The sequence below is a fragment of the Leptodactylus fuscus genome, chromosome 8 (assembly GCF_031893055.1).
Source record: "Leptodactylus fuscus isolate aLepFus1 chromosome 8, aLepFus1.hap2, whole genome shotgun sequence".
NCBI lineage: Eukaryota > Metazoa > Chordata > Amphibia > Anura > Leptodactylidae > Leptodactylus > Leptodactylus fuscus.
In genome coordinates, this window is record NC_134272.1 from 10,562,558 (window position 1) to 10,773,381 (window position 210,824).

General features: G+C 45.1%; 7 protein-coding genes across 10 annotated transcripts; 4 read left to right on the forward strand and 3 right to left on the reverse strand.

The window, feature by feature from the left end:
• Positions 1–5,131: 5,131 nt before the first annotated feature.
• Positions 5,132–14,861, reverse strand: DNAJA3 (DnaJ heat shock protein family (Hsp40) member A3). 2 transcript variants are annotated; one of them, XM_075284092.1, is made up of 12 exons: positions 14,701–14,861; positions 13,451–13,575; positions 12,602–12,685; positions 11,813–12,013; positions 11,547–11,699; positions 10,732–10,879; positions 9,475–9,539; positions 8,914–9,042; positions 8,721–8,836; positions 8,538–8,635; positions 7,090–7,204; positions 5,132–6,085 (listed from the first exon to the last, which is right to left on the reverse strand). In XM_075284092.1, exons 1-11 carry the CDS (start codon positions 14,846–14,848, stop codon positions 7,092–7,094), a joined length of 1,380 nt encoding a protein of 459 aa, XP_075140193.1. In that variant the 5' UTR covers positions 14,849–14,861; the 3' UTR covers positions 5,132–6,085; positions 7,090–7,091. The 2 variants fall into 2 exon arrangements, with proteins under 2 accessions (XP_075140193.1, XP_075140194.1); XM_075284093.1 differs by lacking the exon at positions 7,090–7,204.
• Positions 14,862–21,145: 6,284 nt separating this feature from the next.
• Positions 21,146–104,297, forward strand: CORO7 (coronin 7). Its single transcript, XM_075284081.1, has 28 exons — positions 21,146–21,328; positions 25,676–25,772; positions 27,125–27,199; positions 28,897–28,967; positions 31,325–31,502; positions 33,990–34,066; positions 35,883–35,933; positions 46,664–46,750; positions 47,894–47,976; positions 86,519–86,573; positions 87,489–87,546; positions 87,631–87,776; positions 89,079–89,177; positions 89,661–89,771; positions 90,638–90,734; positions 91,851–92,026; positions 93,999–94,104; positions 94,485–94,571; positions 95,804–95,946; positions 96,687–96,791; positions 96,884–96,969; positions 97,077–97,218; positions 99,065–99,154; positions 99,246–99,362; positions 99,440–99,575; positions 99,718–99,809; positions 100,876–100,962; positions 103,754–104,297. Exons 1-28 carry the CDS (start codon positions 21,269–21,271, stop codon positions 103,757–103,759), a joined length of 2,718 nt encoding a protein of 905 aa, XP_075140182.1. The 5' UTR covers positions 21,146–21,268; the 3' UTR covers positions 103,760–104,297.
• On the reverse strand, positions 59,044–74,848 carry VASN (vasorin). Its single transcript, XM_075284088.1, has 2 exons — positions 74,596–74,848; positions 59,044–61,596 (listed from the first exon to the last, which is right to left on the reverse strand). The coding sequence occupies exon 2, from the start codon at positions 61,584–61,586 to the stop codon at positions 59,619–59,621; it is 1,968 nt and encodes a 655-aa protein (XP_075140189.1). The 5' UTR covers positions 61,587–61,596; positions 74,596–74,848; the 3' UTR covers positions 59,044–59,618.
• Positions 104,298–106,823: 2,526 nt separating the features above from the next.
• On the forward strand, positions 106,824–109,419 carry PAM16 (presequence translocase associated motor 16). The gene is made up of 5 exons (XM_075284108.1): positions 106,824–106,944; positions 107,484–107,568; positions 107,680–107,819; positions 108,013–108,078; positions 109,147–109,419. The coding sequence occupies exons 1-5, from the start codon at positions 106,942–106,944 to the stop codon at positions 109,231–109,233; spliced, it is 381 nt and encodes a 126-aa protein (XP_075140209.1). The 5' UTR covers positions 106,824–106,941; the 3' UTR covers positions 109,234–109,419.
• Positions 109,420–111,633: 2,214 nt separating this feature from the next.
• Positions 111,634–139,907, reverse strand: GLIS2 (GLIS family zinc finger 2). The gene is made up of 7 exons (XM_075284091.1): positions 139,288–139,907; positions 123,439–123,651; positions 123,165–123,313; positions 122,627–122,800; positions 121,374–121,507; positions 116,015–116,133; positions 111,634–114,825 (listed from the first exon to the last, which is right to left on the reverse strand). The coding sequence occupies exons 2-7, from the start codon at positions 123,614–123,616 to the stop codon at positions 114,092–114,094; spliced, it is 1,488 nt and encodes a 495-aa protein (XP_075140192.1). The 5' UTR covers positions 123,617–123,651; positions 139,288–139,907; the 3' UTR covers positions 111,634–114,091.
• Positions 139,908–153,375: 13,468 nt separating this feature from the next.
• On the forward strand, positions 153,376–165,696 carry TFAP4 (transcription factor AP-4). Of its 2 annotated transcripts, XM_075285971.1 has the most exons (7): positions 153,376–153,500; positions 160,931–161,096; positions 161,744–161,842; positions 162,066–162,236; positions 162,479–162,607; positions 162,826–162,987; positions 164,410–165,696. In XM_075285971.1, exons 1-7 carry the CDS (start codon positions 153,412–153,414, stop codon positions 164,581–164,583), a joined length of 990 nt encoding a protein of 329 aa, XP_075142072.1. In that variant the 5' UTR covers positions 153,376–153,411; the 3' UTR covers positions 164,584–165,696. The 2 variants fall into 2 exon arrangements, with proteins under 2 accessions (XP_075142072.1, XP_075142073.1); XM_075285972.1 differs by lacking the exon at positions 162,479–162,607.
• A 6,199-nt stretch (positions 165,697–171,895) lies between these two features.
• SRL (sarcalumenin) lies at positions 171,896–203,071 on the forward strand. 2 transcript variants are annotated; one of them, XM_075285063.1, is made up of 8 exons: positions 171,896–171,956; positions 187,809–189,437; positions 190,502–190,600; positions 192,490–192,585; positions 197,875–197,910; positions 198,813–198,929; positions 199,018–199,251; positions 199,576–203,071. In XM_075285063.1, the coding sequence occupies exons 1-8, from the start codon at positions 171,896–171,898 to the stop codon at positions 200,379–200,381; spliced, it is 3,078 nt and encodes a 1,025-aa protein (XP_075141164.1). In that variant the 3' UTR covers positions 200,382–203,071. The 2 variants fall into 2 exon arrangements, with proteins under 2 accessions (XP_075141164.1, XP_075141165.1); XM_075285064.1 differs by lacking the exon at positions 197,875–197,910.
• The last annotated feature ends 7,753 nt before the right edge of the window (positions 203,072–210,824 follow it).

The window sequence follows — 210,824 nt, forward strand, 5'->3', positions numbered from 1 at the left end:
CATCTTCACTCATGCCTCATACATTACAGTGCATGAAGAGAACTCGAAAACAGAGCATGACCCATTTTTTTGGCCGGCAAAATATCGGTCCCGTGACTAGCCCCCAATAGTCATTTACGATGCTTGCGTCAATGTAGGCTTAGACTGTGTTCACATTGGAAGCCCTGTTAGTCACGGATTCCATTAAAAAATTGATGAAACAATTGTTCCTGTTTTGTTTGTTGACCCCATTAGGTTTTTTTTTGGACCAGATATTGACGCGGAATCTGCCTCAAAATCCGGCTCCAAAAAAACGCCTCCCATTGACTTCATTGGAAACCACTTCTTTTTTACGCTAGTGGATTTATGCCGCTTGGCAAAATAAGAAGTGAGCTGCCCTTTCTTGCTGCAGATTCCGCGGTGGAATCCGCCGCAGCGTCCGTGGTGCGACACTCCCTCCTGACTAGGCCCATTCATTTGGGCCTAATCCGTAGCAGAATGCCGCAACTGCACTGCACCGGCACCCAGTCATGGCTAGCTGTATTTTTGGACTGGATTCTAAGGCGGCCTCTGAGTCAAAATCTGGTCCGAACTTGCCCTTATACTCCGGCGGGTCTGTCCTTGGCTTCCTTTTCCCATAAATTGGGCAGAATGGACAGCGCAATAAGAACGCTAGACCGAAAGAATTTTTTCACACTGTGGTATTAATTGTGTCCCCCCCCCCCCCCCCATGGATAATAGGTGTTAGGTACCGGCATCTTTCAGTACTTATTATTTTTTCGGATAGGTCATCAATATGTAATGGGGGCCTAATTCCTGGGAACCCCCACAGAACGGGTGATCGATTACCAATCACGTTCCATAAGGTGTGTGCTCGCTATTGCAATTCAGTCCCATTCAGGGCTGCATCGGCCACGCTCCACCATTATATTCCACTTTATCTGTGTCCTAAGAACATATAGCTGATATTGGCCGAGACAGTGCACAACATCTAATATGGGGGGCACTGTCCTGCTTCAGGTTGGCTGAGGGACCCCCACTGTCCTATGGTGATAGCAGCCTTGGTCCCGTTGACTTAATCATGTGACCAATGAACGTGATGTCAACAAACAGCTGATCACTGGGGTCTCCGGTGTCGGACCCCCACTGATCTGATATTGATGACTTATCCTAAGAATAGGACATCAATATTCTAGTCCTAAAAAAAGCTGTGTTTTTCATCTCAATGTTATCTACGGAAATGCTTGCGATTTTATAGATTTAATAGGGGAAGAAAAACCCACAAAAAACACAATGCATTTTTTTACACTGTTTTTAGCTGCTTTCAACAACGTGAGGCCATAACCTTAGGGTCAGGGCACACATTTAGCTTTTTCGGATGCAGTTTCTGACACTAAAACCAGGTGTGCATCATGACGGAATCTTGTATCAGTACACTTGAGGTTTTTGCTGTAAAAAACGCATTAAAACCCCCCGATGGTGTTTTTTTTTTCCCCTCCTTATAGCAGTTTTGCTGCATTTCCCGTCACTCATGTATATTGTGCTATAAGGCTCTGTTCACACTTGTGTTACGGATTTTATGCACAGCCTGCCCATGACCACTGCTATGAAGTATTTGTAGCAAACATTTCCGGCTGTAGATCAGTAACTTGTACAAGCCACTGCCCTTTGTATCGTCGCCCTTACCTTTGCACCCACCAGCTGGCGGCCAATACTTATTTATTCCTCATGTATTCGGATGTGGTCTGGACAAGGCGCAGAGCCTTCACCTATTTCTTCCATCCAATACCTTTCATCTATTGTATTTCAAAGCACAGACATCGATGTAAAGATACCCATGTGCATAAAAGTAATCTAAAATGGCCAAGTTTGATCTCTTCGCCCCGATCATTGCTTGAAAATTGTACACGCTGGCTCATGGGTAGAAATAAAGCTGCTTGTGCCACCTAGTGGACGAAACTGCCCTACTATATTTCAATAGAGATATTATTGTCTCCTCCCCAAAAAAAAGGACCCAACTGTACATAGGAGTTTCCAGATTCTCCTCAAGAAGGTTTTAACTAGAGATGAGCGAACACTGTTCGAAACAGCCGTTTCAAAAAAGCACGCTCCCGTAGAAATGAATGGACGTAGCCGGCACGCGGGGGGTTAAGCAGCTGGCTACCGGCAAAGTCTGTGTGTCGGCCCCTTCCATTCATTTCTATGGGAGCATGCTTTTTCGAAACAGCTGTTTCGAACAGTGTTTGCTAACCCTTTTTCCACTACAGCAATTTGTTTTTTTTTACCCCCATCAGGATTGCTTGTATTGCAGCCTATGGCAGAATCACAGTGTAACTACGGAGGCCTTCCACAGGCAAGTCTCAATAACTATATACCTATGACCAGCCCGGGAGCCTGTTTCTTGTTATGGGATATGGATGGCTCCAGCAATCTACATATCCTAGGCCACGTGTTGCAAAAAAGCTGTGCATTTTTTTTTTTTTACTTCCCAAAAATTGTATTAAACGTTTCAAGGCACGAGATAATAGATCGATATCGAATAATAAAGAGACAAAGTATAAACGGATATTATCGCTGACTATCAAATAAAAAAAATGGAGAAGTATCGCAGATATACAACAATAAAAAACACACACAGACCCAAACGGTGGAGAATAAAGAAGCGGAAAGGTGAGACAATACAAAGGAGAGGAGCAGAACGAGGCCGCCGGGTGAGGAAGGGGAAGACCAAAGCTAACTACATATGGTTCACATCAAGGATTGCTGCACTTAGAAGAGAGATTCAAGCAAGACCCTCCCTAGTGAGGACCCCGATCACATAGCCTGCAAATATTAATACAAGAGGACCAAATGGCATTGACTTAATGTTTCCTTATCCAAGAGAAGGTCAGGGATCCCTCAACCCAAGCTAACCTCCCATGGTCACTTTTGTAAAATAGGGTCAAACAGTGAAAGAGGATATACAGCCCCACCTCATAATGGTGTAGCCTTGAACAAGACCACCAAATATGGAGGAACATGCCTTCTCCTCCACAGCCTCTGAAACAGAGATGGGAGATCCCTGGGTAATGGGGGGGAGAGCATTAAGACTCTGTATGCTGCTCCTGGTAGGGAGATATTGATGAACAATTTAGAACGCACCTCTGTCACATCCTGACACTTGGATTCCTATTATTTTCAATGGGAGGCTGAGAATGCAGTAGGACAAGGATAAAATCAGCCTCCTGCTCCATCTTGCAGCAGATTCTGTGGTCAATAAAGCCCAATCATCTGAGTCTAGTCCGCAGCGGAAAGCTGCAATGGAATGTGGCGGATAATGAAGAGCAATTTCTCTTTACTTTTCTGCCATGTGAACCTGGCCTAAGGCTCTATTCAGATCATGGTTCTGCCATCTGTTCAGCAGGTCTGGTTTGCTTAGTAAAAACGGATGCAGATATGCACCTATTACATAAAACAAAAAAAAAAAACATTTAGTTGAACAGGGCCATGCATACTGGTGTGCAGAGATTTGTTCTGACAACTATTCATTAGGTTCGCCTCCTCCCCCCTGGTTTGTTTCAGACCTCACTTGTTCAGCACAAACCAACAGTGCTAATACTATACTGTGGGGTCTCTTCAGTCCCCAGCGTATGCTAAATAAAGGGGAACGGGCATGAAAGTAACAAACACCTATGGTCACCTCTCCTGGGCGTCCACCAGTGCTGGCGTTGTCTTCTTGGATATTCCAGCCCCTGGATGATGTCACATACCCCTCCAGGTCACCATTGAGAACAACCTTAAGAAAGGCTATTCGTCTCCTACCTTTCGTCCTCTGCTCCGCGCCGCCGTTCGCCTACAATCCCGGTTCTTTTCGGCATGCAAATGAGTTCTCTTGCAGCATTGGGGGCGGTCCTCCGCGCTCAGACAACATTGGGGGCGGCCCCAATGCTGCGAGAGAACTCATTTGCAAACCAACAAGAACTGGGATTGTAGGCGAACGGGGGCGCAGAGAAGATGATGAAAGGTAGGAGACGAATAGCCTTTCTTAAGGCTATTCCGATGTGGTACTCAGAGAAAAAATGACTTTTAATGATAGGATCCCTTTAACGTCTGCTGCAAAGCCTGGCGGATAGTGAACAATAGTAATCCAGTCGTGCGTCACAGAATAGATCTACATTTTGCCTGCAGAATGTGAATCCAGAAAAATGTGAAAATGTGATGTTATATATAAAAATACCACAATGGACACTGAATGGCAGAGGCTTTATATGCTATTATGAACACAACAGCAGCAAACACCTGCAGATTTTACATGTTCATCGTGTTAAGGCCACCCTAAACTGTTCTCATACTAGAAACCATTGTCCATCTGCGAAAAGTGACCAGGTGCACAGTCTATGGCTTGTACGGGGACCGGTTCCCTCAAAGATCGGCGTAGCTCCAGTCTGGCAACAGCGCACACTTATATAAAACCTACATCAGCAGATCGTCATAAGTCCAACACTTTATTCGTTTTCTGTCGTATCGTCTCCATTCACATCCAAAGTGAAAACAAAAATTCCTTCTCGGAAAAATGTATGCATGGTACAGTCATGTGACCTCAAAGCTCCCAAAATACAATGGCCTCTGAGTAATAGGAACCGCAGCCTGGCTAAACGTAGGTGTAACTAATGGTCACGTCAATGGGAGCCGCAGAGATGGCCAAGTGCTTTACCCCGGACACTCCAATTAAGGTGAATAGGAGATCAGCTCAGCACCTGCGGTCAGGCTGAATGTCCAGTGGAGGGAAAAGACCCCCCTGTTCTCAGGATAGGGGGTCTCAGCATTCAGATTATCATGGCATAACTAGTGACTGGCCAGACGCCCCCATACCTGCACCTCTTCTCATTCACCTGATGCTTTGAACAGGGCCCTGACATGAGAATAACCTTTAGACTGGAGACTTTTTGTTGCTTCTTTCAGCAGATTTTGTTGCATTTGAGCCAAATCCAGGAGTGAAATCAGCAGAAAGGAGCACAAGTCCTTCCTTTATATTGTCCACGTCTTGTTAACCCACTCCTGGCTTTACTCAAACGCACAACCACCCCCTCCCAGCAATATACAGACCACAAAAAAATCTTCAGCCTTTAGGATGAGGCTCAATATTGCAAAAACAAGTTTTTTTTGGTTCAGATTTTTTTGTGTTTTTTTTTTTTTTAATTAAAGCCAAGAATGGTTACAAAAGGAATGGGAAATATCTAGGAGGTTCTTAGACTTCTCCCTTCTGCTCAATCCACTCCTGACTTTGGCTCAAAAAACCGCAGCAAAATCTGCAACAAAAAAAAAAAAAAAAAAAAGGGTGTCTGCAATGGGGGGCCTCAGCCTAAAGGGGTTGTGCAGCCAAATGAAATTGGGAATAGGCCATCAATATTAGAACTTTGGGGTCCAACTCTAAAGCGGATGAACTCTACTAACTTAGTATTATGGAGCAGTGCAACTTTTTGCGCATGTTTGTGCCATTTCGGCTACTAGACCTGTAGCTTTAATACGTTGCCCTTACTCAAGTATAGAACACACCATAGCCATTACTATGCACAGCTGTACTTTATAAAATATTACACATTAAGGTGCTAGGGCATATCCGAGGACGCATTAAAGCACAGGAAAGGACTGGACAGAAGTTTTTTGCTTTCCATGTACTATACATGTTATATACGTCTACCATATCATTCACAGTCAGTCACAACATACGTCTCGACCAAGTCACCATGGAGCGCAGCACCTGCAGAATATCGCAGATACGATCCAAAGGCCAGAGACCAGTTTAGCATATATTCTATGTATAATCACATATATTATACACTAATAGAGAGGACACAACAGTTGTATAAGCCGGTGTTTCTCTTCAGCTTGAGCAAAGGGACACGCAAGAAAGTGAACAACAGGGCGGCGCCAAATCTAATAGAAAGACGTTTAGCATTGGATGAGTCAGTCCTGGAAAGTCCTTCATCTACAGGATCCATTTCTGCAATACGGGGCTGTGTAGATAAATCCGCCCAGTGAGTCTTGTTTGTTAAACCGTGATCACGATGTAATGGCATCACCGGTGACTTGTCCAAACTATGTTAGTTTCCTGTTGATCTCTTTCCTACAGAACACAAATATTAAATAAATGTTACAAAGTATCCAATAGCGGTACCAAAATATCAATTATTCCAATTCATAGCAAGTTACAAAGGTCTTAAAGGTTGCAAAACTGTAGAGTGGATACACATTACAGTACTGTGCAAAAGTTTTAGGTGGGGGGGATGCTTCAAAGTCAGAATGCTTTCAGAAATAAAAGGGTTAAAAGTTTGCTTTTCTTAAAATGAAGTGAATGAACAAAAGAGAAATGCAAATCTCATCCATATTCGGTGTGACCTTTGGAGGAACAGTCCTGGAAGTGATGATCTGACCCCACAGATACAGCCCTGATCTCATTATCATCCAGTCTGTCTGGGATGACACGAAGAGACAGACGGATTGGAGCAAGCAACATCCACAAAAGATCTGGGCTTAGTTCTCCAAGATGGCGGCGGGAACAACCTGCCTGCCCATCTGCCAACACTCCTACAAGTACTGAGAACTTATAGAAGGCACCGAATACTGATGGGATTTACATCTCTTCTTCCTTTACGGACATCCCCCCTCCCCCAACTATTAACCCTTATATTTCTGAAAGCATTGTTATTTTGCATCATTTTTCCACACCGGCCTAGAACATTTGCACAGTATTTGCTTTAGTGTCCCTGGTACAACTGATATGTTCTATATTTCTCCATTTGACAGAAATCTGCAGCTGGCAGCCATGAGTATCTGGGACATGAGCTTAGGCGAGATATTTATAATAAGGAAGATCCCATAAGGACACTAACGCTCCTTATACTGTAATTTACCCGTCCCCAGGATGCAAAGTAGAACTCCATACATCCAATCTATCTGCAAAAAAATCAGGACAGCTGTCGGAGTGACATTAACTGATTAGGTCCCAGCTGTATGGAGTAAAGACTCCCAAACCCTGCACACTTACACCCTATAAGAGGTAAGGTGGGAATCGCTGCAATACAACAAGAGTTGTTCTAGATCAGAGAAACAGAAACCGCTCATTCCTACCGTCAAGAACTAAACATTTTCTTTAGTTTGCTTAGGAATCCCTCCTTGTTTTCCCCTGCCTGCTCATCGGCCTCAGGCCTCTCGTCATCAGCTGCAGGTCTCTGCCGTACACTGCCTAGTGGGCACAAACAGTAAACAGGTGTCAGCCCCGACCGGACTTCAGGAAATAAGAGAACTGCAAAACAATGCATTGGGAAGGGGTCTTGCAGGATTTGGATACTGAGATCCTATACTTAGGCTAGGTCATCAATAACAGATTGGAAGGGGGGGGGGGGGGGGCCGAAACTGAGCACCTCCAACGATCAATGCAATGCCTACTGTGCGGTGGCCATGCCAAGTGACCCGATACAGCCACTACACAGTATATGGAGCGATGTGATTCCAGATTTGTGCATTGTACTAGTTCCAGGAAGCTGAGTGTTGGACCCCCACCGATCAGATACCGACAACCTATCCTTATGATAGCTCATCCACATCTCAGGCTGAGATCAGATCTGTGCTGGAGTCTCCAATTTATAAACCATTGAAAAATCGGTAATGCTCTGCATGGAGGACTCTTCTCTCCATTGCTTTCAGTTTTGAATCTACGGACCCCAACATAGTAAATGGGGTCTACTGGTCTCCGCTTGTAACCACAGTTTTAGTGGTCCAGATCCCTGTTGTTCGGGTCTCCCGCTGTACCCAAACGACAAAGACAATGCCACCATTGTGAACCGAGCATAAGTCCTGGAAAACCTCTTTAAACTCTGTGTCAGCGCAATAAAGAAAATAAGTGAGAATAAAAAGTACAGTAGCAATCCCACGTATAGAACTATTGTCCCTGAGGGCGGGTTCACACCTGCGCCTGGTCTCCACCTTCTACCCAAGAAACCGGACAGGAGATGGAAACCCGGTGGTCAGTTTTCACTTGAATGGGTTTGCAAAGTGACCACCCGTGAGCGTCTTCTGCCTCTGCAGCCAAACCGTTTTTTTCTAACCGGACACAAAGTCGGACTTGCAACAAAATATTTCACAGGTCAATGCCAAGGATATAAAATCGCTTTACAACTGTGCAGGTCCAACCTCAGGTATGAAGAGGCTGCTGCACCAATTCAGAACTGTGGCCCCCTCACCAGATTTGTCTGCACATTGGTCCAGAGTTTTGCAGATACCTGCACCTGGCCCTATTTACAGAGCATGATGCAGTTCCCATCACAATGGGAGGTCAGGGTGACACTGAGCTGGGAAGACTATGAAGGGGACACTAGCACTGTGACCCCTTCATTATGAGGCTCAGTGCTGGTCCCAAATGTCAGACCCCCACCAATCATGACATCACCATATAATATAGAAATGCCCTTTAATAAGGAAAAACTGGAGACCTCTGCCCTCATCCAGCAGCTTTACGTTGTATCTATACATAGTATGCACTCCACATGAGACATGCTCGGATTACAGCTGTCCGATACCTGTAGTTGTGTTGGTGATGCCATTGACTGTGCCTTCCACATCAGTTTCTTCTTCTGCAAAGCTCAGCATTAATGTCCGCTGCCTGTCAGTCAGTTGCCTAAAGCAAGACAGAAGTAAACGACATGATGTGACCTCTGAAGTGTAATGGGGGACGAAAACAAATCACTGTGCAATCCACTCACCGAGGAACTTTAAGCTTGATATGTATGTAGTGGTCTCCGAAGCCATAACTGTTTATTCTTGCTATGCCTTTGCCGCTGATTCTGATTCTCTGATCTGCCTGGGTGCCGGGTGGTATCTGAGACATAGGAAGATGAAAGTGTTAGGCTGATAGACAAAATCATGTAAAAAGAGAAGAAAAGGAAGACTACTCACTGCAACATTGATGGGTTCATACAGTCCTTGTGCCCGGGAAGTGCCACCCAAGACAGCTTGAGCAAAAGAAATGTACAGATCAGAGTGGATATCAGCCCCATCACGTCTGAATTGTGGACTCTTCTGCACCTGTATCACATATGATTACACATTAGCATCGACATACAACGCTTGTGGGCTGTTATAGAGGTTACGAATGTTTCCCTTTGTACTAACACAAGGCAATGAACTAAATCTTAAATTTAACACCATGAATAAATGGAGCTAAAAGTCTCAGATTAAATGAATTTTTCCAGCAGATCATTCACAGAGAGAGTCTTTATGTAACCCTTTATATCCTATTGTAATGTAATATACTTTTTATATATTGAAACCATTTATTACTCCAGACCTATCTGATGCAAGACTTCGCAAGCAGTATCCGCTAACTAGGTGCCATACTCTGCCCTCTGCTGTCCAGAATTCAGAACGGCATGTAATATTTCACAACACTGTCAACTTATTAACCCAGACAAGATGAGGATATTAACAGAGAGCGATGGGACGGATCACTGTACTAACCCTAAAAGTAATAAAGATTTCCTTCCTGCCCACAGGCATTCGCACAGTCTGCCCGTCTTCCACACCTAAAAACATAAGAATATAAATTCAGGCATACACAATAATAATATATATAATAAAAAAATACATCCCATTAAGTCATATGAATGTTAAAAAGGAGGTGAACAGCTGATGACTTGTTTTAAGCCTGAATGGTGAGCTTGGCTATGGGCGGCGAAATCCTACATTTAGGGCGGATTTTGCCTCAAAATCCGCCTCCATACAATGGTGGTCTATGGAGACCACAAGCATTTTTTTCCGCTAGTGGAAAAAAGAAGCGAGCTGCCCTTTCTTCAGGCAGAAGCAACCTCCGGAGTCGGCCCATTCATTTGAGGGGAAGCCGTGACCGCGACAGTCGTGGCAGGCGGGTTTTGACCCGAGAGTGACAAGGCTCCCCGCGTCACTCTAGGTACCAAAATCCGCCCCCCGTGTGAACGAGTCCTTAACCTCCAGGGTCTTGCAAAATTTTATCTTGTAACTGTCTTCAACGTCATCGGACCACTACACAGCGTACAGAGAAGTCTGTTTCTGGCTCTGTACGAATCTGATGCTGGAGATCTGCTAGTATAAGGTCAGCAGTAGAGATGAGCGAGTACTGTTTGAATCAGCCGATCCGAACAGCACGCTCCATAGAAATGAATGGATGCACCTGGTACTTCCACTTTGACGGTGGCCGGCCGCTTAACCCCCCGCGTGCCGGCTACGTCCATTCATTTCTACACGAGCGTGCTGTTCGGATTGGCTGATCCGAACAGTACTCGCTCATCTCTAGTCAGTAGTAGTTTCCACCACCACTGATCTGATACAGATGACTTATCCTAAGGGCAGGTGATTAATGTGTAAATACTAAAAATGAAAACCCCATCATTACAAGCCACCATCTGCATAAAAGACTGGAAAACTAGCTAGGTGACTTTGGGAAACAATTAAAGGCAGTCTTATCAGCTCCCCAGGCACTGTAAACCACTGGTATTGTTATGTACATGATATGGATACAAATCCAACCATTCCTTTGTCTATGCCCCATGAGAAAATCTGCAAATCTCTTAAAACCGGCTTTTACAGACAGGCTGGGGGCTCATCAGCATTTGAAAGGTATGGTTGCAATTGTATTCTATCAAGTACATTACCATACCAATGATTTACAGTGGCTGGGGGAGCTTATAGACTCCATTTAATACGATACCATGGCCTTTCTTCCACCCCCTCAGCACTTACCAGCAGGGACTGGCACAGTCACAGACTTCTTCTGCTTTGTCTGTCCACTACCTCGGCAAGAAAGACACGGAGTTGTCATAGTTGTGCCCCTTCCACCGCAACGCCGACATGTTGATCGCATGACAAAAGGACCAGTGTTTATGGTCTCCTACAAGAGCAGAAATGCAAATACGTGATACAACATCAACTGTAGAGTGGTGGGCGTATAACCTCTAGGACCATGAAGGGGACACCGGGCTGGGGTCCCTTTAATGTTTTTCATTTTTTTTTTATGTAGATTGTGAGCCCCATATAGGGATCACAATGTACTTTTTTATTTTCCTATCAGTATGTCTTTGTAGAATGGGAAGAAATCCACGCAAACACGGGGAGAACATACAAACTCCTTGCAGATGTTGTTCCTGGCGGGGTTCGAACCCAGGACTCCAGCGCTGCAAGGCCACAGTGCTAACCACTGAGCCACCATGTTGCCCACTTTAATGTTTTTCTTTGCACAATGGCACTCGAGCACCGGTCAGTCCGTCTCTTTCACCTCAATAACGCTGTGCTGCAGTTTCTCTGAACAGCCAGGAGATCCGGGCGCTGCTGTGCAGAAAAACACTGATGGGGCCACAGCACCAAATCCTTTCAGTCACAGAATTGGGGAGGAGATCCAGAGGTGGCCCCTCATGAATCATAGCACAACATATTTAAATGATAAAAGGGAAACACCCCTTTAAGTGACATATATAAAACATGAAAATAAATACATACTGCACCCACATCAATAAACAGAAAAAATATTCACATCAATGGCTGCCCCTGTACTGACTTACCATGCCAGTGCCATTACAGTAGTTACAGTGCTGCAGTTTTGTGCCAGGTTCATTGCCCTTCCCATTGCACCTCTCACACGTGTCTGTGATGTTAACAGACATCTCTTTGTTCACCCCCTTGGCAGCCTGAGTAAATGTGAGGTCCATGATGTACTGCAAGGAGCAAGGGAAGAATTAGGCTCATGTGTGCAAAGTCTCCAGTCTTCGATATAGAGATTTCCAGCTCCTTTATCACAAGGCACTATGAGCAGATATTAAGGGCTCACCTCCTGCGGCTGATCAAAGATATTATTAAAGTCACCAAATGGCGACCCAGAGAACTCCCCAAAGATCTTGCGGAATAATTCTTCTGGATCAACAGTGGGACCACCACGCCAGTATTGCTGCCCACCGCCGCCGGCTCCTGCTGCAAAGTCAGCTGTGCCATATGCATCATACTGCTTCCGCTTTACTTCATCGCTGAGGACCTAACAGAACAGAAACAATTAGAAAATACACTGAAATTACATATATAAGAAAGTCATCACTCCTTTGACACTGCTCCATTCACAGACCCAATATGTGCAGCATCAAAGACGTCTATGTAAGTTGCAAAGGATATATGGACGTGCACAAATATTCCAACACAACAAGTGGAGGGGACCCCTAAAAACCTCATGCACGAAATTATGAAAATAGAGAGATTTCTTTAACAGTTATCCGCAGATATTCTATCCTTAACCTAGACCATCAATGTCAGATCAGTGGGCATCTGACCCCCAGGACTCTCCACCAAACCCAATTTGCAAAACCAAGGTGCAACAACACCTCTGGGAACATCATTGAATAAGGTGGCCATACCCCCTAGAGAGCAGTACGTGTATCTCAATGGATAGTGATTTATTTTATGCAAGGACAAAGGATAGGACATGGTGAAATCCAACATGCCTGATCCTTTTTCTCCCAACATTCACTTTTTCGTGGAGGGTTGAAAAACCCCCACACAGATTACACGGCTGGCCGGTCATACTAGGCACGAGTGGGGGAAAAAATCTACAGGACATAAGGTCACTTACTTCATAGGCTTCAGCCAGCTGAGAGAACTTCTCCTTGGCTTGAGGATCATCTTTGTTGGTGTCTGGATGGTACTTCTTGGCCAGCTAAAAAAAGACAGTTCAGGTCAGGTCTCGCCATGGAGCATACCCCTGGGAATGGTTGGACGTATCTGTGACTAATACCAGTGGTCAGACCCCCAGTATTTATACACAGGGGTCTCCATTCATTATTAAGACTGATGGTGAGTACAGTGAATCTGTAGAGTGGTGGTCCCTCATTCACAACTACTACTGTATTCACGCTCGGCACTCCAGGGCCCCCAGTCTGATGATCACGGATAAGCCCAGTGGTTGGAGCTACCCAGCTATTTAGACACTGCTGAGGCAATGATTCAATAAAATAATTCCACCCCCCCATTTCATAGAGCTCTGCATTGTGCAATCCCTCTGTTACTCTTCCTGGAAACGTATAAAGACAATGGCAGCTAGGCATCACCATTTTCCCTGTAGAAAGTGAAATTCCTACACAAATGGCGGTGCCCTACTGACAACAGGAATGCTAGCATTTATACATTTCCAGGAGGTACAAACAGAGGAAAATCACAACACGTAGTTGTAAGAAGAGATGCTCCAGCAGTGCCAATAATACATTTGTAAGTAGGTGTACAATGGACAGTACATCTCTATAGGTAACACAAGGTCATGGGTCTATTTGCCAATTTCACAAGAAGAAAAAACAAGAACTGATCAATATATAAAGGTATCCGATATCAAAAGAGCTGTGGACACAGTGCGGGGACTATGGTGCAACCCGGTCACGAGGAGATAAACCCGTCTGGTATCATCCTGGCGTCAGGGCCCGTCACCCACCTGGTAATAGGCCTTCTTGATTTCTTTCTGGCTCGCATTCCTCGGGACCCCCAAGACCTGGTAAAAGTCTGCTTTGCTGGAAACTGATGAGCTGGTATGGAACTGGGAGGTTTGTCCTAAGAAGGCTACAAAGACAAGAGATGAGCAAGATTATAGGAATGAAGGCAAATATGTACACATACACACATAGATATCCAATGCTTATTGGTAAATCCTACTGAGGTCAGGCTGCCCTACACCGGCCAACTGCGGCCTACTTAAAGGGGCACTCCTGTTTCAGAAAACAAAGGTTTACAGTCTACTTGTATGAATCCCTTACTTTTCAGATGATCACAGAGGTGCACGGCTCGTGACATTACAGCTACTAGACCTTTACAGTAGTGAGCTGCATCACATGACCATCGCTGTACCCCATATCTAGGAAATGTCTGGATGCAATTGGACAGAACTAAGAAGGATGATGTAGCATGATGTAGGGTGCACATGACCATATCTCCATTTGCTGCTATTGGACTGATACTCTCAGAAGCAAACAAAGGGGTGGTCACACATATGTAGACCCCCCACCATCAATGGCTGAACCCCCAGTAATCACACTATTCACCTCTATAGATAGAAAATACATGGTGTTCATAGCATTTCACTGAGTACATAGGATACACAGCACCCCAAACACTCTCTGACAACCTTACGCTCTATAGGGGTATGTTCACATGGCACTGATACGATATGGATTGTTTACAGCAGAAAGTCCGTGGATGCAAAAAAAATGATGGTGTGAAAAATGTATCGGGCAACTGCTGCAGATCGCACCATAGGCATTGCAAAGGGTAAAGCCCCACAACATGAGAAGCTGTAGATGTCCCTCCCCCACCTTGCAGGTAACTGTAATGTACAAGATACTGGATTGTGTGCAGAAAATCTGCAGCGTATCTGTTATGTGTGAACATACCCTAACTAGGCTGACCCATAGTGCAGATTTTAGAGGTGACCTTATATAGCACCCTGATGTAATGATCATTGGGAACCATAATAATAAACCATCTCCAGTGATCACAAGGTCTATGGACAACGTCACCCAAGGCCATGGAGCCACCAAACATGCGCTGGCATGCTGGGATATGTAGTCCTACAGGAGCACCACCGTTACCAGACCCCTAATATCCAGCCTGCCCCTTCAGAGGAGATAACCTTGAGTGTCCAGCACACATGGGACCCGAGGCCGGTCACTCGCTCCCTCCAGCACTCACCTCCTGCAGGTGTCCGGGTTACTGCTGATCGTAAAGCCAATAACAGGGCTGCTTCACCCCGAGGCCATCGCTGAACCCCAGGAATCAGCGGTCCCCGAGCCCCAGATACTGCGACTGAGAACCAACGCGAGGAGCAGCGAGCAGCCATCTTGCCGGGGAACTTTCTCCACCGCGCATGCGTCACTGGAGCCGCTCTGGAGGAATGTCATTGGGACACCGGAAGTGCGCTCTGTGGCTCCGCCCATAAGCGGTGGCTTCACCCAAGTGCGAAGCCAGCGGCCGCCATCTTGGTACGGCTCTGCTTGTGAGGGAACTTTCTGCCGGTTTCTAGAAAGTTGCGTCATTTGTCCCCGAGCTACAGAAGGCCTCAGACTATACGGAGTTATAGGCCAATTTATAACAGGCTTTGGCCTACAGAGCTTCATTATTCTACTGATAGGCTCGTTGCAGGGCAGGCTGGGACTTGTAGTTCAGTGAAAAAATTGTCATATCTAATTTTTTTAGATTGACCATTTAGATGCTGGGAGATATTATTATTTCACCTCACATTGCATTTTTTTTATTGCCGTAGTGAATGGTCAAGCGCTTACGTGGCGGCCATTTACCAAGATGGTGTCGCATTTACAACAGTTTGCCTCACTTGTGGTCGGAAACGCTGAAAAATTGCGGCGTTTTTCATTAACTGCAAAGTGGATGCAAATCCTATGCCCACTTTGCGGTAAAAACCACACTGCGATTTCAAAACTGGCATGGTATTGGAAATTGCAGCATGTCAATTATATCTACGGAAACGCTGACGGCTTACCTGTAGATATAATGGTAAACTCCGCAAACTTTCTGTTTGAAGTGCTGCGGGAACACCCATGATGCGTTATCGCCGTGGTTTTTCCCGCTGCGCATCATTTTATGGGGCCTTAGCCTCAGGCACATGCAGTTTTATACACCACTAGAAAGCTGACAGTGCGCTGAATTCAACGTTTTACCGTTAGGTACCCCAGGGCAAGAGATATCAGTGCAATTACCGACATCTCTTCACCATTGGAAGGGCGTTCCCGACAGTCTAGCTGGGACATGAAAGGTCCTCTTTAATCTCTGCCTGCTGCATGGAGACTTTGCAGTTGAGGCATATCATGATACTAATCAGCTCAATCCATTCTGTATATCGCCATATTGGATATACTTATTATGTGAGCGAGCTCAGAGAATCAAGACATCAAACACGGTGTGCTAAGTGGATTCCGATATTTCAGCATGGCTTTTCCAAGCCATGTTTATTGGCTGCTAAGAAATGCTAATCAATGGGGGTGGCAGGCGTCACACCACTGAACTGATATTAGTGGCCTATCTTTAGGATTAGTAGTCATCAATATTTTTAGCCTTGAAAACCCCTTTAATTCATCTGTTCATATGAACATATCCCATATACTGCTTGTTGTGCATGACATATTGGTAGTGTAATTCAAATTATGCTGCCCCAGAAATGCCATGGAGAGAAGATCCCACAGTTATCCTGAGTTATAGGGGGTTATTATATATTGATGCCCTAACCTGAGGATAGGTCAATGTGTGATCGGTGGGGACCGGCCACCTGGAACCCCCACCGATCAGCAGTTTGAAGCCGCTGACTGAGGCCTCTTTGATGTGCTGTTGATGTCATGTTCATTGGTCACATCGTACAGTAATATCTCAGTGCCATTCAAGTGAATAGAGCTGGGGTGCAATACCAAGCACGGCCACTATACAATGTACCACGCTGTGTGAAGTAGATGCAGTGCTCACCAAAACGCTACGGCCTCCTCGAACTGGCTGGAGGTCCCCCTGGGTGTCGGACCCACCAATAACATATCGATGACCTACTTCAGCCATTGGCTGAGCAGTCATCTCCTGTGTGTGTGGAGGGACCGAGGAAGTAAAGAAATGGGTCAGTACGTTTGATTTTTCACAGCATTGTGAGTTATTAGAAAATGTAAAGGCTGTACCATTCCTGTAAGATCCGTCACCCTATAAGACTCTGCAGCCATGTATTACAACACAGCGAAGGAAGTCGTCCCTCAGTTTCATGTCCTTATTTCATGATCTGTGTGTGAATGAAGCCTTTATGTAACAAATCCCAAAAAGAGAGCAAAATGTCACCCCGTTTGCCCTATTTGAATGACGCTCTTAGACACAAGAATAACGCCACCTAGTGGGTATAATGGTGATTGGCATTGGCCCCAAGAAAGTTCCCACAAATCTCAGGGATTATCACTATTTACTTTAGTAAGAAAGCCGACACAACACCTTAATCTGCAAAGTAAATCGTGGAGACCTGTAATCTTATGTAATGCTTCTTGTTTTCTTAAAACAGATCAATTATTAAGAGAAGAGAACATAAGCCAAAAAACACAACTGCTGAGACCATACAGCTGAGCTAAATGATGGGGCCATCCAGCCTTGTACTAGGACTGTAAATCCTTCTGCAAAGAACAGGAAAAAACGTAAGTACCAGATTCTATACTGTACAGCAATTATTTGTGGGACTTCTTACTTAAAGGGGCTGTCCGGCTCCAAATTGACCATATCTAGGTCATCAGTATGTGATCTGCTGAGTTCTGACACCCAGACCCCACACAGATCAGCTGTCCTAGAAGTCTCCAGGGGCTGAAAGCTGCTAGTGGACAAGTGCATGGAAGCCAACCCTATTAAAGTAATAGGAGTGGTACAGTGTCCCCATCCACTGCATAGTGGTGGTTCTGGGGTATTGCAGCGCCCAATCCTATTACTTGAACGCACTGCCCCCGTCCACTAGCAGTTTCCAGCACCTGTAGGCTGCTAGAATAGATGATCCATGCAGGGTCCAGGTTTCGGACCCCGACCGATCACATACTGATGCCCTATTCTGTGGATAAAAAGTAAGCACATGCTTTTTTTTTATGTCTGCATAAGATGCATGCATATATTTTCTATTACCAGGGGGAGTCCAAGTCCTGTAGCTATAATATAGGGAAGCTAAAATGGAACCACATTACAGCAATGTGAGCTGTTACTCTTCAATTTGTAGGACACTGAGAACCAGCACCCATCTTTCCCTGTGAAATGAAGAATAGAACTGGTGGGGGAGGGGGGTCATCACTGCAGTCAATAGGTCCTTCTGAATTCCTAGGATCTGCCAATATGCTAGGAGTGTAGATATAGGCAGTGCAGAGAATGCAATTGCTACCAGGCCCTGGAGCCTCAGGGGCTACAAAAGCATCCACATGACATAAGAGGACGCCAGTATTATATATTGCTCATGATAAGTGGGAGCCCCATTATATATTTTGCACAGGGGCTCAGGTGCTTCAAATTATGCTTCTATCCTGAGTTGTATTTGTGGGCAAACACCTTTAGGGTGCATTCACACTGAGTAAACGCTAGCTTATTCTGAACGTAAAACACGTTCAGAATAAGCGGCGTCTAAAGCAGCTCCATTCATTTCTATGGGAGCGGGGATATGAGCGCTCCCCATAGAAATGAATGGGCTGCTTCTTTCACTCCGTGCAGTCCCATTGAAGTGAATGGGGAGTGCCGGCGTGTACGCTCCAGCATGAGCAGAGCTTGCCGTATACGCCGGCACTCCCCATTCACTTCAATGGGACTGCACGGAGTGAAAGAAGCAGCCCATTCATTTCTATGGGGAGCGCTCGTATCCCCGCCTCCCATAGAAATGAATGGAGCTGCTTTAGACGCCGCTTATTCTGAACGTGTTTTACGTTCAGAATAAGCTAGCGTTTACTCAGTGTGAATTCACCCTTAGGCTGGTGCCCCACATTGCGAAAAAGCTGTAACAAAACTGGTAATTTACGGTACCTGGAAAGTGGATGGGAATCTGCCTAATCTCCCCCACACATTGCAGAAAAAAATCTGCAGCAGAAATTCTGCCATTTCAAAAACCGTCATGTTTTTGTAAACTGCAGCATGTCAATTATTCCCATGGAAGCACTGGTGTTTTCTATATACTGTAGGTATAATAGAGGCAAAAAGACCGCTGAGGAAAGCTGCAAACTTTCTTTGAAAAACACTGCGGGAAAAAATTTGAGGCGTTTCTGCAGCTGTCTTTTCAGCAGCAATTTTTGGCTGAAGCTTTCCACCAGGGGGCAAGGAGATTTCTATATATTTTGCTTTACTTTTGCAGCCACCGCTATGTTTGGATCAAAAATGCAACAATATTTTGCAACAAAAAAAAGCAGTTTTTCCACAACATGGGGCCTCCGGGTTAAAGCTAAAGCCCCATGTTGTAGAAACGCAGCTTTTTTTGTTGCAGATTTTGTTGCGGTTTTTTGAGCCTTAGCCAAGAATGGCTACAACAGGAATAGGAACTATGTAGGAAGTTTTTATACTTCTCTCTTCTGTTTAAACTACTCCTGGCTTTGGTTCAAAAAACGCTTCAAAACCTGCAACAACAAAAAAGCTGCGTTTCTGTATCGTGGGGCCTCAGCCTAAGGGCCCCTTCACGCGGAGTATACACTGGCTGATTCTGACCGTGTAAACGTTCTGAATCAGCAGTGTTTAAAACAGATCCCATTACTTTCTATGGGAGCCGGCCTACGTGCGCTCCCCATAGAAATGAATGTTCTGCTTTTTTGCATTCATTTCTATGGGGAGCGCACGTATGCCGGCTCCCATAGAAAGCAATGAGATCTGTTTTAAATGCCGCTGATTCGGAACGTTTACACGTTCACAATCAGCCAGCGTATACTCCGTGTGAAGGGGCCCTAAGGCTAAAACGCCATGGGACGACCTGCAGCTATAAAGCGCTGCGGGAAAAAACGCAGCAGGAACGCATCGCGGTTGTTCCCACAGCGCTTTAAACAGAAAGTTTGTGGAGTTTTCCTCCACAGACTTTCTGTTACAATTATATCTACAGGAAAGGTGCCGACGTTTTCATAGATATAATTGACATGCTGCGATTTCCAAAACCACACTGGTTTTGGTAATCGCAGTGTGTCCGCGCTGTGGTTATTACCGCAAAGTGGGCATGAAGAATCTCATCCACTTTGCAATTACTGTAAAACACTGCGATTTTTCCCGTGGTGTGTACGCCGTAGGCAAATCGCGGTGTTTCCAGCCTGCCTGGTCCCAGCCTAAGGCCAGGGCCCCACGGGACATAAACGCCGTTGTACAGTGCAGGCAAAGTGGATGGGATTCATGCGAATCCCATCTCCACTTTGCGAAAGAAATTGCAGCGCGGACACGCTGCGATTTGCAAAGCCGTTGCGGCTTTGCAAATTGCAGCATGTCAATTATATCTACGGAAACGGCGGCGGCTTTCCCGTAGATATAATGTTAGGAGAAAGTCCGCAGAGGAAAACTCTGTGAACTTTCTCTTAAAAGCGCTGCGGAAAGAACCGCAGTGCGACCACGCAGCGGTTCTTCCCGCAGCACTTTATTACTGCGTTTCCAGCCCGTGGGGCCTTAGCCTAATGGAGTTTTCTGGGACATTCTGTACATATTTATGGCCTATGCTTATGATAGGTTATCAATATCTCCTCAGTCGCAGTTTGACACCCAGTACTCTATCAATTGGCTGGCTGAAGAGGCCATACTGTTCAGGTAAGCGCTGCGGCCTATTAACCAACTTCCAAGCCTTGTATAGTGGCTGCGTTTGGTATTGCAGATGAGTTGAAACCGGGACATACATCCCGCCGACGGGACTGTGAAACAGCACCCTGAATCCGGGACTGTTGGGACGTATGTGTATGTGGTCAAGAACTGGTGTAGATTTCCATCATAACTCATGCTAGAAAACTGGCGTGTTATTGTTGTAATATATTCCCAGCCCAGCCCGCTCTCTACATTTGCAGAAAGTGTCGAGCCAGGCGCAAAAGGGGGAATGTGCCGCATCTTTGCCGCAAGAAAGGGTCTTGCGCCACGTTATTACCCATCTATAACTGAAAATTGGCATAAGATAGGATAATAAATTTCCCCTGTTGTCAGTAACATCTATTCTCTTGCGGCAGACTCGTTCGAAGACTCCGTCAAACGTCTCCATCCGCAGATAAGCTTCCAACTTCTCAAGGAACACACAATTTATAATACAAGATGTGGAAGGCGGCCGTCTGTCCCTCACATCATTTATTGGGTGCGCCCTGTATCGCCTGCAGCTGAAGACGTTGTCTCTCAAATTTAGACATAAGCATATTTTCAACTAGAACAAGTCACCATGTGATCACTTCAAGGTAATATAACCACATCACAACCGCTTACTGCGTTTCAATAAACTTTATTTAGATAGAGTGTATATTGTTCCACATTTATCCTAATCATAGACTGACAGCCTGGTGTGAACAGGGTCAGTAACATAAGCAGACAAACATAGCAGATAACAGAGGAGCTGGAGATCAGGAGCAGGCAGGAGCAAAGGATTGCAGATCTCATCGCTGGCCGCTGTCTCAGGGGCTGGGAGGGACTCAAGGGAAAGGAGAGTCAGAAAGGAAGAGACAGAGAGCTAATCTGATTGAAAAGCAGCGAGACAGCTCATCTCAGGGACTGAGAGACAGTCAAGCTCAGGTCAGGCTGTGACAGTCATTGGCTTCATCTCTGCACCATCATGAACCGCTTCAAGGCTTCCAAATACAAGAACTGCATCCCTAAGATCCCCAAGAAGGAGGTAAGACCATGTCAGGCAACCTGTGGCTCTCCAGCTGTGGTGAAACTACAACTCCCAGCATGCACTGGTGCTCTCAGGGCTTCCTACAGATTGCAGAGAACTGCTGCCCGGACTGATGTAGTTATCTGCACCCTAAAGGGTTAATGCATGTAATATAATATATTGTATTTTTATATTGCAAGGTATGTGTTGGGCACACACAGGGTTAACTTGCATCATGTGCTGTGGGAGTGTATACGGGGGTGAGGTCATTCATTATATAGGGAGTGCGGTTACATGTACTATACCTGCAAGATCTGCACATGAGCTCACGGGTCATAATTGTGGGGTGTTGCTGGTGCACCGCTGTACTATGCATGGCTGTGTAAGGCCAGGGCTACATGGCAATATGTCTCGTGCAACTTGTCTAAGACTTCTGCTCGTGCAACTTTTTTAGAGCTGTGATTTGGCTGTAAGTCATATATATGTTGCATGCAAGTCTATGGCAAAAAATATGAATGTGACTTGAGACCAAAATCCAAGAGCTTTGAATTTTCTGCAACTGTTGGGTCGCAGTTATAGGTTGCAAGTCGGAATGCAGCACCATAGAGATACATTGAGATTTGTATTGTGTGACTTTATGTCGCCATATAGTCCTAGCCATAATCTCATGTGTTGTCACAAGTCTTAGGGCTAGTTGACACGGGGGCAAGGAGGCGGATTTTGACAGCGGATTTCGCCTCAAAATCTGCCTTCATACAATGGTAGTCTATGGAGACCACTAGCGGAAAAAGAAGTGAGTTTCCCTTTCTAGCGGCAGCAACCTCCGGAGTCGGCCTATTCATTTGAGCCGACTCCGGAGGGGAAATCCACGACCGCGACGGTCGTGGCAGGCAGGTTTTGACCCGAGAGTGACGCGACTCCCCGTGTCACTCTTGGTGCCAAAATCCGCCCCCCATGTGAACGAGCCCTTATTTCGACTCAGCACCCAGGAATGGCTTTAGTAGAAGTGAGAAGTATTGGCGCTTTTATATTTACATTCATTTTGTCACTCTTTGCTTTGGTTCCAAAACTGCAGCAAAATCTGCAATGTGTGTGAACAAGCAAGTCACCCCAGCCCTGCAGATAGATAGGTTACTGTCACCAGAACCAGCATATCACCCCAGTCCTGCAGATAGATAGGTTACTGTCACCAGACCCAGCATATCACCCCAGCCCTGCAGATAGATAGGTTACTGTCACCAGAACCAGCATATCACCCCAGCCCTGCAGATAGATAGGTTACTGTCACCAGAACCAGCATATCACCCCAGCCCTGCAGATAGATAGGTTACTGTCACCAGAACCAGCATATCACCTCAGCCCTGCAGATAGATAGGTTACTGTCACCAGAACCAGCATATCACCCCAGCCCTGCAGATAGATAGGTTACTGTCACCAGAACCAGCATATCACCCTAGTCCTGCAGATAGATAGGTTACTGTCACCAGACCCAGCATATCACCTCAGCCCTGCAGATAGATAGGTTACTGTCACCAGAACCAGCATATCACCCCAGCCCTGCAGATAGATAGGTTAGTGTCACCAGAACCAGCATATCACCCCAGCCCTGCAGATAGATAGGTTACTGTCACCAGACCCAGCATATCACCTCAGCCCTGCAGATAGATAGGTTACTGTCACCAGAACCAGCATATCACCCCAGCCCTGCAGATAGATAGGTTACTGTCACCAGAACCAGCATATCACCCCAGCCCTGCAGATAGATAGGTTACTGTCACCAGACCCAGCATATCACCCCAGCCCTGCAGATAGATAGGTTACTGTCACCAGACCCAGCATATCACCCCAGCCCTGCAGATAGATAGGTTACTGTCACCAGAACCAGCATATCACCCCAGCCCTGCAGATAGATAGGTTACTGTCACCAGAACCAGCATATCACCCCAGCCCTGCAGATAGATAGGTTACTGTCACCTGGATCACACAGTATTTTCCCCCTCAGAGTTGCTTTCTCTGTTGCCGAGATGTTGCCATTTATGTCAATATACCAATGAGCTCTTTGGAGCAGTGAGGGCGTTGCTATTGCTCCATAGAGGTAAGTAATATTCCCTCGTGTCTGCAAAGAGCTAATTTGCATATTGACAAGAACGGCAATTACTAAATAGTGGATATGCTGGTTCTGGTGACAGATTCCCTGTACATTGTGTCACATTGTGTCTGTCATCAGTATATACTGTATATGCCGCCTTAGAGGGGTCCACTGGGAAATCCCTACAGATGGGCTTCATTGTGTGATCAGTGAGGCTCCAACCCCAGATATCCAGAATCAATGTTTTCCCAGAATGAAGCCTCCATATATGCGGCGGTGCAGTTTACTGCAGCTTGTCCATGTTAACGCTGTGTCGTGTGTTCTATTGCATAATTCTACTAACCCTTCACTTCCTTTGTGTTATCCCTTGCAGCTGCTATTGCTACTGTTACATAAAAATCTGTATAATTGTGGAAAGGAAAAATAAGGACAATGGAGCTCTAAAAATATGTCGATGCGAGTCACAAACGCAGCACTGCATGTGTAACACAGGAGCTTGGCACAGTGTCCTCCTGCACTCAGCGTATACATGCGAATACCTTCTGTCATCGCTAACACTTGCACGGCTTAGTATTAGTGCCCAGACTGGGAGAAATGCAGTCGTGAAATTTCCGTTGTCTCGTTTGTACGGGCATGTCATAAGAATCTCATTTCCTCCTGCATTTCCTGTACTGCAGATCACCTACTGCTGCTACTTACCAGACTGACAATGGCTGACACATACTGTATAGGGTATGATGTGCTCTCCTATAAGATATATACTGCAATACAGGACCCATAAATGTGCCTCCAATCAGCATGAACCCCCCCCCTGCATTCCTGCACGTAGTATAATATCCCATAGTGGCCCCTCCACATACTATTATGCCCCATAGTGGCCTCTGCACACAGTATTATGCCCCATAGTGACCCCTGCACATACTATTATGCCCCATAGTGTCCCCTGCACACAGTATTATGTCCCATAGTGGCCCCTGCACATACTATTATGCCCCATAGAGGCCTCTACACACAATCTTATGTCCCCATACTGGTCCCAGTACACAGTATTATGTCCCATAGTGGCCCCTGCACACAGTATTATGCCCCATAGTGACCCCAGTACACAGTATTATGCCCCATAGTGACCCCAGTACACAGTATTCTGCCCCATAGTGGCTCTTGCACATACTATTATGGCCCATAGTGGCACCTGCACACAGTATTATCCCCCACTGTGGACACCCATAAACAATTATACTCTGAGGTCTTTTCAGACCCCAGAGTATAATAATCGGACCCCCATACCAACATAAAAACCACTGTTACTCACCTATCCCTGGCTCCGCTGGGGGGGGGGGGGGGGGGGGGGCGGCGCGTCACTTACCAATCCAGGCCCCTGCCAGGATTGGTAAGCAAATAGGGCCTGTTACTGTCTGGAAAAAATTTTTTGTAGCAGCTATCGTCGGGCCCTGTGGCAGCTGCTACCCCGGTAGTTACGCCCCTGCCTCCAATGATGCCATGTTCTATGGATTGCCATATTATGGAAGTATGCTTCTAACAAAACACAACTCCCTAGGGTGCTGTATGGAGGCACAATATGGCGGCACACAGCGTACGGACAGCTTTATAGTACGTGATGTGCTGCCATACATACTGCATGTACATAGACATTGTAACACCAGAAGCAAAGGGTTAATGTCTACTTTCTACATATAGGCATGGCCTGGATATACAATAAGGTCCATCGCCTTTGTGTTCTTTGCAGTCTGTCAGTCAACAGAAAACCTAAATTATTTCATCCATGGAAAGTTGTCTGAGGTTCGGAGCATGCTGACATACGTGTAGTTGGTCTGCTTTAATACACCGCTGCAGCGTGCAGAATGCCTTGACCTAGAAATCTGAATAAAAGTTGAATATAAGATTTATGTGTGACGACTCACCTTACTATAGGTCTGAGGGAGCCCTGGGCACATTATTGTGTGGAGACATGGCTTCCTATTCTTCAAAGAAGAGAAGCCAAGCTGAGTAATACTGCCATACACTGGCAAAAAAAGTGCTGTATAATGTCCATGTAATACCGTCATACAGCGAAGGGTGCCCTTGTAGATCGGCCAGAACAAAATGACCCTCTGTGGATGCCATGGACAGGAAGGGTTTTCTGGGTTTCTGTCTTACAACTTTGTGAAGACCTCCCTTTGGTTGACGTTGCCTTCCTTTTCTTTGTGCTTTTTGTCCCTATATGTTTGTGTATTTTTGTACATTTTCTGTTCTTATGTGCTACCTTTCTCTTGTAGGCTTGGATTTCTGGCATTGGAGGTGTGGCGACGTCTTCCAGTGGGAACAACATCCAATGTGGATACAGTCGTATTGTATATAACACAGACAGCCCAGGTAGGCGAGTTGCTATTATCTGATGCAGTGCTTTAGGCTTCATGCTCACGTCCAAGTGTGCGATCCAAGGCGGCGTCCGGTGGTCTGTTCCAATGAAAATAGAGCAGGCAAAATCAGCTCCAACTCGGATGCACACTCAGTCATGTGCATGAGGTCTAATGCTAACCAGAGAATACCCGAAACAGATCCTAGGGAAAGAATCTCCTTGGAGTGGATCTGCTCGTTCACACGGGGGGGGGGGGGGGGGGTTTCCTGAAGAGAGGGCAGCTCGCTTCTTTTTTCCACTAGCGGCGACATGAAGAACAAAAAAGAACGCTAGTGGTCTCCATAGACCACCATTGTATGGAGGCGGATTTTGAAGTGGTTTTCTGGTGAGGATATTGGAGAGGAAAAAAATCCATTTCAGGACTTAGGAAATGGTTTTGCAAAAACCTCCAGCTGTTTTTCTTTGTCAAAATCCGCACCAAAAAACTCAGTGTGAACCCAGCCAAAGAGCGGCCATACCCAAGATAGCTGATAATTCATTCCACAGCTATCTCGTCTGATCCCACCATACGCTTCTAAGGGTCCATTCACACAGAGCAAAATGGTGAGGAATTTGGTGTGGAATTTCAGCGCTGAAAAAAACGCCTCCCATTGACTTCAATGGATTTTGCTAGCTTTTTTTTCTGCTAGCACAAAAAGGAACCCATTGAAGTCAAAGGAAGGCTTTCTTTTTCAGCACTGAAATTCCACTCCAAATTCCTCACCGTTTTCCTCCGTGAGAACTCAGCCTAAGGGTTATGGGCTGCTTTAGATGTCTAGATATGTGTCCTGGTACTGAATATCTGGAGCGTTGGCCTGTCATGTGAATTCATCTCTCCCTGCCATAGGACCTGCTGCTTCTCGATGTCTCTGCTGCCAGACCTCACTGATGTAATTGTTATGTGTCATGTCTCACATAATGCCCAGATTTTAGAAGTGGCGCCAACTCTATAAGTGGTTATGCCAAAAAAACAAGTTATCCTTGTAGATTAGCGGAGATCTAATTGCTCAGCCCCCTCACTGATCAGGAGAACAGGAGCGTTTCGTCCCCTGATCTGAATGGTTTGAGGGTCAGGCAGTATGTGCACAGCTCCATTCATTTCACTGGCATCATTGCACTCCCATTATAGCGGTGCACAGGCAACTGCTCCATTCACTTTTGTCACCCATTCTCCTGATCAGTGAGGGTCTGAGTGGTCGGACCCCCATGACCTGTAAGTTATTCCCTTTCCTATGGATTGAGGGTAACTTGCTTTCGCGGGAATTCAACAGTGTGATACAGATCTTTCAACCGAATTAATTTAACCCTTTATGTGATTTATTTGCAGGGACCCTGGCGATTACCTTTCTGCAAGTGGAGCAAGGAGAGAGGAGGTCATTTATCCGCCTACCTTTTCACTCGGGTGTGTGGTAGGATTTGATTAACTCATACTTTGGGCAATCTGTGCCCCAAATTCTTAGCATGCTCCTCTGCTTGACATCATACAGATAATTTGTAGAATTCTGGCTGCCACTAGTCTTCACTTTGGGAGCATATTGCATACAGATATGCAGTACTTGGCTTACAATATATGTTAACCCTTAAAGGGATTATGATGTTATTCCCTACCAAAGGACAGGTAATAAGTGTCTGATCGCTGAGGGGCCCCGACGACCAGAGACTGAACATCTCCCTAAGGCCTCCTTGTGAATGGAGCAACAGTGATTGTGTTACCAGTGCTCCATTCACTTCTATGTGGCTGTGGGTGTAGTTGAAAATCACAGTTCCAGAAGCCCGCTAGCAATGAATGGAGCACCACACACATGCACACTGGTTTTCCATTCACAGGAAGGCTTTAGGCGGACTTCCTGTCCCCGGTTCTCCTTATTGCAATTGTTAAGTTCCAAGCAATCACATACCTATCCACAGGACAGGGACTAAGTGTCTTTAACAGCACAACCCCTTTAAGTACCAGCCTGTATTGGGCCTGACCTTTTTTTTTACTGTATGTACTGTATGCAGTAGTACAAGCTACAGTGCTATTCGATAGAAACCCTGGCATGTACTACCATTTGGTATACTAAGCCTATAGATTTGTTTGACGTATGCACCAGGAGCTGGTTGAGCTAAACTAGTTGCAACCATGAATTCCAGCAATTTACAAAGTATGTGTCATAATGGACCATATTCCTCTGCAGTACAATGCTATGTAGGTGCTTTGTTTGCATGAACTCAGTTGGGTGCTGAGCTGCAGTACCAGCACTGGCCACTATGCAGAGTATGGAGCTAACTGCTTCTAGTCTTGTGCTGTGTATAGTACAAATGCTGAAGCGGCTGATCAGTGTTGGGGCTGGCTGTTGGCCCCCCTACTGATCAGATAATTATGACCTATGCTAAGGATAGCCCATAAAATGTTCACTCCTGGACATCCCCTTTAAGAAATATTTACATCGTTTTATGCAAACAACCCCTGTTCTTATGCCTTATCACCTCTGTATGAGTGGCTCCGGTTCTGGTGGACTTGAGCTGCACTTGTACTGTACTGGTGGCCATCCATGCCTGGCTGGCCACCGCTAGCTGGGGGCGCAGGGATCCGGACTCGGGGCGATCACCTGAACGCCATAAGGGTGGATTTTACTATCCTCTTTAATGAATACATCCTCATTCACACACCATGCTGAATGCCGAAATCCTCCCCCAGCATATTCGGAGCGCCTTATGCAATTTGATGAGTCATCGCTTTTCACTTTGTTTCCATAGATACAATGGGGGATTTTAAAGGTAGATTGTTTTTAGACAAAATTTTGGTTTAAAAATGGAAGAAATCTACCCATAAGGTATGAAGTGTCTACCGTCATTGTGTTGTGATCATGTCAACCTGCAAGTTGCAATTTGTTTCACTTCCATAAGCGATGAACCCAGTGATACCCTGTGATCTATGCAATGTGTTTCCTGGCCATACTCCCTGTATAGCCATAGGCTTAGCTATAAGATATCTGGCGACCATGTTTGTACATCTCCTTTGTAGACATGGGCTTTCAGTTGTAGGTGCAGAGTAATTTAATCCAAGTGTTCCCTATTATATCACCGTCTCACTTTTTTTTCCTATTTCTTCTGCAGATGTTGTGACAGATTTTGCATTTTCACCTTTTGATGACAGTCTTCTGGCCACCGGATCTTCTGACCAGACTGTGAGTGATAACATTGTGGTTAGGCTACCAATCTCGTGCACCGGTGTGTCCATCACATGACCATGGACTGTATATCACATGACTGGCCTGATAATATATTGCACTGACCTATACAGTAACAATCTGTTATACATACATCCTTGCAGGATTAGAGATGGACCGCCCCGATGTAAATAGTCTATGGGTTGTCTGAATTTGGTTGTCCCAAATAAAACTTTTATACTGATGACCTTTGCACAGTATACAGTGTTGGCCAAACGTATTGGCCCCCCTGCAATTCTGTCAGATAATCCTCGGTGTCCCCAGATAATGATTACAAGCACAAACTCTTTGGTAATATCTTCATTTATTTTACTTGCAATGAAAAAACACAAAAGAGAATGAAAAAAAAAAGTCAAATCATTGATCATTTTACACAAAACTCCAAAACTGGTGCGGACAGAAGTATTGGCGCCCTCAGCCTAATACTTGGTAGCACAACCTTTAGACACAATAACTGCACACAACCGCTTCCGCTAACCAGCAATGAGTTTCTTACAAGGCTCTGCTGGAATCTTAGACCATTCTTCTTTGGCAAACTGCTCGCGGTCCCCCCTGAGATGTGAAGGGGGCCTTCTCCAAACTGCCACCAAGAGATCTCTCCCCCTCCCCCACAGGTGTTCTATGGGATTCAGGGCTGGACTCATTGCTGCCACTTTACAAGTCTCCAGGGCTTTCTCTCACCACCATGTTCTAGTGCTGACCTGAAGTGTGTTTTGGGTCCTTGTCCTGCTGGAAGAGCCCTGACCTCTGAGGGAGACCCGGCTTTCTCACACTGGGCCCTACATGATGCTGCACAATGTGTTGGTCGTCTTCAGACTTCATAATGCCATGCACACGGTCAAGCAGTCCAGTGCCAGAGGCAGCAAAGCAACCCCAAACCATCAGGGACCTCCGCCATGTCTGACTGTAGGGGGCGTCTTCTTCTCTTTTTTCCTGTAATCTCTATGTTGAGGCCTTTTCCTACTTTTGTCTCCTCTGACCAGAGAACATTCTTCCGGAACGGTTTTGGCTTTCTCAAGTAAATTTTGGCAAACTCCAGCCTGGCTTCTGTCTCTGGGTAAGAAGTGGGGTCTTTCTGGGTCTCCTACCATACAGTCCCTTCTCATTCAGATGCTGACGCTGGATAGTACGGGATGACACTGTTCTACCCTCGGACTGCAGGGCAGCTTGGACTTGTTTGGATGTTAGTCGAGGTTCTTTATCCACCATCTGCACAATCTTGCGGTGAAATCTCTGGTCAATGTTTCTTTTGCGTCCACATCTAAGGAGGTTAGCCACAGTGCCATGGGCTTTACACTTCTTGATGATACTGCACACGGTAGACACAGGAACATTCAGGTCTTTGGAGATGGACTTGTAGCCTTGAGATTGCTCAGGCTTTCTCACAATTTTGCTTCTCAAGTCCTCAGACAGTTCTTTGGTCTTCTTTCTTTTCTCCATGCTCAATGTGGTCACACAAGGACACAGGACAGAGATTGAGTCAACTTTAATCCATTTCATCTGGCTGTAAGTGTGATTTAGTTATTGCCACCACCTGTTAGGTGCCTCAGGTAAGAAACAGGTGCTGTTAATTACACAAATTAGAGAAGCATTTACCTGATTTTTCAAACCGTGCCAATACTTTTGTCCACCCCCTTTTTATGTTTGGTGTGGAATTATATCCAATTTGGCTTTTTGACAATTCTTTTTTGGTTTTCCATTGAAGACAAATTAAATGAAGATAATACCAAAGAATTTGTGATTGCAATCATTATCTGGAAGAAACTGAGTATTATCTGACAGAATTGCAGGGGTGCCAATACTTTTGTCCAACACTGTAAGTAATCAGTATGTGAGTAGGTAGGTCAGTAGGTTATCTTTTCTAGCAGCCTCCAGGTACTGTAAGCTGGTAGTGGACGGGCAGCATGTGCAGCACTGCTCATATACATGTATATTGCGGTCACTGTATACTGGTAGCCCCAGTGGACTGCAGTGGCGCTCCTATTACTTGTATAGGAGCGGTACTGCATGCATGGCCGTCACTCAGAAGTTACTAGATTAGCTTTTCCGTGCGGGTTCAGTTGTCCGATACTGACATATCACATACTGATGACTGATGGTGATCTGTATGAAAATTTGATATAAGACCAGAAAACTCCTTTAAATACCGTTATATAATATAATTTGTAAGGATTATGTAAAATGCCAATATGGAAAACCCCTTTGGCCTTATTTACAATACATGGTGCTGGGTTGGGAATATTTTGTGTACTGCTTTTTGCTCCATTTTTAGAATTCCTCTTATAGTAAGTATGATGTTCATGTTTGTTTTGTAGGTGAAATTGTGGCGTCTATCAGAGACAAACAACCTGAGTGACCTTACAGTGACGCTCGCAGCAAAAGGTGGCAGCGTGAAAGCTTTGCAATTCCATCCCGCAGCCGACGGCCTGCTGGTCTCTGCTGCTGGCAAATGCGCACAAGTTTGGGATCTGTGTAGGGGCACCGCCCTTGCAGGTAAGAGCAAACACATGTCCATAAATGGTTAGAATTGTCCAAAGGGTTCAAGTTACTGTTTAACCCCTTAAAGACCAGGGCAAATTTGGGCCTTTACAACAGGGAGTGTTCGTAAGATCTCACTTCAAAGGCTTATTCACACGACTGAGCCAAGATTTGACTGTGCGAGTCCAGGATCTGTGAGGTGCCAGTTTTATTCACAGACCAGTCATCTCAATAGGTGAAATGGGTCTGTGAAAATGGCCACGACAGTCCGTGAAAAAATAGTGCATACATTCTGTCATGTGAATAAGCCATTAGAGCAGGGTAAGTGCCAAGTGAACTGCTTACCTCCTCCCCTGTGTCAGACTAAGTATCACCACCACCTACTTCAAAGGTTAAACCGCAAGCTGACCAAAAAAAACAAACCGTATATCAAAGGGTATTTATAGCAAACTAGCATCTGCCCGCAACTTCGTCTGCAGGTTGGTGTTGGCGCTGAGCCGTTTATGTTTAGCCAATTGCTGTTATGGATGATCCGCCTGCTCCCGCGTCTCGGCTCTGCTACATCGCTGCATATGCGCAGCATGCTAAGTTGTATGTACATCTCTGCATATGATGAGCGTACTCAGCTGTGCTACAGCGCTGCCTAAGCTCTGCTACATCTGGCCATTTGGATTATAGGGGTGTTCTTATGTCAGTGTCTGAGCAGCTTCTGTGGTGGAAATGGCTGAAGGGATGTTGCCGAAATTTGCCACAGTTCGATCAGCTTGCTCCCGTGTCTCGGCTCTGCTACATCGCTGTACTGTATATACATAGGATACCCAGCTGTATGTACATGTTTGTATATGGAGAGCCTACTGTGCTGTGCTACAGCACTGAGTAAGCTCTGCTACATCGGGCAATTGTGATTACAGGGGTTTGGTTATGTGACTGTCTGAGCAGCTTCTGTGTTACAAAGGGCTGAATGGATGTTGCTGAAATGTGCAACAGTTCTCCCCCCTCCCCTATCAGAAGCAGAACAACACATTCCCCGTCGTACTCACTGAAACTCTACACCCGATATAGTCCTCTTGCCCTCACACAGCCTGCATGTTCTGTAGTCTCCGGATCTTCCAAGAGACTCCATTTTCTTCAGCTTTCACAATGTCCAGCTTCATCCTATATAGCTCCGCCCACAAAATAGTGTGTAGCTCCACCCACTGCCTAGCATGATCCTATCCTAGAATGGCTCAAGTACCTGTGATGATGTCATCACAGGTCCTTTAGTGTTGTGTGACCCTACATTCCTTCACTGCAGTCGTGTAGTGATGTCATTTACCGGGATAAAAAGTAGCCTATGTTTTAATCGGGGTTCCTGTCTATGTATGTGTCAAATTTCATGCAAACCCGTTATGTGTGATTGAGAAACAAACATCCAAACCCACAAACTTTCACAATTATTATATTAGTAGGATATCATACATGTCTGATATGAGGGGGTTCCACAACTGAGTCCTCCAAGGACAGCATAGCAAATATGCATGCTGGGATTTGTAGTTTTACAACAGCTGGAGAGCTGAAGGTTGCTTACCCCCGACATAGTGGCTATGCTGTTTTTCCTGTAGTCACTTGAATGGTGCAATACCCAACACAGACCATGCACAGGAGTGGCGCTCTTTCTGGCAAAGAAAGTGAAACCATTCTTGCTTGCAATTTATAGGAATTTGTATTTATAGGACCTCAGCTAGAAGTATTGGCACCTTGGGTTTGGGATTTTATATAGAAGCTAATGTTTTTTTTTTTTGGGGGGGGGGTTTGCTACAATTTACTCGGTTTCTTTATACGCTCACATTTCCTCCCACATTCCTGAGACCTACTGGTCGGCTTACTGGTTTCCTATAAACCAGGCCCAACTATGTACGACTGTTTATCTTACTGTGGCTGGGAAGCGAAGTCGTAAGCTCCTCTTTCCAGGAAAAGGTGGGAAAGAACTACTCTTTATATAAAACTGTGTAATGTCTTAAAGGGATATTCCCGTCTTATAAAGTCATGGTAGGCTATGCTATCATTTTACGATTATAGGGTCAGACTTTTGGGACCCGCACTATTATATACAGGTTTCAGCGTTGTTCTCCGTCTAGTGGCGAAACTGAGGTATTGCAACTTGGGTCCCATTTAAATGAATCGGAGCTCATCTGCAGTACCTGTTCTGACCACTGCTCAGAGAACAGCGCTGTCTGCTTCCTGCTCCATTTGTTGAACATCATCTGCTGAGAATGGCTGACTGGTTGGGATATTGGTGGTTAGAACCCCCAAAAAATCTGGTAATGATGATGGTCATCCATATTGTTAGCCAGGAAAATCCCTTTAAGATTTGTAGCAACTTTGACACCTCTACTCGGGGGACATAGCCATACTCAAACCAGAAACACGTATTAAAATAGACGCTGATTTGGATGTGTAAGCGTTGTACTTTGGTTTACAAGCAAATCTCCAGAATCTAACTACTGGTTCTTCTCTCTGTAGCCTTGGATGACCATGGTGACCAGGTGCAGAGTATATGCTGGAGTCAGGATGGGGCTCTTATTGGGACGACTTCTAAGGTGAGCGCTCGGGTACTAGCCCAATTTCTTGTCTTTATGGGTAAAGTTTTCTTTGCAAAATCTCGATGAACATCTCCATTTGCTTTTTGCCTTCTTATCCATTACTATGACTTTTACCTGCAAATTCCTTCTCTGTTTTTCATTATCAGAACAATTGCTGATAATTTACATCATTTACAGAACTGTTTTGGTCCAGTGGTCTCACTTGTGTATGTTTCTCATAGGAATTGTTGGATATAAAGGGGTTTTCCCATGAACATAACCTTGTACTAATATATGAAGACAATGAAAAGGGAAACACATTTCTGCACATATAAAAAACTAAAAATGTGTCAGTTTTATAGATTTTTTTTTTCTACCCATCTTAGTGGTGTCCTCCTGATAACCAGCCATGATGTCCTTATTGTGGTCAGGTTATCTTCTCTTTTTTTTTTTTTTTGTAGATTGTGAGCCCCACATAGAGCTCACAATGTACATTTTTTCCCTATCAGTATGTCTTTTTGGAATATTTGATGGAAATCCATGCAAACACGGGGAGAACATACAAACTCCTTGCAGATGGTTTTTTACCCTTGGCGGGATTTGAACACCAGGACCCAGCGCTGCAAGGCTGCAGTGCTAACCACTGAGCCACCGTGTGGCCCCCCAGGTTATCTTCTCATACATGTATTGTCCTCCTGATAACCAGCCATGATGTCCTTATTGTGTCCGGGTTATCTTCTCATACATGTAGTGTCCTCCTGATAACCATGCTGCCCGTCCACTGCCAGCTTCCAGTACCTGGAGGCTGCTAGAACAGATAACCTTTGCAGGGTCCGGTGTCGGACCCTGACAGATCACATACTGATGACCTACAGTGTTGGCCAAAAGTATTGGCACCCCTGCAATTCTGTCAGATAATACTCATTTTACTGTAGCTCTGCTCCTGTTGTTGTGAGTGTGAGATGAGCTGTAATAAGACAGCCTGGTCACTGTGTAATGTATACAGTTATGTACGCTACTACTTACCCTGCCCAGTGGCTCAGGTTCCCTTTATACTTTATGACTGTGTGGTTTTCCCTGTTTTTCTATGTCACCATGCATTATTAATAAAGTAGGTGTTTTTCTGTGCCTGGTGCACATGGTATCCTTGTTTGCCTTCAAACCCAGGACTCCAGCTCTGTAAGCCGACTGAGCCGTCGGTACAATTACATAGAATATACTGCGTTGCTTTTCCAAGGCCTAGAACTGCAATAGAATAAGATGTTACACTGCAACATGTGAACATGGCAAGGCTCCATTCCATTCTAGTTGCAAGTGGTACTTTCAGTCTGTGTCCTGTAGGTGGCGCTCTTGGTATACTGAACTTGCATCCTGGACACACATTCAGGATTTTTTTAATGCAGTTTTTGTAGCCCAAACCAGGTGTGGGTCATAAAGGGTAACCATTTATAAAGACCAGATGGGTCGTCTCTTCTTTCTTTTAATCCACTCCTGCTTTTTGCTTCGGAAACGGCTTGAAAAATCCCCTAAATGTGTCCTTTTACTAATACATGACTATAAGTGCTCCCAATGAAGTCTTCGGCCATTGTATCAGTATACAGCTACTACATACTATGTTGTTGATCCCTGGTGCAGAATCTGGGGCCCCGACATACCTTGTGCCATTTACAATAGTGTTTTATGTACGTTTGGGGCTCCCGCAGGGTCCAAGGCCTTGACGTGTCTTCTGCCGCTTCACCCCTGGTTACATATCTCCTATATTTATGCAATACACATGAAGATATTTTATTACTAAGGTTCCACATCTGACACTTTGCTGTTTACTTTCTTGCAGGACAAAAGATTGAGGATTTTTGATGTCCGGAAAAGCACAGGAGCCAGTCAGGTAATGGTGGGACAAAACAAGAGCCTGTACGGGGGAGGGGAGGCAGGGGGTTATTGCCCTTGGATATATACAGTAGGGATTAGAGCATGGCATGTCCCTGCACTAAGTGCTCCAGGAATCTGTCAGCATGTGGTTACACGTTGGTACATCCCATCAACAAATGACACACATAGATAAGATTCACCCAGCGTGTCACAACAGGAGATAAGGACCATTCATGTAAGGGCTTTCTGGAAATCACTGCCATTATAGTCTGGTCCTTTGATATCTGATCCTCTTGTGTACATCACTATTGTGAATGTTATTGTTACTGTAGATCTATAGGTGTACGCCATTGTCTCTGCACTCCCATGCCTGCAGCCTTACCTTGTCTCAGTATTACACGTCACGTTATTAAAATTAGGAATGGATCTCAACTCTACTGCGACCGACATCAGCAGGAAGAGAGTTTAGAATGTGGAAAGCTTATCATAATTTAGGTTTCCATTCTATAGTACAGGGATAATACACACAGTGATGTCACAGTATAGGGATAATACACACAGTGATGTCACAGTACAGGATAATATACACAGTGATGTCACAGTACAGGATAATACACACAGTGATGTCACAGTACAGGATAATACACACAGTGATGTCACAGTACAGGATAATACACACAGTGATGTCACAGTACAGGATAATACACACAGTGATGTCACAGTACAGGATAATACACACAGTGATGTCACAGTACAGGATAATACACACAGTGATGTCACAGTACAGGATAATACACACAGTGATGTCACAGTACAGAGATAATACACACAGTGATGTCACAGTACAGAGATAATACACACAGTGATGTCACAGTACAGAGATAATACACACAGTGATGTCACAGTACAGGGATAATACACACAGTGATGTCACAGTACAGGATAATACACACAGTGATGTCACAGTACAGGATAATACACACAGTGATGTCACAGTACAGAGATAATACACACAGTGATGTCACAGTACAGGATAATACACACAGTGATGTCACAGTACAGAGATAATACACACAGTGATGTCACAGTACAGAGATAATACACACAGTGATGTCACAGTACAGGATAATACACACAGTGATGTCACAGTACAGAGATAATACACACAGTGATGTCACAGTACAGGGATAATACACACAGTGATGTCACAGTACAGGGATAATACACACAGTGATGTCACAGTACAGGGATAATACACACAGTGATGTCACAGTACAGCGATAATACACACAGTGATGTCACAGTACAGGATAATACACACAGTGATGTCACAGTACAGGATAATACACACAGTGATGTCACAGTACAGGATAATACACACAGTGATGTCACAGTACAGGATAATACACACAGTGATGTCACAGTACAGGATAATACACACGGTGATGTCACAGTACAGGGATAATACACACGGTGATGTCACAGTACAGGATAATACACACAGTGATGTCACAGTACAGGGATAATACACACAGTGATGTCACAGTACAGAGATAATACACACAGTGATGTCACAATAATATTCGTTGTGTTCTCTCTCTTAGTTCCCAGTGTTGATCTGAGTCTCTATAGTAACAACTAAATAAATCCTTCTATATACCATGAGGACGAGTATAATTAAGGCCACGAGTTCTGTTTTGTGTTAATGACTTTGTAGGAATTCCTTGTTATTTTTCTTTTTGTTAATGATCCATTACGGGATGGAAAAAGTGCCAAAGTTTCAAGGACAGATCCCAGGGCATCCAAGTGCAGAAACCTTGTAATATAATAATTAATCGCAGGTCTCATTAAGCACAAGCGCAAAAACATCATCAACTTCTAACGTGATAATGAAAAGCAGAAAACCTACATCGGCCGTCCTGCTATTGTGTAGCATTGTGCGATCTGCTGGGGTCTGTAAAATCACATTCCCCGCTGTGTTTAAGATGGCTGCACAGACAATGGTCCGACACCCAATCTCTTCAGACACATGCACCCTTGGCCTAGTGACAGAGAGGAGAAAGCTACTTCTAAAAATTGGGAGATTATACGTCTGAGATCTCATCGATGAGTTAGAAATTGGGGTGACCTGGGTTTACCCCATTCTGGTGGTTTGTGGTTCACCTTTTAAAGCAGTACAGAGAGCGCCGCAGCTTATGACAAGCGTATACCGTTCATTTCCGAAAAAGATATTGCAGGTCATGTTGGGTTACAACCTCCAGGGGGCGCTCTGTATATATGGACTACACACTTGGTTCTTTTCTTCTTCCTTACCTACAAGCCTAAGCGCCTTTCAGGGACTACAATAATTTACGCTGTCATTTACTATACAGGCCGGTCATAAAAGTCAGATCTATGAGGACTTTGGGTAGAATTTCCCTTTAAAGTCATACAGTAATATTTATATAGTCTGTGGCACTCCTGTGGAATCGCATTGCACGCCTATCAATCTCCTCATTGCAATTCTTATAAGGAGAATCTAATTCATCTGAGCATCTTGGGGGGGGGGGGGGAAAGGGGTGCTAGATGGCACCCATGGGGAGAACGAACTGACTCGGGTGTTATAAGGGTCACCCATATGCTGCAATGGACCCTGTACCGAAGACCTGGGCACCTCACGGTCAATGTGTTCCTGTGTATGTTGGCATAGTTCTAAGCGCCACATGCCATAAGATAAAATGGGCAGCTTCATCCCAGAGTGTGTGGGTGAATTGGCCGCAGAAACTGCTTCCAGATGTTGCAGGGCGTCCTAGCATCCTTCATCACTCGGGGCGGACGAGAGGGAGGAGGAGAGAAATTCTTTCCTTCAGCATCATAAAATTCCTCCTAACCTCCTCTCTGTCCAAATACACTCAATTTCCTCTTTCTTGATGGAATGGTCTGCAGGTCTGGATCATTTGCACAGGCGTAGTGCTGGAGGAGGAGGGGGAGTGAATCTGCAGACCTTGCAGTTTATTACCTCACTATAGGGCGAAATGGAGGAGCTGCTGTTTATTTTTTTTGAATCCATGAAGCTTTTTTGCACATGGAATAAATTCTCGTCCTGCCTGTTAGCAGGAAATGAGGGGTTAATGCCGAGCGTTTTGTGTTGTAACCATTAGTGCAGGAATGTTCTGCAGATCTGGCTTTGAAGAAAGGCTTTAATTTCTGTATATTCTTCTGTTGGCGCAAAAATGCTTCAGCACATGTTCTCTATTAAGTATTGAAGCCAGGCTTCTCATGAGAAAACCAGCACTCCCCCCTACTCACAGAAGCCTGCGTGCCCTCCTTATAGAAAGGCAACGGAACAAAGACCTGCACTGTGCACCTAATATACAAAATGCTGCCTTTATTTCCTAATACACAGACATCAGGACACAGACCTCTCCTCCTAATACACAGACATCAGGACACAGACCTCTCCTCCTAATACACAGCCATCAGGACACAGACCTCTCCTCCTAATACACAGACATCAGGACACCGACCTCTCCTCCTCCTAATACACAGACATCAGGACACAGACCTCTCCTCTAATACACAGCCATCAGGACACAGACCTCTCCTCTAATACACAGCCATCAGGACACACACCTCTCCTCCTAATACACAGCCATCAGACACACACCTCTAATCCTAATACACAGCCATCAGGACACAGACCTCTCCTCCTAATACACAGCCATCAGGACACAGACCTCTCCTCCTAATACACAGACATCAGGACACAGACCTCTCCTCCTAATACACAGCCATCAGGACACAGACCTCTCCTCCTAATACACAGCCATCAGGACACAGACCTCTCCTCTAATACACAGCCATCAGGACACAGACCTCTCCTCTAATACACAGCCATCAGGACACAGACCTCTCCTCTAATACACAGACATCAGGACACAGACCTCTCCTCCTAATACACAGACATCAGGACACAGACCTCTCCTCCTAATACACAGACATCAGGACACCGACCTCTCCTCCTAATACACAGACATCAGGACACAGACCTCTCCTCCTCCTAATACACAGACATCAGGACACAGACCTCTCCTCCTCCTAATACACAGCCATCAGGACACAGCCCTCTCCTCCTAATACACAGCCATCAGGACACAGACCTCTCCTCTAATACACAGCCATCAGGACACAGACCTCTCCTCTAATACACAGCCATCAGGAGACAGACCTCTCCTCCTAATACACAGACATCAGGACACAGACCTCTCCTCTAATACACAGCCATCAGGAGACAGACCTCTCCTCCTAATACACAGACATCAGGACACAGACCTCTCCTCCTAATACACAGACATCAGGACACAGACCTCTCCTCCTAATACACGGCCATCAGGACACAGACCTCTCCTCCTAATACACGGCCATCAGGACACAGACCTCTCCTCTAATACACAGCCATCAGGACACAGACCTCTCCTCCTCCTAATACACAGCCATCAGGACACAGACCTCTCCTCCTAATACACAGACATCAGGACACAGACCTCTCCTCCTAATACACAGCCATCAGGAGACATCCCTCTCCTCTAATACACAGACATCAGGACACAGACCTCTCTTCCTAATACACAGCCATCAGGACACAGACCTCTCCTCCTAATACACAGACATCAGGACACAGACCTCTCCTCCTCCTAATACACAGACATCAGGACACAGACCTCTCCTCCTCCTAATACACAGCCATCAGGACACAGACCTCTCCTCCTAATACAGGGGTTTTATTGTACATATGTCTTTAATGTTCGGTACGGAGTCACTTCCCTGACATCCAGCTAGGTGGGGGTATTAGAGAGCTGATACTGTAGTAACCACTGTCTGTATATTGTGAGTTACTTGTTTATAGTGATTCTAGTGTCTGGTCCCTGCGGTTTATTGCTCGGAGTGATTCATCATTTTGTAGCATTCCTGGAAGATGAAGATTGTTTCACAATTGTGAACATGAGAAATCAAAACATTCAATGTCCGTCCCACACAAGTCAGTACAATCCAGACCCAAGTACTGGATCCTGGAAGCAGATGAGGCTTCTTATATACCGTCAGTACATAGCATATAGATGCAGGCACTACAACTCCCAGGAGAGTGCGGATGTCACCTGTGTGCCGCCCAGGCTTCCATGACCCCTCTCATTCCATGACTAGGAGCCACGAAAGCACGACTGTTGGCCTGTACATGGGACCGTGTCATTCACAGTCATGTGTACGGCCCATAGAAGTGAATGGGTCAGTGTGCTATCCAGGAAAATCCCAGATAGCGCACTGACCAGTCATACCGTCGTCTGCAAGGGGGCTTAGTATTACAGGGAACTCCTAAAGGGGCAATGCAATGAAAATATTCCTGTGCACAAATTTTGTCGAAACTGTACTATAGCAATATGGCATAAGCACTTCCTTCTTGTAACCTATCCAACTTTTTGTCATTTTATTGTGGAACCGGCCTTTAAAAGGGGAACGAACAGGGTCTTTTTTATGTTATTTGGGGTGCACCAATGAGTCCCAATTTACGAAAATGGACTAAAATGAAAATCCTGTCTCTGTTGCCCATAGCAAACGATGACGGCGATCACAAGCTGCAGTGTGATTGGTTGATAAGGGCGACAAAGACTAACTTTCTGTGCAAAGGGTTAAAGTTTGACCATGTTCCCCTCCGCAGTTGGTGTGAAGTCGCTCACCGTATCCTATACGTTGAAGGATTGCCCGCCACTTGTTATTACTTGTATTGGGGGAGGTATTTGTGGTAGGGGGGCTCCGTGCCAGTCACAGCTGTGCCCCCAGTTAGCCATTCCCAAGAGTTGGATGTTTGCCTGGCCTTGTCTCTATGGGGTGTCGGCCATGTCGGTTCTGTGTCCCATGACTACACAACAACAAGTGGAGAATGTTTGAGTAATGGACATGGCGTATGTACTGAGCATGGGCTGATCAAACACTCACCTAATGACTCTCTATGTATTAAAGGATTTTAGGGGGGGTCCCTGGGAGACGAGCTTATATTCGGAGACCAGATGTTACACATGGATGCCCCTATATCAATATACATATACCAAGCATTGTCCCCATTGTAGCTGAGACTCGTCGCTGTGACAATGTGAATCTGGCGGCCTTTCTATATCACTGTATGTCCGTCTATCTAGTAGTAAGTGTATCTCATGTGTCCCCCCCCCCTCCGCCTGCAGGAAGTGTGTGGGATTAGAGGATTCGGGGCCGTGGGAAGTTAGGCCGGAGCCGAGGTGATGGCTATTAATAGTAACAGTGACATCGTATTGCGGCACTTATACACAAGGGTCTCGCTATAGTCACTGTATGTTTGTACTAATATGTTAGAGACATTAGCATGGATAGATATTTACTGTATTTGATGTAGGTTGGCGCGCAGACATGTCCGCCCAGTTCTCGGAAGCGGAGCATCATTAAAGACGGTCATCATCGCAGTTGATGTGGCCAATGAGGTTTGGCAGATCCCAATGATTTTTACGAGGTTCATCTAAAGACTAATGTTTAGGAGTATAGATAAGATAAGATAATCCTTTAATAGTCCCACAGAGGGGAAATTTCAGTATGTTAGAGCAGCCTAGTAATACAGATACAGGATAATACACAGTAATATATTACAGACGTAGGCACACATATGCTGAGAAAAAGATGATGTACTAGGAGTCCATAGCAGCTAAGGAAGAGAAGAAAGAAAGAAGGAAGACTTCAGGGTCACTTAGTTCTCTGTGTGGAGTGTCTTCGCTTGGTCTGATGTAGATTATACAGCCTGGTCGCGGGTTGGAAGGAAGGACCTCCGATAGCTCCTTCTCACACTTGGGGTGAAGCAGACGGTCACTTACAGTGCTGCCAAGTCCCATCAGGGTCCCATACATGGGGTGGCATTTATTCTCCCGCATGGAGGTCACCACGGACAGTATCCTTTTGTCACCCACCACCTGTACTGGGTGCAGGGGGCTCCCCAGGACAGAGCTGGTACTTCTGATCACCCTGTATAGATGTAGATGTATACTTCCCAACATTCAGAAGACAGAAAAGGGGGGGGGGGGGCAATATCTGATAAAAAATACTCCTCTAACCCTACCCAATCCCACCCAGTGTCTTCCTTTGTGTAACACACAGTCCTGAATACTCATAAAGTGCCCCCATTATAAAGTTTTCTTTGTGCCCCCACACAGTATAATGTTCATTTAGTGCCCCTATACAGTATAATATTCCCTTGATGCCCCCATACAGTATAATATTCCGTTAGTAACCCCACACAGTATAATGTTCCCTTAGTGTTCCCACACAGTATAATGTTCCCTTAGTGCCCCCACACAGTATAATGTTCCCCTAGTGCCCCCACACAGTATAATGTTCCCTTAGTGTTCCCACACAGTATAATGTTCCCTTAGTTCCCCCACACAGTATAATGTTCCCTTAGTTCCCCCACACAGTATAATGTTCCCTTAGTGCCCCCACACAGTATAATGTTCCCCTAGTGTCCCCACACAGTATAATGTTCCCTTAGTTCCCCCACACAGTATAATGTTCCCTTAGTGCCCCCACACCGTATAATGTTCCCTTGTGCCCCTATACGGTATAATGCTTATCTCTTGTAATACCCACAATCGCAGTAATGATGGTTTGGGCGCATACATCATTGATACGTGCACTGATATGTAAATACCGATCATCATGCTATGTCATTGATTCACGATTGATACCCACTGGAAATCCACCATTGTAAATTGTCCTTAAAGGCCATTTCTTACCGGATTTCCTTCGGTGTGTTCTGGCCAGTGAATCTGGCTGATACACGACCCAAGGCCCCAGACACATGGCCGTAATTTTGGTCTGTGTTGTATCCATAATAATGTATACTGATCCAATCATTTCTATAGGCCCAGACACACGGTTCCTTTTTGTGCGTTTCCATGTGGATCCACGGCCGGTGATACGGAGCAGGTCCTATTCCTGTCCATTTTTGTGGCTTAGTCATCTGTTCTATTGATAGGGTTCATTGCCGTCCTTTTGCTGTCCATTTAGTTTCCTCCAGACCCAAATATAACTATGGCCATGTTATAACGCCACATGTCTGATCCCTGTTTTTGTTGGGGTTCACGGGTTACATTCACAATTAGACACCTACAAATGTGGGTACTTGCAGGGGCGTAACTACCATGGTAGCGGCTGCCACAGGGCCCGGAACATTAGGGGGCCCGAGGACAGCCACTACCCCTAATGTTTTTTTTTCTTAACAGGCCGTTACCGGCTAGTTACTCCAGCCAGTAATGGCATAGCTCCCTGCATGTCCCTCATTTATACTGCTGTCCCGCGCAGCTCCTTGTAGTGTTTTACATATTAAAAAACTTTCCCCCGCTCTTATAACAGACAAAATGTTGTAACTGTGATAAGAGCGGAGGAAAGCTTGTGCTGAAGGACCTGTATGTGACGTCAGCCGTCACATGACTAGGTGGGCGTGTCTTTATAGCCCGTTCAGTCCTGGAAGAGATGGAGAGATGTGCTGCTAGGTACTGAAGGGGAGGGGGGATGTGAGATGCAGGATGGAGAGTGTGTGAGTGTGTATGTATGTGTGGTGTGGAGCAATTCAGGAGCAACAGTAACCTAGGGGCAGAGATGGAGGGGGAACGTTATACTGAGGGGTAGAGATGGAGGGGAGGACATGAAAATGGGGGTAGATGGAGGGAGGGCATAAAATGTCATGTGACATCTGTGCGTTGTTAAAGATGGCCAACACCACCAAAGACTGCAGCAGAGCCGGAGATAGGTAAGTAACTTTTTTTTATGTTTGTATCTCCCCTGGGTCTCCGAAAAGACCCCAGAGTATATTAATTGTTCATGGGTGTTCATTATGGGGCATAATCCTGTGTGCAGGGGCCACTATCGGGCATAATCCTGTGTGCAGGGGCCTCTATGGGGGATAATACTGTGTTCAGGGACCACTATGGGGGATAATACTGTGTGCAGGGGCCTCTATGGGGGATAATACTGTGTGCAGGGGCCACTATGGGGCATAATACTGTGTGCAGGGGCCTCTATGGGGGATAATACTGTGTGCAGGGACCACTATGGGGCATAATCCCGTGTGCAGGGGCCTCTATGGGGGATAATACTGTGTGCAGGGGCCTCTATTGGGGATAATACTGTGTGCAGGGGCCACTATTGGACATAATATTGTGTGCAGGGGCCACTATGGGACATAATACTGTGTGCAGGGGCCACTATGGGGCATAATACTGTGTGCAGGGGCCACTATGGGGCATAATACTGTGTGCAGGGGCCACTATGGGGCATAATACTGTGTGCAGGGGCCACTATGGGGGATAATACTGTGTGCAGGGGCCACTATGGGACATAATACTGTGTGCAGGGGCCACTATGGGACATAATACTGTGTGCAGGGGCCACTATGGGACATAATACTGTGTGCAGGGGCCACTATGGGACATAATACTGTGTGCAGGGGCCACTATGGGGCATAATACTTTGGCTTTGGGCTGTGATGGCTAGACGATTGGGTCAGAGATCTCCAAAATGGCAGGTTTTGTGGGGTGTTGCTGGTACGTAGTGGTTAGTAGCTAGCAAAAGCAGTCCAGGGAAGGAAAACTAGTGAAGCGGTGACGGGGTCAGGGCACCCGAGGCTCATTGATGTGTAGCCATCCGGTCAGAATGGCTACTATAGGACAAGTGGTTGAAAAACTGTAGATGTGTCAGATCACAATGGCTATGACCTCTTGCTGTGTATTTGCGGTTTTAATGTTATGGCTGGTCTTCTCAATCCATGAGTGTAATGTAGTAACTATATTGTGTATGTTCTAACCATAATGTAAAATTTCATTCATTTCATTCACACACGTCATATTTGTTACTCTACGGACGCACGCTATTCACACTCGACATCTAAATATTTACGATCGCGTTTCACATCCTGTACGCGGTTTATACAACCGAACGCCGCTCAGCGCGTGTTCAGCTAAGCCTGAATACAGACATATGACAGGGTTGACAGATGTGCCTGCTCACTACTACGTTGCGGTCATGCCAACTGAGCCCGATGGCACACTTAACGCCGGAGACAGCAGGCACACAGCAAGGCTAATGCGTTTCAGTCACAGCAGGAGCGACGTCGCCCGGACTGGATGGGTTTGCAGATCATATTACAGAAGTGGCAGCGCTACAGCTGGCTCGGTGTGGGGTCACATTGAGTGACGGAACGATTTGCTGCCGCCTAAGGCATACTGACAGGTCCTGCACTGGCACCGCTCACGTCAGCAGCGGCTGCTTTAAAGGGACATCCAACTCCGTGTGTGGACAAGACAAAAATCAAGGGAACTTTTTTTTTTATTTTTTCTTTAAAAACATGGCCACTTTCTACCCTAAATAATGCCACACCTGTCCGCAGGTTGTATGTGGTATTGCAGCTCATCCCCATTCACTTCTGTTTTTTGGGGGGGTTAAAAAAAGGCAACCCTATTTCTCTAATCTTGTACATCTCCTTAGAGGGATCATACTTGAATTTTAGAAATATCTGCAGGAATATTGAGTACCCTTGGGATCTGCTGTGTGAACCGTTAACGTCACTGACTATGGTGGAACTGGACGGTCCTCTAATGTGCACCCCCGACTGCAGATCTCAGGGGGATTCAAGACACCTGCACACTCGGCTGAGCAATGGTATACAGTGCTATATCCTATTTTTCTTCTTCTTCACAGGACGCACAAGGTCACGACAACCATAAAGATTCTCGTGTGGTCTGGACCAATTCCAACAACCACCTGCTAACATCAGGATTCAACCAGGTAGCGTACGCCCCGAGGAACCACAAATCCACTCTACTACTGTCTGTCTCTTTCTTCCTACCTCAATCTTGGTGAGAGTACGGACTTTTTCTCGTTTTCTGACTTTTGAAGACTGAAACTTTATTGATACTCGTCATGGGTTATAGAAATAATCTTTTGCTTCATATCTTTTCATTTACTGTGACCCATTGTTGGAGTCGGTTCCTGAGGACCGATGTGTAACCTTATAGCGCTCCTCTTTTTCGTTAGTTTTGCTTGTTTTATTTGTTTCCTCCGGAGCAGCGCTCCAAGTATTTAGCATTTATATGTTACAACTCGGAGCTCTTGGGCCAAGAACTATTAGAAAAAGGTTAAGTTGTACAATGGAGTCTGTGGGGGTTGTCGTGGATAGCGAGGGACACAAAAAAGCCTTGGACGCCCGCCAGTTGGCCAGCCCTGCTATGGATAGACTTTATATTGTAGTTCAGGGAATACCAGTTCTGCTGCATAACAGTTAATGCTTGTTGGTTTGTATCAACTAAACTACATATTAGACATTAAAGAACACTTTTTTTTTTTACAGTTTATATATAGATGTAGTCTAACTTTGTAAGTACATTACATAAATTATTTGGTACGAATCCTAATATTGCATTATGCTCCAGAGCTGCACTCACTATTCTGCTGGTGCAGTCACTGTGTACATACATTACATTACTTATCCTGTATTATACTCCAGAGCTGCGCTCACTATTCTGCTGGTGCAGTCACTGTGTACATACATTACATTACTTATCCTGTATTATACTCCAGAGCTGCGCTCACTATTCTGCTGGTACAGTCACTGTGTACATACATTACATTACTTATCCTGTATTATACTCCAGAGCTGCGCTCACTATTCTGCTGGTGCAGTCACTGTCTATATCCAGTTACTGTGTTACTTCCAGGCTGGTGTAAAGACTACACAGGGTATGCTGGGAGATTTCAGCTCTGGATAACTAATATCTACTTGCTCTTCAGACACACAACACTCCAGACTATCAGATTGACTAGACATTTGTCATTTCCGTGTATACGTTATTATAATGTGTTTCTTCAAAATTGATCTGTTTTATTTTTCTTTGTCCCCCAATAATGTTCTTCTCGCGTATATCACCTCAGGTCAGGGAGCGAGAGCTGCTGCTTTGGGATCTTCGTAACTTCAGCCGTCCCGTAACCTCCTTCTCTCTGGATGCCTCCTCAGGGTAGGAATAAGACATGCACGTTTCTTCTTGTTTTGTTATTTTTCCCTCTGATTGGTTCTTAATTAGGTAATACAATGGCTCCATTGTTGCCGATTCCTCAATAATTAGCTTTGTCTTCCTGATGAAGCTTCACCTTGGAGCCTCTGTGAAGAATATAGTAGAGGATTGTTCTTGTCTGCCGTCTCTAAGGGTGTACGAACCAGAGAGATTGTATGGCTGCTATATGGTCCTTGGGGAGCTGGGCCAAGACCTGGTTGGTTCTACTCATTTTATGATTGGTTGGTGAGAACCTGAGCATGATCTTCTACAGAGGAATTACATGGCTAAGGAGGAGATGGCCTAAGGGTCATAATAAAGGGGTGAAGAGGAAAATCAGCACAAAACCCTACTGTCATCCAAGGCTTACTGGGGCCCCTCTCTTTGATCTATGGCACTACAATACCCTTATAATAGCCAGCATTGACCGTCTACAGACTGCTGCAGATAACAAGCCTCAGTCTACCAACAGGTTTTCAGATGCCTGGACATATAAAGTTACAGTCAGATACGGCATCATATCCTTTTGGGTAATGCGGGATCATGAACAGAAGAGGGTTCGTTTTAGGGATTCTAACTGCGGAATGGTTTACATTAGGAATTGTGATAGACCTGTCTGATCAGATGGGTCTTTAGTTTACGCTTGAAGCTGTAAAGTTGGGAGTTAATCTGATTGTCCGGGGTAGAGCATTCCAGAGAAGTGGTGCAACTCGGGAGAAGTCTTGTATACGAAAGTGGGAGGTTCTTATAATAGAGGATGTAAGTGTTAGGTCATTGAGTGAACGTCAGACTCTCTCACCACAGTGCCAGAGGATCATCTGGTGCCCAGGCTCCAACACAATAATGGTCACACCTAATTTTACGGGGGTTGTTGGCAGGTAGGTCCTCAGAATCATCATATCTGGTAGGCCCAAGGAGCCTTAGCCCAACACTGACTAGTAGTTTAGGATCTCAGATATGCCATGGGGATGCCCGTATGTGCCTGGGGTGTTCATAAAAAGTCTTAATACTTACATACTAATGTTCTCCAGTCTGGCGTAGGCGCAGTAACGCCAAGGTCTATAACCCTGCCTTAACGGAAGAAATGCGCATGCACCAAGCATTGAGAACATCAGCCTTGTATTTGGATATTAGGACGTACAGGAATATTGTTCTATTACTAAACCACTGGGCCACATATCAGTAGTTTAGTGTCCCAAACTCATCTGATGGGTTCCCTTTAAGTTTTGTAGGATGTATCGCCGCCTCCGCCATGGTGTCATTTTCCGTGAAAGTTAAATTTTCTCTCAATTACTATGGCACATGGAACAAAGGGGAAGGAGGAGGAGGAGCTGGTTTGTGTCTTCTCCAATCAGATACTCAGAGAAACAATGTTTATTGCATGGTAGTTGTGTATTTCATTAAGAAAGAATGGGAACATCCTGGAATAATGGTTAACCTCATTTGGGGCTCTTATCCAAGAATCCGGCTTCCTTCTAAAGAGACAGAATGATGGAGGGCTTGAAAGCACGTTCTTCAAGTTGGCCCTTCAGGCGCACAAACTACTTGAATCTGGCTACAAGTATTTAAGACTTTCTTCTTGTGCAACACGCTACACACGCCACTCGCAACTCGAGCTTCATTCACAGGGGTGTATAGATGTACAGTGATAGATCTGGATGTGGAGTAGAAGAAAGACACTGGACCTGTTTCTCCAACCCTCTGAGCTATAAGGTCCTCTGAAGGTCAGAGACGAGTAAACCTCCTTCTCAAAAGCTTAGGCCTCTGCATTGTCCGAGTCTTAGCCGTGTTCTTCACTTTTCATTACCTGACTGTGTATTTTCATGGTCCTGTGTATGAGGCCGGGAACAAAACTCAGGAGCGGTCCTATTCATGTCTGCCTTTTGGCCTGCACTCACCGACATCGCGCCTGACTGGACAACTGTTTTATGGCCACTCAGCACTTTAAATGGGTCTTCAGCTTGTTTTATTTCATAGCCAATTCTTAAAGGGGGTTTCCAGGCGTTATAATTGATGACCTATCCTTAGGATAAGTGTTCAATTAAAGATCGGGATCAACAACCAGGCCCTCCAACTGATCAGAGGCTGCAGCATTCGTGTGAGTGCTGCGGCCTCTTCGCTACTTACCAAACACAACACCGTACATTGTATAGTGGCTGTGGTTGCTATCACTGCTCAGACCATTCACTTGAGCTGCTATCAGGCCATGTCACCGATGAACATGACATCACACTGCCACTTCAAACAGCTGATCTGCAGGGATCTCGGGTGTTGGACTCTCATGGATGCTCAACTGAAGATGTATACTAGGGATAAACCATCAATTTTAGGTTGGTGGAGGTCTTTCTATTGGCCCCTTCGCAGATCAGCTCCTGACATACTTCACATACCACTGCGCTGCTAACTGGTTAGTGTAGTTTTGTCCCATAGACTCAAGGGCACGCTGCGGGGGGTCCTGACAGTCACACTCCCGCGGGTCTAAATCTAATGACCTATTTTAGACCGTAGCTAATCTTTGGAACAGCTTTTAATTTTCTGGCAGTATGTATCGGTAATAATTTTTGTAATGTATTTTATTAACAGATTTTGGCTCCTTTCTGAAAAATCCTGCATGTTACTCCTCTCCTTGCTTCTGTATTGAGACCCGTCCCTGCTTCTCCCTGAGGGTTGGAGAGAGTCACTTGAAAGCGTTATAGCTTGGGCGTCATAAAACTTGATACTAGAGGAGATTCTGATCTTTCATATGATGCTGAATCGGGAGAGTATTTATATGCAGCTGCTCCCAATCCCGATTGTATTTTCAACCAAATTGTGTAGATAGAACTGCAACTTGGTGTTGTATGAAAGGTAAGAATCTCCTCTTTCATACGACACCAGGATCACAATATGCTAATATGGCAGGCAGTGGCGGTTGTCAGACAGCTACTTCGTGTTTCAGATGTTTTCAACAGGAGCGAGACCAGCCTGTAAAGAGTCCTGGCCCTTTAAGAGTCAGGTGCACACTCAACTTTTCACTTTTGACACTAGGTGCACTTTTTAACCCGTCAGTATGGTCTGATCAGGTCAGAACAAACAGTAAGACGAAAAAATGTGTAAAAAATGATTGAAAATCAAAAAGTTGTTTTGCCGGGGGCAGCAATGTCAATGAGTGATTGGATTAGAGGAGACTGATTTTATTATTTTTCACTTTTTTTACCCCCCCATGTCTGGTTGCTTAGGGCAAATGTTATAAGTGAGAAACAGGTGAAAAAATGTAAACTATGTGACACAGGTTGTGCAAGAATATTGATGACTGGTGAGTTTCTTCAGCATGATCTTACATCGTTTCGAGGAGGTAGGTTTCTCTGGATGCTGTGAGGCGTATCATATACCAGCTAAAGAAATCAATAAAAATGAGCCCCAAATATGGCGACCAAAGAGCGACTGTCCAATGATAGAACGTCTGGATATCTGGTATCACATTCGGCCCCCCTTCCACCAATTCGGAACAAATCCTATAGTTACGTCTGGATATTTCTACTACAACCCTCAGATCAGACCGGTTCTTGACTTTAAGGCAGCCGGCTGCAGCACTAGCCCTTCTCCACTGATCTTTCCGCAAATGGGGGCCAGGCTTGATAAACTGCGCTCTCTGGATCAACCATTTGCTGACTGGAAATGGAAATGGTCAGGAGGAACGTAACACATCTGTTTTCTGATTACTCTGTTGTATCTGGCAGCGGATTACTTCCTTCTCCCTCTCGAGAACACATGCACACTCAGCAGAGATGTTTGCATATGGGAAAGTTGGAAAGAATAGCTATTGGCCGGGCACGTGTTTGGCTGACAGCTATTAAAGGTGTATGGGCACTTCATGGCCCCCTTTTGGCAGTCTGTAGCGTATACAAATGTGCATGCGAATACTGCTGTACAGGTGCATGCTCGGCATTAAATGGTAACTGCATATGGCTGGGTCACATCACATATGGGCATCATAAATGTCCTTCTGCGTAAGATCTGTCCTCTGCATAGCACGTGACCTAGAGAACAGGGATGTAGCTATAGGGGTGCAATCGCTACTGGGCCTGGAACCCTGAGGGGCTCCAAAGGTCCCTCTGGCACATCAACTATACTACTTTTCTAAATGGCACAAGGTAGGAAGGGGCCCCATTATAGATTTTGCATTGGAGCCTAGCAGCTTCAAGTTATACCTCTGCAGTGTTGTATGTGCTTCTCCATACTCGCCGCTCTCAGGACTTACAGGGGGCCCAGATAGGGAGCAGTGAGTATGCTTCTCAGTACTGACCGCTCTCAGGACCTACAGGGGGCCCAGAGAGGGAGCAGTGAGTATGCTTCTCAATATTCACCACTCTCAGGACCTACAGGGGGCCCAGAGAGGGAGCAGTGAGTATGCTTCTCAGTACTGACCGCTCTCAGGACCTACAGGGGGCCCAGAGAGGGAGCAGTGAGTATGCTTCTCAATATTCACCACTCTCAGGACCTACAGGGGGCCCAGAGAGGGAGCAGTGAGTATGCTTCACAGTACTCACCGCTCTCAGGACCTACAGGGGTCCCAAAGAGGGAGCAGTGAGTATGATTCTCAGTACTCACTACTCTTAGGACCTACAGGGGGCCCGGAGAGTGAGCAGTGAGTATGCTTCTCCGTACTAGCCGCTCTCCAGGACCTACAGGGGGCCCAGAGAGGTAGCAGTGAGTATGATTCTCAATACTCACCGCTCTCAGGACCTATAGGGGGCCCAGAGAGTGAGCAGTGAGTATGCTTCTCAGTACTCACCGATCTCAGTACTCACTGCTGTTCCTCTACTCTTGGTATTGGCACACACTATTTCAGAACCACACCAGCGCAGAGAAGGAGCATGGAGTCCTAAGAGTAGGGAGTACAGAGAAGCATACTCGCTGCTCACTTTCAGGGCCCTCCTGGAAGATAAATGAGCGCTTCTACCAATATAGATGGAATTGCTCACTGTTACAGGCGGTCTCTGGTAACTATTGAGTTGACGCCTTCTGATGATGATTATTTAGGAGAGCTGTGGCCAGCCGGGATCAGGAAGGGGCAGATTTTACCATTAAATCGCCCCCTGTGTACACTCCTGTTTTTGTAGTATAAAAGATGCAAAGTTTTTGACACATTTAGCCCCACAATCTGACAGTCACCAGATCTAAGTCTTTAAGTAGAATAAGACTTAAAAAAAAAACCAAAAAAAACCCCCAAGTCTAACTAACGTTGGGTTGTGCGACTTGAATTGCACGATCCTGCTGTTGTGTCTTGGTAGTCACCACTTGTGTCACGCTCCAGTGTACATGTATGGAGGAATCTATTTCATGGTCACTGTTCTGCAACACCGACATCCTTGTTTCCAAAAAAGTAGGAACAAAGAAGAGACAAAAATAAAAACACACCTACATATGGAGGAGATGTGACCCTGACCTTCAAAACTGCAACAATATTGCGAGAAAGAACAAACTGCTTTCCTTCAAGGAACCAACAAATCTTGAAATGTGACCCAGAGCAGTACAGGAGTGTAGCAGAAATATTGCAGCTGTAGCTGACGGCCATGCCTGGACCTCTGCACATGACTATTACATATGTTGGGTTTTAATACCAGAGGTAAGGTGTACACCGCAAGGCCTGCACTAGGGACACATCCATAGAACACACTCCTTTGCACTTTGCATGTAACCAAATGGACAGAGAGACACATTACAGTGGCACTCCTCTCTTCATCAAATTTTGCTTCAAACTCCGTGTCAAAATTTGCCACAAAACCTGTGGGTGTTCACACGTAAGATTTTGATGCTGAATTTGTCAAGCAAAAACAATTCTAATTCAGGAATTTTGAAGCTGATTTTTTTTTTTTCTGCTTGTCAAAAACTGACGAGAATTTTGACGCTGAATTTGAAGTAGAATTTGGAGGGAAAAAAAATTCAAATTTTTTTCTGCATTGACAGAAAAGCTGTATTTTCAGCCTCCCATTCATTTCGATGGGAGTTCTTTGGTGGAATCTGCCTGAAGAACGAGCAGGACGCTAAAGGTTAGTTCACACGCGGATTTTGACGCGGAATCCGCCTCAAAATGGCTTCCATTGACTTCAATGGGAGTCGCTCGCTTCCTTTTTCTGCTAGCTAGTAGCAGGAAAAAAAGAAGTGAGCTGCCCTATCTTGCCGTGAATTCCGCTGCTGAATTGGCCGTGGCATTCGTGGTGCGAGGCTCCGGCCCATTCATTTGGGCCTAATCCAACGTGGAACTCCGTGTTTTTACTGTAGCTGAAAAATCACCTACAGCCTCCCAATGAAATGAATGGAAGGCAGATTTCAGGGGGATTCCGCCTCAAATTCAGTGCCATATTCCTACGTGTGAACACTCCCTCAGGCTACACTAGAACATTGTGAAAAAACGGATGTTACGTTGTTTTTTTTCTCCACATCTGTGAGTCCACTTGCGTCTATTGTTGGAATCGCGAAAATAGATAGAAATAGGACACGTCCTATTTTTTTTTTTTTGTTAAAAGGGATCGTCGAAAAAAATAGGGGGGGAGATTTATGAAGACTGGCGTTTATACCTCTTCATAAATCAGGCACGCCCTCTGCCGGGGCCATGCGCCCACACTGAAATCTACAACTCATAGCTGGTGTAGATTTTGGGCATCATCTCTGCCAATTTTCTGGCACAAGTGATAATAAATCTGGCCGGTCCAGTGGCCCCATCCACACCATGTCCCCTGTCAGTAAGGAGGGCAGCATACAAGAGGAAAAAAAAAAATCACAATTTTTTTTGGGTGCAATAATGACTTTTTCTTGCCTACTATCTCAGAAAGCTGATGTACAAGGCGGGACGTATTTATTATGCTATTTATCTGGCGTACATGGCATGCAAAAGTTTTTTTTACAAAATTTGCGCAATATTTTGTGCAAACAATTTGCAACCTGAACCCCTTAGACCACACCCCTGGTGTAAATGGCCCGGTGGAGGGTGCGTCTAAGACAGGGGTCCTCAAACTGCGGCCCGCCAAGCACTTCTGTCTGGCCCTGCCGACAACGCCGGCAGGCGTGCATTTATAATGAAGCTCCTGGGGAGCTCGGGCCAGGCCATGGAGCGCACTTTACTTTATCTATTGGAGGGCACCGCTCCCGATGTCTGTGCGACCTGCTCTGCCTCCGGCCCACTGTTTAAAAAGTTTGAGGACCCCTGGTCTAAGATATGAAGAGGCGTGCACCACCTTATACATGAGGCTCGCCTTCCTCCAAGGGATATGAAGACTGGTGTTGGGATATGCCAGTCTTCATAACTCTCCCCAAAAGTATTCTTAAAATGGCCGGGCGACCGCGGTTTTCGTTGTCCGTTGTAGAGCATCTTCTATTGTAGTAGAAGTCACTTGTGGATCGAGCTTTAGGCTGTTCCTTTAAGTTTTAGGATGGGTCTCCATGTGGTGTGTGAGGTAATGGCTATTATACGCCCGCACTGGGCTGAAAATGAAATTTCTGTGTTTATAGAATAGATTTTCGTGTGGGCCTGGCCCCCTCTTTCCTCTCAGCACCACCACTCCCGTCCTCCCCTGGTCTCCAGGACTAGAGTTTATTTAGTAGGAGCTTAGCCTGCGGCCCATCTCTATAGAAACCATCAAATAAACAGGTCAGTGCCAGGCCTGAGGCACCCTGACTCCTAATCCAGCCGGGGCAGACGCCGCCACCTCACCAGCCATGACAGGATTCTGTGCGTGGTGCGGCGTGCGCGGCTCTAAGTATACGGTCTATAGACCGCAGAGTGGTGATTAAAGGGGAAGTCTGAGGTAAATGCCCAGTCCTGGCCGCAGCGCTACCCCCCCTTCTCTTCACCTCACCCTCCATCTCCGTCCCACCGGGACCAAGCTGACCCCATAATTATCCCAGAAATAAGTTTTCTTACCTCACCCGCCGCCCTCCCCTCCCTCTAATCATAGTTCTGGCAGATTTTAATGTCAGTTCAAGAAATGGCTCCCAGATGCTGAGGTTGGTCTAGTTAATGAAAGCGATAAATGAACTTAAGACGTGAGGCCATATGAAGATTTTAACCCTGTATACACCACTTCGCACATCACTACATGCACGGAGTCATCCCTACTCCGTATTATCCTTCAGGAGTCTGGAAAAGCTGGGTGGCAACCCAACTGAACACAACTTCGCTATAGCTTCGCCAGGGATTCCCGCCAGGTTTTTGAGAGTAAATATTATTGTTTAGTATTACGTAGCGGCGGATTTTTTTATTTTATTTTTTTTGTTAATATTATTTATTTGCTTTGGAAAGCCGCGGTTTAGATGCGCGTGAGAGGAACCCGACGATCGCCCGGCGGTTTTTGGAGAAGTTGAACGGAGGTTATTTTGCAGGTATGGAAGTGAAAGTTTAATGACCTCATAAATTTGCAGGTCTCGCGCTGACAAGGGGTTAAATAAAGGCGCACCGCAAGCCTCTGGCAGCGTCCCAGGCCGCAGAGAGTTAATAGCAAAGACATAAGAGAGCTTTGTGCGGGATACAATATCCCAGCATGCTTTTCTGCAGAGTCTGGTTTTTAATTTGAGGCTAGAAGTTGGCGCAGATTTAAGGGATTGGACGAGAGACGCGTCCAGAGTGAAAATATTTACACAGCAGCAAATTCCAGCAGGAATCCAGGGGCCGGTGTCTGAGAGCCAAACAAAGACTTCTTTCTGAGGTTTCACTCCTCCGTATTGTGATCCTCACTCACTCCTGTGTATTGTGTACTGCACTCTGTGCTTGTCTGTATACAGGGCTACACTTCCACCCGGCCTCATCGAGTGCTCTCACCCCTATCATCTGCACCAGTTGTGCCGTACTCGGGTCATTCCTCACGTGGCCATATTGAATGAGGGAATCGATAAACCTGATCTGCAACCCACACCATGGCCGAATACATTGCTCTCAACCCAAGCCAACCACAGCGGAACCAAATGGACTATCGCATTGGCACGTGAATTGCGAGACCTTGAACCATATGAGTTGTATTTTGCAAATACCCAAAATTTACACCATTGTCCATTCCTCTATATGGGGTTTGCCAAAATCCATGTGTTTGTCCCCAAAATAACCCTACTTGGGTCAATTGAACCAATTTTAGGTTTCGGAACTTTTTGCAACACATTTTCACTTTTGACACATTAGATAGCAGTTGGCCAATTTGATTGTTGGAAATCTCTCCATACACATGCATGCTTAGCCCCAGGCTCTTCTGAGGGGGGATCTGATCCTGCTCCCCAAAATCAATGGAGGACAGAAGGCACCCTGATGTCACATGAGAGTTAAGCTAGGTTCATATCCCCACTGGGCTGTTGTTTGGGTATGTCGGGGAACCTGAACTACTAAAGCAGCAGTTACATGCAGACCCCATTGCCTATAATTGGGGTCCACAGGGTGTTCACCATTGTCACAAGATTTTTAGTAGTTTCTACGCTGGAGACCTTGGTGCAGATGTGACCTTCGCTTTAGTCGTGTGCATGAGGCCCAACTTTATGTAAACGGAGGGCATCAGTTTCCTTCTCTTTTTATCAGTTTTTTTCTATCTATAAAACTGATGAGTTAAACCGGTGATCAGAACGTGATGTGAACGACACCTTAACATTTTTTTCAGCTTATTTTATTGTCTGAAACCTAAGGATCTGTTTACCCCTGTATGTTGCATCGTTGACAGGTCTAGCTTTTCCAGGTCTGTGCATAGTCAATGACAATAGGATTGGGTAATGGAGCTGGTTGTCTTCAGTTTTTGGGTATCTGTGTCTGTGGGATGACCAGACGAGGGCGACGCTGTGGTTAAAGGGCAGGTTCCTTGTAGGGGTAGCTTGTGCATTTGTAGTAGGGACTCCCCAATCTGCTGCATAGGACCATGTATTGTCATTCCTAACCTCTTCCCGAATTGCCTATACTCCTATACAACAATGACTGTGTAACCCACTAATCCTCTCCCTGACCGTCTCTCCGTCGCTCTCCTCCTCTCCCCTCTCACAGCCATGCTTTGCCCCTGCTTCTCTCCCTCACCCCACTGATATTTGGATAATATCTCTATTCCTTCACAGAGAGACCTTTCTTTCCTTGTAATATAAAACATCGCCTCAGGATGCACACACCTGCCCCCCTCCCTCCGCTCACTCCATGTACACTCGCCACAGATTAGCCGCAGACCTCCTGCCCAGTTTTCATAATGACTTCCAGACCCCTCCATCCCCCCACCTAGACTAGTCTCCTGATTCCAGTATTCCTTCCAGTGCCACATAGCTGCAGGTAGAGGGTCTGCCACATTGTGCACCACCAGATCCTGAGCCATATGCAAAAGGGGGACGTTTCCATCTTTAATAAAAGGTGCAATGCACTGCAGATGTAGATGCACGGTGTTGCGTGCACGTCGCCAGCAGCGGGATCTTACTGTTCATTCAGGAGAGCCTGGGCTAACTCTTTGGAGTTAAGCTATTAACATGATCTGGTAAATGTTACACTCTGCAGAAATGAACACATGGCGGTGATAATATACAGGTCTCCGACAGGAAGCGGCCTGACACAGGGATATGCTACATAATCTACCCTGCCTTATAATGGATGAGCGCATTTATCAATAGAGGCCAGATCCTACCTTGTTAAAACAAATCTATCCCTGCTGGCGTCAGCTACACTGTTCCTAATTCTCCTGTGGGCCCACGTATCGGCCCCCTCCATTTACCATACGGACTGCCTTCCAGTGGAGCGCTCTGATTCTAATGGCTTCAGCAGATGAGCAGATACTTCACTTTTTCCTCTTACTTTACTTGCTGGAAAAATTGAAAAGTGAGACCTTGGCAAAAGATTAGACATAGAGAGCGCTCAGAAATGGCCACGTACCCCTAAGCGGAAAAAAAAGTCAGTACAATATATGCGGATTCTGCAAAAATACTGTCTGAGACCTGAGTAAAATGCAGACATGACCGTAATCTAATGCAGGTTAGGATCTAAACCATTCTGGGGGGGGGGGGGGGGGGGGAGAGAAAACCAGACGCTTACATAAAAAGAATCCATATTTATTACATAGCGGTCAATTATTAACAATCGGCACCACTTTGTCCAGCAATAGGTGCCTTGTACTTCGCCATCAACCACTCCTTGACATTAATGTCCCATTTATCTGAAAAAGGTATTGACCACCCTCACAGGAATAGGGTGCATGCATTATTTCGGAACAGATTCTCATCAGAAATGGTGTTCTGTCCAGTCCGGTAAGTGCCGCTTGACGTCAGAAGCCCCTCTGAACCCATGTATGCCGGTGCAAGTTCATCTGAGCTTTCAGTGCACAGGATCTTCTTGGAGTCCAGCTAAGAACATGTGTCCCTGACCTCAAATACTGGATGATCCATAACTTTAGCACCAAGCTGTGTCCATTTTGCTCACATGCAGTTCCAGTATAGTAACCCTACTTGTCACTTCCACTGGGATCAGTTTATCCCTTCTGTTTTGTCTTCTGCTCCAATATCTAGACAGCCCTGCTGTCTTCTGGGCAGGTCTCCCGGTACGCTCAGACATTGTCTGGATACCGTGGAACTTCCCTCTGATTGTACCTGGGAATGTGCACGAGTCCATTTTGGAGTCCGTCCTCAACTTAAAAGTAAGAGTGAGGAAGCCGTCCCGTTGGTGTATCATTGTTATTCCCTACTCTAGAGGAGTCCATGAGAGGTTCTTCTGACTCCCAACCTCTTTCGGTACCTGCTGGACTCTCAGATAATTTTTTCAACTCACTTTTCTCATCTAGGCCTGTTTTGACACCTTCCAGCTCTAGAGGACCTCCATTTTCACATGCATGAGCTTTTTCCCTACGTCTTCGTGTGTAGCAGATTGCACTTATAATGACCACTAAAAGAAGGATACCGGCAACAACGGCAGGGACCAGCACCAAAGTTAGACTTCCCTCTTTGGAATGTGTAAAGTGGGCGCTAGGTGTTGGAGAATCTCCCAAAGTCTGGACTTCTGAGCATAGATTGGTGTCTCCAGTAACATCATCCATCGACCCAAGGCAAATTCTATACGTGCTGTTAGAATTCAGACCCTTGACGGTATAGTCTAGGAGTGTAGAAGGTAGTGGGTATATATCCGGTCGGTTGTCTGATCCAGACAGGTTTTGCACCGTGAGCCTTAGTCCTGATAGATGTTTCTTACCTTGGCTATAACTTTCAAGATCCACTTTGAGTGTACTGCTAGTCCTTTCTAAGACGTTGAGCTGTATTTCGGGTGGCTCGGTAAACTCTACTGATGTTATTGATAGCATCTCACAGAAAGTGCCATCAAATCCTGGTGGACATTCACATTCCACTTCTCCATGGGAATCTAAACGGCATAACCCACCATTCAAGCAAGTTTGGGGTGGGCATTCCTGATCAAACTGGATGGGTACAGTAGGTTCCTCATTTGGGTTATCGGGCGTAATTGTTGTGGTGATGATAGTGGTTGGTGCATATGTTAGTCTTGGACTGGTTGGTGTAGTTGGTGCAGCTGTAGTGGTAAGTGGTAAGGTTGTAGGCACAAAGACGGTCGTTGGTATAGGACATCCAAAGTCAGAAGTTTGCAAATTGCGTAAAATCTTTCCAGAATTTTTGAGAGGGAAGTGGCAACGGGTTTCTTCTGAGCGATGCAGAGCAGCTCCACTGACTCGTAGCCATTCGGTCAGCCAGCTTAGTAGGCACACACAGTTAAAAGGGTTTTGTGCTAGGCTAACACCACGAAGGCGTGGCGTGGATTGGAAAAGACCCTTTGGCAAAGTATGAAGACTCATTCTGCTTAGATCTAAGTCTTGTAATCCACTGAGGCCTGAAAAGTCATCAGGTTGAAGTTGGGAAATTGCCACATTGCCGGCTAGATTGAGTTTGGTCAATCCTTTTAGACCTGGAGGCACCTTAGTCAGCTGGTTATCAGACAGGTCCAGCTCGTGAAGGTTCTTCAGCTCATTTAACAGATCTGTGGGAACCTCTTTCAATCCAAGACCTGCCAACCGTAAAGTCTCGATGTTTCTGGCATGGAAGACTTCAGGATGGATGGCAGGGATAGCATTATAACTGAGATCCAGGAGCAGGAGACGAGGTAGGGAGAAGGCTGGAGGGACAACTAATTGATTTTTGGTCAACTTGAGTTCAAGTAGATTCTCAAGACCCCTGAAGGCTTCTGGATGAATGCTGCGAATATGGTTCTCGCTGAGGTACAGCCTTTCTAGACGTCTCAGACCTTGAAAAGTTTCTGCAGAGATCTCGGTGATTTGGTTTGCCGATAGGTCCAGGTTGCTGAGGTTGGTCAGCCTTTTGAAGACTCCTCCAGGTAGATTAGTCAACCTGTTATGGGAGAGATCTAAGAGCTGCAGGTCCAAGAGGCCTGAGAAACTGCTCTCCTCTACTGAACTGATACCATTCTGAAAGAGGTATAAGTGCTCCGTGGTCGGAGGTATGCTGCGAGGAAAGCTGGGGTTCTTGCGACTCGAACAGAAGACTGTCGTCGGTTGGTGGCATTGACAGCCGTCTGGGCAGCCTTCAGTAAGGGCGATGTATGCCGTGCTGAGGACAGTCCATACCAACAGGAGATGCATGGTGCAGGTTCTGTAACGAAAACAAAAAGTATTAATAAAACAAATGTAAAAAAAAATTACTATTTTTTTTTTTTGTCTTTATTTGTCCTGTACCCTACAATGGGACCCGTGTAGGATCAGACTTCTACAAATCTTTCGAGAGGCTCCCTGTTCTTTTAGAAGGGCTCCTTTATGATAAACAGATCACAAAGTGTTCAGCAATAATCTCTATTGAGACTTTTTCAATTTCCCTGCAGCTCCCCCACAGGGATAATAAAGTACTGCACCGTGTCCATTCAGATCAATGAATTCTCTGTATAATTCAGGACACGACAGGTCCTCCAGAGATGATCTTTGCATCTTCTATTCTGGACAAGCTATGTAAATCCTGATAAAGAACAGAAGAAATAGGTTTTCTACCCCGGACAATTCCTCTTTAAGGGTTAACGTTCTTTCCTCCAAGCTGGTGCCAAGTGTCATTTTCATTCGCCGCATATTTTCGGGGATGTAATCTTATAAGGTTCCTACAATGATTGGCAGATTCCAATTTCTTACTTGAACCGTTACCACCAGCGAGCATGAAATTATCCAAAGGGATCTCGGTGAGGCTTGTGCGGACAGGACGCCGCTGCCTCCTAGTCAATCTGTTAATAATATATCCTGGTATTTGCACCCCTATCATTTAGGTTACATGAACTTTCAACTCCTGCACAAGAAAGGCTTGTGCCTGTCAGGCCATGCCCCATGTGTATAAACAGAGCCCCTAGCGGTATGCAGACCCCCCTTCCTTATCTGTCACTTGTAAGACATCATGTAGATAAAAGGACTGTGTCCTAGGCCGCACAACCTCGCACAGGACCCTTTCTAGATACAGGCTCAAGTCAATGATCATCTCTGTCCGAGGTGTCATGTACATCCAGCTCACACCCCAGTCCTCAGTCACCACTTATCACCCTTATCTTGGCTCCTGTTTACACTGTGTGATTTATTTTTACTCCTGTAAAGACTACAGTGTGGCCCTGCTAAGTGCTCGTAAGTGGCCGTAGACATGAAAACAATTCTATCAATCTGGTTGTGATCGTCGGCAGAATTTTTGCAAGACTTGTGTTGTGTTGTGTAGGCAAAATCTACTCTGCTGTTCACAAATATATATGTAGCAGTGCTGAATCTGTATCCCCATGATGATGGGAATGGTGTTCTGGTACTAAATATACAGCTGTCAGACGAGAGCGGTCTACAACCCCGTGATGGCGGCCATATGGACCTTATTGTCTGCGTCATTCCACATTTCTAATAAAGTGGGTTTATTCTTAGTCTTAAAATGAGTGTTCTCAGCTCTGCTGCATCTGACAAACTACGTCCAACAGATAGGACTCGGGATGGGTATTTTGGGAACCAACAAAAGGGGTATTAAACTTATGATATGGGCACTATAGGGTAGCATTATGGGAGCTGTATAAGGGTCCATTCACACGGAGTAACGTGCCGCGTGATCTGGCACGTATACGGCGTGTGAGACTTTGAGTGGCCGCAAACTAACGCGGCATATACGAGCCAGGCTCCCATTGAAATCAATGGGAGCTTTTACGGCGCTCAAAGTCTCACACGCCGTATACGTGCCAGATCACGCGGCATGTTACTCCGTGTGAATGGACCCTAAGGGGGCATGCACCGTGCCGTGTATGGAGATACATTCACAAAGTATACCACCAATGGGTGTCACTGTTGCCCATAGGCTTCCACTTCAACCCCCCAAAATATATATATATATATATATTGGGTTCACACTGCGACTTTTGCAAATCAGAAAAATCCGACAAGTATTTTGTCCACGGAAACCACGGCAGAAAATCTGTGGTGCTTTCTGCCATCGTTCCCATCTGGCTTTCATGTGCTGATCAGCCTTTTCAGATGGCGTTAACGGTGATCAGCGTCATGTCACGCATCGTGGTAGCAATGGAAATTTTGATGCTGAAACCGTGGCGAGATAGGGCAGGACCCTAAAAAACATAAGCGTTGGTCACTGTGGATTGAAGTATTTTTTTGTAGCAGGTTTTGTAGCACAAAACACATGAAAATCTGCTAAAAAGAACTCAAAAAAAAAAATACAGTGTGAATCCAACTGTATTGTCCTGGTAGTATATGACATTATTATGTGAGCTAAAGAACTGTCTATGGAAAGCGGGGGAAGAATTACATTGGTAGTCCTGCCGCAATATACAATCTTATAACATCTACTTTCCACAAAACTAAGGTCTGCTCCATCTGTACATTTATAAAACCTCTGCTGCACGGCCTCAGCTGCGCCCTCACGCCCCCCAATCACATAAAGTACTCATCCGAAAATTCATGAGATCTGTGATCCTGTAAATCCCTTTGCGGAACACTATATGGACATTGTATTTTATATCCGCACATGGTGGCAGAGTTCCCCTCCGCCGCATGAATACATCTCAGATGGGGAGAGATAGTGTCTGGATATCTGCGCCTGCACTGACAGAGTTAAGAAGGGGTCAGTAGGAGGCAGGTAATATTCTGAGGAATGTGCAGCTGTGAGAAGGGGGAGACAGAGGTGAGAGAAGGGAATAGACCAGAATATAAAGAAGAATAGGAGAGGAGATGTTACAGATGGTGGGGGAGAGGAGGGGCATGTCGGTAATTGCTGTCCAAGGGGGTGGGGGGCAACGCTTGTGTGTCTGCTGAGACCTGGGGTGGGGGGGTGTCATCTTGTCAGGACTAAATGTTACACACAAAATACCCTGATAACTTTTTTTTTTTTCACGGTGTTTAAAGATGGGGCATTTGAGTTCTTTGTTCAAGATCAAGTTAAAAGGAGACCTGCTGTAAGTCTTGTATCCGTCACAATACATCACATCAGCTTCCTGAGGCCGCCAAGTGCTGGTAATGGCCCCGGTCACAGGAGTGGCGTCAAATACTGACATTACAATAGAATTCAGGTTCCTTTAGGGATCCCCTATACATATGCTCAGTGCATGGGCAGAGGGGAGTCAGTCGCTGCAAACATCTCAGGGGCTTATACAGATGTCGGATCAATCTGAACGTCTGCAATTGGTTACAGAAGACAACGAAAAGTCATCGTCGTCTTCTGGAGTCGGACCAGAAATTCGGGGTAACTCTGCTACTTTATATATTCACCGAAAGTAAAAGGATTGGGTATTGAAGTTGGCATGAGTCGGGCAGCCTCGGCTCCGTGCACGTTGCGTTTCATATAAACGCTATCATTTGCACCCATCAGTGTATGGTTTTGGTACAGGGGCACTTTCAGAGTAACCAAAAAGTCCTCGTACTACACTGGGAAACCTAGCAGGATCTTGTTCATTTTATTTACCTAGCCTAATCTTATTTACATGGCTCTCCGCCATCACTTATAAAAAAAACAAGACTAATCCCCTTTTAACAATAGTGGGCAGTGACCTCTAAGTTGTTCCCTTTGACAAAATTTTGAAAGCTTGTTTGGACAAGTGCTTTGTGCCCCCCTAAACCTACAGGATCCACCCAGCAAATATGTTTATTATAATGGGGTTAAACAAAAGGATTGATCGTGTTGGCTCCTTATTTTCTCTGACTTCTGCTGGGGATGGGGAAAGTCGGATGCACCTTTACAAATTTTCGGTGGATGCCACCAATATATTGCACATCATATATTATTATATCTCGCAATGGAATGGATGGAACTAGCATAGTCTATAGTCCTTATGGGTGCCAAAGGAAGAAAATCATCATGGTGAGCCAAGACCATGAATGTTGGTGCTGCGACTAACACACATCTAATCTATGGGCTACTTAAGGTAGTAGGACAAAAAGCAGAGCCCTGTATCAATCACCGGCATCATCGGGGTTTCTTAAAGGGACTATCCATATTCAATAAGGACTAATAGTAGACATTATAAGCCAGCCTTCACACTACGCAATACTGTGCACAGAAACTATGACTGAGTAATATGAAACGTAATAAAAACATCTTTAATTAGAAATTATATTAGGAGAATACGAGCGGCGGGGCGGCTGTGCAGGGTGTCATGAACACTCCAGCACTTAGTCATCCTTCTTAGTGGTTTTACAGCATTACCTCTCGGTTTTATACCCGGGGAGGATTTAGGACAACAGACACAGTAAACGCCCTAAACGTGAAATTTGTGCTGACAATTGAGTGTTCGGACTAATGTTTTGTATGTGAGTGATATATGATAACTTTAGCGGGATGTACCATGCTATAATAAGGACTGTGGATAATCCAGTAGGTTCCATATTGGTTAGTCAAGAGTCGGCACTCTATGGCCAAAGCTCCTATGCTTCCATGTTATAAAGGGAACCTGTCATCAGGATAAAGGACCTGCTTTTCTCCCACAAAACAGCCCCCTTCTGCCCAAAGTATGTGTCTGGTATTGCAGCTGGGTTCCATTTACTTGAATGGAAATGAGATGCAGTACCAGCCTCGGCCCATAGGCAGCCATGGTGGTGTTTTTGGAAACCCATTACATAGTAAGGCTTGGTTACATCCGTAAGAGTCTGCATGGACAGAACACAAGCACTGTGCAGTTGTAGCACACGGGCCCCATGGACTATAATGTGGTCCGTGTGGTTGCCGCGTACTGCCTGCAAGAACGATTCGTGCGGGCAGTACGCGACAAGTACACGGACCCCATTATAGTCTATGGGGCCTGTGCGCTTGAACTGCAGAGTGCTTGCAGTTGCGCTTGTGTTCCGTTCATAGGGGTCCTCATGCGGACTCTTACGGACGGAACACATCCAACATTTTCAGTTAAAAAGAATGGACATCCAATGGATCCCATCGTGGTCAATGGGGTCTGTCCAGCTCTGTTCGTGTCTGCTGTTTTACCATTAAGCTTGTCCGTTGTTCTGGTTCTCCGACAGACCAGAACAATGGACACCCCCAATGCTAGTGTGAACCTAACATAACATAGTGGATAAGATTAGATAAAGATGAAAATCCATCATCTTTGCCAACATTGCACTTCCTAAATTGCCTCCAATGCCCCTTTTGGTGGGGGTAGAGCAAACCCCTCCCATTGGACACTTCCAGTTTTAAAGGCTATGCAATCCCTTGACTCTTCTCAAGGCAATGGCCAATTTTGGGCATGGCTGGTCCTTCGTTAAGATGCCCCCAGTGAGGTATGGCAGGAAGGTGGTACCTAGGTAAGTAGGATTATGGGCAGTAGCTGGATATCCCCAGCCAACCTAAACCTTATTAGTTATGGGTATTAGTGACCATTACCTATAGGCTTCCTATAGGGTACAGTGATAATATGAACGGCTTTACCATGTATGTGGTATGTATGCCGTCCGCCCGGGGGCTCGCCTTCCATCACATAGCCCCTTAGTAATTATGGAGTGAAGCCTTAGACATGCCAGCTTAGACATTTCTCCTGCCCTTGGGTGCTAATGGAAATCTGCATTAGGACGGGAGACAGGTCAGGACATGAGGGGCCTTCTGGTCTGGAGTCAGGACGTCCATCTAATTCACAAAGTCACACCTGTTCCCTGCACTGAGTGTCTGCGCTGTCCCTTTAAGACCGCCGCTCTATACCTTCCATGCACATCTGTACTGAGAGGCCATCGCTGCCGTATATAAGGGAATGTGGCGTTGGCTCGCTCAGTTTTATGAGGCAAATAACCGAAGTGAATGTTCTGGGTTTTTTTTATAACCATTAAATATTTTAGGAATCTTAGCCATAGAATCAACATGGGGGCTGGAAACCACTGGGCGGTTAGGGGTTAATATGCTAAAAGTATAGGGGTCAGTGATCCCGGGAACACTTGTGAGTGGTAGGAAAAACAAACGTTAGGCCAGTGACATTGTGGACGGCCATTAAGCTTCCTTTTCTCATTGGCAGGTTCTTAGCTGTGAAGTCTGCAGAGCATCATGCCTGCAGATGAGTGCGCCAAGCAGCGGGGCCCTGCTCTCTATATAGCACATCGCTGCTCTGTATGACATAGCGCAGTGACCCCGCATGTGTATCGCGGCCAAGTATTACACATTGTTAACGTTTAACGCGGTGCTTTCCAGAACGAGAGATGGTGGAAACTAACGCCTCATATCTCTGCGATCTCCTCCTGCACAAAAACCCCTGAAGTCACTGCCATACTCCTGGTCACCCAGCTTTCCCAGAAACAGATCTAGCTCGATAGCAGTGATATCACTGAGACACAAGGAGTTGCTTTGCACCATTCTATCATAAGGCAGAGCTATACGTTTCGATTCCATAACCCCAACAGAGGTGTGCACAGAGGCCTATACTGGATGCTTACACCCTGCAGACCACAGTTCACATAGACCTGTCTTCTTCTGCATGAACTTGTATGTCTGCAGAGCATTGCGTGTTCAGAATTCCTCCCCAATAACCATGGATGTATTTACGGTACCTATTATATCCCCGGGCTGAATATGTGTAATTACAATGTGTGATTTCCAAAGCCTTTGCCATACAATAGGTATTGTGAGCGGTGGGATGCGTTCCAGCCTCCCACTCCGTAGCTACCTCTGCATTGCGTTGCCCCATTGTCAGCCGATGTACAGACAGGTCGGGCTCCATTATTACCTGTATGTTTTGGCTGTAAAGTCACAGCAGCTTAAGATATTATATCTTTAAGAAGCCGTGTTCTTTAGGATGCGACTGGGGCGTCCAGACAGCCTGAAATGTGTTACGGCAGCCATGCTTCTCTAGTGCGGCCTTGTTGTGTAACCCCTGACGTGCCAAATAGGATTGATAAATGTCAGTCACGAGGTTAAAGTCTATGTCATGTGGACGTAAGGCGCGTCTATGTATGCCTTAGACCAAAACATCTCAAGTACCCCCTATTTAAGGAACGGTGCTTTCCCTAACTTTGAGCTAAGGATATATAGGGTTGTCATGCAAAACTTCCCTAGCAAGGGGTCGGTCTCAGGCTGGATTCACACAGATGCTGGTCAGAATAGCCATGAAACATTCACTGATCCCTTATACATCGCGGTGTAAGGAGGGATCCGAGAAAAGGGGTAAAACTAGAGCACATGGACCGCCAAAATATCTGTCATAGCCGCGTGAATACTGGTACAGCCTCATGTTGCGCCCTCGCCGCAGGTTAGCCGGACCACAGATACGCCGCACGTTACAGGATACGACTCTAATATCTGCTCTGTAAGGGCAGGTTCACATCTGCGCCCGTGTCCACTTTAGGCAATCCTGACGGTTTCCATCCTCTGCCCCAAGAAACTGGACAGGGGACGGAAACCTGGCAGCCAGTTTTCAAACCCATTCACTTGAATGGGTTTGCAAAGTGACCGCCCGTGAGCGTTTTGTGTCTGTCCGTGGCGAAACCATTTTTTTTTAACCAAACACAAAGTTGGAAATGTAGGACTGTGTCCGGTTAAAAAAAGAACGGTTTCACCGTGGACAGACACAAACCGCTCACGGGCGGTCACTTTGCAAACCCATTCAAGTGAATGGGTTTGAAAACTGGCTTCCAGGTTTCCGTCCCCTGTCTAGTTCCTCGGAGCAGAAGATGGAAACTGCCAGGATTGCCTAAAACGGAGACCAGGTGCAGGTGTGATCCTGCCCTCACTGTGACGAGCCGTGTACATGTTTTTTGTTTTTTTTTTGTCCTTGTAGGAGAACATACAAACTCCTTGCAGATGTTGTTCCTGGCGGGTTTCGAACCCAGGACTCCAGCGCTGCAAGATTCTAGTGCTAATCACTGAGCCAGCGTGTTTAAGTCTGTTCACGTTTCTGGCACGCTTTCCGCTTCTGCTAGGTTCACACTTGCGTTCATTTTTCTGCTTGGGACCTGAAAAACGGAACCCGTATCCGCTCAGAAAGCGGAAACCCACGTGCCCCATAGACTATAATGGCGTCCGCCCAGTTTCTGCATATTTTAAGCAGAAAGGAGGGGACACACTGGACACCTTGCTAACAGTGTGAGCAGGAACCTATATGGGAGAAGCTTGCTCTGGCTCTGGCTCGGGTTAGTCCCGCAGCGGTATACGTGAATTCTAGCTGCTCCTTATGTCTATGGAGACAATAGAGGTAAACTCCTTTTCCAAACACCACAGGGAGTTGCTGCAGGGTCTGAATAACCACTTACAAATGTGTAGCCATGTTTGCTTCATCTTGTGTTTGAAGACGAGAGATATTTGGCAGAAACTGTCACATGCATTAAGCCGCTCATGAAAGTACAGCCGGAACCGTGCCAGGATAAACTGCAGGGTGTGAGGAAGCACTTAATGAAAAATGTAGTCGTCGAAAAGTTTCCAGGCTGAGGTATAAATATTCATCTCCAAGTCTCTGTAATGAAACGGGATGATATAATCTGGGCTCGGCTACGTGTAGCGCTGCGGAGCTATCGAAGTGCCAGCATGTCAACTCGGTTGGGCATGGAGGTACTTGTATGGGGCAACCGCAGATTGGGAGCAGCTGGGGAGATACATTTTGTATCCTGGCCTGCTGGTGCTTGTTGTTCTACAGCTGTAGACCATAGGGTATTCTGCCAGGGGGGTGTAGGTAGGCCAAAGAGGAGGGGGTATGATATTTAAAGAGAATTTGCCTCTAAAATAGACCCCCTTTGGTATGACCGTTCTGTTCTTTTTCTTGGAAAGTTGGGTGAAAGCTAACGTCGAGCGAATAGTATTCATCGAATACCTCGCCGGCCTAGGAATGCGTATAATCGGCCCGGACACCAAGGGGTTAAACGCATTGAATCTTCAAAGTGTTTAACCCCTTGGTGCTCGGCCGATTACACACATTCCTAGGCCGGCGAGGTATTCAACGAATACTATTCGCTTAACACTAGTGATAACCATCATGTCCGCCACATGTTGTCGCCCAACTTTTTCACAGTCCCATATGACTTGTGTGCTTCCTTATAGATTGATATAAGTGATGGGGTTGAGTAGATTTACCACTCAGGAGTCTGAGAAAGTTGTGTGATAACTTGTCAAGCTTTCATAGCTATTGGTTGACCCACAGTTGATAGAACTAGAAAATGACTAACGACATTCACACAAGAGGGAAAATCATTTAGTAAAATGAACTGAACGATATTTTTGGATGGCCTGGGGAACTACAACTCCCAGACTTCTGGTCAGGGCATGATGGGCATTGTAGTTCTACAAGATGTGTAGTATTCCAGTAAGGCGGAAGTTACGGAAGGCATTGGTGCAGCTTGTGGGGTACAGTTTACCGCCTATGTATTTCTATATATACAATCCTATTTAGGGGGGGCTCCGACCCTCACTATTCTGGGCAACACTTCATAGCCCTCCTGCCACACCCAGGCCTTAATTACATCCACTCCCCGCGGTTCAGCCGCAGAGACTGGGATGAAGCTCAGCCCTGGCAGCTCTATGATTACACCCACCCCACATAAAAATAAACTCTGGGGTCCCGGGGGAGAGAAGAGTTCCAGGGTCTGACCCCTTACTCAGCTATTGGATTGCGTGATGCTGGAGATTACGTTGACTTCCCGGCCTTGACCCTACTACTCGCTGAATGTGTGACCCCCGATAGTGGCCCTCAGCCTGTTTATGTGAACCCCATTGTGCAGGCTTCTGTATACAGTATATCAGGCTGCGCCCGTCCAGCTCTGCCTCATATATATGATGACACAAGTGATGCCCAGTCAGCGTCTGTGCATTACGTGTGTAACCGCCTGACCCGTCACCATCACCTGCCATAGCCTCTGACTAATCCTGGGTGTCGCTTGGATTTAGTTCCTCTTCAAGTACTACAACTACCAGACAACCTCCGTATACTCCTCCATGACCTAACTAGAGCCCGCATCTACTTCATGGTCCCGGCCTGCAGTCCATTATCCTCTTACAACGTATCCTATTATGGAGAATGTGACATTAAATTTTCTTAATTGGAAACTTTTTCCTCTGTCAAAATTGTTCCCATTTGTTGTAGGGGCAGTTTATGACAGTCGTCCCTATAATGAGCTACAAAACCCGTCGAAAGCACTTTAGGAGCCAAAAAAATGGTCCTGGAGCCAATTTGCTGACAATAAGTTTCCATAGACGTCAATAGAAAGTAATCCAAAAAGTTACAAATCTCTCGCTTTGGCCCATTGGATTTGTCCAGCTGTGCTTAAAGGGGTTCTCCATCGCTAGTGTATGGGGTGTATATACAATGCAATGTCTACTGGATACCAATTGGGATTGGATTCTGTTTTTGAGACCCTTTTACAGAGGGGGAAGGTGCAAACTAAACGTTGGCCAGAGCTCCAGAAGATAAGTAGTCGCCCATTGCTACCAATCAGATTACAGCTCTCATTTCTGAGCAGATTTTTGGAACAGGAACGAAGCAATTTGATTGGTTGTAATGGGCAATTACATCAATTTGGATACATTTACAGTTTGTCTTATCGTCAGCGATCCATATGGCCTGTGGTTAAAAAAGAAGTTGGAATAGGATATGGGCAGAGGCCTAACTTAAAGCTTCGGGGCCCCCAGGAAAATCTGTAACCGGCCCCCAAACATAATGTATTGTTTATATCTCCTTAAATTGGCCTCCTAAGGGGCCCCTAAGACTCCTGGGCCTGGGAGCAGCGACTCTTAAATTACACCCCGTGATCTATATACTAGTCATGATATGGGATCTGTATACTCCGGCATGAAAATGTTTTTGTATACTTAAAGGGGAGTTCCACCTACATGTATATTTTGTCAGCAGTCTTTGCAGGTGGTCATGGTCCTAGTCAGAGGCCGGTAATGGTGGGCCCCGGCTGACCCTGACCAGTCCAGTAAAGAGGGGGTCGGCGGAGGTTATCTGAGGTGTCATGGGAATATTGTAAATAAGATATACCCTGAAGGGATACGGCTGCCTGAGGGATAAGGTGTGTGGGATATATGTGACAGAAGACGGGTGATATCGGTTGTCCATGATGCCCGGACATGGCGCCCGTCCATAGAGCTCTGTATACCTGTATACACATACTGGACATAAGAACTGCCCTAATTCTGAGTGCAACACCTTCAACACATTGGCCATTTTCTTTTCAATAAACTTTACGTACAAACCTCATAGTACCCCTTTAATTAACACCTAACACAAAAAGAAGACATCACGGCTAACGTTTGGGTGAACTCTGCTACATCTGTAGACGTGTGACCGACTATAGCGGTGACATTGGGTTCAGTCTCCCTTTAAGAGGACGTAGCCATCACAGTATTGCAAATGTCTTAATTCTCCATTCTTTTGTATCGTAAGCCAAATGTGTTCCTCTTAAAGCCACGACGACCTCTGCACACCTGGACGGCCTTGCGTGACCCCGGCATTGATTGGGTTAATTCTGCCCGTAGTGATCCCAGGCACAGATGTGCAGTGCGCACTAATAGAAAGCAGCAGTAGTGAGCCGCGCCAGGCCTGTGTGCGCTATGTGTGAGCTTTGTACAGCGTCCAGGCTGACTCCTCTGCACAGCCGGCTTGCGCTGTTTGTGGGAAGGAGACAGAAGGACCCTCTGTGTGGTGTGTGTAGGTATGTGCTGCTGTGTACAGTCCCACCGCACCGCCATTGTGGAGACTTGTGAGGTGTACTTGTATGTATAGATGTAGCAGAGCTGACTTTGTCACTTGTATTGTCTGCACTTGGCACAAGTCGCAGCAATGGGGTTGCCTGCAGTCCTATGTAAAACCAATATCGGTTATACAGGGACCATACAGACATTGGGCACATCCCCTGCTGGCAACCTTCAGCACTCCAGCTGTTGTATGCATACTTGCCAGTGAATGGAGCATGCTGGGAGTTGTAGTTTCACAAGGGTTGCTGATTCCAGGTATAATCTATTATCAGTAAAGGTGGGTGGTCCGTGAATCGAGCCCCCCAACTGATCCATACAATGACGGCGTCACTATGCGCATGCAGAACAATCGAAGGAGAGCACATCCATTTACTAAGGATAAAGTCGCTATCTCCTGAGAATTGTTGTCATCTCTTTCCTCCTCAGCTGTGTATTGTGTAGTGTGTTGTCTGGTTGTATCTGATTGGACAACTGTGTATTATACAGTGTGTCGTCTGATTGTATAATACATAGCTGTCTAATCAGATACAATCAGCCAATACATTGTATAATACACAGCTATCTAATTAGATACAATGTATCGTCTGATCACACAGCTGTGTATTGTACAATGTGTCCTCTGATTGTATCTGATTGAACAACTGTGTATTATACAATGTGTTGTCTGATTGGATAGCTGGATATATGCACAGATTTCTGGCAGAGGATGAAACTGGTGAAGATGGACATTTACATGCACAGATCATTTGTTTTGATAGATCCTATTCTCATCTTCCTCATCTATTGAAGTTGTCCTTTAGATGCTGTTCATACCTTACTATCATTCCGATTGCAGATTTTTACGCACATCCGATCAGATCAATTGGCCGCCAATTTAGATGAACTTTGGTCTGATTGGACAGAAATTGGGTCAGATATCTGTACATGGGATATCTGTGGACGTCATAGATCATTGTCAAAGATCAGATGAAGTCGCCACATCTGTATTTTGCGTCATCACAGCACCCCTCTATTTACTCTACACTAGATATATATATATATATATATATATATATATATAGATAGATATATTATATACACTCTATCCCAGATATAGATAGATAGATAGATAGATAGATAGATAGATAGATAGATAGATAGATATGAAGGGATAAAGAGCATTGACAGTTTAGCGTGCGTTACATCTATATCTTGCGTTTACTTATCACACCCCCTCCCTCCTTTTTCTCCATAACCTGTGTATATATGTACATAGCCGTATACAAACTGTATATACATGTAGTAAAATAGTCAGTACAGGGTTAAAGGGATAAAATGAACATGAACGTCGCGTCTGCATCTTGCATTTATTCATCACCCCTTCCCCCTCCGTTTACTCCGCACAGGGTGTATATATGTACAGACAGTGTATATAGGGCTCTATACTCACTGTATATACATATAGTACAATACTAGTCAGTATATAGTTAAAGGCAAATGAGCGTTGAGCTTTACCGTGCGTCCCAGGACGGCGAGCGACTCCAGGCAACCAAATGACATCCAGATGAGTAAAGTTCTGTAAGTTTTTCCTCCTTGCTGCCGTTGGCTCTCGGCTCCTATCACCTCGGTACAACTCTTCTTTGTCTTCTTAGACTTCTTTTTTTTTTTTTTTTCCTCCTTCAGACTTTTTCTTCTTTTTCTTCGTCTCTATCTTTCCTTTTTTTTTCTCTCTCCTGCCCCTTTTGTTTTTTTTTTCTTTCCTCCAGCCTCTTTACTCTTTCTGGCTGTGTTAGTGATAGTTTAGCTATTCCTATGCTATTTGCCTGGGGCAGGGAAGGCGTTCCCAGGACAGAGGCAGGACTAAGGCTTCCCTCCGCTGCCTCCTGAGCCAACTATTGGCTTGAATGACCCCCCCCTTCTCCATCCAAATCCGAGACCGTCCCACCTCCACCTTTACACTGGCCGCCTAGAGATGCTGCAGAACCTCATCTTGCATCACTAACCTTTCCATAACTCTGCAGTTTGCACAGTGCGACCTCCACGCGCCAGGCTGCAGGGGAGACCTAGACATTGCTTCATTGTCAATACCTGGATAGTTTTATCTTATCTAGAACTATCACACAGGAGATGAACTTTAACTAGCGACCTGCAAACTCTAATCTGAGCGCCCTTCCCAGTTATTTTCCTACTCTCCAGACCCAAAATGTAATAAATTAGACATAAATATCCTGATCATGTAGCTAAAAATGAGCGGGATCGTAAGACAACCAATAAAAATCTGCTAAATTCGTAAAAAATTACATTAAAAAACCCAACCTGTTCTAAAATTTGTCACAGCTGAGGGTTTTCTACTGTTGAATCCAGTCTGTGATCCACCAAGACATAGAGAACTCTGCTGATAATTTGTTACAATGTATCAGTCTGAAGTGCTTAGATTCACATCTGCCTCGTTGTGTCCGTGTTTCTGGTCCGTTGTAAATGGACAACAGTGGGAGGGATCCCATTGGCTATAATGAGGTCCGTGATTTTTTCCGACATCGAAGGTGGACTCTTGAGTAGCCATTGACTACTGAAAGTGGATGGTTCTTGGCCATGCGTGGTAGCCATGAGACTGCCCTATAGACGCTGTTAAGAGGGCCAAAAATATTTAGGGCTTATCCTAAGGATAGGACAACAAGATCAGATTTCTGTTGGTCGATACTCAGCAGAGAATTGGAGCAGGAAGCAGACAGCGCCGTTCTCTGTGTAGTGGCTATAACAGGGTATTGCAGAGTCTGCAGTTCTCCTTCCCTTTTATAAGAGCTAAACTGCAGTGACTCCGTTTGGCCACTAGACACAGAACAGTGCTGTCTGCTTCCTGCTCCATTCTCTGGTCAGTAGGGGTGCTGAATGTCAGACCCTCACAGATCTCATATTGATGATATATTAAAATATTTCTATCCTGGAAAACCCCTTTAGATCCCTGTCTGCCGATCCATGTCATACATAGTGCACAGAACACTCGAGACCTGGAGGAGACAAGTGCGGCAGAACACGTCTGACAAGGAATAGATGGATATAATGAGTCACTTTGTCTTGAGATTTCCATCTGCTTAGAATAGAGAATAAATATCCCGCAGTCCGTCTACTAAAGTGAATTTGCAGATTTCCTCTCTGAGCTTCCGTCAAATCATTTTCCAGTAGGTTTGGCAGAAATCCACAGAATTTCATGGAATTTTGTTAATATATCACCTGAAGTATTGACGCGGCCTTAAATCGCTGGCAGACTTGGATGAACCTATAAAAGTACCTGTTTTTCTACTTTAGTCTGAACGCCTGACCATACTTCACTGGGTTTTCATTTCTCGGCAGATTTTTGGGATTTTTTTTGTGAACTTTATCATATTTTATGGTCTCTCCTCCCGCTTTCTCAAACTCAACATGGAGAAAACAGAGTTCATCATCTTTGCCCCACCCAATATGGCCCCTCCAAGCGACCCATCTATCAAAGTCAATGGAACCCCACTTACCCCTATCTCACAGGCCCGATGCCTTGGGGTAACCCTGGACTGCGACCTATCCTTCAAGTCACACGTTCAAACCCTCAACACTTCCTGCCGCCTCCAACTCAAGAACATCCACCGAATTCGCCCCTTCCTCACCCAGGAAACTACCAAGATGCTCGTCCAGGCCCTCATAATCTCCCGCTTAGATTACTGCAACACCCTTCTGCATGGACTCCCAGCAAACACCCTCGCCCCCCTCCAGTCCACCTTCAACTGCGCCGCTTGCTTAATTCACCTCACCCCCCGATCCTCATCGGCTGCTCCCCTCTGCCAGTCCCTCCACTGGCTACCTATAGCCCAGCGAATTGAGTTCAAGCTACTAACGCTAACATACAAAGCCATCCACAACCTGTCCCCTCCATATATCTCTGACCTCACCTGTCCCCTCCATATATCTCTGACCTCACCTGTCCCCTCCATATATCTCTGACCTCACCTGTCCCCTCCATATATCTCTGACCTCACCTGTCCCCTCCATATATCTCTGACCTCATCTCCCACTACCTGCCCACACGTAACCTCAGATCCTCCAACGACCTCCTACTCCGCTCTGCTCTCATCCGCTCCTCACACAACTGTCTCCAAGATTTCTCCCGTGCATCCCCCATACTCTGGAACTCCTTACCACGACACATAAGACTGACCCCCACAATCACAGGCTTCAAGAAGGCCCTGAAGACTCCCCTATTCAGGAAGGCCTACACCCCCCAATAACACTATCACCGCACCGCCATCTGTACAGTCTCCCCCTCTCCTTCTGTCTCTCCCCCCCTTCCCCCATAGACTGTAAGCCCTCGCGGGCAGGGCCCTCTACCCCACTGTGCCAGTCAGCCATTGTTAGTATTATATCTACCTGTATATTCTGTGTATTGTATGTAACCCCCAAATGTAAAGCACCATGGAATTAATCTAATAATGTAAAGCACCATGGAATGAATATAATAATGTAAAGCACCATGGAATTAATATAAAAATGTACAGCACCATGGGACTAATATAATAATGTACAGCACCATGGAATTAATATAATAATGTACAGAGCACCATGGGACTAATATAATAATGTACAGCACCATGGAATTAATATAATAATGTACAGAGCAGCATGGGATTAATATTTTAATGTACAGCACCATGGAATTAATATAATAATGTACAGCACTATGGGATTAATATAATAATGTACAGCACCATGGAATTAATATTTTAATGTACAGCACCATGGGATTAATATAATAATGTACAGCACCATGGAAGTAATATAATAATGTACAGAGCAGCATGGGATTAATATTTTAATGTACAGCACCATGGGAGTAATATAATAATGTACAGCACTATGGGATTAATAAAATAATGTACAGAACCATGGGATTAATATAATAATGTAAAGCACTATGGGATTAATATAATAATGTAAAGCACCATGGAATTAATATAATAATGTAAAGCACTATGGGATTAATATAATAATGTAAAGCACTATGGAATTAATGGCGCTATATAAATAAACAATAATAATAATAGTACGGGCATTAAAGGGGGCCATATTAAGAAGGTCTGACATCTGCCCGGGGTAGATCTTGGCACTGCAGAGAAGTTTTTGGGACGTTTTGTTACACTGCAATGCCAGACACATCCTAGACCGAGGCGCTTTTCCGCACCCTGACTGCGCCGTGTGAATAGACTCCTATACACTCAGCAGTGATCCGATTAGTATGTGCAGTAATGACTGATGTGACATGACAGTGACGAGGCTTCTAGGACTGGTTGGTTGAGGATTCGGGCCGGGGCGGAGGCCGACAAGCTTTACTGCAGCAGTTCCTCAGTTACGTCTCACAGATTTATGATGTATAAGCCAATAAAAGTGGGTGAGCCCGAGGGTGAGGCCCTTCTACTGTCTGTAACCTCTAAATCTGCGGATTATCTGAATGCTGAGCCGTGACCTCAATGAGTGGACGGCGTGTGTTTGGAGCAGCACCGCATTAGGTGACTGCCAATATCTGTGGGTGTTAGGGCTGTCAACATGGCTGTCATGTACATACACTTTAGAAGTTAATGATTTTATTCGGTGGCAGCTACCTGACACTAAATCTGCTCATATAAATGACATAGGAGATGAATGACCCGACGAACATCAGGATTTATAATCCTATCACTCCTCATAGGTGAGGTCACTGTCCCTGGAATGTCTTTCTATTGGCTTTTGATAAACTTTACAATCAGTATATAGACAACTGTATCCATTGACATATATGAAGTGTGACTTATGTTGGTAAAGTTTGTTGATGCCCACCCTTGCCTTGATAGATAGCGCCAACGTATTCCACAGAGCTGTACGGAAATGATCTTCACCCACTTAAAGGGGCAGGGCTTGGTGGTACAACAGGTAACCTTATTCCTGAGCTGCAGCACCACATTAGTGATCAATGACCGAGCTGGAACATCAGGAAGGGGAGGTAGAGGAGGAATGGTGCTGCATTGATCCTCCTCTGCTTCCTCTTCTTGATGTCCCAGCCAGGAGATGAACAGGAATGCTAAGGTGGCGCTGCACTAGGGGCACAGAAACAGTTCCACTTGCCTCCGCCCTTACTGGCATGGCAGGTAACCTGTCTCTGTGCCCCCAGTGCAGCGCTACGTTAGCATTCCTGTTCATCACCTGTTTGGGACATCAAGGAAAGGGAGTAGAGGAGGATCAGTAAAGCACCTTCCTGGTTGCCGCTGTCGCTGCCCTCCTGCTGCAGATATGAACTTCCCATTGGAGCAGTAGCGTGACATTGGCAAAGGGGACACTGCAACGGGGCAATTTTGAATCGTGTAACCCTTCCTTGTGTATATCCCTGGCCACATTGGTCCCTATAGGAGCTAATTTCCAAATTAACCCAGAGGAAACCAATGCAAATGAAAAAACAACATACAGACTCCATGCAGATGTTGCCCCTTGTTGGACCCCAGTGCTGCTTGGTGACAATATTGCCCTATGGTGCTGATACTAAGGCACTCCTGAACCTGGGGGATATAGGTCAGATCCTAAATGTCTTCATCCTAATTATAGAGCGCCTTGTTCTACTTCAGCAGAAATTAAATGAATTTCGTCAGGTGCATGCCGATTCTTGCTAAGTATCTAAGTGACATTTCTGGACCGGCAAGACCTGTTCTGTGCGCCGGGGACAGCAGGTGGAACACGTGTATGTCAATGTGCTGACACATACAACAGGTGTGTGTAGGTGGGGGGGGACTATGGCTCATCACAAAGGAAGCAGAAAATTATCTGACATGTACAGATAAAAGATCTTAACACTTCTGTCACGTATGAAGAACAAATACAAAGCTGACAGATTTCTATAGACCAAAGAACGCAGAGCAGAATCTTACGCTGGGATGGTCACGAAAATAAGTTAATAAGTAAAAAGTTACTTGTGTCCTATATACAAAGGCTTATTCCCTGTATACCGGCCTCCTCCCACTTATAGGGGTGGGTTAGTGGTGGGGTAACATTACAAGATGGCGGCTTCTGAAAAATTAAGGCAGTTCGAACTCATCTACCATTATATGTGGCTGTACATGTTATAGATCCGTCGGTCAACCACTCCCTCCTGATCCCCCATACACATGCATACTCGACTCCATGTGTCCTCACTAGGGACAGGGAAGTAAATTATGTGAGTTTGATAAGATACAATAAAGGGAAGTGGGGACGGGGTAGGAAACCACAACCAAATGCCCTGTAGAACTTTTTTATTTGCTTGTCCAATATGGAGCCCCCCCATATTGAGTTTTGTTGCGGGGCCCTCATGGTGTTCCCCTCTGAATCCAGTTATAGTTCCACATTACTGGGAGTCAGACATAACACTGGTGTCATGTGAAGTCCTCTGTACAGAGAAGGTAGACTAAACTGACATTTATCATTGTATATACAGACTTATAGGTCAGACGTCAAGGTGTTCATTATTAGAGGCCGAATCTGGATCATTGAGACTTGGGCCACGTTCACACTGCCATTCAGCGCCTCCTGTTGGCCTTTCTGTCCAATGACGAGCAGCCGGGCTAATCATCAGGGAAGTTTCCAGAAAAGCTGGGTGTCAGCCATTATGATAGGAGATTTACCCAGCTTTCCTAAACTTCTAAGCAGCATTTCTATCTAGGGTTGCAGTTCTGCTGTGTTAATCAGTATACCTGTTGCTGTTCACAACTCAGGGAAAGTTGGGTGGTTCCTGTAAGGCTTTCCAGTACCAGGTTCCAGTAGGAATCCAAGTTGCTGTTCATATAGTCATGTTGCAAAAACCCCCAAACTTGCAGTGATTCTAAAGCACATGCGCCATAACCCCATTGAATAGGGTTAAATCTGCATGTGGATCCGCAGCATGTCAAACTGCAAATCCGGAGCAGAAATTCAAGGGATAGTCCTGGATTTCTGCTGTGAATCCCAGGGTGGATCATTCCAACTATGTCATAAGCGTGCCCTAAGGGTGGCCATATTGATTGGCGATCTTGTAGATCTGCGTGTCCTATACAGGAGAACACAGTGGTCAGCAACCTAAATTCTAGCAGGTTTTGGTGCCCTCCTGTACCCCTATCACGGGAGCTGTCGACTTTGTCAATGATCTATATTTCCTTATGATTTTATCTATTTTAGTGGCAAATGCTCATGACCTCATAGATTGTAAGCTCTTGTGATCAGGGCCCGCGCCCCTATTATGTGAATGGGTTTATCCCTCTGTAATGTCTCACTTTGTCAGTACATGAACCCTACGATGTGTAAAGTGCTGCGGAATATGTCGCCACTATATAAATAACACTTTTTATTACTATTAACCTGTATAATCTGGTTCTACTTCCCTTCACGTTTTCCTATCACGTACAATAAATCACAACAACCTGCTCCCGCCATGTTATTATCGTACCGTAGGCTTGTGAATGATAGGGAGGTCACAAGTTTATGTCTGGGATTTTTTGGGAAAAGGGGAACCTGAGACATCTGGGAGCCCTAAGTGTGCAGCCATAAAGTTATATGTTAGGATGGATGTTTGCTGATAGTCAGGCCTGGAATTTATAGAGAGACAAGTGAGCCGCTGTGTGTGACCTATATGGAGGGGAGACCGTCCTCTTACATAGAGGACACTTGGATGAAGACCGCTGCAGCCACAGATTGGGGTAGCTACCCTTAGCAAGCAGTTCTTCTGTCATATTCTACCATACGGTGAAAAAACATAGCCAACATTGGATCGGTTGCTACAGACAACTTTATAGGTCAGCCTTTATGTGTGAAGACGTCTCAGTATATTTTCCCAGCGTGTAGGATGAGACGCCATCACTCCAGACATGTCACCCAAGTGACGGCTCGTTTGTCTGTGTAAATTCCAGGCTGGACTATCCGTAAACATCCGTAGAAATCTTCAGGGTTGTCCCTATGGCCGTCATAGAGATATTACGTATAGGGCTATGTTCACACTACCGTTAGAGCATCCATTGACTGTTCTGTCACATTTGATAGCTGCTGATCCCTGACACACTCCATTAAACATCAACAAGATCTGGCCTGGGGTTATGGCTACTGTTTTTTTTAGGGATTAGTATGTTTTGTTTTGTTTTCTTATTTTGTCCCATTTCTACACCCCTCAATGATAACACGTTATGTTCGCACTAGCATTCAGGTTTCCATCTTTCGGGTCTGCATTGAGACCCTGTCTGCTTAAAAAGCGGTGTTAGACTGTAATGGGGTCCGTCGGGCGGAGAGAAGAGTCCTCCTTGCAGGATTTTAGGTGGATTCTATGATGGAGACTCAAACGCAAGTGTGAATCCAGAAAGTTTTATGAAAGGTGCAAAATTGGTAAAACATAGGCAGTGGCGTCATAGCTTTCATTCATAACAGAGGCCGTGACACCATACCGAATCTGCCAGCAACAGATCCAAACTTTCCAGACGTGCCCGTTGACTTGTATTGGGATTTTGCTATAGTTCCCATCATGTTGACGGCAAGAATAGTTCTGCATGCTCTGCAATTTTTGCCTTTAATAGTGATAAAGTAGCTTGGAAGACCATAGGGGCATAAAGGGTTAAAGGGGACCTTTCATGTGCTCGGAGTGGTAGAAAGCTGACCGTGCGCTAAATTCAGTCAGATTTAACCGTATGCGCCTGGGTCCCGGAGATATTGGTTTCAGTAAATTTTGGTACTGATATCCCTGCACGCTATCAAGGGCGGGCCTAACAGCCTAAGGGCTAGTTCACACGGGGCCAAAGGGGCGAATTTTGAGAGCGAAATCCACGTCATAATCCGCTCCTTTACAATGGTGGTCTATGGAGACCTGCCCTTTCTTCAGGCGGATTCCGTGGCTCACTGAGCCGTGGCTTCCGCCTGGCAGCCGCAACATCTGGCGTCGGCCCATTTATTTTAGCTGACTCCGGTGTGGGGGAAGCCGCGACCGCGACATCGTGGCAGGCGGGTTTTGACCATATTTTGACTTGGCTCCACGAGTCAAAATATGGTCAAAATCCGCCCGCCCCCCGTGTGAACGAGCTCTAACAGATTGGATTGTGAGGAACGTCCCTCTGACAGTAGAAGACTATGGAAGAGTCCTGTCAGTGGGGTCGTGACTAACAGCCCAATGACGACATACCCGGCAAAGCTGACTGAGTTCAACCTTATAGCGGCATATATTACCGCACATCTATGAGCCTGTGAAAGGTCCCATTTAAACACAGTGTTGAAAATACTCGTGGAAGCCATGATGGAGGTGGCGAACAGCAGCATAAATGCAGCCCAAGGCTGCAGTCACATCTACGTTGGAGTCAGGCCTGACAGACCTCATTATAGTTGATGGCGTCCGTCGATCGCTGTTTTAATAGTCCTCCTATTCGGTGTTCAGGTCCCCCGATGGACAGGTGACCGCTAGTAAATGTGACTTTATGCACGTATATATATATAATACATACCTATATATGTGTACAGGATATTATATAGCATAGTATAAAGAAAACAACCCTCAGTCATTTCTGTGGGAAAACCTGCGCATAAAACAGAGACAAAACAAGGAGAGGCGGCCATCTTGTTTTCTTTGGTCCCGTGTCTCGTTTTATTTCTGTCGGTCTCCTCTTCTCACAGTTAGTTTTCATCCCTCTCACGTGGTTTCGTCTGCGATCTTCGCTGGGACATCCATGTTCTTGTTCCTTTTCCTCCTCTCTCTCACGCCCCCCTCTATACATGAGATATTTCCAGAGATAAATCTCTCCTTAAATGTTTGACAGGAGAGAAAGCGAGATGTGTGAGAGAATTCCTTCGAGGACCAAAAGGGGTCACTTAAAAAATGGCCGACTGCCTCAGCGTAGCTTCTCATTCACAGACCCATCTTGTCGCGGTCATTCACTTCGACGCAAATGTAAACATAAAAAGCGCTATACAGCCGCTAGGCCTCAAAAATACTGCTAACCGCGACCAGTCACAGTGCCATACGTTTTCTGTGCGAGCGGCTTTATTTGTTGAATTTACGTGGTATTTGTTTATCGCCCACTTAATCCGCGCGACTCCACACGTATAACAGATCCGGATAAATGGACGCACATCAGCGCTAGGGAATTTCGTTCAGAATTTTTTTTTCTTTTGGAATAAATTGCTCCTTTTTATTGCACGTTCCTCTCTCTGAGAGAAACTGGTTTAAAGTGTTAAGGGATTTCCTGATGGGGAAGATTTTTAATCATTTCAGTTGCCGGCGCATTTACGTAACGTGGGTGAGTGGTAGGACTGACTTCCCACGGGCCTGGTTTTTTCTAAGGGAAGATTTCCCAGCCCTGGGGGGCGCAGAAGAAAGGAGAAGGAGGGAGGTGATTAGAGCAGAGGTAGAGGATGGGGATCTGGGAGAGAGGGTAAGTGTGAGAGAGGTCTGTGTGGGGTGATGTTCGGATGGAGAAGAGGCCCAGCAGGAAACGGCTAACCTCTTCACTGCTGCAGGGAGGAAAACCGAGGATCCCCTCCGAGGGACCGTGCCGTCTGTGAGACCCCAGCAGAGTCCTCCGTCCCTGCATCCCCTCTGGACTCATTGACCTCGCTCCTAGGATATGATTCCTACTCTGCATGACCTGAAATAACATGATATATTTGCACTTGCTGCCTTGGACCTAGTCATAAAGCTGCAATTGAATGCGTATTTCTGTAAAATAATGGTCAGGGTCTGTATTGGGGTATTTCCACAGTGTGTTTGTAGGAATACTCCATTAAAGGAAACTTCACTGCCTCCACCTACTCCAACTCTTTCTATTGTTTAATAAGCTCTTCTCTGTTCGCCACTGATTCCAGCGTAGTTGGAATTTCTTCTCTAGTCCCCACCGTTCCCGAGCAATCCATGTACTTAGTATTCTAATTGGGCTTTATACTGTCAGGTGGGCGGTCATAGACGATCTGCTCCTGACTAGGACCGCCCACCTGGCAGTAGAAAGACTAATTTGCATGTTTGGTGATGCATAGCTCAGGAATGGTGGGGGCTAGAGACAAAAGCCCAACTGCTTTAGAATCAGTGGAGTGGCACCTATTGGGAAATGCGAACCACAAACACAGCTTTTCCACGCAACGTGTGGTGTCAGCCTTGTGAGGTTTTTCAGGACATAAATATGGGTGACCTGTCCTTACGCTGGGGGTGTGGCAGCTGTTGGAAGTTGTATTTGCTCTTGGTTAAGCGTCACTTCCACTTTACAAACCATGGGTTGTCCATATCCATGGCCTGTTTCCAGTTCAGTCCCATTCAATGAATGGGGCTGAGCTGCAATACCAAGCACAGCCACTACACAATGTATGGCACTGTGCTTAGTAAGCAATGAAGAGGCCATTGCCTCTTCAAACAGCTGCTTGCTGGGGGTGCCAGGAGTCCGGACCCCCAAATATCTGATCATAATGACTTGGCCTAAGGATTAGTAATCTTTATCCAGGAATCCCTTCACTTCTCATCCAATTTGTTAGTACTGTAGCATGCTTTTTTTTATTCTGCTTAGGTCCAGTTCGCATCTGCATTCAGTATTCCATTTGGGGAGTCCGGTTGGGGATTCCCTGAACGGAAACCTATACGCATTACAAAGCGGTTAGCTAAGAAACCTCACGGACCCCATAGACTATAATGGGGTCCATGTGTTTTCCGCACGAAACAAAAAAGTGCTTATGTATATACAGTACATGTACAATACAGTTTAGCAGTCGCCTATAACAACCACATTCCATTTCCGAATTTCCCCTGCGGAGATTACAAACTGACATCTAATTGGTCGCTGAGTGCGGTGACGCCTCTTTTGGCCGCCCCTGCGCTCTCCTCCTCCTATATTAGACCCCACTCATCGCTGGGCCTGCCAAGTCTAAGAGATAATAATGCGCTCCTCGAGGAGGCCGCCCTGTGACCGCCGCTACTTCTCTCATAATTCCTAGGAATACTGATAACATTTCTGAGGCCTGCTTTCTATCCATTAAATGAGATCTGGGCGATGTTCACCCCTGACTGCGGAGGTTTTGTTGTATCCGTGGAACGTTCGCAGGATGCTGCGTGTAGGGAGTGTGTAACTCCCTCATCCAAAATGATGTGTCCACGAGCCAACATGACACCCAGAACCATTCAAGCCATACATAACTATTATTACTGGCGCGGAGTCGTATAGTCCTAGTCAGATGTGTCGCCTCTGCCCCCTGGTGTAGGATTCGTGTAAGTGCGAGGCCTGGTCATAGTTAATAACATCTGGTGATGAAATGCGGGACTTTTCCATCCTCTCCACAAGGTATATCATGTTTCGTCTTCCTATAATTGCACTATGGGGTAGAGGAGGGGGCGGCAGAACGTGGGGTAAAGGAGGGGGCGTCACACGCAGGACTAAGGTCCGGTGGGGGTTCACAACTATTAACCAACTCCCCTTTATTCCTACAGACTCCTCATCCCTCTCTACGATGTCGACACCGGCCTCCTTATTCTGGCCGCACAGGTAAAATGGCCGCCTCACCCAAAATGGCAAATAAATGTGGACTGATAAGACGCCTGAATCTGTTTTGTGTTCTCTTATGACACCAATATATTAGCTTCCAGATACAATAAGGGTACATGGATTTGACTTCTGCCATGATACACATTCCCTGACCGAAATTATGTGGCAGATTTATTGCTCAGGAGACTGGAAAAGCCATGAAACGCCCAATTTTTAAGATGTGAATACCCCTTTAAAGGGCACAAAAAAAATTGACATTTGCTCCGTTTATTTCCTCCTTCCTGTAGAGCCTTTTTTATTCCAAATTCCAGTTAAAATTGAGAAATATATGAAGAAATGTTCTCTGCGTGCCTCAGGAGCTTGGCCAAGTCTTCACTCTCACTGGCTGATAACAAATGGCTGCAGCAGGATCCTCTCCCCCTGTCTGCCCTACACAAAATATTATTATGCCCCTCCCCTTGAGCTAAGCCACACCCCCTGAGTCAATCCAGCGGTGCAGATTTCTTGTATATGATTTAGAAATTGATAGAGAGGACTGATTTATTATATGTCTTCGTTTAGCATCCATTTCAAGGATTTTATGCCCCTTTAAGGGGTTGTCCATTATCAGTAATCCAATTTTGTTGCATAGATTACCCATTTAAGTTGATCACATGACCCTAAGTGATCAGCTGTAATCTGTAGGAGAACCAGCCAGCAGGTGTTCAATTCCACTGCAGCACCCCCACAGGAGAAAAGAAGTATTACACACTTTACATTGAAATCATTCAACGGTCTATGGACATATCTGGTCCTCCAGAGCAATTTTTTATAGCGGTCCTAATAATGAGGGGTCCTGACAACGTATAATAAACTTTTTGCACATATTGTTTAACCCTTTCATATATTGCAAGTATTTGTGAATTGTATTTGCAGGGTGAATGCACGGTGTACTGTATGGAGGTCGGAACAGAACCCCACTCTCTCACACAGCGTAAGAAATGTCTCCTTTCTATTTTATAACGTCAGTGCTGTGTGTACAGTTCCCTAATATAAGTCACCTCTCTGCCTCTGGTAGTGTCACAGTGCGTCACAGAGCAGCAATCCCGCGGCCTGGCTTTGGCCCCCAAGCTGTGCCTTGATGTCATGGGCTCCGAGGTCCTACGTCTCCTCCAGCTGACGGACAAATTCATCATTCCTATCAGTTATATAGTCCCACGCAAGGTACGGGGTTATCTGCTGCAGGCGCTGCTATAGATTCTCTGGCGCTTTCCACGGCCTGGCCTGTATGTGCACATGGGAGGTAACAGTATCAGACATCTGGTTTCTGGCTGACGTGGGTTACGTCACCTAATCCTTAGGCTGATATCACTGTGTGGTCCAGAATTAGCCCTCGGAAACCCGCGCACTAGATTTGTGGTAGAAATCTCACACATAGGTCATGGTTCCATTGATTTCCATTGGAGTGTGACTGCACAAGTTTCCACTAATGTGAGCGTCTTGCGGCAGGAATCGCATGGCACGAGTCACGGGGTAGTTATATAATTGTAGTGATTCACATGGAATTACAGTCATGGCCTTCCTGTGCAGATGGTCAGCATCTCCTCACTTGTTGGCAGAAAATTTCCTTTTTTGGGGTGGACGGAATGTTCTGCAAGATCTATAAAGTGTCATTTTGCTAAGCTAGCCGCCCCCTTCAGCTCCCCCTATAAATAAGCATGCTCCGACCAGCCAGGTGTGCAGGTCTGTAGCATTGGGAGAAGGGGATAAGTTGTCAGACAACTCTAGCGCCGCTTATCTCACAAGGAATGAAAACCCTACAAGACCCATCCTTGTTTTTCTAGGCAGAAGACATTGATTTATTACCAATATGTATGGGCCAGCTTAAAGGGGTTGTCTGGGCTTTGTTAATTGATGACCTGTCCTTGGATTAGGACATCAATTAAAGATCAGCAGGGGTACAACACCTGGGACTCCCACAGATCAGCTGCGCTCCCTGAGTCCATGTGATGTCACAATCATTGACACATGGTGCAGCAGCGGCTCAGTCCCATTAAAATGAAAGGGCTACGCTGCAATATCATGCACAACCACTATACATTGTGTGGTGCTGTGCTTGTTTTTCTCGGAAGAGTCCACAGTCCATGGGCGCAAAATGTGCTGACCTCGCCCCTTTTTTGGGATGTGACAAGCACATACAGTTTTCAAGTCCGTGCCCCAACGTAGATTTCTGCATGGCCGATGAGTTATTTGATAGAGACAGAAGCCACCAGAGATGTCTGCCCTGCCTGAGCCCAGTGTGCATGTGTATAGGTGTCAGGAGGAATAGCTGTCTGCCAAACTAAAGGTGTATATTCACTGTTAGTATTGGAGGTGTCTGGCCTCCAGTTATGCCCCCTGCTCCATTGGAACGCATTGCACACACACCTTCACCATGTCAATGGGGAGATAAACATCGTCGAACATATTTTAGTTTTTTTCTCCATTTTAATGGACACACAACCTGTGATTTCTGTCTCTCACCAGCAAGCAGCACAGGAGTTTCCGAGTGACCTGTTTCCAGATACTGCGGGGTGCACGGCGGCGCTGTCATCTCAGAGCTGGTGGACAGGGGAGAACAAGCAGGTAGGTGACCCCTCTATGTGTCCCCAATATTAGTACTGACAGTTACTGGTTAGTGGCCCTGAAGGGCCGAGATCTAAGATGGAAACAATCTCTCACTCTCTTATACATTTGTAATCCATTGTGGTAAGTTACGCCAGTCTTCAGAGCCAGCGGAGGATGTGCCACATATAGAACAAGGCGCAGAGTCTGCCTGGGGAACATGTGTGTACCAGATCTCTGCCATAAATCATAGTAAATTTACGTACCTTTGTTACACCCCCTTTTCGGAAAAGTGGAGAAAGTGGCACAGATTTAAAGAATACTAATCACATTTTGCACAAAAAATACGACTTTTTATACCTTGTGCACCAGAAAACTGTTGTCCAAGGTAGAATATTACTGCTCGGTTTACTGTAGAGATTACCTAGGTCAGGTATAATTGTCGTAGTCCATATCCTCCACTGTCTGTATCTATAACTATAATTGTGTAATGACTGCTCTCAGGTAGGAAAGGTCTCACTAAATCCAGCAAGAAAAGCCCCTCCTACTTGTCTATCAAGCAAAGAGAAAGTGACCAATCACCCAGAACAGAACATTGCATCACCTGAGCCAAGTGTGAGTATTACATCTATCTATCTATCTATCTATCTATCTATCTATCTATCTATCTATCTATCTATCTATCTATCTATCTCCTATCTATCTATCTATCTATCTATCTATCTATCTATCTATCTCCTATCTCTATCTATCTCCGATCTAGCTATCTATCTATCTATCTCCTATCTATCTATCTATCTATCTATCTATCTATCTATCTATCTATCTCCGATCTATCTATCTATCTATCTATCTATCTATCTATCTATCTCCGATCTATCTATCTATCTATCTATCTATCTATCTATCTCCGATCTATCTATCTATCTATCTATCTATCTATCTATCTATCTCCTATCTATCTATCTATCTATCTATCTATCTATCTATCTCCTATCTATCTATCTATCTCCGATCTATCTATCTATCTCCTATCTATCTATCTATCTATCTATCTCCTATCTATCTATCTATCTCCGATCTATCTATCTATCTATCTATCTATCTATCTATCTATCTATCTCCGATCTATCTATCTATCTATCTATCTCCGATCTATCTATCTATCTATCTATCTATCTATCTATCTATCTATCTATCTCCTATCTATCTATCTATCTATCTATCTATCTATCTATCTATCTCCTATCTATCTATCTATCTCCGATCTATCTATCTATCTATCTCCTATCTATCTATCTATCTATCTATCTATCTATCTATCTATCTATCTATCTATCTATCGTTCTTAACTATCTCTCATTCCTATATCTTATCACTTTCTTAGCCATGAATTTATCTCTATTATCTATTGTTCTATAGTCTTCAGACCTGTTTTTGCAGTACACAATCATCTTGTGGTTGCTTCTTCTATATCCTAGGATGCCAGTGTCTTGTCTTCGCCCTCCAGCTCCGTCACCTCCCCCTCCAGTGGGATTGTGTCCAGCACCAGCCAGCGCTCCTTGCAGAGCATTCTGGGTAAGTCTTGCTCACTCAGCTGTGGAGGATGAAGGCCGGTTTTCCTCCTGAGAGGCAGTAAAGTGTGACGGCTGGTGCTGTGCTGCTATCTCAGGAGCTGCTAACACGACTTGTCCAAGTGTCAGGATGATCAAACAATAGAGAATTAGCCCACTTACCCAATCCTCTGTAACTATTTTTGGATAACTCCCCAATCCAGGCCTCTAAGGGAAAGCCAACCTGCCAGAGTTTGCAGCGGGTTGGGTAGAGATTGAACACATTTAGCAATAAAGAGAGCTTATCAACACAGCCTTAAAGAGACCGCGCCTGCCATTAAAGGGATTGTATGAGATTACAAAAAGAGTGTCTGCTTTGTGTCCATAGACAGCACCCCTCTTATCTATGGGAGGTGAATGGTATTGCTGCTGAGGGCTTTTAACATGTATATGTTACTCAGTGGAGGGTTCCCCTTTTGTTTCAGCGGAGTGGACCTACCGGGTCATATATGGATTTGGCATTGGAAGATCAGATGAAATCGGGGAGAAATGATGTGCCCTTCGCTGTTAACCATTAAAAGGCTTTTCCAGGCTAAAATTTGTCATCAATATCATATTGGTGAGAGTCCTACACTGGGAACCCCCACAGATCAGCAGCTCTCTGCAGTTCATACACAGACAATGGAGCAGGAATCAGACAGCGCTGTTCTGTGTTTAGTGGCCAGAGCGGGTATTGCAGTTCAGCTCCATTTCACTTGAATAGGATCTAAGCTGCAGTGACTCAGTTCAGCCACCACACAGAAAACAGCACTGTCTGCTTCCTGCTCCATTTTCTGTATATCAGCTGCTGAGAATAGCTGATCGGTGAGGGTGCTGGGTATCGGATCTTGCCAATCTGATGTTGATGACCTATTCTGAGGATAGGATATAAATAAATTTAGCTCCTTTTAAGGCAGTATGGTCACAGTGAATCCCCAGGGCAGGATGCCTGGCATAGAGGACCCAGGCTGATGGGTGGCAGGAAAGGGAAGGATGCCATGCCCTGATAATGGCTACTACACATCCCTACTGCTGCTTATTGAGTGTAATGTCTGGGCTAAATCTATGTCAGCTTCACTGACTCATTGTCTGATCTCTACAGGTCCCAGCTCTCGATTCCGTCATACTCAGGGTGTTGTGCTCCACCGTGACAATCACATTACTAACCTGAGAGGTGTGAGCCAGAGCACGCCAGGAGAGAGCCATGGGTTCTGCGTGAATCACCAGCGAATGGCGGTCCCTCTGGCCGTTGCTGGGGGTCAAGTGGCTGTGCTGGAGGTAAGTGGATAGAATTAATGAGGCAAGGCTTCATCATACATACCCTATTTTTTTAAATCTTTTCCTGAACTGGCACCCATTTCATTTACATAATACTAAAATTATATACTGAGTCATCCCATGCATATACGCATAAGATATATGAGAAAATTCGGGTTGCCTGTAGTCACCACTAGGGGGAGCTCAGTGCATACAGATTTGTAATTTGTAATCTACAAGCTATAATGCAATATGTCTATGAATTTATACAAATTTTCTGATTTTAATTCTTTCCTATAATTCTGTCAGTGCAGGGAATGTTGAGTTCTATATAAAAATAAGTAAGAAATTCTATTGTCTATAAACAAATTATCAGTACATAATGGGGCATTCACTGTAGGCACCCACACGTCTTCAGGGGTGATAGCCCAATCCTTATACAATAAAGAAGGAATGTTCAGAGATCTCACAACCCGTCTGGTGAGGGTCAGGGGGGTAGATCGCTCCATGTAAGGACATCTTTAGGAATAGGTATTTCTAATCTCATTAGCACTGGTGAGTATTTTTGGGAATCAGTCCATCTGCATTCCTCACAACCTCACACCCATAACTAATGGCAGCCCTATTTATATGTCTAATATTTGCTATGCAAAACCTGAGGGAACATGATAGACGTTTCTTCATGCCGTATTCATACATGATTTATTGGGTCCATGTACCGTGTAACAGATCCAAGATAGGGGGCAGCACACGTGTGTTTGAATATCCCAGTTGACTCATAGGAGTCTGTGCGATGTCTATAATGGACCTTGGAACAGGACAACACTCCCCATTATTGATTGTTTGCTTGTCATGGCCAATAGAACATTGAGCCCTGAAAAATGGTTTCATTTCCAGGAAACCCCTCCTTTTATTTCTCCTTTTAAAGTGAATCTCCGCCTTCATATGGTTCAATGTTCTGTCCTGACCGATTACTTAATATATCTTTATAGTATTGGGAACTCTGCAGAGTTGAATGATAAAATGCAGGTTTTCTGCACCTACCACCAGGGGGAGCTCCAGAGCTTATTGCATACAGGTAGTCCTCGGGTTACGACGGTCTCGTTGATTGGCCAGTGTACAGCATTCGGCCAATCAACACTGGTTCTGTGAGGAGGCGGAGTCTAAGATCGGACCACAGCAGTCTCCATTGTTGTCCGATATTAGACTCCTCCTCCTGGCCAGCGTTGATTGGCTGAATGCTGTACACTGGCCAATCAACGCTGGCCAATGCATTCCTATGAGAAAAAGTAAAACGCAAGCTGCCAGCTCTCCCTGTACAGTACGTGATTTAGTGTGCAGCGGCTCGGAACCGAGGAAGACTGTACTGTATTGTACTGTATATGGTACAGTCTTCCTCGGTTCCGAGCCGCTGCACACTAAATCACATTGATCCGTTCCTACGCAGCGTCGTATGTTATGTTTCCGACTTACGTCGAAATTCGGTTTACGACGCCGCGTAAGAACGGATCAACGTCGTAAGTCGAGGACTACCTGCATTGTGCTAGTATGCAGTTCAATGTAGTAAGCTCCTGAGCTCCCCCTAGTGGTGGCTGCAGCAGGACAAACTTTATCATTTACTGCTTAATGTCTATGTTGGGGATTTGCAGAAGATAGCTCTGACTGCTATAAATGAATTATTCGCCCCATATTTTGGGCCTATTTTGAGCAATAAAACAAAATGTTCAGGGTGGTCATTTCCTGTAGAGAAGCTTGGCATAGCAGCAGGTAAAGCATTGCTTAGTAGTTCTTATATATTGGACCTGTTGACTGCTTTTCCTGCCACGGGGGCATTGACGTCCCGCACTGTCACTGTCGTCTGAGAACCCTGAAACTTAGTGGCGGAATGTAGAGAGTAATGACAGAGTATATACAGAGGGGAGCGTAACCTGCAATCATAGCATTGTGTCCGCCATCTATGTATAACGCTGCCTGTATTCTATGTCTCTTACAGCTGTCTCAGCCCGGGCGTCTCCCAGACACTCTGCCCACTGTCCAGAACTCGGTTCCTGTCACAGATCTCACTTGGGACCCGTTCAACCCTCATAGGCTGGTCACTGGTAGGACAATACTATATCTGTACGGTTGTGCTGTTCTCAAGGACCTGTTGACCTTTGATGGACAATATTCTTGATTTAGATGTGATTTCTAAAATCAGGAGAAGTTAAGAGATGTAAAAAGTCACCTTGTTAAATTTGGGGGCATAAAGATGTAATAGGGGCGATTAAAGGGTCAAGGAAATTTGAAATATTAGTAGGGTCCTGCTGGGCAGTTCATAGATGGCGGCCTATCAGGTTCCCTGCTACTAATAGCCTCATTATGGCTGCAGCAGATGTTGCTAGAAGTTCTCACCATTGAAGGGAAGTCTCAGTCCATGTAATGTATAGGAATTGTGATCGTCATAAGGTTTCCTTTACACGTATGTTTCATTGTATTGCAGGTGGGGAGGATGGACGGATACGGGTGTGGGAGATTCCACAGCATGGGCTCAAAGAGACCCTGACTGAACCCCAGAGTGCACTTGCTGGTAAGTGGTGACACGTACTAGTCATTACTTAAAGGGTTATTCCCACTAACAAAATGTATCCATAGGATCCAGTAGTAGGAGCCCCGGCTGCCATCACAAGAATGGGGGTTTTGTATACCACCATTTCAATGAACACATGGTCACACGTACCTGCTGGCGCTCCGTTCATCTCTATTGGACTAGTGTAGCACTCATAGAGATGAATGGAGAAGCAGGAGGGGTATCTGAGTGATGAGATGCATGCTCGGCCATTGCTGTATGAATTTACTTGCAAATATTCCTGTTGCTAAAATCCCATAGAATTGACTGGAGCTATGCTCCTTCACCCCATTCATTGGGGGCACTCAGAGCCCTTGTTCTCATGATTACTGGGGGACCCAATGGTGAGTCCTCCAGTGATCAGACACTTCTACCCCATGGTAAGTTTCCTACACGTCATAGCTATTTATTCCTACCAGCACCCTCCAGACACATGCACTATCCACATGACTGAGTGTGCATGTCTTCCCCAGAGGCGGCTTTTCGAATAAAAGGATCAGTAAAAGTCCAATATGCCGATCCTTATTTCTTCTGACACTCCCCATGTGTATTTGATAGTCAGCACTTTGTGCCAAAGTCCTCCTCTTCAGCTGACCTTCATCTAATGATCTGCCCACAAACATTCAGATAATGGGATCGCTCTCTCCTTATATCCTATACATTCCTATGTATAGATCTTTTGGGGTTTCATGTTAACCCTTCCCAATTCCCCATCAGTCCTATTGTTTCGATGGGACTCATGTGAAGCGACTTCTGGCCAAGCAGTGATGTAGGTTGTCAGAGCTGGTATATGGGATCACACCCCGGGACTGAAATAGGAATTCATTGTTAGCTGAAAGAATCACAGAGCCGGAGGAATGTCCCTGGACCAGCACGGCAGCCGGATCACCGAGAAACTGACGGACCTGAAAGAGGGGCTTACACACCTCCCAATGTCAATACATGCCAAATACTTTCACTATATGGACAAAACTACTGTTTATTCTCAGCATATTTCCATGTTAACCCTTTATTACTTCCAAGGTGGAAAGGTGTGACCACTGGCGCCCTCTAGTGAGTTCTAGCATGCCAAACACAACAGCACAATGAAATATACGTCAATCTAACACAGAGGGGAGATGTACGATAACGTCAGACTCTTGATGTGGTTTCCTTTATACAGTAAATTGATCTATCGCCTCTTTATTCCATAGTTCATAATGAGAGGATCTATACTGTGCGGTTTCACCCCTGTGCTTCTGATATCCTTGTTTCCTCCTCGTATGATCTTACCCTGAGGGTCTGGAACCTGAAGACGGGGAACAATGTCCTGACGCTTCAAGGTCATGAAGATCAGGTATCATCCATTATGTACTAATATATACATGCAGAGCCTTGTGATCCTGTAATGTGGTTTAGGTGTTATAGGAACGATCGATAAGTGATATAAAAATGGTATAAATCTCCCTAGATGTGTGTACAGGTGGCATGCACAACATAGATCTGATCCCACAGCACAACTACTATAGCACAGCTTGCTACAAATAGGTAATCACAGCACAGAAAAGAGTGCCCATGCTGACCCCCTGTCCATCACTGAAAGCACCTACAATAGACACGTTAGAAAGATGGTCATTGATGGAGTCCAACAAATCTAATAGAGTCAGGTTCAACCCAAAATAACTTGCAAAACAAAAACCGAAAATAGGGCTTACACTGCTTCTCTCATGCAGCAATATAGAAACTAAGTTAATGACCTAGATTTACTATTTATTAGTATTATATCACATGGCTCATCCTATATTAACCCCAGGCCATTGACTTGGTTTCTATTCTGTGCAGGGACTCCTTCAGATACTAAGGAGTCCCTGCACTGTGACAGGTTATTTCACCAATTTAAGTAGATGAATAAGTGAAATAAACCAGGACACCTACAGTAGTCACACAGGCAATGACAGCTTTGTTTTTCCAAATAACAAGGTGGCCTTGAGATCGGTCATCAGTATGCAAGTACTGGAAAACCCCTTTAATTCAGTAGATAGGTGGGAAGCTTCACAAGAACAATGCTCTTACCTGTTGCCCTTTTGTCTTCTACAGATCTTCTCTCTAGCATGGAGTCCAGATGGCAAGTACTTGGCGACTTGTAGCAAAGATCAACGTATTCGTATATATGAGCCGCGTGTCTCCGACAAGGCTAAGCAGGTCAGATACAGAGTGGTGATGGCGGCTCAGCTCGCCCATTGCTGATGTGATCCATAATAATGGGGTGACTATTCCGGTAACTCTTCTCACAGGAGGGCCCTGGACCCGAAGGTCCTCGTGGAGCTCGTATTCTCTGGGTATGTGATGGCAAATATCTGCTTGTGTCTGGATTTGACAGGTGAGGGCAGCCTGGTATCTACTGCCATATTGTTCTGTATGATCTAACATGGGTATGGATTATAGTGACCAGCAGGTACAGTGATGGATTTTATGTTATCTTGACAGTCGGAGTGAACGCCAGCTGACTCTGCACAGTTCTCAGGACTTGTCACTAGGTCCTGTTGCTACTGTCAGCATTGATGTGTCACCATCTACACTTATCCCCTACTATGACCCAGACACCGGGCTCCTGCTACTAACTGGAAAGGTAGGTTGCCAGCTACATGATAATTGCCATAATAATTGCTGATTGTCATAATGCCATGTAGACGGCAATGAGCAGTACTAAGGCACGATCACAGGTGGTCAGCTCCTCTTAGATTCACTGTATATGGAGAGGTGGGCCCGCTGTTACTACTAGGGGGAGAAGAGTGGGCACTGCTGTTACTACTAGGGGGAGAAGAGTGGGCACTGCTGTTACTACTAGGGGGAGAAGAGTGGGCACTGCTGTTACTACTAGGGGGAGAAGAGAGGGCACTGCTGTTACTACTAGGGGGAGAAGAGAGGGCACTGCTGTTACTACTAGGGGTAGAAGAGTGGGCACTGCTGTTACTACTAGGGGGAGAAGAGAGGGCACTGCTGTTACTACTAGGGGTAGAAGAGTGGGCACTGCTGTTACTACTAGGGGTAGAAGAGAGGGCACTGCTGTGGTTACTGGGGAGAGAAGAGAGGGCACTGCTGTTACTACTAGGGGGAGAAGAGTGGGCACTGCTGTTACTACTAGGGGGAGAAGAGAGGGCACTGCTGTGGTTAATAGGGGGAGAAGAGAGGGCACTGCTGTTACTACTAGGGGTAGAAGAGAGGGCACTGCTGTTACTACTAGGGGTAGAAGAGTGGGCACTGCTGTTACTACTAGGGGTAGAAGAGAGGGCACTGCTGTTACTACTAGGGGGAGAAGAGAGGGCACTGCTGTGATTACTGGGGGGAGAAGAGAGGGCACTGCTGTTACTACTAGGGGGAGAAGAGAGGGCACTGCTGTGATTACTAGGGGAGAAGAGAGGATACTTCTGTTACTACTAGGGGGAGAAGAGTGGGCACTGCTGTGATTACTAGGGGGAGAAGAGAGGATACTTCTGTTACTACTAGGGGGAGAAGAGTGGGCACTGCTGTGATTACTAGGGGGAGAAGAGAGGATACTTCTGTTACTACTAGGGGGAGAAGAGTGGGCACTGCTGTTACTACTAGGGGGAGAAGAGAGGGCACTGCTGTTACTACTAGGGGGATAAGAGAGGGCACTGCTGTGATTACTTTGAAAGTAAGGATGTCCTGTATTTTGATGGCTATAGATATAGATTTATTGAAGGACCGCACCCAGATCAGCTGTTTCGGAGACGTCTGTTAGCCTGCAGCTGCCACACTGGATGGGGAGAGGAAGCAGATCCGTTATAGGAGTGGTGCAGCAGTACCCCAAACCACCGCTATACAGTGGATGAATCTGGAGCTCTGTTCTTTTTACTTGAATCGGAATCACCTGTACACACCTGGAGGCTTCAGATCTGATAGGACATCAGTATTAAACATGCATTAGGAGCTGGAATACCCCCTTATGAGGTGTGCGCCTCCCAGTTGGGTGCATCTTACTGCAGGGTAGTCCAGATTACATGGGTTCCCATCATACAGTTACTCCCTATCCGCTGTGTAAGACCAGTGTGTGAAATGCCGGAGAGAACGTTACTTCTCCTTTACTAGGAGAGCTGATGGGACGGGACCTGTTTATGCAAAAAACTTGACACTACTTACAATGAAGTGGGTGTGAATGGGTTAATGCTGCTGTTATCTACTTGTGCTATTGGGATAGACTCTGTATATAGTAAGTGATGAGATAAAGGTCATGGCAGGGCTTGTTAGCTCACTTCACATGAGACGGGCGGATAAGTGACAAGTGGCGGTGTGATAAGTGGTCTCCACAAGTAGTAGTGATACAGTGCAGTGCGTGTATATATATATATATATATATATATATATATATATATATATATATATATATATATATATGTATGTATAATTTATGTTATACTCTATTCTTACCCTGATGGTGTTGCTTTTCTTTTTAGGGTGACACCAGAGTATTTCTCTATGAGGTGACCCCAGAGGCCCCCTACTTCCTGGAATGCAACAGTTTCATCTGCAGCGATCCCCATAAGGTGAGACCCCACAATCTGGTGCTATAGCTGGCGCCCTGCACCATGTATTTGTGTATAACAGCGATCCATTCACTCTTCACTCTAACTCCAGGGCTTCCAGTATCTGCGGAAAGTGGATTGCACGGTGCCCGATGTGGAGATTGTGCGCGCCATACGTCTTTGCCATAATTCGGTTGAGCCTGTGGCTTTCCGGGTGCCACGTGTTAAGGTGGGTACTGCCTGCGATGTAGTAGGTTGGTTATAACAATGTGAATGGTCACCTGGAGTATTGTCTTCTCTATGTAGAAAGAGTTCTTCCAAGATGATTTGTTCCCACCATCCCGAGTCACCTGGGAGCCAGCACTGACAGCAGAGGAATGGCTGAGCGGTAAAGACAAGCAGCAGCGCAGCATCAACCTCTGTCCTCAGGGCATGACTCCGGGTAAGTGCTGGCAGTACCACAAGTGTAGCTGTTGGCAGTGGTGGGGTTAGAGAGCCCAACAAGAGACCTGCACTCATCCCCCTACCTGTGAACTTATGCTGTATCTATGCAATAACATCGAAGTCTTCTTCTCTGCCTGCAGTGAGCCAGGCACCTAAGGAGGCCCCAAGCAAGAAGTATGTCCCATCTTCTGTGTATCTTCAGGAGAAGACGGATGAACAGAAGAAGGAGGAGGTGAGACCTGCACAACTTATTATTTTACATTTTACAAGTCTTTGAGTAAATTCACACTGGTAATTGTAATACAGAAGGCAGGGCTGCCATCAGAGCGGTACAGGCAGAACTCCAGTTAGGGCCCTCAATAAGTGTTAAAAAAAGCAAAAAAAAAACGGGAGCCGTTCTCCTGCTGTGACCCCGTTCACACTTACACATGTTATTCAAAAGCAGTCACCCAGTAGACTGTATGGGGGAATCACTCACAGGGCATTATACTGGGTGCGGTGCCACGGAGAGGGAACTATACTGTGAGGGGGCATTATATTATGTTTGGGCCACTCTGGGGACGTCATACTATGTGAGGGACCACTGAGAAGTCATTATACTGCAAAAAGGAGCAATGAGAGGGTATTCTATTGCACAGAGGACCAATGAGTGGGTATTATACTGTATGGGGGAACAATAAGAGGCTTCTAGGGACCACTGGAGCATTATACTGTGTGTGGGGCCACTGAGGGAGCATTAAACAGTGTGGGGCCACTGGAAGGCATTATCATGTGTGAAGTGCCTCTATGGAGTGTATTATACTGTGTGCGGGTACAATGGGAGTGGGCCAAAGGGGTCAGAGAATTGCCTTCCTCCTCCTCTAAGATAAAATAAGAGTGGGGGACCAGTCAAGTTGTTGGTATGGGGTCCTAAAATTCCTCATGGTGACCCATTATCCACAGTGACAGTAGCAAAAACCTCATGACTGCTATGGGGCCAAGCACTGAATCAAAGGTCAGAAAAGGGTTTTCCTGCAGTCTCCACTAGGAGGAGCTCACTTCACAGAAATGTGTACAGCGCCTTGTAGTTCTATAGTGGCTGTATACATGCATATGTAGTGAACACCCCCTAGTGGTGACTCTGGGTAGGCAGAGTTTTATAATTTCCTACTTTTAATGTCATGTTATGCACATATGTGTATAGCCAGCAAAATGGCAGCTGTCATTGTATAGCTAGTTGCTGTGTAAGCTACTGCCATGTAATACCGCTGTATGATATAGTGCAGACAGGCTTATATCCATGTCCTTCTGTACTACAGCTTCTGAGTGCAATGGTGGCAAAACTGGGGAATCGGGACGACCCTCTACCGCAGGATGCATTTGAAGGTGTGGACGAGGATGAGTGGGTGAGTAAATAACATTATGATAACTGAACCCCTGATAAAGGCTGGTACTGTGTGTGTGTGCGTATATATATATATATATATATACATATATATACACACAGTCCTATGAAAAAGTTTGGGCACCCCTATTAATCTTAATCATTTTTAGTTCTAAATATTTTGGTGTTTATAACAGCCATTTCAGTTTGATATATCTAATAACTGATGGACACAGTAATATTTCAGGATTGAAATGAGGTTTATTGTACTAACAGAAAATGTGCAATATGCATTAAACCAAAATTTGACCGGTGCAAAAGTATGGGCACCTCAACAGAAAAGTGAGATTAATATTTAGTAGATCCTCCTTTTGCAAAGATAACAGCCTCTAGTCGCTTCCTGTAGCTTTTAATCAGTTCCTGGATCCTGGATAAAGGTATTTTGGACAAACAATTCAAGTTCAGTTAAGTTAGATGGTCGCCGAGCATGGACAGCCCGCTTCAAATCATCCCACAGATGTTCAATGATATTCAGGTCTGGGGACTGGGATGGCCATTCCAGAACATTGTAATTGTTCCTCTGCATGAATGCCTGAGGATTTGGAGCGGTGTTTTGGATCATTGTCTTGCTGAAATATCCATCCCCGGCGTAACTTCAACTTCGTCACTGATTCTTGAACATTATTCTCAAGAATCTGCTGATACTGAGTGGAATCCATGCGACCCTCAACTTTAACAAGATTCCCGATGCCGGCATTGGCCACACAGCCCCAAAGCATGATGGAACCTCCACCAAATTTTACAGTGGGTAGCATGTGTTTTTCTTGGAATGCTGTTTCTTTTTGGACGCCATGCATAACGCCTTTTTTTTATAACCAAACAACTCAATTTTTGTTTCCAAAATGAAGCTGCCTTGTCCAAATGTGCTTTTTCATACCTCAGGCAACTCTATTTGTGGCGTACGTGCAGAAACGGCTTCTTTCTCATCACTCTCCCATACAGCTTCTATTTGTGCAAAGTGCGCTGTATAGTTGACCGATGCACAGTGACACCATCTGCAGCAAGATGATGCTGCAGCTCTTTGGAGGTGGTCTGTGGATTGTCCTTGACTGTTCTCACCATTCTTCTTCTCTGCCTTTCTGATATTTTTCTTGGCCTGCCACTTCTGGGCTTAACAAGAACTGTCCCTGTGGTCTTCCATTTCCTTACTATGTTCCTCACAGTGGAAACTGACAGGTTAAATCTCTGAGACAACTTTTTGTATCCTTCCCCTGAACAACTATGTTGAACAATCTTTGTTTTCAGATCATTTGAGAGCGGGCTGTCCATGTTCGGCGACCATCAAACTTAACTGAACTTGAATTGTTTTGTAGAAAGAAATGGTCCAAAATACCTTCATCCAGGATCCAGGAACTGATTAAAAGCTACAGGAAGCGACTAGAGGCTGTTATCTTTGCAAAAGGAGGATGTACTAAATATTAATGTCACTTTTCTGTTGAGGTGCCCATATTTTTGCACCGGTCAAATTTTGGTTTAATGCATATTGCGCATTTTCTGTTAGTACAATAAACCTCATTTCAATCCTGAAATATTACTGTGTCCATCAGTTATTAGATATATCAAACTGAAATGGCTGCTGCAAACACCAAAATATTTAGAACTAAAAATGATTAAGATTAATAGGGGTGCCCAAACTTTTTCATAGGACTGTATATATACAGTCTGTACTCCTAACAGATAAGGTTGTGTTCACATCTGTCTTGGAGGCTCCATTACAGAATCCGTCAGCAATGCCAGACACAACCATGACAGTAACCTGACCGATCTGTTCTAGTCACTGTGGTCCATCCGGTGCCATTAGTGTGTCTTATGTGACCTCTCTAGTCACTGATAATGACAATAATGGAGAACTTCTTTTTAGTTTGCTGGAATTCATTCCTAATCGGGGGTTAAACCTGAGACAAGACTCCTATGGAAGCCCGGGCTGTGGGTTGGTTTGTCCACAGAGACACTTAAATTGTAGGTTCTCCTTTCCTTAACCTAAGGTGACCCTACACTTGGATATAGAGCGTTCCATCCGATACATGCTCGGTTTCCTCGTACTCTGCCAGCATTGTGTCTATACAATACTCAGATAGTCGCCTGTAGCGGTCATAAATGGCGGTCTGTATCCTGCTGACTGATCTGTAGAATAACTGTAGGATATTTCCAGGGCTACATAGCAACTTTGTCTGCGACTCCTTCACTAATATAAGCGGAGTTGCATTGCAATCCCGGGGGATCACTGCTGGATTGTTTTGCTGTTGCAGCATCCTGAGGATCCCAATGTCACTCCATTCACTTACATTAGTAAGAGACTCTCAGGGTAACACAGCCATCTTTGGTTGCATGATGGGAGTCACAGCCAGTCACCATGTAGTCCTATCCTCAGGGCCAAGGCTTATTCTTCTCCTTCCTGCTGGATCCACTGCTGGCCTTAGCTCAAGAAGCTGCATTGAATACTGTATATGTATACTGTATATATGGACTGATAAACTACTGGCCTGCAACCTGACAGCATGCAGGGGCTGTTCTATGTGTCTGCTGTGTCATGGGGACATTACAGGCCACCATAACCATCTGCCTGTATATTGCGGGGTCTCTTTAGAGTATTGGATTTCCCTGCACACTCACAGATGGGATTATTCTGGAATATAGGAATAAGTCTACATGTTAGCATGTTCTCATTCATACATGTAGCAGCGCCGGCGTGCACTGACCTCTGCACAGACACTCTTTGTTCTCCTCACAAGTCTGCATTTTGTCTCTTTCAGGATTAGCAGTGACCTCCGGTAACCCCAGCTGCCTGCTCACCCCTCACCTCTCTCCCATGTAACTGGAAATGTCTTGGAAGGGAGCTCTGCTTCTGATACATTCCAATCCCAGGGAAAAATAAACTCAGGCCAATTGTTTACACACTCCCAGCATTCCTGGCCAGCCAGAAAACTGGATCATTGTACACCCCAGGAGGGGCCGAAGCATGTGCGCTGGGCACACGGGCATCCCCGCACTTCTGGTGCCATTTTTTAGAGTTCTTGCCTATTATGTGTATGATCTGGAGTATATTGTGATGTTATAAGCACAGCGGTCACATCTTTCTCTTTACTAATCTGTTTACAATGTTATCCTGACTGCATGAGTTTATTCTAGTGACCGCCTTGCTAGCCGGTGTAGTTTGGGGGACAGATGCCCGGGGAACACTCAAATGTTTACCTGCCATGTAGAAGCCATATATTTTACTAACACAGGGACCACTTGTGGCACTGCCAAATGTGCCCTGCAGAGCAGGGTCTGCCTTATACCTCTAATAAAACTGTCAAAACATCACAGTGTGTGTCTGGTGCGCCCCCTATCTGCTCGGCATGGATGAAAGGGAGTGAAAGATCAATGGTGGCAGAAGCCAGGACTCTGCAGATGAAAGCTCTGCACTAACTACACAGATACAAGGCAGCGGGGTCAGGGGTCGCCCTCAGGGAGACCCCGGAGCTCATGAAGAAACAGCAGATTATTGGAGTCATGGAATCATAGAGCAGGTAAATGTGGCAGATATTACCCGTACTCTATATACAGTAACAAGAGGGTGCGGTGAAGGTGTCACACCTTACTAATAAGGGGGGGGGGGGGTTATAAAGGGATTGTCCATTTCTTACTCTTATTGATAACCTGTCCTCAGGATAGATCAGTGGGGATGTGACACGCAGGACCCCTGCGGATCAGCTGTTTGCATGATAAGTCATGAATATTAGATTGGTGGGGGACCGACACCCAGCAACCCTACTGATCAGCTGTTATCAGCAGCCGCACCTCTAGATTTGCACAGTGTACAGAGCAAGGCAGTAGTGGCCACTCCACTGCAGCGGAGCTTTTATGTAGCTGACCTACACCTGAACTGCAATAACCCAGTACAGCCACTACACCGTGCATGGCGCTGTCTGCATCAGTCTCTCTACACTATGCAGTTCTAGCGACTATGACTGCTGGTATCAGTTGATCAATGGGAAAGGGGTGGCAGGCGTCAGAGCCCCATGCATCTGATAAAAATGACCTATCATAAAGAGCAACAAAATGTACAATACATCGTGGACCTCACTTCAAATCTGTATAGACGGCTTCCATTGTAGCCTGTGGTAGTCATGAGATCCTGCCAGTGATGGCTGCCAAAAACTGCATGGAAAATATTCGGCATTTCAAGAGATTTCTGGATATTAGGAAGAGTTAGTGTAAGAATCTGGATAATACATCAGGATACAGGGAAGTGCAAATGAAATGTTAGTGAAATTATGACAAATATCAAATCTATCCCCGATCCTCAAAAAGTCACCTGAAAATAAAGAAACGCTGTCCCTGGACTCATAGTGGTGAAGACGCGAGAAGAGATGCCTTCTGAAAACTGGCCATACACATGAGAGACGCGCTGTGCCAAGGCAAAGGGGGATTAGCCAAGAGGAATGGCGCACAGCAACCTATGGTGTATGGCCACCTTTAAAGGGGTTGTCTACAATAATTAAAGGGCTGTCAGGTCCAAAACACCTCCCAAACCAATGATGGCGCCATGAAGAAGCTTTATATAGGAGCCGCCACACTGATCTTTTTATGGAAATGAAAATCAGCCTGTGAGTGCACTGGGGGCGGGGCCTGATTTGCCTACAAACAGCTGTAAGTGCTTGGACTCTATTGGAATCAATACTGCGACCACTCCGTGTATGGTGTGAGAACAACGTGGTCAGGGATTGGCTGCAGCGTTACGCTTACATTATTACTGCAGAGTATCGCTTCTCCATATTTGATCACATTTCCTGGCTTTCACCCCTTCTTCTACATTATCTCAGAGAACCATTTTAGGAATACGTTCGCTTGTTGTGGGGTTTCTTTGTGCGAGTTAATTCACTGGACTCCTCTGTTTAGTTGAATAGCTGCAATACCACACACAGCCACAGGGGGTGTCATTGTACTGCCGTAAAGGGGTGAAAGCAAGAGGTGATGGCCTAAACGTGGGGGGGGGGGTGTACAGGGGTAAGGCATGATCACCTATCCACACTCTTGTCCAGGCCGGCTTCTGCCTCCACCCATAGGTGGCGCTGTGCATATACGGTCAGGTACAGCGCACCCTGGGGGCGGCAGTGGAGGCGACCTGGACAAGAGCGTGGACAGGTGAGTAAATTATCAGCCGCTATCTACTGTATTATTATACAATAGGGGAGGGGGAGGCAGCGTATACTCAGTATGGGCCAAATATACGGGGTCATTTATACTGGGGGTCATATATTGGGGGGGGGGGGGGTCCTAAGCCATGGGGGTGACCAAAAAAAGGGATCATGTACCTAGTGGGGGCTGAAAAAGTCCGGGGTCCCCCCTGGTTGGGGCTCTGACAGACCTCACTGGATACACAATGATAGTCCCAATAATACAAGGGAAAAGTGGAGCATCAGCCAATCAGGACACTGCTTTAAAGTATAAGAGCAGGGATCTGATTGGTTGCTGTGGATAACCGTTCATTCACCAGTGTTAACCACATCATCCAATCAGATCAGGGCTTTCATTTTATACAGTGTTCGAAAATGCGAGCAGGAATCTGATAGGTTGCTATGGGCAACTGCTTCATTTCCTCTATGCTAGACACCAGCCTAAACAGCACAGCCAATCAGATCACTGCTCTCATGTTTAGTCTAAACTAGAATAATAAAAGCTGAGCCCTGATTGGTTAGCATAAGTAGCGCCGTGTATGTATCGGTCTCATCCACAGCGCCCCCTATACACGGCCTCCTTAGCCCCGCCCACGATGTGTTTACATGAGAACTCCCACAATTCATTTCTCCTGCTGAAGTACAATTTTTTTTTCAAAATGGCGCCGTCACGTGGTCTCTCATCGCGGTCATCTGATCATGACGTCATCAAGGTCCTTGCGCCGCGCAGAGAGAGATTGCTTCAGCCGCGCGTGTAACCTTGACTGCAGCGGAGCGCCATGGTAAGAGATGCGGAGGAGCGCTAGCGCGTAGTGTGTCCATGTGTGATGTCCTTGTGTCGTCCTGTCACTGCCCCGCACACTCCGCACCACAAGTCTCAGCAGGTCCTGGCAGCGGCACTTGTAGGTGATAGGTAAAATTCAGCCCCGTGTCCCTTGGTCTTACTATGACAACAGCGCCCCTATGGACTAGGGCGACAATCACAATCTGTGCTAATGGAGCTTCTATTGGTCCTGGCTCCCATAGTGATGCTTTGGTAACCCATGGATGAGACTTGGGCACTACTACTGTATAGGTAGGGGTGCAGAGGTAACAGTCACTAATGGGCCCATCCCTCAGCCTGCACCCACATTATCCTAGTGCCCTGTGCTGAGCTGCAATACCACATACAGCCTGTAGACCGGAGTGGCGCTGTTCTTGAGACCCTTTATGTAGCCGATTACAAGAACCGTGTATCTAAAGAGACAACATGGCGCCCCCTGACTCTGGTACGTTCCTAGGTGTCCTGGACTAACCCTCATGTACTTTGTCTCCTCCGCAGGCGAAATACTTAGCGCAGATCCTGGTAATGGGGGCGCAGGTTGTGGGCCGGGCGTTTACAAGGGCTCTGCGCCAAGAGTTTGCAGGTAAGTGCTCAGAACACCGATGAGGTCACGGGTCTGTATCGGGGGCTGTTCACACAGGTGTGTAATAGTATACAGGCTCCTCACACGTCTCCCGCTAATATCATCCCCCAGCGAGCAAAGCAGCCGCCGAGGCCAGAGGGGGGCGAGCTGGGACCGAGTCAGCAGCCGCCAGCAGCTTGTCAGGAATAAGCCTGCAGGAGGCGCAACAGATCCTCAACATCTCCAAACTGGACCCTGAAGAGATTCAGATGGTGAGTGCTGTGCAGGGGGCGGCCACCTCCGACTACCCGGGAGCCTCATCTAGGTCACTTATGTAATTGCCTGATACTATACTCCCTATGGTGGTGACAGGGCAGAACCGGCCACTACAGATCCTCAAGCGTCCAGTACGCTGTCACATCGGGGGTGACAATGGGGGGCTAATGGTTTTCTTTCTCTTCCTAGAAATACGATCATCTATTCAAAGTGAACGACAAGTCGGCGGGCGGCTCCTTCTATCTGCAGTCAAAGGTGAGCGCTCGCTTTTTTTTCCAGATCCTTTTTTTTCATACTGGATACATGTCATGTCTGTGATCTGAGGGGTCTGACACCCGGACCCCGGGCACATTCGCTATTCCTGCCTATGGTCACTAGAAGCTGTTTCAGTGGATGTGAAAGGCATGTAGTCTGCCCCTATTCAAGCTGCAGTTCCTCAGAACCACCACTATACAGTGGATGGCGCCGCAGCTCCTAGTACTAGGCAGAGTTGCTTAAACTTACTGTCCACTGCAGCAGCTTTTACGCCTGGAACTAGTGATCTGTGCAGGGTCTTAGTGTCGCACCCCGCAGATCAGATTCTGAGAACTTATCTTGTGGCTAGGTCAGGAGTATGGAAAGTTCCTTTAGCTTTCTCTCCAGGTGTAGCTGTAGTTATGGCGCCCTCCTCTCCATAGCACACCTACACTATATATGTGGCGCGGCCATCGCTCACTCTGTATTAGTACCGCCTCACTACACAAGTCTTGTAGCGCCCCCACAGTGTATGTGGCGGGGACTCCTGTCTGTGTTGTGGCCCAGGCTCACTGATAGCCGCAGAGGTCTGGGCAGCACACGGGTGTCACCCATGCTATGCAGTGACGGTCGGGCCACACACATCTGCTTGTATTGAGCTTTATAGGTTTCTCTTCTCCATTACGGTGAATTCGAGCAGATGGATTTCCATAAACTCCATTCAGAGGTCGCAGACATTTGTGTCCTCTTGTGAAGTTACCTGTCGGCGGCCATGACTCGGCTCTGTACAGGAGCTGTGGTATCTGGAGACAAGTGCGGGATCAGATTCTGTTACTAACAGAATGAACAGCGTTGTGATGTGGCTGTGTGAACGCGCCCCAACACACACAGTCTGCATGGCTGACCTTCATCAGGACACGTCAAGGCTCGCACTGATGAGCTGCCACCTTGGAGGGGCCGCAGAGGCCTTGAATGGCCCCCTTCTCGGTGCGAGTCTCTGAGCAACCAATAGAGCGCAGTCACAGCGATTAGCTCCACCTACTTGTACAATGATCATGTGACCACCAGCGACTACTTTTATTTTTCCAGGTTGTTCGAGCCAAGGAGAGACTTGACCAGGAGTTACAGATCCAAAACAACCCGAAAAACTCAGGAGAGGAGGCCAAGACCACGTGATGAAGACCCTCCCCGATGACTCCGGCCCACAGCCTTGTACGGCTCCAGGGGTTTCTGTTCTCACAGAGATGGCGGCGTAGACCCCGGGCACGTAAGGGTATCCCCACTTCTGACAACACCAAAAGGGGAACGCCTTAATGTTGTAATTTATTACTGTGACAATAAAGCTTTATATTTTTGTAAGGAGCCTTGTACAGGGTCTCGACTATCACTCGCACACAGTGGAGGCGGCCATATTGTCTGCTGGAGATCCCAAGTGCCTGAATGCTTCCTGAACGTAGAGGTCGCGTTCTCCTGAAGACAGGTTCGGCACGTGTGGCTGCTTCCAGTGTATGCCGCCGGTTACAGTCTGATATTTCTACTGCTGCTCATATGTCATGTTAGGTTACGGTGCGGACGCCATGTTTTGGTCGCCCAGTTGTGGGTGTTAATGATCCATTGAGACACTTGTTACTCCCAATAAAGGAATCATTTATCCGCAGTTGTGTTGTCAGGTCTGTCAGTGGCTGAATGTAAACTTCTGTATTAACATGCGAGTCTATGGGTGACGGGTGCCAGTGTACACTTATATAGTGGGCGCTGCCCGAGGTATACACTGGGTACACACCTGGACCCAGCACTGAGCAGCTGATCCTACTGCAGTGATATATACAGTATACAGTGCTGCAGTAGCGGACTCCACCCCTGTCCCTGTTACTTGAATAGGAGCGGAGCTGTCTCTGTTCTTTGCTGTGGCTTCCAGTGCTCTGAGCAGGCTGATCAGTGCAGGGGCTGGGTGTCTGACTCCCCCTGTCCTCAATATAATAATATTCCCTTATCAGAGGTCATGTGATCTCAGACATTGCACCGTTGTCTCATCTAGATCTCACAGATTGCTGCTCCCCCCTCCTGAATGTCTGGCATATTACTAGTCACATGGGCCTCACATCTCGGAACATTGCTGAGCATGTGGCGGCATACTGGCAAAGGTGATGTGTGACGTACCAACATACAGAGGGGGAGGGGGGCAGCTCCATGTGACAGCACAGGCATCTAAAAATGTAATTAACCCTCTGATGTCACATGACCAGGTAATAACTGAGTAATACGAGCTTCTACATAGTAAGCGCTTATTCACGCACCATTACCCATACAGCTCAGCTATGAAGCTCGGGCCGTGTGTACCGATTTTACCGGCCTGAGTTCTCTCTGATTCTAGGAGTCCTGCCCATATTATAGTCACGGGACTCTACAACTATAATGCTAGGAGTCTCCCCGCGTGCTGTTCAGGCTGGTACATAGGGATGAAGCTTCACGGCTGAGCTGTACGGGTAACGGTGGTTGTTAGAGATGAGCGAGTACTGTTCAGATCAGCCGATCCGAACAGCACGCTCCATAGAAATGAATGGATGCACCTGGTACTTCCGCTTTGATGGCGGCCGGCCGCTTAACCCCCCGCGTGCCGGCTACGTCCATTCATTTCTATGCGAGCGTGCTGTTCGGATCGGCTGATCCGAACAGTACTCGCTCATCTCTAGTGGTTGTGCCTCTGGACAAACCCTTTAAATGATAAAATGGTGACTTCCTGCAGTCACCACTAGAGGGCGCCTGCTGCATACTGCTTGACATTGGTGGCATGCAGTAAACTCCACCTAGTGGTCACTGCAGGAATGGTGAGAACAATAATACAACGCCCTCTGTGCTATATATAAGGTCTAAGAAACAAACATGGAGACTTTTTTTTGTTTTTATTGTTTCTTTTAATGGTTGAATAAATGCCCCCAGCTCGGGGAGGCATCTCGTTGGCAGCGTTGCCCCGTATGGAGCTCACTGGACAATCTCCGCACTCAAGGGGGCGGTCTCGTCATGTCGCAGTCACTCAGGATCTCCCACACACACCGATGCAAGAGCTGTCTTCACTTGGACAATGAGGAGTTAAAGACGCACAGGGGTAAGGGAGGTTCCACGTGATACAGAAGGCACTTCATGTGGCTGCCTGCAGATCATCGCTCCGGCGGCTCAGGGCCACACAGAGCGTCACTCCCTTTCAGCTTGGCATTGGGTTTATCTGCTGCACTCACGTGTCTCCTACACAGTGATTGGTGGACAGTAATGGCGGCTACAGTGACCGGGCCTAGACTAGAACACAAGTGTTGAACCCTGCGGCTTTATTCTCAGCGGCTCCCACCGTAGATTTACAGGGAACCCAAATCCCACTGGCCAAAGGCGCCATTATGGCAATGTGTGAATGTCGCCTTCAACACCCTCATCTTGTTCTAGATTCGCGGCTGATTCTTTATAGCGGTTCATCCATCGTTTCATAGAACTAGATGATAAAATTGTGTCTGACTGCGGCCACCACTAGGGGGAGATACTGCGGACACTGAAATAGAAAGCAACAGTCTCCCCCTAGTGGTGGCCGCAGTCAGACACAATTTGGACAATCTGCAGGTTGTGCATTTGAATAAAGAGTTAAAGGGGTTTAGTATTAATGGGGTCGCCTTAGACTGGGGCATCTTTGGGGCCCCCTACTTCAGGCGCCCCCAAGAACCACCTGCTTGGGCGAGCGCTGTGGCTGCTTCTTTTTTCATCCATTTGGTTGTGGCCCCGCGCGGTACTATAGCTCTGGGTTGTACCACGCACGACCGCAACAAAATGGACGTCACCACGTCAGGTATGAAGAGGCCGCGGCTCCTGTCCAAGGTGGCAGTGCTGGATGTCCAAGTCCTGGAAGTCCCATTTAACCCTTTATCTCAAGGCAGAGGTCGGGAGCGCTACAAATACACACTATGAACAAATGAGGTGGACGTACCATTAATACTGAAATAGAGAATTTTCTGGAATGCATCAACTCGCAACGGCTGACATGTCCAGAACAGCCAATAGAACGATGGCCCTTATTCTCTAAGCGATACTTGGATAATAAAAGCCCTCGCCTGATTGGCTGTTACAAAGGCCTACAGAGGAAACCATTTTGTAGACTGGCCAGACATCACTGGTGTGTTAGACCACAAGATGGCCGCCTCCTTTGTGGCCGTCTCTTGTGCAGTAAGAGGCCAGGCATCAAAACCAACCCATATACGTGACTGTAAGACCAGGGACGCGGCCGCTCATATCCAGGACGTGCAAAGTAAAACTGAAGTTTACCATATTGTCATATAATATTACTGTATATCGAGGCCGCTGAAATCCAAAACCCATCTGACACACCGCCGGCTGGCCGAGGACCCCTTTAACCAGGAAGTGGATGTCCAGATTAAATAGGGGGGCATAAGATTAGAAAAAAGGGTCTTTATAATAGAAACAGCGCCACTCTGGTCCATAGGCTGTGTCTGGTATTGCAGCATTCACTTGTAAATGGAGCTGAGCTGCCATATTGTACACATGTGCAAGAGTGCCACTGTTTCTCGAAAAAAACAGACCCCTGGCATTGGCTATATAGATCATCAACATCAAGGGGGGGGGGGGGGGGTCCAAGCCTCTGTATGGGGCGGGCAGCGAACAGCGCCTTACAATGTGTAGTGGCCATGGCTGGTTACTGCAGCTCAGTTCCAATTCAAGAGAGCTGCAGTAACCCAGCGTGACCACTACACATTGTATGGCGCTGTTGCTTTATTCCATACACTGTGCTAGTTCTGGCCTAGATGTCTGACGATACCGGCTGATCTGCGGAGGTGCCGGGGGTCAGGCCGACAGCAATGTTATATATGGTATTTAGAAAGAGAGCTGCCTGTTTAGTGCATGGACACGTTGGGTCCTCCAGAGCAAGAGAAGCTCTTTGCAGCCACACTCTAAGGATATTCACTGCGCGATGCCCCTTTTATTAACTCCGAACTCCCTGGCAAGTATTAGAAAATGGGTTTTGCAGATCAGACAAGCCCTTTAACTCAACTCCTACCTGAACCCCCAACATCATGAACAAGAGATACCAGCAGAGCATCGAACTCACACACCACTCGCAGTCTATAACATCGCTGGGTCAGCTCCTTCCATGGCGGAGCCCACGGAGACCCTCCTCGCACACCGTTACATCAGGGGTATATAGGGATTTGATCGGTTTTTTAAAGCAAATTTTCTGCGCGCTCTGAGGAGAAAGCAAAGAGAAGCCGCACTCATTGTGCCTGAATGCGTTGTCACAGGATATCTATAGGGGGGTGGGCTGGGTGTGATAACAGAAATGGCGGCCATGGAGTTCGGGTCAGTCGATAGGATTATGGAAAGTGCAGAGAGCAAGTTAGTGCATAGGTACGTGTCAAAAAGAAAGGAGCGGAATGTGATATAAGAGAGGACCGGGACGATACAAGTCCAGGGGCAGGTCTGGGGTGAGGATGGTGCAGAGCGTGTGAAAGGCCTTCATCATAGAGAGGATGAGTACGCAGAGAATCGGAGGTGGACGGGGTATCGCGAGGTTCCCGCACGGTCCACGCTCCTCTCCCTCTTGTCGTTGCAGAGTCAGCTCGCTCCGAGCGTCTCCATTATTATTGCTTTTCTCGGAAGGCGAAAAACCTTCTCTCGTGAATTCTGAGAAACAAAAGACTGCAACGTAACTTCACCTGGCCTCCGAATACGACAAAGTGCTTGGTTCTAGTCCTTGGAAAGTCTCTTTACAGTTCAGTCACATTATTGTTTGGCATTCGGCCTGGCCCCCCCATGTTGGTCCCACGTACAAGAGGGGAAAGCAATTCCGCAGGTGATGCAAAATGATACAGATGCGGGCGCCCGTCGGTAGAGATCTGCTCACAGGGCGGCAAATACACATTCTCTGTATTGGTGCTTGTGCAAGAGGTCCGCGGGGGTCACAGGGCCAGGAATGTCACTGGGTCGCCCCTGGGGAGTGTGTAGGTTCAGTGGGCACAGGTGGAAAGTTACAGGGGTCTTCTCAGTTGACCACTGCTGGTTTCAGTAAGACGGACCCTGGAGGGATGACCACCCATCCTGGCAGTAGAGAATCCGAGCCCACGCCAGGTGACAGATCTAAGACCCCGCTGGGGAGCAGAGACAGTGCATCTGCTGAACTAGGCCTCACTTTTGACCCTTCAGTCCTGTCATCGCACTCTGACCTCTGACCCTTAGGCCGTTTTTCATTTTCGGATTTTCCTGCTGAAACCAGAGAGACTAAAGGCAAGCCAAGGCCCGCTGCAGAGTAAGCTTGAGACAACAGGGAGCCCTTGGCCAGGTTAAGGGGGGACCCTGCAAGTGTCAACATGGGATTTGGTAACCCCGCCAGAGCAGAGGCCACACCGCTGCAAGCCAATGAGCTGAGGTCTAAAGGTCCTGGTGCTAATGGGATTGGCAAGGTCTGACTGCCAAAGATGGCGGCTGGGTTGGGAATAATGAGTTGGGCCCCACTTGCATAGCTGCCGTCCCCCGCTGCTGGTAATTTGGGTGGCTGGTGTATCTTCAGTAACTGGCGCTGCTGATGTGAGATGAAGTGGCCGTGGGCCTTGATGTGCTTGCGTAGAGAGCTGGGGTCTGTGTAACGCTTCTGACACCCCGGCATCTTGCAGTAGTAGGGCTTGTCCACGTAGTGGGTGCGCGTATGCTTGAAGCGGTCACTGGAGTTGGAGTAGCGCTTGTTGCAGCCCTCGTAGGGGCACATGTAAGGCTTTTCACCTGGCAAAAAAAAAATTGAACAAAAGGTGACGACGGGAAAATCCAAGAATGGTGGCAAGTAAACACCTCTGTGATTTATTTTCAGTGGAGTCTCCGCCCCTTGGAAGTGCAGCCATCTTGGTTGTCACCTCTAAGGCCACATGTTGATGGAAAGCTGTTTTTTTTTTTTTCCCGTGTTTTTTTGGAGCTAAAGCCAAGAGTGGATTGGGTAGAAGGGAAGAGTCTCAGCATTTCCTTTATGCCCTCTCCCTGTGTTTTCTTCCGTCCTGGGTTTCAATCTTCTAGGCCTTGGGCAGAGCCGACTGCGCATGTCTGGGCCACAAGAAAATGGCCTCTTACTCAGTAAGCTGGTGTATCGGCCATTTTCTTGTGGCCCGGGCATGCGCAGTCGGCTCTGCCCAAGGCCTAGAAGATTGAAACCCAGAACGAAAGAAGACGCAGGGAGAGGCCGTTCCAGAAGAAGATGGAGGCATCGCTGGAGAGTTCTCTCGCAGCATTAGAACCGCCCCCAGTGCTGCAAGAGAACTCATTTGCATACTGAAGCAAACCCAAATTTCTACCGAACGGCGGCGCGGAGAAGACATCTAAAGGTAGGAGAAGAATAGTCTTTCTTAAGGCTATTCCTATGTGTTAGTCACAAAAAAAGGGAATCCAATGATAGGATCCCTTTAGAGGTGACAGCTCAGGCCGCTGCTCTTTCTGTTCGCAACAAAACAGAGTTACTAAACTTTGGCCGCCTTTTTTAGGTTCTAATTTATGTTTTTGGGGTTAGAAGATAGCAACTGCACTGACCTTGAGGGGGTGCAGTCACACCGGGGTCCCGGAGCCTTAGGGACCAGCTTAGGGGTCTCATCCCAATATGAGGAGACCAGTACTATAAAGAATACATTATAGTTATGGGGGCTGGGTACAGATTCTCAGGATCGGGGGTGGTCCCAGAGGTTGGATTGCCCCACCCCACCAATCATAACCTAGCAATAGGATACGATGGGAATACTGTCTTTAAGGAGGATTCTCACAAAAGTAACTTACTCACTGGTCAGAGGAGAGAGTTGTCCCAGTGGGGGGTTAATGGAGGGGTTGGTATGATAGACAACCCCCCCCCCCTCCCCCTTCATTCTCGCATCCTAAAGGGACCGTCAGTAATGTTACCTGACCAGGCGCAGACGCGTATTACGTATGACCGTACCTGTGTGTGAGCGGTTGTGTATCTTCAGGTTTTCCAGGCGTGAGAAGCTCTTGTGACAGGTCGGGCAGCAGTGCGGCCTTTCGTTAGTATGAGTGCGAATGTGAATCAGCATCTTATACCTGCGGGTACAGCAGACATCACACGTTTCCTTAGAGACTGGATACTTGTCTATATCAAGTACTGTCTGGCCTGGCTAGATCTTCAAGGACATAATAACCAACCCCGCGCAGCAGAGATCTGCAACATGAGGCGGCTCTGTAACCCCCGGCGCGCCCTGACACCCATCTTTTTGTCACACCACACACCTCACATGTCTGGGAGCCACAGATCGCAGACTATTACATTTGTTCGGGGTGGTGGGTAGTAATCTTTTCTCAGGGCCCCATATACATAACTAGCACTAATCACTTCACGGACTGCTGGATTTTCCTAATTTCAAGACGTCTGCTTGCTGCTAGTGAATGGAAACATTCTGGTACATTAAGAGGCTGCAAACTTCATTCACTCAAGAACCTTTTTTGCACCATGAACCAGTTCCAAGATAACGTTCCCATGGCCTGGGGGCGGGGGGCGCTCATGGGAAAATTGTCTTGCTTGGAACTACCATCTGTATCAGGCAAAGGGAGGTGCGGCTGAGGTTGTGATCCCATCTCTCCGGTCTGTGTCCTTGTAGATGGGGGTCTCAGGTCTAGACAATGCTTGGGAGTCCCTAGGCTATTGCTTTTTGCCTTTAATGATACACTGTAGCAAAATCTCTGCACTGCTTATGTGTATATACTGTATACATTACAGCAAACATATATCAATGTTACAGTCCCTGACAGAAAGCAGAGGATTTGATAATGGTCAGGAGTCTTATACTAAGCATTCGCCTGTTGATACTGCTGTTTATGGGTTGCCCATGGTATTGCAGCTTGACTGTATTGAAGTAAATGGTACTAAGGTGCAATACCATGCACAACCTGCAGACAGGAAGGGTGGCGCTCTTTATGAATAAAAAAAAAATAAAAAGCTGCCATATCTGTCTAAACCAAGACAAGACCCCTGGAAGGGCTACCATGGGAAAACCTTGTATCCTTCAAAGTGCATCACTCCAGAAGGTGAAGGTGACATTCAGTCCTGTATCTATCTATCTATCTATCTATCTATCTATCTATCTATCTATCTATCTATCTATCTATCTATCTATCTAATCTATCTCCTATCTATCTATCTATCTATCTATCTAATCTATCTCCTATCTATCTATCTATCTATCTATCTATCTCCTATCTATCTATCTATCTATCTATCTATCTATCTATCTATCTATCTATCTATCTAATCTATCTCCTATCTATCTATCTATCTATCTATCTAATCTATCTCCTATCTATCTATCTATCTATCTATCTATCTATCTCCTATCTATCTATCTATCTATCTATCTATCTATCTATCTATCTATCTATCTCCTATCTCTATCTATCTATCTATCTATCTATCTATCTATCTATCTATCTATCTATCTAATCTATCTCCTATCTATCTATCTATCTATCTATCTATCTATCTATCTATCTATCTATCTATCTATCTATTATCTATCTATCTATCTCCTATCTCTATCTATCTATCTATCTATCTATCTATCTCCTATCTATCTATCTATCTATCTATCTATCTATCTATCTCCTATCTATCTATCTATCTATCTATCTATCTATCTATCTATCTATCTATCTCCTATCTATCTATCTATCTATCTATCTATCTCCTATCTCTATCTATCTATCTATCTATCTATCTATCTATCTATCTATCTATCTATCTATCTATCTCCTATATCTATCTCCTATATCTATCTATCTATCTATCTATCTATCTATCTATCTATCTATCTCTATCTATCTATCTATCTATCTATCTATCTCCTATCTATCTATCTATCTATCTATCTATCTATCTATCTATCTATCTATCTATCTCCTATCTATCTATCTATCTATCTCCTATCTATCTATCTATCTATCTATCTATCTATCTCATATCTATCTATCTATCTCCTATCTCTATCTATCTATCTATCTATCTATCTATCTATCTATCTATCTCCTATCTCTATCTATCTATCTCCTATCTCTATCTATCTATCTATCTATCTATCTATCTCCTATCTATCTATCTATCTATCTATCTATCTATCTATCTATCTATCTATCTATCTATCTATCTATCTATCTCTCTCTCTATCTATCTATCTATCTCTATCTATCTATCTCCTATCTATCTATCTATCTCCTATCTATCTATCTATCTATCTATCTATCTATCTATCTATCTATCTCCTATCTATCTATCTATCTATCTATCTATCTATCTATCTATCTCTCTATCTATCTATCTATCTATCTCTATCTATCTATCTCCTATCTCTATCTATCTATCTATCTCCTATCTATCTATCTATCTATCTATCTATCTATCTATCTCCTATCTATCTATCTATCTATCTATCTATCTATCTATCTATCTCCTATCTATCTATCTATCTATCTATCTATCTATCTATCTATCTATCTCCTATCTATCTATCTATCTCCTATCTATCTATCTATCTATCTATCTATCTATCTATCTCCTATCTATCTATCTATCTATCTATCTATCTATCTATCTATCTCCTATCTATCTATCTATCTATCTATCTATCTCCTATCTATCTATCTATCTATCTATCTATCTATCTATCTCCTATCTATCTATCTATCTCCTATCTATCTATCTATCTATCTATCTCTCTATCTATCTATCTCCTATCTATCTATCTATCTATCTATCTATCTATCTATCTATCTATCTATCTCTCTCTCTCTCTCTCTCTCTATCTATCTATCTATCTATCTATCTATCTCCTATCTATCTATCTATCTATCTATCTCCTATCTATCTATCTATCTATCTATCTATCTATCTATCTCCTATCTATCTATCTATCTATCTATCTATCTCTCTATCTCCTATCTATCTATCTATCTATCTATCTATCTATCTCTCTATCTATCTCCTATCTATCTATCTATCTATCTATCTATCTATCTATCTATCTATCTATCTATCGTGGCTTTCCAGTATTATTAAAAGAGGACTATTTATTCCCCATGTAACAGCGCCTCTCATATCCACAGTGGAAGGCAAGAACCAGAGGTTCAAGATGAAGTGGAAAAACTGCGCTCCCTGGTTGTTGATAGGTAGTGACACAAAGACCAATTGTCCACGTATGGATTTATTAAGAAACAAAAGCACGACGCGTTTCGGACCTTCAAGGGTCCTTCTTCAAGTGCAAGAACAAAGCTAAAAGAGAATACATACATATACACAAGTAAAACCTCATGGAGAGGGATGCATCTTGCCTAGTTAGCTAAAAAAGTATGAAATACTGAACATATAATATAGTTCAAATAAAAAAAAACATATAGCATTGAAATAAATAAACAATAGCAGAAAGAATTACAGTTAAAAAATAGTGAGTCAAGCTCAAAGCAATACTTCCAATTAAAAAATAGGAGAGACTCAATCCTTCATCATAAGTATTGTGACCCCCTTTGGTGAACATACCTTAGCAGAAGCTCATTTAATATACAGCCTTAAGCTTCAGGCATAGTCATAAAAACATATTGGTATAGATGTAAAATACACTTCCAAGATAACATATTGAGGGGTCGAGACCTCTAGAGATGGAACTGTATCACTATTAGGGGGATGTTATGGCGATATCGGGGTACTCTATGTCAAAAATACATTTTTGGTTTGCCTCTTTAAATTGCCTGTCCCTTTAAAATTAAAGACCATCAAAAACAGACCTCAAAAACAGATATAAAAGAGCCAATGGCTCTTTACTGCTGGGAGAAAAAGTTCTCTCATCTACATATTCGTAGAGCATTACCATAAATAAACATAAATGATGTCTTACCTTGACACGTCAGGCTAGATGCATAGCTGCCTGGATCGTGTCACTGTCTTATAAAGCCGGGTATTTCCCGCGCGCGCCCTTTTGCTTATGGAGCCGCATGGAGCTCCAGTGGCGTCCCGGAGGTTGTGGTGCGCATGTGTCAAACTAAAAAGGTGCGCATGCGCACTAGCTGTGAGATCGGACTATGCAGTTCTGGTGTGTATCCACCCCGAGTAACGGGGAAGCACCGCTTCAATATCGGAGACATGGAGCGTGTCTGTCTCCCATGTGACGCTCTCATGTGCTTCATTGAAAAGGAAACTAATGTATTACAACAGACAAACATCAACCATATGTAAAGGTTCAATATCAATATCTGAAAAGAAACTGTTGCAAGTTGATCACTTGATAAATCAAAACAATGAATTAAAGAGTACATTGTGATGATTGAATGAAAGAATGGAGTGGCTGTGTTAGTGTGAGAGGTTAAAACAGGTCATGGCTTGTGCATATCCAATGAACCCTTATAGGAAGAGAAATCTAAATAAATAGTAGACAGAAGAGGACTGTATAACTAATGTTGAAAGTGTAGTAGATAAACTGGGGGTAAAAAAATGACATATGGAGAATAGAGGGGGAGGAGGGGAAAAGGGGGGGGGAGAAACGGAAAAACAGGGTACTGTGGAAAAAGTGTGTAGAACCTAATTTTTGGTCACATCCTCGGATGCTATATTTAGACCAGCTGGTTGGAGGGTGTTGAGTCTAAACATCCAAAACATTTCTTTCCTATTGAGAGTGTGTAATCTATCTTTTACTGATGGAGGTACTGTATCTATTGGTGTGACTCGAAAATTAGAAAAATCTTTCTGGTGATATTGAGTGGCATGACGTGAAACACTATGATTGGTGAAGCCGTTAGTGACATTGCATCTGTGCCATGAGGTTTTACTTGTGTATATGTATGTATTCTCTTTTAGCTTTGTTCTTGCACTTGAAGAAGGACCCTTGAAGGTCCGAAACGCGTTGTGCTTTTGTTTCTTAATAAATCCATACGTGGACAATTGGTCTTTGTGTCACTACCTATCAACAACCAGGGAGCGCAGTTTTTCCACTTCATCTTGAACCTCTGGTTCTTGCCTTCCACTGTCTTCTCTCCGGGATTCCGGTACATCGTGGATTCTGCTGCCACTCTCACCTGGATTGTTTACTAACTTAAATCCACATTGGGGTTGTGATATCCCACAACCCTTCAGGTGAGAGGCCAACTGGTCTAAATTAATATTAATGAATATTGTCTACCACCATTTTAACAGATCTACTACGCTTAGAGCGCTCGGTGTCTTTTTCCTCTCTTCTCATATCCACAGGCTGTGTTTGGTACTGCATTATTTACACGTCAGAGGATAGGCCGCTGTGTTTGCTCCTTACCTGGCATTGAATCCCCTTCCCCGCCGGGCACATCCCTCCCAGTGGCAGCAGTATCCGGCATCCTTTTCTGGCTTCACATGGAAATCATTAACGTGATCCACCAACTCTTGCAATAACTCGAAAAGGCGGTTGCACTGAAAAGTCATAGGTCAAAGGTGAAACTGAGCAAACTCAGAAATGATCTATGGCGAGCAGGAAGCAATGAGGGGGGATGTGGGTCAGCGGCTGTGGGATTTGCATCAAAGGCGTAATCTAAAGCCCCTGGGCCTCAAAGCAAAACCTGTACCGACCCTGCTCTCCACATATTGGGAAGAGACAACATGGCTTCTGAGCCTGGGTGCAATTGCGCCCTCTGCAACCCCTGGTTTTCACAACATGTTGAAGGAATTGCCTTTTTTAGAGAAGGCCCTTTCTTTTAATAGATGCTCCCTATGAGTAAGGGGGGAGTCCCTTGTTATGGGTGGCAGTAAGCTGATACTCGGTGCTCATTTCCTCTGGAGTTCCCCTGGTTATCTCAAAGTTCCCTGATTTATATTATGAAGTGACTTCCCATAGCCAGTACTGTAATGAAGTCTTATTAAAACAGTGACCCCTACTGGCTGGATTCTGTTACTACAATATATTACTAAATTGATTCTGAATCGAATTTTCTTTCAATTCAGAGACTTTTCTCAGGGACCTGCAGAGACTTCTATTGTGTGTGACTTTACTCTAATATGGGAGTCCATCACAACAACCTGTACATAGAGCCCCAATGCAGAATATGTAACAACCCCCCCCCTTACCATGTGCTATCTATGATACCGGCGTCCTTCTTATGTTGTAGAGAGGCCCCTGAAGCACCAAGGCCCGGTAGCCATCGCTACCCGTGACCCCTATAGTTATACCCCTGCCTGTAGGCACAGAGATAATACAGACACTATAGTACGGCATCTGATAACACAGATAGTCTGGCGCGCGTTTCCACCCCAGGACTGCAATGTAATGTGGAATTTCACACCAGACCAGAACTCGGAACAGAGAGAACCTATTACAAAATTCCTGTAATTAAAGGGGTTGTCCAGGCGTCCTCCCCTCTGATCCAGAACTGAGCAGATAGAGACGTTATTGTACGCCGGATGATACGGTTGCAAAGGCGACCGTGCGAGCGGAGTGAACGCAGTGCGCGGTTCATATTCTACAAGATTGGGTAGGAAAGTGCCTGGATAACCCCTTTAAGATGGCAGCGCTGCGCAGTGCGCACAGTGACTTACCTTTGCCCACTGACACACCAGCTGTTTTTGCTCAGTGTACTCCAGGGACAGACGCTTCTCCTTAGGTGGGGTGAGGAACATGGATGGGGGCAGCTGCAGACCAGAGCTGAGAGGCAGGAAGAACTGGAACGGACTGGGGGCTGCATCGCCCCTGCAGCGCAACGATGGAGTGTCCTAGGGAACAGAAGAGATATCAGTATTAGTGAAGCAACAAAACGTAGAGGAGAAGGAGATGGATGGAGCCGGGGGTCATTCCCAGAAGACAGATGAAATGTCAGCCATAATGTACGATCCCAACATCTACCCACGGGGAGCGAAATCGACATCTCCTGCGGGTAGACAGAGGCACAACTCGTGTGCTATAAAGTGGAACAGCTCTGAGCCAGACATGTCCTTCCTTATTATAGACAAGACTGGCAGAACCTAAGGGTTACATAACAAATACATCCGCCTGTACATGTAGATGGAAAACTCTGCCACCTACAGGCTGAGGTAGGTATAGCATAATATGTCAATGTCATTCATGGAGAAGACTCACCAGTGGAGTGTCCCCACCTGTCACCCTCTCAGGGGACAAAGATGCGCGACTAGGGGAGTCCATACCAGAAGGGGGAGAGAGGCTGAGGTCCACGATTGGTGGAGTAGAAAAGGGGGGACTGTCTCCCTCCCGAAAACGAGGCAGGAATCCTGTTGGAATAAAGCAGGAAAGCAAAGGTTAACCAGAAACTCAAGGCTTTGGTAGAAGATCAGAAGATTGGCGCCATCTGGATAGAGGTGCAGCACAGAGGAGGATTTATGGCGATGCGGTGTACCTGGTGGGGGCGAGGGGCAGATAGGGGTGATGACTGTGGTGCCATCATCCCGTATCATCAGCTCGTGGTGCACTGTACTCTTCTTCATGCTCCCCCCATTCCGGTCTCTCTTCTCTCGTGCTGCCCGCAGCTTAGAGATACTGAGCTTCAGGTCCAGGGGCTCGTCCAGGGAGTGCATGGTCGACGGCTACACCCAGAGCGCCCCCAGCTGTCCTGCGGAGAGCAGAGAAGACCATCAGAACAATCTGCATAGGTTACCACAACAAGGCCTATAACATGGCTCATCACAGACCTATCACTGTACACTGTAATCTTACATGCACGCAGGGGTTAAACACATTCATGTGCCCGGGTGCTGTGTCAGGGAAAGGGTAATACCAATTGCCACGTGTGGTTTCCTGAAGGGTGAGGGGGTGTCGGATCCCCCTCTGAGATGTAACATACCCCCTCTCCTAAGGGAATCTGGGAGAGGGAGGGTCACCCATCTAGTGCCATGTGGGGATAAAGGCGTGTCCCCCCCCTACCCCCCACGCCACCCCCATCCTGGGCATGAGGCCAGCCGTGGCCAGACACTGAGGAATGTTGGAGGCCTGGGAGCGCTGCGGAGTGGAGAGAGAGAGAATGGGAGGTGGAGAGAGATGTGAAGGGGAGGGAGAGAGAGGACACAGAGAATGTGAGGGGGAAGGACACGGGAACAGGGGGGCAGAGTGACAGGAGAGGATGGAGAGGGGAGAGGAGGAGGAGGAGGAGAGAGGAGGAGGAGAGAGGAGAGGAGAGGAGAGGGAGGCATTAGGTGACAGGTAGCCCCGAGCCCGGGGCACTAGGAGGATGGAGGGAGAAAAACAGCGCACAACATATACACGAGGAACCGCTAAATAACACACAAGTACACACTATATACATACATACAACACCACACATGTACACACAATATATACATACATACATCACACATGTACATACAATATATACAGACAATACACATGTACACACACAAACACAATATATACAGACAGACAACACAGACACACAATATATACAGACAACACATAGACACACAATGTATACAGAGAACACACATGTACACACAATATATACATACAACACATGTACACACAATGTATACAGAGAACACACATGTACACACAATATATACAGACAATACACATGTACACACACAAACACAATATATACAGACAGACAACACATAGACACACAATATATACAGAGAACACACATGTACACACAATACATACACACATACTACACCACACATGTACACATAATATATACAGACAGCACACATGTACACACACACATAACAAAACAATGCATATATATACAGAAAACCATGCCCACATACACCTATACACATGGATATGCACATACACCACAACCCACATGTACACACAAATACAAAATAACACCTATACACATAAAAACACTGCTCATGTAAATAAATACATATAGACAGCACATATACACATATATACATGTGTGGAAACAAAGCAATGAACATATACACACAGATACATGTACTCGTACACAGACAACACAATATATGTATACACCTATACACAATAATACACACATATATCGTTCTCATGATACATCTTCTCGATATGGAGGGCCTTACAGCTTGTGACTCCACCATGTAATGTCAGACATATTATCGCCTTCTATTAACCTGCTTCACTTTTATATTGTTATAGAATAAAAATGTATAAAAATATTAGAAAGTTAAAAGTAAAGACCTCCAACCCCTCCCCTAATATCAGATCTATCAGTATCTCATCACTGCACCCTTTTGGGGAACCTACTGACACTTTAACTCTTTACACTCAAACCTTAGCAGCAGTATTCACATTTTCTTGCAGCGCCACCACAGGGGAAATGAAGCATTGCACTATGTCCATTGAGATCAATGGGTTGTCTGCTTAGTGCAGGACAGGACGGGTCCTCCAGAGGGATGGAAATCTTTAGGGGTGTAGGAAAAAAAGTTTTCTAAACTGCACAACCCCTTTAATGAACATAATAAGTTGTTGGTCCGGCTGTGAATGTTTTTGGAATTAATAGGGTCATAATAAGCACAAATAGGTAGCCATAGACTAAGCTTCAGATGGTATGTCCGTGTGTCCCCCGTGATCTGATATACAGTATATACATGGGCAGGCTGTTCAGCTATATACAGGAGACCATCTACTATAGGTATACACAGTCACCTAACATCCGTGCATTCCCGTACACATACAGGATGAGATCAGGGCTCGGCTGTGAGATACACAAGGTGACAGAGAGCAGCCGGCTGTGACTGAGGGCACAGGAAGGACTGATGGCAGCCATGGGACTAGGGGGCGCTGACAGGGTGTAACCGCCAGGGAGGATATAAGTGTCAGGCAGCACAGAGATGGTGTGACTGATGAACATACACTGGGGAGAATGGAGGAACGAGAAGAGATTGGTGAAGGGAATTTGCAGCATGTGACACAAAAAAACCATGACATCAATGATGAGACTAAATCTATACCCTCATGAATACAGAATGAGCAGGAGTGGAGCCAACGTGCTCGGATACAGCACATGGAAATACTTAGGGCGACAAAGACATATTCACACCCGCAGTCTTGTGTCTTCTCAAAGCCGAGGGATGGACAGAAGGATCTGCGGCTTTCTATAGATCTGGAGCCAAGAGCGATGCTCTAAGTACAGATCGTCTCATGGAGACAGTGTTGGTGGTCCATAGTTGTCAGAGTACGGGAGTGTTCACACGTAACATTCACAGCAAGTTATTTGCTGCGATTCTGCAATGTGTGAACACATCATCTTTGGTTTTAAGATTCTGAGTAAAGTGGCAGGAGGACGCATTATAATAGAGTATAGAACACCAATACTGATAGCTTTCATATATATACTCTATGTATGGACAGACTGTACTCCTCAGCAAAGTGGAAGGAGGGTGTATAATAGTTAGGAATAAAAACACCCAATACTGATAGATACATATACTGTATGTAAAGACAGACTGTACTCCTGAGTAAAGTGGAAGGAGGGTGTATAATAGTTAGGAATAAAGACATTCAATACCGATAGATTTGATAAATATACTCTATGTATGGACAGACTGTATTCCTGAGCAAAGTGGAAGGAGGACGTAAATAATAATAATAATAATAATAATAATAATAATAAAGAATATAGAAATCCAATACTGATAGATTTGATGCATATAATGCATGTATGGACAGACTGTACTTATGAGTAAAGTAGCAGGAGGGTGGATAATAATAAAGAGTATAGAAATCCAATACTGATAGACTTGATATAGTCTACAGTATTTATGGACAGACTGTACTCCTGAGCAAAGTGGAAGGAGGGTGTATTCTAGTGAAGAGTATAGAAATCTAATACTGATAGACTGGATAGTATACACAGTGTTGGATGCCTTTAAGTTGGATCTAGATACGTTTCCTGCTTATACTTAGCGGCCCAATTGACAGAACAGAAGACTAGCCTCTGACTATTGCACAGTAGTAGAAAAGATAAAACAGGGACATTTGTAGCTGCAACCAAATTCCAACCATATTTGGGATTGTAGATTATAAAACAGAATGAAACCTCTGACTGGCGCTGTAATGGGACCAGTATGATGTCCAACAGATGAGAAGACAACATGCTGCACAGAAGTACGGCCGGCCATACAGAGATGAACGTTGGCCAAACCTGATGATTTCACTGGGACTGGACAACCAGCTAATATATATGCGGGTCTCCCAAATTTCCCTTGACAACAGATGAAGGGTCGGCTGCGTTTTAACACCCAATCAGTTTGTTTTCAGGGGCGATAAGCTGCTGCCAGTAGTTTCTAGGTACAGGTTATTCCCTTCTTACTAAGAACACATGCATGCTCGGCTGAGTGTCCATGTGCATAGAGTGTTTGCTAGGAATGGCTGTCAGCAGAACAAATATTCAGTGACCAACTATAAAAAGTATATGGCCTGCATCATTCCCCTCTCTTTTTGGAAATCACATGCACACTCAGCTGAGCTAAGTGTTCATGTGTAAGCAGGAATAGCTGTCAGCTACAGGGGGGTAACTTGGGGGGTGCAGTGTGGTTGCACCTGGGCCTTAGGGGGCCTATAAGGTGTTTCATCCCGATATGAGGACACCAGTACCATAAACAATACATTTTAGGTGGGGGGCCTGGAGCAGATTTTGCACTGGGCCCCAGGAACCTCATGTTACCCCTCTACTTGCATGCTTGGGAAGTTCTTGGAGATGGATACGGCCATTGTTTAACAATCTAGGTGAGGGGATTAAGATGGTGTTATGAGGGTTAATATACCCCCCCCCCCCCACACACACACACACACACTATAAACCACGATTTTGACAGACTTAGAGGCTAAATCCTCACAAGTTTCAGCATGTCCGCTCCATCCATTCAAGAATTCCCTCCTGCGTTTTCCATCAGCCATGAGAGAGCTGGAACGGGCGAACTCTGAAAACAACATGCCACCATGACCGAGGACGCGTCCTACAGCCGGGCCTTCATCGCCTCACCGACATTACAACATCTCACGTTTGCCTACTTGGCACCTTAGTGTCTATTGTATAACCTTAGGGGTAGAGCGACATGGCAGGCTGTCAAGCAGCGTTGTGTTCAGGCCATCACCTGACGTAGCCTTCAGCAGTCTGTCATGTTAGTCGGCCGCCACTCCATATATCTTCCATGGATATTGATGGAGCCTGTCGTTCATGGCTGGAGTTGCCAGTAATGTAAGGTGCATGGAGGCTATATCACACGTTCTGTCATATGGAGCCCTACAGGCTTGTATATTTCCCGGATTTATGGCCTAGACAATAAAATTTTGACAAGACTGTCATATAAAGATGGAGCAGTAGTGTTCTTCTATCCACTAAATCGTAACCCCTCTCCCATTCTGACTACTTGATCTCACGTATGTCCAGTTCTTGCAGATACATTTAATGCAGACTATACGCTAATATGAGCGGGTTCTGGTGACCATATAACGTGTATGAGGGATGAGCAGGAATGTGGAAAAAGATCAGGCTGGAGAGTGGCAAGGGCCCGATCCTCTTGTTCATAGAGCGGATGTGTGGCCGCAGCTTTCTCCGCTCCTATCCAGTACACACGCAGTATATACGAGAATGGAGTAGGTTCTCCTTGGCCTGGTGTGGATCCAGTAGGTGGCGCTCTGGTGTCCATGCCACCTCCTGTGACCACCCCAGGTGGGTTAGGGATGCATTTAGGAGAGGATCTAGGCCGCACCAAAGAGAATCTACTTTCAACCTCTCCATTCTAGTCTCCACCATACACATGCACAGCTCAGCCAAGTGTGCATGTACATAGGGGAGCTTTTGTCTCATGGTCATGGTGTCTTTACAGTATGTTCACAAGGCAGAAATGGAAGAGGAATTCGAGAGGGACTTCCATTTCCGCCCCTCAGCACCTGGATTTCGGAGTCTTACATTTGCTGCGCTGATTTTTTTTCCATCGGCAGCGATCTCTGAGTCCTATTGAAAGCAATAGGAGGCAGAACTAGGGTAGATTTTGGCGCTGATCAAAAATCAGCATGAAATTCCACCATGTGAACAAGCCCTTACTTATGTAGGCGTTAGTGATCCTAGCATAAGCTGCGCTGTACAGGAGACGTGGCTTTTAGCTATTCCATCCCCTTTAAGCTTAGACTAGTAACAATTTATTACACAGATAACATTTTATCTAATTTAGAGTTCCTGAAAATGGTAATTTAGTTTCCTGTATTGTACATTTGCAATTATTGCAGATTCTAATGGCAGAATCTTGCTAAAACACTCAACATGTAAAAGCCGAGGTTCTGCAAAACTGAGGTATACGGACGGGTAAGCAATTTTTGCAAAACATATGGATATAGAATGTGACAAAAAAGGGGAATTGGGCAACTGAGAAAAAAAAGTCATCTTTTGGCTCATACGCAGGATGACGCTAGGTTCACACTTGTGCTGGAGGACCCGAAAGACAGAAAGCCCGTCTACTAAAACAGTGGTCACCCATGGACACCTGCAGACCCCATAGACTGTAATGGGATCCACTGGGGGTCTGTCTCCTCTGTCAGACCTCACCAGTGACCATAGCTATAAGGCTCTAGATCAACAGGAACTAATGGCCCCTATTTTAGGTTAATGGGGTCCATCGGGCACTATATGTCATCACCCAATTCTATATGGCGTAGATAGATGGTAACATAGGGAATCTGCAATAGAAAATTTCCAACATAAAACCATCTTACAGATTGCCTAGGAATCAGTAATAGCTCAAACACTTCCCCCCCCCACGATAAGATGATCAACCCCTGGCAAAGCACAATCCATTTCCCCACAGCTCCCCCACAGGGAACATGAAGTATTACACAGGTTCCACTAAAATCCAGGGACTGTCCATGTAAAGCAGGACCGGGCTGGATCCTCCAGCGCGAGAGGCCCCGGTTTAATAAAGAAGGTTGATCATTTGTTACAGTTGTGAAAAGCCGCAGTTTAATAGTGCCATGTAAACATCATCCGGCCCATCAAACCCGCAGCGCGGTATATGAAGTGATAGATGTGCAGTCTGTACTCATGTCATTCCCTGCTCCACCTCAGTGACAGATGACAGCGGGATCACAGGCAGGTAATAGAGTTATCACAGCCGATGATTTGTATGGCATGTGTATATGGTTGTTAGCTTGTCTGACAGGTATAAAGAGGGCATAAGCTTATGGCAGACAATTCGTGTAGTGAAGCCAAGCGGCTCAGATAAGACACAGCAGACTGGGATATAACCAGGTAATGAATACAGATCTGCTGTGCAATGTGAATTCTACCCATTTTAATCAGTAAGCTATTCACACATTTGCGGGCCCCTGTCTTTGTGTGGGGGGAGTGCAGGATTGGCCATGTTGGATTGTAAAACAGTCGCATGCTCGGGCACCGGATGAAAGGGGGCATCAGACCCCCACTGATCTGATATTGTATAGTCCATCAATGTAAAAATCTGGGAAAAACTTTTACATTGGGGAATACAGTCCATGTCCTGAACGCAGTCCAGGGACCTCAATGCGGTTCTATAATATATATAATACAGGACGGTAAAGCTGCAGTGACGGAAGAACACCGGCATCAGAGATTACTACGGATGAAGGTCTCTGGACTTTATTCAGACCAGGAAATCCAGACTGTCCGGCCTAGATTCCCCCATGTGTATTGGGCCATAATCGAAGGCAGTGTTTTACTTCAAACCCTTAAAGTGAATGTAATCTGTTTGGCACCAAGTAGTTTTAGGTCCAAACATCAGTCCCAATGACCTCTCTATTGCAGTTAAAGCTCTCATTTTCTGTTACACGGTTCTTATTTGTTTGCATGATTAGAATAAAATGATAAAATTCTGTCTAGTTACAGCCACCACTAGGGGGAGCTTAGAAGCCGGCTGCATACTGATGTAATGTTTCAAGCTATGTTAGGGTGCATTTATATTCGCATCACGTAATCCATTCTTTTGGTCAACTGCAGGACCAGAAATAAAGAGATAAAACAATAAATATGGTCCATATAAAAGGACAACAATGAATCCCGAGGGACACTTTTGACTGATGGTGACCATCAGGTAGATAGATAGATAGATAGATAGATAGGCGATAGATAGATAGATAGATAGATAGATAAATAGATAGATAGATAGGAGATAGATAGATAGATAGATAGATAGGAGATAGATAGATAGATAGATAGATAGATAGATAGGAGATAGATAGATAGATAGATAGATAGATAGATAGGAGATAGATAGATAGATAGATAGATAGATAGATAGATAGATAGGAGATAGATAGATAGATAGATAGATAGATAGATAGATAGGAGATAGATAGATAGATAGATAGATAGATAGATAGATAGATAGATAGATAGATAGGAGATAGATAGATAGATAGATAGATAGATAGATAGATATTCCATACTTGAGGCAGGTCAAGTTCACTGTTTAGGCCTAGTTGCCAAAAGTGTGACTTGTGTATTAAAGGGGTATTCTGGTAATTACTACTTAATTGCTAAATTGGTGGGGGTCCAACTACTGGCACCCCCAGGACACAGTTGTCCCAATTCCCCTATTTAATGGCACAGTGGTCCAGCATGCACACTCATCCATCAGTGAATAGACAAGCTTAATGCACCTCTATTCAAAAAGGGACTTAGGGACCCCCTTTTTCATGATCAATGGAGATCCCGAGGTTGGAGCCCTCACCAATTTAATAGTGGCTAACTTATTAATACTCTCTCACAGCAATCGATATAAAGTACAGGTATATTACCCTGAGGGGTAAGGTAGGGAGTTACCTTTTGACACAGAGAGGGCCTCATACATTCACAAAGGGCCCCACACATGGAGGTGCGGAAAGTAAAGGGCATCATATAATTCCTTCTAGAGAGTTCAGGGCCTTACAAGGCCGGCCTAAGGGAAGCAGAGCTATAGCCCTGCATAATACGGAGGTCCTCCCATAAGCAACTTCCAAACACAGGGCCCCACTCAGCTCTAGAATACAAGAGAGGCTCACAGCGAGCTCCAGAATAGACAGAGCCTCACACATCAGTCCTGGATCATAGAGACCTTCACTCTCTAATACAAAGGGTCACTAACAGCTATCATGATGGTACCGGGGCCACAAAGCAGCGTATACAGGGCCTGACGCTGCAACAATCGCTGCACACAGGACCCAGGACAGTCCAATCCCACACACCGGATTTCACACACACCCACGTCTATATGGAGAGCCCCAGTCATCTATGAACACACATATTGTCTGCAAAGTGTATTTCTGTACTGTCCACTGACCACAGACATTCAGGACTTGGGTAAAGCTGGGTGGCAGAGCTTTAGTGGAGGAATATCAGCTGTACAAGGAGTGCCCCGGAGATCAGGGACATCTATGGGATAGCATAAGATCCATGCATTTGGGAGTGGCTGTAAACAGACCTCAGAGAACATGGAAAATGTAAATCATATCCAGATTGTGACCCCTCTCCATAAAGATCCGTCTCCGGCAGAACATGTGTTATCCCATGGAGCACAATGATGGGAGTTTCCATCCTGTGTCAGGAGGCAAAAAGGATTGAGAACAGCAAGTGTGCACAAGGCCAACGTAGCTTCATATGACTAGCAGCCTAATATCTAGGTTTTCTTACCTGTAGTCTGTGCACATGTGTCTAGTGACCTGCTAACAAACAGGAATCAAGGTATAGACATCCAGTCCTGCAATGCCTCTGTCCACATATTGCATGGGAAGAGGAGGAGGGCGAAGCTCTGATAGTATGTCACCTGTAAGTGGTGGTAAAATTCCTCCTCCTCCCCTGCACTGATCGCTCACACTGAATTCACTGCTCAAATCTGTCTGCTTACTGAGAGAGCAGGTTACAACACCCAGAGAGAGCAGATTACAGTACCCAGAGATCAGGTTACAGCACCCAGAGAGAACAGGTTACAGCGCCCAGAGAGAACAGGTTACAGCGCCCAGAGAGAACAGGTTACAGCGCCCAGAGAGATCGGGTTACAGCGCCAGAGAGATCAGGTTACAGCGCCCAGAGAGATCGGGTTACAGCACCCAGAGAGCGCAGGTTACAGCGCCCAGATAGAGCAGGTTACAGCACCCAGAGAGATCGGGTTACAGCACCCAGAGATATCAAGTTACAGCACCCAGAGAGATCAGGTTACAGCGCCCAGAGAGAACAGGTTACAGCGCCCAGAGAGATCGGGTTACAGCACCCAGAGAGAACAGGTTACAGCGCCCAGAGATATCATGTTACAGCACCCAGAGAGATCAGGTTAGAGCGCTCAGAGAGATCAGGTTACAACACCCAGAGAGATCAGGTTACAGCGCCCAGAGAGAGCACGTTACAGCACCCAGAGAGAGCACGTTACAGCACCCAGAGAGAGCACGTTACAGCACCCAGAGAGATCAGGTTACAGCGCTCAGAGAGATCAGGTGACAACACCCAGAGAGATCAGGTTACAGCACCCAGAGAGAGCAGGTTACATCGCACTAAGATACTAGCTTACAGCTCACTGGGGGATCAGGTTAAAGCTCACTGGGGGATCAGATCATGGTGCACAGACAGATTAAGTTACAGATCAGGTTACTGATATGTTGTCCACAGAAATCTATGGAGAGAGGAAGATAAGAAGACAGCAACTCTAGAGAGATGCATAGACATACAGAGATGCTGCTTCTGATTGTTGTAAGTGTTTTACTATCTTATTTCTGTGCTGGATTTACATCATCATTGCTCAGTACTGCTGTATAATGTCCTCCATGTTGCCGCTGGGTTTTTTTTGTGTGTGAGGATGGTACAGAAGCAAAATCTTCTCCTTTACCAGTGTGCAGTATATGGGAGATATCACAGCAGATAGTCTCGAACCAGTCATACTCATATTACTATACCTCTGTTGCTCCTGTTCTGATGCTGCCCGGTCCTCGTTGGTTTCTGTACTTCCTATTATGGTGACGACATCCACAAGCGGCCATATGACTGCTGTAGTCAATCCATGCCTAGAGTGGGGGCTTGCTATAGGCAATGGATTAGCTGCAGTGGTCACATGGCTGTGTCAGGTTTGATCAATGGAGTAAGAAGTACAATGACGGCCCGGGCAATGGCAGACCATGAGCGCCAGAGGATATCGGTAAGGTAAGTATGATTTTTTACTAAAGATGTGCAGCCACCCTTAGTCCCAGTATACTGACAATAGATATGGATGGATTGAGCTGTATGAGAGTAGTCTGTACAAGAGACCTCCATGCAACTGTGAACGGAGTTCTTTACGGTAAAAGCAGGAATACTATGTATGGAACTCTCCACCAGAGAAAGCTGTCATTGTGAACTTACTAAGAGCTCAAAGGAGGCCTCAGTGTCCTAAGTGTAACAATCTCACAAGTTCTAGTTCTGGATCCAGAGATTTAATCTGCCAGATCTGGAGTCAGAAAGGCTTTTTCCCAAAGGGATTTTACATGTGCCAAGCAGGCAGGCAATAATCCAGAATGGACGTTCTAGGAGCGTTTGTCCCAATTGTTGCTGGCTCCATTAGTGTATTTACATACAACAGATCATCACTACTGTATAGGGATGAATCATGGGGGTAAGATGTGCTGCCAATCATACCACATCTTTGATGATTTTGCCAAACAGTCGAGATTTTGCTCAATTGTGGGGCAATTCTTTGCCAATTATTGGGAACAATAGTTACCATGTCAATAATTGATTTGGTAATAAGGTTGTGTAAAGAGGCCTTAAAGGGATTGCCCAGGATAACCCGCTGTTTGATATGAGGCCAAGGAAGATGGAAAAAAAAACAAAAAACATACTCACCTGTCCCCAATGCTCCAGTGTCTCCCACCATAGCCCGATCCTGAAGCTTTGATGTCTTGTTTTGGCCTCAGTGGCATAAGTAAAGGAACCAGGACATCACTTGCAAACGTCCCGTGTCTTTTCCTTAGGCCACTCATTAACGTCAACACCACATGCGGGCCATCCGCCAATAAAAGACACCGTATGCAGTAGGACTGGACCACAGTGGGAGACACTGGAGCACTGGGGACAGGTGAGTATGGGTTTTTTACCTTCCCTGGCCTCATATAAAAAAACGGGTTATCCTGGACATCCCCTGTAAGATGACGAAAATTCATCTGAAAACATAGACATCAAAACACAGAACTCTCCTCCTCCTAATACACAGACCTCTCCTCGTAATACACAGACATCAGGACACAGACCTCTCCTCCTAATACACAGCCATCAGGACACAGACCTCTCCTCCTAATACACAGCCATCAGGACACAGACCTCTCCTCCTAATACACAGACATCAGGACACAGACCTCTCCTCCTAATACACAGCCATCAGGACACAGACTTCTCCCCCTAATACACAGCCATCAGGACACAGACCTCTCCCCCTAATACACAGCCATCAGGACACAGACCTCTCCCCCTAATACACAGCCATCAGGACACAGACCTCTCCTCTAATACACAGACATCAGGACACAGACCTCTCCTCCTAATACACAGCCATCAGGACACAGACCTCTCCTCCTAATACACAGACATCAGGACACAGACCTCTCCTCCTAATACACAGACATCAGGACACAGACCTCTCCTCCTAATACACAGCCATCAGGACACAGACCTCTCCCCCTAATACACAGCCATCAGGACACAGACCTCTCCTCCTAATACACAGCCATCAGGACACAGACCTCTCCTCCTAATACACAGCCATCAGGACACAGACCTCTCCTCCTAATACACAGACATCAGGACACAGACCTCTCCTCCTAATACACAGCCATCAGGACACAGACCTCTCCCCCTAATACACAGCCATCAGGACACAGACCTCTCCCCCTAATACACAGCCATCAGGACACAGACCTCTCCCCCTAATACACAGCCATCAGGACACAGACCTCTCCTCTAATACACAGACATCAGGACACAGACCTCTCCTCCTAATACACAGCCATCAGGACACAGACCTCTCCTCCTAATACACAGACATCAGTACACAGACCTCTCCTCCTAATACATGGCCATCAGGACACAGACCTCTCCTCCTAATACACAGACATCAGGACACAGACCTCTCCTCCTAATACACGGCCATCAGGACACAGACCTCTCCTCCTAATACACAGACATCAGGACACAGACCTCTCCTCCTAATACACAGCCATCAGGACACAGACCTCTCCTCTAATACACAGACACCAGGACACAGACCTCTCCTCCTAATACACAGATATCCTGGCTCTCCCCTCCTCCTAATACACAGCCATCAGGACACAGACCTCTCCTCCTAATACACAGCCATCAGGACACAGACCTCTCCTCCTAATACACAGCCATCAGGACACAGACCTCTCCTCCTAATACACAGACATCAGGACACAGACCTCTCCTCCTAATACACAGCCATCAGGACACAGACCTCTCCCCCTAATACACAGCCATCAGGACACAGACCTCTCCTCTAATACACAGACATCAGGACACAGACCTCTCCTCCTAATACACAGCCATCAGGACACAGACCTCTCCTCCTAATACACAGACATCAGTACACAGACCTCTCCTCCTAATACATGGCCATCAGGACACAGACCTCTCCTCCTAATACACAGACATCAGGACACAGACCTCTCCTCCTAATACACAGCCATCAGGACACAGACCTCTCCTCCTAATACACAGACATCAGGACACAGACCTCTCCTCCTAATACACAGCCATCAGGACACAGACCTCTCCTCTAATACACAGCCATCAGGACACAGACCTCTCCTCCTAATACACAGACATCAGGACACAGACCTCTCCTCCTAATACACAGACATCAGGACACAGACCTCTCCTCCTAATACACAGCCATCAGGACACAGACCTCTCCTCTAATACACAGACATCAGGACACGGACCTCTCCTCCTAATACACAGCCATCAGGACACAGACCTCTCCTCCTAATACACGGCCATCAGGACACAGACCTCTCCTCCTAATACACAGACATCAAGACACAGCCCTCTCCTCCTAATACACGGCCATCAGGACACAGACCTCTCCTCCTAATACACAGACATCAGGACACAGACCTCTCCCCCTAATACACAGCCATCAGGACACAGACCTCTCCTCCTAATACACAGACATCAGGACACAGACCTCTCCTCCTAATACACAGCCATCAGGACACAGACCTCTCCTCCTAATACACAGCCATCAGGACACAGACCTCTCCTCCTAATACACAGACATCAGGACACAGACCTCTCCTCCTAATACACAGACATCAGGACACAGACCTCTCCTCCTAATACACAGACATCAGGACACAGACCTCTAATCCTAATACACAGACATCAGGACACAGACCTCTCCTCTAATACACAGCCATCAGGACACAGACCTCTCCTCCTAATACACAGACATCAGGACACAGACCTCTCCCCCTAATACACAGCCATCAGGACACAGACCTCTCCTCCTAATACACGGCCATCAGGACACAGACCTCTCCTCCTAATACACAGCCATCAGGACACAGACCTCTCCTCCTAATACACAGACATCAGGACACAGACCTCTCCTCTAATACACAGCCATCAGGACAAAGACCTCTCCTCTAATACACAGACATCAGGACACAGACCTCTCCTCTAATACACAGACATCAGGACACAGACCTCTCCTCTAATACACAGCCATCAGGACACAGACCTCTCCTCCTAATACACAGACATCAGGACACAGACCTCTCCCCCTAATACACAGCCATCAGGACACAGACCTCTCCTCCTAATACACGGCCATCAGGACACAGACCTCTCCTCCTAATACACAGCCATCAGGACACAGACCTCTCCTCCTAATACACAGACATCAGGACACAGACCTCTCCCCCTAATACACAGCCATCAGGACACAGACCTCTCCTCCTAATACACAGCCATCAGGACACAGACCTCTCCTCCTAATACACAGACATCAGGACACAGACCTCTCCTCTAATACACAGCCATCAGGACAAAGACCTCTCCTCTAATACACAGACATCAGGACACAGACCTCTCCTCTAATACACAGACATCAGGACACAGACCTCTCCTCCTAATACACAGATATCCTGGCTCTCCCCTCCTCCTATTACACTCACACATCAGGGCAGATTCCTCTCACTTTCCAGCCCACTGTTTACAGGCAATCTCCCCACATGCTGATGACAAAGAGTTAATACATGTGACGTTGGGCACCATATTATAAGTAGTTTGGTGGCACCAGAACAAAGCTTTCTGTATTGCACAGTACATACCCACTGCCAGAACTCGCTCCTAATACAAAGACCTCTCATTTCCATAATTATGTCTGACACATGTGCATTAATTTCTCCCCACACATCGCAGATCCGTCTGGCCTCGAAATTCTCTCCTACCGCCTCATATATCACATAATCCTAAATCTGCTCATCCACATCTTACCTCACCCAACCTACGGACACAGGGATACGTCCATAACGGCACAGGCCAAACATTTCAAAAAGAGTTCTGATATTTTTGGTCTGAAATATACATTTTATTTGTACAATTGACAAGACAATTGGAATTGCACAAATGTGAGAATTTCTCATCCGACCAAGGAATATACAGAAGCACGTTGGAAATATTTGTTCGCCTACGTAGGTACGATCAATCGATCATTTCACCGTATCGTATGGATTGGTTCGGCCGACTTAAAATAAAAAAAATTGCAAAATCCTCGGGAGGAATATGCATAAAAGTATATGTTTGTCGGTGTCATCAGTTATCCTTGGGGCCTTTGGTAATCTATAGTGACAGATCGCTTCCATTCAGTGACATATGACAAGCCAGGAACCTGGCGGTATCATCGTCACACTTCCACTAGCGGGGTACGTATAGAATATCCCCTGGACTCCCCTCCCCCCCAGTGAAACGATGTGACAGACCGCCCTCCCCCCCCCCCTTAGCATTCTGATGTGACAGGTACCCCTATACACAAGGCACCCTGCATATTATATGCCGTACTCCTCCAATCACTAATATAGGGACACTTCTTAGGATTGTCCCATAAACACGAGGCACCTTGGGGTTAGCCTACCCTGGATACAATATATCCCAAAACTCTACCATCTGACAACCTCGATACAAACATCTACAGATACATTGTTAATAAAAATAATCGGCACTATGAACGCATCTCGTTTCGGTCTACCCCTCCCCCCTATTTGCCCCCCCCTTCCTCATTCTCACCTTTTGCAGGTTGCAATGTCTGTAGGATAAGAGGGATCCCGTCTTCTTTGGTGCCAAGAATAATTTAAAAAAAAAAAAAATTGCCTCCCTTCTCAGACGAGATCCTTGTCTTGAAATATATATTATTATAATTTTTTTTTTAATTTAAGGATTTTTCAAATAGGCTATATTTTCCTCCCCAAAAAAAAAAAAAAAAAAATCAGTCTGGAATTGTGGATCCCTGTCTGGAGGAGGCTTCTTGAGTCTTCTCTCTCTAGATCCAATAGAGGTGCATCGATGACCCCCCTTCTTTAGATGGATCCAGGAGTCATATTAGCTGAGTTGGGGATGTCAGTTGGGGTGGTTGGTAATAAAGAGAGGGGTTTTTTTTCCTATTATCTGGCACCGAACCTCCCTAATCTTCAAGATAAAAGGTGTTCTTGACTATCGGGAATGACTAGGCTATAGGGGAGCATATTCATTCCCCAATTTTAAAGGGTGAGAATGGGGGACAAGGGGGAGGGGGGTCCTGGGTTAAGGAAAGCAAGGGAGAAGAGGCTGCAAAGTGAGAGGTGGCAAGCTGATGGGAGGAAGGAAGGAAGGAGAGAGAGAGTGAGAGGGAGAGAGGGAGGGAGACAGACAGAGGGGAGGGAGGGGTGGGAATGTGCAGGGTGATTTATTGCAGCCCTGCAGAACTGTCTGAGAATGACCCTCCAACATGAGTTCTACTCCAGGGCTGCGGCTTGTACGCATGTGCGGGCCAGCCAGACAGGGGCTGCAGGGGAGAGGAGGGGGCATCACCATACAACACCCCCCCCTCCCTTCCCAGCTCGCTCCCTCCTAGTCTCTGCCCATAGGAGGGGGACAGGCGCCTGCTGCAGAGCCCTCTCTCCCAGTACACAGGGGAAAGGAGTGGCTTTCAATAATATAAGGGATCTCTCAGAGCCAGGTTCTCACCCCTACACAAATACCACACATACACAACTCCACCCCTACACACATACTGCACATATAACACACTACCTTACATATCAGCCGCCATCACAAATAACTGCTCTGTATTTCACGTTCAGCAAGTTTTAAGGGGGTGCTATAGTATTATGTAAAAACGTGTAAAAGACCAGGCCCTAGGTCCGTATACTGGCCGTCGTAGGCCCAACTTGGGCATACGGTTATAGGGGAGGCTCTCTGTGGAAAGATATAGGAAGGGTTGCACGTACCCTATCCTATCCTGTAGGCATGGCAGTCATGGCATACAAAGTGTGGACCCCTCTCGACCAACAATATGGAAGCTCTTTGGAACGAATGCAAAATGGTCAATACATATCAGAAATAAGAAAATATGTCAGAATATAAATCTGGCCTAGATCAAGGGTGATCTTCTCTAAGAGGGGGTCTCTTCAAAAGACATAAAATGGTTTAGTGAAAACCACCTCTTTAACTAGACCACCCTTGTAAGAGACCAGATGTGTATGGGCAGTAGTTTCCATACCGTCATATACTGTGCATAGTCTTATCATTTAAAGGGATATGTCCATAAGAATATATTATAAAAGTCTGATAGTGACAAGGCCCAGCTCTCTAGTGCAAGGCTCTCCCAACACTGTCCTGACATCTTTAGGTGGTGGCAGCAGTAGTGCAGGGCGCTCTCCAATGAAGTCTATGGGGGTTATGGCTCAGCTGTGCTCAGCTGTTTCCATAGTTCACATAGAAGTGAATGGACAGGCCCACCCACGTGGGTACCCACCTTTGTAATCCATCTCTGCCTCGATGCAGACGTCATAACAAGCCGTATGGGAGTTGAGGGACCCTCATTTTGGATATAGGTTAAAGTCATGGCATACACTTTTGGGTTGTCCTACAAATAATTAAACTTTGTTAGATCAGGCAAACCCGAACAAGTTTCCAAATGAAATCGTAAAAAAAAACATGCTCTTGTGTCTCACAACTGCTATTACATACTTGCTATGGCGCCCCCTGGTGTTCTTTTCATTCCTTTACAGAATGTCCACCTAATGTGTCCGATACTGGTGGTCACACCTGCTCAGTAGCTCCGACCCCTGGATCTTCTCGTACACAAGGAGTGATTCTTATTATTATGACGAGACCCAATAAGAATCTGCTTCTTTGCTCCAATAATGGAGACGTTGGAGTAGATTTATGATGCCTTGTATGCCAGTGTTCCATAAAAAAGTCACCAATGTTTGTGCAAATTGGGTCATAAAAATTTGCGACTTTTTTTTTCACTTTTGCACCTCCCATACAACTTACAAGATAAGGGTTGTGGTGTTGAGCTATGTTTATTATTACAGAATTCCCAATTTATTGATCCCAGAGATCTGCAAGATGGCGTAGATTTTGGTGCAGGCGAACAGCCCCTGATTTTATGAGGAGGTATTTGCGTCCTCGATTGGTGCAGAGGGTATAAAGAATGGTGTTCATAAATCTTCCCCCAATATGTAGAAGTTGTGTGAGAGAATCAATTTACCGAAGGGGGCGCCACAACAAGTATCAAACAGCAATAGCAAGGGACAGAAACTTTTTTTTTCTTAAGTAATTCCAATTGAAAGCTTGTTGTTTTTTTGTGACCATGGACAATCCCTTTAAAAGGACCACTTTGCACTGTAATATTTGGGGCCTTAAAAGGGATTATAGTGGTTTTCCAGATGATTGCAAATAGGTCTAAGGTACAAATAAATATACACTTACTAATATGCATTCCTATCATATGTGATACGTACATCACATCAAAGTCCATGTATGAAGGCCCTCTCCTTGTCCGCGTTAACAGGACCCTTCTCCATTATGCACTCTTCGATCGGCGCGTCTGGAGCAATCGCATTAAGCATGTGTCTGATCAATTTCATTAGTCTTCAGCAGAGTCTCCCGTCTTGCTCATCCTAGAGAGTAAATAGCGGTAAACACAGAGATGGTTACAGATCCAATAATGTGTGGGAAATGGAAAAAGCATTGCATGACTTTGAGGACTTCTCTATGCCCAAAGCTGCATGTATTCCTGCCTTCTTACAGATCTAAAGCCTGAGGCTGCACTACTGAGACATTCTAAAAACAACATGTCCCATTCTGCTTTCTGTCATGGAGACCTGGTGCAGATCCAAATTGACTTCCTACATGGAACAATGGTTATGTGTGTCTTCGGTGATTAAGATCCACGTCCAAGCTTTTCCGGAAGTAGACATGTTATCGCCATAATCTGCTACTAGGCTTCAGGCCTGTCATTTTATGTGCTCCCATATTAACAGAGAAAATAACAATATATTTATATTATACCTTATTTATTTTTCAGGGTCATAACCCCCTCCTATATTAAATATATATATATAAATATATATATATATATATATATATATATATATATATATAAATATATATATATATATATATATATATATATATATACATATATATATATATATATATATATATAGGATTATGACAAGTTTACCAAGAAGAGAAGCTGCTGGTTTGCTCAAAACAATGTGTCGGCCGTCCCATAGCCAAGTCATCGACATTACTGCCTCGGTTTCCCGGATGCCTGTGCGGTATCTTTCTTATCTCTCCCTTACTGGTCTAATACAAAATTCCACAGAACCTAAGAAAAAGAAAAAGTCAGCAAAAAGTGAGAAGAGATGTGTACACAGAGCACCCGTCCCTAAACAACGCGTACAAATACACACTTATCACCAATACACTATGTAAATATGTGCAAATAGCGCACACGTGCTGTATATAAATACTGATGATTATGGATGGTATAGGTGGCCACGTACACCTTACATAAGGAACGTCGGAGAGCAAAAAATGTACAGATTTGTATTCACTGGCCATTGTATAGCGCAGAGGCTATAGAGTTCCTGGCCACAATGCAAAATCTGTAATGGGCCCCCAACTACCTGCCATAATTTATGAGGCAGAGGGAACTTTGGGGTCCAGACCCTGGTAGCGACTGCTATGGCAGCCATGAAAAGAATCATTAATGGTACTGTGGTCAATGTAGCTATAATTCCTGTGTATAGCACAGATTCAGTGGGATTGTCTCAGACCCAGTGCTTAGTGCCATTGGGACTTACTTAGGAATCTGCAACACTATGGACAGATATACTACTGTGGTTGCGACTACACACTGGCGTAAGTGCGGCGCATCTAGTCTAAGCTTACTAGACGCGTGGTTGTGGTCCCTTGGGAAACAGTGGCGTAGATTAAATGGGCCGAGATGTCCCAAAATTGCGTTGTAAAATTCTGGCTCAAAGAAAGCCAACTAAAAAGTGGTGTCTGAAGATACGCCATAGTTATCATCCACTTTTCAGACTGCCTGTCTAAGTTTACATCCTCTGTTCATAAATGTCGGCCTACACATTGCCCCCACTTTAGAGGAGACATACTCGGCGCTACCAGTAGGTGGCAGCAGCATGAATGATACTAAGTCCTGCTAATAGACATATGGGAGGAGACTGGACCCTGGAGGACGTGACTGTTCTACAGGAGGGAAGGGAAACTGGTTTGCTATTCATGTTTCTCCACTGTATATAGGCTGCCACTTTTTATGGTGTAGATTTGTGGTACCGTGGCCACCTCTTTATTTGTACCTGTTCTTGGTTTTCACCTGCAGTTCTTTAAAGGTATGTGGACATGTCATAGATTAGTCTAAGGCAAATCTAACAAGAGAATCTGCAGCACAAATGCAAGGCTGACACTCAGATTCCTACCCCTGGATATGCCTGTAACCTGTAGAAATCATAACCATTCTCATTATTTATGCACATTGTTTTTTGCATGGAGCGGCCAATCTGGAACATGCGAATGGGTGTTTAGAGAACAACTTTATGGGAAAAAGATGTGATAAACCACAACAAATAGGCAACACTGCAGTTTTACAAATAGATGTTATAGCCCAGACCCTATGACTAAGTTTATTCATTACAGTATATATTTATTATATTTGTGACGTTGTTATTATTATTATTACTTATTTTATTAAATATAATATATGTGTGTGTATGTATATATATATATATATATATATATATATATATATATATATATATATATATACTGTATATGTAATATTCGATGGCCAAATTCAGGTAGAGATAACTATCCGGACATAATAGATGATAGTTTAACACAACACTTATTATATGTGGATGATCTATCAGATACCTACAAGATATGAAGACTATCCTATAATTTAGGTTTATGGAAGTCAATAAAAAAAAATTCTATCAATTTTTAAAAATGCATTTAATATTCTTTACAAAGACTTACTCCCTCTACTGGTGACATTTATATATGCACCTGGGCAGCTCCTGACACCACATGTTCTGCAGGTAGAAGATTGGAGAGCTCTGCCTCACAGCGCCCAGGGTAACATTTCGGCTGAGGCCCCAGGTTATACCTGAGCCAAAGTCAGGAGTGGATTGAGCAGAAGGGATGAGTAGAAGAACTTTCTAGATATTTCCCATTCCTTTTGTAGCCACTCTTGGCTTTGGCTCAAAAAAACGCAACAAAATCTACAACAAATACAGCGGAGCCTCAGCCTTAAGGGTGTGCGAAGCTATGGCGGTAGCTTTTTCTATAAATCTGCCCCTCGCGCTAGGGGGTAGGTTTGAAAGAATGACCATGAAGGTGAAAGTCCTAAAGGTGCTCTGTTCTTTTGGCTCGGGGGTAGTGACATTCTTCTCCAAAGTTAAACTTCTGCTAGCTTCACAAGGAATGCCAGCTCTGCGGTCTGCGCAGGACATGGCGCTTACGTGTTAGTAGGGATTTAAGTACAAATTCCAACTGTGACTTTGACAATAAATATACCAGGGCTGCTTTAAGTGCACCATTGGCCCTATGGTAGTGGGGGCCCCATTGGAACAGTCCTTCATTGGGGTCTGGGCTGCCCCAACTTCAACTCCTTGTTGTCCTCAAGTAGACAATGGTGAAGCAGGGGGCCATCTGCTCCCTGCTTTACCATTCATCCTGCCTCTGCTCTGGTGCTTTAGGCGCAATGTGATGACATCACTTACATCATACCTTCAGACCAGAGACAGCAGGGGAGCAAGGAGAGGTGAGTATTAGTATTTTATATTTGTTTGGTAGGAGAGGGATATAGTATTATGGGGGCAACTGCTGGGGTGACATTAAACAGGTGGTAACTGAAAGGGGACATTAAATGGGGGGCAACTAGAGGAAAATTATACTATGGAGGCAGAAGGAGGAGGACATTAAACTGTGGGGGAAGCTGAAGGGGGACAGTGATCTTTGGGTACACTTGTAGGGCGACATTATGCTGTGGGAGCAACTGGAGGGGACATTGTAATGTGGGGAGATACCATGTTGGGCTGACTTTAGGGGCTTATACTATGTGGGGACACAAAAATAAATTAAGGGGCATAAATGGAAGTGGGTGGGGCTATATTTGCCCTGGCGACAGGACATTTGCCACGGCTTATGGCACATTCTATCCCTCTTTCTGTCCTTCGAGTGGCATTATATTGTATGTGGTTATTAGGCATTATACTATGTGAGGACCACTAAGGGGCATTACACTATGTGGGGGTTATTGAGGGGACATTATAATTTGTTCAGGTCAGTTACTTCTATGGGGTGGTGATGAAGGGGCCCACTTATTACCTTTGCACTGGGCCCACCAATGTGTTAAAACAGCCCTGAATCATACATGCACATTACAGCTGGCTGAATACAGCCTAAAGAGCATTTGTACAGTATACACATGATCGTTCTGCAGTGTAAAATTTTTGGATCACATGTGAACACAGTCAAAGGTTTGCACATGTCGAGTGACTCACTGCATTCCTTTGGAGCACAACTATCACCTGATGGCTCCTCAGGCAGCAACTGCGTTACATAATCCGCCGTTCAGTCCTAACCGATACCTCTCCATGACAATATCCAGCACGACACGTCTATGTCTTTCATAATTGGTATTCAGGATATTACTGAGCTGCTCATTCCTCCTACTCCTGGGCCTGCAGACTATCTGCAGAAGCCGTGCCTGTGATTGCAGCCATATGCAGGCTTCACTTTGCATGTATGAGATGAAACAAGAGGCCGCCAGTGTTGTGTGGTGAGTTCAGGAGCAGGGTGTGGCTGGGAGACGGCCTGGAATTAGGAGTGGGTTATTGTCAGAGTGTACACGAGGTGCGTGGGAGGACGCTGTGGTGAATGTGGAGGAAATAAAATGTTTAGCCACTCGCAGGTCCCTTGTGTTCTGTATTCTCCGCTTCTTACATTTCCAACTGTTAAAAATTGTAAACAGGTAAGTGCATAAAAGTCATTCAACACCTGAATAAATAGTGATCTGTTACTCTGGTCACGGCACATATTCCTAGCTTTCATACAGTAGATAGTGAATGCATCTGTGCAGAATTATATTCTGTGCATGGGCAGGTCATATGGTGTACAGGTTGTATAGACTCTATTAGTGAATTCTATGTTAATAGGAGGGGGGTCCCCAATGACATCCGAGGGGATTCCGTTATGTATTCACGTCTATGGACGCCTCTGATTCATTCTGTTCCAATGATAAGGAGCAGGGATAGGACCTGCTGTATAATCATCAGTGTCATTGGAACGGGTTGGAAGGCCCCGTAGACATGAATGTATCACCGAACGCACTCGGACATGTCATCCGAGTGAATTCCACTGCAATCTCAGCCCCACATTGCATGCTCACTCGGTCGGTGTGCATGGTGTCTTATTGCCAGGTTCTTCACAGATTATATCTTATTATTGGAGGAACCAAGAAGGGATCTGCTTATTATTCAGGCACAAAATAGGGTTTGTCCACAGCTCAGAATCCTTTTAGGCTAGGGCTACATTATGACAGTGGCTGCAACTCCAAAAACAAAAAGGTTGCCATGATGTCCAGCGACTCGTTCACTAATGTTATGAATGAGGTCACATTGGATTCCATTCACTAACATTAGTAAAGGCGTCGCAGGGCAACATGGCAAACTTTGGTTGCGCGTCGGGAGTTGCGAATAAAGTTGCTGTGTAGACCTAGTTGTCCTTGACAATCTTAAGCATAGCGATCGTGCCTCTGTTACACTTCTTGTAAGGTTTCTGTACGTTCTGGTTCCTCTTGGCACCACTTAGACAATAACTGGCTGCAGTAGCACAGGAGGGCAGGGGGGTGGGGAGGTGAGTAATACGTTTCAATTCTTTATTTTTTTTTTTAAGTGGCCATAGATAGCGGCTCCGCTGCAGGTATCAGCCCATAGTGGACTCACTGCAGCAAAAAACAGCTGAAATTGACTTTTTTTTTACCCCAGTGCTTGGTCCAGTTTACATCTCAAAAACTGCACCAACCCACGGTGAGAAACTGACCCGTAGCTAGTTCAAACCCACACAGCAATACACTTTATACTGTGGGATCTTTTAGCAGTGTGTATATTGGATTGTTTAACTCCCATCGTCTACACTGGCAATGTATATCGCAATGGATCAGCCGATTCTCCCGAATAGCTAACTCGCTGCGATTATGCCATGTGTAGCCCCGGCCTCAACCTTTTCTTATTATCCTAAACTCAGCATAATAAGCCATTTACCTGTCACAAAACCTCTGAGCCCCTATGGCAGGTTTTCCAACACGGTTGATACAGCTATTGCTAAGCCGAGCCGGGAAGAAGCCGTTCTTGAATCAGCTGCCATGTCAGTTTAACCCAATGAAGCCTGTAAAGGGAATGGACCAGATTTACTAAACGTAGACAGGCAGTCTGAAACTACAGCAGATTTATCATAGGGACTGATACCAGATGATACCTCCGATGTCCCTTTACACTGTTTATTCTACATTTATAGCACCTTTCAGTTGGCTTTCTTTGAGCCAGGTGGTGCATTTTCTGAGAAGCCATATTTGTTTCATGTCGAAAAATTTTAGCCCAAACTAGGCCAATGTCTACTTACACAATAGACAATAGTAAATTTGGGTCGATATCTCAAAGGAGGTGCATGTGCAGCACTCTTTTGTTGTGGTTCTCTAGTTATTGTAACTACAATTCCCAGAATGCCCTGACAATCTGTGCAAGTTGAAAGGCCCAGGTTTAGAGACCAGGATAAGGTAAAACATACCAGGACTGCTAACGCTAATGTCCATCGTATATAGAAACTTTAAGCACGCCTGCTATATACTGCATTGGAAACCAATAGGTACAACACATGCTCTGAATACATTAGCTGTGCTTTTTCCGCTAAGACAATGTGACCGGGTCTATGTGAGCCTATTGTGCATTGCTATCAGCATGTGTAGATTGTTTCCCCAGACAGTAACCTGCCCAGACAGTGACTGACTGCAGTGACATTATCTCTTATGGAACACCTGCTCCTCTCCTACCTTTGTACTGAGCCAGAAGGACATGCTTGAAAGCAGAGCAAACAGTTAAAGAGTAGCTCAATGCCTGCCCTCCTCATCACAGCATCGCCATAAACCACCGCCTTCGCTTGGGATAACTACAGAGATGAATTGGTTACCGACACTGGAAGATTTGCTGCTTCATGACCTAATGTGAAAAAAAATATATATTTTTTTTTTTGCAATTTTGTGTCGCATAATTTATTACAATTTCAGTTCATTCAAAATCTGAAACTTACCCCCAACCTGGGAATAAAATAATATCTACAGGATGACTTGATACACTAATATTTATTGGAGTAACATATAGAATAGAATAATATATTATATGTAGAAGAGATTATATTGTAGAGTGATATATTGTATGTAGAATAGTTTAAGTACAGTTATATAGAAACATTTGGTAGAATCATATTATATTGTATTATTTCTAGTATATTATATGTAGAACAGTATAAGTACAAGTCTATAGATATTATATATGCACCTTTTTAGACTAATATGTATTATAGTGTATGATATGTAAAATAATTAGAATATTATTCGACCTCTGAAAATTTCTAATGAAATGCCTATAAGGGCTAGTGTATGGGGGCTTGCCGCGGTGCCGCTTTTCCGGTGGATGGTCCGGATCTTGACGTGGTAAGCCGTGTCAGAATCCGGACCAAAACGCGGCTAGCTACAACTGTTGCGGCTTCCAACAGTCGCGGCTTTCTGCTCTGGATTAGGCCCAAATGAATGGGCCTAGTCGGGAGGGAGGTGTCGCGAGCCAGATTACTGCGGCTGAATCAGCAGAAGAAAGGGCAGCTCGCTTCTTTCTTTTCTTCGGTTTGTTCCCACTCGCAGAAAAAGGAAATGACCGGCGCCCATTGATTTCAATGGGAGGCGGTTTTTTGAGCAGGATTTTGACGCAGATTCCACGTCAAAATCCTGACCATTTTTCCCCGTGTGAACTAACCCTGAGGCTAGGGTCCCACAGGCCGTATCCACAGCACTAAAGCGCTGCAGGAAGAAACGCTGCGTGATCACATTGCGGTTCTTTCCGCAGCGCTTTTAAGAGAAAGTTCACAGAGTTTTCCTCTGCGGACTTTCTCTTAACATTATATCTACGGGAAAGCCACCGGCGTATCTGTAGATATAATTGACATGCTGTGATTTGCAAAGCCACAATGGACACGCTGCGATCTTTTCCGCAAAGAGGGGATGGGATTCGCATGCCTGCACTGTACAACGCTGCGGGCAAATTGCGGCGTTTCCGGTCCGTGGGGCCCCGGCCTAAGTCCATGATGGATCCGCCTCATATACAATACAAGATATTTTGGAGACGGATAACATTCACTCAATGACCAGAATGTTAAAGGGGTTGCTATTAGCTAGATCATGCCTTGGAGGACTTTATGTACCAATGCATCTGTTCCCTATTGACACAGACACCATTGTATACATTTCCCCTAATATCATGTACACATTGAGGCCTTCCAGAAGAAGAGAGCAGCTCATGAGACACCGAGAAACTGCGAGTGATTAATCAGAATTTAGCAAAATGGTATACGGTGCCCTTAACAGTCCACTAGAAAATGACCTCCGGCCCAATGGAATATGTGGGTGGGGAACTTCCAAACTACTATGTTGCCCTCAGCAGAATCATGGGGGACCTCTTCTCAAAACCTTGGCTGAAGGTGACTTAATATAGACTATAGTGACTATAATAGTTGTCCATTTACAGTGTATGCCATGTGGCACACTAGGCTAGACTTACATGGGCCATTTTTGTATCTTCACATGTTGTACTGTTATCTTTATTATTCTAGGTTGTTGCCTAGAGCAGGTAGAGCGGAACACGGGAAGGTTTGGTGTAGATTCAGTGTGGTCACCTCTGTTACATAGGTGCTGAAAATACTGTGGGGTCCCCCATCCTTTTAGTCATTTTGTGCATTCCCTTGTTCATATCTGGAATCCTGACATCCGTATACTGTCCTTGTTGGTAGTCTTGCCTTGTAATAATACACAATAATAGCAATATATAGGATAAAGATACATATACAGATGTATAATAAATATGTTCATTGCTGCCATCACCCTGCATGACTCAATAAGGCAGACGTATGACAGCCAGGAAGATTTATGACCGGGTACTTATAGCACTAAGAGGACTGACTGATCCTAAGACTGACAGCAGTGACAGAAGAGGTGACAAACATCACTTACCCTATCATCAATAGCACTGCAGGTGTCCGAAGGGTCTGTCCATGGAGACCAGAACAATGCTGCATTATGGTGATGAGCCTCAGGAGGACAGGAGAGGAAAGTCCCAAAACAAATCAACCTGGTAATGAGAGAAAGAGAACCATTAAAGGGATTGTCCAGTAACAACAAAGGAAACAAAGGCTAGGAGATGTTTCTAACAGCAGGGGGTCCTACTGTTTGGACCAGTGGCCTCTGCACAACATAAGAAGACATCAATACTCTAGCTATGACACTGTAAGTGGGGGCCATATTACAGATTTTGCATTGGGGCCAAGAATGAAATCCTATTACACCTCTGTGCACATGTGATCACCGATCTATTCATTGTTATGAGACCAACAAAGAAAGCGGCATACTGCGCCCAAGGGACCCACCTCCGACTCTTGTGATCCTGAACATAGAGGAGAAGCGTTGTTAATGGGGAAACAATTTTAATGGGGTTCTCCATTTTGGATCCCATTCCCATTAGGATTACCCAACACTGAGAAGCAGAGGTGTAACTTGATTCCAAAATCTGTAAGGGGGCCCCTACCTACTTTGTGTCACTTGACAAAGTTTTAAATGTTATGTTGACCACCTTCGGGTCCAGGGGCGACAGCAAATGCACCCCGTATGATGAGATTAACCAATATCATTCACTTAGCTGGGACTGCGGTTACCCTAGGACTCTGTAGTAAGATCTAAAAACTTAGCATTAGTAAAACAGAACCAGGTTCTTATTTCTTGTTACAAATAATGTTTAAAAAAAAAACGTAAATACCGTATATACTCGAGTATAAGCCGACCCGAATATAAGCCGAGGCCCCTAATTTTACCACAAAAAACTGGGAAAACTTATTGACTCGAGTATAAGCCGAGGGGGGGAAATGCAGCAGCTACTGGAAAATTTCAAAAATTAAAATGGTTGGAGTTTTTGGGTGCAGTAGTTGCTGGTGCTGGGGAGGGGGTGTTTTGGTTGTCTGTCTGCCCCTTCCCTGAATTTGTGGACCCCCCCCCCCAAAAAAAAAAAAAAAAAGGTTTTTTTTTTTTCCTTGACTCCAGTATAAGCCGAGGGGGGCTTTTTCAGTACAAAAACTGTGCTGAAAAATTCGGCTTATACTCGAGTGTATACGGTATACGCAATTGTGCCTTGTTTTCCTTATTTGCAGGTTAAAAAAAACCCTTCTATTTAACTTCTAGGGGTCTGAAAACGCGTGAGATTTATTACTTTTTGTGCATGACCTGCTAATAACATATCAGAGCAACACATCGAAGGGGGAAATAAATCCATATATTGGTACAAAAATTCTTACAAAAGTAGGCACCATCTAAGTGTATATTTTTTCAGGTTTTTTTTTTTTTTTAAAAAATAACAATAGAAAATTCTGGAACATTCTGTTACTTTCTATGGGACCGAAAGTGCACCAGATCTATTATTTTATAAGTAATTTTAATTATTATATCAGAGGGGAAATAAATCCATAATTATAAAGCCAAATTTCGTTACAACTATTTAAATATTTTCCAATAAGAATTTTCTTCCAGGATTGGGAAAAATAGAAAATTCTGGAAGATCTTTTTGATTTTTATGGGACCAAAAGTGCATGAGATGTAGCTTTTTTTTTAAGAACACTGGATGTTTTGCTTTTTTCATGCATGATGTAGTTTGTGCATCAGAGATAGTTTGTCTTTTTTTTTAGTCTATGATCAGCAATAACATATCAGCGGGATATAAATTGATAAGTGTAAATCCAGCTTTCCCCAGGCACTGCATGCCCCAATGTGTTCTGCAGTAGCAGCAGGCCTCCCTGGCAGTGCAGGGGTTAGGGGATGATGCAGGCACACACCATGTGCTCAGGTCTTTTCTCCTTTTCTTCTCCTTCCTTCCCCTGCTCTCCTCTCTGCCAAGCTGTCAGCTGATGGGACTGATCACCCAAGCGTGGCGCATGCAGCCAGATCAGCTCTCATCCTCCCCATTCAAGCTTCTGTTACCCCACCCCTTACCCCTGCACCTTCCTTTGCACCCCAAATGTAAGCCCAATTTAGCCCTGGCACCCCTTGGGCACGATGCATGTGCCAGATCCGCAGAAGCCTGCCCTCTTGCCACTGCAGCAGGTCATGCAACGCTTTGCAAATAGTCCTTTGTTTACATGCAATGCCTTACTCTGCGGAAGAAGGGCTGGGATTTGGCTGTGGGTAGGAGGAGGGGGGTGACTAGGCTGGAGGGAGGGGGAGGGGTGCTGTTTCTGATCTCTCACCAGCTGTTTCCCGCCTTGAAACAGACATCAGCTGCAAACACACACTCACATTGAGAGGCAGAACACAAGGAGAGAGACAGACACCTCCCCCTGATCATCTGGGACATCCTACACACTACACCATTGATCCCCTGCATGCACCATCACCTAATCAATAAGGCTGATCAGGGAGCCCACAAAGCAGAAGCAAAAGGGGGGAGCTGCTGCCGCTACCAGGGGGGTGGTGGGAGGGATACACGTTTTTTTTTGGGGGGGTGGAGGTTGGTCCTCCTGCTGATTGCTATGGAGTATTTCATGATGCCCGCGCAGAAAGTACCCTCCCTGCAACACTTCAGGAAGACGGAAAAAGAAGTCATTGGTGGCCTGTGCAGGTAGGTACCCATGCCTGGTGGCAGTGCACATGGCTGCTGCTGGGTTTGCATGCTGCAGATCTCCTTAGATCACCTTGCAGGGAAGAAGGGGAGGGGGGCTCAGCTGTGTTTGGAAGGGGGTGGCTTAGAAGGGGCGAGTTGCACCCCAAAATGCACCCTGGAGGGGTAAGGGGTAGCCCATAGGGATGGGGTGAGTCAGGGGAAGTGGGGAAAAGGGCTTTTTAAAGGGTGCAGGGGCAGGTTTGTCACTTGCAAACAGACCCACGTGGTGCCTCGGCCATGCTGCAGAGCTGAGCTCAGGGAGCATGCAAACACTGCCAAGGAAACCTGCTGCTCCTGCCTCCAGCCAGCCCCCTGTGCCCTCCCCAACTGCCCCTCTCAGGGTAACTAGGGGCATTTAAATACAATGCGAGCTCCTGCCCCAGCCACACACAACACACCCCCCTCCTGGTCAGTCAGCTGATTTCACAAGCAATTGGGCTCCAGGCAGACAAGGCAGCACCTGAGGACTTGTGGACTGCTGGGCTATAGGCATCAGGTGTGCTGGCACCTGTAGTCCTCCAGCTCCTAGTGTGGCATGCTAATGTTGGCTTTGTGGCTTGCCTGGTTACAGGATGCCGCTTCTTTCTATTATCATGCCATGCTGTGTGCACAAGGTCATAGTAGGAGGAAGTAAAGACTGGCGGACGATGTGGGGTGCCTGGATGGAGTTGTGGGGGCTCGGTACAAGGTCACGATCGGCCTATGCGTGGTCACGCGACTGTATCGCTCAATCGCTGCGATTCCTATCGATACGTTTACGCCGTAAGCGAGCGAGGATTTGGTTCGCTTCCGATAACCCTGTTGGCGTACCGCGGTTCTCCTTTTCTTATACTCCTTGACTTGGTATCCATTTTGCGTAACCTCTTAACGAAAAACTTCGTTTGACCCTGGCGCAAAACCGAACCACGAGCGCCAGTCACCTTTTGGCTATCGGAAGCCAAAGCGGTAACCATTTTGCCTTAAACCCGAGCGTTACGATATTGGATTCCGAAATACGGTCCTGGTTCATCGTGGCCAATTCCTAACGGATAAAACAGTGACACGAATTGTTGCGACAGGCTGTGGTCAATCTTGATGCGGCGCAGATTCGACTGGAAACGCGTTGATGAATTTGTGCGGTTCTGGTGTTTGTAGTCACACAAGGTCATCTATACACATAGGTATCAATACACGTGTGTATTAGGACTATATGGCAGCACAAGTGTGTGAGTCCAGTGTGTAACACGCCCCCTCCTTAATACTGCCCTACTCGTGGTGTTATTGTCACTATGGCTGAGGTGAGGGGGCCACAGAGACATCTTATAATGTCTTAGAGGGACTGGCTGGGGTTCTGGAGCCCGTTTTGGCTCTCATTGGTGACCTTGCCGCCTGTTTCCACGCTGAGGGGGGAGTGGGAGCTGTTATAGCGCAGACAGGCCTGGCCGTGACTCTGCAGCCCGCCTGGAGTAGGAGTGTCGGAGCGCACAGCCTGCCGGGAAGTGTAGTGCGGCGGCGCAAGGGACGCCGGGAGATGTAGTCAGCGGCTGACCATGCTTTCTCCTAAGCACAAAGCGTGGCACAGGGGCAGGTCATGTGACCAGTGTTTGCAGCTCCAGGCGCCCGTGTGGCAGAGCCTGTAACCACTACGTGCTGCAACACACATGACGTCATCCCTCACTGTCTTGTCTGCTTTGTCATCATAGTTTAAATAAAGTTTGAAGTTCTGTGTTCTCCTTTTGCAGCATAAGGGGATCCCTTAATAAATTCCTACATTTATACCAAAAACTAAAATTAGGAAATTGTATCAAAACTTTTATTTTTTATTGGCCCCCAAATTTACCGAATGATGTTTGGTTTTAAAGGAATTGTCCACAATTTTGTCTATAAATATCTTATCCATTGGAGAGTAATATGGGTTGGCAATATCGGGGGTTCTCAGGTTTTGGGGCCTGCGTCCGTTAAAGCAAAAATGGTGGACACAATAGCGTAGTATGCGACGGTGTCCGGTAAAATGATGGACCGCAATACAGGCAATGTTCCTGGTTTGCATCCTTTGTCTTTATAATGGAACAGATTCAGAGAAAGCCTAAGGGTAAGTTCACACGGAGGAACCTCCTGCGGATTTGGGGGTGGATTTTACCCCCAAATCCGTGGCTGATTCCAATCCAGATTCTGCCTCTCTGTTTTGAATGGTAGGCAGAGATGGCAGTGGGTCACTGACAGAAATAAGACCCCATTCGATCTTGGGGCAGATTCCACAGCTTTACCCCTCGTTCACATCTGGGTTTGCTAATCCATTTGGGGAGAACCCCAGCCTAACGGAATACCAAACGCGTTTGCAAGCGCTGGTGCAGTAAAAGCAGACGGACCCCATAGACTAATGGGGTCCATGTGCTTGCTGCGAGATCTCCGCAGGGAACATGCAGAGAAGATAATACTTCACAATCTACTTTCCTCTCTGCATGATTCGTACGGAGATCTCACAGCAAGCACACGGACCCCATTATAGTCTATGGGGTCCGTGTGCTTTTACTGCACAGTGCTTGTAAATGTGTTCGGTAGTCCGTTCGGCAGACTCCGCGAATGGATTACCAAACACAGATGTGAACGAGAGGTTAGACACCCAATTCATCTGGGCCTAATTAGCAGTGGAATCCAATGCCCAGCATCAGCGTCCCATCACAGGTAGCCCACGAGCGGAAACTGAAGAGAAATTCGGGTTGGACATCCGTCTCGGATTCCTCTTCATTTTCCGCCACTTATGAATGAGCCCAATTAAAGGAGAGTTTTGGATCATGAAATCCACGGCGCAATCGGCAGGACGCTTTTATTATCGCCTTTTGTCTATCTCTGCCTCCCATTGAAAACATGGAGGAAGAACGGGTCGGAATCTGTCACTGATATTGAGGTTGCGTCTGCTTCAAATTCGGCGTCAGATTCCGCCGTGTGAACCTAGCCTAAGATGGAGTATATCTATGACGCTGGTGTAACCTGTCGTATACAACGCACACTCTGCTTCTTTTTGCCATGTCATGGCTGTTTTTGGACTTTTTTAAACCTCTGGTATCGCTGTGATTAATCCGGACGTCTCTTTTTATTAGCGAGGGCTTGAGATTTGTTGTCCCTTTACAATCTAATTATAGAATCGCTGCATTTATGGGAAAAGGCCTTGTTGCCCATAGAAACAGATTAAGAGGTTTCACCTCTGAGCGTAAGGACACAAGCTCAGGTTTTTTTGTGCAGTTTTTATTTTTTGTAGCCAAAACCAGGGATGGGTAAGAACCTATAAATAATCCTTTATAATCCACATCTGGTTTTGGCTTCAAGAACTGCAACAAAAACCTGACCGTGTGCCCCTACACCTAGGTCAGCAATGTTAGAATTTGGGTCAATGGGGATCTGACTGCTGTTGGCTGAGCTGATGTCATCCAGACCAGCGTTGTGGCCTCTTCATAGTCCTATGATGTTATATTTATGGCCCTTTTGCAGCCCATTCCCATTTAGGCTAGGGTACATGGTGGCCCCTTACACGATACCGCCCTGTGACTCCTCCACTGATGTAAGTGAATGGGACTACATTGTGACCTTGCGGGTGCTGCAACTTTGACTTCTACTTGCAAAAATATTGAGCACTGCTGGATTTTCTTTGTGGCCGTTTTGGCATCCTCAGGGTCATAATGTGACTTCATTCATGAAGGATTTGCAGGTCGATATGGCAATATTTGGTCGCGGCTAAATTTACTGTGCGGACCTATCCTTAAAGGGATTCTCAGTGTCTGGTCAATGCCAGCCTCTGTACAGATCAGCTGTTCAGGGGTTCTTCTGCTCTGTGTACTATACTATGGTTGGCTTTGTGACCTGTATAGAGGCCCGGGCATCCGCACTGTTAGATCAGCTCCCATTGACTTGAATGGGTATCGGGTAGTAATGTGGGCTTGGACTAAAGGGTGCTTATCAATATGCCAGTCCTGTCCCTGGATTTTGTGCTTGTATTTCATTGCACTAGCGCTGCACCCTATGTCATTCTATAGGAAATGATCAATCGTATCCTGGGACCACAGCATTAGCAGCGGTATAGGGTAGCAGCTCCCCATAGTACATAAAATTAGAAAGCACTATAGTTGGCTTGAAGCTAGAGAAGATCACCCAACTCGAATCTCTAGCAAACTGCATTTGCACATCAATCTTCTGTTGGATATCTTGTAGCACAGGTCTGTCTAGCCTTAGGTTACATGTCTTCATCTGCACATGCAATATATTTTAGTCCTGTCACTTTGTAGGCTATAATGTTGAGTTCTATATCGTGCAGCATAGTAGGCAGAGCTTCTATAAAGTATATGACTGTACAACCACCTACAACATGGCAGAACTGTGCATACAGGGTAAGGGTACATGCACTCGACTGTGTGCTTGGTCAGTGTGCAAAACATGGCTAGGACACTGACCCTTTCATCTCTATGGTGCATGCACACACCTTTGTTTGCAACAATGAGCCCAGGGCAAAATTCAGGACAAGTCCTATACCTGGCCGTTTTGCTGCCTGGGCGCCGTAAGAAAAGTGAAAGGGGCCATGGAGTCATCTGGGTACATGTATGCCATCCATGTGCTGGCTATAAGCATGCTTGTGTGTGTGTGCGCACGCTTGAATTGGTAATAACAAAGTTGATCCTTCCTGTTGTCCCTATCTTAGAAAGTAGGGTGAACAGCCATGCTATTTGTCACTACCTATGCCTGTATACTTCCGGAGAGATGTATATAGAGGTGTAATTATAGTTGTTCCTGTCTCTTCTAGCTATGTGTGGTATTCATTGCAGATGATGAAGTCTGCAATCCCACCCGAGGCAAAAAAGAAAAAAAAATCCAGTTTTTGGCTGGTCTTACACGACCGTATTGAATGTACAGTCCGCAAGTTGCTGATCGGCAACATAGACTCCGCAGATGTCCGTGTCCTGCCGCACTCGCCCATAGAGTTCTATGGGCCATTACGGACATGTCCTATAAATTGCAGCCCGACCACACCACGGATAAAATATGTAAGAGGCCACATTGAATATAATGTGTCCGCAATTGAAAACTCTCAATTGCAGACTTACATTACGGCCGTGTAAGACCAGCCTTTGGCTTCCTAGGTTGGGTATGTGTGACTGTAAAGGGCCTCCTTGATTTTCACTTGCATTGAGATAACCTGCAGCTTCTCCACTTGCTGGCCTGATAACACAGTGCAATAAGGAAGCCGCGTGTTCATAGGCCAATAATGCATGTTATCTAAAGTCGGAGAGACTCTTTAATCTGGATTTTATTGCCTCTGGTTTTATTTGCAAGAATTGTTATTTGTGTACACAGTGTCAACACTAATGTCCTCATACAATGTGAAAGTGTGAACTGGCCACAGACCTCAGGTCAGGTTCTCTGTAAACTATCTGACCTCGGGTTAAAGGGGTTGTGCCATTAAAGACACTCATTCCAACCATGGTCATAAGGCTAAGTTCACGTGCACCGAAGGCTCTGCCAGAAATCAGCAGGAGGACCTTGCATGGGGGACCTTTCTCTTTGCAGTTTTCAATATGAAAACGGAGGACACCTGGCAGACCCTATAATGGGGTCAGTGGGTAACTGCTGTTTTAGCGGTCTGACTCTGTCGTTTGGGTTCCTTGGCAGACCTGAACAACGTATAGCCCGGCACAGATGTGAACCTAGCCTTAGAGAAAAGTCCCAGTTTTTGTGGGACTGGTCGCCGAGAGATGATATCTGGGAAAGGAAGGAGGAACAGGTATGAGGAATCCTGGGGAACATTCACACGGTGCAATTAAAACTTAATGCAATTTTATGTTTCAGCTGTAAAATTGAAAAGCTGCATCAGAAGTGCATGTTAACTGCACAGTGTGAATGTTCTCTTATCATGCCTGATCCTTTGTTTCCACAGGAGATAAGCTACTGCCAGACGACTGGTTTTCTGTCCCCCTTAAGGCAAGAGCTACTTAGTGGATCTTTTCACTTACGTTGGAGTGGGGGTTGCACGGTGACATGGAGATCTTTGGTCATGGCCAAAGTCACAGTGCAATGCTATCCTAGAGACACATGCATGCTCAGCAGAACTGCGTGCATGTGCGTATTGGAGGAGCAATTGTTGACGGAATACCTCGAGTGTTCAGCTGAAAGCTATTGGAGGTGTATAGGTAGAATCTAGCATGAAGAGACAAAAAATGGCCGACACAGGGATGGAATAGTTAAACTCTAAATCCCTACTTTTTTTTGTTTTCGGCCTTGACTGTCTCCGATCTCTGTTGTGCAAATTGGCTCCTATGGACGTCTATTAGGCTATACTGCACCTATTTAATTAATCCTTTAGAAACCTTATTCCAGGTCAATTCTCCATATAATATGGAGTCTTATGACTTCCTTTAGGGCAGGGGTAGGGAACCTTCAGCTCTCCAGCCGCTGTGAAACTGCAACTCCCAACATGCTCCATTCACTTCCATGGGAGATACAAGAACAGCAGAGCCAGTATGCATGCTGGGAGTTGTAGTCTTGCATCAGCTGGAGAGCCGTACGTTCCCTACACCTGCTTTAGAGGGAGCTATCTGAATGTTAGAATACCGGTAACAATATGGCGGTATTAAAGTATAACTCCACTCAAAACCCATCTTTAATCTGCCCCATAACTCCTGTGGAGGTCCTAATAAACGTTGGCCCCCACTGTGTGAAGCAGACATGGCCGTTTTCCAACTTAAACCACCCTGCGTAGAGGCGCGAGGTTGGCTGTGCCTCTGCAGGTACCTGATCCTTGTGAATTTAACTGGCTGAATATTGCCTCAGCTCATAAAATGGCCGCTTCCACCGTGTTGTTGACAAGTGCGCTTTAAGAGCTTTCTGGTTTCGTCTGCTGGAAATAACAGGATGTGTAAACAGTTTTATTGCCAGTGGAGCCAGATATTATGGATGGGATTTATGGACGGCATCTCTAACATCCCATTGCTGTGAGGTGTCTTGCTGCTGCGCTTTGTCCTCCGGTTAATCATGTCCTGTGACTAATCCCAACTATCGGAGGGGGGAACAGATTTGGCGGGGAGCAGGAAGCTGGAGTTCCCTCATTCCACCCTCAGGGGGTCAGCTGCCTTCGTTCCCCCTTCTGATATTGTCATCTGGAAATTATTACAGAGCCCTCAGGGCAGACAGGAGGGGATGAAAGGGGGGTCCTCAGATCCGGCTTCCATCCTTTCCTGTGAGAGGCCACACACAGAGGTGCCTAATAGGTCGCACTATGGAGGCCGAATATGCTCTTAACCCCTCCTTCGCTAAGCGCTGGCTACAGAAGATATGTGTGCGCTAGTACGGGACTTATAAGCGTGCATCTGTAACGTATCAAAGAATTGTTTGATTTCCCTTCAATAATTATGTTCTGTTTTCAGCCTAGCGAACATCCCTTTGACGCCAGAGACGCAACGGGACCAGGAAAGGCGGATACGTCGGGAAATCGCTAATAGCAATGAACGTCGCCGCATGCAGAGCATCAACGCCGGCTTCCAGTCTCTGAAAACGCTAATTCCTCACACAGATGGGGAAAAGCTAAGCAAGGTGTGTAACGTTGGGGCTTTGATTATCTTGGCGAATCGAGTAATCTATTGGGTGAGGGGTTAACAATTTCGTGTGACAGGATTCCTGATACCTTCCTGTGGGATATTTGTGTATTAATTTTGATATCATTTTAATCTATATGGAATTGTTATTATTGCAGTTTTCACATTGACCACTAGATGTCAGCTGTACTCTAGTCTACTAAGAAGACAATACATACTCATTTTACTGCATGCTGTAAAGATGCTGTTTCATCACACTCTTATTAATTGGTTGGATTGAATGACATTGCTGTTATACAGCCTGAGACTAGATGAGCAGCTTTAACACTAACTAGAGCAATGGGATGGTTATAGATGGCTGACCCAGTGAAGAATGGGTGGATAGGGTAATACAGGATGGAATAGTTTAGTGTCAACTTCTCAATTTCACGTGGTCCATTTTGCAGTGGGTCTCCCTGTGCAGAATCTGCAACGGAAGTGTTTTTTTCCTTGGTAGAAAACTTTTAAGACTCCCGTTCACTTTAGTGGGAGGTTCAGGTAGAATCTGCACGAAAATAGATGGGGGCGCTTCTTTTCTGCTTGCTGGCTTAAAAAAAAAAAATTACAAAATTTCCGTAACTTATCTGTTTTGTCTTGTCCGCACAGGCAGCGATCCTGCAGCAAACTGCAGACTATATATTCTCCCTGGAACAGGAGAAGACCAGGCTACTGCAGCAGAATACCCAGCTCAAGCGGTTTATACAGGTAAGGCGTTGCAAAATTACCCTTTCTAGATATTTAAGTTGCCCCATAAATGTAAAGTTTTTGGCTTGCTGCAGAGCATACTGGGTAATGTAGTGTGCATTAAAACAAGACAAAAAACCTAATCTTGGTTATATAGCACCAACATACACCAGAGCATTGTACAGAGTTAGAATGACATGGGTGCAAATTGTTGTCATTCTGACTATAATGGCCTCTATTGCAGGAGTTCAATGGCTCATCCCCCAAGCGACGACGGGCGGAAGACAAGGATGAAGGCATTGGCTCACCGGATATATGGGAAGAGGAAAAAGCGGAAGACCTTCGTAGAGAAATGATCGAATTGAGGCAGCAACTGGACAAGGAACGTTCTGTGAGGATGATGCTGGAGGAGCAGGTAAATGGTTAACGCTTTGCACGAACCTACTCTAAGACATGGTATTGCATGAGGCATGCAGAGGGCGTATACAGTCATACCCACCCTTTAGTTTCCTATAGGGAGAGTCATGTCCGCAGTGTAGGATGGCACAGTAGGTTGGCACCTTGCATGATGTTCTGTAGCATCCCCATGCGCTTGTTCTTAGTGTCCCTGTAGTATATCATTGGTCAAACTTTCTAATTGACTGATATAACTGGCAGGTGCGGGCTCTGGAAGCTCACATGTACCCTGAAAAGTTGAAGGCCATAGCTCAACAAATCCAGGAAGAGGGAGGGCAGGGACAATCGAACGAGTCGCTGGACAGGGATGACCAGCCTCTCCATTCTCAGGTGAGACAGATGATCCTTCTTCCCCAGCGCCCCCCTCTGTTCATTAGCCATCATGCTATTAGACTACTTACTGTCACCGGTTGAACATGTAAGGTGGTGCGATGACCCCCCTATTGCTGCCTAATCCTGTGTTATTGTTTAGATACTTTAGTTTTTGCTTTTTTTTGATCATCTTCACTTTTTGGCTGTTTTACATGAACAACTTCTCTCTCCTGCAGCTCCTGTCACACGTTCCCCTGGCGCCCACTCACCATCCCACGGTAATAGTCCCCGCTCCAGCACCTCCGACATCTCATCACGTCAATGTTGTGACTGTGGGACATTCCTCGGTAATAAGTTCTGTTTCCACATCCCGGCAAAACCTGGACACGATTGTGCAGGTGAGAGGGGAGAAAGGGTTTTATTGTAAAAGTTCTTCTGCCATGTTGGCAAGGTCTTGGGCTGGGATATTAAGCAGCTATTCCTCCTGCAGGGGGGTTGTGTGTATATTATATATACACCTACAGGACGTGTGTGTGTGTGTGTGTGTACACACACACACACACACACACACACACACACACACACACACACACACACACACACACACACACACACACACACACACACACACACACACACACACACACACACAAAATTTCTGCAGCGTGGCAACAGACTTTTCATTGACTTTTCTTGCTTTTTGTTTTTTTTTGTGACGAGATCACACTGCAGACATTTTGCAATCACTCTCCCTGTATATACATAGACACTCAGCTTGTACATGTGTTTTTAGAAGACAGAGGGGGGTAAGCTTACACACACCTGGTAGCCATATATTGAAATCCACTACCCAATCCCTCTCTTCCCTGATATCTACTTTGAGAATTGGAAGTTCCATATACAGCCGAAATTTATTTAGCAAATATCAATACACTGGGGGTAAATGTGTCATTCCTGCTACACCTGAAAACTGGAGTAGAGGGATGATATTGAGACACACGTTTGGCGCAGAGATTGGAGCGGTCTGAAGCATCTGCACCTTGGCACCGCAGACTTATTTTAACTTGCGCCACTTTTTTGGCGTTGGTTACAGTGGCTATCCATGCCAGTTCTAGTGCAGGGATGGCAGACAGGTTTCTGAAGCAACCACAGCCTCTTGCTAAATCTCTCGGCCCCTGCACCAGTCTGGCTGTTTACAATATGGCAGTCTTAATAAATTTGCCCTAATGTATATGACCAGATGTGGTTTGCTTTGGAAAGGCATTTAACAGGTTTTTCGAACTTGAAAGCAAGAACTGTTTGGGTTTTCCCAGTTGGCAGAAACCTCCTGTAAACGTCCAGAATGGGGATATAAGAGGGGCCAGCAACCCGGCCACATTTTATTCTCCTTTACACCAATTTACTGAGGTGCATGGCCTGGTTTAGGTTACACCTCATTTAGGGATGTGTATCTCTTATCCTAAATGAGGCGCACCTTCTGCTAGTGCAAGAAATATGAAGGCTTGCATTTTAAACAAAAACGTTCCCCCTGTAATTCATGCAGTTGGTGCAAAAGACACCTGCCACCAGAATTCTGCACTTGAAGGGACCTGGTGACCTAGTATACTCATCAGAAGCCATCACAGTGAGTTACGCTAATTCTATGTATTGAGGTATCTTCCTCTCCGGATAGTCCATTTGCAATATTCCTGCAGCACCATCGCAAGTCAATTGAAGTATTGCATATTGAAAACAGTTGGTTATCTGCACAGACCTTTCTAGTCCTCCAGCGCAGGAGACTCTTTATGGCCTGACCTCTTCTTTTTCCCTGTTTCCACCAGGCCATACAGCACATAGAGGGCACACGAGACAAACAGTTGCAGGAAGATGAGCAGCGAAGGGCGGTCATTGTGAACGCTGCACGCCCATGCGAAGATTCGGACACTGCGTCGGACACAGAATGTGATGACAGCGAGGCAGAACAAAACAAGGATGATGCAATGGAGGACCCCTGACATCTACTGCCCTTCCCCGGACCGGGCAAGAGACTGGGGGAACTGGAGGGTAGGAGGCTGTGAGGGTACTAGAGAGGGAGCACAGTCGGGGTTGCTCCCTGCCAGCCTCCTTACCAAATCTGTAGGGTTTATAGGGTGGTCTACTGCTGACCGCAAAGATACTGTAATGAGGTTGTTGAGGGAGAATAAGGGTAAAAGCACTAAGGGGTTGTCCTGGTCTGCTAGACAAAAGGAGGAGTGTCATTGTGGTAGGGGTGCTTAACATTTCTTTTTTTCTGTCCCTTAAATTTGCAGCAGTTCCCCAATTTCCTGACCTTTTTCTTTACGGCTTTCCCTGCAAAAGGGATTAAGGCCTGCACTTGCAAAAGTCTCTTTGCCAGTATATAGGTATAAGTCCATTATGATATAGTGGGTATGGTATGAACAGATTCTCCATACCCTTCAGTTTATACCTTTATAAATACATTTTCTACTTCTATATTTTATAGAGCTGCGTGTATAATATACCTATATTCAACTCCTGTCTTGGTTGGGACAATGTTATGGATGTAGCGTAACAATCCCAACATATTTTAAGTGATTATTTGTCGATTTCTGTCAATTTTTCCAATTTTAGCTGCCTGAAGAAAAAAAAAATGAAAAAAAGAAAAAAAAATCGGTGCAGGCCTTTTACTCTCTTCCACCACACGATGGCGCTGTAGAGAAAAGAGATTTTTTTTTCTTTAGGATCTTGCATTCTAAAATGTACGATAACTTTCATAAAGTCTTAGGGACCCCCCCCTTTCCCCGGTTCGTAGCTATATGTATACAGACCATGCAAAGTCTTAGCACTACATTCTGGCTTCCATATTTTGAGTGTTACTTGCTTTTCTATATGCTGCTGTGGCCTTCATGTTTTTTTTCCCTAGTTCTTTTGTATCTGCTCTGAAGTCAGGGTTCGGGAATCCAGGACTGAACCTAAGATCAAAGCTGGATTGATACTGGCGTGCATAGTTGCAATCTTATGATATTATGCAAGTTGCTAAAATGTTGCTTTACTGCATATTCTGGCCAAAACCTATGCTATGCCGTACCAAACCTTTCCAAAATTGAAAAAAAGAAAAAAAAAATTAATACTGATTTCAGGAGATTGCAATAGTCCCAGTGTAAAGGAACGGTGGTCGGTTAAGCAATATTAAACCTATGTCCTTTATTGCTATACCCCTAGTCTTGGGAGTATCCATCACCTACAGACAGTCTGGGTAAAGTTGTGGGTTCTTGTGATCGCTGTTACCAGGAACTTGTATATATAGTCTGTATAAGACCCCTTTTAAATATACCCATCCATGGGTCTTCCTTTGTGCTAGCTAAGGGATTTAAAAAACCTGGCTGCTTTTTGCTAAAACATCTGTCTATAGGTTGCGTCTATAGCTGTAATTCCATGCCCAACCTGTGGACTGGTGTGGCGCTATTTCTGGTTGAAAGGAACCATGTTCTAGACCGTCCCTTCTCCAATGACGTGGCTGCTGAAATAGTCTACGGCCGGGTTAAAAAAAACGGAAAGCTGCGACTGAATGCCGGTGCACTGCATCGCCATCCAGTCGCACACTCTGCTCCGGATTAGGCCCAAATGACTGGGCCTAGTCAGGAGGGAGTATCTTCAGGCGGATGTTGCGAGGCGAATCCGCCTGAAAGACTGAGCATCTCGCTTCTTTTTCCGGGAGCCGGAACACAACGGCTCCCGGGAAAAAAAAACCTGACCAGTTCCCATTGATGTCAATGGGAGCTTTCTTTTTGGTCAGGATTTTGAGGCAAATACGGCCTCAAAATCCTGACCATAATACTCCGTGTGAACTTAGCCTAGTATCGGCAAGTAAAATAACGGCAGCCGTACATCTACTATAGCCTTCTGTATTGTATTATTACATTGACCCCCAGGGTTGAGTCAAGTTTGTCAAAGCTGGAGACAGGACCTAAGGTCCCTAATGCGGCCTAGAGACAGGTATCCATTTGGGTCAGACCTGAGTGGAGCGCCCCCTGCTGTAAGCAGATAATCGTGGGGTGGTCTTGGCACCGAGCAATATTGCCCTTGGCTCTGAGATGGGTATAGCATGGTTTGACTGGTGTCAGGCCGACTTGTCCATCCTGAAGCCATTTGAAATGAATGGCTTGAATTTAAGTCCCATGTAAGGACACAGGACAGACTCGGAGGCTCAACATACTTTTCTATACCTATCTTATATAAAAATACACGGAGACCCACTTTAGATCCACAAAATGGCCGCCTTCTTTGCTTGTAGGTAAAGGATACTCCCTCATAGGACTATGCTGTAACCCGTGACTAGGGACGGTCTCCCGCCTCGCAACAGATGAGTTTGCTAGAAGAATTATTTGCCTAAAAAGGGGGGTTAGTAGCTAAGTAGGCCGACCATGTCTTAACCCAGCAATCTTTACATTATCGAAAGGAAGACATAGATTATTTTAGGTGATGGCCATACTTGAGGCGTACCTACTGTCTAGACACAGCGGAGACATCCAGGTCCTATCACCTTAGTGAGGCTGAGGCACGAGATGCCTCTACCTCTAATAAATGGATTAGCTAGGTTCAATACCTACAATGGATGCTTCGCTGCGACCAGCCAGTGGGTTCGCTTTTAGTAACCTCTTATTCACTGAGCCAAGACGATGGCGTTTGGCAGTGACCTTGTGCCAGTGTGTTCTTATGTTTGCACCCGTGAGATTTGACGCAGTATGCGGATGCCGGTGTGGTTAGAGATCTAAAGCTTCTGTATATGGAGGTGCGCGCTCTTAAGACGCCTCCGCCGTTTACTTCTTATCCATGTGTTTTGTTTTGTTTTGTTTTTTTTGATCTTAAGCACTTAAATGTATTTTTTTTCCCTTATTTTCTGCTAGGGATAATTTTTGCCAGTAAGGATATTAAATGTTAGGTAGTCCGCTGACGCCCCCTCCTCGATGGCCGCTGGGGGGAAATGACATGCTGTGACTTACATTGGTGCAATGCAGTTTATCCAGGCACTGACTCCTGCGGTACATATTGGGCTCCATTCACATTGCACTTTATTACATCCGGATGCAAAGGACAAGGATCTGAATGTTGCATGCATTGATCTCTATGTAGACGAGCGACCACCTGGTTACATCAGATTTTTTTTGCATTCGTTAAACCGATGCAAAAAAAAACGGATGTAAAAAAATGTGGTGTGAATAGATCCTTAAGACGTCCTGCAGGCCTATGTATCAAAGCTCTGTTCAGATTTAATATGAACTTCACAATATTCTGATGTGTACTACCGTTGTATGCCGCTGTATAGGCGTACGCTGGTGCATGTCGCCCAAGAAAACGTATACGTCATGCTATATGTTGTTTGGTTTGTTATGCAGAATACCTCTGCATACTATAAGGTCGACTTGTATATGAGATATATATGAAGTCTGTAGCCCCCTGACAGTGGCCACTTTTTTTTTTTTTCGTGGCCTGTGTCACAAATAAGGGGGCCAATAGGCACATTTTGGCGTAGTCTTCGGAAACCTTCCCCTGGAATTCCTATTGGAATGAAATGTTACTCGTACGGAATCCATTTTGAATAGATCTAAATTTGGCGTTGGCAAACTCTTCGCCACCGTAAGTCACAGCACGTTACGTCTCCACATAGGTAACGGGAGGGTGCCGCAGCGATGAGACTTGTCCCCGCCCGTTCCCAGCACTCCTCCCCCTCTTCACCTTACAATCGATCTTCCTATATATTTTTTTTTTTTTGTTTTGTTAACCATTTCAGCTCTTGTGTTTGACGGGGGAAAAAAAAAAAGAAGAAGCTATTTTATATTTTGTTAAGAAAGTGACATAAAAACCCTGCAAGGCGTCTGCCTTTGTAAAGAAACAAAATAAAAAAATGTTTGTACTTTGTTTTTTAGAAATTTGTTGTCCTGTCTTTATTTCGTGCATGTCGGCTTGCGCTCTGGCGGCGGTCTGGACCGTTTCCCCGTACATTTACGTACCTCTTGATATGCCGTAGTAAATACTTGTACGTTCTTTCTCATAGCTCTGTGCTGTTCCTCTGTTGTTCTTCCTGGAAAAATTGAGAACTGGAGGTTACTTTTCTCGAATGGTTACATCCCCACAGTCCGGATGAAGTTTGACCACATTGACTATGCATGTACTGTATATTTCAGAGGGTAAGCTACCTGCAAGATCGCCATGCCTAACTCGCTGCTTTTGGCGTTGGATGCAATAATGAGTGAATCGAAACCTGCAAAGAGACCGTACTGTTCCGTTCAGGTGAGCGATGTGGACTCTTCACTGAATACTGTGTACATTAACTATAGAGTGCAGGGCTAGGGAACCTTCGGCTTTCCAGCTGCTGTGAAACTACAACTCCCAGCATACTCCATTCATTTCCATGGGAGTTCCAAGAACAGCAGAGCAAGTATGCATGCTGGGAGTTGTAGTTTTGCAACAGCTGGAGAGCCGTACGTTCCCTACCCATGGCTTAATGTTCACTTGAATGTGACTGAGCCATCTGACGACAACATGACGTCACTGACCTGTGACGATGAAGCGATGTGCTGCACATCTAGGGGACCCTGGACCCATACTGACCAGATATTGTCATCTACCGTAGATCAATCCTTAACCCTTAGAAAACCCCTTTAAGAATTCCTCTACAATATAAATTACAGCGACCATGTCTTTCCCAGCACATAATAAATGAGATGTCAGCGGTTTGGCTGCAGGTGCTCCATCGTGTCCCCCAGGGTGTCCTCTGTAATGTCACATTATAAAGGTTAGCTTCCACTTTAATTGACTTGCTATAAAAAGCAGAACGGCAAATGGTGGCCTGTGTACACAGCTGTGATCCGGGGCGCTGCCAGGAGGAGGATGGAGGAAGTGCGGACCTCTCCTATATACAATATAGGATATCCTAACATGAGGGTAATGGTGAACACCGCACTATAGCAGCCTGTGCCAGCAGAACATGTGTACGTCCCCCATAGACGTCTAAGCAGGTAAATTTACCTCGTTGTGTTACATTTACACCTGCGTTTGGCTCCGCTTGGGAATCCTAATCCATTTAAAAAGTGCTTACCCAAGGAAACCTGCAGCTCCCATAGACCGTCATGGGGTTCACTGGATTTCCGCCTGGAAAATACAGAGAGAAGCAAGCACAACATTTCTCTCCATGTTTTTCAAGGGGATTTGGGATGGAGACAGAGTGCTAGTGTGAACCTAGCCTTGGTGTTGGGTGTTTCAGATTGTGAGCCCTACATTTTTCCTATCTAAATCTTTGAAGTATGGGAGGAAATCCATGTAAACACGGGGAGAACATACAAACTCCTTGCAGCTGCTGTCCTTGGCAGGGTTCGAACCCAGGTCTCCAGCGCAGTAAGACTACAGTGCTAACCAATGATCCACAAAAGGCACAACAATTTTGGTTAATATTTGAGTCGGCTGTGTTCATGAGGAGAGCGCTGCCCCGTCCTTCATGGCGGTGATTGACAGGTTGCTATATATACACGTGAATACGCAGCAGCCTGTCCGTCACCTCGAGGAGCCGGTCCCCTTCTGAATGCCGCTGACTCATATGTATGAGCGTGCTGTATTCTGTCATCGCCTGCCGTGTTGTGCTGTGACTGGTTGCTATGGGCAATAAGGTAAATTTTTTGTTTTTTGGTTAACGGGTGCCATGTTGTGTGGGTGGAGTTCCTCTTTAAAACACTCAGGCTCCATAATGACCTAGAGCGTAGTGGAATATGGTAGCGGTGTCTGTAGTAAGAGGGGACGGTATTCAGTTCATCATAAGTGATTATTATTACACGTGATGACATCACGTCATGTATTATACATGATGATGTCACTGCCCATATGATCTCATTACGTTAGGTGCAATATCCGGTTTTCCCAATCATTGATGGCGAGAATTTGTCATTTTTATCTTCCGTTATCCTAGTATGTATATATGCGTGTGTGTGTATATGTATCAACTAACATAGGGTTAAAAAAATAACATATAACGTAGCATCACAGAGACCTGATAAAATCTATAGGGGAGGAATAATCCTATAACTCTTGCATCCGTTACATTTCCCATAAGTGCTATGGCAGTGCAGGGGTTAAGGTTTGTAATGGGACAGGCGAATTTGGAAACCATAGGAATTAATCCCAAACCGGCCCCTTAGGGTAATGGCATTCCACATTACCAGAAAGCCGGAGTGGGGACAGCTGACGCCCGGAGTGGCACTGAGGGTCTGCAGATAAAAGCGGTCGTGTAGTGTCAGATAATGCGGCCGGGCGGCGGTGGGTAGTTATTTATATGCGTCCGATTCATTCGCTATAATGTCCTGAATCATTGTAAAGGTAACAAGTGCCGGATTATATCAGACTTTCTGGGATATCAGGTGCCTAAAAATGACTTCTTTTTGAAAGGGGAGTCTGTCATTGGGGCAGCAACACAGATAGGTCAGGCACACCCGAACGTAACGCCTTTTACCCCATGCCGCGATATTAATTTATTTCACAATATGCAAATGAGCAGTCTGGAACACCAAGGGCTGTTCCATTGCTCCAAATTCCTATGTAGATAAGACTACTCAGGGGACATAGGAAGGAATTATATTGTTAGCTGCCAGAGGGGGAAGGAGACTGATATGTTCAGAGCCTGCATTGTTTAGGTGAAGCATCAAATGGAAGAAAGACCATCCTTAGGACAGCTCATCAATATCAGATTGGTGGGGATTTAATAGATTGAAGGGCTGCAGCATTGCGACCCCTCCACTGCTTGCCCAGCATAGCGCCGTACATTGTATAGTGGCGGTGCTTGGTATTGCAACTATCGCATTCATTGTATGAGACTGAACTTTGGCCTGGCCAATGAATGTCGCATGAGGAAGTGGCACTCACTCCAAACTGCTGATCAGGGGGTTGCGGAGCATTGTTGCCCCACTAATCTGATAGTGACCTATCCTATAGTCTAGGGGTGCACATGTGTTGTTCCATTCATTTCTATGGGACTGACAGTGCCGTACTAGAGCTAGTTATCTCCATCTATTTCATATTTATCTTTTATAGTCCTATGAGGATTTTCTTCTGCCCCGGTCAGATTTGTCTATAGACAAGAAGCGGAGTATTTCTGTGTGTCGGTCACAGCTGGGTTAATAACACCAACAGTTGCCCTAAATTCCATATTAGGGTCACAATTGGTCAGAACTGTCTGTGTCAATGGGTTGTGACCACCTGTGGTCCAGCCTGCAGTGACGTCCAGTGCCTGCTACAGTATATATAGAGGAGCCAACCATCCCAGATTTCCTGGCTGATACCATGAGAGGACCAGGGTTATTCTGCTGCTGCCTTGCGGCCCTCCTCCTATTTGTGGGAGCAGGTAGGCACCCCTACTTTTCCTTCTATAACACCGTGGGACACTTTGCTTAGAACTATTTTTGGACTTGGGTGATTCACATTTCTCTGCTGCGTAGAACTTAGTTTAACTCTTTATACACAAGTAGATGAAACGTCAGGGCGAACGACGGGTCTGCTTATCCAATGCAAAAAATTTTTTATTTAATTTTCGTAGCAGTAGCATGATAGTAATAAATATCGTAAATTTGATATTGAAATTTTTGAAAAAGTTAATGTCATTTATACACCCAAAAATACACGAATGTCATGGAGTCCCAGGCTTATCCTCATGATGTCGCCCATTCTACCTCTCAAGCATTTTTGGGATTTTAAGCATGCTGTTGGTGTTAACTAACCGAGCGTCTTAAGTTCTCGATTCAATATCATAGGGGTCACTGCCTACGGCGGCCCCCGCTTTTGATCCGTCATTTTACTCTGTGACCTTAGAGTGACAAAGTGAATGGGTTAACTAAGTTTTGGTGGATCGGGAAACTGTATTGTTCCAAACCGGACAAAAATCCACTTTTTTGCATTTTGATATCTTATGGATAACGGGTGTGGGGCCGATGTCTTGCACGCAGCTACGTATTATCCGCAATGTGCATTATGACTGTTTGTTACCCAAACGCTTTCAAAAAATTATATTTGTCCCCTCATTTAATTTTTTTGTAACCCTATATGACAAGTTCCCTCTGATATCCGAGGATACCCCTCATATAGATCTAATGCTGGACTTTCCACATTGGGGCCAATATGATTTTTTGGAATTTTTTTTATTTTTGCAATTTTTTGGTTCATTATTTGCAATGGAAGACCTGAAATTTTGGAAACTGTGAACCGCTTCTAAGTGACTCCTATGTAGATGTAACAGGCATCAAGCTGACGAACAGCTGATAGCTGCGGAAACATGAGGTGTCCCTGGGGTACAAAGTGGCAGCTGGTGTTAAGAGAGTGACAGGAGGCATGCGGAGTATAGGGATGACAGGCCGGGGGGGAAGGGGAAGAGAATATGGGAAGTTACTTAACTTTCTGGTACAAGAAAGGTTAACAGTGAAGTATTATGTCAGCGCGCTGCGTTCATTGCATCAATGGTTAAGGGTAGCTCTCTAGTTTTGGCGGTTAGCTGGTGCTGTAGAGGTCAATTTTTACAGAATCGGGTCAACGTGATGGATCATTTTTGTGTATTTTGGAATTTTATTGCTTTGGCACTGCCCAGAGATTTCTATTGCTGGAAATCTGACTCATGTCTAAGAACACTTCCATTCAAGTCAATGATAGTGTGTTGAGCTATGTTGTGTCAGATTTAGACTAGGTTTACAAATTCTGCTTCAAAATCTGCTGTAAATTCCATCCAGTCTCCCAGGGGCTGATTCAATCACAGAATCAAGAGGTGAGGTTCAGGCTGATTAACCCCATTATGTCTGGGGCCTATCCCCGAGCAAATCCATAATGGAAAGCTCAAAGCTTTAGGTTTCCGCTGCAGTATCCACAGGGCTGGAATTTGGGGAGGACTCTGAACAGAAGACCACCTCAAATTCCATCATGTGACCCAGAAATCTCTAAGTAGTGCCAAAGGGTTGTAAAGTCCTAGAAATGAATTAGAGTCCATGATCCCGGACTCCAGTGATGTCATCTATGAGATATCAGAAGACCATTGTGTCTCGAGTTCTGCTTTAACGTTAATGCAATATGAGTGAGATGACGTATTATCCCAGTTGGTCCGAAATCGCCATATGCAATGTCTCCAGACGTCATCATCTACCAACAACATGGAGCCTGTCCTGTGAAATAAGTTCTTTCATGGTACATGTAGACCATGGTGGGATGGCAGGGGGTTGTCAGCACTGAGCTACTGCGTGATATCATGTGGTCGCTTGTCCTGGCAGCTCCAGCAGCTGACATACTGTACATATCTCTGATGCAACTTATGTGACATATTACTGCAGCTTGTACTCCGCGGTACCATCACAATCACCAGCTCTGGAGTGACAGGATAGTGATGGGCCGAGACGAAATAGTTGTCCTAGCAGGGCAAACGGCAAAGAGATCCTTTAAGGGCATGTCCACACAGGACTGATACCCTGCAGAAAATCCAAAGTTTAGTCCGCAGCAGTTTTTGTAGGCCCATTGAAGTATTGTATAGCCATTTTGCATTTACAGATAGCCATGCCTGTAACGTTATCACATTGGGGGTTGTAGTGCCCTAAGTCTAGAGTTTATCGGAATTACTTTATGATCATGTCCGTCCAGGGGTCAGGTCATGTTGGGAGTTGTAGTGTACTAGGTATATAGAGTATATCAGAGGTATATCCAATATGGATGTGTCCTGCACAGTGTAAAATATGGCGGAGGTCAAGTGCACGCACAAAAAAATCAATTGTAATCCAATGGTTTTTCACAGTATATCAGGCAGGTGGGGGTGGCGGCACTGGGGACCACACAATGGCTGAGCAGCCCACATAGAGATACACCTGGGCCATTCCGTGTCATGCACACAACCAAACATGTCCCATCCAGCCGTCTAAAACCAGAACAGATCCCTATTGAACTCAATGCAGCATGGAAGAAACTTAGATGTCATCCAAGTGCTTTCCGTTAAAAAATCCCAAACCCCCTCGGCCTGCGTATACGGTCACGTCCGTGAGGCCTAAGTCTCTATTCACATGTAGGTTGTTAATGGTAATATGACTCGGCAGCGTCAATTAGTTTCGGTAGGAACCTTCATAGCAGATTTTTTAAGTGGTCCGTTTTAACAAGCCGTCAAAAAATTGGACATCTCCTATTTTTGCCCATTTTCATGTCCATGAGAGTTAGTGAACTCTGATGGTCCACAGATGCAAATTGGTTGTCTCAATGTAACTGCATAATGTTATGTCCAGGGGTTGAACCCCCGCCCCACCTATCCTTCCCCATCTCTGCAGCCGCACAATGTAGTTTGGGTCCCGTAGAATTTGGAGATTTGCCACATATATCAATTTAGTACTATGTTCTTCAGAAGGCCTCTACCCTGGCCATCGCCGGCTTACGAGACCACCATGTGTTCATCCAATTTACAATCCGATCGTGTGAAATGTTTGTGGAGTTAGTTACAGAAAGGTATAAAGTGTTTGGTGCCGACTGTCTCTAGTGTTCTTGGGATTCCCTGTTGGGCTGTAAGAGCCTTGACTGTCCAAATCATCTTGAATGTCCAGAAGCCTGCCAAAAACATTAAGTGTATGGGGGCGGCAGAAACTTTAAATAGAAACCTTAAAGAGAAATTTACACAGTCCATTATAAAGTCTTACTCTGCATTTTCTAAGGATTTTGAAGAACACTGTAGAGCGCCCCCTATGGAACATCTTCATTGTATTTTTAGATCATTCCACGAAGGGCAGTATGGCTCATGAGGATTGGAGACGAATCCAAAAGTCGTCCAATGGATCCCATTGACTTGTGAAAGGGTCTGTTTGGACTAGGTCAAATTTAGGAATATCACTGCCTGCGCAGAATGAAATTACCAATGTGAATATGGCTATAAAGGAGAGATTCATGGCCATGATTCTCCTTTGTTGCCATAGTTCTTGTCAATACACATCCATATCCATGTATACAAAAACAACATGGAATCAAGAACCGAACTATTACGTTAGGTTCACACTAGCGTTGCCTAATCTTTGCTCTGGTCCGTTAGAGGATCAGAACAACGGGTAAACGGGCCGCATGGGGAGTTCGACGGACCCCATTGACTATAACTGACAAAACGGAAACCAGCGAATGAAAAGTCTTCCGAATTTAACTCTACTGATTTTCAGGCGGACACTGCGATGGAGACCCCGTCACACATGTGAACATCGCTTTAACTGTAGGCTGTATTGAAGAGCAAGCTATACTAATAATGATAGTACCCAGGACTACGCACTATATGGCATCGCCTAGTGGCACCATCATGAGACAAATCCAAAGGTCATCCATTGGACTCCATTGACCTTTAAAGGGTTGTGTGTGGGTTACGTTATGGTCAGGGATACATCAACACGGCTCACACTGAATGAAGCTCCAAATGTGTGAACATAGCCTAAAGGGAGAGAGTAATGGTCATGATGATGCTCCATTGTTCGCCTCGATATTCTTAAAGGGCTTTTCCATCTTTATGCCATGTCCAAAATAACATAATCTGATTCTCCGGTATTGGGAGGCCATACTGGTAATGGTAGGACCACCAAGTTACCCACTATATGGCCATCCCTAGTAGATCAGGTTTCAATACTACCAGACATAGCTAGTTCTAGATAAAACCATTTTCATACCGGTAGTAGCCGTCTGGTTAGATGTTAAGCGTTGAATGACATTCCTAGACTACCGTGGCACAATTCTTTTGTGTTGGGTACTAAACATAGCAGCCGTCCGAAAACAACATCTTGAGTCGTCGTGAGCTGCCCGGACAGGTGTATCTTATACAGCCTCATAAAATGGACACCACTAATGTGGATCTCCCTTTACAACCAGGGCATTCCCAAGGGAAATGCCATCTCCATGAGCCAAAGTGGTCAGAGACCAAATCTAGTCTCTGACTATCCTCCATCTTTGGGACTGTTCTTGTGTCTTCACGATATTATACAGTTATTACACTGAGCCCTTAAATTTGGTTTCATTGACCATGTAAAACTCTAGTTGGGTTTCGATGGTCTGGTGCCATAAGATATACAACAAGAGGGGGTTCTAGATTTGGCTCCGTCCCGACCTATGGAAATGGATTGAGAATGATTCTGAACAAAGCACAGGGGAAGCCTGCAATGTTTCAATGGCTTCCCTCACGAGTAGGCTTGACTATACCCTTGCTCGCCCTTGGGTAAATTTAGGATGCTATCCGTTCCCCCAGGCTCAATGTGCGTAGCTAATGATTCTAGTCAGCATGCTAAGTATGGAAACACTGTCGTAACTGGACACCAACTGGCTCAGAACTGCCAGATCCCTATTCTCTGTTTCTAGCGTCTCTTCTGCCCTATACTGTCCCTGCATGGTAAACTTGTCTTTACCCCCCCTCCTCCCATGGCTCTGTCAAACTTGCCCGCAGCTGCTCGGCCCTTACTCTGTCACACAGCACAGTTGCAGACGGTCGCTCTATCCTTTTAAGGTTATATTTCACTCCCAGGACTGTCTCCGTCAGCTGGGAACCAACTGGGGCTTATTCCGGAGATGTTGAGCTTTTTTGTGGACCATTGTGCTTAAAGGGACACCATACCTAAAGTCCATGCTGTCGACATTTACCAAGCTTTTTAGTGCGTCTATTGCTCCCTGTTATCAGTCATTTCAGGCTAGGCAGAGGCCTACTGTAGTCACCTTCAATGGAACTTGTAGTGTGAAGAAACCCCTGCCACCACGATCACTAGTTTTTCACGTATGACGTAACTTTCTAGTCTCCCTCGGTGGTGTCCAAATGGGAATATAGTGATGCGCTGGTAAATATAGACATCACATCTAGGAAGACCAGTTATTTTATCCTAAGATAGATACTGTACTCTAGATGGAGGACCCAATTCAATGAAATAGTGTAATACTTCTGTTGCCCTGTGGGAGTGCTGCAGGGAAATTGAGCAGATACTGACAGGTCCCTCTTCACACATTATAGCTAATCGCCAAGACCCCGGCAGTTATCAGCTTATTGTCTTGGTTTCCATTGAACTAAAAATGGACGGTCTTAAGTGGAGAACCCCTTTATGGTCTCTGAAACATGAATATATAATATCTTACAGGAACGCGCACATGTACCGCCATATTCGGTAGTTATTGGGACAATCTAAAAGGGATTCTTCAAGGTATCGGAATAGGACTTATTCAATGGTAAATGTACTAATAGAGTCCATATGGCCACGTAGGGCCTCAGCGGAGATCTCAGGACCTGTACTGTATAGATGTGTGCGGGTACTGAATATTGTCCATGGAGGAAACAAAACTGACCGGGGTGGATTTTGGATGTGGATGATTGATGGTCAGTATGAATGACCTGACCTCACATCTACTCACTACTACTTCTACTGCAATCTGGCCAGGGATAGTGGGGTTATAAGAGGTCCCTCCCTATCACATGGCACTGTTTTGGCAAGGCAGCCAAGAAGTGAGATTTCGTCATATTGATGACACGACGTATCTGGGATTTGGGTCAAAGAACCCGTGACATAACGGCTGATAATCTCAAGATGATTGCTTAGAAGTCCTTTTCGGTTTCTAGATTATTTTTTAGCCTTAATGTTGCATTGCATGTATAGACTAATGTGTACATGTACGTAATAGCCATTATTTCTTTACCCCTGCTATAAGGTGTGAACAGCGCTCATCTATCTAGGATGGCCCAATGATGTTCAGTATGCCATTGTTCTGGATGTCCAGTGTATGTTCTAGAATACTGAGACTTGAGTTACCCTTTAGGTTACTTTTAGATACTCTTTTAGGTTCATTTTTATGGTGGAAGGGTGAAAGGTTAAGCAGTTGTAGGCTATGAGACTCTGGTACATATTCCGACAGAAATCCAAAACTTAAAAAAACTCCTGCTAGGCCGGCTATATTATTCGGCTAGTATGTTATAAGATCTGGAAACAGACAAGTAGAATGGATAGAAAAACACAGGTGTGAACGTAGCATAAGAAATAATCTATCCTTACTTTTGAGCTATAGGAATGGCGCTCCTACACGAACCTCAATCTTCGATTAATCTTTGTCTTTTAATCTTTAATCCATTGCATTGCATCCATTGAAACACTGAGCTTTAGTCCTTGTTCTAGAGCTCAAGGATTGTTCTAGAATCCAAATATGAATGTTGGATTGTTCTAGACCCCAAGTATTGATGTCCCATGACAATAGAATTCTTAGTATCAGAGGTCTATGAACCTCAGCCCTCAATGTTTAATTGTTCTAGAGCTCAAGCGTTTATGTCCCTTTGTTCTAGAAGCTAAGTATCGGTTACTTACATTGTTCTGGATCCAAATTTTCAGCGTTCCATCGCAACAGGAACCTTAATCTACTAATCTTGAGCTTCAGGCCTTGGTTTTTGAATGTTGTAGACCCCAAGTATCAGTATTCCTTTGAAATGTTTTCTTAATCTAGAACTTTAGACCTTTGCCTTTTTAATGTCCAAGTTTCAGTGTTCTATTGTTGTAGGGCCCTTTGTAGTAATGTTCTATTCATTCAGAACTCTAGGACGATTGTCCTACCGACTCTAAGCGATAGTGGTCTATTGTCTTGGGATCCCCAGCGTTGATCCTGTATTGTGCAAGGACCTCAAACATCAATGTTCTATCGTTCCAGAAACACAAACATCTACGGACAATTGTTCTAAACCTTGAGGTCAGTTTGACGCTGCTTTAGATGTCGACGTTCACTTGCTCTAACACAACACATTTTTGCAAGGATCCTATATCCATCTTCATCCCATGAAGCAAATCCGTCATACCGAAAATAATGAGCTCACATATTCTATCACCACATAAAACGCCATAGGACCAAGCTTGGGTGCCATTCTCTAGATTATCCTTCTGATATCAGGTTGTATGTACTTTGTGTCTGGGCCACTATTGTCTGTGACTTCGCACACACTGCGGGATGGGGTTACACGGACGCTGCGGGCGTGGGGGAATCTCCTTTCTGAATATCAGCATCTGTTTAATAACAGCGATTATGAAACCCGATAGGAGGAATATCCCTCAGAAATGACAGCAGATCACGGCCCGGCATTTCTTGGACTTGTTCAAGAAAGGGAATTCCCTTGTGTCTGGAGATGGTTCTTGTAATCATCGACGGGTAAGTCGGGGAAACCCGGTGGACACATCTTTATTACACTCTCAAAATAAACAGGCTCCAGTGTTTTTTTCTGTTTTCTAGCAGCGCGGTTGATGAACATTCTTCTTTGCAGATGTTATGAGTTGGAACAGCCCGACAGAGCACCAAAGGATCCTCCGATGGAGCCGGGTCTATATGACAGAGCTCCCTATGTTCCATGGGGCAGCACGGTGGCTTGGTGTTCTATGTTCTCCCTCTGTTTGCATTGGTTTCCTTTGGGTACTCCAATTTCCAGGAAGAACATATAAACTTCTTGCAGATGTCACCCTTGGTTGGATTCAAACCCAGGACTCATGTAGATTCTATATGAATTGGTGTATAGTGGCACATCTGCAATGTTATATCATTGTATGTGACTCGAGTGGCTCCTGGTTGTCTGACTGTGTATTATGACTTCCTATTCTTTGAGGTCATCCAAAAGTGGAAATCTATGTTGGGCCGTTCTCTAGTCAGTATTCGGCCTATTGCTGAGCAAGGGCTGCAGTGAATTCAAGCACCCAAGGTAACCCAACTCCTCTGTGGTCTCACCCACTGTCAGTAGGCCCTCGCTCCAGATACCATGTCCCCAATCTGTCTTGTCTAAAACTAGGATGAGATATTTTAAAATGGAGCTGTCATCATGTCCGAGATTATGGCGCCAAGTTTTACCACCCAGGACACAGGCGTTTATCTCCCACTCTCAGCTCCTGAAATTTCCCCAATGTGGGACTATTAAAGGATTATCTTATCTTATCTTCATTTAATAACAATGCAGTTCTGGGGTCTTGCTACCTAGTGGCAGATATGATCAACCAGAGCTGGGCCCTATTCACCCCATGGCCTCCCTATGGTAATATATATATATATACAGTATACATATATATGACAATGTGCGGCACAAGTGACTAACACTAATAAAAATGACCAGAAGAGGGCGCCTCCTTACAGAACAAGGCGCACATTACAAGATGTAGGGTGCGATTAGTGTGAAAATTACACAAAGTCACGTATACCAAAACATATAACAATAATTGTGCAATGGCCCAAAACCCAATATTTGTTAGTACATCACAATCATTGCTTTGGTAAGTAGGTAAATATGACATTGTGAATCTCATTGGACAGACCTTACTATTATCAAGGCATATATAGAGGTCTGACGGTTCTATAATCAGTTATTCAGGCACAGCGCCAAATCAATGTGTGGCAGTGCCAGGTATTGCAACCCAGGCTTTGTTCATGTCAAGCTAGGCTAATGCACTGGGGGTATACTGTACATCAAAAGTATTCTGCAAGGTATAGCTCTGGGACATGTCCCAAATGTATACGGCATTGTGTGCACCATTGTCAATAAGGCCCATAAGCTATGTCTGGCCATTATGGAGAGACCAGGGCTATAAACAATACATTACTACCATTACAGTTGTGGGGTCTGGTACAGATTTTGCATCAGGGCCCAGTAACTTGGTGTTACACCTCTGCAGGTTACCCTGGCCCTCCTTTCTTGTAGTTTGTCCTTCATTGCCTCCTCTGCCAGGCCCGGTGTTAGGGCCCGGGCTGCCAATACATCACCGATACCTGACGCGTGACCAATGAGGTCAGTGATTGTCCGCGGTGCTCACGTGAGCCTCAGCACTTTTGGCTGGGTTAAAGTCGATTGAAACAAGCGCTCCACATGTTCCTAATTTTTATTATGTGTCTAGTACCAATCACACTGTGTTCACATTTGCACCCGTGTCCATTGTTGAGGACCAAAACAATGGACAAGCCAAATGGCGTTCGATGGCCCCCATTGACTATAATGGGATCCATCCAGTGTCCGGTTTTTTTAAACTGACACTGCCGGACAAAAAATTCAGGCCTGATGCGCTTGTTTCATCTGGGACTTTTGGCGATCGCTGCGATGGAGACTCCAATGCAGATGTGAGGCCGACCTAAGTCTCCTGAGAGGAGAGTTCAGTGTCCATGAATACAAAGAACATAGAGCTTGTTTCAATAAACTTTATTAGCAATAAGTGGACAACGCCTTTAAGTAGATGGAACAACTAGGGTGGTGCTGCTTATTACTTTAGAGCAATGGTGACGCACTTGTTGCTCCAAAGAAATAATTTTCATATTGATAAAAATGGTGGTATCTGCCCAACAGAGACACAGGGAAAATCACTGTTTCATTCAGGTGACAGTAACCTATCTATCTGCAGGGCTGGGGTGATATGCTGGTTCCGGTGACAGTAACCTATCTATCTGCAGGACTGGGGTGATATGCTGGTTCTGGTGACAGTAACCTATCTATCTGCAGGGCTGGGGTGATATGCTGGTTCTGGTGACAGTAACCTATCTATCTGCAGGGCTGGGGTGATATACTGGGTCTGGTGACAGTAACCTATCTATCTGCAGGACTGGGGTGATATGCTGGTTCTGGTGACACTAACCTATCTATCTGCAGGGATGGGGTGATATGCTGGGTCTGGTGACAGTAACCTATCTATCTGCAGGGCTGGGGTGATATGCTGGGGTCTGGTGACAGTAACCTATCTATCTGCAGGGCTGGGGTGATATGCTGGGGTCTGGTGACAGTAACCTATCTATCTGCAGGGCTGGGGTGATATGCTGGTACTGGTGACAGTAACCTATCTATCTGCAGGGCTGGGGTGATATGCTGGTTCTGGTGACAGTAACCTATCTATCTGCAGGGCTGGGGTGATATGCTGGTTCTGGTGACAGTAACCTATCTATCTGCAGGACTGGGGTGATATGCTGGTTCTGGTGACAGTAACCTATCTATCTGCAGGGCTGGAGTGATATGCTGGATCTGGTGACACTAACCTATCTATCTGCAGAGCTGGGGTGATATACTGGTTCTAGTGACAGTAACCTATCTATCTGCAGGACTGGGGTGATATGCTGGTTCTGGTGACACTAACCTATCTATCTGCAGGGCTGGGGTGATATGCTGGTTCCGGTGACAGTAACCTATCTATCTGCAGGACTGGGGTGATATGCTGGTTCTGGTGACAGTAACCTATCTATCTGCAGGGCTGGGGTGATATGCTGGTTCTGGTGACAGTAACCTATCTATCTGCAGGGCTGGGGTGATATACTGGGTCTGGTGACAGTAACCTATCTATCTGCAGGACTGGGGTGATATGCTGGTTCTGGTGACACTAACCTATCTATCTGCAGGGATGGGGTGATATGCTGGGTCTGGTGACAGTAACCTATCTATCTGCAGGGCTGGGGTGATATGCTGGGGTCTGGTAACAGTAACCTATCTATCTGCAGGGCTGGGGTGATATGCTGGGGTCTGGTGACAGTAACCTATCTATCTGCAGGGCTGGGGTGATATGCTGGTACTGGTGACAGTAACCTATCTATCTGCAGGGCTGGGGTGATATGCTGGTTCTGGTGACAGTAACCTATCTATCTGCAGGGCTGGGGTGATATGCTGGTTCTGGTGACAGTAACCTATCTATCTGCAGGACTGGGGTGATATGCTGGTTCTGGTGACAGTAACCTATCTATCTGCAGGGCTGGAGTGATATGCTGGATCTGGTGACACTAACCTATCTATCTGCAGAGCTGGGGTGATATACTGGTTCTAGTGACAGTAACCTATCTATCTGCAGGACTGGGGTGATATGCTGGTTCTGGTGACACTAACCTATCTATCTGCAGGGCTGGGGTGATATGCTGGTTCTGGTGACACTAACCTATCTATCTGTAGGGCTGGGGTGATATGCTGGTTCTGGTGACACTAACCTATCTATCTGCAGGGCTGGGGTGATATGCTGGTTCTGGTGACAGTAACCTATCTATCTGCAGGGCTGGGTGATATGCTGGTTCTGGTGACAGTAACCTATCTATCTGCAGGGCTGGGGTGATATGCTGGGTCTGGTGACAGTAACCTATCTATCTGCAGGACTGGGGTGATATGCTGGTTCTGGTGACAGTAACCTATCTATCTGCAGGGCTGGAGTGATATGCTGGATCTGGTGACACTAACCTATCTATCTGCAGAGCTGGGGTGATATACTGGTTCTAGTGACAGTAACCTATCTATCTGCAGGACTGGGGTGATATGCTGGTTCTGGTGACACTAACCTATCTATCTGCAGGGCTGGGGTGATATGCTGGTTCTGGTGACACTAACCTATCTATCTGTAGGGCTGGGGTGATATGCTGGTTCTGGTGACACTAACCTATCTATCTGCAGGGCTGGGGTGATATGCTGGTTCTGGTGACAGTAACCTATCTATCTGCAGGGCTGGGTGATATGCTGGTTCTGGTGACAGTAACCTATCTATCTGCAGGACTGGGTGATATGCTGGTTCTGGTGACAGTAACCTATCTATCTGCAGGGCTGGGTGATATGCTGGTTCTGGTGACAGTAACCTATCTATCTGCAGGGCTGGGGTGATATGCTGGTTCTGGTTACACTAACCTATCTATCTGCAGGGCTGGGGTGATATGCTGGTTCTGGTGACAGTAACCTATCTATCTGCAGGGCTGGGGTGATATGCTGGTTCTGGTGACAGTAACCTATCTGCAGGGCTGGGGTCATAAACTGTGTTCTGGTGGCAATAACCTATCTATCTGCAGGACTGGGGTCATATACTGTGTTCTGGTGGCAATAACCTATCTATCTGCAGGACTGGGGTCATATACTTTGTTCTAGTGGCAATAACCTATCTATCTGTGCCACTGGGCTGATTTTCTGGGTTCTGGTGACATTCCCTTTAATAGGAAGCATATAGGATGGAATAGGAAGTGGACAGATGGAGATAAGACTGACATACTGTACGGTGAGATTTTTACATTGCTGTAACCTCTGTGTTATTTCTGCCACTTATATAAGTGTTAAAGTGTCTTTGTAACCCACCCCAAATATACCGAATATCCAGGCAGCATCTGCGAAAAGAACCACCTGACACTGACGGGGGTGGCTAAGTATTTAAATGTACATGACCCGGTGTCATTTTTAGGTTTGTGTCACAGGAGTCGCAGCCGCTACTGTATATAATTGTGCAAGCTGTTAGAGATATTAGCAGGATGTGCAGCGTCCCTATGTGGGCTCATTCAGGATGTCAATCTCACAAGGGCAATTTGTGGAGAAGCGCTGGGACAATTATATCCATCTGCCCGTGCCCTTTTCCCTCCAGTTGGCTGAGTATGTGAGATATGTCACTTACGCTGCGTCAGCTTCATCCTAAGAGACATACTTTTCCCACAACCCTCTCGGGCCCGGAGGCCAAGTATCAATGACACAAGAGGGATCCGACTGGTGGCCGGAGCTTTAGTGACCATATCATGGGGATTATCTTGTTGGGTTCTATGTGCCTTATCAGCAGTACAGTTAACCCCTTGGCTCTAAATGGCGGTTACACACTACGTACACTTGTCATAGGATCTTCTCAAACATTGTCCGTGTCGTTGTTGTACTGTCCCGTCCCTTCTTCATATCAAGTATTTGAGATTCCATGGGTATTAGAAGAAATTCTGCTTGTTCTTGGACTTCTCTAGATCTTTAGATCTTCCACTCTTCCACTGAAACCACCCACCGGTACTTGACCCGTTTCAATAGTTGTCCATGGCCATTCTCTTGATGGTTTGGTCTCATAGGTTGGTATACGCAAGATCAAACTCAACACAGCCACAGCCAAACCAGCAACCCATGGGCCATTAGATTGATGTCATCAAGGAGGACCTAATGTTCCACCTACGCCATATTGTTTGTATGTCTAATGTCTATGAGCAGCCTCAAGCCAACCATACAGCGACATGATCCTTGGACATGGGTGGCATGGGAACACTAAGGTCCAACAGGTTGTAAAGGCTTGACTTTATAGCATAATATTGTGCCTGAATATAGCGACTCTGGACTTTTGGAGAGCTCAGATATCCTCTACATGACCTTCTTCATGACCTAAATGTGGTATATGGCCAGAGTGAGAGAAGGTGCAAGTGATAGCATATTGATAGGATATACTATCTATCACCTTATCAATGTAGGCTCTGACCTCTGGAGTCCCACCACACCTGACTGTGCTGAAGGCCCTTCACGTGGTTCCTTGTTGGCAGTGGTGGACTAGCTGCAGTTCTCGGCCCAGCCAGGCGGTGGTGCTGTACAAGTAAGCAAAGAAGGGTTTGCAGAACTGAATTACCACTACAGGGTCAGTGTTTAGACCCTCAATGCTCATAATGGGATGTTATATCCTAGTGCTATACTGTCACCTTATAAGTGGGAATACCCCTTTAACTGTATGTATGTACAGATGAGCCCCAAATGGTAATGCTGAGGTGAGTATAGATCAGAATTAGGTTCTATGATAATATCAGTTTTATCCAGTATAATCACAAGTGGACTGGAAAGATCCAAATGTTACTTTCACATAGATGGATATTGATGTATTTAGCTAGAATTATAGAGTAGATAGATATTTAGAAATGTAGATGGATAGATAGATAGATAGATAGATAGATAGATAGATAGATAGACAGGAGATAGATAGATAGATAGATAGATAGACAGGAGATAGATAGATAGATAGATAGATAGATAGATAGATAGATAGATAGGAGATAGATAGATAGATAGATAGATAGATAGATAGGAGATAGATAAATAGATAGATAGATAGGAGATAGATAGGAGATAGATAAATAGATAGATAGATAGGAGATAGATAGATAGATAGATAGATAGATAGATAGATAGATAGATAGGAGATAGATAGATAGGAGATAGATAGATAGGAGATAGATAGACAGACAGACAGACAGACAGACAGACAGACAGACAGACAGACAGACAGACAGATAGATAGATAGATAGATAGATAGATAGATAGATAGATAGACATGGACTCTAAATTTAGTGCCCTTTGAACACTATAGGTTATGAAGGCCAGTAGAAACATTGTGACATCAATGATAGAGACAATAATGAGAGGTCGGGAACTCATCTGAAATAGCTGCATAGATTAATCTCACTGCTGTCCCCACGGAAATTCCTGGCACCTCGCACATTGCACACGGGGCACACTCTCGACAACGTAGCACATTGCAGATGTATTTTTACTTCAGCAAAGGGCAGATACCTCTATGATGGATTCCCAGTGCTGTGTCTAACTATAGTGAATTGATGCTGACATGTCGGCAAGAATCACATCATTGATGAAAACGAAATCTGCAAATAATTAAAAAATGAACATTAAAAATACATAAATAATAATAAATAGAGATAATAGTTCAGAGATAATAGAGTATATAGCTAATGGTGTATAGAGATAATAGTGCACAGAAATAATAGGGTATATAGCTAATAGTGTATAGAGATAATAGTGTACATGTTCTCCATAGGTGCCAGCCATACATGGGCCTGGTATTGGGAGATATAGAGTGAGGGTATACACCATTAAGAAGCCCACTTACACCTTTGATCATGGCCGGTTTCTCTCTGTCCATGGAAGGCGGCCATTATTTCCGTTCTCCATATGGTGAATGATTTATAGACAAGTAACGTAATTGGGATTATCTGTACTAGTAAAAAATGAGCTCACGATACGTGACCTTCAGGGACATAATATGCACTTTGTTCTTTGTTCCCGTGTGTTTTGGCCACTTCTCCAATTTCTGTACACATGGATGAATAATGTTGGCATTCTCTGACTGTAAAAGAAGATGGATTCAGGGCAGAGGTGTGTGATAGTAGAAGTCACAGCAATATAATGCAAGGTTCTCACTAACATACGGGGACTCTGTCCTCCATTATAGTCTATGGGGTCTGTGGGTTTTCACAAGTAACCGCTTTATAAGTGGATGGGGTTTACGTTTATCGGGTCCCCAAGAAAAAGATAACCCCTTTATATACTCAGGAGCAACAATGTATCTGTAGGGAAATCTGGAACCCCAAGTGATTTAGATGACAAGGGATTACAAAGCTAATTAACCTCTTACACGCCACTTTCCAGCTATTCTAATTGTATTGCTGTGCTCCTCCTGAACCCAGTGTTGCGATGACACTGACTGATCGTCTTCTGTTTAGAATTTCAAGTCTCTTCTGATGTCCCTGAGGACGCTGGAACCTTTGCCGATGGACAGACAGGTGCAGTGGACACCAACTTGGATGACAAGTCTCTATATGCCGATCAAATCCTAACAGAGAATCTGATATTCTCCATCGAAGGCCTTGAGCCAGAAACCCATGAGGTAAAGCAACAAGATTGTGGACCAGCACCTAGCGAGAGACAAGAAAAGCAAAATGTTACTCCAGGTGCATCGCTCTGCGATCCTGCGGAAGATGTGGCAGCAGAAAACTTTCCTGGAACAGCAGAAGAGCTGTCACTGGATGTCAAGGAAGAGACCAAAGATGATGTAACTGAAGACGGCATACCAGTAGTAGAGGAAGAACAAAAAGTATTAGATGATGAAACTAGCATACAGGAGGGCGAAGAGGAACATGAGACAGCAGAAGAACCCAAGTCAGATGCTGAAACTAACACAGATGGGGGTGAGTCTTCAGAAGAGGAAGAAGAATCTGAAGAACCAGAAATAGTGACTGAGAATGATGTAAACTTGGGTGAATCTTCTGAAGAAGAGCACAATGAAGATGAAGAATCAGAAGCGGAGGCTGAGACTGAGCCGGATGATAACAATGGTGGTGAGTCTTCAGCAGAAGAAGAAGAATCTGAAAGGTCAGAAGTGGGTGATGAGACTAATGCACTTGAATCTTCTGAAGACGAGCAAGATGATGATGAAGAACCAATAGAAGATGTCGAAGAATCGGAAACGAATGCTGAAACTAATGTTCATGAGAATGAATCTTCTGAAGACAACCAGGAAGATGATGAAGAACCAGAAGCAGATGCTGAGACTGGTGCACATGGGGGTGAATCTTCTGAAGAAGACCAGGAAGATGATGAAGAACCAGAAGCAGATGCTGAGACTGGTGCACATAGGGGTGAATCTTCTGAAGAAGACCAGGAAGATGATGAAGAACCAGAAGCAGATGCTGAGACTGGTGCACATGGGGGTGAATCTTCTGAAGAAGACCAGGAAGATGATGGAGAACCAGAAGCAGATGCTGAGACTGGTGCACATGGGGGTGAATCTTCTGAAGAAGACCAGGAAGATGATGGAGAACCAGAAGCTGAGATTGATTCAAAGGAGGGTGACTTCTCTAAAGAAGATCCCGCTGAACAATCTAATGCCAAAACAGATGCAGATGTTGATGATTCTTCTACAGAAGACCAGGACAAGGCTAAAGAAACAGACATAGATACTGAAATAAATGTAAATGTAGGCTTGTCTTCAGAAGAAGAGCAAGAAGGAGCAGAGGAATTAGAACTAGATGCTCACAGTGTTCTAAAAACAGGAGAAACATCTGAAGAAGAACACAAAGATTCACATGTTGATGGAAACAAAGAGAATATATCAGAAGAGACAGAAGGAGAAACATCAGTTCCAGAGAGTACAGAATCCCAAAGTGTAGAGGACTTGGAAGCTTCTTCTGGGAAAGATGACAACTCACCTTTAAAACCAATTAGTGAGGATCAGGTATCTGCTGGAAGGGAGATCAACGAAGGGAAAAGATCTCTCAAAGAACGCTCAGCAAAGTCAACATCTAAACAATCCCAGAGACAACTTCCTAAGTCAAGGCCAAGGAGACTAAAAGGTAGACTTTCCAATAATGTTAATGGACCGTCACGCGCAGATTACATTTCACAATGATATGGCTCCCACTTTTTTGCTTTAAGACATGAATGGGTTAATAGAGATTTTTTTTGCTTTTACTTTGAGATGTTTAGTTAAATTCAATAAATGTCCTATAACCTATGTCATGGCATTACAACTTTCTAAGTATGTTGTTACCCTTGAATACACTACTTGACTCTGCTAGAGCAAGGACCGGGTTACCTTGTATGGACACAGTCCAAGGAGCGACTCTCCAAGGTCAACCTTTGACTCGACACTGGTTTTGAGCATTATTTAGGATTTATTTCCCCACCAATCTATGGGCAGATCTTCTTGAATGTCTTGCTTGGCTTTCTGTTGATCTCATGGACCCTTGTGGGACAGGACCTCTATTGGTCCAACCCTGAGTGGTTTATGTTATGTTGTACTGAATATACAAAGTAGTGACTACAGTAAAGCTGTCGTCAATAGGATTGTTACTTGTCCACGTAGCCAAGAATTAGAGGAAGACCCTTGTAGAGGTGCGTTTCCTGCAAGAGCTGGGAATATGTTAGGTCATGGAAGTGGCTGCATCCATACATATCCATTTAGGTTATTTTGTAGTGTTCTTCCTATATACCTCTTATATATGTATCCAGCTGATGATCTACGTGTACTCTATATGTGGCTTGTATGACTGTTACATAACTACAACTCTTAGCAGTCTTGAACCTGTGGTGGGTAACTGGCCTTGGTAGATGTTATAATTTTGCACCAACTGGAGAGTCACGTGGTATATTCTGCATGATAATACTGTATATGCTGCTTTCTTCTATATATGCATGGCTAAGACTCCATGGCTTCCTAGAGTCATTCCATGTTTGAGGCACCAGACTATCTCTATATGTCTTATGGGTATGCATTACTACCCGTCTGCTTCCACACACATAAGCGTATCTTGATACATGCTGGTCTGTAGGATAAAACGACTGCTTGATAGTTACGTTATAGAATATTCCTCCTTATAAAATGACGTCCTATTGACAATTCATCCCTTTCTTACAGATGATGTGGAAGATGTGGACGAATTCCCCAGGAGGGACAGGAGCCACATAGACAGCACCTTGAAACTCGCAGAAGAGAAGCCTGCAGATGATTATACAGGTAGCAACATATAATATAGTATCGATGGTAGACCTGCCTATCAAGCCCTCCCGAAAACATTAAAACATGGAAATCCCATGGTACCAATAAAAAGTGCAAAGCAATAAGGGTTGAGCCAGTTCCATCTTACAGTGCCTCAAAAATGGATAAAAATCAGCCAAAAGTATCCAAGAATGTACCAATGAAACGTGCAGCTCTCCCTGCAAAAAAGAACGAACTCACTGGCAAAATAAATTTATTTAAAGGAATCCTCTCACTCAGATGAATTTTTTGTCCCTAACATGTCGGAATAGCATTGAGAAAGGCTATTCGTCTCCTACCTTTAGAAGTCTTCTCTGCGGTGCTGTTCTGTAGAAATACCGGTTTTCACCGGTATGCAAATGAGTTCTCTCACAGCACTGGGGGCGGGCCCCAGCGCTCAAACAGCACTGGGGGTGTCCCCAATGTTGCAAGAGAACTCTCCTGCGCCACCTCCATCTTCTCCTAGAACAGCCTCTTCCTGTGTCTTCTTCCGGCGCAGACGGTGAAACTTGTAGGCCTCGGGCAGAGCCCACTGCGCATGCCCACAAGTCCGCTTACTTACTGTGTAAGCGGCCATTTTTCTTGTGGCCTGTGGGCATGCGCCGAGGCCTACAAGTTTCACCGCCTGTGCTGGAAGAAGACACAGGAAGAGGACGTTCCTGAAGATAGAGGCGGCACTGGAGAGCTCTCTCGCAGCTTTGGGGACGTCCCCAGTGCTGTTTGAGCACTGGGGCCCGCCCCCAGTACTGCGAGAGAACTCATTTGCATACCGGTGAAAACTGGGATTTCTACGGAACAGCAGCGCGGAGAAGACAACGAAAGGTAGGACGAATAGCCATTCTTAAGGTTATTCCGACGTGTTAGGGACAAAAAATTCCATCTGACTGATAGGATCCCTTTAATATTAAATATATAAAATTTAATTTATTTAATTTATTTAGTTTTATTTTAAAAAAAAAAAAAAAAAAAAAAAAGGATTGTCTACAATTAAAATCTTTTTTTTTTGGTCGCCTCACCTCCAAAACAAATTTAAAAAAAAAAATAATCAAAAGGTATGTGCACCCCCCCATAATGGTGCCATTGAAAAGCTTAGCTAGTCTCGCAAAAAACAAGCCCTTGCTCTAGTGCTACAAAAACTGAAAAAAGACACGATGCAAAAACAAATTATATTTTTTTCAAAACAAGCGTTTTTGTTGTACAAAATCAGCAAAACATTCAGCATAATCCTACTGACTCGCAGAATAAAGGTAAAATGGTATCTATGCCATGCGGTGAATGGTGCAAAATGAAAATCAAACAATGCCAGAATTGGTGACTTTTTTCACTCCACCCCAGGAAGAAAGAGTTAATAAAATTTAGTCACTAAGATATCGTCACTCCAAAAAGTTGTCATCAAAAAATAGAATCCGACTCACAAAAAACAAGGCCTCAAACCATTACAATGACAGAAAAATGAACAAATTTACAAACAATAAAATTTGGGAGACCTGGAGGTGAAAACTGGCTTTAAGGTGATATGGAGTAGAGACACCATTCCAAATTTTGTTAACGGGGCTCATTTTTGGTGTATATAGGTGACCCAACGCAAACACCAAAAATGAACACCATTTGGTATCAGGCCTTTCTATTTACCGCAGATCAGAAGGGCGAAGTGTTTCCATAACCCTTGACTTATTTCCCACCCCCTTAGTTGCCAACAATGTAGTCTTCCTAGAGGTTCTCACCCCTTACCCAAGGCAATGGGGCCGACCAGGGCTTCTTTCCAAGGGTCCCGCCAGGACATGTGATCTTCGGCTCCGTTTTGGTCTCTAATAATTTCTATAAATAATTGACTTCCTTGACCTTGGTCTGTATCTACTCTATTCCAGCGGCACTGCAGAAGCTAAGGAAAATTTACCACTCTTCTATCAAACCCTTGGAACTTTCTTACAAATACAACGAGCTGAGACAGTATGAGATCACAGGTGAGCGGGTCCTTATTGTGTGTGCCATGAATACGGTATATACAGGCAGCAGACTAGACACACCAGAGTAAAGGAAGGAACCCCACTCGATGTAATACTTGATATGTCAATGATATTATTGGAATCTGTGAACCGAGGACGCTTAAAGGGAACTTGTCACATGACAAATCTGCAGGCGGCATGTCATAGAGCAGGGGGAGCTGAGCAGATTGATATACAGTCCTATGAAAAAGTTTGGGCACCCCTATTAATCTTAATCATTTTTAGTTCTAAATATTTTGGTATTTGCAACAGCCATTTCAGTTTGATATATCTAATAACTGATGGACACAGTAATATTTCAGGATTGAAATGAGGTTTATTGTACTAACAGAAAATGTGCAATATGCATTAAACCAAAATTTGACCGGTGCAAAAGTATGGGCACCTCAACAGAAAAGTGACATTAATATTTAGTAGATCCTCCTTTTGCAAAGATAACAGCCTCTAGTCGCTTCCTGTAGCTTTTAATCAGTTCCTGGATCCTGGATAAAGGTATTTTGGACAAACAATTCAAGTTCAGTTAAGTTAGATGGTCGCCGAGCATGGACAGCCCGCTTCAAATCATCCCACAGATGTTCAATGATATTCAGGTCTGGGGACTGGGATGGCCATTCCAGAACATTGTAATTGTTCCTCTGCATGAATGCCTGAGGATTTGGAGCGGTGTTTTGGATCATTGTCTTGCTGAAATATCCATCCCCGGCGTAACTTCAACTTCGTCACTGATTCTTGAACATTATTCTCAAGAATCTGCTGATACTGAGTGGAATCCATGCGACCCTCAACTTTAACAAGATTCCCGATGCCGGCATTGGCCACACAGCCCCAAAGCATGATGGAACCTCCACCAAATTTTACAGTGGGTAGCATGTGTTTTTCTTGGAATGCTGTTTCTTTTTGGACGCCATGCATAACGCCTTTTTTTATAACCAAACAACTCAATTTTTGTTTCCAAAATGAAGCTGCCTTGTCCAAATGTGCTTTTTCATACCTCAGGCAACTCTATTTGTGGCGTACGTGCAGAAACGGCTTCTTTCTCATCACTCTCCCATACAGCTTCTATTTGTGCAAAGTGCGCTGTATAGTTGACCGATGCACAGTGACACCATCTGCAGCAAGATGATGCTGCAGCTCTTTGGAGGTGGTCTGTGGATTGTCCTTGACTGTTCTCACCATTCTTCTTCTCTGCCTTTCTGATATTTTTCTTGGCCTGCCACTTCTGGGCTTAACAAGAACTGTCCCTGTGGTCTTCCATTTCCTTACTATGTTCCTCACAGTGGAAACTGACAGGTTAAATCTCTGAGACAACTTTTTGTATCCTTCCCCTGAACAACTATGTTGAACAATCTTTGTTTTCAGATCATTTGAGAGCGGGCTGTCCATGTTCGGCGACCATCAAACTTAACTGAACTTGAATTGTTTTGTAGAAAGAAATGGTCCAAAATACCTTCATCCAGGATCCAGGAACTGATTAAAAGCTACAGGAAGCGACTAGAGGCTGTTATCTTTGCAAAAGGAGGATGTACTAAATATTAATGTCACTTTTCTGTTGAGGTGCCCATATTTTTGCACCGGTCAAATTTTGGTTTAATGCATATTGCGCATTTTCTGTTAGTACAATAAACCTCATTTCAATCCTGAAATATTACTGTGTCCATCAGTTATTAGATATATCAAACTGAAATGGCTGCTGCAAACACCAAAATATTTAGAACTAAAAATGATTAAGATTAATAGGGGTGCCCAAACTTTTTCATAGGACTGTATAGGTTTGTGGGAATGGATTCAGTATAGCCTGTCATTTATCCATTGAAGTCTCTGCTCTTTTATATTATATAGTCCAGGAGGCGGTCCCATCCTTACAGTGCATACAGACATAGCTGTCAATCACTATAGGCCCACCTCCTGGACTTCTTGCCATAGAAAAAAACGAACATTTCAATGGATATACTGAATTTTCCCCCCCACATAATGATATATCAATCTACTCGGCTCCTCCTGCTCTATAATACACCGCCTGCACATTGTGCTGCATTTTCCATGTGGCAGGTTCCTCTTAAAGTACTAAAATCTGAGCCATGGTGTCAGCAGAGCACCATCTCCTAATAACAATGTTTCCATCATGTGGTTCAGTGTTGTCAAAGGGACAAATCTACATCTACATTTTAAAAGGATTACTCAGGATTAGCATGGTTTTATTAAACCCATAACAATGCTGCTTTAAAGAGAACCTTTCACCACTTCCAACAAATCAAGTCTTTGCTTCCTTTAATAGGCGCTGCTCCACTGATTCCGGCGCAGTTGGAATTTTTTCTCTAGCCCTCACCATTCCTGAGCAATCAGTGGAGTTAGTTTTAGCACAATAATACTGTCAGGTGGGCGGTCCTTGTCTTTCCGATGCAGTCTAGGACCACCCAGCTGACAGTAGAAAGCATAATTGCACTAAAAATATCAGATATGATTGCTCGGGAACGGTGTGGGCTAGAGAAAAAATTCCAATTGCGCCGGAATCAGCGGAGCAGCGCCTATTGATATAGGCATAGAAGAGGAGTGGGTGGAGATGGTGATAGGTTCTCTTTAATGGATATTAAAATTTTGTTCTGGGTCCCCACTGGCAGAACCCCATATCCACATGTTAGCAATACTCTGCAGATGATGTCACATCCAACAGTCAACTGACTTAGACAACTCTATAGATCTCCTCCATGTCCTCAAGACTACACTAGACCACCAGGACACTGCACGTAATGCTTATATTAGGCCTGTACGTTATATGGCTGATAACTCATCACATGGGTTTGGATATTAAACGGAAATCCTAATAGGAACAATGAAAAATTTACCCCGGTGTATATGTAGTTTCCATTCGGCTTTCACATTTATTGCTCAAACTAATAATATACAACGCTAAGAAACTGCACTAATATATAACATATAATAACGTGCAAGGGCAGAGTCCCTATCCATAGTGTATTGGTTGATGTACATAGTGGGTTTGGTCAAATTCCATTAGATATCTAGTCAGTCTGTACATGGGGTATTTGTGTGTACCTCTGTTTACTGCCACCAGATATCTCAGATAGGAGACAGCAGGTGTATACCTCTCTTTTATTCCTCACCCAGCACCCCAAGTCTGCATGTCTGCATGCTTACATACTGCCCCCTGCATACTGACATATATATAAGTGCATGGAACCATGGGGGTGGAAATGTAGCATTTGCAACATCACCTTGGTGCCTGAGGGAACCCAAAGGACCCTCTGCTAAATAAGAAAACACTGGTATTATAAATGTCACTTTGAAGAATTCTTCAAATATTTTTTACCATGTGTCAGTGGTTTCTGCAAGTAAGGTTTGATTCACATCTGCACATGGGTTTCCCGTGACCCCCCCTGAACAGAAACCTAGTCCGCATAAAAAAGCGGTTACCTTAGGAAACCCACGGATCCCATAGACTATAATAAGGTCCATGTGGTTTCCGCTCGGTTTCTGCACGAAAAATGCAGAGAGAAAAGTGTTGCTTGCAGCGCTTTTCTCTGCACATTTTTCATGCAGAGAGCAGAACAAAATCCCCAAATGCAGATGTGAACTAGGCCTAAGAAAGTTTGCATTGTGTTTCAGGTGTCAATCTTCATTAGGTAATTTATTTTGAGATCCCCAATATTCAGCTTGTAACCTGTTCCTAGTTTCAGACTTTTCACATACTGTATATATACAGTATTTAACATATGCTGAGCATGAAGTCTAGGATGTTTCTCCTTTTACTAGCGCTCATGTAGTAGAATAGTTTCATTCCTGCACTGATTTCCCCTTCTACAGAGAGAAGTTTGTTATTTCCCTCTTCCTCCTCTTCAGAGTCTGCTGTGTGTTCTCCTTCTCTCTCTACACTGATACACAGTCTGTGTTATGTGCTGTGAGTGCTCCCTCTCTCTCTACACTGATACACAGTCTGTGTTATGTGCTGTGGGTGCTCCCTCTCTCTACACTGATACACAGTTTGTGTTATGTGCTGTGGGTGCTCCCTCTCTCTACACACTGATACACAGTCTGTGTTATGTGCTGTGGGTGCTCCTTCTCTCTCTACACTGATACACAGTCTTTGTGATCTGCTCTGGGTGTTCCCTCTCTCTACACTAATACACAGGCTTTGTGATCTGATGTGAATGCTTCCTCTCACTAAATTATGTGGATAACGTCCATCCTTAGGGAGAGACCACCTTTTCAGGTGTGTGGAGACTCCAAACACCTGAAAAGGTGGTCTCTCCCTAAGGATGGACGTTATCCCCATAATCTGGTCTCTCAGCCTCTCCCTTCTACCAAATCAATTCTCCCTAGGCTGCACTGATGAAGTCCAACCAGACAGAAACGGTGAAGTCCGTAGCTGAGAAATTGATTTGGTTATAACCCCGCATTATGCAGTAAAGACTTCTGGGAAAGTTGGGCATGATGTTCAGGGTGCTTCCCATAGAGGGCAGCATAACAGAGGCACTGTCTCCCTGTTTACATCTTGGGAGAAAGATTTGCATATTCCTCCCATGTTCTCTCTCACTAAGTCTATTTAATTTACTGTGGGTGCTCCCTCTTTTGCTACACTGATACATAGCCTGTGTGATGTGATGTGTTTCCCTCTCTCTCTACACTGATACACAGTCTGTGTGATCTGCTCTCTCTCTCTTTCCCCTTATATACAGTCTGTGTGATCTGCTCTCTCTCTTTCCCCTTATATACAGTCTATGTGATCTGCTCTGGGTTCTCCTACTCTCTTTATACTGATATACAGTCTGTGTCATCTGATGTGTGTGTTCCCTCTCTCATGATACATAATCTGTCTATGTGATGTGCTGTGTGTGCTTCCTATCTCTCTCTACACTGATATACAATTTGTATCATGTGCTTTGGGTGCTCCCTCTATCGCTACACTGATACATATTCTTTGTTATTTGATGTGTGTGCTCCCTCTCTCTATATGCACTGGTACACAGTCTGTGCGATCTGCCTTTCCTAAAGATTTTGATGATTACCCTCCTTTAATCTAGTCAGAGATTTCACAATTTCTTATCTCCTACATATCAACACTTATTCTAATTTACATTTACTATAGGAATGAGGTTACATGTGGGAGTATTGCATTTGGCATTCTGAGGATAGCATTGCACCATACCCCTTCTTGCATCTGCCATAGGGCACAGCATTCCCTTGTCTTGTTATTAAATGTTGACATATCGTTTCCCTCCCATCTGCTAACAGCTTATCATGGACGTAGCCTTGCTGACTCGGCTGCAGGTGGGTAAAACTGCCTAAGGTGCCTGTGTCATGCCTGGCCTTTTCAGCTTGTGTGTCTGCTTCCTATAACACAGAGGCCTGAAGTTATCCCATTTGACAGCCATACTCACCTGCTAGCTTGCAAGTAGCTGTGTAATGTATGACCGCCATACCGCTAATAAGTGGCTAACATACAGGCAAGCCGGAGTTATTACTTACTAGTGAATGGGTGTGTTATATAAGCAGCATTCCAAGATAAGATGAGGAGATGGGACCAGACTCTGGCCCTGTACCAGGGGGGTGGGAATATCTCATTGCTATGGAATAAGTCTTTAAATCTGTCCATTGTGACCCAGTGTCAGCGTAGTTGATGGTTTGGAGCAATATCTCTTTGTTTTTTTAACATCTTCTATTACTGAATTTTATGATCAAACACCTTTTTTTGGATTTTTCCAATGCTTGCAAAAAAACAGACTTTTGTCTTGTGTAGCGAGACGTGTGGTTCCTGGGCCTACACGTCAACGTTTAGGACCTATTAACATTATACACCGTGCATTGTGTGGTTTGGAAACTCCATGTTCCAATACCCAAAAAAAACCTCTCTGGAGGAGACAAAATATACATGAATTACAAAAACAGCCCAGTAATTTCAGTGGGAATTGTGCAATACTTCATTTTGCCTTCGGAGGCACTGCAGGGAAATCAAACTGCAAGATCCCCTGGTGATAAGCTAACAAAACAAATTGGTCATCCTTTTTCAAAATCTGCCGAAGTGTGTGTGTTTTGGATAATTTCATCTTAAATCTAATGCCCATATTTTATCATTGGCTTCTTCTTCTTCTTCTCCATTTCTTATTCGTCATGCTCCTCCTGCTCAAAATCCATAATAAACTTATTATAGTTCATGTCTTTGTCTTTCACAGATGGTGAGATCACTTCTAAACCAATGGTGTTGTTTTTGGGACCGTGGAGTGTTGGTAAATCCACCATGATCAACTACCTCTTGGGGTTGGATGAAAGCCCCCATCAACTGTATACAGGTAATGATGGAGTCATCTTCAAGACATACATGGATTTCCAGGGTGTCCTATATAAAATAATCTGCTCCTATTTCTAACTCTTTGGTAGGTGCTGAACCCACAACTTCTGAATTTACCGTCCTTATGCATGGGCCAAAGCTGAAGACCATTGAGGGCATTGTGATGGCTGCTGATAGTGCTCGTTCCTTCTCTCCACTGGAGAAATTTGGGCAGAACTTTTTGGAGAAGCTTATTGGCATTGAGATTCCACATAAACTCTTGGAAAGAGTGACATTAGTAGATACCCCTGGAATCATTGAGAACCGGAAGCAACAAGAAAGAGGTTTGTACGATGACAATAGACCTTGAGCATTTCATGGAGCTTCATCATCTTATTGAGATACAACAAAGGCCTCTTATCCAGCCAAGCCCTAAAACATATGGGTGTCTCTTACTTTAGGTGGAGACTTTGGTTTGGCATCAAGGGTAGCTAGCTATTGGTGGTATTAGAGAAACAAATTTCTTCCCTCTGGAGGAGACTTAATACCTTCTCCCAAGGAGCATTGCCTACAAGACTCCAGATGCCAGTTGTCATCTCCACAAGGTGTAACGGTATCTGAGGAGTAATACAATTCTAAATAATTAATTTTGTAATTTTCCTTCACAGGTTATCCATTCAATGACGTGTGCCAGTGGTTCATTGACCGAGCTGATCTCATTTTTGTCGTATTTGACCCCACCAAACTGGATGTGGGTCTGGAGTTGGAGATGCTCTTCAGACAGTTGAAGGGACGTGAGTCTCAGATCCGTATCATCCTAAACAAAGCTGATAGTTTGGCTACTCAAGAACTTATGAGGGTGTATGGTGCACTCTTCTGGAGTCTGGCACCTCTCATCAATGTGACCGAGCCACCGAGAGTCTATGTTAGCTCTTTCTGGGAAGAAGATTATCATCCAGAAACACACAAGGAGCTATTCCTCAAAGAAGAAATTTCCCTTCTAGAAGATCTCACACAAGTCATCGAGAACAGACTTGAAAACAAGATTGCCTTCATTCGTCAGCACGCTATCAGAGTTCGTATTCACGCTTTGCTGGTTGACCGATACCTTCATACCTACAAGGACAAGATGACATTCTTTAGTGACGGAGAACTTGTGTTCAAGGACATAGTAGAGGACCCCGATAAATTCTTTATCTTCAAGTCCATCTTGGCTAAAACCAATGTCAGCAAATTTGACCTCCCCAACCGTGAAGCCTACAAAGATTTCTTTGGAGTAAACCCCATTACAAGCTTCAAGCTTCTGTCCAACCAATGCTCTTACATGGGTGGTTGCCTCATTGAGAAGATTGAGAAAGCCATAACACATGAGCTTCCAGATCTCCTCGGCAGCATCGGCAAAAAGCCTTCAAATCTCAACTGTGATGTGACCGGTTGTGGAGAAGCACCAAAGAACCGTTATAAAAAACATTAACTTATCTCAAACCTAACCCCTTCTCATATTTAATAAAAGTAAAATAAAAAAAAAAAACAGCCATATAAAGGTCTTGCGATCTTTTGGTGATGGACATGGCCTGCCTTTGAAACCGTTGCAAGCTATCCTACTTACAGTATGTCGTCAAGGTGTGTCATAGAGATGATACTCAACACGATCCTTCGGTCCTAGAGGGACTGGTGGTTACTCTGGTGCTGAAGGAAGGGAAATGTGTTAGACCACCAATGGAGCCTTCCCATAGAATTGATAAGATTTTGTTTGAGATAATATTGCAGAGAACTGCTCTTCCACCCTTACTCTGTCTCTTGCTACAAGAGTTCTTCTCTTCTCATGTTATAACTTCATGGTCCTAGAGAAGAAGAAAGAGACCTGGAATAAGGCTTACAAGGAATTTCAGTTCACTGCAAACTCTCTGATGTGTGTTATGATAATTTGTCTTGTAATGTTGTGAGGTGGTAGCCATGTTAATTTTGTGTAGGAAGTAGATAGAGATACCTTATAGTGTATCCTTTTATTGGACTTGTAAACTCCATCATCGACCCTCACACCCAAGACCATAGTAGTTGGACCATTGATCCATTGCATGTGATATTGGTGGTAAGGTCAGGTGTTCCACCTCGTAAGGGCTACCTAACACTAGTCGCACCTGACCATTGTCCATACCATTGAAGAAGAGGCTCTGATATGTTTAGAATCTAATCCCTGTCCTCACCCAGACAAGATGTAGGGATCATACCAATGGGGTAGCCAATAATCTTCTGAAATATTGTATAACATTACGTTGATCATGGCAATACCTGAAATGACGGCAAGTACTTATTTTATATTGTCTTGACTATTCTTTGGAATATGTGCCGTAGAGGAGTCTTGGTTTTACCAATGTATAGTATTTGATACATGTTTTACTTTTTGCCAATCTGGTTATACACCAATCCATATGATATTTTATCAAGAATTCAATAAACATCACAACAGTGTTGACTTCTTCAGATCTCCTTAGAAAGTTCAGTCTTCGTGATCCCATTGAAAATGGACAACCCCAAGCTTTAAGTTAGGAGCTTCTCCATAGGTGGTTGCCGGCATCTGCTTCCAGTTACAGGTATTTCGTTAAACCAGCTCTGCCAATCCAGATGCACCAGGAGTCTGTTTTCTAGGAAAATAAACATATAGATGTGCAGAATTCCAATGTCAAATACCAGGAGGCCCTAAGCTAGACAGAAAGAAAAACAGAAAGGAAAGGAAAAGTGTTGTTATGTAGGACGTGTCTTCTTCACACACAAGGAGCATCCATTTTGTGATCTCTTTGAGCCAGGACCATCAAAAAAAACCCCTCATTTTTATGCTCCATATGTTCTGTTCAGAATACCCATTTTTTGACCCAAGTGGAGAAAGCACTGACAAAGAGTGTCTCTCGCTTTGGAAGACCCGACCTGTCCTGCATTTCACAGATTGCCTATTGATTTGAATAACAACGGTGTAATACCTAATTTCTCCTGCGGGGATGCTGTAGAGAAATTGAATAGTCTCATCCAGATTTCTTCATAGAATATAGATGGTTGCTGACAATTCCTGCAGAAGTACCTCTTGTTATCAGTTGTCAAATCTTAAGAATAGGGTTTTTCCAAACCTGGCAGGGGTATGTGTGGCTAATAAGCACTAAAGTAGATATAGGGCCACACTGCCTTGAGAGATTAAGATACAGGACTAACACCACAAGCTATTTTTTTCACCCTTAGCTATTTCTCAATGCCATTGAGATGCCATTGGCTAAGACTACAAAATGGCTGCCTCCATATTGTGTGAGTGACAGGTACGCTGTAAGGAATGATGAATTATTAGAGCAGAAGTGAAGAATTTTCCAGCACATAATAGTGTTTGTAGTCATTATGGAGACTTTTAGTACTTTGGTCTATGGTTACTATGATGCCTAACCCCACTACAATAAGGGAATGCACCGATTTTTGTAGAATATGTGCCGATGTTTTTTACCTCTAGTATTGGCACTGTCGGACTGAAGTTCCTAGGGTCCACCAGATAAAATAATTCTAGGGCCCACCCTCCAGCAACCCCTAGGAAATAAACCATAGCACCCTCCAAATTTGGTCTTTTTGCTGGACCATTATTGGCTTAGAGCCTGGGCCCACTGGAGGTTCCTCTGGTACTCTAGTGGGCCATTCCAACACTAAGCATTGGGCATTGACTACCTGTTTAGGTGGCCATCTTCTTAGTAGTCATTGGCTCTACCGTACACTGCCTCTCTGTGCCGCACAGACTTGTTTTGGTCTCTCCTTTAAGGCAGCAGGAGGTAAAACCATAAAAGACTAAAAAAGGGAATGTGAAGGAATAAGAAAGGTTATCGGTGATTAAGGAAGGCTTATGTTGTACCAAATATGTTATATTGAGTATGTTATGAGCTAGTGGACTCCATATTGGATTTTGAGCTACGGCCGCCATCTTGAATCCATGCACTGATCACACTTTCTGATCTTAAGGGGTTAATGTAGGTTGCAGTTGGCTTCCACAGCAGGTGCCTTCTCCTTGGTCCAAGTAATATAGATGTTCCATTTTCTTTTCTACCACAAGCCCTCCTTTCAGTCTGTCATTACCGTCCTGTGAACGGACCCTCCTCTTGACGTACAATAAAAATGTTTGTGCTTGTCAACAACAGACTCACTGTGATCTCCTTCTTTTATCAGACAATGGCGGTTTTGTTTTCCTGCAAAATACACTACGGGCACTTCTTGTTTCAAGGGAAACGATCGATCAAATTGAAGGGGAGTTTTTCTAAAAGAACGCTTTGTACGGCTCGCCAATAAATTTGCAAAAAAGTTTGATACATTGAAAAAAGAAATAGAGATTTAATAGCAGGAGAACATATTTTACCAGGGGACAAATTATCTATTTTGTTCCTTGGCTTGAACTCCAAAGTGATGTACTTGTGGTGGACCTGAATGTTTGGGAGTAGAGCAAGGTCACATCGACTTAAGCAGCGGGAAGAAAATGTTCTGATCTGATCAACAGATTAGTTTTCTCCCTGATATCGGTAAACATTAGGGTCGCCATTTTGGACACTACGTTCTTAGCTAAAACCCAGGAACCAAGAGACACGGTCAACCATCTATTCTGAACACCACCATGTCTACCATCAGAACCTTCTTAGGTAAGGAAACCAACCAGTCTTGGGTCTTTCCACTTGAGCTAAAAGGATACCTAATGGTGCAAAACATTTCCCAATTCCCTGCCCCTCTGGTCTTGACACTGCTAACATTTGGAGTTGTCCACTCAATTGTTGGTTGAAGTGGGTCACCATTTTGGTTATAGATGAGCTGAGAAGACATCTCCAAGAAATTCCAACAAGAAGTACCTATTAGGAAGTATAACAGGTTCCAGGGTCTGACAGGGTTCCAGTCAGTGTTAGAACCGGACCGTCTGTGTATTTTGCTACGACCCCCACATTTACACCCCTGGAAAAAAAAACATAAGACACTATCACAGCCTTAGACTAAGGTTAGATTGACTGGACAGTCTTGGAATCCACATATGAAATCTATAGGGCATTTGGATATATAAGCAAAGTATTTTGTGATGTATCACCTATCTTCCAGGAGCTTCCACTCAACAGATGTAGAACGTTGGTATTTAGTTGTAGACTTTACCAATTATACCATCCCGTTGCTTATCAGGACAACCCCAGCCACACATTGACTAACAAACTAAGGTTTTCTGCTGTGGTGTTGGTTAGTACAGAATACCAGTGGTAGGTGCTTCAGGTCACCTTGCTCCAGTGATCTCTTGGTCTGAGTCCTTCCCTCCACCAGTGTCCTCCCCCAGTAGTGGCTGGTGCTTCAGGTCACCTTGCTTCGGTGATCTCTGGGTTTGTGTCCTTCCCTCCACCAGCGTCCTCCACCAGTAGTGGTTGGTGCTTCAGGTCACCTTGCTCCAGTGATCTCTTGGTCCGTGTCCTCCCCTCCACCAGTGTCCTTCACCAGTTCAGTAATTATTTTTTTTTTTATATTCTATTGACATCATGAAAGATCAATTCCAAGATCTAGCTGGTCCACCAAAGTATCTTCTGGTGGCTCCGAGCTCTAACACAACGACGGCCATCGAAGGTCCATCAAACGTCGACCCAATTTGGAATGGTTTTGGATCTACTTCTATGCTTCTAGGGACGGTGCCTACTGGTTTTAGAAGACTGATACTGCCTCCATCTTAGTTTTCCAGACCATGATACTTTATGACAATGTGTTGCATCCAAACTTCTCCTGCCATGGAAAGATCTACTCGGGTTGAGCAAACTTGGAGACACTACAAAAACTTATATATTTACAATGCATTTTCACCCCAAATTTCGTATTTTGATATAGATACATCCCATCCATGTATATATATAATATGGGCTGGAATTGCTCAGGACTCCCCATCCTCTTCCCATAAAACAAGGCTCCGCCACCCTACTGTACAGCTGCTACCAGGCTCCTCCTTTGTAAATAAACCTTTTCTGCTTCAAAGCTCTAAAATAAGACTCCTTGCAGGGGGCAGCTTCCGTCTGGGCAACAGATGGCTAAGAGAACACAGAAGGAATATTCAGCTTTACCGAGGCCACGTCTAAGATTCTGCAGTAATTCTTATCTCATGTTCTGCAATAAGACGAATTTAGGAATTTAGGCCGTGAAGACGAAGGTCACGTAGTCACAGATGGAGAAGGATCCTTCAGACTGGTGCAGGGACGTAAGACATTGTGAAGACGTCTTACATGAAAGAGAGAAATTCTCTATAATTATGGATAATGTGGTGGATTGTCTCTCCCGGCCGATATGGAAAGCTCTATCAATTGCCATAAATGAGCTTCTAAATCCTTAATCTTATTTGGTAAAGTACAGAGGATAATCTGCAAATATTATAAGGATTATGCCCAGAATTGTGGGCCAGAGGGAGGATGGGAATTTTTCATTTTTTATTTCGTGTCCATTTTGAACGTAGATCTCATGTAACATGTTGTCTGTCCAAAGGTAGGGCATCAGTATATGATCTATGGGGGTCCAACACTTGGTCCCGCACAGATCAGCTGTTCTAGCAGTGTCTGGGTACTGGAACAGTGGGTGGAAGTGTGTGCATGCTGCTCCTATTTAAGTAATAGTATTGGCCCATACAATATATAGCAGTAGTAATGGCGATGAGCACTGTCGCTCCTATTACTTGAACACCCCCCATCCACTGCTGTAACTTCCAGCACCCACACACAGCTGGAACAGCTGATCTGTGCAGGGTCTGGGTGCTGAAACCCCACAGATCACATACTGATGACCTATCCAATAGATTTTGGGCAGGGCAAACCCTTTAAGATGTAGCTTGTGCAGGGTTTCCACATCTTTTTGGGTATTGATAATATCTGCAGTATGAGTAATGGTAGAATTGAGTCTACATGTTTCAGATCCAGGGCGTCACTTACCGATCCCGGCCCATGCCTGGATCGGTAAGTAAATAGGACCCGTTAGGGTAATTAAGAAAAAAAATACAGGGGTAGCGGCTGTTACTGGGCCCCTAATGTCCTGTTCCCTGTGGCAGCCGGTACCCCTGCTACCCTGGTAGTTACGCCACTGGGCGCATTCATATGGGGTGCAGTCACAACCGGGCCCTGGAGACTTAGGGGGCCCAGAGTCCTGTCTATAGTATATGATATACATAGCACATGGTAACTGGAACCTGTTACAAATTTTGCATTAAGTTTCGTCTCTGGTATAACTCTTACCCCTGGGAATCCCATTTATTAGTCAGGAGCTTCCACCACAACCAGCAGAGACCCTCTCCCCAATATAGAGGTTCTTGTTGGGACTTAGCAATCACTATCAAGCCCTGGAGCCTCAGGGGCCCAAAAGCCTCTCTACAACCTAAGACATGAGTATTATAGCTGGCACATGCTAAGTGGGGCCCCTTTACACTTTTGCACTGGGGCCCGGGAATTATGATTCTGCACGGTCTCCTGGACAGCTCCATGTTAGATATTTTACGGTGACATCACATCTTCTACGTCGGACAGGGTTGTAGTAAGAGGTGAAACATGTGGCGGTGCAGAGGGTGCTGTCACACCCGGACCCAGGTTATGGTCACATGGTGCAGTCATTCCTAGCTGAAAATTTAGTTTCAGTTCCAAGTTCCGGAAGTAGCAGGACGAGGAGCACGAGGAGGTTTTTGCATTGAATGCAATGGAATATTCCTGCGTGGTATTCGACCCATACGAGTATTCAATCGAATACTACTCGCTCATCTCTATAAGAGACTAGTATTATAAATTGCATATATTCGGCGTTCAGGTCGTGGAACAGATCTAATCGCAGCATGTCACTTATACCTACGTAAACGCCGGCGGTTTCCCCAATTTTTTTGCTGCAGCCCGCTATTTGGGACCTTAGCCTTATGTCCGCTTTTATGATCCTGCCGTTCCATAGTCTGTCCACCAGGGGGTGGTATTTCTCTACCCTGTGCAGAGACACTGATGCAGCAGAGTATTTGCTCCTGACACTCAGCTGAAGGACAAGACGTGGTCTAGGAGCAAAATTATTCTCCCACTGAAAAATAAGGCGATATCTAATAAAAATCCCAAACCTGCGGCAAAAAAATAGCCAAACATATAAGTTAAAGGTCTCCTATGTGAACTGTAGCTAAATGTACCGCATACGCCACTTTCTATAGGTAATGATCCCTATGAACATCTACCTACAGTATATTATGTCCCAGTCTATTGTATCCCATCATATCCAATCCTATTGGGTTCCCGGGATAAGCGGCATCAGATACGACTAGTAGACGCTGATCTCCTTCCATAACTGTATATAGATATGCGTCTACCAGTCGTATCTGACGCCGCTTATCTCCCTCTATAATTGTGACGATATGATTCGGTTAAGCGACTGGCTATTGTCCAGCATGTATTCTTATGACACGCTCAGGGTCTATGGAGAGCGCAAAGGATTACGTGATGGTTGTATTTGATTAAAGGCATCTGTTCAATGTGAGTCCTGCATGTTTGGGTTCAATAGATAAGTGTTGTAGGGCGGAACTGACCGTAATTGTAAACTTAATTATAGCCATAAAACGACCAGAATCCCTTTCACTACTTGTATTATGTGTGTAAATAGCTAGAGTTATTACCAATAGATCAATAAGCAACGTACAGTAACAAGAATAGACCAGAAAAAAACGCAGCGCCATATACTGTATAGTGGCTGTGCTTGGTATTGCAGCTCAGCCCCATTCACTTGCATGGGACTGAGTCGTCGTTGATCTGTAGGGCTCCTAGGCGTCAGATCCCCATCAATCATATATGGTCATCAATACGTAAATACGGTTCCAATTATTGCTGCTATATAATGCAGTCCTTTCCGTGTCCTATCATAACTCTTCTACCTACTTGCTGACACTTTCCAGATTTTATTTCAAGATGCAAAAAGTTAAAAAAACAAAAAAAAAAACAACTGAAAACATCAAAAACGGAATAAAGATCTGTTACAAAGATGTTAAATGTTATATGTAATAACTATATTGTCAACTTAATTTACAGCGGTTTTGGGACATATAATGATGACCCATCCTCCTCCCCTCCCCAGCAATATCTCAAAAGTGTCATTTATGTCATCCTATCTATACGGCTGTGTCATGTGATCACCATGTAGACAGGATGTCAGTGATTCCTGTGTGCAGGGCTTCCTGTGAACTATAGGACTACACCATCAATCAAATTCCTTCTGGTAGCTTTTAGACACCCTCTCTCCTCGCAAAGCTACACCCTCTTTTTTCCTCCATATGTCCTCTATGTATACAGGGTTTCTGAAGATATAATTTTTCCGATATACAATGATTAGCTCTAGAGTTATAATACTTTCCCGATATATACTATCTGTGTATGCTGTATGCATAATCTCCAGTGTATTTCTATGAGATGATATTTCACACTGCTCTCCCCAGATTCATGCAGGCTCTTTATATTATCTGTGCATGCTGTGTGCATAATCTCCGGTGTATTTCTATGAGATGATATTTCACACTGCTCTCCCTAGATTCATGCAGCCTCTTTATATTATCTGTGCATGCTGTGTGCATAATCTCCAGTGTATTTCTATGAGATGATATTTCACACTGCACTCCCTAGATTCATGCAGCCTCTTTATATTATCTGTGCATGCTGTGTGCATAATCTCCAGTGTATTTCTATGAAATGCTGCTTCATACTGCTCTTAGCAGAATCATGCTGCCTTTCTATATTATCTGTGTGTGCTGTGTGCATAATCTCCAGTGTATTTCTATGAAATGCTGCTTCATACTGCTCTTAACAGAATCATGCTGCCTTTCTATATTATCTGTGTGTGCTGTGGGCATTATCTCCAGTGTATGTCTATGAGATGATGCTTCACACTGTTCTTTTAAGACGCACACTGAGTATACCATAGGTGTGTGTCTGTGTGCAGAATCTCCAGTGTATTTTGTAGGATTTAACTCCACACTGCTCTTCCTTGTCCCCTGCTTAAAAGAGCTGAAAGAGAGAAACCTATCGTAAGCAAAAGGCAGGAGGGGAGATGGGTTGAAGCTGCTTCACATAGTATAAACTGAATTAGAGGGCAGAAGTTCGATGTCACTGACCTTTTGCTACCCCTTGATATGACACAGGGCAAGTGCAGTGAGATAAAACTCTACCCTGACTCTGTCTGACTCCAGCAAGCAAATAGATCCATATTAAAGGAGAAGAAGGAACAAAGATGGCGGATGGCCCATATATGATATGTTATTATTAAAAGGGAAACACAAGATAATCTATGTTCTTCTGTAATAATATCCTATATTGCTTTATAGTAGCATATAAGGTCTACTGGAGTGCTTCTTTAAGGTTTCACTAACATTAAGACCATCTACTTGAGGATGCATAGGGGTATTATACACCTTTAAGGCCCAATAGACTGTATAATAAACCAATGCCCTACACAACCTAGTCGTAATCCGCTACCCTATACAACCATATGTCCTGCTTGCTCTGGCATCGCCATGGTAACATCTTAAACATTTATGTCATTTCCACAGGATATTGCTGCCATCTTTATTCTGAGATCCCACCCCCTTGTAAGTCTTGTGTATTAGATAATACTGAAATATTACTCAATTGTCATTTATGCGATTCCCTATTATTTGCTATAGTAATTAACACTCGAGCTGCGGCGGCGGCGTGACTCACCCATTACGAGGACAGGCTCAGACAGCGAGCAGATTCTGTATAACATGAAGGGTGTGGCCCCAATGATAATAAGGTGCCCCAGGTATGAGGGGTGTAAGCGCTACCAGGAAAACCGAATAGATAGAGCCACAGATATGGACAAGATCTGACTTGACAATGGTTTTAGGCTGGCCTGGCGATCCGATGCTGCGGCTCCGGAAACCAATGGTGGTCAGCTGATCCGGCTCTGGAAACCAATGGTGGTCAGCTGATCTGGCTCCGTAGACTAATGGTGGTCAGTTGTTACCACTGTTGGAAATTGAGGTATATCATACAATTCACAAAGCAGACCCCCTAAAGGTGAAATGTTGTATTACAGCGTGACCATACTGATATTTAGCGGCTCTACACTTTGGTTCATAGGGGGGATTCAGAAAGAAGGGCCCCATCTATGATGTCCATATAGAAATGGAGTCGTCTCACATCTCTGCCACGGAAACCACCAAAAATCAGTGGCGAGAAAAGTCCTGTATGTATTATAGTCTATGGGGTCTATCGGAGACCGAGGGGTATCGCTGTTATAGCGGTCAGATGTTCGGGTTCACTAGCGCAGGGTAAGTTCATATCAGCGGATCCGTGAAGTGATTGACATCAACGGAACTCAAAGGACCCCATTGACTATAACGGGGTCTTATAGGTATCCATGATGTCCCTTATCATTGCACTGGAGAAAGTCCGTGCGGCAGGAAATTTTCATTCATTTAGACAGGCCGGGTGATGATGCAGATGTGATCATGGCCTAAGATAAGAAGCACATGCCCCCTACTCTTACTAATATAGCGCCAACATATTCTGCAGCGCTTTACAGGCATTGTCAGTCCTTGTCCCATATTGGGCTCATAATCTAAATTCCCTATTAGTCTGTTTTTGGGGTGTGGAAGGTAAACAGAGCACCTGGAGGAAACCCACCAAGCACTGGGATCCTTGGGCCCAGATGATACAATGATTCTGAGAACCCAACCTCCAATAACCCCCAAGGAATAGACCACAGTACCCATCAGATTTGGATGTCTTCTGCTGGACCATTAGAGCCTGATCCCGGCGGAGGATCCTCTGGTCGACCACGAGGCTACTCATGGGTTAGTTGACTACGTTCTGAGACAAAGATGGCTGCTGTATGGCATACGTTGGAGCATACGTCTCAGCAATAGAAGGGGACC

Bases quoted from the DNA above. Each gene is read 5' to 3' on its own strand.
- DNAJA3 (XM_075284092.1), bottom strand. From the start codon at position 14,848: ATGGCTGCTCGCTGCTCCTCGCGTTGGTTCTCAGTCGCAGTATCTGGG. The intron at 8,636-8,720 runs GTGAGTGGATTG...GTCTTGCTTTAG, and splicing joins ATCAAGCTTAAAGTTCCTCG to GCAACTGACTGACAGGCAGC. The intron at 7,205-8,537 runs GTATCGGACAGC...TGTGCCCACTAG, and splicing joins CATCACCAACACAACTACAG to GCAGTGTACGGCAGAGACCT.
- CORO7 (XM_075284081.1), top strand. From the start codon at position 21,269: ATGAACCGCTTCAAGGCTTCCAAATACAAGAACTGCATCCCTAAGATC. The intron at 87,547-87,630 runs GTAAGAAATGTC...TGCCTCTGGTAG, and splicing joins ACCCCACTCTCTCACACAGC to TGTCACAGTGCGTCACAGAG. The intron at 99,363-99,439 runs GTGGGTACTGCC...TTCTCTATGTAG, and splicing joins TCCGGGTGCCACGTGTTAAG to AAAGAGTTCTTCCAAGATGA.
- VASN (XM_075284088.1), bottom strand. From the start codon at position 61,586: ATGCATCTCCTGTTGGTATGGACTGTCCTCAGCACGGCATACATCGCC.
- PAM16 (XM_075284108.1), top strand. The intron at 107,820-108,012 runs GTGAGTGCTGTG...TTCTCTTCCTAG, and splicing joins ACCCTGAAGAGATTCAGATG to AAATACGATCATCTATTCAA. The intron at 108,079-109,146 runs GTGAGCGCTCGC...TTATTTTTCCAG, and splicing joins CCTTCTATCTGCAGTCAAAG to GTTGTTCGAGCCAAGGAGAG.
- GLIS2 (XM_075284091.1), bottom strand. From the start codon at position 123,616: ATGCACTCCCTGGACGAGCCCCTGGACCTGAAGCTCAGTATCTCTAAG. The intron at 122,801-123,164 runs GTGAGTCTTCTC...TCTGTTCCCTAG, and splicing joins CAGGTGGGGACACTCCACTG to GACACTCCATCGTTGCGCTG. The intron at 116,134-121,373 runs GTAAGGAGCAAA...CTGTACCCGCAG, and splicing joins GGAAGGGGATTCAATGCCAG to GTATAAGATGCTGATTCACA.
- TFAP4 (XM_075285971.1), top strand. From the start codon at position 153,412: ATGGAGTATTTCATGATGCCCGCGCAGAAAGTACCCTCCCTGCAACAC. The intron at 153,501-160,930 runs GTAGGTACCCAT...TTCTGTTTTCAG, and splicing joins GTCATTGGTGGCCTGTGCAG to CCTAGCGAACATCCCTTTGA. The intron at 162,237-162,478 runs GTAAATGGTTAA...TATAACTGGCAG, and splicing joins GGATGATGCTGGAGGAGCAG to GTGCGGGCTCTGGAAGCTCA.
- SRL (XM_075285063.1), top strand. From the start codon at position 171,896: ATGAGAGGACCAGGGTTATTCTGCTGCTGCCTTGCGGCCCTCCTCCTA. The intron at 190,601-192,489 runs GTAGCAACATAT...ACTCTATTCCAG, and splicing joins GCCTGCAGATGATTATACAG to CGGCACTGCAGAAGCTAAGG. The intron at 197,911-198,812 runs GTGGGTAAAACT...TGTCTTTCACAG, and splicing joins CCTTGCTGACTCGGCTGCAG to ATGGTGAGATCACTTCTAAA.